We start from the raw sequence: 288,358 nt of genomic DNA, 5'->3' as shown, positions 1-288,358 counted from the left end.
GTAATGTCGAAAGGATCGTAGTGTATCACCTGACAATGGCTACAAAAGCCGAAATTGTAATAGCGTATCCAGAAGTACATATGAGGAAATTGCAGTGAAATGGGGAAAGAATTATCACTTAAACAACCCTGATTTTCTTCGATCAGACACACAACAAAAATATTCTCACCAGGAGACCACGTTATCTGCCTAGTATGAAAGACTTAACAAATGACCTCACAAGAAGGAATCAGCCGGGATCAGTTCAGGCGAATGAGATGGCCACAAAGCAGAACAGTACTTCCTAATCACCTTCGGGGCAACAGCTCACGGAGGTGTTAAAGACCAAGAAGTACATCGTCCGTTCAAAAATTTCCGAAAGAGATTTTACTCATGGCGTATAAGCTGCGTCTGCGCAGTAACTACTGTGGCAGCTTGGACTAATAACTGGAAAAAAAAAGAAAAAGATGTGTGTTCGACCAGTGAGTTGTGAGCAGGCACTGTGACGTAGCGGACGTCCAACGTAGTGTCAACGTTTTTGTCACAAATTGCGATGGAGCATATCTAAATGTTTCTGGAGAATGTCTCGAAGAAGAGGAAAAGTGGTGTGTGTGTGTGTGTGTGTGTGTGTGTGTGTGTGTGTGTGTGTGTGTGTGTGTGCGCGCGCGTCGCAAACCTGGACTCCCGTACAAAAATTACCACCTGTGGGTCCGCAGCTCGTGGTCGTGCGGTAGCGTTCTCGCTTCCCGCGCCCGGGTTCCCGGGTTCCATTCCCGGCGGGGTCAGGGGTTTTCTCCGCCTCGTGATGACTGGGTGTTGTGTGATGTCCTTAGGTTAGTTAGGTTTAAGTAGTTCTAAGTTCTAGGGGACTGATGACCATAGATGTTAAGTCCCATAGTGCTCAGAGCCATTTGAACCACGTGTGGAGGACGACTGCTGTGATTTGACTGTAAAGCAAAATGAGGACAATTATTTCCTAGAAAAAATCGTTAAGGGATGACGAGACCTGGTGTTACCAATACGAACCTAGCACAAAAAGACAGTGTGCAGATACTCACATCAAGGGTCAACGATTTGACAAATATCCGACGTTTATGTCGGAGTGACGTGCGAGTTGAACAACTCTGAACTTTTCTCCATTTTGTATTAATCAAGTCTCGAAACTTTTTGGACTGACGGGGGTACATCGCGAAAATAAGTTTGCGTATCTACACAGTGGGGGGAGGGGGTGATGGTATCTCTTTCACGAACAGAGCACATACTGTTGCAGTTAAGCTCGAGGAAGCAGATACCGGCTTATTAACCAATCAATATGTCGTCTACAAGTTAACCGCAGACCTGTGTCGACAGCAATCCACAGCTTCAAGATATTCAACGGCTCTTACGTCGCTACTGCGACTCTTAAATATTTCATCTCTGCGAAATGTTTCATTCGAGAAAAGTACACTGCAGGGATATTTGGATCGATGATGCAGCACTGCAGATTCTCGCATTCGGATGGAATAATTTGCCCAAAAAAGGTTTGATTTTGTAGCTTTAGAGTCTGTCGTACCCGATCCATGTCTCCTTGTCCCAGATGGATACATCTTTCTCCGACATACCAAAAAGTTCGTGTCACAGTCGAAGAAATAACTGGGTAAAATACGATGGTCTCAATCAGCGACAATTCACAGGGGGTCCACGACTTCTCGCAAAAGACGCATTGCTGTTGCCTTAAATATTTGTTGTTGGTCGATTTAGTGTGGGGACCAAACAGCGAGGTCATCGGTCCCATCGGTTTAGGGATGCCTGAAACGATTTAGGGAAATCACAGAAAATCTAAATCAGGATGGCTGGACGCGGGTTTGATCCGTCGTCCTTCCGAATGCGAGTCCAGTGTGCTCAGTTTAAAGATTTTATGTTTTCGTGATTTTCCTACAGCGGCTGGAATTCTGGGATGGTTTCTTTAAAAGGACACGATCGAATTTTTACCCATTCTTCGACAACGACCACTTCTTCGATGGTACTTTCAAACGCAGCAAGAGGGACAAAGAGTAATTGACTTTAGCACGTGATGTTGTAGAGATACTTCGTAAGGAAATTAGCCACCACTGGAGACGTTGAAGAACTCGTGCCTGTTTCATCACGCATTTCATAAAATTTACCACCATGCAAAAACTAGATGATCTTAAAAGTATTTTCAAGCCATTTTGTAGTCTCGGGAGGATAGTATTCTGCTAATAACGCCAGTCATCTCCCACAAGGACGTTTTCTGACAAGAGGGACACCATGGCAACTGACCATAATTACGTTGGGATCAGTTCTGTTTTGTGTACAGTAGTCAACGAATATTACGTAATTTTTAACATGATGATCGTAGCGACCAGCTATTGGTGCCTGTAACAAGGTTAGATGTTTCGCTAGCCTGTATGTTGGAGAATCTCTATCGTAAATGATAAAATGTACAGACCTATGAAACGCGATCGAACTTAGTTAACATGAAAACGGAGAACCTAATGAAGACTTCAAGGAGTCGCCAGAAAAAAGTGTTGGCCCATTAGAACGTATGTTACGTTCCTGCTACTTACGTAGAACAGTCAAATGAAAACAAGGCATATGACAAAAGTAAGTAAATAATTTGTTTCAAAATTAATCGCCGTAACTGTTAATAAATTTATCCCACTGCGAGACAAGACAGTCACTGCTTCATGGAAGAATGTTTGCGGCTGCCTCTGGAACCATGATTTTGCCCAGCCGTGCACCACTTCGTCCGAAGCAAATCGATCGCCACAAAAGTCTTTCTCCAGGGCTCCAAAAATATGCAAATCGCGTGGGGACCGATCGTGACTGTATGGGGGATGTGTAAGGAAGGGCTCCCCAGCGAAACTTCTGCGGTGTAGTCGAAACACGTTTGGCAACATGTGGGCCGGTATTTTGTTGCAAGACTGTTTCGACTACGCTGTGGAAATTTCTCTGGGAAGTCCTTACACATACTCAATAAGAGTCCCGATCTCTCCCCGTGAGATTTCCAAATTTTTGGAGTCTTGAAGAAAGACATTCGTGGCCTATTTGCTTCGCACAAAGAGGTGCACGCCTGGGTACAATCTTAGTTCTATTGGTAACCTCAAACGGTTTTTCATGAAGGCGTTGACTGTATTGTCTGGCAGCGGGGTAAATATATTAACAGCTCTGGTGATTACCTGTGAAGGAACTGTTTACTTACTTTTCCCAGCTGTATCATTTTCATTTGACTGCCCCTTTTATGTTCGGTTAAAATCATAAACGAGAACAAAAATTAAAGAAGACGAAGCAGTTTACATAACAGACGCTTTTTAGCGTTACATACACTGATGCGCCAAAGAAACTGGTAGAGGCATGCGTATTCAAATAGCAGTTCTAGGCGCTTCAGTCTGGAACCACGCGACCGCTACGGTCGCAGGTTCGAATCGTGCCTCGGGCGTGGATGTGTGTGATGCCCTTTGGTTAGTTAGGTTTAAGTAGTTCTGAGTTCTAGGGGACTGATGACCTCAGATGTTAAGTCCCATAGTGCTCAGAGCCATTTGAACCATTTTTTCGTATTCAAATACAGAGATTTGTAAACAGGCAGAATACGGTGCTGCGGTCGGCAACCCCTATATAAGACAAGTGTCTGGCGCAGTTGTTCGATCGGTTACTGATGCTGCAATGGCAGTTTTTCTCAAGATAGTTTGAACGTGGTGTTACAGTCGGCGCACGAGCGATGGGACACAGCATCTCAGAGATAGCGATGAAAAGGATTTTCCCGAACGACCATTTCAGGAGTGTACCGTGAATATTAGAAAGCAGATAAAACATCAAATCTCCGTCATCGCTCCTGCCGGAAAAATCCTGCAAGAACGGGAGCAAACGACTAAAGAGAATCGTTCATGACAGAAGTGCAGCCCCTGCGCAAATTACTGCAGACTTCAGTGCTAGGCCATCAACAAGTGTCACCATGCGAACTATTCAACGAAACATCATCGATATGGGCTATCAGAGCCGAATTCCCACTCGTGTGCCCTTGATGACTACAGGACACAAAGCTTTACGCCTCGCCTGAGCGCGTCAACATTGACATTGGACTTTTGATGACTGGAAACCTGTTGCCTGGTCGGACGAGTCCCGTTTCAAATTGAGTCGAGCGGATGGACGTGTCCGGGTATGGAGACAACCTCAGGAATCCATGAACCCAGCATGTCAGCAGCGGATTGTTAAAGCTGGTGGAGGCTCTGTAATGATGTGGGGCGTGTGTAGCTGGAGTTATATGGGACTCCTGATAAGTCTAGATACGACTGTGAGAAGTTACACGTACGTAAGCATCCTTTCTGATCACCTGCATCCATTCATGTCCATTGTACATTCCGACGAACTAGGCCGATTCCAGCAGGACAGTGTGACACTCCACACGTACAGAACTGCTACAGAGTGGCTCCAGGAGCACCCTTCTGAGTATCAACACTTACGCTGGCCACCAACCTCCCCAGACATGAACATTATTGAGCATATCTGGGATGCTTCGCAACGTGCTGTTCAAAAGAGATCTCCACACCCTCGTTACTCTTACGGATTTATGGACAGCCCTGCAGGATTCATGGTGTCAGTTCCCTCAAACACCACTTCAGACATTAGTCGAGTCCATGGTACGTCGTGTCGCGGGAACCCTACACGATTTTAGGTAGGTGTACCAGTTTCTTCGGATCTTCAGTGTATGAATCTGGTACATTCGTAAAGAAAGCAGTGGCTTTAAATGTTGATTCTAGGAATGCACTAAAACTGCCTACGTATCGCTCCCGTAGCCATCGTGAGGACAAGATTAGGTTGATTATAGTACGGATGGAGGCATTTAAACGGTCATTCTTCCCACGCTTCATGCATGAATGGAACGGATACAAAACCCTTCTCCGCGTCAGCCCTCCAGGACCTCGCTGGTGTATTTGCTACTACCACCAAGATCTGCACCGACGGCGGCTCCAGTCAGGCTCATGCCCAGACCCTTCTGCGCCCACCGCTGCCACCCTCCCACTCGTCAGGGCTTCGCGGCCGGCCGCAAGGACCGGCCATAACTGCGAGACTGACGGCCGAGTATAGACACGACCCTTCAGCGCCATCCATTTTCAGGGCTAGTTGCTTCGGCAGGTGAGTTGTTACACACTCCTTAGCGGATTCAGACTTCCATGGCCACCGTCCTGCTGTCTTAACATCCTGCTGACTTTACATCGGTTTGTAGATAATATCGGAATAATTCTTACCATACAGAGGGTTAGTATTTTCTTCCACCGACACTTCCAATTCTAATTAACCAGACAATGTGATCAAGCTCCACAAAGACGCAGTTCCATTGCGTCTCGTTTTTTCTGTAAATACGTACGTGTTTTGCTGAAGGCTACAGAAGACCCGTTGGAGCAGAGATGTAAGAGTAGCGGACGGAGCGGAAACCAGAGATGCGGGCGACGTGGCGGAACCGGGGCGGGCGGCGCGCTGTGTATCGATAGTGGGAACGGCGCGGCCGTCGCGTCGTCCGGCGCGCAGGGGTGTCGGGTGTCGCGAAAGCCGAGCCGCCGGACACCAGCCGTCCAGCGGCGCCCGACCGCCCGCCCGCCGGGCGTCGAACTCGCGACCCTTCTCTACGAGTCACTTCTCACGGACCAATATCGCTGTCAGGCAAGCGCACTCGTGATTATAATTGAGAAGAGAAAATAATGCGAAGTTACGCTTTTAAGAGGTGGCGGTAAGAGTTTAAGATTACTTACAGTGAAACGCTTGAGGTTAAAAATTAATGCAAGAACTTCAGTAATTGATGAACGCGGAAGTTTTCAGATCACACTTGTCTGTAATGCGAGCGCAACCTCGTGTGGTGGTGGTGGTGGTGGTGGTGGTGGTGGTGGTGGTGGTTCCCGCTGTGTTGTTTTGGTAATTCTGGTAAAAAGCAAGAAAACTGTTTGTCTCGAAACAAATTACCGTACTTCTCGACATAGCCTCATTTGACGAACACACACTTGATCGAGCAATCTTCCAGGTTCTTCACTTCGTCGGAAGAATTGTCAAACTCTGAAAAATACTCGTCTACTGCTACTATCAGTTTTGGTTGGTTGGTTGATCTGAGGGAGTGGACCAAACAGCGAGGTCATGTGTCCCATCGGATCTGGGAAGGATGGGGAAGGAAGTCGACCGTGTCCTTTCAAAGGAGCCATCCCGACATTTGCCTGAAGCGATTTAGGGAAATCAGGATGGCTGGACGCGGGTTTGAACCGTCGGACTCCCGAATGCGAGTCCAGTGTGCTAACCACTGCGCCACCTCGCTCGGTTCAAGTTCGGGAACAGGAAGAAATCACACACATTGCTAAGAGTGATGAAAAGGGCGATGAGCAACCAATTCAGAGCCCAGTTCATGCACTTTCGCCATTGTTATCGCTGATGCGCGGGGTGGTGATTATCCTGGTGAAAGAGCACCTTTTTGCGATCCAATCTTGATCTTTGTTCAGCCAACGCAAGTTTCAAACGGTCCAACAATGAAGCGTAATCCAAATAATGTTTGAAGATTGCCATTAAACAGTGCCCTACTAACTGACAAAATGGTTTTCTTCTTAGGGGCACTTTCACCATCCTTTCTACATTGTTTTGACTGCCGTTTTTACTCTGGTGAGTAACGATGGGTCCATATTTCATCAACAGTCGCAATTCGGCGCAAAAAGTTACACAAATTGCTATTAAACATCTCCAGAAATGTGTTGTGATGTTGTGCCGGATGCACTTTTGGTAGACTGCGGCACCCACCTAGCTCACGATTCTTCATAGCCAATTCTCCGTGCAGAATATTATGCACTGGCTCAGTTGAGATGCTTACTCTCAGCAGCCTCACGAATTTTTGTTCGGCGATCTTGTATTACCACATCATAAATTTGGTCAATGGTTTCCTCTGTAGTACATCAGTTGGACTGCCGGAGCGCGCTTCGTCTGCGGTGCTTGTCTCACGAAGTTTACATTTATTAATCCAAAAGTAAATGATCTTCAATAATGATGCAGAGTCCACGTGAGCACCATCCAAAACTGTTTTGATTTGTACAGTAGTCCAACCTTTCAAATGACAATATTTAACAATAGCAAGAAACTCGTTTTTTTTTCATTTTCAATCTAAGTCGTCACAGCGACAAATACCGACGGCCGTCCACAATGAAGTGTGTGCTGGACATAGTTGAAACTCATTATAGGATCCTCGGAATAACCAGGCATATCAATCAAAAAAGCGCAAAAAATGTGTTAAGTTTTCTTCATGGAAATTTACCAGGCTTAACGAACCACCCTCGTAGACACATACTCACTCTGCAAAGCTCCGCGAGGAGCATGAAAAATAGTACTTAACATGTTAGATGTTACGGTTTCTTTCTGTATCGATTGTGTTCGGACCGCGGGAAGGAATGCTTACATAGGGCGTTAAAAAATGTATTCTGTATTTTGGGAGATGGTAGTATGGAACAAAACAACGAAAAAATGCCCGCTATGCATGGGCTATAAATTGGATACCGTAAGAGGTATGAGCACCTGTTGGTTTGCGCTACTATGGAACACCTCTTATACTGCAAGTTCTTTGCTATTAGGAACGACGTACAGAATGCAGTACACAAATGAGAACACTTTATTCCTTTACTGTGAAGCAGCGGAGTTGTAATCAGCTTGTATTATATACTACCTGCACTTGTGCGAGATCGCTAAATGAGGTGCTCAGTATGGTGTCCATTCATAGAAGGGCATGTTTTTGTTCGACTTCTTACAGAACCATGATACAGTCCCTGTTTTCGGCTTATGTAGTTCGCAATCTGCATCTGCATGATTAGTCTGCAATTCAGTTACGTGCCTGTCAGAACGTTCAACAAACAACAACATATTCAACAACAATGTGATTTAGACTCCCACTTGATATACACAATTAAGATCCTCACCTCCTCGTGGCCTCTAGTTACCGTAGTACGTCGTAGAGAACACAGACGTTAGTTGTGTTCATTCAGAGTAGGCTTCTAGTGCATGCATTTATGATTTCCTTGATTGTTGTTTTACCTGTAGAATACAGGGTGGGGGAAATCCAGATTACACTATTTTCGCTTGTGCTTTCAAAAGGTTTACGAGCAAGCGACAAGAAGCGAGCAAAATCATTGCGATTTTACCACCGTGTGACGGTCGACGTCGCTGGCAAATCCTTACTCTTCATGCTTCGTCTGAATGGTAGGATCGCGTAGCAACCACCACTGCCGACGATGATGCGTTTCGTGTTTGAAGAATGTGTGACTGGTCCTTCACATAGCTTGTATCGCAGTCAATAAATCCTTATTAAGCCTAATTCCGGTAGGTCAAAATTGTTAAATGTCGTCGTAACTGTCGACGAAACCCTGCAGTAACAATATAAACACAGGGCCCGTCGACGCAAGTGAAGCACTTACAAGGTAGGAGAATACGCCTTACAAGTTGACAGGCTGTGTTACGTTATTTCAGCGATTACAGTATCGAGGCAAATTTACACTACTGGCCATTAAAATTGCTACACCACGAACATGACGTGATACAGACGAGAAATTTAACCGACAGGAAGAAGATGCTGTGACATGCAAACAATTAGCTTTTCAGAGCATTCACACAAAGTTGGCGCCGGTGGCGACACCTACAACGTGCTGACATGAAGAAAGTTTGCAACCGATTTCTGATACACAAACAGCAGTTCACCGGCGTTGCCTGGTGAAATGTTGTTGTGATGCCTCGTGTAAGGAGGAGAAATGCGTACCATCAAGTTTCCGACTTTGATAAAGGTCGCATTGTAGCCTATCGCGATTACGGTTTATCGTATCGCGACACTGCCGCTCGCGTTGGTCGAGATTCAATGACTGTTAGCAGAATATGGAATCGGTGGGTTCAGGAGGGTAATACGGAACGATGTGCTGCATCCCAACGGCCTCGTGTCACTAGCAGTCGAGATGACAGGCATCTTATCCACATGGCTGTAACGGATCGTGCAGCCACGTCTCGATCCCAGATTCAACACATGAGGACGTTTGCAAGACGACAACCATCTGCATGAACAGTTAGACGACGTTTGCAGCAGCATGGACTATCAGCTCGGAGACGATGGCTGCGGTTACCCTTGACGCTGCATCACAGACAGGAGCGCCTGCGATGGCGGACTTAACGACGAACTTGGGTGGACGAATGGCAAAACGTAATTTTTTTCGGATGAAGCCGGGTTCTGTTTACATCATCATGATGGTCGCATCCGTGTTTGGCGACATCGCGGTGAACGCACATTTGAAACGTGTATTCGTCATCGCCATACTGGCGTATCACACGGCGTGATGGTATGGGGTGCCATTGGCTACAAGTCTCGATCACCTCTTGTTCTCACTGACGGCACTTTGAACAGTGGACGTTACATTTAAGATGTGTTACGACCCGTGGCTCTACCCTTCATTAGATCCCTGCGAAACCCTACATTTCAGCAGGATGATGCACGACCGCATGTTGCGGTTCCGGACGGGCCTATCTGGGTACTGAAAATATTCTCCAGATCTCTCACCAATTGAAAAGGTCTGGTTAATGGTGGCCGAGCAACTGGCGCGTCACAATACGCCAGTCACTACCCTTGATGAACTGTGTTATCGTGTTGAAGCTGCATGGGCAGCTGTACCTGTACACGCCATCCAAGCTCTGTTTGACTCAATGCCCAGGCGTATCAAGGCCGTTATTACGGCCAGAGGTGGTTGTTCTGCGTACTGATTTCTCAGGATCTATGCACCCAAATTGCGTGAAAATGTAGTTACACGCCAGTTCTAGTATATAATATCTGTCCAATGAATACCCGTGTATCATCTGTATTTCTTCTTGGTGTAGCAATTTTAATGGCCAGTAGTGTACAACAAACTGGACTTTGAGCCCATTTACCAGTGTGACGTTGCCTCTCCCCCTTCCGCTTGTGGCCTGGTGGCATGCATTGATTTTTTGACAGGTGTCACGAAACTATTCTTCCTCTCATGAGGCAAGTTGGCCCTCAAATGTTGTAACTGGTGATTGATATCCTGAATGCTACCATTGGGGTTTGAGCTGAGGTTCTAGCTGTCCCATACGTCTTCTATTGGGGCAAATCAGAGGTCTTGCTGGCCACGGGGGTACTGCAACATCATGCAGACGGTTCATGCAGACGGTTCATGCAGACACGTGTCACTTATGGACGAGCATTGTCCTGTTGAAAAATGGCACCACGATAGTGTATCACGAGACGTGGCACATGAGCACGCAGAATGTCCGTGACGTACCGTTGCGTTCCCTCAGTCACTACCAAGCGTGACCTGAAGTCATTCCCGATGACTCCCCAACCGTGACGTAAGGAGTAACACGCCTGTGCCTCTCCAAAATATTGGAAGAATGGGACCACTCCTCAGGTCGTCGACGGTGGTAAGCAGGGGTAGTGCAGGCCCCGATTCACGGCTAAACACAAGACGATGCCATTTATCAGCAGTCCTTGCTTCCCAGTCACGCCCAGTCCCTGCTAGTCTCCGACCAATGGTGCGTGAGGACACACTGTTGCAGGGAGCCCATTGCTTGTTCTCGGATTTTGTAAAATGCAATGAGCCTTCTTCCTGATGGTCAGATGTGGTCGACCGAAGCGTTGATGAGTACGGCTGTCCTCACGTTTCCATGCTGTTCAACATGGGGCTGCTGTCAGATCCGAATGTTCCACGAATCTGGATATTCCACGATTCAACCACGTGGCCAAATGCAGACCCACAATGAGCCGCATTTCAGTCTTGTCGGGCGCTGATATCGCTGTCTCACAATAATCTGAATCTCTGTGTCTTTCAGTGATCATACGAAGCCTGATGCTGTTCACGCCCAATTATATAACCTACCCGGTATAATAACAATACGAAACACGAACAAAACTATTTCACTCTGGTGACCATTCTACCTCTCACAGAGAACTGTAACTCTAATCATTTACGTAGCCACCGATGGTACGTAAGTGTACGAAGCTAAATAGACAACCCATCACGTCTTCTGGGTGCATGACTTTTTTTTTTGTCAGGCAGTGCACACAAGTTGCCAAGGCCAGTGTCAAGCTCATTAGACGTTTAGGGTGTACTGTGACGTCATACAAAATAATAAAAATACTGAAACCCTAAAATAAGACTTTTTGATCGTGTTGCATGCGCCTTCCTCAGGCTAAAGGCATGTTAGCACCTACTCCCCAGCTAGTTAGTCTTCCCGCCGAAGAAGGCGCCTGCAACACGGCCGAAACTTGTTATTTTTGTTTATTTAACATTTCAGAATTTTAGAAGATGACGCTGCAGTACACTAAGGAGGATTCTAATGACTGTTGCAACGATTTCGCCTAGAGGTGAAGCAGCCCTCAAGCATTTAGATCCTCCAATAACGCCCGCGTAACGTGAATGACGGTTGGTTGCTTGGTTGATTCGGGAGAGACGACCAAAGAGCGAGGTCATCGGTCCAAGCGGATTAGGGAACGATGGGAAAGGAAGCCGGCCGTGCCCTTTCAAAGAAGCCATTCCAACATCTTCCTGAAGCGACTTATGATACTAACGGAAAACCTAAATCAGGATGGCCGGAAGCGAGTTTGAACCGTCGTCCTCCGGAATGCGAGTCCTGTCTGCCAACCCCTGCGCCACCTCGCTCCGTGTGAGTGACAGTAGCGAATACTGTAAGCACAAGGGGAGCTAACATTCCATCGCTACAAGTGGACATGTGGCCACAGTTACACTCGAGGGTAGGGCGGTAACTGTAAATTGCTAAACTGGAACAGGGCTTTCCGAATGCTATGCAAGCCAAAGGGTGCTGTTGACGAAAGCAATAAGGCGCCAGAATCACGAGCATTGTTTGAGGAATCGCGATAATCTTCCGCAATCACCTTAATGAAAAGGTCATGGTGCATGTGTTGGCTCTGCTGTGGCAACTGGCGGAAACTGTTGTTTTACCCACAAATCGTTCCTAACCAATTTTCCCAAACGAACTAGAACTTCAAACTCATTGAGAAAACGTACAGTGAAAAGTACTTTGAATATCAATGAAGGTGTCAATATAAAGCTGACTAGGTGTAAGAAGATAGATTTTATCCTATACTGTGAAGGTGAGATTTTGAAAAAGTAGACGTCGAATTATTTGCGAACTTTTCGGTGGACCTTCGTGCAGTGACAGTCGGTTTGCGCTAATATAGATGTGAATGATTGAAAGTCACCTTGTGTCTCTTATAAATATAACAAATAAGTTATTAGAGATTTTCGGATATATAACAATGTTGTAAAAAAAAAAAATACTGGGACTAGCGCATAAACCGTACAACACTGGCCTAGGGTTCGGGAGGAGTGGGGTTGAAATTCCCGACCGTTCATCCTGATTCACTATTTCCACGGTTTTCAACAAGTGGTTCAAAGGGCTCTGAGCACTATGGGACTTCACTTCTGAGGTCATCAGTCCCCTAGAACTTAGAACTAATTAAACCTAACTAACCTGAGGACATCACACACATCCATGTCCGAGGCAGGATTCTAACCTGCGACCGTAGCGGTCGCGCGGTTCCAGACTGTAGCGCCTATAACCGCTCGGCCACTCCGGCCGGCTCCACGGTTTTCATAAATACGTTAGGCTGCTGCAGATTTCTCTCTCCTTTCCTATGGTAGCTAGTGTTACATCTATTTATATTGCCCCATTACGTCGACTAGGCGTAAAACTTACATGTACTCCATCAATTTTTCACCACATGTGCGGTATGTCTACATTGGTCTAATGTCCCAGATTAGCTGTACGCATCTGTAGTACAAAGTCCGATTACATTTCAGTATCGATCTTGACTAAGTAATTTAATAACAAAGAATCTACAATGATTTTTCTGTTAGTATTCACGAAACGATACTAAAGACATTCCACTCTCTCGTCAAGTTATAGATCTCGGCGCGTTACTAAAAGTTTGTTACTTGTCACAACAAAAATATCAGTGTCATTGCAAATTGATCTGTTCAAGGATTTTCACACATAAGTATGTAGGAACTACGTAACATCGTTCGACAAATTTACCTGTAGGACAAACGATGAAATAAAGCTCGATAACCAAGAACTGCACGATCCATAAGATTGCCGGCCGCTGTGGCCGAGCGGTTCTAGGCGCTTCAGTCCGGAACCGCGCCTGCTACGATCGCAGGTTCGAATCCTGCCTGGGGCATGGATGTGTGTGATGTCCTTAGGTTAGTTAGGTTTAAGTAGTTCTAAGTCTAGGACACTGATGACCTCAGAAGTGAAGTCCCATAGTGCTCAGGGCCATTTGAACCATCCATAAGTTTGCATCTACGATGCTCTTAGGTATTCTGCTTGTCGTCGACAAGCCATACCAAGCATCTATGCTGTTAAGATATATATGTATCCTACGTCAATGGCATGCCTATGTATGAATGGATGGAACAACGGCTGAAAACGCACGACATTTGCAGGTGTGTGTGTGTGTGTGTGTGTGTGTGTGTGTGTGTGTGTGTGTGTGTGTCGGGGTTGCACCTTTCTGTACGTAATTATGCACCAGCATGTTTGATGAATTTTTTATTGTTATATTAAACTGCCGTGTCTGATAGAAACAACTAAAAAGAATAATTAGTTTCTCCTGACTTGCGCCCACAAATGTGCAATATTTTAGAAAGGACATTTGCCGCGTGGACTATTACTAATGTGTTTATTCCTCACATGATTTCGGTTTGTTTTGGTTGTTAATTGTCACAGCTTTGTTGGACGTGCGATGGAAACTGAGCACACATGACATGGGTTCTCCAATAATCATTGCATGAGGGGCTACGTTCTTTTCTATCAACGACAGAGACTCCTTTCCTATCATAGACATGGGGTGTAAACATAGTTGACAAGAGGACAGCGCCCTTTTGCAAGGAACGATTTCCACTGATGCTGTCCTACTATCGCTTCAGTGAGAATTGCATAATAGTCCGAAATTTCTATCTTCATTAATCTATTCCAAAAGAGTCCAGGCGGAAAATATTCTCTCCAAAAAATGTGGAAGTGCATAGGCGTTCGCGGTCAGTGTCAAGCAAGGCAAAAGACTTTTGGGCATTAGGTTGCGCCATTCTGTAAAACTATAGAACAACATGTTAAATGACGCCATTTTTACCTTTGTTTGACTGTGATTAAGACAATCTACATGTCTCACCCAGTAGTCAGATTTCTGCCTTAATGTTAATTTTCAACTGCTGAATACATGCGGGTTAAGTCAAAAACACATGAGATGTGCAAAAATTACATCTGCATCTGTACGTAAATGTGTCAACTCTCCGCACAGTTCCTGGAACTGTTTTAGCCGTAAATAGTTCATTTACTTACTCACTTAGGCAGACAAATCTTAGCAAGTTAGCGGTCATATAACGTTGTTGTTAAAAACGTTAAAAAGCTACAAAATGACAGCCGATACTTCGAATTAACTTCCTGTACTGCTTTTCGTCGTCCTAAGGAAGGCCGAAGCAAAACTGTGGAAACGTCGGCTTTGCCTTGTGCTCCGCATTTAGTTTCAGAGAATGGCGTACTCTACTGCCCAGAAGGGTTTACCTCATTTAACAACTTCCACTATGAAATGCCAAGTGTAGTAAATAACTTCGGTATACATGCGTATGAACCAAAACGGCGGTTAGCAAAATTAATGACAAAACGATTGACGTGATCAGGGAGTAACCTTAATCTGGTGGAGATATTGGTCACACGGAATACCGTAAAGCAACTGTCCTCGCAGCAAACAGCGACGAAAGTTGTGCACTGAACGATGTGTACTGTATTCGCTGCAACGGATGAGGAGCGAGGCTCACGAGAATAACTTGGTAAGCCGCACGCAGGGGTAGCGGAGGAGACGGCATACGCAGAGTGCTGCACGTTTGCTCTTCTCCTGCTAGCTCCTCCCGCAGTACACACAAAACACCGCACAGCTTCGCATACAAATAATAAGGAGCAGGCTAATAGTTAATGTGGTTGACAAAGTATGAGGAAATATTTTAGGAAGTGGTAGTATGGACTGATACGAATAAACTAGCTTTCATTGGTCACAGAGATACAGTTGGTTACAGAAGTTTTTGTTTCGCATGTTGGTACTCCAGTTGCTTCGTGTTTATTTATCACTTTCTTAAGTTCAAGTTGTGAAGTTATGCCGTAGCATAAATTACTGGATTTATGGACTGTGATTACGACTTGTTGGCCAGTTCTACTGTATCGAATAATTGTCTTACAAGGCTCCGTTACCTAGACTTCCAGCAGCATCGCTAGAGGTACTCTCGGCTGCAAGCATGGGTATGTTCTTCCAGCATGACGGGAAACCTTGCAAAGGTAGTCGTCATGTGAAACATTATCTAGATGCAACATTTCTCGGGAGATGGATCAGAATAATTTTTTTCATATTTTGGCCACTAAAGTCCCAGCACTGTACCCCATTAGCTCCTTCATTGGTGAGATGGTCTAAAGGCGGTCTTCAAAGAAATGAGCAAGCATGTGAAACCAAATGCTGCCGTGATGAAACAACCCAAGGCAACGCTAAAGAAACTACGGTGGTATTGTCAAGAAAATTCGAAAGTGTTCTGAAGTCTAAGGTGGAGTGTACGAAAATAGTCTGAACCTAATCTTTTGCTCTTACTTAATACCTTCTGCATTTTTGTGGGTTACATTCTGAGAACTGTTTCTCAGCAACCAGTGAAAATTGTACATGTACTTCATAAGATATTTTGTTCGAGTTACTTCACTCTACCACCTCTTAAAGTACTATTTTCATTGGGACAGCATGTGTTTTTCGGTTATATAATTCTAGGTGGTTTAAGAAAGATGCGAGATTACGTCTCAGACTCGCAAGCGCTGTTACATCTAAAGGATAGCATGCTGCAGATACTCCGCTATGAGTAAAAGTGTTGGTAGTTAGCAACTGAAACCAGTCCTTTGCACAACGCTCTCGGGAACGTGTTGTTGGTGCCAATTAGCCCCCCCCCCCTTCTCTCTCCCCCTCTCCCCCCCCCCCCCCCCCCTCTCTCTCTCTCTCTCTCTCTCTCTCTCTCTCTCTCTCTCTCTCTCTCTCACACACACACACACACACACACACACACACACACACACCTCTACACCTCCCTCCCTCTTTATGAATGGGACAAATGTCTACATGTGAATCGTTCTAACGAGAGCTTAAGTAGAAACGTAAATTACGAAATCACAAAGCACATAACGTGTGTAGGGCTGGCCAACATCGATAGGATTAACTACAAACATTCCTGTTCCTTCCTTAGACACTACGTCACAAGAATTATATTCTGGAGTCAATCCATTTTAGTATACAGATCTGAAATATATCCATTCACATTATAAAAATCACGTGTTTGTTCCACATCACCTTCTAAACCAGGGGTCCGATTTCAGCCAAACTTGGTACACACATTCCTTAGTCAAGCAGTTATTGCTGTGGGGGTGAGAACTACCTATCATCGTTGAGATCTGACGCCATAAACACAGATGCGTGGAAAATGCCACATCATGCATGAAGTTTAGATACATTTATTCTTTACTACCAAAGACTCTCGTACCGTCGAGTCAACTACCCTGACTCCTGGCAGTGTCTTTCACAGCTTGTAACTGCGAAGTGCAAACGGCTCTACGTGAAAACAATATCCATCTATAGAGGACACACTGATTACCGAGCTGGTAATGCTAGTTAATGCATACGTCAACCTACAGCTTCAATCAGTGAGATTTCGCCGGTTAAAAAGACGTAAAAGACCTGACACTAAACAAGAATGAATCGTGCGTACAGACCACACAAGTCTTGAGTCACACTAATGTGTAAACTGGGAAAAGATTTAATAGGGAAGGGGGAAGCATGTGTTAGTGGGAGCGCAATGAACCTCGCTTCTGAGAGAGTGAAACGGTGTTCGTAAAGTTGGCGTATGAACAGAAGCGTCAAAAGTGCCGAAACTGAACTGATTTTGATGGTGGGATGACATCCCTGGTGTTGCCAACGATAGTAGGGAATCAAACGTGCGGCGAGGGAGGAATATGGCACCGGTTGACATCAATAGAGGAGCTGGTTACGGTTGTTCTAGTCCACGACGCCCTTCTTGACAGTGTCGCTATCAAAATTTTTGTCAAATATTATTTCCAACGTTGGAGCAAGTGAACAACAGATTAAACTTTCCATAGTTGGAAAACTTAACGTGTACGGAAACTGTTAAACGCTGCCCCATTTTTAATTGTGATCACTGATTGCAATCTGATTGAAAAGTGCTCTTCCAAGAAAGTTAGTTCTCGTATTCAACAGTGTGTCAGAATTAGTTGACTGACAAGTGTAGAAGGGCGTTCCGCTGCAGTAGTGCTTCTACTAAGATTAAAAAGCTTTGTTTATTGTTATCAGCACTTACCGCACATCGGTTTCCATTTAATAATCAGGTGTTATCAAATGTCAAACACAGCTTGCCACTCGTGTTTGGCATGTTGGTGCGTGTCATTTTCCAACAGTTTTAAGGTGCTTCTGCGTAGCATGTAGACGTGACGGGTGTGTGACGCGCGCGCGCGCGTACACACACACACACACACACACACACACACACACACACACACAAAATAAAAAATCGTACTTCAAATATGCTTCCGAAATACTGAGCCAAAACATCACGACCACATTCGTAATAGCGTGTTAGCCCACCATTCGAAAGCAATGCAGCAGCGATTCTGCATGGTACGCGTTCGACAAGTCCTTAAGAGGTTTCCATAGGTATACTGAGGTGACAAGTCACGGGATACCTCCGAATATCATGTCTGACCTCCTTTTGCCCGGGGTAGTGCAGCAACTCGACGTGACATCGTCTCAACAAGTCGCTGGAAGTCCCATGCAGAAATATCCATAGCCGTCCGTAACTGCGAAAGTGTTGCCAGTGTGGGATTTTGTGCACGAACTGACCCCTCGATTATGTCCCACAAATGTTTGATGGGATTCGTATCGCGCGATCTAGGTGGCCAAGTCTTTCGCTCGAATTTTCCAGATTGTTCTTTAAACCAATCGCGAAAAGTTGCGGCCCGATGACATGGCGCATTGTCATCCACATAAATTCCAGTGTAGTTTGGCTGCAAATGGTCGCTAAGTAGCCGAACATAATTATTTCATCAGTGATCGGCTAAGTTGGACCAGAGGACTCAGTCCATTCCATGTAAACACAGTCCACACCACTATGAAGCCACCACCAGCTTGCACACTGCCTTGTTGACAACTTTGGTCCATGGCTTCGTGGTGTCTGCACCACACTCGAAAACTGCCATCAGCTCTTCCCAACTGAAAACGTTGGATGACGGCGTATCTTGACACGACCACCGACCTGACTAACAAGAAACGTAAGTCATCCGACCAGGTGACAGGTTTTCATCGACGCACGGTCCGATCTCAATGATGACGGTCCGATCTCAGTTGCGTCAGCGTGATGGGAACGCTTAAGGGCAGTCTGCTGTGAAGTCTCATGTTCAGCAAAGTACGCTGGATGGCGTGCTACGAAACACTTGTACGTGCGCCAGCATTGGAGCCTTTCAGTGGTGAACTTCCGGGTGTACGACATTAATCACGCCGAGAAAACCTGATACATCAGTGTTCTGTCATCAGACCTGCCACAGGCCGTAGCCTGTGCAGCTTTACAGAGGACGTCTACGTTCTGTGATGAGATGTAAACTTTCAACGCATTGCTGCCTAATCGTGGTTTCTGCGTCCTTCCATAGATGCTCATGACAGTAGCACACAATCGGCCGACTAGCTTTGGCAATTCCGAGCTGTACAACCCAAAACCTTGGGCCGGAACAGTCTGTTTGTCAAAGTGGCTCATTGGAGAACATCGTCCGTGTTGAGAGTAGACTTGAACATGAAATGATGTAACACGTTTTTCGTACGCAGTCTTCGGAGAGTACTTTAGAGAAAGAGGATAAACATACTTCCGCAGCCGACCGGAGTGGCAGAGCGGTTCTAGGCGCTACAGTCTGGAACCGAGCGACCGCTACGGTCGCAGGTTCGAATCCTGCCTCGGGCATTGATGCGTGTGATGTCCTTAGGTTAGTTAGGTTTAAGTAGGTCCAAGTTCTAGGGGACTGATGACGTCAGATGTTAAGTCCCATAGTGCTCAGAGCCATTTGAACCATACTTCCGCATAAGCGGACATACATATGTGATCCTCCTGGCTGGTGTGTGTGTGTGTGTGTGTGTGTGTGTGTGTGTGTGTTCCCTTCAGTTTCCTTAGAATCTGATTCACTGCCCACAGTGAGCTTCCTGCATTGTTTTCAGGCACACTTTGCAGATCTGCGACGTTTTGAGATCACTAGGCGTCTTCCGAGACTGTCCTATAGCTGCTTTATATGATGCATCATAATTAATAGCGGATATTGACGCAGGTGGAGACATAATGAGCCGTGCTGCGGCTCGCGTTGGTGCTGTTTGTAGGTTTCCGCCCTCTGTTGGAGGCCAGACAGTATCGTTTAGTTGGCATGGTTGCAGTTGTCTTCTTCTCACTTTGACTGGCGCCACTCGGTTTCGCAAGCGTTGCGTCCGCTAGTGGCAGCAGCGGCGGTTATCGATATGTAGTAACTGTTGCCCTATCTTTGGGGGTCGACGTGGTTGTTTTGGCCGGACCGTGTGAGTGGCGAGTTCGATTGGGGACTGAGGAGCAACCAGGTCCGCGCAGTGCTAGAACACGCCGGGACTGCTGGCGGCAAGCGTGGACTGCCGGATGGAAGGGCTGTGGTCACGAGGGTGCACTACCTCGTCGGAAAACCGGATCCAGCAAGCTTTAAGATGAGTGCATTTCAATCCAAGTAGAGTGGAGTCAGTCATCCTGTAGTACGTATGTGGTGATATGACAGATTATCATCTCGCCATCATGTGCAGTTTGGTGGATCTGCGTACCGCTTAGTACTTGAAGAACCTACTGGGTTAAAGGTACTCGGCTTAGTGATTAGACAGTGTGGTTAGTCAACTGTGAATTAATAAAGCAGTGAAGAGATTTGTTTCATTCTGCCAACCGTCGTCAGAGTTGTCACAGTGAGTTCAGTGTGCGTTTGTGTGCCTAATGAATTTGATGTCACTCATTTGGTACTTGGTTTTGGCTCGCCGTGCGATTGTTTCCACAGTGACGTGTGGTTGCTCATTTCGGTTTTGCCTCGCACGCGAATAGAGTGGGGTTTCAGTTACCGATAGTTTGTCTGGTGTTCTGTACTGTGACTTGTTTGTTCACATTTTCGTGTTTGTGGAATCTGACGGAAATCTAGTAGTGGTTCCTTTCTTGTTCGGGGCGCTCCAAACTCAGTATTGTGGGGACGTGGTGCAGACCACCGGTTCCGTCTTTGGTGTATTGTTCCAGCGTTGCATTTGGTTTATCGGACGTCAGGTAGCTTCAGCAAGATTATCATTAGTCATTCGTTAGATTGCCACTAGTCCGAGTTACCATCTTGTGCAGTGAATGCAACTCTTTGCTGCATATCTCATCGTTCGCGAAAGAGTTTGTTGACGGACCTTCTCACAGGTCGATTCCTGGAGCACCGTCTCGATCATTGCTTGTTTTTTAATTAACTTTTGATATTGTTTTTGCTGTTTTACAGCAGGTTTCTAAGTTCTTTTAATACAACTGCCGTCTCTGGCTTGTAAGGCCTTCAGCCGTGATCACAGTGGCTTGTTTCTTTTAAACATTATCTGTATCTGTATTTTATGGCGATTTGCTAAATTGTAATGCACTGAAAACACTATTATTTACACAGTTAATTATTCCTTCATTAATAACGTGTGGTTTTTTATTTATTGTTGAGTCGGGAATTACTTTTAAAAAATGCGTCTAACTGTAAAAGGCAACCAATAGTAACTGATTACTGCCCCGGCCACAATCGTAACCGATTCCTGCCTGACCTTGACCACCAGGTTTCATGTACAGTAACAAAAGGCAGAAACTTTCTAATTCACATGGGTTCCCAAACGACCTGTCTGCCGTGCTACATCAAGTCCCCATCTCATTCAGCTGAAATTCCACCCTTGCCCTTTGATTTGGAGATGTGTTGCAGTCATAATGGCGCACCGGCACATTTTGCTGCTGGTGCGCGGCCGCATCTAACTCGCCAATACGGTCCAAAACTGACTGGTCGAATCTACTTGACCCCAGTCCTCTGGATTTCTCCGTATGGCATCATCTCAAAAGTGAAGTCTACATTCTCGATGATACGGTTGAAGTAATAACGAAACAGCGAAATCTACAGTATCCTCACATTGACGAAATGATCCGTGGTACTGAAAAAATTTGTGACTGCCTACAGAGACGTCTGCAGTTTTGCATCCAAATGAAAGGGCGCGACGTGGAACACACACTTAAACATGTATACAGCAAATTGTAGCATGTAACGTGCTGAAGCAGTTTTTCATAGCTTCTTAATGTAGGTAGCCCAGTAATATGGGGACTTAACCAAAAGTTTGATTGTACTAAATAGCACAGTATTTCAAACTCAAGTCGGTACAGTATTTCAAACTGAAGTCGGCGTCGTCTCATAACCACACATTTGCAATTGCCTCGCGAACGGCCCATTCGCGGATTCATATTTACTGGAAGGTTTTTGCTTACTATCGTCAGTTTTCGCTGTTACGATACATTTTGTACAGGATTATGATTTTGAAGACAATATCTTGAACGATTGGACGCATTCTGTGTAGAGTTTCGTCCCCCAAGAATTTGTTGTTGTAAATTCTTGTACCAACACTAAACTCGGATGCAAGCTGCCATTTTTCTAGATGAGAAGTTCGATTCGTTGTCCACGAGATATCACCCCAAACAATGACATCAATTTACCGCTGTCTTCAATGATACGCATCGGCTATGTCGTATCTCTTTCGATCTCCAGTTTTTATTTTAGAGGAAATCTGTGGAAAAGGCTGAATGTCACTGCTCGTGGGTTCTAATCTCGTGTTTTCAGACAAATGAACAGTCTGTTTACTGTGCTGCTGGGCAGCTATTTGTCATAACACATCTCTTCGGCCACAGAGGTCGCAGTCGGTTTGTACCATACGCAGATCGAACAGCGTCTGTGGCAATGTCTACACGCAGGTGGTATAACGTGGTGCACGTGTTTCAGTACTCTCGCAATGTAGGTATCATCAAAGGAGAACGTTGCACGTGCCTACATGCGCATTTCCACAAGTGTTCTGGGTCACCTACTTCACCATTCCACATGTCTGGAGACACCTGACAACGTTGACCTGTGCCCTTTTCCTACTCTGGCCACTGCACGTCGCAACAATTCGTCGACCATTATAACATCTCAGCAATTTCCACTGCTTCCGTAAACTCTTTGATACGATAAGACAACAGAGTTGTACACCAGTTTTGAGAATAGCGCCGGGGAGACCCTGCCAGCCACGAACATAACTGCTGCTTATGGTTTTCATAAGCTGATCGTCAAATATTTTCATCTGTCCACACATCATTTCTCGGTTTATCACGGGATATTTAATAGTGTAATCTATGGAACGTCTCGGAATATTTACTTGCGCTCATGCTGCTTTATTTCCAGGCCCGTCTGAGTCGACCAAGAAAGACTAACAAGTTGAAAAGAACTTGTAAACGGCAGTGGAATGTCTCTACTCTTAAAACTCTGCAGCTCTCAGACGAGCTAATGTATAGTACTATTAAATCTTACTTCTCCTGCCTTTACGGTGTCCTGTTACTGATAAGGAACGCATACTGATAAACTGGGTCCAGTTTCTACGTGACGGAGTATCAGTCATTATCCTGTCTCAGTCGAATTTAATACAGGTTTATTTTTGTTGAGCAAGAAAAGAGCCTTCTTCTACGTTCAGGATGCTACATCGCAGTAGATGATGATGAAATTAATGCTACAGGAATGACCCATTTCATCTTGAGATACACTTTGCGTAGCTCAGCAAATGTCTGAAACTGCAGTCAACGAAATTTGTGTTGTAATTATTTCAAGTAAAAGCGTCTATAGTTACGTACCCTGACAGTCTGATTGCCATATGCGCTGGTACTTTAGTGTAAGGGTTTGTAATGTCATGCGAGGCAAATTTGCCGTTCTGAGTGAAGCGGAATTTCACACTTTTTAATTCAATCGACCAGGATCCAAGACTTCCGGAATGATCAGATTACATATATTCAGATGCATCGTGATAGTTAGGGCATCTGCCTGCCATGGCGGGTATTACGAGCCGATAACCTGAATGTGCTTACACGCTCTCACTGCTTCTATACAACTATTGTACTTGAAAATCGCCTATTAGACCAAAAATGATCAGTTCATATATATGCGTTGAAAAAAGTTTACTAACATGTATGCAACTGTAGTGTAAATCATGAACTTGTTTTTTTACTGTTGTTTTATTTCACAAGCCGAAGACTATATTGCTGTGCTTGTTAACAATTAAGATGCAGTGTTCCTTCGGACTTACATACCTTTCCAAAGGAACACACACTGAGGTGACTACAACCGTCATGAAATACGTGAAATGCATTGTTGTGAATATGGTCGACCATCAACCGTATAATGGAATGACGCCAATGAAAATATGTGCCAGACCGGGACGCGAACCCACATTTCTCGCTTATCACGTGATGTCGAACGTATGGTTGAAGACATATGGAAGCTTGCGTATGGCCGTGGAAAGTGCTTGTACAGCGTAAGGCGTTCGGTTTATAGCCCCTGTCCGGCACAAATTTTCATTGTCGTCACTCCATTATACAACAGATGGTTGTTCATATTCGCAACTGCGAATATATTTCATAAATCGAGAAGTTGTTGTTAGTAAGGGATCGTTGGGATATGAACAAAATCAGCTGAGACTCGGTGACGGATATGACTAAGTCCGGCGCTCGATCCCCGGTTAGTTGCAGGATTTTTTCTGTCACTTATCACAAATTCTGAAAGTGGCAGGGGTAAAATACAGGGAGCAAATGCTATTTACAATTTGTACAGAAAGCAGATGGCAGTTATAAGGGTCGAGGGGTATGAAAGGGAAGCAGTGGTTGGGGAAGGAGTGACACAGGGTTGTAGCCTATCCCCGATGTTAATCTGTATATTGAGGAAGCAGTAAAGGAAACAAAAGAAAAATTCGGATTAGGTATTAAAGTCCATGGAGAAGGAATAAAAACGTTGAGGTTCGCCGATGACATTGTAATTCTGTCAGAGACAGCAAAGGACTTGGAAGAGCAGTCGAACGGAATGGACAGTATCTTGAAAGGAGGATATAAGATGAACATCAACAAAAGCAAAACGAGGACAGTGGAATGTAAAAAAATTAAGTCGGGTGATGCTGAGGAATTAGATTAGGAAATGACACTTAAAGTAGTAAAGGAGTTTTGCTATTTGGGGAGCAAAATAGCGGTGATGGTCGAAGTAGAGAGGATATAAAATGTAGACTGGCAATGGTAAGGAAAGCGTTTCTGAAGAAGAGAAATTTGTTAACATCGAGTATAGATTAAAGTGTCAGGAAGTCGCTTCTGAAAGTATTTGTATGGAGTGTAGCCATGTATGGAAGTGAAACGTGCACGATAAATAGTTTAGACAAGAAGAGAATAGAAGCTTTCGAAATTTGGTGCTACAGAAGAATGCTGGAGATCAGATGGGTAGATGACGTAACTAATGAGGAGGTATTAAATAGAATTGGGAAGAAGACGAGTTTGTGGCACAACTTGACTAGAAGAAGGGGTCGGTTGGTACATGTTCTGAGGCATCAAGGAATCGCCAATTTAGTATTGGAGGGCAGCGTGGAGGGTAAAATTCGTAGAGGGAGACCAAGAGATTAATACACTATGCAGATTCAGAAGGATGTAGGCTTTAGTAGGTACTGGGAGATGAAGCAGCTTGCACAGGATAGAGTAGCATGGAGAGCTGCATCAAACCAGTCTCAGGACTGAAGACCACAACAACATTTCGCTTCGGTCACTTCTGCCAAAAGATTTCTTAATCTGAAACATACCAAGATGAATCGCGAGTCGGAGTCCACAGTAAAGTAAAGGCCCACCGTTCCCCATACACTTTGTAATCAGAAGTATCAGGACGCCCGCAAAAACATACTTTTTCATGTTAGGTGCAGCGTGCCGCCACCTACTGCCAGGTACTCCATATCAGCGACCTCAGTCATTAGACATCGAGAGAGAGCAGAATGGGCCGCTCTGCGGAACTCAAGGACTTCGAACATGGTCAAGTGATGTGGTATCACTTGTCACACGTCTGTACGCGAGATTTGTACACTCCTAAACATCCCAGGTCCACTGTTTCTGATGTGATAGTGAAGTGGAAACTTGAAGGGACACGTACTAGCCAACGTCATCTGTTGACTGACGAGAGACCGCCGACAGTTGAAGAGTCGTGATATGTAATAGGCAGACATCTCTCCAGACCACCACACAGGAATTCCAAACTGCATCAGGACCCACTGCAAGTACTATGACAGTTAGGCGGGAGATGGCCGAGCTGCTGCTCATAACTCAGACATCACGCCGGTAAATGCCAAACGACGCCTCGCTTGGTGTACAGAGCATAAACATTCGACGATTGAACAGTGAAAAAACGTGTGGAGTGACGAATCACGGTACACAATGTGGTGATCCGATGGCAGTGTGTGGGTATGGCGAATGCCCGGTGAACGACATCTGCCAGCGTGTGTAGTGCGAACAGTAAAATTCAGAGCCGGTGTTGTTGCGGTGTGGTCGTGTTTTTCATGGAGGGGGCTTGCGCCCCTTGTTGTTTTGCGTGGCACTATCACAGCACAGGCCTACATTGATGTTTTAAGCACTCTCTCGCTTCCCGATTCGGGGATGGCGATAGTATATTTCTACACGATCGACAACCTATTCATAATGCACAGCCTGTGCCGGAGTGGTTGCACGGCAGTCACACCCCTGTAATGGACTGGCCTGCACAGAGTTCTACCCTGAATCCTATAAGGCACGTTTCGAATGTCGTGGCACGCAGATTTCATGCCAGGTTTCATCGCCCGACTTCGGTAACTCGTTTAATACAGCATTCCGTAAAGAATGGCTTCCATTCCCCAAGAAAGCTTATAACACCTGAGTGAACGTATGCCTGCGAGAGAGGAAGCTGTCATTAGGGCTAATGGTGGGCCAACACCATATTGAATTCCAGCATTACCAATAGAGGGCGCCACAAACTTGTAAGTCATTTTCAGCCAGGTGTCCGGGTACTTCTGATCACGTATTGTACATGGCTGGACAAGGCAACACGAAGGACCGTGCCTAATGAAGCACTGCGGTGCTCAAACTAACGTTCAGGATGAAGACAGCTTTGCCCTCTTCTTTATCTAGAAGACTGAAGACTTTGAATTTCTTTGAACCCAGAAGGCCAAGAGTTTCTGCTGATCGTGACTGACACAGTGTTGGCGGTATTTCCACTGATCGTCGATTTGGGCTGCAGACGCGCTTGGGCAACCACCTTACCACGTACGCCTCGCGACTAGTAAGCAGCGGGAGAATCCAGACAACCTGCGGCTACGCTCCATACGTGCACAATGGTGAATCACGTGGCTGGCTCCGCCCGCGTTGCTTGCGCCAGCTGGAAGTAACGGTTGCCTCTCAGACTCAGCTGACTGGGGGCGCAGTATCGCTTGAACAGACGCGGGTACTACACCGAGATAAGGACTCGGGCCGTTCGTATCGGTCGTGTGATAACGGATGCTCCAACAGTTCCAGCTGCGACTGCACAACGTCCAGACACATACCATATCACCCCGCCCCGCCCACCTTTCTCTTTCTGTAAGTCTATATGAGTACCTGTAGAACCTTTTTCAACTATGAGTGAGTGTTAAGGAGCATTTAAAGAGTTAGCCCCCCCTCTTTCGAAGTAGGAATACTGCTATGTTATCCGCAGTGTCCCAGTTATCGACTCCGAACTTTAATTCGTTCTTTGTGCGATAACTGCCACTATCGTTATCGGCGCTAAAGGTGTTCTCAATAACTCTTCCCGCGCTAATGGTCTTAAGCCCTTACTTCTTGTAATTTGTGTTACGGCAGTACTTCGAATACTAGCTGCACCGACGTCGACATTAGTCATTTGTCATGTTAAACGAAGGTTTTGACATTCATACATCAGGAATTACAGGACTTGCTGCATGCAATGAACAATCTGAGTTCAGAATGTGGACTGAGAGTAAATTGAAGAAAGATGAAAGTAACATATGTTATTAAACAGAAAGCAGGCTAGCACTGACAAAAAGGGCACTCCTGGCCAAGAGAAGTCTTCCACTGGCAGACATAGGTCTTAATTTGAGGAAGAAATTTGAGAATACGTTTGGAGCACAGCATCGTATGATAGTGAGACTTTGGATTGTGGCAAAACCGGAACAGAAGAGAATAGGAGTGTTTGAGATGCGGTGCTACAGAAGGATGTTGAAAATTAGGTGGACTGATAAGGTGAGGAATGAGGTGGTTTCCGTAGAATTGGAGAAGAAAGAAATATATGGAAAACACTGACAAGACGGGACAGGACGATAGAACGTCTGTTAAGACATCAGGGAATAACTTCCGCGGTACTAGAGGGAGCTGTAATGGATAAAAACTGTATTGGAAGACAGTGATCAGAATCCATGCAACAGATAATTCAGGACGTCGGCTGCAAGTGCTACCCTCGATATGAAAAAGTTGGCACAGGAGAGGAATTTGTGGCGGGGTCGTTAAACAAGAAGACTCGTGACTAAAAAGAGTAAAAAAACACTGAAATCAGCTGTTAAGTTGATTTGATTAGTCTTTTAGTCGAGTTGCACCGTGTTTGTGGGTCCATGTTGAGTTTGTAGGTCCCTTTAGAAGTGGTTGGGTAAGTCGGTTCAAAAGTCGGAGGAAGACAGGCATTCCAGGCCAAGCGAGGTGGTACTGAAACCATTTTTCAGTTTCCTGAAAGTTCTACACATATCTTGAAGCTAATTATGAGGTAACCTAACAATGGTCTTCAGTGTGTGAGGGTACTGGTGTGTAGTATCTGTAAGTGGTTCTTCTTTGGAGGGCGACAATGCCCAGTGGCGCAGAGAGTCGCAAGCAGACGCAGTTGTTGAGAGGCTGTGGAAGGTGTAGGCTGCGTGAGCCAAAGGCGGTTGCGTAGCGAAGAATTTAGCTCAATGTTTAATTGTAGTGGCACACAGTTTGAATAATAGTGTGTTTATGTTTGTGGAGTGTGATAAAGGAAATAAATTAAATTTTACCAGTTCTTAATGCGTCTCCATCAGTTAGTACCACACCATTGCATTTAACAATGAACGAAGTCTCGATATACACGGTCAACTACAAAAAGAGCATTGTAACATAATAATCATTAATTAACCCACATAATCTCCGAAGGCGCAGGGAGCTTTAAGTGGAGTAAGAGGAGTTATTTAACAGAGTTCCTTAGTTAAATCTTAAACGCCAGTACATTATCTACGTGACATTTGATATGTTCACGCAGATTGTTGAATGCTGCGTACCCAACCGTCTGACTCAGTTTTGTACGAACTTTAAACCCTTCTAGTGCAGTGCAGTACAGTGCGGTGCTGGTGTGATAGGTGTTGTCATGAGATACAGCGAGAATTATCCTTTGCAGTCGCTGCTGCATGTAAACTGTAACAGTGTACTATCCTAACCTTACATTCTACTTACCAGTGCTTAAGTCATCACTTTTTATTTTTATGTATGTCTTTTTAACGTTTTCCTGCGCATTACTGCGAAAACTGCTTCGCGCTTCTCTCGATACTTTTCGAAATAGTTCTTTTTTCTGCTATGTGCGAAAGCGTCAAGGAGATGCTCAGCCAGCTCTAGTGGCAGGCGTGCTGCGTCATGGTGTGTTTTATTGTTAAAAGTTCCGAGAGAGTACATTCCTAGAAGAGTCAACCAATATATCGTTTCGTATTAGGTGCATCCGCGAAAATACCATGTAGATAAAATAGACCTCACACAGAGGCTTAGCAACTACAGTTCTTCCTTCGGGCCAATCACGACTGGAACGGGGGACGCGGGGAGTGACAGTGGTACACAAAGTGCCCTCCGCCACACACCGTAAGGTGATTTGCGTTGCCTAGATGTAGATGAACTCATCTTGGATCTAAAACACTTCGTAAAGGATAAAGCTATTTAATTGTGTCGCCTTGGTTGCCGTATTTTTTCCCCCCTCACTTGGTGGATACTAAATTAGTAAAAATTGTCTGGAGGCCAACTGAAGAGCGAGCTGAGTTCCGGTGTGACAAAATGGAGCAGTGTGACGTTACGTGACAGGCACGACGGTGCGTGGGACGCAAACCACCGCACGGCTACTTCTGGGAAGACGTTTCCCCCTGCATTCACCGACGGCCGATAGCGGGTCACTTTCTCCACGGATCTGGCCGGCAACAGCGGCCACCGACGCACCGCACCGTACTGTAATCGGCTGACGCAGTCTGCCGCCAATAAGCGCCTGAGGCAAAGCGATTCTGGGGTAGTGTCATTCCATCATCTACAAGCCGCTTTACAGTGCATGGAAAAACATGCTTGGCACCTTTGTCACCCACTATATTTCCTTTTCTACACGCGTATGGAGCGGGATACAGAAACCGAACGACAGTTTTAACAGGTGCATAGCACGAAAGGTGAGCGGTGATTAAGGAAGGCTTATGACAGTGTTGTAGTGCGGCGATATTATTAGATCTGTTCATTGATCAGGCAGTAAAGTAAACCAATGCATAATTTTGGAAGGGGATCGAATTTGAGGGCGAAGTAATAAAATGTTTGATATTTGTCGATTACATTGTAATCGCCTCACATACGACAGAGGACTACGGAGAGGCGACAAACGAAATCGTTTATGACTAGAACCACCTCCTGCAGCGCAGACAGCTGTGAGAGGTGCTGGAAGAGAGCCTTAGTTGACGAATGTAGAGCACATACGTTACGACGACGTAACTGATTTTGGCAAGTAAAGGGCAGGGACACGCCATAAGGACCGGAAGCCGCTGTTTAACATCCAGGGTGCGACGAAGCAGACGACTCGCTTTGTGGCGTAGAAGCCAGAACCTCATCTCGAGGCTAGCTCAAGGTGCTCGTAAGAAAGCGATCGGTGACGCGGTCACGTACGCAGCGCACGCAGATGGTAAAACAGAGGCAGCCAAGGACGAATGAATATGAGGCAGGGGCTTCACACAGCGCGGATGTGCTTGCTAAAGTTCGGATGTCTTGCGCTATTTCTCTGAGTACAAACGTGACTCTATAGACATGAGGAAAACTGATGCAATAAACATCCATCTTCACGGAACAAACACTCCGCATATCGCAGTGTGTACCGTCATTATTTTATCTAATCAGTCTATCACGTTTACGCTGCGGAAATACCCGAACATAGCAACCTTTTGTCTAGTTCTTTCTTTCCGTTTCGTTCCTTGTCATAACGGACAATTACTGTCGTAAACCCACTGGCCCTGTTATAGCTGTGATATCAAGATTACAGCGAACTGGGATTGGGAATAGAGACTTCGAATAGGAAATATTTGAGAGAAGACAACCAGTTCCTGGGTTTAGCTTAAAACAGTATGCAGTTTATTGGGATTGTAAACTTCGCTTGAGGCTGCATAATTTTTTTTTCCTCCTCAATACCGAATTAATATCGGACTAATACCTCATCTTAACCGATGTACTTGTCAAAATCATGGTATCCAAACGCCCACATATTTACATAAATCAGGCGCCGTAGTTGCCAATTATGTTGGTTTTATTCAAAACTTAATTGTCAACTGGAGAGTTTGATTATAATAAAGACGCAGTCAGTAGTTGCGGATCAACACCGGAGATAAGGCAACAGCCAACTCACTCTCATGAAAAAGCCCTTATGTTCCATTCCTGATACCTGTTGGAGCAGTAGCTTGCATTGCCATGGGTTCCAGATAATTCGAAGGAAACAGTCATTTCAGTTCTGAGATAAAAGTGGTATCTACGTACATTTCATTTAGATTTGTAGGTAAAGATAGCTCATAAGCAGAGTACTTCAGTGCTTTAGTCACACCACTGACGTTGGTGTCCTACTTACCTGTATATCATCTTGCTGTTACGGAAGATACTTCCGCTACACATTATCCGGGCACATATAACAGGAGATAAACATCAGCTGCTCCAACATTTACCAACTAGATGAACAGAAGCGTCAGGATGGGGAACTGGGTAATATGGTTGACTCTCCACGTGTGCAGAACGAAGGGGGGTATTAAACATGTTGAGTGGAAAAAGTGCTGTCGGCCTCGTACGAAAGGTACTCGAGTTTTAATTATTACTTCGGGAAAATCAACCTGTGACAGTATGAGAGTGAAACTTTGTATGTGGGCTGGGACTCGGTAGCCTTAAATGCTTTGGCTATCCGTGCACGACTTACGGCCAGATCTAAACATCCACATTTCGTCGTTTCAGATGTCGTCATTGCTGCGTCACAACTGGCACATGTCCACATTGTGTACAATACTGGTCATTAAAATTGCTACACCAGGAAGAAATGCAGATGATAAACGGATATTCATTGGACAAATATATTGTACTAGAACTGACATGTGATCACATTTTCACGCAATTTGGGTGAATAGATCCCGAGAAATCAGTACCCAGAACAACCACCTCTGGCCATAATAACGGCCTTGATACGCCTGGGCATTGAGTCAAACAGAACTTGGATGGTGTGTACAGGTACAGCTGCCCGTGCAGCTTCAACACGATAACACAGTTCACCAAGAGTAGTGACTGGCGTATAGTGACGAGCCAGTTGCTCGGCCACCATTGACCAGACCTTTTCAATTGGTGAGAGATCTGGAGAATGTGCTGGCCAGGGCAGCAGTCTAACATTTTCTGTACCCGGAAAGGCCCGTACAGGACCTGCAACATGCGGTCGTGCATTATCCTGCTGAAATGTAGGGTTTCGCAGGGATCGAATGAAGGGTAGAGCCACGGGTCGTGACACATCTGAAATGTGACGTCCACTGTTCAAAATGCCGTCAATGCGAACAAGAGGTGACCGAGGCGTGTAACCAATGGCACCTCATACCATCACGCCGGGTGATACGCCAGTATGGCGATGACGATACACGCTTCCAATGTGTGTTCACCGCGATGTCGTCAAACACGGATGCGACCATCATGATGCTGTAAACAGAACCCGGCTTCATCCGAAAAAATGACGTTTTGCCATTCGTGCTCCCAGGTTCGTCGTTCAGTACACCATGCAGGCTCTCCTGTCTGTGATGCAGCGACAAGGGTAACCGCAGCCATTGTCTCCGAGCTAATAGTCCATGCTGCTGCAAACGTCGTCGAACTGTTCGTGCAGATGGTTGTTGTCTTGCAAACGTCCCCATCTGTTGACTCAGGGTTCTAGACGTGCTGCACGATGCGTTACAGCCATGTGGATAAGATGGCTGTCATCTCGACTGCTAGTGATACGATGCCTTTGGGATGCAGCACGCCGTTCCGTAGTACTCTCCTGAACCCACCGATTCGATATTCTGCTAACAGTCAATGGATCTCGATCAACGCGAGCGGCAGTGTCGTCATACGATAAACCGCAATCGCGATAGGCTTTATCAAAGCCGGAAACGTGATGGTACGCATTTTTCCTCCTTACACGAGGCATCACAACCCCAACATTGTGTGAATGCTCTGAAAAGCTAATCATTTGCACATCACAGCATCTGCTTCCCGTCTGTTAAATTTCGCGTCTGTAGCACTTCATCTTCGTGGTGTAGCAATTTCAATGGTCAGTAGTGTAATTCCTGTACAGAGGGAGGACATTTTAATTGTAATCTGCCGCCTGGTATCGACGGATAAATACGAGACTGCGGTGTCTGTGTTCTTACGACGAACGTTGCAGTGGATTCATCCTTCAATGCGATACTTTCGTCTACGTCCACACAAGTAATCCGCAAGTCACCTGACGGTGTGTGGCGAAGGGTACTTTTCGTGTCGCTAATTGAGCCCTCTCCCTTGTTCCACTCGTGAATCTCTCGTGGGAAGAATGAGCCTCTCTGTATTGGCTCTAATTTCTCGAATTTTCTCGTCGCGAGACTTGTGTGAGGGGAAAGTAATATTTTGTCAGACTCTTCCCGGAATGTACTCGCTCGAAATTTCAACAGAAAATCTCATCGTGATGCATAACGCCGCTCTTTTAGCGTCTGCCGCCGGAGCTTGTTGAGCATCTCTGTAACGCTTTCGCGCTGACTACACGATTCCGTGACGAAACGTGACGCTCTTAGTTGGATGTTCGCTATCTCTTCTTTCAGTCCTTCATGATAAGGATCCCAGATTGATGAACAATACTCAAGAATCGGTCGAACAAGCGCCTCGTAAGCCACCTGCTTGTCGGTGATGAGTGATTTGGCAGAAACGTTGGTTGCCCAGGTCCGCATTTCGGTGGATCATTCCGGAAATGCGAGACACGCAGTAGTTTCTTCATCCGTGGTAATAGGAAGAAGTCGCTGCATGCGATGTCTAGAGAATGCAAAGAGGGGGTGAGGTTTTTGAGACTTGTTTGTCCACAGTGTGTCTGCGCCATCTGTGCAATGATGATGCATTGCTGCCATACGTTTTAAAAAAACCTCAGCCTAACTGTTGTAGTCTAGTTCACCTTCAAATGTAGAACATTAATTACTGCACGGCAGTTCACTTTAACAGTGAGATACGCCATTTCGTTTTGCCTCCTAGCTGCATGCTACGGTACTGTGGCGCGGGGATTTCTGTGTCCCACAGGACTGCTACACATGTACCTGGAAATAAAAAAAAACTTTGTTTAAGCTTTTCAACCCCAAAAGTATGAAAAAATTAAGAATTTTAAAATATTTCACAAAATTAAGCAACCTAACAAGAAACTGTCAAAAGGTAAACAGCCGATTGTTTTATGGAGGTTGTTTCACATTGGACCCAACGGGACACACAGTTATCAACCTACTATCATTTCCTGTGGAAACAAGCATAAAACCACTTCTACCGGAGATTCACAGCTTATATCAGTGTCTTGTCCAACCTCTTCGAAGAAATCATATACAGTTGCTAATTTGTAAGATGTAGATTGTTGTGGATTGACAAGACAGCCAACCCACTATAAGGAAGCCGAAAGGCACGCGTTTAAGCTCACGCAGGCTGGCGTGAGGTCTGGAACAGGAAAAGGAATTGAGACTAGCAAAAAACGTACGTAGCTTCTGGAATACTTAACTTTAATCCATAATTGGTGAACATCGCAATTGACGGTACATGTTTTACAACATCATTAGTAACTGGTAATGGCACCTTGCTAGGTCGTAGCAAATGACGTAGCTGAAGGCTATGCTAACTATCGTCTCGGCAAATGAGAGCGTAATTTGTCAGTGAACCATCGCTAGCAAAGTCGGCTGTACAACTGGGGCGAGTGCTAGGAAGTCTCTCTAGACCTGCCGTGTGGCGGCGCTCGGTCTGCAATCACTGATAGTGGCGACACGCGGGTCCGGCGTATACTAGCGGACCGCGGCCGATTTAAAAGCTACCACCTAGCAAGTGTGGTGTCTGGCGACTTCATCTGGCCGGGTTCAGATTTACTGTCATCAGCATCGTCATGCACTTCCTTTTGAATCAGTATTTCAGGACCAGGCAAAGGAGTTGAAGTTACAGATGGACTTGCCTGATGGAGAACGTCCACAGGAGCATCGTTAGGGTCACTTTCTATCTCTCATGTTTTTGAATCCAAATTACTCTGAATTAAGAACATTTAGATCACGGATGACATCCCGAACCTTTCACAAACTTAGTCCTAAATAACAAGCGAAAAACTGACATGAAATATAATAAATTTACATCCAGTTACAAAACTCGTTATAAAAGTACATACAGCCCCAGTGGTTTCCTGTCGAGACCACTCATAAAAGCTGTAGTACAAACTCAAATTTAAGCTACAATAACTTAAGATATACAGTGCTTACTTTCATTGTCAGTTATCTCTGTGAGATGATCACAATGCAAAAAACACGCTTAAAGTAAATTATGTAACAATCAAGTAGCAAAAACTCAAAGACGACTGTTGCTTTGAACAACGTAAGCGACTATCGTATTACACTACGTTCTTAGAAGTACTTTTAGAGTACCGCAAGTAGTCTATCTTGCAACAGCATCGATGGATTCACGCGAAAGATACTGAAACTTGGAGAAGAAGAAGGAAAAAAAAGTGCTTCGAGACAGAAACCACCTGGGCTCAATTGGTTATAGGTGGTGATCTACAGGTAACTTAATGACTACCCCTCCTATGTAAACAATGAGCTCTGCACTCCTGAAGAACGCTTCAAGACTCAAGTTGTTGTGGGGGCTTAATCCCGCCTCATTGAGTTTCAAATACCACAGCATGTTCATCACACCAGTATGTTTGTTGCCGCTATCGGCATAGGCCCCTGACAGCAGGTACAGTGGAGGTCAGAGTGTCCGGACTAATTGTTGCCGTAAGTCATTTGGATAATCGAAAATCTCGATAATTGAATGTGAGAATAAGAGATTTTTGTATTACACTACTGGCCATTAAAATTGGTACACCAAGAAGAAATGCAGATGATAAACGGGTATTCATTGGAAAAATATATTGTACTAGAACTGACATGTGATCACATTTTCACGCAATTTGGGTGAATAGATTCCGAGAAATCAGTACCCAGAACAACCACCTCTGGCCATAATAACGGCCTTGATACGCCTGGGCATTGAGTCAAACAGAACTTGGATGGCGTGTACAGGTACAGCTGCCCATGCAGCTTCAACACGATAACACAGTTCATCAAGAGTAGTGACTTGCGTATTGTGATGAGCCAGTTGCTCGGCCACCATTGAGCAGACGTTATCAATTGGTGATATATCTGGAGAATGTGCTGGCCAGGGCAGCAGTAGAAGATTTTCCGTATCCAGAAAGGCCCGTACAAGACCTGCAACATGCGGTCGTGCGTTATCCTGCTGAAATGTAGGGTTTCGCAGGGATCTAATGAAGGGTAGAGCCACGGGTCGTAACACATCTGAAATGTAACGTCCACTGTACAAAGTGCCGTCAGTGCGAACAAGAGGTGACCGAAACGTGTAACCAATGGCACCCCATACCATCACGCCGGGTGATACGCCAATATGGCGATGACGATACACGCTTCCAATGTACGTTCACCGCGATGTCGCCAAACAAGGATGCGACCATCATGATGCTGTAAACAGAACCTGGATTCATCCGAAAAAATGACGTTTTGCCATTCGTGCACCCAGGTTCGTCATTGAGTGCACCATCGGAGGCGCTCCTGTCTGTGATGGAGCGTCAAGGGTAACGGCAGCCATGGTCTGCGAGCTGCAAACGTCGTCGAACCGTTCGTGCAGATGGTTGTTGTCTTGCAAACGTCCCCATCTGTTGACTCAGGGATCGAGACGTGGCTGCACGATCCATTACAGTCATGCGGATAACATGCCTGTCATTTCGACTGCTACTGATACGAGGCCATTGAGATCCAGCACGGCGTTCCGCATTACCCTCCTGAACCCACCGATTCCATATTCTGCTAACAGTCATTGAATCTCGACCAACGCGAGCAGTAATGTCGGGATACGATAAACTGCAATCGCGATAGGCTACAATCCGACCTTTATCAAACTCGGAAACGTGATGATACGCATTTCTCCTCCTTACACGAGGCATCACGACAACGTTTCGCCAGGCAACGCCGGTCAACTGCTGTTTGTGTATGAGAAATCGGTTGCAAACTTTCCTCATGTCAGCACGTTGTAGGTGTCGCCACCGGCGCCACCCTTGTGTAAATGCTCTGAAAAGCTAATTCTTTGCCTATCACAGCATCTTCTTCGTGTCGGTTAAATTTCGCGTCTGTAGCACGTCATCTTCGTGGTGTAGCAATTTTAATGGCCAGTAGTGTATTATCTCTAGTAAAAGACCCTGCGTCGCCCACGATAGTTATCTTTTACGTACGTTGTCATATTGTTAATCTTTCTACGTTTAAGACGTGATGTTAGATGATTAGTTTTGTAAAAAACCAATACGAAGTTTCTTTCAAAGTTTAGTTTTCCAGTTTCGTCAATTTTCTATATTTACTCCCATCTTCGCTGGCCGGTGTGGCCGAGCGGTTCTAGGCGCTCAGTCTGGAACCGCACGACCGCTACGATCGCAGGTTCTAATCCTGCCTCGGGCATGGATGTGTGTGATGTCCTTAGGTTCGTTAGGTTTAAGTAGGTCTAAGTTCTAGGGGACTGATGACCTCAGAAGTTAAGTCCCATAGTGCTCAGAGCCATTTAAGAACGCCCATCGTCACTATAAAGTTTGCAGGCGTACTTCGAAATTGAATCTGTATTCTTCCTAAGATCGCTTATCGCAGAAGTACCTAAGCCATACTTGTCGGTTAACTTACGACCAGTTTCTCCAATTTTTAATGAATCAATAATATTTATTTTATTTTTAAGTGGTAACACCATTCACTTGCAGGATGACATTTTTAAGCACAGACACGGCCACGGCGCAGTGGGGTAGCTATTGGCAGCTGTCTAAATCAAAAATAATGAAACGCGGGTGTAATTCAAACAATAATGAAACACGCTAGGCAGAGACTGCGAGGGCGCCGGCGTGTAGTGTTCACACGGACTATAATACAAAGATATATCTTGCTTGCGGTTGACGGTCCTGATAATACCGAACCTGTGTAACTGAGGTACGACTAATCGAGTCTCCACTGTATTGCGAACCACCTGTTGTGGTGTAGAGTGCCGCGCAGTGAAGCAGCAGACAAACTGGCCAGCTTAGGGGTTGCATAAGGCGAACAGTCTTACGGGATGCGTCCTTCCGTAATTGGGTTTCTCCAAGAGAGCGTCATTACATAAGGCAGTGGCGCGTACTTGCGTGGGAGCGCACCGACAGGTCCTCCTGTCCCACGGCGTCGTTCATGTAACACTCGGCAAGGCCGGCTGCGGAGAAAGCGTTCTGCCCGCTGTAGCTTAATCTCGCACGCAAGGGGACTCGTGCGTCTTCTGCTGCAGCAGGCATTCCACTTTTGCTGCTACAGTCTCTCTGCTTCCACCGTCCTCACGTGGATCGTGGACGTCGAGCGTGACGATTTTTGTGACGTCTTAACGCGGTGTATCACGTTGCGGAGCATTTCAGAGAACAGTGGAACAAACACCGTCGGATTTTCTGCATGTGCTGTGGAAGTGGAGCTACGTCACAGGACGGACAGAACAGATCCCGTAATAGAAGCTTAGTTGTACGAAGTATTGCTTTTCCTGTTAGATCTCGCGTGTTTTGATGAAATGCGGTTTCAAAACTCTTGTGCATTAGACCTGTCAAGAAGACGTAATTTTGAAAGCGCGACAGCTACGATCGTAGGTTCAAATTCTGCCTCGGGCGTGGATGTGTGTGATGTCCTTAGGTTAGTTAGGTTTTAGTTCTAACAAGGGAACCTCCCCATCGCACCCCCTCAGATTTAGTTATAAGTTGGCACAGTGTATAGGCCTTGAAAAACTGAACACATATCAATCGAGAAAACAGGAAGTAGTTGTGTGGAACTATGAAAAAATAAGCAAAATAAACAAACTGAGTAATTGATGTGCAAGATAGGCAACATCAAGGACGCTCTGCGGTCAGGAGCGCCGTGGTCCCGTGGTTAGCGTGAGCAACTGTTGAACGAGAGGTCCGTGGTTCAAGTCTTTCCTCGTGTAAAAAGTTTAATTTTTTTATTTTGAGTTTGTGTCAAACTCTTATGTTTTCATCACTTATTTGGGAGTGATATCACATCCACAAGAGAACCTAAATCGGGCAAGGTAGAAGAATCTTTTTACCCATTCGTCAAGTGTACAAGTTAGGTGGGTCGACAACATATTCCTATCATGTGACGCACATGCCGTCACCAGTGTCGTATAGAATATATCAGACGTGTTTTCCTGGGGAGGAATCGGTTGACCTATGACCTTGCGATCAAATGTTTTCGGTTCCCATTGGAGAAGCGCGTCCTTTCGTCTACTAATCGCACGGTTTTGCGGTGCGGTCGCAAAACACACACTAAACTTATTACAGTGAACAGAGACGTCAATGAACGAACGTACAGATCATAACTTTGCGAAAATAAAGAAAATAAAATTTTCGCTCGAGGAAAGACTAGAACCAATGGCCTCTCGTTCCGCAGCTGCTCACGCTAACAACGGGACCACGGCGTTCTTGATCTCAAACTATCCTTGATGTTGCATATGTTGCCCATGGACTACTCAGTTTGTATATTTTGCCTATTATTTCATAGTTCCACAAAACTTCTTCCTGTTTTCTCGATCGATCTGTGTTCAGTTTTTCAAGGCCTATCCACTGTGCCAGCTTATAACTAAATCTGAGGGGGGTGCGATGGGGAGGTTCCCTTGTAAGTCTAGGGACTGATGACCTCAGATGTTAAGTCCCATAGTGCTCAGAGCCATTTGAGCCATAGTTTTGGTAATAGGTATTGTAACAAAATGTCTGGACACCAGAGTACGTTTACTCAAGCGGAGTAAACAAGTATGTCCGGAAGCTTTACACAATCATTGTCTGTGTTCTTATCTACCGATTACAGTGGTATAGAGGGAAATTAGTAAAGAATACAGACTTAAGTCTTCGCTGAATGTAAGATGGTCTCGAGTAGTACGTTGTTACATGGTGTCTAAAACGATGAACTCAATAGTTTAGTATATACGAAGTGTTGAGATTGTGAAAGCAACGATTCAACTTTTTTACATGCAGTTCAAAAGTAAAAATCATACAGTGAACATAATCTAAAACGCTAAGATAATTCTACATACCGATACCAAAAGGTCTAAACATGAACGTTTTGGAAGAACTGGAAATTCTTGCACACGCAAATAGATATCCGAATGACATCCTAAACGAACAAACGGACCTGAAACATAAAAACTATTTGGAGAACTTTATTTGCATAATACAAAAAGAAAAGAGAGAAACACAACACGATAAACAAAAACTAATGGACAACATTAAGCTCGCACATCTATACGATGGACAATACGTCTGACAAAAAGGATATCTGCCTACAAGAGATATAATTTGCTTGTCAACATAAAACGTCATTCGAACGATGTGTCATTTTCAACTGTCAAAAGTAGCATTAAATTTCACTACTATTCTTTTATAGAAAGTAAATAAGTGACCTATGTTAAGAACACAGTACACAAAAGAACTTAGGTTCCAAGATGATTCATCAACGTCGCTACATCTAGACGTAAGTATAACATGTGATAAAATCTCACAGTAGTATTACTCGGACGTCGAACAAAAAGATATATAAATGTAGTGTCAACAGGAACATTTGATAATGGCACATACGCCGAAGCAAGCTCGCCCTAATCTTATGTAGTCAACAAGAAACAATTTGCAGCTGTGATTCTTGAGTTTCTCCCGGCGTATTCGATAATCAAAATATCCACGGGTGTGCTGCCGGTCTATAGTGTCCAACGGGCACAATATTTCGGCGATCATACATGTCGCCATCATCAGGTGAACTGACGGACTGAGCTCCTGTGAACGTGCCGGCACGGAGATCCGTACGCTATGGCTGCTCAGAGGGAACTGGGTTCGGTCGCGGCGGCTACGGGACGTCAAACAGCTAAGTTCTCACGTCTCCTTGACAAACCATCTCTGCAGGTTCCGTGCAAGACTGTCATCAATTTGAGTGGCATGGTGCTGAGTGATGATGCGGTCTCGGTTTTGCAGAAAGGTCTCAACTTCGCTCCCACCCCCAAGTTCACTCCGCTCGCAGAAATTGTTAGTGCTGTTGAACAGGTTGCAGCTCGACTTCCGCCAGAATAAGCCGAGGAAATACGCCGTGAAACTTGTCGTGCGTTGACGAAATCCAAGCCGATGAAGTCAAATATCAGCAGTAAAGAGAGGGCGGCCATTCGTGATCTGAGGGAGCGCTCTGAAATTGTTGTCTTACCGGCTGACAAAGGCAATGCTACATTTGTTGTCTCCCATAAGGACTACACTGATAAGATGCAGAGCCTGCTAAATGACGATTCCTACCGGAAGATCAGCGTTGACCCTACAAAGAAGGTGGAGAACAAGACGAGGGCGCTTCTCAAGGACGCAGATTTACCGGAGGGTGACGCTAAGAAATTGTTACCCCAAAGTCCGGTACCGCCTAGACTATATGGACTCCCGAAGGTTCACAAAGAGGGAGTACCATTACGCCCCATTGTCAGCAACATCAGGGCACCCACATATTTGTTGGCCAAATACCTGACGGGAATATTAAGTCCTTATGTGGGTAAATGCCCTCATCACATCCGTAATTCCGTGGATTTTGTTAAACGCCTTGATAGCTTCAGGTTGGATGAGTGAGATATCATGGTGAGTTTTGACGTCGTTTCCTTGTTTACGAGGGTACCCCTTCGAGAGTCACTAGAATTGATTAGTCAGAAGTTTGACGAGAAGACCACTGAACTTTTTAGGCATGTCTTGACTTCCACGTATTTTCTTTTTAATGGAGAATACTATGAACAAACGGAGGGAGTCGCCATGGGTAGCCCACTCTCACCGGTGGTAGCGAATTTGTACACGGAGAACTTCGAGGAGGAAGCCCTGTCGTCATCCGTATGGAAACCTACTTGCTTCTTCCGTTACGTGGACGACACGTTCGTCATCTGGTCACATGGTATGGATAAACTCCTTGACTTCCTTACACATCTAAACTCCATACACCCCAACATCAAATTCACTATGGAGACTGAAACGGAGGGTAAATTACCTTTCCTTGACGTCTTGGTCTAGAGAAGGGCTGACGGCACCCTAGGTCATGGGGTGTATCGGAAGACAACGCACACTGATCTGTATTTGCACGCAGACAGCTGCCACCATCCTTCACAGAGGAACGGGGTACTTAAAACTCTAGTACATAGGACGCGCACTATCTCTGACGCAGAGAGTCTACCCCAGGAATTGGAACACCTGAGAACTGTATTTCGGAAGAAAAAATGGATACTCAGAGTGGCAGATTCAACGTGCTCTCCGCACAACCACTGCAGCACAACCTGTTGAGATGGATGAAGTCACGAGGGAGGAGGTAGGCACTGCATTTATTCCATACACAGGCGCACTCTCGGGGAAAATCGCCCGCATTCTGAAGAAACACCAGGTCGGAACTGTGTTTTGTCCTCCGAATAAAACTCGTGCACTGGTGGGGAGCGCCAAAGATGACCTCGGTTTGAGGAAGGCCGGCGTGTACCAGATTCCGTGTCAATGTGGCAAGTCGTATATTGGTCAGACGATGCGTGCCGTCGAGGATCGATGCCGTGAACACCAGAGGCACACAAGACTGATGTATCCGAGCAAGTCGGCGGTCGCTGAACATTGTTTGTCGGAAAATCACGCCATGGAGTATGACCGCACGAGGATTCTGGTACAGACGTCGAGATACTGGGACAGCGTTGTTAGAGAGGCCATCGAAATTCGCACCAATGACGACCTCGTAAACCGTGACTGTGGCTATAATCTTAGCAAGGCTTGGGAACCAGCGATTGGGTTAATCAAGAGTAAATCGAGCAAACGTATAGTTGTGACTACCACGGCGGACAGAGCCATCACTCCGACGTCATCTCAGACGCCGTCGCAATCTGTTCCACCGCGCGACCGTGGCGCGGGGCGCGGACGGCGGAGGGAGCGCGCCGCGGGCGGAGGGTATTTAAAACTGCCACCGCCGCGCCCGAACCCAGTTCCCTCTGAGCAGCCATAGCGTACGGATCTCCGTGCCGGCACGTTCACAGGAGCTCAGTCCGTCAGTTCACCTGATGATGGCGACATGTATGATCGCCGAAATATTGTGCCCGTTGGACACTATAGACCGGCAGCACACCCGTGGATATTTTGATTAATTTGCAGCTGATTTTGTCAAAAGTATTAAGATGATGGCACAAGTTGGTTGTTTATTTGTATCGTTTGTGCTTTGCAGTGCAATACGGCTAAGGCCATTACCGCTCAAATCATGATTTAAAATGGGTCGCTTTCTTGGGAAAGCATTCCATGGTAGATCAGTTAACACACATATACCTAAACGGTATAAGTCGGAGAAAACTATTGAATGACAGTGAACTTGAAAAGTTTGTTAAAAAGCAACAAACATAGTGGAACGGTAAAATGAAAAATTAAAACTACCGTCCTTTAATAGACCGTTCTGTAAGTTCCTAGGGCAACCGGTGTCTGCAGTCGAGGATTAAATCTCTTTGCCTTGTTGCTACCAGAGTATGGAGAACTTTGCAAATCGCGCTCTTCATGCAACCATGTGCTGTGTCTGCTAAAACCTCGGGTAGCTCAAATGATACATACGTATACGGGATAAAGAACTGACAGTGGTTTGGAAGGGGCGTCAGTAATTGGATCCGTGACTGCAGAGTCATCGCCTAAGAGTTAACTATGGCTGAGAAGATTGTGCTCAGTATGTAGTCTACTTAAATTTCGCTCCTCACGATGAGATGGAAGAGAAGAAGCCGACCAAGCCTTAGGGACGGGGTTGATCACCCTGAGCTTGTTCCTGCGGGGAGCCAACCAGTGTTTGTTTGTGCCAGGGTGATGGAAAGTTCCTGCGTGTAAGAACGCTGAGATCGTGTGACGGGACAGTAACATCAGGACCAGGAATCCATACAAACGACACACTTGTGCCAGAGTCAACGAGCGATTGAAGGCGTTCCTGGATCCGTTGTACTGAAGAGTGATACGTGTGTATCTAATAGCCTCTTGAGAACACACAGCGAATCAGAGCATACAACAAATTGTTGAAAACATTGTTTGCTACATTTCTTCATATAACAATGAACTGAAAAGAATAGATATAGTAATCTTCGTAAAGATGTGTAAAAGGTTTATAAGAGATCCAGGAAGTGGTGGCCATGGGCATTCAGGATGCGCTGACTTCTTGTGATGACGTTACCAGCAACACGATGTAATTTAGCAGACGAGATGTTGTGATTTCTCTAGTAATGATTTATTTAACGTCGTCTGTTGTAATAGGATTGTCATCATTCGGCTCGCTTTTTAGTGTGCCCTATAAATAAAAATTACACGATGATAAGTCCGGGTGACCTTGGGGGCCAGAGGCCTCTACTGACACGACTGCCTTCAGAGAACGTGCTGTTGGTGTGGGCCGTACTTTGGTTGGATGTATGAGCGGCTGCTCCATCTTTCTGAAATACTGCATACAGCTTCTTGCATTTGTTAACTGTGCATGGAAAGAGTCTAAGACCTCCAGATGTCTGGCACTGTTCAAGGTGTGATTGAAAAATATGGGGCAGGTAATGCGCATGTCGGGCAATGCACACCTATCTTCTCTGAGTGGAGAAGCTCTTCATGCAGAATATGTGGGTTGTCGTACAACTAGTATGTGCAATTCTGGGAGTTTACATAACCTGACAAATGAAACCATGCGTCATCTGACATGAAGTAAAGCAAGGGGTCCAAGTAACTGTTAGCAGTTCATGTAAACAGCCATTTACTATAATGAACTCTGTTTTTCCTGGTCGTCAGTTTTCAACTCTTGCACCACATTCTCACGATAGGGTTTCAATTTCATATATTTTAGTACACGATGTACGAGATACCCCAACCTGTTGCGATAACCTCCGTATCGACTTCGAGGACTTCTCGTAGTATCTGTGCGAATCCCGTCAGAGTTTCCGGTCCTCACTGTCGGTCGCCTGTTCCTCCGCACGTTCTGAACGGATCCTACAACCCTCCACTTCTTGTACAAATTTTGAATGGTGCTGGTCTTGAGGAGTTTTGTGCCAGGATACATCGCTTGAAACATTTCTTTACATTCCTTGATGGAGCCTGTCTTTATTTTAACACTCCAGAAGATCAGTTCACTGTTCTAATTCAAACTGCCCATTTCTTTGATAACTCAACAATACGAGTTTGTGACAACAACTGACGCACGAACACACGACTGCACTCAGCTTTCCGATCAAATGCAGTGTAGCCAACTTTGGAGATAGTGGTGCCATTTCATAAGCAATTAGAGATGATTAACTAGTATGTGAAACGTACCGATTTTATGTGGGACACCATGTATACGAGGGTGCTTCAATAGGTAAGGCAACACATTTTTTTGTCCACCGGTTTCGGTTGAAAATGTGAAATTTGTTGTGGTTCGTCGCTGAATATTCCCGCTTCAGTCACTATAATTGCACGAGGTTCAGATACGTGGTGGCGCTAAATGTACCTTCAAAATGTCGTCTGTAGCAGAGAGTTGTGACTGAGTTTCTTTTGGCGGAAAACAAGAGCTTCGCAGATATTCATAGGTGCTCGCAGAATGTGTCTACAGGGACCTGGGAGTGAACAAAAACACGGTGAATCGTTGGGCGAGGCGTATGTAACCATCGCAGCAAGGTTGCACAAACCTGTCAGATCTCATGCATGCCGGCCGCACATACCTGTGATCCCTGCAATGACGGAACGTACGGACGTACTCGTTCGAGGTGATTGACAGATCAGTCAAACACGTCGCTACTAAACTAGACGTCTCTGGTGGTAGTGCTGACGCACTTGCCCACTAGATGAAGTCCACAAAGCTGAGTGCCCTCTGAGCTTCTCGCCGTCTAACAGTCAATAAAGAGCAGCGAGGGACCATCTGTGCGGAACTGCTTGTGCGCTACGGGGCTGATCGTGACAATTTTGTATCGAACTCGTCAAAAAAGTTCATTTCAATGTTCTTCCACATCCGCCCTACCACCCGGATCTCGCATTTCCGACTTCCATCAGTTTGTCCTAGTGAAGGGTGCACTCGCGGGAAGCAGTTCATGGATGGTGGGAGGTCATAAATGCAGCAAGGCGGTTCCGACGTCGACCAGTACCATGCCGGCATTCAGGGCCCACCAAGTAAGGTGGCGTAAGGGCAACGTAATAATGAACAGATATTATGTTGAAAAAAGATGTTGTAGCCAAAAGAGAGAGGAATAATAGGGTGTGTTGGAAACCTGAATGATACCAACGTGCTTTCAGAAAAAGTTTTGCGTTACTTAGTGAAAGGCCCCCGTCAATCGAAGATCACTCGATACCTGTATTGTATGTCAGATGTCAGTTTCTGCTACCGGGCGAGTATTAGAATGTGACGATGTAAAAAAAAAAAAAAAAAAAAAAAAAAAAAAGGAAAACATCTCTGATACTACACTACTGGCCATTAAAATTGCTACACCACGAAGATGACGTGCTACAGACGCGAAATTTAACCAACAGGAAGAAGATACTGTGATATGCAAATGATTAGCTTTACAGATCATTTACACAAGGTTGGCGCCGGTGACGACACCTACAACGTGCTGACATGAGGAAAGTTTCCAACCGATTTCTCATACACAAACAGCAGTTGACAGACATTGCCGGGTGAAACGTTGTTGTGATGCCTTGTGTAACGACGAGAAATGCGTACCATCACATTTCTGACTTTGATAAAGGTTGGATTCTAGCCTATCGCGATTGCGGTTTATCGTATCGCGACATTGCTGCTCGCGTTGGTCGAGATCCAATGGCTGTTAGCGCAATATGGAATTGGTGGGTTCGGGAGGGTAATACAGAACGCCGTGCTGGATCCCAACGGCCTCGTATCACTAGCAGTCGAGATGACAGGCATTTTATCCGCATGGCTGTAACGGATCGTGCAGCCACGTCTCGATCCCCGAGTCAACAGATGGGGACGTTTGCAAAACAACCATCTGCACGAACAGTTCAAGAACGTTTGCAGTCGAATGGACTATCAGCTCAGAGACCATGGCTGCAGTTACCCTTGACGCTGCATCACAGACAGGAGCGCCTGCGATGGAGTACTCAATGACGAACCTGGGTGCACGAATGACAAAATGTCATTTTTTCGGATGTATCAAGGTTCTGTTTACAGTATCATGATGGTCGCATCCGTATTTGGCGACATCGCGATGAACGCACATTGGAAGCGTGTATTTATCACCGCCATACTGGCGTATCACCCAGCATGATGGTACGAGGTGCCATTGGTTACACGTCTCGGTCACCTCTTGTTCGCATTGACGGCACTTTGAACAGTGGACGTTACATTTCAGATGTGTTATGACCCGTGGCTCTACCCTTCGTTCGATCCCTGCGAAACCCTATATTTCAGCAGGATAATGCACGACCGCATGTTGCAGGTCCAATACGAGCCTTTCTGGATACAGAAAATGTTCGACTGCTGCCCTGGCCAGCACATTCTCCAGATCTCTCACCAACTGAAAACGTCTTGTCAATGGTGGCAGAGCAACTGGCGCGGCACAATCCGCCAGTCACTACTCTTGATGAACTGTGGTATCGTGCTGAAGCTGCATGGGCAGCTGTACCTGTACACGCCATCCAAGCTCTGTTTGCCTCAATGCCCAGGCGTATCAAGGCCGTTATTACGGCCAGAGGTGGTTGTTCTGGGTACTGATTGCTCAGGATCTATGCACCCAAATTGCGTGAAAATGTAATCACATGTCAGTTCTAGTATAATATATCTGTCCAATGAATACCCGTTTATCATCTGCATTTCTTCTTGGTGTAGCAATTTTAATGGCCAGTAGTGTACATCAGTTATTCAGAGCATCACTAAGCCTTTTACACTATACAAGCTGCCTTACGGTGGAACCAAAACAAAGGTGTATACAATATCACTAAACATGTACCGTGATCACGGCATTTTCCACTTCAAAGTCATCGTGTCCCCCCTCCCCCTCCCACATCCCCATAATCTGTTGGTTGCATGGCTGCCTTTTAAAGAACATCAATTGTCAGGAATTTCGTGTTTGAAACAGCGAGCGTGTCTCATTATCCGGGATTGCGCGAATAGGAGAAACTGCGCCGGAGGAGTTTCGCTATCCCTGTTGTGTGTCTGCGGTATCTAATCTACAGGCGTGACGCACACCAGCGGCCGTCGTATTGTTCCTCACCTAGTCACCTCACCTCCGTCACCTGGTCACCTCCATCACCGTCACATTCCACATATGCTGGCTCAGCAGTTGCGTACTGAGCCGATTCATGAAATGTTACAATGTCCCCTCGGCTTTGAGCAAGAAAGATTGAATCACAGGAAAAGAAGCCAGCATGCGTAGGAAGAGAGAATTCGGAAAGGAAGTGGGTGGGAGCTGCGTCTACAATAGCGTCGTGGGACATAGCACTGGCTGTGGCGGGGGAGTGCCACCAGGTAAGTATGATAGGACCGGACTTTCCTCTATATGGTTCAAATGGCTCTGAGCACTATGGGACTTAACATCTGTGGTCATCAATCCCCTAGAAATCAGAACTACTTAAACCTAACTAACCTAAGGACATCACACGCATTCATGCCCGAGGCAGGATTCGAACCTGCGACCGTAGCGATCATGCGGTTCCAGACTGTAGCGCCTAGAACCGCACGGCCAACCCGGCCGGCTCCTCTATATGCATAAACGATGTTACTGATAGGGTGGGCAGCTATCTACGACTGTATTCTGATCTCTGGCTGTAGTATATGGGAAAGTGTCATCGTCCTGTGACTAGGAAGATACAGGTTGATTTAGACTACTGGTAACCAACCTTTCTGAGAACATTACCCCTGAGTGTAATCAGATACTAGCTATTACTCCTCCCCCCCCCCCAACCCCCCAGCATCAACATCAGCGCCTAACTAAACTTTAGAAAGATTTTTTAAATGACGAAAGATTAATGTAATTTTATTGAGCCACGAAGTAATGATTCATTGAGACAATTGCTACTGCTTGTTTCTAGCGACATTTTCTATAGAATGATAAGGGATTCTCAGTGTATCGCGACTGCTACTTAAAGCTCTTTTTGAGAAAAGAGAACTATATATCGAATTTAAGAGTATACACCTGCTACTAAAGATGGTTCGTCTGCACGATTCCTCTCCCTAGTGACACTTGTTTCAACTATAACCTGCACACTCATTTAATATCAGTAAAATTAAGATGTGTGCCTAACTTACGCCTACTGTTTGAAACTCACTTGATTGCTGGATTCCATATTTTTTAACCGGCAGAAATTCGAAGACTTTAGGCTGCCAGTGCTTTGTGTCTGACCACTGCCAATAATAATAATAATAATAATAATAATAATAATAATAATAATAATAATAATAATAATATACAGAAGAAAACAGGAGAAAAAATTGAAAAATATATCCAACTGGCTGAGGGAGTCAAGGACATGTGGCATCAGGATAAAGTTGACATTATACCAATTATACTATCAACCACAGGAGTCATACCACACAATATCCACCAGTACATCAACGCAATACAGCTACATCCAAACTTATATATACAACTACAGAAATCTGTAATTGTTGAAACATGTTCAATCACCCGAAAGTCCCTAAATGCAATATAACATATACCGTACAGTTAAAAGGAAGTCGCGCTTGATCAAGGTCCGCGTCACTTTCCATTTTTAACCAGACATAACGTCTGACAAAGGAAAGAAGATAATAATACAAATACAGTATATGCCCTACAACAGTGTCGTGGCCATTATATAACACACAAAGTAATTTCTGGTCTGTTACGGGAATACCTACAACTCGGGGAAGGAATTTTGACGAGATATTTAAGCGCATGTGATGTACAGGGTAATTCCATGATGATGATGATGATAAAATCTTTTGGGAATGATAGAGAAGGGGAAATGTATTAGCTTGAGATAAGGCACCATGGTCAGGAAACGACAGAGTCGATAATCATTAGTGTAAATCGTTGTGATGCTTCAGACAGTGGACCTCTTCCACTGAAAGCTGTTTGCTTTCCATATTTTGAAAGGAGATAGTATGGACCAAAACAAGAAAAAAATGTCCTATGAGCATGGGCACTAAACTGCATACCTTAAGAGCTGCGAACACTTCGTCTCTGCTATTCTGAGAGACAGCTCTTAGGTTGAAAAAGTTCTCGCAGTCCGCAAGGAACGCATTTTAGAGCCCATGTTACTAGACAATTTTTTTTCTTGTTTAAGTCCATACAACCTTTCCCCAAAATACCAAAATCAAAGAGTTTCTAGAAGAAGAAATATGCTGTCAGAGATATGAGAACGATTTTAGTTTATAGCATTCGATTCGGTCATTTCCAGCCAACGTCCCTCACCTCAAACTGAAAGTTTGTAACATCACGGAATCGCCCCGTGTATGTCGCTGTTTGACTATCACAGATACATAGTAAAAAGTGTATCTGCAGTGGGAGGACAATGCAAGGAAGATAGTCATTTCGGAAGCTAGCTTTGGAAAAAAAAGTTGCGATTATTGGAATTTAAATGATCAGTATTCCTGTCTTACAAAGTAGTGATAATACTAATGATCTTTCAATAATAGTTTCGTGACCAAAGTACAATTTATTGAACTCTTTTTGTTTTACCCCTCAGAAAACATTTTACCCGTCAGTTGTTCCCAGGTTGGGAATCACTTATCTCGACAAAATTTCTAGTTGTGTGATGAATGGCAGTTTGCTCTAAATGTAGGAAAACGTGATCTGATGCAGATGATAGGAAAAACAATCCCGTAATGTTCGAATACAGCCATTATTAGCGTGCTACTCTACACAGTCAAGTCGATTAAATATTTATGCGTAACGCTGCAAAGCGATATGAAGTGGAATGAGAACGTGAGATTGGTAGAAGGGAAGGCAAATTGTGGACATCGGTTGATTGGGAGGATTCTGGGAAAGCGTAGGTCGTCTATAAGGGAGAACGCGCATAGAGCACTAGTGTGGACCATTCTTTAGTGCTGGGAGGCGTACTGCTGGATTTGTTAGCGATAGGTTCAATCAACGCGAAAGTATTAGGGAGATGCTTCGGGAACTCAAATGGGAATCGCTGAGGGAATATGACGTTCTTTTAGGGAAACACTAGTGAAAAAAGTTAGTGAACCGGGATTCGTGGCTAGGCGCAGAACGGGTCTACTGCCACCAACGTACATTACGCTTAAACGCAAAGACAACAGGGAAATACGGCTCGAACGGAGGCGTATAGATTATCATTTTTGCATCGCTCCTGTCAGAGTGGAACTGGAAAGGGTGTCACTGGTAGTTTCCGAAGTATCTTCCACCATGCACCAAACGGTGCCTTGCGGAGTCTGTATGTGGATGTAGTTGTAGAAAGAAATGCTCGTCACTTCGAGGCAGGAAAATGCAAGCATTATCTAGAAGTAACAAGAGTTAAGAGGCTGAGGGGCTTACAGGAAAGGTTTCATTTCATATCAACACTTCAGACTGATATCCGTCCGTGCCTTTGTACTGATTTTAATGCGTAATCGCAGAGATTGGTATCTTCTAAAAACAAAACCACCTTACATGAGAGACAATATCTAAAATGCTTAGATCATAGCACTAAATGGTTCTGAGCACGACCGTACCGTAGATCCAATATTCAGCATTCATCTGTAGCACCGCATTTCAAAAGCTTCTACTTCTTTTTGCCTGAACGTTTAACTATGCTGTGCTGTTTCTCGTTTAGATATGTATCTTACGTGATATTTAAGTAATAAATCGCTGGTACGAATTACAAACATGACAATATATAGTACACAACAGTGTATATAAATATACGATGAGAAACGATGTATTTGTATGAATGTCAGTCCAGTGCATTACTAATTTATAGGGAGAAGGAATTTGGGGGGGGGGGGGGTTGGTACAACTCGCATTAATTGCTTGGAAGGTATACAGGGGGTTACAAAAAGGTACGACCAAAATATCGGGAAACATTCCTCACACACAAAGAAAAAATGTTATGTGGACATGTGTCCGGAAACGCTTAATTTCCATGTTAGAGTTCATTTTAGTTTCGTCAGTATGTGATCAAATTGTAAATTTTCACAATCAACATGTGTGGGCTGACGAGAATCCGCACGCAATTGTGCTATCACGTCATCAACACATATTTTCTGTGAACGTTTGGGCAGGCATTGTTGGTGATGTCATGATTGAACCCCATGTTCTTCCACTTACGCTCAATGGAGCACGTTACCATGATTTCATACGGGGTACTCTACATGTGCTGCTAGAACATGTGCCTTTACAAGTACGACACAACATGTGGTTCATGCACATTTCAGTCGAAGTGTTCGTACGCTTCTCAACAACAGATTCGGTGACCGATGGATTGGTAGAGGCGGACCAATTCCATGGCCTCCACGCTCTCCTGGCCTCAACCCTCTTGACTTTCATTTACGGGGGCACTTGAAAGCTCTTGTCTACGCAACCCCGGTACCAGATGTAGAGAATCTTCGTGCTCGTATTGTGGACGTCTGTGATACAATACGCCATTCTCCAGGGCTGCATCAGCGCATCAGGGATTCCATGCGACGGAGGGTGGATGCATATATCCTAGCTAACGGAGGACATTTGAACATTTCCTGTAACAAAGTGTTTGAAGTCACGCTGGTACCTTCTGTTGCTGTCTGTGTGTTTCCATTCCATGGTTAATGTGATTTCAAGGGAAGTAATAAAATGAGCTCTAACATGGAAAGTAAGCGTTTCCGGACACATGACCACATAACATATTTTCTTTCTTTGTGTGTGAGGATTGTTTCCTGAAAGTTTGGCCGTACCTTTTTGTAACACCCGGTATGTGTAAAGGAAACCTGAGCATATTTTCTTGCAATGTACAACTCAGAACTACTGACATTTGTGTTTATCAGCCGGCCAGAGTGGCCAAGCGGTTCTAGGCGCTTCAGTCTGGAACCGCGAGACCGCTACGGTCCTCGGGCATGGATGTGTGTGACGTCCGTATGTTAGTTAGGTTTAAGTAGTCCTAAGTTCTAAGGGACTGATCACCTCAGATGTTAAGTCCCATAGTGCTCAGAGCCATTTTGTGTTTATCACCAAACACTTCATATCGAGCGAGGTGGCGCAGTGGTTAGCACACTGGTCTCGCATTCGGGAGGACGACGGTTCAAATCCGTGTCCAGCAATCCTGATTTAAGTTTCCCGTGATTTCCCTAAATCACTCCAGGCAAATGCCGGGATGGTTCCTTTGAAAGGCCACGGCCGATTTCCTCCCCCATCCTTCCCTACTCCGATGGGACCCATGACCTCGCTGTTTGGTCCCGTCCTACCTACAAACAAACAAACAACCAACCAAACTCTGCGTGATATTAGGCCTGCCTACGATATGCGATGTACTCAACACAGTAAGTGTAGTTCGGATGAGATACGTACATACTTTGCTGTCACTCAGGTAACTTAGAGATACATGTGAATACTTTCTGTACTTCCACTTGTGATACTAACTGGAAAACGAGGAAAAACATCGCGAACTGAAGGTGCATCTGGTATTTTCAGTCTTAAGAATAAAAGCGGAGAATTGTGAAATAGTTTTGAGACTACACATGAACTCTGAATACCCGTGGTACCAATCCATGTCAGTACATGCTGTGCTTTTCTTCAAAACGCAGCGTTTTGAAGTGAGATGCCTAGATCTACTTCATGGCACACGTAATTCAAGAGCTATGTGTCTTCGCAAGTTCCGTGAGAGATAAAGCATCGCCTGTTGCTGTATTTATCTTGAAATAAATGCTCAGTCAGTGCCTACAGAATGAGGCATCGCCCATATTCCGCGTAACTTAAGCTCGTGTCTTTTCATTATCATTCCTGGATGACGCTCTCTTAACAACAGGTAATTCCACTGTCGTAAAGAGGTTCTGTCGAAGGTAGTGCAACATTTGCGATAAGTGCGTAGCTGCGCAACAAAATTCATCCTGGTCCTATGCCCATCACCTTGTCACCAATACTGGATTTTTTTCGTTAGTACTCTCAATGTCGTACTGCGGAGGCAGTAAGTTTCGACTAGTCGTGAACTTAGGCTTTACTCTCCATTTCCTAACTACCTGTATGCGAGTGCCGGACAATTTTCCTAAATTAGTCTGCAAACATTTGCGCCGAGTGCGAGCGCATGGACTTCTGTCGAAAGAAATGTTTCGTCGGTTCCTCTGTGACAATTTTGGTGAGTTACGCAGTACGTTACCTGGAGGGTAGGCTGCTAATGTCAAAACGCATTGTTTTCGATATCTCCGTCTTGACTTAAAAATATATCTTTCTCCAAATCGACGTCCAGCTGTATCGTGTACGCCTCGTATCATTGACTTCTTCCTTTTGGCGTGCTGCTGAGTGCTTGAAGACTCGACAATTGACTGCTTCTATGCGCGCTACAAATCTAGAGAATTTTCTTCTTTCGTAAACCACATATAACAAGTTCAGGGAGCAACTTCAAACAGTTCTCCTTCCTAAATTGTTGATGGTGTACAGCAACCGGACACAAATTGATTTCAGGTTACTTTATTCAAAAAGTACAGTTACCGGTTTCGTTTCGATTTGTTTTTGTTTTCTTATAATTCATCATCAGACGGTTTCTTCATGATTTTATCAATACATCGACTTACTGTGAGTTGTCCTGGAATAAACAATTTTCCAATTGCAAGCCGGCCGTTGTGGCCGAGCGGTTCTAGGTGCTTCAGTCTGGAACCGCGCGACCGCTACGGTCGCAGGTTCGAATCCTGCCTCGGGCAGGGATGTGTGTGATGTTCTTAGGTTAGTAAGGTTTACGTAGTTATGAGTTCTAGGGGATTGATGATCTCAGCTGTTAAGTCCTATAGTGCTCAGAGCCATTTGAACAAATTGTAAACATGTAATCAAAATGGTTGTGCTACATATTTGTGTTGTAATTGTAATGCAACTTAAGTGAAAGGTCTATCTGGGGCATTTCTATGCTCCAATCCAAATATTATTTGTACACCAATCTGCAGATTAAGTAACACTCCTTATAAAATTGTATGTATCTAAAATAGCCATAATTTATTAATATATAGTGCTTTAAACAATACTAAGGTATTATCGTCATCGATGTTCAAAAGCACTTAACAATCGACACACTTCTTGCCCACACTTGTATTTCCATCGTTGTATAAAATAAGTTTGTAGTGGTGTAATTCACAAACTCCCATGTATTTATCGTTTCTGTCTGCATTTAATGCCCTAGATTTAATATAAAATATTGTTTCAGTATAACATAACAGTAATTTACGTTTCCTTCCCCCTGAAAAAAAAAAAAAAAAAAAAAAAAAAACTTTGTACTATTGCACTGTAGCATTTTCGATACTCATGTCTTTGCAAACTGTATATTTGTTTTCATATGCTATAAATCAAAACATGTGGTGCACATTGAAAATTCGTGTGTGCGACCAAAAGAAAGTGGGTTACAATGCATTGCAATGTGTCCGACTGTGAAAATACAATCATTCTTGAGAATGTATTTCATCGCACGAAACTGCTAATATAAATGGGCCAGACGGACATTTCACGTAAGTTGCATTACAACACAATTAGATAGCGTAACCATTTTGGTTGCACGTTTGTAATTTGTAATGTTATTTATTGTGGGGCAGCTGATAGAAAATCAATGTGTAATATGTGTTGATGAAAGCATAAAAAACCGTCTGGTGATGATTTGTAAAACAAAATTCGAAACCGGTGACGGTACTTTTTGAGTGAAGTAACCTGAAAAAAATTCGGAGCTGGTTGCTCTATACTGTCAACAGTTTATTTTAAATGAGAGCCACAATCTCCAACGGCGACTTTATATGACAAAATTGCAGTAATTTCTCTCTCCGGTTGACGAGTGTGTTTCAGATACATACACAGCAGTCAGTCACAGGTCAAAGCAGCCTTGCCTACCGCGCACTTTCGTTTTTCCGTTACTTTTTTTATGCAGTGTCATAAGCCTTCTTCCATGGGGGCCGGCGCAACTCCGAGGCGGGGGATCCGCTTCACGGAGGAAACGTGGAGAGCCTCAAGTGTGGCCAAACGCAAGCCGCCGCCAGCACAGCGTCTCCCCGTCCAATATCAACGCCGCCTCCATTGCCACTCAGTCAACATGCACGTGCAGCAAAACTCCGCGGTCAACACGCGTGTCCCGCTTTTCAGTCTACATTAAATAAATTTTTTTCAGCAGTCGATGATGATGATGATCATCATTCGTCGGTCCTAAATATCCTGTAGTGATACGTTACACTGTACCAATAGCTTCCTTACTGCGACATCACAGGGCAAAGAAGCTGCATCTGCTGACAGAAGAAATTGTTTCTTTCGTATGATCAGTACTATCTATCTCGTCGTCTTATGTTTTCTTGTGGAGAACGTTGTTTATTACTCTTAAGAGAGGAATCGCTGCTGATAACACGTAGAAAATTAGGTCAACCCTTTAGTACATGTGCTTCTGAAGGATGATTCAGTCTTTCAAATATTACAACACTCTGTAGCGTCAAGATTTTAAACATGGCTGCAACAGCAACTGTTGAAATTCTTCACGATAAAGTATGACAGCCAAAAGCAGTTGCAGGATAAAAATTTATTAAAATTCTTGACCAAGGTTACGGTACATATAAATATATCTTCATCAGAAGTAAAAATCTAAAATAACATTATGCAATGGAGATTAATAAAACAATTGTGCCAAAGGCGTCGTCAATAATTGAGACATCTTCTCCATTTGTGCTCTGTAGCGTCTCACACTATCAGTGTATTACAGTGTTCAAAAATGGTTCAGATGACTCTGAACACTATGGGACTTAACTTCTGAGGTCATCAGTCCCCCTAGAACTTAGAACTACTTAAACCTAACTAACCTAAGGACATCACACACATCCATGCCCGAGGCAGGACCTCGAACCTGCGACCATAGCGGTCGCGCGGTTCCAGACTGTACGCATAGAACCGCTCGGCCACTCCGGCCGGCTACTACAGTGTATGGAATAGATAGATATGAACTTCGCTAACATGTGATCTGTTCCGCTCAGCTTCCGAATGTAAATTCGTATGACGTAGAAGAGTTTTCACACGCTTGTGCTATACTCCCATTCTGTTTCTAGGAATATCCTCAGAGAAATCGAAGGCCGTAGACTTGTATTTCGGATAAACCTATACACGCATAGAGAGAATTACAATTACATAATCTTTGCCTAACACTGGTTTTATTACCAGACGTAAGATCCTCATAATATATAAATAAATGAAAATAAAAACTGAATCTACCTATACTCTCTGCGATGCATAAAAACATTATAAATAATTTACTGTTCCCTTAGTTACGTAACGCACAATTCAGTGTAACAGTCTAACCAATAAAGAACATGTTGTATTTTACAGAAATTCAGTGTTTGGAAGCGACGCGCACATCACTTTCTCACTTCCACAAATCGTCGGACCGTTATGAATCGAACCGTTTTCGTACAGCGAGAATTCCGATTTGTCTTTGTACTCACCACACAGATCTTCACGCGTCATAGTAACATAGCACTAAGTAGACTCAGAAATGCAGCCGCCTGCAGTACTCAGCATACTGTGAAAAAGTCGTGGATGCAAAACTTAACGAGAAGGAAAACTAAGTAAATATTAAGAAATTTAGATTTAGCCTTAGAAGGTTTGGCAGCTCAGCGATGTACCCAGAATGACTTAATTTTTCGGTAAATTAAGAAAGTCTAATCCTCTAACCAATTACAATTCATATGACGGTTTTTGCAAAATAGAACAAATCAGTGACACATCGCGTTCCACAAGGACATGTTATAGGCCCTCCGTTGTTCCTAATCTATGCATATGATTTAGGAGGTACTCTGAGGAGCCATCTTAGATTGTTTGCAGGTGATGCTGTCATTTAAGGCCGGGTAAAGACATCAGAAGATCAAAATTAGTTGGAAGAGAGAATTGTATCGTGCGAAAAGTGACACGTGACCCGTGACCCTAAGTAATGAAAGGTTGTCCACATGAGCTCTAAAAGGAATCCATTGCATTTCGGATGAACGATAAATCACACATATCTAAAAGCTGCCAAATCAAAGAAATACCTAGGAATTACAATTACGAACAACTTAAGTTCGATCACATGGACAATGTTGTGGTGAAGGCGAGCCGCATACTGCGTTTTATTGGCAGAAAATCAAAAGACAATAATCCACTATTCTTGCCCGTCCTCTAGTAGAGTATTGCTGTGAGGTTTGGGATCCTCGCCGTATAGGATACACGGAGGACATCGAAAAAGTTGAAAGGAGGACAGCTGTTTTTGTATTATCGCGAGACTGCCACGGATATGGTACACGAGTTGGCATGGCAAGGAATTTTTGGTTGCGGCTAGATCTTAAAGTTTCTGCTCTCATTATGAATCATTTTAATTGCCGATCTCGTAAATGGCACATGTTAGTAACAACTTCTGTTCCACGCCAAAACTCGATTCGAAGTAATAAAATAAATATTTCTAATCGAGACGTAATTAAGATTCTAAGCATTTATTAACTGTCTTACTTAAGACAAAACATGTCCCTAGGTTTGCACGTTTAAAATAATTTAAATCAATCGATCAAGTTTACATTAAAACGCAGTTGCAACAGATCACACAAAACGCCTATTCATAATTATTCTGCCTAGTTTCAGCGTCAAAACAAAGTTTCGTCAGCAGTGATATCTTTGGAAGTAAGCTTGGATCGCTTAAAGCAGTTGTTTTAACTTTTGTGCAGTCGTGGCACAAACTTCGCCGCAGTGCTAAAGTTCAGTTATTCTGACTGCTCACGTGCACATATGCTGTAATCTGTTCCCAAGCTGCTTCAGACATCATCTGTCTAAGATTCTTGCAGAATCAGTTCTGGTGTGATGCCAGTTGACGCCCGACCGCAACAATCATTATCAGTAGATGTTCGTCCGTTTTTAATTACTTATGTTAGTCGTAAGTTTGTGTCTGACCTAGAGCGTTGTCTTAGAAAGCTTGCTTCAACATTTGGTGCTTTTCCGCAGCGCTTTTCTCAAGCTTAAAACAAAACTTCAAGGAGACATGCTGCTCTGCCAGGCTGACCACTGCAAAATGACACACCTGGAAACACGACAACTTGAAATATGCTTGCCAGCAACTAACCTAACAACTGGTATAGCAGCCGGCTAGTTGCCAAAGAGAGCCAGGAAGGATGTGTGGGTAGATATTTAATGGTTATTTAGTGCACTAGTAGAAACTTTGGGATATCACCTGTTATGGTGTGAAATTCGCGTTAATGGATTTACATCTGATGAAATTACTGAAATACCTCGATCCTTCGTAGATGCTCTCTTCCCAGCATAAACCTATAAAGAAAAGCAAGACAGTCCTGAATCCAATGACTGCTTAGGATACAGAAACCTTTCGTTAGGTATTACATTCTTGCTTCTCTCCTAACTAAATTTCTACCTCCCCAACGTGGATTCCGAAAACAAAGGTAATAAATTGACATGTTCGTTGCTAGCTTAATTATCCGTCCCATACACACGAAGGTCAATACATGGAGCAACCGATTGTATTTTTCAAGGATGTGATGGAACTGGACTCCGTTTCGTTGCAGGAAAATGTAAATCAGGTTGACTGTGCGAGTATTTGAACTCTTCGCTTCTCCCGAATGCTGGCACAGTGCCTTTAATTTTTACTCTACCTCAATGCCGAATTCAATTTGAATCAAATTTGGGATGTAACTCAACGATTAGTAATAACGAATAAATACTGTGTGTTTTGATTTCTCCATTACTGACTCCTCGTTTTGTCGTCTGACCCCGACTATTTCATTCCCCCTCATGACATACTGCAACGCCCCCCCCCCCCCCACACACACACACAGAGGGAGAAAAGTTAATGGTATGCATTTTGTGTACACTGGAACATATTTATAGGACAATGCGGAATGCAAACAATCTAATATTTAATTAGAAGATTCGATATGTATACAACGATTGAAAAGTAAACGGTTTGCTGAGAGCAAAGAAATCAAAATTTCAACATTTTTCATTGGCTCCTTTCCCTACTGTAAAGGTCCAACTGTTACCAATGCGAAGTTGGCTCTGGACACCTGAGTGCTGTACTCAGCATGAATCTACTGGAGGCGGTATGCCGTTGCCTTCCTTCGACCTACAGCCTGCCTTAACCAACCAGTTATGGGTGAACCTACAGTTTGACGTGGCCTCCGAACCACAACGTAACTCTACATCATTTTTCCCTTCAATCTACATTGCCAGAGAAGTGATCAGAAACAGATAAAAATCCTGGGACTAAACGGTGATCTAATCTGAGACCTCTGCGTCCATATCTGACACACCGAGTCACACTTACCTTGTGGTTTACTAAAAAGCTTCCACTTCATAACCTTGCGACTTTTCCTCCTTCAGATGTTCGATCATTTCCGTGAATCACATTCCTATAACGTTATTAAAAACATGCAGGGAAGTAACGTGAAAGTGGCATAGCTTTACCAAAAGCTGCGCAAGGCTATTCTTAAGGTCGGCAATTGAGAGACCAGTGTGACGTAGATGCGAGAATGGTGACGCGGTTCACCGGGTATCTGAAGACAGCTGTTGTTGCCGAAGCTAGAGGTCGGAGGCGAGAAGCGGCTGGCGGAGCTGCGACCTGATGTTCACACGTGATTCACAGGTAGAAACCACGCGTCACTGCAATGACGAAATCGTACTGGCTTTCTGGTGACGTCGCGGGGGCCTCCGTAAGGGCTCTCGCACTCCCGTTTGTTACAGTCCCTTCGACCAGAAAAGATCTGGGACACTTGGCTATGCAAATTTACAGCAGTTCTCCATCTAAGATAAAAATTATTTCATAATTTTCACTCTTTAGAAAAACCCTAAGGTCTTTCTTACTTGACCACTGTTCCTGTTAAGTAGCAGAATCTTTACAACATGTGAATTACAACACTTAAAAGATAAAATGGTGAAATATCTTACTGCAAGTAGTACAACGTGTCCTGTAGATGAAGCCAATCAAACAGGTCTACTCCTCAAAAAGAGCGCACTTACATTTACATAACATCGAATATTATGGTAAACTCTTATAATAAACTAATAAAGTATCAAAACGCGAAGGTTATATATTCGGATGTAGTGGGACGCGAACCACCAACACATCACACATTCTAGACAACTGTGTGACTCTACTTATTGAGCTAAATCGACCATAAATGTATGAGTGATTATATGTAGCATCTTAGCCTCTCCTGTACACTTTAATCGTAGCTATATAACTAACTGAAATTGAATTATACCAAATTGTACCAAGAACAATGCGTTTTCAATGGATCTGCAACAAGCCGTTGCCTTGAAATGGCATACTCTCATAAGACGCAAATTACTATAATTCTTTTACCACGAATAATACTTTTCTCGTTACTTTATTACAACAAATCATACAGTTAGTGACGGATTTTCAAAAGATCCTCGATTTTCTGGTTCTCAGAAACAGCATGCTGCAACTGAAAGCCAATAGGCTCTGTACTGAACGGAGACGGCGTGCACGTGACATAGATGACGTTGCCTTCTCATTGGTCAAGGTTCAACCGCCTTTCAGAATACCTGACATGATAGGTATTGCTCCGCACGTTCGGAAATACTGTTTCACGCTATGACGTCAGAAACTCGGCACCTTCAACCCCCAAGGTTCAGATGCGCAGTAAGCTTTGCTACATTCTTTCGGACGGATACCACAGACGTACAAAATTTTTGAACTGACAAGATTTCCTTCTTATGCTGTAATTATTACTTTCCATTACTGGCCAGTTTCTCTTGATATGTCATTGTCAAGCAGTAGTTGAAGTGCAAGTTGTCAAGCTGTCAAATTGTACGCAGGACTAGTTGCCTAAGTTTTAATTTTGGTCGCCATTATGCTGGCGGCTGGATATCTCAATGACTTGTCCTCATGCACCTCAACTTCTGTCTGAAAAATGGCATAATCGCTGAAGTTAGCCAGTAGTGGGAAATAATAATCACAGTAGAAAGTAGAAATTTTATCATTTCAACGGTATGTTTTGTGTTTGTTAAAACTGTCTGTAGTTTTGTTTCTTGCGATCTTTCAGGCCACCTTGGCGATATTGGCAATTCCGAATTTTCACCAGAGTTAATTAGGATTTCATGGATTATCGCAACTTACAGCTTGTCTTAGTGTTCAGAATAGAGACCAGACCATATTACAACATATACTGAAATGTATTCCAAGGGCATACTTCATCTGACTGACGAAATAAACACAGCAGTAAAATGCCGGGAAAATTGGAACTATCTACTCAGTTCATGAAGAAGGCGACAAAATGGTCTACACCAGCGATCGTGAAGTTTCTCCTCTTTTTTTAAGAATCGAACTCTCATGTTTAAAATAGCTTTAAACGTCTTGAGTAATTTACGAGTTAATGTTGCCAAATACGTGACGTTGAACACCTAAAACCTTTATGGTTGAAGGTGCAAAACCTTAATTATGTTTCTGGTTTTAGTTTCGGAGTAAATACCAAAACTGACGTTTTACCGCTTCGACAATGAACACTAGTAAATGGTAAATAGTTTTCCTTTCATTATTTTGTTGGGCCATAAGCGAGGAAAAGTGTAGGAAATATTTGATATTACGTTTAAAATTTGTTTGGAAGTCGCAAAATGCTTTCCCTCTTGAATATTGGACTAATATAGTCTGAGTAATTTGCGCTCCGTGAACTATGCTGCTTCGAGACGTATTTACACGTTCTAACTTTCTTACTTGACTTTTGTGTTAAACCTTTAACGTATGATCGTACCTGTTAATGGGCAGAATGCGGGACAAGGCAGTTTGCAGTAATATATGCGAACTCTATAACATCGAAGGCTTGTTTGGACCGAGTGACCGTGCCATTCTGCCTACTGAACATTACTCATAAAGTGTGAAATTCTGTCATTAATATTAGATTGTAATTTTAGATTATATTGTGTTTTAGCATTGTTTACTCGGATAGATAGATAAATGAGTAATATTATGACAGCATTTTAAATTCGGTCAATAATTATATGAAATACGGAAAAGCAAATTTTTGTCGCTCCTGTAAGCCGTTAGATAGGCAACCTGCAACTGAGACTGTGGGACTGTTATATCGATAGCAATTACCATCTCTTACGGGATAGCCTTGCAGCCCCCCGTTCAGGACAGTTGAACCAAAGACCTCTGTAGTTCGATGGCTCACAGAGATGTGTTGAAAACCTAGCGAAGATCTGCTTGTGGATTTAATTAACACTTCTTGGTGAATACAGTCACAGACCTTCTCGAAGTTTAATGTTTGGTCAAAGTCCAGAAAACGAGCAACAGATTTCGGCGCTCAATACATTTCAAGGCGCCTAAGGAAGCCGAGCAAATATCTCGTAAAATGATAAAATTAGCAAGACTGCACATTCAGTTATCTGTTGGCTAACCGTTTGGTGATTACGCTTTTTTAACGACGAATGGAGAAGCGTGATACCGAAAAAGATGATCCAGTGATGAAAACGTCAGTAGACTGGAATTCAGCAGAGGTGGTTTCGGATCCCCTACCGGCAGCCCATATTGTAGTTTTGTTAGGTCATCATGAATGCCTCTTTGGTTAATTCAAAAATGAATACGAATTCCAGCGTTATTAATGGGTAACCTTGATAGCCTCATTGTTGTAGGAGGTTAAACACAAAACAGCGTTCCTTCCTTCTGATGAACTTCAGGAATGAGGATTTTATAGTCCATTTTACCGGTGTTGTAAAACGCGTTTCCATTCTTAAGTCTTCGCCATGAAGGATGAGTCTTACTGCTACCTCACGTCACGTGATGTCATGCGCCCGGTCTAAACCTCACTACCGTACATTTCCCGAACAAGGAGACACTTCAGTCACGTCCTATAGATAAAATGACGGCGACAATTCCACAAAGTCGTCGCAGCGCCTACGTAGATTGGAACCAAGTACGGGTCCCGCCTTTTAACGAATATGCACTGCTAACATGTAGAATAACTAAGTCTGAACATCACGGACGTGTGGGTCCTTTAAAGTACTTGGGTAGTCACATTACAGTACCACCATTGGTAAAGGAAAAGAGATCAAATTGTCGTTAAAACGTCATTAATTTTCTGACAACTGTAGAATTTTGTGTGCAGTAGTCTTTACACAGTTCAGACAGATAAGCCACAATACGAACTCTGACAGTAGTTAACGGCTGTGAGAAAGAGTGTACGCAAGATCTGAGCTAATGAAAGGGGAGTATGGTCAGTGATGGGGCAGGGGCGGGAGTGCAGGCGGCGCTAATCATTAATTTCACAGTGAATTAAGAGTGTTTTACTTCGCTCCAATATTATTTAACATCTATACCAATGATCTTCCCATCAGCCACCAGACACGAATGTTCATATATGCTGATGATGCAGCAGTGGCCACACAGGATAAAACCTTTGAACAAGTGGAGGAGAATCTTACAGGAGCCTTAACAGAACTTGCTACCTATTACGACGGCAATAATCTCAAACCAAACCCTAGTAAATCTCAAGTATCCGCCTTCGATCTTAGGAACAAACAAGCCAAACGGAAACTCCGAGTCATGTGGCAAGGGGAAGAGCTGAAACATACAAACAGCCCAAAATACCTGGGAGTAACATTGGACAGAGCACTTACTTTTAAGCAGCACTGTCACAACACTAAAAAAAAGGTCTGTGCCAGGAACAACATACTGCGGAAGCTAACAGGTTCATCGTGCGGAGCTCAACCACATGTTCTGCGCACCACGGGTCTGGTGCTGAGTATCTCAGCAGCGGAATACGCGGCGCCAGTTTGGAGGAACTCAGCTCACACTAAGCAAGTTGACGTCGCCGTAAACGAAACTGTACGTATTGCCACAGGATGCCTCAAACCAACTCCCACAGACATCATTTACCCCATCATAGGCATAGCACCACCCACTGTCCGCAGACAAGTAGCCGCCGAGATCGAAAGATCAAAACAAAAGAATGATTCTCGACACCCGATGCATATGCACCGAAAACAACGTGTCCGGCTGAAATCCCGCAGGAGCTTCATTGAAACTACTGAAGAGCTTGCCACCAAGCCCGCCGCAAGGCAGCTATCTCTTTGGGAAGAAATGGTGCCACACTCCACAATGGAACTACTTCAGGAGGGATCTGCAGGATTTCAACTACCTTTTACAACTTGGAGGTCATTAAACCGGCTGCGCACTGGAGTAACTGGGTGCAAATAAAACCTATTTAAATGGGGTTACAGTGATAGCGATAGGTGTGAATGCGGAGCAATACAGGACTTGGACCACCTACTGGTCTGCCCACATATGTCTATAACATGCACTAAATATGATATTTTGAAAGTCAATGACAAAGCAATCTACGTTGCTAATTACTGGGAAGGGAAGATATAATTGGTGCATCCGGACACGGAAGAAGAAGAAGAAGAAGAAGAAGAAGAAGAACTTCGCCGCAAATACTTCTTGATACACTTGCAACTGATCTTCGTCGATTATATTATCTGGCAGGTCAGGATACGAATTCTGTTCGGATACATTAAAAATTATGGAGGGAGGGAGGTGGAGGGGTGGGAGGCATGTGGTCTCACGTGTCCCTCACTGATTACAACTTTAGCAGTGGCGACAAGCAGAGCTTACGGGCACGATATAAAACTGATTTTTTGTCAAGCGGGTGTCCATTGCCAAAGTGGAAGCGACTGCCTTCTATTAACGGGCCGGGTCACTTGGCAAGGCGAAGACAAAAAGATTCGCACGTGGAAGTGAGTGAAGTTCCATAGAGGACGTCAATACTTTTGTAATCTGGACTAACAAATCTCGTTCAAAATTTGGCTCGATTCTCCATATCGCTTTCTTTCCATAGGCATTTCTTACTTACCTTCCTAACCTAGTCCAGCGAAGTGTCGCTCGTAATGACCTTCGTAAGCTGAAAGGGCGGTTCTCAAACCACCTGCTGAGCGTCCTGATTGCACTGTTTTCTGTTTGAATGGAAAGAAGAGACCTGTGACACGTTTAAGCTTCGAGTCGGCCACTAAGACACGCCAGCGGAGTTAGGCTGGTATAGCTTACCGTCCGCGAAAACCATCAATTTAGGCTAGAGGTCCACTCCGAAAATTAATGTTCACTTCCGAGACTGTGATCGCAGAGTAGGCTCCGGATGTGAGAGGCAACTGAATGTGCGAAGGGTTCCTGGTGATTGGAAAAAGCGCAGGATACTGCTGTTTTCAACAACTGTGGTAGAACAGAAGCACAAATCTATAGGCCTATATCTCTGACGTCAGTCCGCTGAACATGTTTCACGTTCGCGTATTACATTTCTGGAGGTCGAAAACCACCTCTGTAGGAAATAAGTTTTATGTAATTTATAGCTATACACCCAGCTGGTTTGAATCACACTTGACAAACAGAGCGCAAAACGTTGTGATGAGTAATTCACACAATGTCGAAATCGTACGAAATTTTAGTGACTGGGAAAAACTCACAAAGGAAGTCATACCAGGTTCAATTTTGTGTCCACTTAGATCCCTTAAATTGCTAGGGGACTGTAGATGATTTCATGGGAATTTCTGTAGTATGTGGCGCCTTTCTAATGTTTGAAATCATATGCGCGCATTGTCATCAGAGATGGTGTGTCGCCTGGAGGCTTGCTTGGCCCATCTGTGCACGGGAGGTGGTGTGCACTTTCAATCGCGAGATGAGACACTGTAGTCGGCAATGTTGTCACGAGTGGTAATACGGCGTAGGCCAAATGGTAAACGGTTGCAGTTATGTTCTGAGGAAGTGGAACATGTTGATTTATTGATTAAATATTTGAGAGGAGGAAAGTGATTGAAGCAGTTTGAGAGGAATATTTTTATTATGATTATTTTTATGAGTACTGGAAAAGGATTTAATTTAAGATAATTGATTTTAGAATTTGTACTTTGTTGATGCAGCATGTAGTTACGCATTCTTGGTTCAGACAACCTGAGACCTGAGTATAGGGAAAGATAAACAGCCATGCATTTGGAGGTAGGAATAACTGTTGAATATTTAATGCTATTTTTACGAGTCGCATTTTTTAAAAAGATCTCATTTGATATTAGACTACTAACGTTTGTCCACTCAAGAATGTAATTTATTTGTGTATTAATGTTTATGATGCAAAGAAACAGAATTTTTCAATGCAGAACTTTTCCAATCGGAAAACTAATTACATTTGGCGTTACAATTTATCCCAAGTAATTGTCTGCGTCCAAAGTCCATGCCAAAATATGAGTAATCATTTTTAGTCATTCAGATTTGTTATGAAACGAATAACTTTGCCTTTAAAAAAAGAAAAAGAAAACAGTGCATTGTACCCAGTGCATCTCTGTAGTCAGTTGCCGCGCGGGGTAGCCGCGTGGTCTTGGGCGTCTAGCATGATTCACGCGGCTCCCCCTCGTCGGAGGTCCGAGTCCTACCTCGGGCATGGGTGTGTATGTTGTCCTTAGCGTAAGTTAATTTAAGTTAGATTATGTAGTGTTTAAGCCTAGGGGCCGATCACCTCAGCAGTTTGGTCCCATAGAAACTTACCACAAATTTCCAAAATTTCTGTAGTTAGTTTTAGCTCAGCAAATGTGACGCGCTTTCAAGACAGTGTCACGGGTTTCCATTGTGCAATAGGTAAGCCAAAATGAATTTAAAAAGGCAGTTTGTAAGTTTAATAATGCACAATGGTGAGTTCAGGCAATGTTCTTGCCATTACGAACTTCTAAGCAGACAGGGAACCAGATACGCACTGCCAAATTGCTTTCTCGTGGGCGAATTCTTATATTCATAGTTCACGATTTCTCAAATTGAAAGTTCACGTGCTCCAAATATTTGGGTGTAGATATTGATGAAAACTTGAACTGGAGGAAATATATTACTCAGCTTCTCAAACTGTTAAGTTTGTATAAATATCCTGTACACTGGCTCGTTCCACATAATTTCGATAAAAGAACCGTTCAAATGGTCTATGGAACATGTAACACCTAACTGACATGGGTTCCGAAAACAATGAGTTTTTTTTTGTCCACGAGATCCAGAAAGCAGTAGATGCTCTCCAGACGTAAAAGTAACTTCGGGTGCACCCCAAAGAAGTGTTGTGGAACGGTATACATACATAACCTACTGGAGAGCTTAGGAATTCCCGGAGTCCTTTCGCGGATGATGCTGTTGTATACAGAGAAGTCTCAACTGTAGAAAATTGTAGCGAAATGAAGGAAGACCGGCAGAGGATCGGCACTTGGTGCAGCAACAGACAGATGACTTTTAGCATAAAAAAAGTAATTTACTGTGCATAAGTAGGCGGAAAGACCCATTATTGTATAATTAAACGATTACAGAACAATCAGTGGGCGCAGTCACATCCCTAAAACATGCTTATCAAATGAAACGACCACAAAAAAACTAACAGCAATTAATGTAGCTGCTAGAGTGAGATTCATTGGAAGAGTCCTCAAAATTCCAACCACAAATGAGGTAGCTGAGAAAACCATCGTTGTACCATTACTTGACTACTGCTCGTCAGCCTGGGATACGTCCCACATAGGACTGATAGAGAAGGTACAAAAAAGAGCAGCGCGTTTCGTCACAGGTTCATTTAGTAAGCTCGAAAGTGTCACGGAAGTGCTAGGCCAACCCCCAATGGCAGACGCTGCAAGAGAGGCGTTCTGCATCACTGTGTGATTTGTTGTACAAGTTTCGGGAGCGTACGTTCCTCGAAAAGTCAACCAATATGTTACTTCCTCCTACGTGTATTTCGGGAAAGGATCATAAATACATCCCAGCTCAGACGGGGGCTTACCAGGAACCGTTCTTTTCGCGTGCCTTTCGTTACTGGAACAGCAAAGTGTGGAAGTGACAGTAGGACACCAAGTAACCTCCGCCACACACCGTAATGTGGCTTGCGGAGTATAGACGTAGATGTAGAGAAGAAAATTCAAAGTTTCTTGGTGAAAGTCTCCCGTTGGTCTTCTAAACCATATCGCGTGAATATTCTAAAGCTGACTTCAGCAAGGTCGCATCTACACTACTGGCCATTAACATTACTACACCACGAAGATGACATGCTATAGACGCGAAATTTAACCGACAGGAAGAAGATGCTGTGACATGCAAATGATTAGCTTTTCAGAGCATTCACACAAGGTTGGCGAAGGTGGCGACACCTACAACGTGCTAACATGAGGAAAGTTTCCAACAGATTTCTCATACACAAACAGCAGTTGACCGGCGTTGCCTCGTGAAACGTTGTTATGATGCCTCGTGTAAGGAGGAGAAATGCGTACCATCACGATTCCGACTTTGATAAAGGTCGGATTGTAGCCTATCGCGATTGCGGTTTATCGTATCGCGACATTGTTGCTCGCGTTGGTAGAGATCAAATGACTGTTAGGAGAATATGGAATTGATGGGTTCAGGAGGGTAATATGGAACGCCGTGCTGGATCCCAACTGCCTCGTATCACTAGCAGTCGAGATGACAGGCATCTTATCCGTATGGCTGTAACTGATCGTGCAGCCACGTCTCGATCCCTGAGTCAACAGATGGGGACGTTTGCAAGACAACAACCATCTGCACGAACATTCGACGACGATTGCAGCAGCATGGACTATCGGCTCGGAGACCATGGCAGCGGTTACCCTTCACGCTGCGTCACAGACAGGAGTGGCTGCGATAATGTACTCAACGACGAACCTTGATGCACGAATGGCAAAACGTCATTTTTTCGGATGAATCCAGGTTCTGTTTACAGCATCATGATGATGGTCGCATCCGTGTTAGGCGACATCGTGGTGAACGCATATTGGAAGCGTGTATTCGTCATCGCCATACTGGCGTATCACCCGGCGTGATGGTATGGGGTGCCATTGGTTACACATCTCTGTCACCTCTTGTCCGCATTGGCGGCACTTTGGACAGTGGACGTTACATTTCAGATGTGTTACGACCCGTGGCTGTACCCTACATTCGATCGCTGCGAAAACCTACATTTCAGCAGGATAATGCAAGACCGCATATTGCAGGTCCTGTACGGGCCTTTCTGGATACAGAAAATGTTCGACTGCTGCCAAGGCCAGCACATTCTCCAGATCTCTCACCAATTGATAACGTCTGGTCAATGGTGGCCGAGCAACTGGCTCGTCACTATACGCCAGTCACTACTCTTGGTGAACTGTGTTATCGTGTTGAAGCTGCATGGGCAGCTGTACCTGTACACGCCATGCAAGCTCTGTTTGACTCAATGCCCAGTCGTATCAAGGCCGTTATTACGGCCAGAGATCGTTATTCTGGGTACTGATTTCTCAGTATCTATGCACCCAAATTGCGTGAAAATGTAATCACATGTCAGTTCTAGTATAACATATTTGTCCAATGAATACCCGTTTATCATCTGAATTTCTTCTTGGTGTAGCAATTTTAATGGCCAGTAGTGTAATTGCAAAGTGCTGGGGACACCTGCTGACAGCCTCCCCAGTCATTTGGAAATAATTACTGTTTCTGCAACCCAACTTTGATGCCCTCCCCCGACACACACACACACACACACACACACACACCCACACACACATATATATATATATATATATATATATATATATATATATATATATATATATATATATACACACAGGGTTATTACAAATGATTGAAGCGATTTCACAGCTCTACAATAACTTTATTATTTGAGATATTTTCACAATGCTTTGCACACACACATACAAAAACTCAGTTTTTTTAGGGATTCACAAATGTTCGATATGTGCCCCTTCAGTGATTCGGCAGACATCAAGCTGATAATCACGTTCCTCCCACACTCAGCGCAGCAAGTCCCCATCAATGAGTTCGAAAGCATCGTTGATGCGAGCTCGCAGTTCTGGCACGTTTCTTGGTAGAGGAGGTTTAAACACTGAATCTTTCACAAAACCCCACAGAAAGAAATAGCATGGGGTTAAGTCGGGAGAGCGTGGAGGCCATGACATGAATTGCTGATCATGATCTCCACCACGACCGATCCATCGGTTTTCCAATCTCCTGTTTAAGAAATGACGAACATCATGATGGAAGTGCGGTGGAGCACCATCCTGTGGTACGTTTAGCTTCCTGCTTGCTTTATTCGTCGACTTCCGCGGGCTACCCGTGAAACTTGCCCGCACGCGTTCAACCGTTTCTTCGCTCACTGCAGGCCGACCAGTTGATTTCCCCTTACAGAGGCATCCAGAAGCTTTAAACTGCGCATACCACCGCCGAATGGAGTTAGCAGTTAGTGGATCTTTGTTGAACTTCGTCCTGAAGTGTCGTTGCACGGTTATGACTGGCTGATGTGAGTGCATTTCAAGCACGACATACGCTTTCTCGGCTCCTGTCGCCATTTTGTTTCACTGCGCTCTCGAGCGCTCTGGCGGCAGAAACCTGAAGTGCGGCTTCAGCCGAATAAAACTTTGAGTTTTTCTACGTATCTGTAGTGTGTCGTGACCATATGTCAATGAATGGAGCTACAGTGAATTTATGAAATAGCTTCAATCATTTGTAATAGCCCTGTATATATATATATATATATAATCAGTGCAGTGTAAGTCTTTGGCAAGCCAGAACATGTAATGGACATTGATTGGTAGCATGTGTACAAAAGATTAGTAGTCTGAAATTTGAAAACAGTTCATCCGTTAGCCGCTGTTGTCCTTCCAACTGAAAATACAAGATACCTTTGGATTCTAAAAGCTTACAGTAGCGTTGTAGCTCCGTCCAATTCACGATGTTTGTCCTCGTGTTACCGATCAATGTCAAAAACTACTAAAAATATCAAATAGAAAATATTCACGTGTCTCGGAATGTTACCCGCATGACAACAAAATATAAATAAACTCTTAAAACAATACTCTGTTCATATACTGTAGGTATCTGGTACCAATTGTAAAGCATTACATTTGTGTCTTTGTCAAATACTTCTTGCTAAGTCCAGTTCATATTACGAATGAGACAGATCCGTTCGTAAGCAGGAACCTTGATAAGTACATACGGAAGTGATTAAATTGTTTAGCATCTGTTGGTTGGTAGCGTAATAGACAACATGAAAAAGATTTCACGAAGCTGAAGAATGCATGAGCTTAATTGCTAATTAAAAATTCCTTTCCAGTAGCTGCGAGATTTCGTTATTCCTTAAAGAACAGTGGCTCAGATAAACGGAAACTAGAGCCCACTATATAATCATAAACCAACAGAGAATGTTCTCATCGTTGAACATTTACCGTTGTACATGTTAATAGTGACGACGACGCTAAATGGGCAAATTCCGCAGTGCATGTGTAGAGTTAATTTCATCATAAACTTAGTCATTACATCTGTCAGTTCCACTTAGAAGAGGGAGCGTCTGTGATTATTAATCTGATCAAATGGCTCGCGGTTAGGCAGCTGCCGGATCAGGGCTTGGACTTCCTTAGTTACGCAATCAGTTCGCGTCCTCAACTAACGACAGTCGTCGCTTCTCCAGCCTTGAACTTCACTGTACACTGACGCAGCGATGCATTATTTGTTTGACAAAGAGGCGCACACGGGGGCCTAGGCCAGGGGAAGAAAATGAAAAACTTGTGAAACTCGTTAAAGCAAAGTGGCTGTTCTGCGTCAGAGATTACCAGTGTAATCGCTTCATTATAACTTCGTATAGCATCTTGTTCCGGGTTATCCGAATTTCGCTTCTCCACTGATTTATCCCACCGAAAAATGGTCGAATTTTGCGTATTAATGGACATAAATAACATTAAACTGTAACTATCTCGAAAAAAAAAGGTGTCTAGCTAATGAGTTGTGGAATTAGAACCAATATGACAGTTTGAATACTTGTAGAGTCAAATCCGCGAAGTGAATGTACCTATCCAAAGTTAGACAAAAGAGCGGGACTGACTTACGTAGGTCATATTAAATAGTCATGGCTTGGGAAATGTGGCGACAGATTTCAACACCTGCTGCGACCAATTCTAGAGCGCTTAATGTTTCGTCCATAAGGGACGGCATTATGAGGGCTGCGACTGTAGATCAATACAGATAAAATGGTTCCTACGTCAGTAACTTGTTTATTTTGCCACTACGCTTTTAGATGATTCACACCATCTTCAGGTGAAGAATTATTTATTTACATGGCTGCTGTTGGTGAAGAGCCAGACGTCTTTTCACAGTCGCAGATCAAGGGCAGTGTAGATGATTTTGCGTCTTTTGCTAATGATCAAAATGGTTGATTCAGAAAAGGCACTTGAGGTATTTTATTTGTTTATTTGTACAATTTTAGTGCGGTATTACAGTGTTGGGTCTCCTTATGGCATACAAGACATGAAATTCAGAGACGCCCTGCGAACTTTACCTACTGCTTGGGACATTTCTGTGTAAGACTTTTGCAGCAACATACGACATACTCATTGTGATAATTTTACAGTAATTATATTTCTGATATTTCTACTGTTGGGGGGGGGGGAGAGAGAGAGAGAGAGAGAGAGAGAGAGAGAGAGAGAGAGAGAGAGAGAGATGTAGTTATAAAGTCAGTCGTAACTCTGAAAACGTTCCATCTCATTCCTGCCTTTTATACCCTGTTTAATATTTCTTACCAGCAGATGTTTCACACCTCGTATGTTCACGTGAAAACGTTTCAGACATGACAACTACTGCACGACGGGAATTAACAGACATTGAACGCGGAATGATAGTTCGAGATAGTCACATGGGACGTTCCATTTCGAAAATCGAAGAGAATTCAATATTCCGAGGTCCATTGTAAGGAGTGTACCTAGAAAACCAAATTTCAAACATTACCTCTCACCACGGGTAACGCAGTGCCGACGGCCTTCACTTAGCAACCGAGAATAGAGTTGTCAATGCCAGTATACAAGCAACACAGCGTGAAATAACCGCAGAAATCAATGTGGGACGTACGACGTACGTATCCTTTAGTACAGTGCTGCGAATTTGGCATTATTGGGCTGTGGCAGCAGACCACCGACGCGAGAGGCTTTGCTAACAGCAGGACATCGCCTGCAACGCCGCTCCTGGGCTCGTTACCATATCGGTTGGACCCCAGACGATTGGGAAACTGTGGACTGGTCAGATCAGTCCAGATTTGAGTTGGTAAGAGCTGGTGGTAGGTTTCCAGTGTCGAGCAGACCCCACGAAGCCACGGACTCAAGTTGTTAACAAGGCACTCCGCAAGCTGATAGTGATTCCATATTGGTGTGGGCTGTGTTTACATAGTATGGACTGGGTTCTCTGGTCCAACTGAACCGATCATTGACTGGAAATAGTTATGTTCGGCTACTTGAATACCATTTGCAGCCATTAAAGCACTTAATGTTCCCAAACAACGATGAAATTTTTATGGGTGATAGTGGGAATTGTCACCGAGCCACGTTTCTTCGCGATTGGTTTGAAGATCATTTTGGACGACTCGAGAGAGTAATGTAGTCATTCAGATCCCTGGACATTAATTTCATCGAACATTAATGGGACATAACAGGGACGTCAGTTCGTGCACAGAATCCTGTACCTTCAAGACTTTCGCATTTGCGAAAGGCTGTAAAAGCAGCATGGCTCAGTACTTCTGCAGAGGACATCCACCGACTTGTCGAGTCCTTGCCACATCACTGCACTACGCCTGGCAAAAGGTCAGATACGATATTGTCACCTCAGTGTAGTTAATCATGAACGAGGTGGATATCGGTTTAACCTTCAGCAATAAAGCTATATATATATCCTCATGTATCACTGGTTACCTTTAAGTTAACTCTGGCGGAAAAAGAAACTAAAGGCAGAACCGAGCAGTGCTGAATCACAGCTTGAGGGCGAAGAGTAGGTATTAAATTGTCAACAGGAATTACTGTGAGCGAATGGAAAATACTGTCGACTGTGGTGCAGATATTTACATTGAAATATAGATACGATAGATCCATGAGGATAAGAAATCGAACTAATTGAAATAATTCTATAACAAGTTAGTGGAGAGTTCCTTATTGCGAACACTTACCTGAGTGGCATACATCGGGAACATTTCTACTATTCTAAATCTGCTCAAGCCTTCTGTTGGTGATGTGATTGTGAAGTGATAACTCGGAGAAAGAATGACGCCTAAACAAAGACCAGGCAGACCTCATATGCTGACGGACAGGAACCGTCAACCATTACGGAGACTGGCTGTAAACAAATGCACGAAATTGACGGAAGGAATCACTCGCGAGTTCCAAAGTGCTACTAACAGTCCAGTTAAGTGCACTGTATGTAGCGAGTTAGAGAGAATGGGGGTACAGTGGTCGAGCAGCTCCTCATAAGCCACACATTTCCGTAGTCAGTGCTAAATGTCGACTGAGATGATGTAAAGAGTGACGCCATTGGACAGTGGATGTCTGGAAAAAGAGTCGTCTGGAGTGATCGTGCTATATCCTGGGATAGCTAGGGTTTGGCGAATGCTTGGAGAATGTTACTTGCCATCGTGTGCAGCGCTAACAGCGAAGTACGGGGGAGATGGTTATACGATATGAGACCTTTTTTCTTTGTGGATATGGACTATTCCCTTTATTGCGCTTGAGAAAACTCTGAATACGGAAGGTCAGAAACACAATTAACAGCATCATGAATTTCGTACGGTACAGGAACAATTCGGAGACGATGATGGTTTGTATCAGTATTGACAACCCACCCTGACATAATGCAGCATCTGTGAGGCAATTGTTGAAGGACGATAACGTCCCTGAAATGAACTTAAACCCAAAGAGACGCCATTGAGATGACTCTGAACGTCGACTTCGCTCCAGACCACAGCGTCCATCATCAGTAACTTATCTCGTTTTGGCTGTTAAAGAAAGGACTGCCATTCCTCCACAGACATTGAGACACATTGAAACTGAAGCCGTCGCAAATCTGAAGAATGGACACACCCGCTATTAATGTCCACTAACACGTGTCCAGACACTTTTTATTAGATCGTGTATATTATAGCAAGCGTAACATTAACTTGGGTAACAGAAGAAATATTGAATTTAATCGATGAAAGGAGAAAATATAAAAACGCAGTAAGTGAAGCAGGCAAAAAGGAACACAAACGTCTCAAAAATGAGATAGACAGGAAATGCAAAATGGCTAAGCAGGGATGGCTAGAGGACAACTGTAAGGATGTAGAGGCTTATCTCACTAGGGGTAAGATAGATACTGCCTACAGGAAAATTAAAGAGACCTTTGGAGAAAAGAGAACCACTTGCATGAATATCAAGAGCTCAGATGGAAACACAGTTCTAAGCAAAGAAGGGAAAGGTGGAAGGAGTATATAGAGGGTCTATACAAGGGCGATGTATTTGAGGACAATATTATGGAAATGGAAGAGGATGTAGATGAAGATGAAATGGGAGATACGATACTGCGTGAAGAGTTTGACAGAGCACTGAAAGACCTGAGTCGAAACAAGGCCCCGGGAGTAGACAACATTCCATTGGAACTACTGACGGCCTTGGGAGAGCCAGTCCTGACAAAACTCTACCATCTGGTGAGCAAGATGTATGAGACAGGTGAAATACCCTTAGACTTCAAGAAGAATATAATAATTCCAATCCTAAATAAAGCAAGTGTTGTCAGATGTGAAACTGTCTCACAGCTGCAAAATACACTTCTGGAAATGGAAAAAAGAACACATTGACACCGGTGTGTCAGACCCACCATACTTGCTCCGGACACTGCGAGAGGGCTGTACAAGCAATGATCACACGCACGGCACAGCGGACACACCAGGAACCGCGGTGTTGGCCGTCGAATGGCGCTAGCTGCGCAGCATTTGTGCACCGCCGCAGTCAGTGTCAGCCAGTTTGCCGTGGCATACGGAGCTCCATCGCAGTCTTTAACACTGGTAGCATGCCGCGACAGCGTGGACGTGAACCGTATGTGCAGTTGACGGACTTTGAGCGAGGGCGTATAGTGGGCATGCGGGAGGCCGGGTGGACGTACCGCCGAATTGCTCAACACGTGGGGCGTGAGGTCTCCACAGTACATCGATGTTGTCGCCAGTGGTCGGCGGAAGGTGCACGTGCCCGTCGACCTGGGACCGGACCGCAGCGACGCACGGATGCACGCCAAGACCGTAGGATCCTACGCAGTGCCGTAGGGGACCGCACCGCCAGTTCCCAGCAAATTAGGGACACTGTTGCTCCTGGGGTATCGGCGAGGACCATTCGCAAGCGTCTCCATGAAGCTGGGCTACGGTCCCGCACACAGTTAGGCCGTCTTCCGCTCACGCCCCAACATCGTGCAGCCCGCCTCCAGTGGTGTCGCGACAGGCGTGAATGGAGGGACGAATGGAGACGTGTCGACTTCAGCGATGAGAGTCGCTTCTGCCTTGGTGCCAATGATGGTCGTATGCGTGTTTGGCGCCGTGCAGGTGAGCGCCACAATCAGGACTGCATACGACCGAGGCACACAGGGCCAACACCCGGCATCATGGTGTGGGGAGCGATCTCCTACACTGGCCGTACACCACTGGTGATCGTCGAGGGGACACTGAATAGTGCACGGTACATCCAAACCGTCATCGAACCCATCGTTCTACCATTCCTAGACCGGCAAGGGAACTTGCTGTTCCAACAGGACAATGCACGTCCGCATGTATCCCGTGCCACCCAACGTGCTCTAGAAGGTGTAAGTCAACTACCCTGGTCAGCAAGATCTCCGGATCTGTCCCCCATTGAGCATGTTTGGGACTGGATGAAGCGTCGTCTCACGCGGTCTGCACGTCCAGCACGAACGCTGGTCCAACTGAGGCGCCAGGTGGAAATGGCATGGCAAGCCGTTCCACAGGACTACATCCAGCATCTCTACGATCGTCTCCATGGGAGAATAGCAGCCTGCATTACTGCGAAAGGTGGATATACACTGTACTAGTGCCGACATTGTGCATGCTGTGTTGCCTGTGTCTATGTGCCTGTGGTTCTGTCAGTGTGATCATGTGATGTATCTGACCCCAGGAATGTGTCAATAAAGTTTCCCCTTCCTGGGACAATGAATTCACGGTGTTCTTATTTCAATTTCCAGGAGTGTACTTACGCGAATTCTTTACAGACGAATGGAAAAACTGGTAGAAGCCGACCTCGGCGAAGATCAGTTTAGATTCCGCAGAAATGTTGGAACACGTGGGGCAATACTGACCCTACGACTTACCTTAGAAAATAGATTAAGGAAAGGCAAACCTACATTTCTAGCATTTGTAGACTTAGAGAAAGCTTTTGACAATGTTGACTGGAATACTCTCTTTCAAATTCTAAAGGTGGCAGGGGTAAAATACAGGGAGCGAAAGGCTATTTACAATTTGTACAGAAACCAGACGGCAGTTACAAGAGTTGAGGGGCACGAAAGGGAAGCAGTGGTTGAGAAGGGAGTGACACAGGGTTGTAGCCTGTCCTCGATGTTATTCAATCTGTATATTGAGCAAGCAATAATGGAAACAAAAGAAAAATTCGGAGTAGGTATTAAAATCCATGGAGAAGAAATAAAAACGTCGAGGTTCGCCAATGACATTGTAATTCTGTCAGAGACAGCAAAGGACTTGGAAGAGCAGTTGAATGGAATGGACAGTGTCTTGAAAGGAGGATATAAGATGAACATCAACAAAAGCAAAAAGAGAGTAATGGAATGTAGTCGAATTAAGTCGGGTGATGCTGAGGGAATTAGATTAGGAAATGAGACGCTTAAAGTAGTGAAGGAGTTTTGCTATTTGGGGAGCAAAATAACTGATGATGGTCGAAGTAGAGAGGATATAAAATGTAGACTGGCAATGGCAAGGAAAGCGTTTCTGAAGAAGAGAAATTTGTTAACATAGAGTATAGATTTAAATGTCAGGAAGTCGTTTCTGAAAGTATTTGTATGGAGTGTAGCCATGTATGGAAGTGAAACATGGACGATAACTAGTTTGGACTAGAAGAGAATAGAAGCTTTCGAAATGTGGTGCTACAGAAGAATGTTGAAGATTAGATGGGTAGATCACATAACTAATGAGGAGGTATTGAATAGAATTAGGGAGAAGAGGAGTTTGTGGCACAACTTGACTAGAAGAAGGGACCGGTTGGTAGGACATGTTCTGAGGCATCAAGGGATCACAAATTTAGCATTGGAGGGCAGCGTGGAGGGTAAAAATCGTAGAGGGAGACAAAGAGATGAATACACTAAGCAGATTCAGAAGGATGTAGGTTGCAGTAAGTACTGGAAGATGAAGCTTGCACAGGAAAGAGTAGCATGGAGAGCTGCATCAAACCAGTCTCAGGACTGAAGACAACAACAACATTAACTTGCAATTTGTGTGGTTAATTTTTTTATCTAAACTATTTATATTTTATATCTCGAATTGTTTATTGTAATACCTATACTACATGCTTCTGGAATGTTGTCGGTTCTATCTGATGGGGCTTCTCCTAAAGCTTAAAGAATTCGCTAAAATGATAAAACAAAACTACGATAATGATCGAAGCAGACGAAATGAATTGAAATTTGTGCAGCAATGCTGACTATCGTTTTGCGGTGGTATAATTGTTAGCATTTCTGCCTAGCAAGCAACAAGACCCGGGTTCGAGTCCCGGCCGCAGCACGAATTTTAATTCATTTCGTCTGCTTCGATCATTATCGTAGATAATAAAGACTGAAATGTCTCAGGGAAACATTTAATAAGATAAAGCAAATGTCTCAAGTTCATCTCGTTTCTGCTATACGCTAGTGGGATTGAATATTCCGATCCCAGGGAACGTGGCGGTGCAGTGGTAAAACTGGTTTCACATACGTAATGCCGGCGGTTCAAATCCCCGTGCAGTCATCCAGATATAGGTTTTTCAGCGATTTTCCTAAAAAGCTTAAATCGAATGCTGGGATGTTTCCTTCGAAAAAGTATCTTCCCTATTCGGAACTTGCTTTCAGTGTGTAATGAGCTCGTCGTCGATGGGACCCAAGTGTTCCTTCGTCCCTCGCTTTCTTAGTTTTTGATCTAAGCTTTTTCAAAATACCGAAGTACTAAATTGCGCCCAATTGTATCTCTTTGCACCACCCCTATATTGTTAAGGACTATTTGAACGTTGTTCATGCTGTTGCTGTTTCGTAAATCTAATCGTCGGACGGACGTCTGCTGCCGCCTAAAAACTCGTAAACATCTCAACAACAAAATATTAGCTGACTGTCGATACTTTTTCTGTAGCCATCCTCAATTTCCGCGAAAGTGTCCGCGTTCCACATCATCTACGATAGACAATGACTTCATTCTCTTTTTTCTATTGTGACTGACCATGGTTAACTGATGAACATTTCGTCAAGGATACCTCATCTCGGATCGCCTTTACGGACATTCTCTACGGTCTCCCACAATAGCAGCCGTAACGTGATGAAGATCTTTCATTCGTGAAGAGAATGACAGCTAGTACATTGAATCGCAGTGTCTGCTTTGTACTTCTCACCAAACTAAATCAAGGGATAGTTGCATAACCTTTAAAAACAGGGCAAAGCTGCGCGCCGTCTCCGTGCTTTGAAGCAGTCTTCAATTTTCCTAGACATGTCTTTCAATAGATTTTTTGATATATAGTCGGGCATTTTTAGATTAAGTCTTCTGTCAGTTCAGTGGAACTTGGCCGCCAACCAGACGTGACTCTGCCGCAGAGTGTTAACATATTAAGTCTACATCTACGTACCCCAAGTCGCCTTACGGTATGTGGTGCAGGGTACTTCTGCTATCACTGTCTCTCTTCCCAGCCATTATCCCCATCGCTTTTTCCCCTATTCAGTTGCGAATGCTGCATTTGGAAGAGCCTGCCGATAAACATCCGTATAAGGTCTAATATCTCTGATTTTCTTTGTACAGTATGTTTGATATCTTCACAGACGCACACACAACAGTTTTATACTGTCATGGGTGTCGGCCACCATTGCATATCATAAAAAAAAAACTGAGCCAGTGTCAGGTTGGGCTCCACGAAATGCTAAATTGATCTGATGATGGCCAATGGAGGCCGATAACGGTAAACAGTGTGACTGCGTCATTGAAAATATTGATGTACCAACAAGAATTTCCCGGCAATACGGTATTTTTCCCAGTATCTGATTTTCAGTGGAACGTACGTGAGAGGAAGCAACACTTTGCCCGACTCTTTTCGGAGTACAGTCACTCGGATTATGATTCTACATTATGGATTTATAGACCCGTGACAAATAAAGATGTGGCTTCCCCAGCTGAAGATGAAACTGTAAAGGATCAAAATCTAGTTTATGGCAGTAAACAAATATTTCAAAAGCGACAAGATGCCGATTTCTGCATTCATATTACACAGTATGTATGCTCTTGGAATTTCAACGGCAAACCTCTTTTCTATCGTGTAGCACCTTATTTTGTTTAGTATCCCCATGAGGAAATGTGCCACTCTTCATCGGCTTTTGCTCCTTCTGTTCTATTAATAGATCTGAGAACGGCCTGAGACTGATGAGCAATACAAAAAAATAAGTGCTTCAAATATTTTGTAATCCGCTTCGGTCGTGGATGAGATAAATTTCCTTAAGATTCTCCCAATGAATCTCACACCAGCTTTTATTACTCCCGCGTCTTTTAAGTGATCATTCCTTTACAGGTCGCTCCGGATGGTTACTACTGGGTATTTTACCGTAACTACTGTTCCCAGTGAACTGTTGCCAATTGTGCACTCGAAGAATGATGGAACTCTTCACGTATTTATGCACAGTCAGTAAACCTATTCAATTGAGGGGTTGCCATGCTAAAGGGACTAAGTAAGTAACCTAAGGTACTGCAAAACAGAAAGAAAGCACAGGTTTTATAATCGTCACTAGTATTGTAAATCTCAGTATAAGGAAGCGAAAACAGCACAATAGTTTGGATAGGACGTGACTGCTTTTGCAGTCAATTTACGCTCTTCAAATATTCATTGTCTGCAGTTCTAAAGACTCGGTTTGTGGATGGAGGAGGCATAAATATCCCTGATGGAATGAAAGTCCGTAACGGCTTCCTGCACATAAGCACCGGGCTGGACACTCTGAGGCACAGAGTAACATATCTTTGTGTCTGAGGGCGTCTTAGCAGGTACCGCTAGGGCGCAGGTAGCAGGCACCAGGCACCAAACAAAGCACCTGCTAGGGTCCCCAGGGAGCATCCAGCTCACAGAAACGCTCCGCCAGGGTTTTCTCGGCGACCTTCACCCGGATTTCGTTCAAATACACTCTCGCCGCAGAAATCTGGCCCACTTTCTGTTTTGGATCCCGGAACAATTAAGAATACCTACATTGTCCAAAAACATAGTTATCCTGGCTGGTGGCCGGCCGCTGTGGCCGTGCGGTTAAAGGTGCTTCAGTCTGGAACCGCGTGACCGCTACGGTCGTAGGTTCGAATCCTGCCTTGGGCATGGATGTGTGTGATGTCCTTAGGTTAGTTAGGTTTAATTAGTTCTAAGTTCTAGGCGACTGATGACCTCAGAAGTTAAGTCGCATAGTGCTCAGAGCCATTTGAACCATTTTTTATCCTGACTGATAACAGCCGATAGAGTTTTTGTACTTCGTTATAGATTCGCATGGGGTGCGCAGAAACTAATCGAAATGGGCAACATTCAATAATTACTATGTTCGGTGTACTTGAGTGAGTCCGTCTGAGAGTGTACCTTGCTCTAACGACTAAATTTGACAGGAAATAAATAAAAAAATAGTTGTATGTCAGTCCATACTCCGCGTGCCACTTGACGGTGTATGACGGAGAGTGCTTGTGGTTCCATTGTAATTTACCCCCTTTTCCTGTTCCATTCACGAATGGAATTACAGTCGTTGAAGTTTTGCAGCATATCTAATTTCTGAAATTTTCCCGTCGTGATCATTTCGTGAGATTGAATGAGGGAAGCATTAATAGGATGCCCCACTCTTTCCGGTCTCGAAAAGCGCCGCTCTTCGTTGGATCTTTCCTATTTTGTTTATTACCCTACTTGGTAAGTGTCCTCCTAGCGACGAACAGTAGTCAAGAATTGTTCTGGCAGGTGTCCAGTAAGCCACTTTTTTCGTGGGAAGATCACATTTCCTGAAGGCACGACTCAGCCTGGCATCTGCTTTTCCTACTACCTGTTTTGTGTGGCCGTTCCATTTTAGGTCGTTCCGGAGGTAGCTCGTAAGTATTTTAGCTACTTGCCGCCAGTCGTGCTGTCGAACAGTAGTTGATCTCTACGGCTATTAATGTGCAGTACGTTACGCAGGATGTTTCAAAAGTTACGGTACAACTTTAATGTGTTATAGCGTCCAAACTAATGTATTTGACACACTATCTCACAAAGTTTTAAAGCCATTCAATCAATTTCAGCATGTGCACCTTTGCTGGCACGCACAAGATCAAGCATGTTGCCAGGCTCTATCCACACGTTGACTTTCGGGCTATCAAGTACCTCTTCTGTCACAGTATGCGGACAGCTTACATCCCAGATGCAAGAATTCTGTTAGTTTACCTTACCACACAAGTGGAATGTTGCTTCGTTAGAAAATGCTGGGTAGTTTAGGTTATTTCCATCCTCCTATAAACGGTAAAGAAGGTCCACGGCGAATTGCATACGTTGTGGCTTGTTGCCTGGTTTCAATTCGTTCAACAGTTGCAACCAGTACGGATACAGCTGCAAACGTTTCCGAAGGACCCGATGCGCAGTCGCCCCAGGGATCCGCAGATCCTATGACGCCCTCCTAACAGGACTTCTGCGGTGAACATTGAAAAGCCAACCGAGACCGTTCTGTGTCAGATTCACATGTTCCACGCCGTCCAGTACGATGGTTCACATCAACGGTTCCTGTCTGGATTAATTTCCTGTATCACCGACGTATCAGTGTCTGCGAGGGTGGTCTCTTCCTAAGTCGTGTTTGGAGGTTTCTTAGGACCTGCGTGCCCCATTTGGTCTGAATAGACCACTCCACACGCTGAGACTTTTCTTGAACCGTTGTCATTATCCTTCACTCTAGGCAGCCCGGAACACCCACAAAGAAGCTTTTGTGAGAGGGCCTGTCACATAACACTTCGTGTGTCATAACACAGTGAAGATGTAGCTTGTGTTTTGAGACACCCTGTATTTACTTACATGTGGGGCGAACTGCCAGTCCCTGCACGAATCGTGAATTCTCTGCAGGCTTCCTCCATTTCGCTTAGGTCTTCTGGCCTTGTAACCTTGCTACAGACAACAGCATCGTCTTCGAGTAGCCTTACAAAGCATCCAACGGTATGCACTGGACCATTTATGTGAATTTTAAGATGTAGAGGTCCTATCACACTTCCCTCGGGTATTCCCCAATTTACGTTTACAGTTGTCGATGAGATGTTGAATTCTGTGTGCAAGAAAGTCCCTGTGTGCAATCACAGATCTGGTGAATGTGGCAAACTTTGTGAAACCACCCTAAAATTGACCGCTAAAATAGTTTTAACAATCTAAGATTGTAACAAAGCGGTCATTATTTCCTCCAGTTTGCCACATTCTTGCGCATCCATACTAACGCCCGTTTCCCGCCGTGCTCACTCGTGTTAAATCTGCGGTTTAGTAGAATCGTTGCTAGAAATACATGAGAATTTAGTAAAACAATTAAAAGACAACGTCTTCAAATTCTAAGAAGTATCGGGTACCACGCGCGCGCGCGCGCGCGCGCGCGCGCGCACGCGCGCACGCGCGCACGCACGCACGCACGCACGCACGCACACACACACACACACACACACACACACACACACACATCCTTTCTGTCCACTTGCGGACGCCTGCGTTTTCGAGAAAGATATTTGTTACTCCACCGCTTTCGTGCTTCCGACTGGCATCTTGTTGCAGAGGTCTCAGAACATAGATTGTTTTAAACTAGAAAATACTTCAGAAGCGCTTAGCGTGTAGTTGCTGAAGAATATTTTTTACAGTAGTGGCTTGTGCAGGCTTCTTCCGTCATTTATAGCGTGCTGAAACCTACCTTGGCTAAAAACAAGCACAGTTTCCTTCTACTGACATTAAGACAAGGCCACATTCTGTAATTCACTCTAGCTTAAGAAAATAAAGCTGTTTCGTAAAAACTTCGCTATCAGACGCTAGTTTTGTTATTGACGGTGAGACGTTGGTTCACATTAGCAGTTGCATGCTGTTGTCGCTGAAATCTCTCATTAAAATGAGACAGAAGACGAACAAGAAGAAGCACCTGGCCACACTGCTTGGGATTCATACATTTTGAGTTATCAGCTCGGTTTCAACAGAATCCGACCCATGTTGTTATATTACGGAGTGCATACACAAGTGTTGGTACTTGCATTAGAGTTCGTCATGATAATGGAGAAATTCTTAATCTGAAAGAGGAGTTTGATAAATTTATGACACTACCTGGCACTTTGTACCTGTCAAATGTTCATGTAAAAGAAGCACTACACGTTTCAATGGCTGAAATTCATGTTGTTTAAGATCTAATGTTTGGTGCCAGTTATCACATTCCTTCATGCTTTTAAAACCGGTATCGTAAACTGACAACGGCCGGGAGTTCGTTGTGCTGACCACATACCTCTCCATATCCGCATCCGGTGACACCTATGGGCTGAGGATGACATGGCGGCTGGTCGGTACCATTGAGCCTTCAAAGTCTGTTCGGACGGAGATTAATTTCTAGTTCACGCTTTTACAAAGTCTATGTAGCTAGCTGGGCAAAAAAGAACGTCACCATTGAAATAAATACTTTAGTTTATTACTATTGCGACTGTACTCCAGAACTGCCCAAGCGGAAAGACCATTAGCAGCATGTGCCCGGTCCCGTTCGCGCACACAAAAAATACAATGTCACCCACAAAATACGATCAATATGCAGTTTTCACAGATTCTAAGATTAAATACTAGTACAAATGGTGAATTTAGTAACTCTTTTAATGAAATAAAAGTTCTGGTCTATTCGTAGCGGTAAATTCTTCATAATGTCAGAACTTTCGATGGAGACAACTGACAGGCGCAAGTAGTATCTTAGATATCTTCAGTGCTTCTAGGGTTGCCGTCTACTAGATGATATTGCCAGCAACCTTGAAGGTAGTATTCAGAGCCAAAAACAGGGAAAGCAAGGAAGGAATACTACCTGTTGATGGGACTGACCTGAAGCACGCTAGTTTTCCTGGTGACATAGTACCGTTTGCCTCTACTGCAAATGAACTGTTTTTTGTGTTCCATTTTTTTGACAGTTGTTACTCAGAGCATTCGGTTTGGGCGGACCTCTTTAACTTGATCCTCGACTACGTCACATTTTTTTTCTTTTTTTCTTACAGCTAGCAGCAAGGTCTCTGACCGAAACTGTTGGGATTATCATGTCATGTAGCGGCACAAAGATACTTTTGGAGTTTAAATGCACCAAAAACTCAGCTATGTTCGTAGCGCAATACTAATATTGGGAAGAGAGTGCTCACAGAGAAATGGTAAGCGTGCTGCGGGTTTTTGGGAAGTTTGTTTTTGCGGACGTTTTTCTATGCATGGATATTTTTGAATAATTGTTTTTTATATGTCGCTTGCTTTGATTTGTGCTATGTTACGCGCAGTGTGGTGACGTAATTCTGTACAAGGTCTGATACAAAGCATGACTTGCTCACGGGAAAAATTACGCGCTACAGCCGACACAGTAGGCAACATCTCGTGGGTACGGAATCACCAACGAGGAAATCCTTGGCTTGACTGAACAACCTTGAAGTAGGTCGGTAATTACGGCTTCCCGAAAGAAAACGAGAATTTTATCGTGACGAGAATTGCGCACAGGTTTTCCAGGAAAGCGAGGATCTGCCGACCTCGGGACACTGTCTGGTTCACCGAAGGCCTCCTGCCATGCGTTACTTGCCGGCGTGAGGCAGAGCATGGGAGAGGCCCAGCGAGTGGAGCTCCACATCACGTCTTGTCTGTGTCTGCGTTATTCGTAAGAATTCTGATCTTATCACTCCGCGCATTTTAGGTATGATTACAACAAAATTCCGAAGCTCTTAGCCACCTCGAAGGAACGGCGGTGACTACTCCGTGGTAGCATTATGTTGAATTAGCGAACGGTAATTTAGGGAATCACAGTATAGTGCTCTGCTACTGAGGCACAAGTCAGCAACGTGGAATTAGTATGGCTTGTCTCTGAAGTGGCATTCTGCCCCTGATACTCATTCTACTACACGACTTTCATCTGAGCGTATTTGTACCGTCATTTCTTTTCGTCTGATCGTCTTTGTTTATGCAGAAATACTTTTTTAATATTATACAGCTACTGTCACAGCTTCCATATAAGTACCAGCGTGACAAAGCTTTTTTCACTGAAAACGCTCTCTGTTAATTTATATTTCATTTAGTGCCTTTCTTTTACTTTAATGGCTGCAAGGTCACTGCGCTCACTCACATTATAGTAGTGGTTTTTTTGTTTTTGTGTGTTCTTAATCTTTACCTTATTGTTGGATTTGTTTTCGTGGGAAAGAAAAAGCCTATGTAGAACAAAAATAACGTAAAATGATGAAAATATTTTCACTTCAACAGTAAACTAAGTCGGCCGTGTTGAAGCAGAGCATGTTATTTTTGACGTTGTTGGGTACTTAAGAGAGAGCGAAAACAAAACTCAATGTGAAAGATGAATAGGCTGCTCTGTAGTGCCTTCTAAATATTGTTTAATGTCTTTGTTTGTATATATTTTGTCCAGGAATAAAATGAAGATACTTTGAAATGATTAGACGACCGTTTTCCTACTCTCGATTGCCTATAGTTTCTCAAGAACACCCATTTCACTATGAGGGTTATATTCGGTTGCGATACCTTCGTTCGACTAACGATCAGTCAGTCATGATCACGCGAATGCGTTAGGTCGAAACATTCTCGGGGTTCCAGGGGTTCACGACTGGCTGAAAGCTGTTTGTGCCTGCCTATGGAAAAGTATCGACTGGTCACGAGAATTTCTTTGGCGATTTCCAAGCGTTTGATTATCTTACTCCAAAGAGATGAGGCCGCGCTTGCGCGTAGGTCTTTGTGTTCAGTCTCGTTGGCTTCTCGCTGAAGAATACAACTACTAGGTTCCTGCAAAACTTTTAAATGGGCGGTACAGCTCTATCTTCTGAAAATTTTATACATTCTAGTGTAATTTTATTCCCATAAGGGATTTTTCAGCGGATATGTGTTGTAAATAAGAATCCTGTGGCACGGAAAGCACGTTTGTGTATTTACTGCACTGTAATTTATCAAAATTTGCTGTACACTGAAAGTAATTTATACCAATCAGCAAAAAAAATGGTATGTTGCCAAAACTGAGACAGTTTTATCAAATTCATCGGAATATGTATGTAATCAAAATATCTAAAGAAAATAATAGGATGTCTGTGAGGAAAGTGGTAAGTAATAGGAATAATTCAAAACTTCAGTTAGGGGGGCGCATGGAAAAAAAATACTTGATTACGTATAAGGTAATGTAACTTACACTGTCTCAGAGAAAAATGAACCAAGTTTTGCACATGTTGTCATTATGTTATTGGCTACAATCTGAATGTTTTTTTAATGTTTTTTACCCAATAATTTGATCAGGGCGTTGCAGGAAACTTTCAGTATACATACCATCACACGAGGAACATTTTCTCAAATATTTTTACTTAGCTCTTTCAAAATGTAGATTATTCTTAGTAATTAGATAAACAAATGTGTGTACCAGTACCTGTTTTCAGTCATAGAACCCTTGCAACAGTTTTTAAAATTCTTTGTACGAGACATAGCAATTTTGATTTCACAAAAATTTAAATAAATTTGACAGTAATGCACTTTGAAAAATGTTACACTGCAGGAGGCTGCGTTAGAGTGTGTATAAAGTCTACAACTACTTTCACATGTATCTGCAATAGCTCAGCAGTATTTGTTCCTTATACATCGAAAAATAATTGCGGGAAATTCAGAAAGATGGTGTTTTTTTATTTTGTCAGAAGCAAGTACCTTAATTCATACTTGCAATATAAAGTCAGGGCAGGACCAGCAACTTCAATAGCAAATTCTTTATGGTAATTCCGTCAGAGTTGCGTTTTACTAAGGTGGCGACTAATTTCAAGCCACGAAGTTCATTTTCAAGCCAGACTTATTAAAGTTGCACTAACAGTGTTTGCTTAAGCGACGGTCATTTCACACATGTATAATATATCCACGATACATAGTCACATGGAATGTCAGGTCAATTTCGCAATGTAAATGTATATTTATTAAGTGCAGTTGAACTAAATTATCTACTTAAACTGCACTCCATGAATACACCTGCATTGCGAAATTGGCCTGACATTGCATATGGCTATGTATCGTGGGTGTATTACGTATGTGAATTGACCGTCGCCTAACGAAGCACTGTTAGTACAGTTTTTAATAAGCCTGGCTTGAAAATGAGTTTAGTGGTTCGAAACTAGTCGTCAGCTTAATAAAACGCAACTGTGACGGAATTACGGTAAAGAAGGACCTTAAAATTGGCCGTAAGCATACATTTGGTCTTCCTTGTCTTCATGTAGCTGTTTTCGTCTAGTCTGACAATTCTGGCATGGCCTTTAAACGATATCCTTCACTGACAGTTCAGAACTAGCAATAAGCACATCACCAATTTTCATTAGGTTTTCATTGAAGCAACCTGCACCAAGTCCTAGTCTCACAAGGACCCTGATTCTTCCAGTGTTATCAATATTGAAAATTAGACAAACGTCATATGAAGATTGTTTAACAATAGTAGATGATGTCTTTGGGCGTCTCTTCTAAATGAGGTTATTAAAGCTGTCGTAAGGGCTTCGTTTTCTACAATGTGTGCATTTCTTTAATAAATCGTAATTAACCGCGTCACTAATGGGCACACAGCTTTTTATGCTCTGCAGATGCCTTATCTGATGGTAGGAAAAAATAAAATATCACAAACAAGGACAAAGTAAGAATGAAAGTGAAGCATACACAGATATGAAACTTTTTGGCAGATTAAAACTGTATCCCGGCCGGAGACCCCGAACTCAGGACCTTTGCCTTACGCGGACAAGTCGTCTACGGACTGAACTACGCAGACACGACACATGTCTCGCCCTTACAGTTGTACTTCCACTAGTGTGCTGAGGCTATGTCTCCGCAGTGTCCTTTCTTCGAGGAGTGCTAATCCTGCAAGTTTCGCAGGAAAACTTCTGTGAAGTTTGGAATGTAACAGACGAGTTACTGGCGGAAGTAAAACTGTGAGGACGGGTCATGAATCGTGACTGGGTAGCTTAGTTGGTGGTTCACTTGCCAGCGAAAGGGAAAGGTCCTGAGTTCGAGTCTCGGTCCGGCACACATTTTTAATCTGGCAGAGTCGTTTAGAAAAGGGGACTCAGCACTCCACATTGGTTGAAACAAGATGGCTTTTACATAATTTATATCACTAATTAAACTATGAAAATTGGAGGCAATATTTGTAAAATTCTGCAGAATTATGTGGTGGCAAAAAATTTCAAAGTTTTTGACCAATTTTTATACATTTCCCTTTCAAATTTTTAATTTCCGACCACAGATTTTTGAAGTAGAAAAAGGTGAGCAACACAAGGAGACTACAGGTGTCATTTAGCGCTGCAAATGGCTCAAAGAATGACTTGCTGAATATGCGTTAGTGCAACGCTGATAAAGAAGGTACATGTGCGCAGCAGAGTGAATCTGGAAACGGTCGTTGTCGGTCAAGATACCTTTAATCGGTTACCCTATAGACGAGGGCTGGGCACGTGAGCTGCCCGTGGACACCGTGAGCATTTATATAGTCGTGCGGGCACGTTGCGTGCGCGTCTTGCGTTCTCTTACTGGTGAACGGAACCGAAGACCGCCCGCAATACACGATGGACAGCTGTCACGTTAGATTGTTAGAAGTACAGTATTCTTTCCATTGTCCTAATGATTATAGTAAGACAATGAAAATATAGCATGTGCATAGTATTTGCGGAAGTTTAGCGTCCCTTATATTAACAGAAATATGCCATTGAATGAAAATGTAACAACCTTCAGCTTAGATATAACAATTCTATCGTGAAGAAAAGCAAATGAAGTTACGCCAGTGTGCCCGGTTTTACACACCACCTCGTCACATGAGGCTTTGCATGTCAGTTATTAGATTGTAAAATAGTCGTGTTGTTTTCCTATGTTTGTGAGTGAGCAAAATATTGTTTGGATATCTTTTTCCTTTGCAAGCAGCTCGTACGTTATCTCGAATGTACCGTTCTCGCTTCCTTCGAAAAAGCTAACGTCACGTTCAGATGACACCAGCAGACGAAAGAAAAGATACTAACCATCTGCACTTAGACTGAGGCCCAACACAGCGACGAAGAAGCGAAGAATAATCTCACTTCTTAATGCTGTAATGAGCACAGCAGCGCCGTTAAGTAATATTCTGCATAGATTGTTAGCACGTACAAGCAGTACGATACGTTGCAAATTTCGAAATTCAGTCTTTCTGTTCGGTGGAGAGTGGGGCGAAGGGGAGGGGGAGAGTTGGGGAGAGCGGTTCAGAGATAAAAATGAGAATAAAGTACTCTATCATTCTGGTCGACTTAACGGGGGTAGGACGTCAAATGGGCCGACTTGGAGCAGGAGAGGGACCACAGGACATTTTAATTTCCACTATCTATACTTTTACAAGTAAATTCATAAAACTTTGTCAGCAGGACCAGGAAGGATTGAGGATTCACACTCTTAGCAGCGGAAGTTCAGAAACATAACAAAAGAATTTTTTTACATGTGAAATTTCATCATTTTTTCACTTACTATTGGCTACATTTGTTGCTATAGGTACACTTTTCTTCATAAGGAAGAGAGACTGTTCCATGAATTTTGCACGACATGCAAACCATACTTACAGGTGTCTGAAACTCTAGAATCTATTTAATTGATGAAAAAATGAACGAGCTGTTACGTTTTAAATTTCATGTTTAGAAAAAAATCAAATTTTGTAGTTAATTATCTCAATTTTTACCAATTTTTACCACAGTTTTTAATAGATTTGGAAAATTCTAGAGTTTTATACACCTGCAAGTATGGTTTGTATGCTGTGCAAAATTCTTCAAAGAATCTTTCTTACTTGTGAAGAAAATTGTACCTATAGCAACAAATGCAGCCAAAAGTAAGTGAAAAAAATGATGAAATTTCATATCTAAAAAAATTTATTTTGTTATGTTTTTGCACTTCCACTTATGAGTGTGAATCCTGAATTCCTCCTGGTCATGCTGACAGTATTATGAATTTATTTGTAAAAGTATAGACAGTAGAAAATAAAACGTCCTGTGGTACCTTTCCTGCTCCAAGACGGTCCGTTTGACGTCTTACCCCCCCCCCCCCCCCTTAATTTCCTGGTCAATTACAACATCCAAAGTAATCAGCAAAGAATACATGCTTCTTCTGTACAGCGTCTGTTAACTCACTATGTAGAATTCTTACTGGGAAGCGTTAAGTTCAGAGCAGGCACGTCTTGCCTCACCCGCACCGGTAACAAACGAGCGATGTTAGCTGAGATTTGGAAGGGGAACTACTGGCTCACGGCACCCGAGTGCAAGAGAGTGCGCCCGCGTCCGAGTTAGCGCTTATGCTCGAGCCTGCTACAGGCGTGCAGTGTGGCGCACTCGGCTGGCGCCCCGTCGCGCCAGTACGTGGAAGCCGCTGTCTGCAGAGGTGGTGCAGTGCCTCGGTCCGCGGCCGTCCTTGGCCGCGTCTGAGGCGGCGGCTGCTGCTGCTGCTGCTGCTGCTTGCAGTAAGCAACCGTCCTGTCACGTCACGTGCCGCTTGCAGACGGCTCTCGCCGCACGCATCGCAGCCAGACGCGGCTTCCAGGAGACGGACCGAACCGGAATGCGCATGCGCGACGTCCTTGCCGGCCCTGCGGACGTGTCCTGTGGCAGAGTGGCCGCGGCTCGAGCACGTTCATCGACCACAAGCGGCCGCTAGCCCAAGATATGCTACACACCTAACCATTCCACGGACGTCCTTGGCGCGTTACAGCAAGTGAACAGAGAACGAAAAATGTTTGTTTACTGCTTATTCATCCTGACCTCCATTACAACTAACCAGGAACAACACATACAAACAAACAAAAAAATGGAAAAAAATCCAGAATGAGATTTTCACTCTGCAGAAGTGTGTGCGCTGATATGAGACATCTTGGCAGATTAAAGCTGTGTGCCTGCCGGACCGAGGCTCGAACTCGGGACCTTTGCCTTTCGCTGGCAAGTGCTCCACTATTTTTTTTTTCTCTTAAATCTCATTTTGTTCGTTTTCGTTCGTAGCATCTGCTCGGTGCGGACGTCGCAATACACCCATTTCAGTTCGTCTTTGATCCATTATCTCAGTTTTTTTTTTTATTACAGTGGGCCACCTAACCCTCTGACCGAACACGGGGAGTTACCGTGCCGCCACCATTTGAACTACCCAAGCACGACTCACGCCGTGTCCTCACAGCTTTACTTCTGCGAGTACCTCGTCTGCGGGTACCTTCCAAACTTTACAGAAGCTCTCCTGCGAACCTTGTAGAACTAGCACTCCTGAAAGATAGGATATTGCGAAGACATGACTAACCCGAGTTCGAGTCTCGGTCCGGCACATAGTTTTAAACTGCCAGGAAGTTTAAAATAAAAAATGTTCAAATGTGTGTGAAATCTTATGGGACTTAACTGCTAAGGTCATCAGTCCCTAAGCTTACACACTACTTAACCTAAATTATCCTAAGGACAAACACACACACACACACACACACACACACACACACACACACACACACACACACACACGAGGGAGGACTCGAACGTCCGCCGGGACCAGCCGCACAGTTCATGACTGCAGCGCTTTAGACCGCTCGGGTAATCCCTCGTGGCACATACAAACAATATTACATAATAATCACAATAATAATAATAATAATAATAATAATAATAATAATAATAATAATAATAATAATAATAATAAAAACACATTCACATCTAACTAAATTATTTAACAGTTACATTGCAGACCCATACACATTCCCTGATACACTTGCACATGGAATAACCTATCTGAAACCTAAAGATCAAGCAGACACAGAAAACCCAGCTAAATATCGCCCCATAACATGCCTACCAACAATCTACAAAATATTAACTTCAGTCATTACACAGAAATTAATGACACATACAACACAGAACAAAATTATAAATGAAGAACAAAAACGTTGCTGCAAAGGAGCACGAGGATGTAAAGAGCAACTGATAATAGATACACAGGTGACATATCAAGCTAAAACTAAACAAAGGTCGCTACACTACGCATACATTGATCACCAAAAAGCTTTTGATAGTGTACCCCACTCATGGTTACTACAAATATTGGAAATATACAAAGTAGATCCTAAATTGATACAGTTCCTAAACATAGTAATGAAAAATTGGAAAACCACACTTAATATCCAAAAAATTCAAATAATATCACATCACAGCCAATACAGATTAAGCGTGGAATATACCAAGGAGACTCATTAAGTCCTTTCTGGTTCTGCCTTGCTCTGAACCCACTATCCAACATGCTAAATAATACAAATTATGGATATAATATTACTGGAACATAACCACACAAAATCACACATTTGCTATACATGGATGATCTAAAACTACTGGCAGCAACCAATCAACAACTCAACCAATTACTAAAGATAACAGAAGTATTCAGCAATGATATAAATATGGTTTTTGGAACAGACAAATGTAAGAAAAATAGTATAGTCAAGCGAAAACACACTAAACAAGAAGATTACATATTGGATAACCACAGTGACTCCATAGAAGCTGTGGAAAAAACAGATACCTATAAATATCTAGGATACAGACAAAAAATAGGAATAGATAATACAAATATTAAAGAAGAACTAAAAGAAAAATATAGACAAAGACTAACAAAAATACTGAAAACAGAATTGACAGCAAGAAACAAGACGAAAGCTATAAATACCTATGCTGTACCAATATTGATCTACTCATTTGGAGTAGTGAAATGGAGTAACACAGACCTAGAAGCACTCAATACACTTACACGATCACAATGCCACAAATATAGAATACATCACATACATTCAGCAACAGAAAGATTCACATTAAGCAGAAAGGAAGGAGGAAGGGGATTCATCGACAAAAAAAACCTACATTATGGACAGGTAGACAATTTAAGAAAATTCTTTCTAGAACGAGCAGAAACTAGCAAAATACACAAAGCAATCACTCATATAAATACATCGGCTACACCACTGCAATTTCATAACCACTTCTACAACCCTCTAGATCACATAACATCAACAGATACGAAGAAAGTAAATTGGAAAAAGAAAACACTACATGGCAAGCACCCGTATCATCTAACACAGCCACACATTGATCAAGACGCATCCAACACATGGCTAAGAAAAGGCAATATATACAGTGAGACGGAAAGATTCATGACTGCAATACAGGATCAAACAATAAACACCAGATATTACAGCAAGCATATTATTAAAGATCCCAATACCACAACAGATAAATGCAGACTTTGCAAACAACAAATAGAAACAGTAGATCACATCACAAGCGGATGTACAATACTAGCAAATACAGAATACCCCAGAAGACATGACAATGTAGCAAAAATAATAAATCAACAACTTGCCATACAACATAAACTAATAAAACAACACGTTCCCACATACAAGTATGCACCACAAAATGTACTGGAGGATGATGAATACAAATTATACTGGAACAGAACCATTATAACAGATGAAACAACACCACATAACAAACCTGACATCATACTCACCAATAAAAATAAGAAATTAACACAACTAATCGAAATATCCATACCCAATACAACAAATATACAGAAGAAAACAGGAGAAAAAATTGAAAAATACATCCAACTGGCTGAGGAAGTCAAGGACATGTGGCATCAGGATAAAGTTGACATTATACCGATTATACTATCAACTACAGGAGTTATACCACACAATATCCACCAGTACATCAATGCAATACAGCTACATCCAAACTTATATATACAACTACAGAAATGTGTAATTATTGATACGTGTTCAATAACCCGAAAGTTCCTAAATACAATGTAACATATACCATACAGTTAAAAGGAAGTCACGCTTGATGAAGGTCCGCGTCACTTTCCATTTTTAACCAGACCTAAGGTCTGAGAAAAACAGAAATAATAATAATTTTCATTATTAATAAAAACAATTCGCAGTAATAATAATAATTTATAATTTGAAATCAGTTATCCGACACAGAATGCTAAATGGCAAAAATATAGTTGTTTCTTCCATTGACTTCAAAAAAGCCACTGGATAGAGAAACTCTAGATAGGATCATCAGAGAATTTGGGGTCAAAAAGAAACTGGCAAACATTATCACAGAAACCGTAACAGGCACAACTTCCTAAGTGAAGTTTATGGAATAACTGTCCCGCCCATTTGAAATCAAGACAAGTGTGCGACAGAGCCATGGATTATCACCACAGTACTATTTAACTGTGTCCTGGAGAAGATTGTGATAATTTCGAATTCCGAGCTTGAAAATAAAGGGATTCGCCCAGTCTGTCGAGGAAGAAATTCGGGAGGAATCAATTGCTTGACTTTCGCTGATGACTTTGCAACACATTCAGAGAACTTAGAAGAATCGCCGTACAGATCAACCTACTAAAAAGGAGCGCTGGCTAAACAGGACTCAGGGTCTTGAAAGAGAAGACCAGATTCATGACAAGTGACTAACATTGACCACAATTCTTTGAAACAGAGATTGGACGGCTTGAGAGCGTAAAAAAAGAAATTAAAATACCTCGGTGATGCCATACAAGAGACCGAACTGGAGAAAGCTGCTGTGGGGGACCATATCTCAAAAATGGAGAAAGCTTACGGATTCACTAAAACCATTTACAACATAGTGCATCTCTTGGCATGCCAAAGTAAAGCACTACCCTGCTGTGGTAAAACTAGAGTGCCTGTATGCCAGCGAATCCCTCTCGATGAATTAAAAGTTGGAAAAGTTGGAAAAGCTGAAGACACTAGAAAGAAGAATATTACAGAAAATCATGGGTCCAGTCCAGGTTGAAACCGGCTGGAAACGTCGAAGGAACAATGGAATCAACAGAAAGGTTGAGATAATCTCGGAGACCATGAAAAGGAGGTGGTTAATTAAGAATCATATTAATTATTTATTACATAAACTCATAATGGAGGTGAAGCTGGTCAATGATCCCTTCAGTGCAGATGTGCACCACGCTCGAACTCTTACGGGATTCGGCCAAACGCCGCGACTAATGAGGATAACGTGTGGGCATTACGTAATTACGGTCTGACGGAAGGTATGCTAGGGTAGTCCGTGAGTTGCGATAACCACTGTGCCCTGATGGCTTAGTGGTCAGAGCATCTGCCTAGTGAGCAGGGGACCCAGGTTCGAATCCCAGACTGGCACAGTCCGCAGCTCGTGGTCGTGTGGTAGCGTTCTCGCTTCGTACGCCCTGGTTCCCGGGTTCGATTCCCGGCGGGGTCAGGGATTTTCTCTGCCTCGTGATGACTGGGTGTTGTGTGACGTCCTTAGGTCAGTTAGGTTTAAGTAGTTCTGAGTACTAGGGGACTGATGACCATGGATGTTAAGTCCCATAGTGCTCGGAGCCATTTGAACCAGACTGGCACAAATTTTCAACTTTCCCTATTGATGTAAATCAATGTCCACTAGCACGTAAATGTCATTAATTCCTTTGTGTAATGATCTATAACAATAATTTGCATTATTAACAAAAAGTAATTTGTTTTAATAACAATAATAAAAATAATAACAATAATAAAAATAATAATAGTTATGACGACGACGATAAAATAATGGAAGCGCCAAGAATGATATTAATTTAACACTTTAGTAGCCTTGCTTGGTATCGGAAGAAATGGAAGGGATAATGAAAGTGACAATGGCTGCTAGGAGAGAAGAGAATTTCAATAGAGCACTCTGTAGACAATGCGAGGAAAAAAATGGTGGGGGAGGGGAGGTTGATGAGTGAGCTGCAAGAAGAAATAGCTGTAGTGATAGGTGGGCCGTTAGCTGTCTTTTAACTATGAAACGACTATAATTTCTCAAATATTTTGAGGAAGATTGTTCCAAAGTCGGGCTCCTGGTACAAAAAATAAAAATAAGAATTAGGAATAGAGCATTGTTGTGCGCTGGTATGGAGAAGATTTTACTTTGTTGAAAGAGTATTTCCGTATCGCTCAGATAATAGTGCAACGGTGGAAGATAAATAGGAAGAACCCCCAATGATTGAAAAGACGATACAGTAAGTACAGGGTATGATGACTGTTCAGAGGCAGGAGTGATATGGTCGAAATACAAATGTATCGCACACAAGCATTCGTCGCTAGTTCCAGCTGACATGAGCGCTCTTATGAAAGTCCTTGGAGAACAGGATCACCATAATCAAGGATGGGGAATATTAGTGACACTAAGAGTTTATTTTTAAGCTGTTCAGGAAATATTTTATTATATTTCTGTAATGAAGGAAGTAATGCTGATACTTTCTTAGAGACTGCAGTTGTTTGTCCAGTCCATGATGGTTCAGAATTATCCCCACACTCTTTGCAGAAGAAGAAAAGATGATTTCTGTACTCCTTAGGATTAAGGGCGCAAGAAATTCTCTGAACTGTTGAGTAATGAGTCTTTTGTTGCGTTTTAGACTAAAGTTTCAAAACTATGTTCTGTGCCAATTCTGATAAAGCAAGTAAATCAGCCTTTATGTTGTGGATGGCTGTGCGCAGATTTGTGGGGCTTGTACTTAGGTATAAGGGAAGATCATAGTCGTATAAATGATATTTGCAATGGAAGTTAACAATCGATACGTCATTAACCTTACAATGAGAAAAGTAATGGGTCCAACACGAGTAATTTGTAGAACAATGGAAAAACGTCAGAAGACGACCTCAGTGAAGATCAATTTGGTTTCCGGAGATACGAAGGAATACGCGAGGCCTATCCTAGAAGACTGGTTGAAGAAAGGCAAAATTTCATTTGTAGCGTTTGTAGATTTAGAGAGAGCTTTTGACAGTGTTGACCGGAAGGGAGACATTCTAGATTCTAAATGTAGCAGCGATAAAATACAGAAAGGAATGGGTTATTCAGAACTTGTAGAGAAACCAGGCTGAAAGGAGTCTGACATTAAACGGAAGCAGTATGAGAAGAAAGTCAGGATGGGGTTGCTGCCTTCCCCACAGTACAATGAGCAAGCTTTAATGCTAGCCAAGAAGAATTTTTTTAAGGGAATAAAGTTCACGGATAATTAATAAACGCCGAGGTTTGCCGATGAGATAATATTGTCAGGCGGTAAAGGACTTGGAAAAACTGGTAAAAGGTATGGAAAGTGTCGTGGAAAGATAATTTACTTTTTTTGGTGTTTACGTTATAACAAGAGCTACAGAATATAGTCGAATTAAATCAAGAGATGCAGAGGGAATTAAATGAGAAAATGATGCAGTGCAGTTTTGCTATTTGCGCGGAAATATAACCCATTATAGCCGAAATAGAGAGGATACAAAATACAGAATGGCAATAACACAAAAGCATACCTGTAAAAGGGCATTTAACATCCAATAAAAGTTTGTTACGAAATCTCTTCTGGAAGTAATAGGTATACAAGAGGAGGATAAAAACCTTTAGAAATGTGACGCCGCAGAAGAATTCTTATCGGTAGACGAGTGAATGAATGTTGATGGGTAGTCTAGTAGATCGAATAAATAATGGAGAGAGACTGAATCGAACTGCTGAAGAGTTTTGGCACGAGCAAAAGACGAAACCTGTTTATACAATACGTTCTGAGGCATCAAGAAAAACTCAGTTTGCAATTTTTACGCACAACACTTCGCTCTATAACCAAAGGGTGACAAAGCCTTGATTACAGTAAGCCCATTAATGTGGTTGTAGGGTAAAGTAGTTAAGCAGAGATGATGCTGCTTGCACAGAGCAAGTTCCCCCCTGCGGGTCCGGGGATTAGAATAGGCCCGAGGTATTCCTGCCTGTCGTAAGAGGCGACTAAAAGGAGTCCATCCCCCTCACGGGGGTAGTTAGCGCCTGCGTCCGGAGACGGACGGTTTCACGACCTATAATCGTGGTCTTTTTGGTTTTTCACTTCTCGTTTCTTCCTTCCTTTTGTTGGTCCCTTTCTTTGCTCTTCTCCACCTCACTGTCTTCCTTACTCTTTCCCTTGACTTCTCCTTGCCTTCTCATTGCCTTTTTCTCCTTGCCTTCTCATTGCCTTCTCATTGCCTTCTCATTGCCTTCTTCTCCTTGCCTTCTCATTGCCTTCTTCTCCTTGCCTTCTCATTGCCTTCTTCTCCTTGCCTTCTCATTGCCTTCTTCTCCTTGCCTTCTCTGGTCTCCGCCTCGGCGTTTGAGACAGTCTGTCCTCTTTCTCCCTCTCTCTCTTCTTTTTCCTCTTCTTCCTTCCTCCCTGTGCGTGTCTGAAGGCCGACCCACGCGTTCGCACGCGTAGCCGGTGACGGGGTAACGCGTAAGTCCCCGCCCTGGGTAGACATGTAAGGCACGCGCGTACCCCCTGGTAAAGGCCAGGCCCGGGGAGGGGTGATTGCCTGAGCTGATACCTTCTGACCATGCCGATTGGTCCCTCCGTCTGTTTCTCGGGAGGTGTGACCTGAGGTGTAAACATTCACCTAAGGCGGGAGTGCCCTCTGAGAGGGTCCCCACAAGGAAGGAGCGCGCCATCGGAGACGCTGGCAATCATGGGGGATTCCTCCGCAATGGATTCTACTCCATCGCTTTCGACTTCGACCCAAAAACGGAAACGTGACCAGCCAACAGTGACAAAAGTACTACCGCCTGCCCCACAGTTCCTCGTAGTTTCTCGCACTGAGGACGGAAAGGATTTTTCCTCTGTCAACCCTTTTGTTATTCAGAAGGGCGTTGATGCCATAGCCGGATATGTCAAATCTTGTACCAGGTTGCGTAACGGCACCTTATTACTAGAAACTGAGAGTGCCTTTCAGGCACAAAAACTGCTTCGGGCCACCCTCCTGTACACGTTCCCTGTCCGGGTGGAGGCCCACCGAACTTTGAATTCGTCTCGTGGTGTAGTGTATACTAGCTCCCTCGACGGATTGACTGACGAGGAGCTTCAATCTTTCCTCGCTGAGCAGGGCGTGACGGCTGTCCATCGGGTCATGAAAAAGGTCAACAACGACCTTGTACCGACCCGGACACTCTTCTTGACCTTCGATAGTGTTAAGCTGCCATCGCGCATCAAGGCGGGCTACGAGGTGATTTCTGTTCGCCCCTATGTCCCGACACCTACGCGCTGCTACCAGTGTCAGCGTTTCAATCACACTCGACAGTCTTGTTCCAATGCGGCTAAATGTGTCACTTGTGGCAGGGATGCCCATGAGGGTGACTGTCCACCTCCGTCTCCTCGTTGTGTGAACTGTCAGGGTGACCATGCCGCATCCTCCCGCGACTGTCCTGTCTATAAGGACGAACGTTGCATCCAAGAAATTCGTGTCAAAGAGAAAGTGTCCACCTCGGCTGCTCGCAAGCTATTGGCTAGTAGGAAGCCCACGCTGCTCCCAGCGGGGAAATATAGTACTGTCCTCGCCTCTCCTCGGACTACCCGGGAGGTCGCAACCCAGACATGCGATCTGACCTTCAGCACCACGGTCGTCCGTTCGGCCAGTGCTAAGATCGCGCGGTCGACGTCTCCTCTTCCTCCCATCACACCAGACACCAGCCACTTCCTCAGCTTCTGCTAAGTCGAAGACCCCGAAGTCAGATGCACGGTCCTTCAAGAAGGAACCATCCCGTGCAGACTTCCTCCGTCCCTCGACCTCCCAGCCTTCGACCGGTACTTCCACCAAACGTCCTTCCAAAAAGGCGCATAGGAAGCACAGTTCTCCTTCTCCGCCACGGCGCATCTCTTCTCCTGCGCCACCCAGCGGTTGCCGCCCCAGGCCGTCATCCGTTTCGCCTGGCCGCATCGCCGGTAGCCGTACATCTGGCCGTTCACCGGCGGAGGAAGCTCCCCCTCCCGGCCATCCTCCCGAGATGGCCGATGACCCTATAGACCCAATGGACGATGACTGTCCGCCTACTGATAGCGGCGGCAGTGCTCGCTCGAAGCCAGGCCCTAAGCGGCCTTCGAGGTGACCCCTTCTCTCATCTTCCTTTTCTTACGATGGCACTTATTCACTGGAATATTCGCAGCATTCGCTCCAACCGAGAGGACTTGAAGTTGCTGCTCCGCTTGCATCGTCCGCTCGTCGTAGCCCTCCAGGAAACGAAGCTACGCCCATGCGATCACATTGCCTTGGCACACTACACCTCTGTGCGTTTTGACCTACCCCCTATGGTAGGAATCCCAGCTCATGGAGGGGTTATGTTGCTGGTCCGGGATGATATTTACTACGATCCCATCACGTTGCACACCGGCCTGCAGGCAGTCGCCATCCGCATTACTCTCCCCACTTTTACGTTTTCCTTTTGTACCGTTTACACTCCCTCGTCATCTGCCGTTACCAGGGCAGACATGATGCAACTTATTGCTCAGCTACCTGCACCGTTTTTGTTAACTGGAGACTTCAATGCCCACCATCCCCTTTGGGGTTCTCCAGCCTCCTGCCCGAGGGGCTCCTTGTTAGCAGACCTTTTCAACCAGCTCAATCTTGTCTGCCTTAATACTGGCGCCCCTACTTTTCTTTCGGACACATCTCATACCTATTCCCATTTAGACCTCTCTATATGTACTCCCCAACTTGCACGCCGGTTTGAGTGGTATGCACTTGCTGATACTTATTCGAGCGACCACTTCCCGTGTGTTATCCATCTCCTGCAGCATACTCCCTCTCCGTGCTCCTCTAGTTGGACCATCTCCAAGGCAGACTGGGGGCTCTTTTCTTCCAGGGCGACCTTTCAGGATCAAATCTTCACAAGCTGCGATCGTCAGGTCGCACACCTCACGGAAGTCATTCTCGCTGCTGCTGAATATTCCATCCCTCACCCTACTTCTTCTCCACGTCGCGTACCGGTCCCCTGGTGGACTGCAGCATGTAGAGACGCTTTACGTGCTCGTCGACGTGCTTTACGCACCTTTAAACGCCACCCTACAGTGGCGAATTGTATTAATTATAAACGATTACGTGCTCAGTGTCGTCGTATTATTAACGAAAGCAAGAAAGCCAGCTGGGCTGCTTTCACAAGCACCTTCAACAGTTTTACTCCTTCTTCTGTTGTCTGGGGGTAGCCTGCGCCGGCTATCTGGCACTAAGGTCCACTCCCCAGTTTCTGGCTTGAAGGTCGCGAATGAAGTCCTTGTGGCCCCTGAGGCTGTCTCCAATGCCTTCGGCCGCTTTTTCGCCGAGGTTTCGAGCTCCGCTCATTACCACCCTGTCTTCCTCCCCCGAAAACAGGCAGAGGAGGCTAGGCCACCTGACTTTTGCTCCTCGAATTGTGAAAGTTATAATGCCCCATTCACCATGCGGGAACTCGAAACCGCACTTGGCCGATCACGGTCCTCCGCTCCAGGACCTGATTCTATTCATATTCAGATGCTGAAGAACCTTTCTCCTGCGGGTAAAGGTTTTCTTCTTCGTACATACAATCGCATCTGGATTGAGGGACATGTTCCCGCATGCTGGCGCGAGTCTATTGTTGTCCCGATTCCTAAGCCGGGGAAGGACAAGCACTTGCCTTCCAGTTACCGACCTATCTCACTTACCAGCTGTGTCTGTAAAGTGATGGAGCGAATGGTTAACTCTCGATTGGTTTGGCTGCTTGAGTCTCGACGCCTACTTACCAATGTCCAATGTGGATTTCGTAGGCGCCGCTCTGCTGTTGACCATCTGGTTACCTTGTCGACCTTCATTATGAATAACTTCTTGCGGAAGCGCCCGACCGCGGCTGTGTTCTTTGATTTAGAGAAGGCTTACGACACCTGTTGGAGGGCGGGCATTCTCCGCACCATGCATACATGGGGCCTTCGCGGTCGCCTCCCTCTTTTTATTCGTTCCTTTTTAATGGATCGACAGTTCAGGGTACGTGTGGGTTCTGTCCTGTCCGACACCTTTCGCCAGGAGAATGGGGTGCCACAGGGCTCAGTTTTGAGCGTCGCTCTGTTCGCCATCGCGATCAATCCAATAATGGATTGCCTCCCAGCTGATGTATCAGGCTCTCTTTTTGTGGACGATTTTACCATCTATTGCAGCGCACAGCGTACACGTGTCCTGGAGCGCTGTCTTCAGCGTTCTCTTGACCGTCTTTACTCCTGGAGTGTCGCCAATGGCTTCCGTTTTTCTGCCGAGAAGACGGTCTGTATTAACTTCTGGCGCTACAAAGAGTTTCTCCCACCGTCCTTACGACTTGGTCCCGTTGCTCTCCCAATCGTGGAGACAACCAAATTTTTAGGCCTTACCTTTGACAGGAAACTTAGCTGGTCTCCACATGTGTCATATTTGGCCGCCCGTTGTACCCGTTCTTTAAATGTCCTCCGTGTTCTCAGTGGTATGTCGTGGGGAGCGGATCGAACCGTCCTACTTCGTCTATATCGGTCGATCGTCCGCTCCAAGCTGGATTATGGGAGCTTCGTATACTCCTCTGCACGGCCATCCATCTTACGCCGCCTCAACTCCATACAACATCGGGGTTTACGACTTGCGATCGGAGCATTTTATACCAGTCCCGTAGAGAGTCTTCATGCTGACGCTGGCGAATTGCCACTCACTTACCGGCGCGATATACTGCTTTGTCGGTATGCCTGTCGGCTACTGTCAATGCCCGACCATCCGTCTTATCGTTCCTTTTTTGACGACTCTCTTGACCGTCAATATAGGTTGTATGTCTCTGCCCTGCTACCCCCTGGAGTTCGCTTTCGTCGCCTCCTTCAACACCTTAATTTTTCACTCCCTGCAACCTTTCGAGTGGGCGAGAGCCACACGCCACCTTGGCTCCAGGCTCAGGTCCGCGTTCACCTTGACCTCAGCTCGCTCCCAAAAGAGGTCACCCCCAGTTCGGTCTACCACTCCCGTTTTTTGGAACTTCGTTCGAAGTTCATCACCATGACTTTCATTTATACAGATGGCTCTAAGACCAATGACGGGGTCGGGTGTTCCTTTATAGTCGGGGCACAAAGTTTCCAATACCGGCTCCATGACCATTGTTCGGTCTTCACAGCTGAGCTCTTTGCCCTCTACCAGGCTGTTCTTTACATCTGCCGCCACCGACATTCTGCTTATGTCATCTGCTCAGATTCCCTGAGCGCCATCCAGAGCCTCAGTGATCCGTACCCGGTTCACCCTTTCGTACACCGGATCCAACGCTCTCTTCAGCGGCTGGTGGACGTCGGTCCGCCGGTTAGCTTTATGTGGGTTCCTGGCCATGTCGGTATCCCTGGGAACGAAGCTGCAGATGCCGCGGCCAAGGCTGCGGTCCTCCAGCCTCGGACAGCTTCTTGTTGTGTCCCTTCGTCCGATTTTAGCAGGGTCATTTGTCGGCGCGTTGTGTCGCTGTGGCATGCCGATTGGGCTGCACTTACCGACAACAAGCTTCGGGCCTTAAAACCTCTTCCCGTGGCTTGGACGTCCTCCTCACGCCCTTCTCGGCGGGAGGAGGTCGTTTTAGCAAGGTTAAGGATTGGACACTGCCGGTTCAGCCATCGCCATCTGCTGACGGCTGCGCCGGCGCCGTTCTGCCCATGTGGGCACTTGCTGACGGTTAGACACATTTTAATGTCCTGTCCCGATCTTAACCAACTGCGCCTCGATCTTAACCTGCCTAATACTTTCGATGACATTTTAGCGGATGACCCACGAGCAGCTGCTCGTGTTCTTTGTTTTATCAATTTGACACACCTCGCTAAGGACATTTGATGAAGTTTTTTAATCCTATGCCTGTCAGTCTGTCTTTTATTGTGTTTTTCCTTTTAGTTGTTGTTGTCAACTTGTGGCTCGCGGTGCATTTTTAGAGTAGTCAGGGCGCTAATGACCATTGAAGTTGTGCGCCCTAAAACCACAAAAAAAAAAAAAAAGAAAACAGAGCAAGTTAGTGTGCGGAGTTGCATCAAACCAGTCTTTGGACAGAAGATCACGGCAACAACAAATGTTACTTTACGACACGATAAGTAAAATAAACGTCCTTCACCAGACAAGTGAGTAGGAACTCATATTTTTCTATTAGTCGCAGCTCACATGCTAAATGCTATAACTGTTGCAAGAGTGTCACCGACACAACTGGTCAGTCGTTCCATCCAGCGGCTCGGAATGGATATTAAACAGCTTCTGTGGTAGGGAAACTCAGTTCGAATAGCGCTGCGCATAGCAATGCCCTGTGTTCAGTGCAATCCTCCCATTGTTTCACATTTAAAATTTATTTATTTATTTATTTCATCTTTGCAGTCTCCTATGGGCTGGGATTACACAGTTGCTTCATCTCTTTAGCACTTTCCGCTTTCGCCATTATTGCTTTATTCTCTAACTTGCTTTTCTTCCGAGAATATTCTTCCTGTTCTCATTGATTTCGTGTCAAATAGATCCACCACTCTCGCTATTTCTGATTTGAACCTATTAACTTCATTGATTACTTCCTTACATGACGATATACTTCTTTGACTTACTGATCTTGGGTCTTCTGTTTGTCTGGTTAGGCAATATGTCAAATGTGACTGTTCCTTGTTTTATTTTGTCCTTTACTGTGGTTGAAATCTTACCAAATTTTCGTATGATTTCTTGTTTGATATCTAGTTAAATGTAAACTCATCTGCTGGTATTTTTTCGGCCCCCAATATCTTCCTTAAAATATCCTATCTGAATTTTTTACGTAAATTCATATAAAAAACGTCGTGTTAGGATCCTCACATCAATATAATTTGATTTCGAAGAACGAGTGTTTGTCATGATGCATTTCTACGTAGTTGAACGATCCGAGAGCTGACTATCCATATAGAAAGACTCTTCAAAACCACAGGGAAGAAAGACTGTTGTTAGTTCTAGAGATTGGCACACAGATAATGCAGTTTCTTGTCAACAATAAAACCGAAGTTCACTGAATCCAAGAGATACAGTGGGATTTGGGAGAACGGGAAGCACGGGGAAGACGTTTAAAGCAGGGTAACTTGCAAATGGAAAATTTCCAAGGCAGAATTGCAGCCAAGATGAAAATAACATGGAGAGAATGGCGAAGAATGTTGCAATGAAAGAATAGTGGGAAGGTTGGTTTAGTTGCTTCCATTACGCCGCATAATGGAAAGCCGGCCGGTGTGGCCGAGCGGTTCTAGGCGCTACAGTCTGGAGTCGCGCGACCGCTACGGTCGCAGGTTCGAATCCTGCCTCGGGCATGGATATGTGTGATGTCCTTAGGTTAGTTAGGTTTAAGTAGTTCTAAGTTCTAGGGGACTGATGACGTCAGGTGTTAAGTCCCATAGTGCACAGAGCCATTTGAACCATAATGGAAACTTCAGCTGTAAATTCTTTTGTTTTGGTGCAGAAAGGCTATTTTCATACTAGTTTTCCGCTCAGTTGTGCTGGTTGTCTAATTTACTTGCAAAAGATTCCGTTGCCATTTTATGGCTTCATCTTCAGGCACATCTATCGAAATTAAATACAGCCTCAAGTATATCTCGTTCCTGTACCACAGAACCTGTAACGAAATAAATGTTTTATATTTATTAAATTAGGGGATGCTGTGGTATAGGAACGAGATATACTTGTGTATTTCATTTCGATACTGTTCTTGATGATAAACAATAAAAGTCCTCGAAACCGATTGCAAATAAACAACAAACAAAGCGGAGTGGGAAATTACTACGAAAATAGCTTTTGCGCTCCAAAACAAAACGAAAGGTTGAAGCCAATAACAATCTTAACGTCGTTGGCGTCTGCACTTACTTTTCAACAAAAACCTGCACGTTCATGTTCTCATTTGGTTGCGTAAGCACAGAGCTCTGGTCACATGTTCAGCCACATGTTAGTTTCTATCAAGCGGCTGTCGCGCGAGAATTGCACATCTCGTCAAGCGGCTGTCGCCCGAGAATTGCACATCTCGACGACTGAATAGCGCGGCTGAAGCGCAGGTGGCGCCTCGCGGCTAGTTTGCCACGCAAGGACGCGACAAGTAGCCGGAATGTGGCGTACAGCTGGCTGCCGGAGTGATAACCGCAGGCCGCGCTCGAGGGCGGGCACGTCCGTACCTTCGGAAAACGTAAGCGCCTCTGTCTGTGGCTTTGTCCGTCAAGGGTGACTCTCGAAGATTCGGTCAACTGTATCGCGAATGCAGTCTGTTAGAGCGAGAATAACTTGCTACAAATAAAAGCATGCGATTGCTTTCACGACATGGCACACGTCGTCAGTAAACACACACACACACACACACACACACACACACACACACACACACACACACACACACACACACACACACTCCTGGATCTGGATGTACCAGATGCTTCTACATTACGATATGCTTTCAGGCATTTTCGATGAAATAGAGATTTTTCTGCAGAAATCTTCTACTCTGAAACTTCCTGGCAGATTAAAACTCTGTGCCGGACCGAGTCTCTAACTCGGAACCTTTGACTTTCGCGGGCAAGTGCTGTGGGGACGGGTAGTGAGTCGTGCTTGGGTAGCTCAGGTGGTAGAGCACTTGCCCGCGAAAGGTAAACGTCCCGAGTTCGATTCTCGGCCCGGCACACTGTTTTAATCTGCCAGGAAGTTTCATATCAGCGCCCACTCCGCTGCTAAGTGAAAATTTCGTTCTGCTTCTACATTGTTGCAGGACCAGAGAGAAGTATCTCCAAAACTATATTACTACCTGTTTCCCGGTACTGCATCGGTTAACAACTCCTGTATTCCTACCAATTGTTTTGAACGGCCATTTTTTAACGAAATGTGTTTTCCGCTACCATTACTAAAAATAAAAAGTGTGTGCTACAAAGTGGCATTCAGCAAAGATACACGGTGCAAATCTTCATTATGTTTTTAATGATAAATACCACTCCGAACCTCGTTGCCCTATCAATGACGACGAAAAATTAACTGTAATGACTTAACTACGATAATATTTAAACACCTGCTTGAACGTATCGATAAATAAGAGTTCATTTCATCACGTTTCCTAATTATACTTCGCCACTAATGTACCGCTATGATTGTCGTAATTATCATAGTTCCTTTCCGAAGAAAGAGGATTCGTTGTCGCGATGCATGTGTGAGGTAACATGTTAGTCTGCTGCGTTAGCCTCTTGAGTTGATTCCGCTGCTCGCTTGCGCTTTCGTAGAGAGTTCAACAGGCTATTAACACTTAGAACCTTGAGTTCTGAAAATATTTGATACGGGCGTCGTTCTGGAGCAGCAATTGTCAAATCCAAGTACGTGCTACAACCATGTGAGATGACGCACTGCGTGTATACTTCGTGTGTAGTCTGGTACAATGGGCAGTGAAGGCGGTTAGCACATTGGTACAGTAGTAATTAACCCCATGGCCGACACATTAAAATACGGTATAGAGATGGCCTTCTGCAGCACGCAACGCAGTGATACTGGGATACAAGCTTGGAAAAGAGATACCTTGTAATGTACGGAGAGGAAACATCAGAATAATTGTCATTGAATTTGAAGGAAAATTGAGTTTACATAGAGCTGTACATTATTTGTCGAGCAACGTGTTAGAAAAGATTTATATTTCGTATGCAAGCTTTGCGATAAAGTCGAATGAGATTTTGGCTCTTCTTCTCGTTCTCACACTGCATTGTAACGTGTGATTTCTGTGGTCCAATTCGGAATTCCTGTGACCCAGTTTTAAAGTTCACAATCTTCGCATTTTCAGCGACAAAAAACATAAAAAATCGAGAAGTGCGCCAAGCTTCCGTAGTTATTCCATATGGGGAATTCCATTGCTAACTGCTCGGATTTTCGATGTCCGTATCGACTTTCTATAAGCTCTAGATTTCACAGCGTGGCTTATCCCCACTGCGGCGCAGCGCCGATCCCTTAAGGAAAGCCACTTGTCAAGGCAGCGCTAAATAGACCGTGCTACCTCTAGTGCTTCAGACGCGTTTTCAGACTTTCAGCGAACGATTTTCCCTACTATAGATGAAATGGTTTGAGGCTGTTAATGAAAGTTTCACGACTTCCCCTTCCCCGTTTAACATGTTAAAGAAAACCGGAACCGCTATAAACAGCATTAAGCATTTTTTCGAAATTTACCCGTGATCTGTAACCCTCATACACAACTGTGGCTGCTGTGTACTGAAAATAACGTCGGCCATAATAATTCTAATGTAAAACGGTAGTAAGTCGAGTCACACATACAGATTTACCGAGTCATTTTTTATATTCTTGAATTAATACTCGTCTTGAGGTTAAAGCTCAGTCTTGCGTCCGTGTTTGCTTTCAAATAAATTTGCCTATGATTAGATTTCGCCTTGAGCTAACACGTTTTGTTTCTTCTTTTTACCCAAACCTGTTTCGCTCAAGTTATAGCACCATCAGTGAGTTTATTTTCTTTCTAATAAATAACAGGAAAATTGCTGTTCAGTACCTGAGTACATAGCGGTATAGAAATTGCAGTTTTTAAGACTTGGAAGCCTTCACAAGTTTGAAAGCAGTTCTTTATATTACCTTGTTACCACTTGGGGGGTTTGTGGTATTCTATAGTTTGCGTTAGAGCTGTTTTTGGTCAAATGTTGGAGCGGACGGAAACACTCCAAGTATTTTACACGCTGGTATTTTGTCCGAATTTTCTGAGCCAAACGAAAAGTAAGAAATGGATAAATAGGATATTAAATTGACCACAGTGAGGTCTGGTTATATATACGACTGAGGTATCCAAGCACGACTCAAGACCCACCCTCATAGCCTTACTTCTGCCAGTACCTCATCTGCTACCTTCCAAATTTCACTTCAGTTCGCCTGCACGCCTTACGGGCTAGCGTTCCTGGGAGAAAGGACATGAATACACCAGGCAGGAGGCGACTCTTCGTTTCTTTATTCGCCAATGTACGCCATCCTGAAAATAAGCGAAAGGGCCAGCAACATAGACAGAAGCAGTTCTGGGTGTGACGTAAAACTTTGAGGGCGGGTCGTGAGTCGTGCTTGGATAGCTCAGTCGGTAGAGCACTGCCTGCGGAAGACAAAGGCCCCAGATTCGAGTCTCTGTACGGCAAACAGTTTTAATCAGCCCTGAAATTTCAAGTCAGCCCACACTCCACTGCAGAGTGAAAATTTACTAAAGTCTTACATGTCTGCACCCAGAAAAATGTCATTTGTGGTACTCCTCAGTATGAGTTTGTTTTCCCACGTAGCAATGTTCATGTGCTGACGCTACGTGGTACAGTGCCACGTTTATACATTTTATGACCTGTGAAGCACTTCTAGTTGTAACTTAGACTGACGTATAGTTCGTGGTTCAGCAGCTATCTCCGGACGGTATTGGAGTTTTATTATGCCTTCATTGTTACGTATTGCAACATCTACTGTATATTTTTAATTGGGATGATTTGTTGAGCCGTCCGAAACTAGGCATCAGTTAATAGATAAACTGCCTACGCAACCTAAGACGGTACCTTCAACAATTATTGTAAAAACGGTTCAGCTTATGCTAAGTCTTCCTTTGCCCACGACTGGTCGCAGCAGCGTCTGAAACACGACAACAGCAGCACGGCTTCGCTGTTTGCAGGTGTCCCGCGAGTTCTCCTTCTCGTCCACGAGCCGGGGTGAGGCGTCGCCAGTGCAGTCTCCCACGGCCGCCTCGCCGCCCGCCTCGGCCGGCCTGCGGTTGGCCACACCGGGCCGCGGACAGGCGCACGCCGCTTCCGGCGCCGCGTCGCTGCCTCGTTCCACTGCCCCTGCCCCTGGCCCTGGCGCGGCCCCACTCGCGCACACATCGACTCCGCTGGCGTCGGCGGCGTCGCGCGCACCTGCTGCACCTGTTGCGTCGCGGGGAGCCGCCACACCGTCTCCTATCTCGCGCGACGGCAGTGCAATCCAGAGACATCTGTTAGCGGACGGAGACAACAGCTTGCAAAGAGCCGCGCTGCAGGAGCGCCACCATCACCAATTGCAACAGGTAACGGCCGTCTATCTTAGGCAGTGCATGAATCACCAACTCTCGTGGCAACTCCAATTCCGCCCTTTCTCTCTCTCTCTCTCTCTCTCTCTCTCTCTCTCTCTTTCTCTGGGCCGACTGCACCAACGTCGATTGGAAAGCAGGATGACCAAGATTTCGTAATCATGGTTAAATTTTAATGGTGATTTAGTTGCTTCTGTGCTACACCGAAGTTAAATGCCGGTTAACAAAAAACGCGCCGGCCGGAGTGACTGAGCGGTTCTAGGCGCTTCAGTTTGGAACCGCGCGACCGCTACGGTCCCAGGTTCGAATCCTGCCTCTGGCATGGATATGTGTGATGTCCTTAGATTATTTAGGTTTAAGTTGTTCTAGGGGACTGATGAACTTAGAAGTTAAGTCCCATAGTGCTCAGAGCCATTTGAACCAAAAGACTATTCCCCTCACTTTGGTTGCGTTTTACAAAGCATATCGACAATAATTCCCAGCATTCAATGGTCTCTGTCAACATGAGCACACCATGCAAATTCCGCCGACATCGTCAGTATACGTGACCCAAAAAGACACCAGCGACCACAAAATGCATAAAACACGAAAAGAAGATTCAGCAAGCACTTAGCGGATGAGAAAGGGCAAATGTATAAGATGCGGGGGAGGGGAAGGAAGTAAAAAAATATAAAATAAAATAAATTCAAATGAGGCAAAACTGCTGGATGTAGTTGGGTCACCACTGAAGCCCTTTGAAAACCCATTCGATTTGGACTCGCAGTACAATGTCATCACGGATTTTAATGTAGATGTGGTTTTTAAAGAGAGATGGGGCCCCTCCACGCCCGCACCAACGTGGTGACCAAACCAAAAGTTCTACTGTCACCTCCGTAAACATGTTAGTTATCTAGTAGGTGGATCACAGGATGCTGGGCTGTAATGTTGTCCGTGCGTCTGGGTAAGGCTACGCATTAACACGGTCCATCAGGTGATAGATAGTGGACGAAACGCGAGTGAGGGTAGCGATTTGAAGAGCAGAGGGAAAAAAGTGCCATGGCTCGTGCCGTGGGAAAAAAACCTCTGCGACAGTGGGATGGGTAGTAAGAGCAGTAGTGGCTTACTAGCTGCGATAGTTCATGCAAGGTTGGATTTGTTAGTATAGGTATCATGCATCATTACCGTGACAGGCGATGGCGATGTGTCCCAGTTGCTGCGGCTGCTACTTTCCTGGAACAATCAAGATCGTTATACAGTAGTGGGAGATCGGCCATAGATCATCTCACTGTGTGGGGGATGTGTGGAGCTTGTTTGCATGCAGTGTACGGTACGGCTTCCCTGTATGGTGCCAGTTATTCGGCAGTGTATTTCAGCTGGATATCCAGTAAATGCGTCTGATTAACAGGGGCTCGCCTGTGCCGTTATGTTTGCGTAAGCTTGGCCGTAGATGTAATTGTCCTTGCAATTATGTCTTTTGGTCTTTTATGTTTCCATCTATGGTTGTGGTCGTAGTTCCCCAGATTCAGAATAAACGGGTTCTGCGAATGTCTGTATAGTCTTGTGGTGAGTTTGTGGATTACCTCCGTGAGAGTCTCAAGTCGGTATTCCCGGTGTAGGTCCGCGATGCGTGTGTATCGTGGAGCATTGCTTATGATTTTGAGTACCTTGTTTTGTATGAGCTGCAGACGGCGCAGGCGTGTAGGCGCAGCGTATCCCCAGACGGGAGCTGCGTACGTCATCAGGGGTCGGATAAGTGTCATGTACATGGACCTCGACACCCTTCTGTTCAGTGTGCTACGCCTGTTGAGCATAGGATAGAGCTGTTTGAGCCTCGCGCTAGCTCGGTTGGTCATGTGTTGTATGTGGTCCCCCCAGAGTAATTTCCGGTCCAGCCAGACACCGAGGTATTTGACTTTCTCGCGGAAACGTATTGGACGTGCATGTAGAGTTATTGGTCTGCAGTAGCGGTGTTTGCGTAGTTGCTTCGGTCTTCTCGTGAACAGAACGGCTTCGCACTTGTCGACGTTTACTCTAACACGCCATTTCTCCAACCAAGGCTCGGCCACTCTGAGTGCAGTCTGTAGGCGTGACGTAATGTTTGATGGTTTCCAATCTTGCGCAAGGATGGCTGTGTCATCCGCGTAGATTGCCATCATTGTGTTGTGTGTGGTTGGGAGATCGTTTATGTAGAGGTTAAACAGTAGGGGCCCTAGGATGCTTCCCTGGGGTACTCCCGCGAGTGTACCGTGTCGTGTTGATTGTTTTCCCTGCACGTCAGTGTTGAAACTCCTGTCTGTGAGGTATGAGTGTATTAGACGCAGCAGCCCGTCGGGGAATCCCGCGTCGCTGAGTTTGCGGATGAGGCCGTTGTGCCATAGACGGTCGAAAGCCTTTTCGATGTCCAGGAACACTGCCCCTGTAGCTTTGTTTGTGTTGAAGCCATGTGTTATGTGTTCAACGACCCGTAGGAGTTGTTGTGTTGTGCAATGGTGATTTCTGAAGCCGAATTGCTCCGGTCTCAGGATGTCATTTGTTATGCAGTGCCTAGTGATGCGTTTGAGAATCACCTTCTCAACAATCTTACTGAGCGAGCTCAGAAGGCTGATGGATCGGTAATTTTGTGGGAGGCTGTGGTCTTTCCCCGGCTTCCTGAACATCAGGACCTTGGCCGTCTTCCAAAAGGCGGGGAAGTGTTGGTGTTTTAGTATGGCATTCGTTATGTGTGTTAGGTACTCAGTTGCTTTATCCGTGAACTCCTGGAGGACACGGTTTTGAATGCCATCATGACCAGGGGCTTTCCTAGCAGCGGAATGCATTATAGCCCAGGAGAATTCGGCTGTGCTAGCATGTCGAATGTCGTCGCGCGATGGTTGGGCTAGAATGCGTGTAACCTCTTGGTCAGTAGCAAGTGTGAACGCTGGATCTGATGGTACCAGGTTCGGTGTGAATGACGCTGCGAGTGTTCGGGCCATTAGTTCTGCTTTCTCTTCCGCTGAGTATGCAGGTCCGTCGGGCCCTTGAAGTGTTGGGGTGTATATTTTCTCCCTGGTGAAGTGTCGGGCTAGTTGCCACACGCCAGGTCGTGTGGTGTCCAGCCCTTCGAGTTTGTGGTTCCACTGTTGTGTTCTGTGTGTTTGTATTTTATCGTGTATGATGCCCTGTAGTCTGTTAATGTGCCGTTTGAAGTACGGACGCCTGGTGCGCTGCTATTGTCTCCTGAGGCGATTCCTCATTGAGATTAGGCCCAGGATTTCCTGGGGCAGGGCCGCACTGCGTTGTTGTGAGGTGCGATCAGGTATGGTGCCTGCCATTGCGTCCTGGACGGCGTTAGTGAGGGTTTCTACTGCCTCGTCAATTTGTGCTGTTTCATTAATTTCGTGTATAGGTGGGATGTGGCTATCGAGCGTTTGCTTGAACCTTGTCCAATCCGCACGCCCGTAGTCCAACATCTTACGTTGTTCCATGTGCTGCAGTGTTTCCTCAATGTATAGTATTACAGGTTGGTGGTTTGAGGGCAGATCGTTTTCAACGGAAACGTTGAGTGTCTATGTAATGCCCTTGATGAGGGCCATGTCTATCACGTCTGGCCTGTGTCCCCTCTGATAGGGAATGTGCGTCGGTTCAGTCGGCGCTAGTATGATGTAGTTTCTGCCAAGTGAATGTTCGTACAGTTTTTTGCCGTTGGGATTTCGTATGCGTGAATTCCATTCTGGGTGTTTTGCGTTCAGATCTCCAGCGACTATTACTCGCGGTGAAATGTTGAGTAGTGTGCTGATATCGCGTGTTGAAATGCCTACAGGGCTGTTGTATACCGATATCAGTGTGGTGTAGGCTCCGTTGAACTTGACTCTGACGGCCGTAGCCTCGATTTTTCCAGTTCAGGGAGCTCTATGTTTGTGTGCTCGATGTCTTTGTGTATGACGATTGCAGTTCCACCTGCCACGGCGCCGCCCGGTCGGTCGGTACGATAGACACAGTAGCCAGGAAAGTTTAATTGTTTGTGCGGTGTAAGTTTAGTCTCGCTCAGTAGCGCGACAAGGATTCCCTTGCGCTCCATGAACGCGGCAAATTCTGCCCTTTTGTTGTGAATCGAGTCTGCATTCCAGAACAGTATCCGTGATAGTGTGTGCGGGTCTGCGTTATGGGCCGGGTGTGGCGTATTATTCATGTAAGAGTGTGAAAGAGTGTTGTGATGGCAGTGTGTATGACAGCCCAGTATTGCCCGGGTTCGGCGCTCATGAGCTGGGTGATGAGTGTAGTGACGGCCATCAGCACCTTGGTAAGGATTTCAATGGTCGTGTGTCGGGGGAATAGTGTTTCCAGTATTCCCCCAGGTGATGTGTTGGTGTTGGGTGTGGCAGCCTGAGGTGCTGTTGTGGTGTTAGCGGCCGCTTGTGCAGGTATTGGTGTGTTGTTTGGGGCGGCATTTGTGTTTCGTGGTAGAGGTTGTGGCGCCTGAGTTACTTCTGTGGTGAGGGGGATGGTAGTGTGAGTTACAGTCTCGGTGTCTTGTTGACTGTTTTCCTGTGTGTTGCTGTTCTGTTGTTGCTGCGTGGCCTGTTGTGGTGATTTCGTGTTCCCCGCCCTGTGTTTGCGTGTACGTCCAATCCTCCTCTGGGCTTGGGGTTCGGGGGGTTCTTGTGTGGATGTGTTTTCTTGTATATGGTGTGTTTCTTCGCAGCTCGTGATTTCCGGGAGTGGGGTCGTGTTGTTTGGGGGCATAGGTGTTAGTACCGATGCTTGTTGGGTTTCAGGTGTTGTCTGTGGCTGTTGCAGCGGTTGTTTCACGTGTGTGTGTGTAGGGCGCTGAGGTTCTGCAGCCTGTGCCGTTCCGCCAGGGCGTGCAACCGTGGCAAACGTTACGCCGTTCCTCACTGGGTTCGGCCGACACCCCCGGGATAACAAGGCCGTCCAGCAGTGTTAGTGACGTCACACTAAGCGGCCCACAGCCGACGCAGCAGTCCACGGACACCTCCGTACAGACGCGCCTGGTGCTAACGACCTTCTCTCCGTCATACAGAAAGGAGCGAACTAATCGATAACTCGAACCAAAGACCAAATTATATATATTCTTGTAAACAGCATAAAGCTTCATAACGAAATACCGATTACATATACGGGCAGGAATAGGTTCTAGAACTCCTCTGAAAAGTGTTTATCTTCAGTACCAGAATGAACATCAAATTGTCAGGTTTTCTAAATAGAAACGCACTTTGTTAGTAACAGGCAGCAATAATGAGACCTTCAGTTGGTGATTTCTACGTGGAAAAGGAAATAAGCTGTAGAGAGATTGAAAATGGTAAGTAAAGAGAGCCTCAGCCTTTTACTCACATTCTTACATGTAATGCACTCGGTTGTTTTTCATTTCCTTACCTTTCATAACATTTTTAATATTGTTTCAAGAAGTGTATCTTCAATAGCAGAGTGAACTTCAAATTGTCAGGCTTTTCTTAAAGGAAAGAGCAGTCCCTTAGTATCACAGTGCAAAACAGAATCTTGTGTTAAGTGATGTCTACGTTAAAAGGAGAATATTTGATATCTATCTTTTGTTTCCATTCTTTATTACTGGGGATACACTTGTAAAAATTCTTGAAAAGAGCTGTCACCATGAACATATGAGTAAATTCACAATAGTCCTGTGTTTTATGAGATAAAGCGAACTCTTGTTATCTTATTGTAAACGAAAGTTGTGAGGGTTTTGCTATGTATGACAGTGTTTAAGATAATTTACATTCAGTGTAATAGCTTGAAAATGTTAAGTCCTCCTGTCAGTTGGCATTTGTCACCACCTGTATGCGAGTTTTAAAGCTAAATAGTGTTCTGACAATTATAAAATAGCAGCAAAGTTCCTCAATCGATTAAACTTATTCCTGCCCGTATATGTAATCGGTATTTCGTTATGAACCTTTATGCTGTTTACAAGAATGTATATAATTTGGTCTTTGGTTGGAATTATAGTTCGCTCCTTTCTGAATGACGGACAGAAGATCGTTAGCATCAGGCGCCTCTGTACGGAGGCGTCCGTGGACTGCTGCGTCGACTATGGGCCGCTTAGTGTGACGTCACTAACACTGCTGGACGGCCTTGTTATCCCGGGGGTGTCGGTTCGGCGCTGGCCTTGGGCGTGGTATGTCGTACAGTATCCTGCTTTTGTCTTGTTTTCGCTTCAGCGCCTGTTTGTATGAGTTGCACTGTCTGAAGTTTGCCGCATGGGACCCACCGCAGTGTGGTTGAAGAAGCAGTAGTTGAGGATGCCAGCAGTACCCCTATTCATGGTATTGTAAGAAATCCTCAAGGATTGGAAAATGTAAGTCCACTTGAGATTATTCTCGATACTCTTGCTGAACCCCTCCCCTGAGTTTCAAAAAATACAGCAACACTGTCTAGATGGAATCGGCGAAGAATGCCCCCAAAAGCCAAGGCAACTTAAACTTCACTGGACAGTGTCTTGCGGGATAGAGTTGAAGTACTCGAGCAACAGCTGGAAATGAGAGCGGAGTATCTTGAAGAAATGAGGTTAAAAAATTTTAAAAGTATTGGCACTCAGAGAGGGAAAGTGAAATACTGGAAGACGAAAAATGCAAATATTTAATTTTTTATATTTTGTCACTCCCATATCACTTTCTTTTTTAAGTTAATAATTTACTTGTACTATAAATCCTATGTCACTATAAATTAATTTATTGGTTCTGAAAATTTTACGTTTGCTTTCAGCGACAGCTTCAACATTTTGTTACTTGTACACAATACAATTTTTTTATAAAATTTAATTATGTACGTTACATATATTACGTAATAGCCTCACTGGAAATGTTCGTTAACTATAGTGCGACGAACTGCTGGCCTTGGCAAGTTGTCATCACGATACATTTATTGACCGGGAGGCATTGGCTCGTTATCATCGATGTCCGGTCCTCTTTCAGTACGCAACAGCCTCAGCAGCTGCACGTAATTTCCATATCTTCTGGTGGCTCTTCCTTAGTCGTGCAATATTGTGCAAGACTGCCGTACACATTATAATTGGCACTGTTTTTTGTGGATTACACCACCTCCTCACGGATGAAATGGGGAATATCTTTTTCCACAAACCATACTCTCTCTCTCCACACTGTTCCTTGTTGCAACGCGAGACCTGTTGTATCGGCGTTCTATTTCCCTTTGCGGATTTGAAAGTGGTGTCAGTAGGTACGGTCTGCATGCATAGCCACTGTCTCCTGGTAAGTGATCAGATATTCATGCTAGAAAGACTCTTCTGAAGGTATTTGTCTCGAGAATAGTGCTTCACCTTGTTTCACTCGCTGGGCAGCATGCCCAAGGCGTTCAGCCTGACCGGGTTGCCTCCAAACACGTCTCCGACGATTGTCTTGCTGAAGGCATATGCGACACTCGTCGGTGGAGAGAACATGATGCCGATCGTGAGCGGTCCATTCGGCATGTTGTTGGGCCCATCTGTACCGCGCTGATTGGTGTCGTGGTTGCAAAGATGGACCTCGCCGTGGACGTCGGGAGTGAAGTTGCATATTATGCAGTCTATAGCGCACAGTTTGAGTCGTCACACGGCGTCCTGTGGCTGCACGAAAATCATTCAACATGGTGGCGTTGCTGTCAGGTTCCTCTAAGCCATAATCCGTAGGTGGCGATCATCCACTGCAGTATTAGCACTTGGGCGGCCTGAGCTAGGCATGTCATGGACTGTTATTGCCCCTCTGTATCTCCTCCATGTCCAAACAACATCGCTTTGGTTCATTCCGAGACGCCTTGACACTTACCTTGTTGAGAGCCCTTCCTGGCACAAAGTAACAATGCGGACGCGATCGAACCGCGGTATTGACCGTGTAGGCAGGGTTGAAGTACAGACAACACGAGCCGTGTACCTCCTTCATGGTGGAATGACTGGAACTGATCGGCTATCGGAGCCCCTGCGTCTCATAGGCGCTGCTCATGCATGGCTGTTTACATCTTTGGGCGGGTTTAGTGACCTCTCTCCACAGTCAAAGGGACTGTGTCTTTGAACAATATCCACAGTCAACGTCTATCTTCAGGAGTCCTGGGAACTGGAGTGACGAAAAACTTTTTTTATGTGTGTATTAGTTAATAGGACGCATCTTGAGGCATCAAGGAATCGTCTTTTCGGTAATGGACAAAAGTTGTGCGTGAGGAAAGGAGAGATGAAACCGCAGACTTGACTACAGTCAGGGTGGAAGCAACAACGGTGTGCCACTGAGTTGGACAAATTTACGCTGGCTGTGTGTAACGTCACGCACGAACCGATAGGGCTGCGTTACTCATTCCATTAACGATTCAAAAGTTCGTGGAAGACCCACTGTCGCAATTACGTACAAGTTAGTGTTTTAGTGTTTACAGACAAGTTGTACTGTTTTAGTGCGTCTTGCTTTATGTACACTGATCAGCCAGAGCATTACGACCACCGACCTACTATCGATACAAACCCGTCCAGGCGATAGCAGCGTCACTTGGTGAGGAATGGCTGGCTGTCGACACAAGCACGGTGCATGTAGTAAGAGTGAACGTGCTGTCCGTGTGTAGAATGGGGAAGGCGCGCGATGTGTCAAAGTTTGACTAAGGGCAGATTGTGGTGTCCCAGAAGCCCCGCGCGAGCATTTCGCAAACTGCACGACTTGTCGGGTGTTTCAGGAGTGCTGTGGTATCTTCAACACGTGGCGCAACCAAGGTGAAACCACGTCCAGATGTCGTGGGTTTGGGCGACCACCTTTAATTACAGGTGTCTGCGCAGGCTCGTACAACAGGCGGCGAACTGTGGCGGGACTAACATCAGACTTTAATGCTGGGCAGAGTACAAGTGTGTGTGAACACACAGTGCACCAAACACTCCTAGCGATGGGCATCTGCAGCCAACGACCCAGGCATCTGCCAATGTTGGTAACACTTCATCGGCAACTACGACTGAAATAGGGACGTGCCCATCGGCATTGGACGTTGGCACCGTGACAGACCGTTGCGTTGTCTGATGAATCCTGATAACTTCACAATCATTCTGATGGGAGAGCGGAAACCGTCGTCTTCTAGGGGAGTAGCTCCTTGGCAGCTGTACTGGGGACTGAGGCAAGCTGGCGGCGGCTCCATTAAGCTCTAGGGAACATTCACGTGGGCATATATGGGTCCAGTGGAGCTCGTGCAAGTCACCGTGACGAGCCAAGGAGTATCATACACTGGTTGCAGACCACTCGTACAGTCCTTCATGACGGTCATGTTCCCCTATGGCAGCGGCGTTTATCAACAAGATAATGCGCTATGTCCCAAGGCCAGGAGTGTGATGAAATGGTTCAAGGAATACAGTGGTGAGTTCCAATTGATGTGCTTCCCCCCCTCTCCCTCCCTCCCTCCCCCCTCCAGCGGCCAACCAAGGTCTCATTACTTCCATGCCACGACGTGTCGCCGCTGTTATCCGTGCCAAAGGTGGACATACGGGCAATTAGGCAGGTGGTCATGATGACTGACTGATCAGTGTAAATATCCCATTTGTTGAAATTTGTCAGGGGTCCATTTCTTGGATAAAAGATTGTTTGAAAATGACTTCGCAAATAAATACTACCTTTTGAAAACGTTATTTCACGCTCAGTGAAGCAATTTAAGTGTGTTCAGTGTATAGGACTACCATTTATTCGTGAAACGTAAATAAAAGGACTAAATTGCCGCACAGCTGTTCTCGCATTCGAATGCGAAAGCTTATCATTACGAGTCTTATGGCGTGAGATTCCTTTAACAGTTGGAAATCTACGGCAGACCTTTGGCTTAAGTGCCAGCCGGTGTGACCGAGCGGTTCTAGGCACTTCAGTCTGGAACCGCGCGACCGCTCCGGTCGCAGGTTCGAATCCTGCCTCGGACATGGATGTGTGTGATGTCCTTAGGTTAGTTAGGTTTAATTAGTTCTAAGTTCTAGGGGACTGATGACCGCAGATGTTAAGTCCCATAGTGCTCAGAGCCTTTGGCTTAAGTCCAGTAACGAGTTTGACGTCCTCAGTTCGAGAAAACAGTGAACGTCGAAAAGGGAAAGAATGTTTTCAGACTTAACTTTAATAAGACAAAATAATAAATTGAATTATTGACATCGTTGAGGAACTGCGTATACGAGTTTCCAAATGTAAACTTCCCCTTCGAGACGGTGTTAACTGCTGACACGAGTGTAACCAGGAACTGAACTGGTATGGTAGGAAGGGGATGGGGATGGACGCTCATAGTAGTATCGCGGCGAACGACGAAATAGTTTTGAAATTTAGGTACAAATGGCAGTAGGCTGCTGCTTAAAATGGCGCGTAAATTATCCAGAGTATATTCATCCAGTGGTGCATAATGAGAGCACTTGGGACTGCCAACTAGTTTTAAGTATATTTTCGTTCCTTTTCTCAACATGCTTAACGTAAAATACTTAACACATTAACCTATTTGTAAAGTAAACCGGTAATAAGACGTTTGAAGCTATTTGTACATGGAAGGTCGATTGTTCAAAGAATTAAGGGGGCAGGGGGGGGGGGTTGCTGATACGATAAGATGCGATACGATACTAGATCGCAGAAGCAATCGTCATAGTCATTCAGACGACACAAATGCAAACATTACCCATCCCCATATTTCTATGTGCCATTACAACACCCATGATAAAGTGTTAAAGCATACGAATTCGAATATTTGAGTATACTCAGTGTGTTGCCTTTGAATAAATATTGCATAATACTAATACTTTTTCAAAAGCAACTTATTTCTGTTCTAAATTTAATACCGTCGCATGCCCTTAAACTGCAAATCCGCTTGCTTCAACGCATCGTAACTTTATTAGACCTTGAAATTTTGTTTCAGAATTGCGTTTTTAGTTCAAGATGACTTTTGGAAAATTTCGATTTCACATCAAACACGACGCCGTAGCGTTGCACTAAATTCAGTTGTAAAGCATACAGCATAAGCAACTACTGATGATTAAGATGTGAAATGATTGTAAGACAGAAAACGAGGTGGGTCTAGGAGTTGCAGATAGAACAGCCTCGGGACAGCATTCAGGGATGAGTCAGGAGGCTACCTTCGCCAGAACCGTTGGCCGATGGCCCACAGGTCTCTCTCTCTCTCTCTCTCTCTCTCTCTCTTTCTCTTTCTTTCTCTCTCTTTCTTTCTCTGTCCCAGAGAGAGAGAGAGAGAGAGAGAGAGAGAGAGAGAGAGAGAGAGAGAGAGAGAGAGACGGGGGAGGGGGAGGAGGAGGAAGAGGGTTGCAGTTTTTTCTCCTCATTTAGTCGGCGCTATTTCTTGCTGGTGTGGGCGCATTCCTCAGCTGAAGAAGCACTCCTCTTTATTCTACTGTGTTTCCAACTTCTGCAAACTTTTAGCAGACTAATCTAGGACTGCTTAAAAGATTAAGGTCCTAGAGATAGTCTGGCTTTGACTCTTATAACCCCAGATTATTCTTGGATATAGGTTCTGAGTATGGCACAATAAACTGTCTGAGTAGTTGCACAGTACTGTGTCAGTGCCTGCAAGAACTCTTAGTCATTGGTGACGACGGATATAGCTGTGCATCCTGGTATTCTACGTACTACAATGCGACGCACGTTGATAAGGACCCCGTTTCTTTACTTGCGCAACTTCGGCGTAGTTTGAGATGGCTTCGTGGAAGCAGATACACGTTCAACAATTGCATGAACTTGGATAGTCAGCTTCTTCGTAGAATCGCGCGACGTCTTCGAGGAATCAGGAGGGGGAGGAGGAGGGGGAGAAAATAACGTAAATAATATGTGCTACGGGCAACATTTTTTAAAAGGCAATTTAGACTACATCCGTCGTCAACGTCAAAGTTGACTCGACCCTCATTAGAGGCGTAGATTTACTGTAGGTGATGCATTCTCGGCTTTCTAAGCGCTGACGGACATCACATAACATGTGACTGTACCCTTTAATGTGTCACTAAATCAACGGAGCGACTTATTTCTTACACACACTGTTTTGCTAAACAATTTACATCTGAAGTCCCAGAAAAGAAAAATCTGTCGGATGGAACACATATGTCTCTGGCAATACTACGCAGAGAAACATTGCCAGTCTAATAATTAATCATATAAAAATTTCCTTTCCTTCACTGCTTTATAATATTACAGTTATTGCCTCCGTCCTGCATACATTCTTTCGCTGAAAGTGCTTACTGCAAATTCGGCAACTTTACCTTAGAACGAATCATTTCAAGTCATTGATTCCTCATAGCAGTATATCACATATATATCCACTACCCATACGGAGTAAGTAGAGATTAAATTCATTATGAAAATTTTCTTTGTTCGCATATTGATTTTTTTCGAATAGTCCTGCCCACAGTCACGCGAGACCTAACTAGTTTCAATCGGTGGTCAGAAGCCGGGGAATATTGTTTACTGTGGGCTGGCGCAGAGCACTAGTGTCATCATAGCGCGTCTGATAGACAGGTGGAACTGGCTGAACCACTGCGACGTTTAGTGAAATATGAATTAATGAGCATTAGTGAGCTTTGTTTTAAGGCCGGTAAAATTCTTTAACACCTCTGTCTGACAACCTTTAAAGCAATAGATCTGTTTTCAGCTGAATATTGTTTTATTTGTTGCTTAGTGAATAGGATATCTTTTGCAGATGGTGTGCCTTTGCCATTCTCCAGCCATGAAACTAGCTTACGTAGCCAGTTATAGTGAACCTACAGTTTATCGCGACTCCGAATCATTACGCAATTTGGAATTTGCCAGAGGCGGAAGAAGTGATAAGTGGCAGAAAATTCCTAGGACAGGATCAAAAATTCGTTTATTAAGTCTAATCCCTTCCCACTGATCCAGCGATTCGATACTTACTGCCCTTGACCCGAAGTAGTGACTAGTCATTAGATCTTACCTGGATTACATTCTGAAAAGACATCTTTTTAAAAGAAGCTAAGTACCAGGCACCGTTAATGCTTGGTACTAACTAGCGACCCGTGCCGGCTTCATACGGGTAGCACGAAACACTTACAGCGGACGACTTGCTTTGCTTAGCGGCAATAAATTATACACACAAGCCTCTCTCTTTGCCAGTGAAAACCGTATCAACATCTATACAGTAATTCCTGAGGTAAGCCTTCGCATGTAGACATACAAACGTGTCACGGCCTTTAATTCAGTAATATGTATAGATCAAGACTGGACGTATCTTAATCACCACGATCACTTCTGTCTATAAAATTGGAGTTCTTAATCGAATCGAGACGATTGCTTAAAAAATATCGAATGTCAAGAGAAAGCAGTGTTAAATACATGTAAAACGAAGAGCATCTTCTGCTTCGTCGCGTGTGAGTGATACAAACATTTGTTGACTCCTTAATGACTTATAAACATGGACATACATTTGATTCCTACTAATGATGAACGCCTAGTTTCTTGATGTATTGTGAGTTAATGAATGCCCAAAGTCACTCTGTCTTTACGGCAGTTGAAAACAATCCACATTTCCGTTCTCGGATAAGTCCTAGTTGAGGTGGTTCGCCTGTTAACTCTCCAACGCCTGTTATGAGATAAGTGTTTGTGTAGCTACCGTTAGTTTGATTTTGATGTGTGCCATTGGTTAGTAGGGAGAGTGTGTCCCGTTGGGGACGCAGAGGGTTACACTGACAGACGGATTGCTAGAAGTAATATCTCATACGCTTACCTTTCTTTGCCGATGAAATTAGGAGAATGCTACCATTACAAAGACTGTAAGGCTTCGTTTACGATAACAGCTTTAACAATGCTGTTGAGTTTCACAACAGTGTTAAATGTCATAAAATAAAAGTCGAAGATGTTTTTTTCTTTATACTGCTCCCCACGATACAGTCGTCTGTACTAGCAAATTCGGAAGTAGATTAAATCATTGCCTATCCTCTCCAGCGTTGATGCGATGTCACTTAGCAGATGAGACGTTGGTCCTGAAAATTAAGAATGGAACTTAAAAGAACTTAAATAAATAATTAAAGTGAAATCAGAGGTGTCGATTTTTGAAGCTCAGTGTGAGTGCTGAGTTAGAGCACTCACAGTTCAAAAATGTTGAAACCTAGCCCTTCTGAAAATCTAGTTTCAGGTGCTTTTGAATGGGTAACACTTGATGAGGGCAAGCAAAGTACTGTTTTAGGTTCTTTTTCCACACTATCTAATTAATACAGAAAGTAATTCACACAACCCACGTAGAATTTGTTTTCATTTTCTTCATATCTCCGTGTAATTTCTAATTCTTACTCATAAAGAATATGTTCCAATGAACAGTGGATCGTTTGAAAATGTTCGCCACAATGACAAGGTTAAAATTTCTTGTTTCTTGTTTTCGACACGCATGATAGCGTTGTCGTACAATTTCTCTTGCGTCATGGTGTTGCCCAGGTAAGTTTTGAGCCTTCTAGGGGCGGACAAGGAACATTTCGCTGTACTTGTAGAAACCGGTATAGTTAAAACGATTTTGATGAATTTAAACATCTCTGGAATCAATTCACCAATTTGCTTGTTTGAGGAAACGAAACGAACTAATTCTTCCGTACTTTCAATGACATAATTTTTATATTTACACGCATCTAACGTCACATCTGTGTGCAAAGTTAATCTTCTGGGTCAAAGTCATACTTACAAAATTGTGCTACATAACTGCAATCTTTAGTTTTGGATAGAAGAAATGTTCTATGTCTTTGAAGTGAGTCATATTGGCTTTAGGAGATCGATCCTCGAAACACTGAATCACATATGTAAAACCTCAAAATAAATTATCTGGTAATAATCCACCGAGGCTGGCAAAAGCCTATGGTAGAGCGTCGTCACAAAGTTTTCGAACTTTTGGGTGTTTCGGATATGTAACATTTTATTTTTTTTCTCAGCTTCAAGCTAGAGCTCCACACTTCATGAAAACTTTATCAGTTCTCGAATAATATTCATATCGTCCATGGCGTTTTGGAGCTGTAGAGAGGATTTTTGCAGAAAAGCATTCAAATTTCAGCTGTCTCGAAAATTTTAAATAAAAGTGTAGTGACAAAGATAAATTCAAAAGAACACAGAAAATTTGTAAAATCTTAATCTTTACTACTGACTTTGGATTTTTTCGAACTAGTTCCTTGAAGAACAAAATTAACTATTCGTAATTCTGGGAAATAGTTTTGAACGTGCTTATTCTGCAGTACCACCTGACAGGGCAGAAAGACCGAAGAGTTAGAGGATGAATAAAGCTAGCACCTTGGGCAGCTTGTAGAGACTCGAGTATGGCTAATCGCTTGGGGACCCGCTACACAATTGGTCATTTCTTTCACATTTGAAAGGTAGTCTCTCACCGTGGTCTCGTTTGCATAGCCTCTTGGTTCCCGAGGTTCAAAGAACGGGTCCAACAGTGAACATGCAGAACTCATGTGGCTGTTTCTCTGATTTTTGCTTGGAACCCAGAAAAACGCCCGTCATATTGCCGTTCCGTCAGTAGCAATACCTTCGCATGAGTATATATATATATATATATATATATATATATATATATATATATATATATATATATATATATAGGAAAGTGAGTAGATCGACTGAAATTCTCAACAATACTTAAGCTGTATTAGATGCAGCAATATAGAAACCAAAAAATAATTGATTAGTTTGAAAAATATCACCACTGACACATCGAAGGCAAATCGAAACTTGCTCGTGTTGACAAACGTCGCTAGTTTTATCCAAATGAGTGTTACTCAATAAAAAAGTAAATTAAAACTTATTGCTCCACAAAGAAAGGTACTGACTGAGTGAATATCTATAGATGCAAAAAGAGCTATTTAAATCCCTTCCGGCCGTTGGGGCGCGCGCGAGAGAGAGAGAGAGAGAGAGAGAGAGAGAGAGTGAGAGAGAGAGAGAGAGAGAGGGAGGGAGGGAGGGAGAGGCACTGAGCGCCTGCAGTTGTTTCTGGCCGACTGAGAAGCGCCAGGCCGGCTTGCATGGGACAACGCGAGAGTGCAACGTCATCATTGGCATAATTGACGGCCTTGAGTTTTTTACCAGTTGTCATGTATTTGATTTATTCTATTTTATTTTTCTCCCCCGTTTTGTGGGGGTGCTCAGCACCCCAAAATGTGTGAGGGTTCACGACCACTGGAGTACCCAAGGAGTCGGCGCCCCCTGGTGACATATTAATATTAAATGTTGCAGGGATATCATGATAATGGTCGTAATCTGACGGGGCAAAATATTATCTTTCCCTTAAAAGACCACACGGTCCTATTTACAGCAGTGTAGATAGTACAGGAATACCATGTTTATAGACCTGACGCCAGCCAATTATGACACTTTATCACAAGCGTAAATCATGGCAGTAGAGTGTGTGTGTGTGTGTGTGTGTGTGTGTGTGTGTGTGTGTGTGTGTGTATGGCGGGCCCATGAACAGATTCAGCGCGAATGAAAATACCCGATCTGTTGGTGTATTAACGCGGAAAGTACAACTAGTCTACAAGGAATGGTGTACAGCTCGCTGCCATGCAACACGGCCTTAGAACAGCGGTCATTAAAGGATCCTAAGCGACAGGGCACCGACAAGAGTATCACGCGTTGTGAGTGAGGATCGTTTTCAGACCCGACAGAAATTACTGCTGTCAGGGAACTGCATGCATGGGTCTTTTGAAGTCAGGTAACTCGCAAGATAGAACTGTTCACTGCAGCCCGTAAAGCCGCTCGTCTTCAGCGGGCCAGACGGCACAGCAGCTGGCCAGCACCTGACTGGAGGCATGTGGTCTCGCCCGACTAGTCGCTATATTGCCTCTTTTTTTCAAAAGATGCTAGAGGCGTTTAACCCACAGAGTGTATAGGACGTAGTTTAAGCAGCAGGCAATTCGTTAACTTTGTGGGGAGTTTCTCGTACCATGACGTGAGTCCACTCATTCAGGTCACCTTAAAAATGAAGCACTGTGTTTATTTTAACATTCTCCATGCCAAAGTGTTGCGGCATTCTTCTGCATCGTCTTGCCGTGTCTTCCAAAATGACAACAGCCGTGTTCACAGCGCGACGCACGTAAGTTACTGGTTTGACGGACACTCGGGCACCCTATAGCACTATACTGCTCCTCTAAACCAACCAATCTCAATCAAACTACAAATATCCGGGAATATTTGGCACAGCTGGTGATACGTAGGACTCAACATAACACCAGATGGGCTGCTCTCCGGGATAGAGATGCATCAGTTGTGGGTCACACATGTGAGAAACTTATTGTCTCTTCTCGACGAATTGAGGTACTTATCAAGGGTAGAGCTGAGTTTAGTCTGTAATAGCGTGACGTCTCCTGACGCACCAGTGTTTAAGAAGGGTAGTAGGAGTAGTCCATCGAACTACAGACCTATATCGTTGACGTCGGTTTGCAGTAGGGTTTTGGAGCATATACTGTATTCAAACATTATGAATCACCTCGAAGGAAACGATCTATTCATACGTAATCAGCATGGTTTCAGAAAACATCGTTCTTGTGCAATGCAGCTAGCTCTTTATTTGCACGAAGTAATGGCCGCTATCAACAGGGGATCTCAAGTTGATTCCGTATTTATAGATTTCCGGAAAGCTTTTTGACACCGTCCCTCACAAGCGACTTCTAATCAAGCTGCGGGCCTATGGGGTATCGTCTCAGTTGTGCGACTGGATTCGTGATTTCCTGTCAGGAAGGTCGCAGTTCGTAGTAATAGACGGCAAATCATCGAGTAAAACTGAAGTGATATCAGGTGTTCCCCAGGGAAGCGTCCTGGGACCTCTGCTATTCCTGATCCGTATAAACGAGCTGGGTGACAATCTGAGCAGTTCTGTTCGGTTGTTCGCAGATGATGCTGTAATTTACCGTCTAGTAAGGTCATCCGAAGACCAGTATCAGTTGCAAAGCGATTTAGAAAAGATTGCTGTATGGTGTGGCAGGTGGCAGTTGACGTTAAATAACGAAAAGTGTGAGGTGATCCACATGAGTTCCAAAAGAAATCCGTTGGAATTCGATTACTCGATAAATAGTAAAATTCTCAAGGCTGTCAATTCAACTAAGTACGTGGGTGTAAAAATTACGAACGACTTCAGTTGGAAAGACCACATAGATAGTATTGTGGGGCGGGCGAGCCAAAGGTTGCGTTTCTTTGGCAGGACACTTAGAAGATGCAACAAGTCCACTAAAGAGACAGCTTACAGTACACTCGTTCGTCCTCTGTTAGAATATTGCTGCGCAGTGTGGGATCCTTACCAGGTGGGATTGACAGAGGACATCAAAAGGGTGCAAAAAAGGGCAGCTCGTTTTGTATTATCAAGTAATAGGGGAGAGAGTGTGGCAGATATGATACGCGAATTGGGATGGAAGTCATTAAAGCAAAGACGTTTTTCGTCGCGGCGAGATCTATTTACGAAATTTCAGTCACCAACTTTCTCTTCCGAATGCGAAAATATTTTGTTGAACCCAACCTACATAGGTAGGAATGATCATCAAAATACAAAAAGAGAAATCAGAGCTCGAACAGAAAGGTTTAGGTGTTCGTTTTTCCCGCGCACTGTTCGGGAGTGGAATGGTAGGGAGATAGTATGATTGTGGTTCGATGAACCCTCTGCCAAGCACTTAAATGTGAATTGCAGAGTAATCATGTAGATGTAGATCTAGACGTAGGCGTTGTCCTCGCAGTCTTTCCATAAAATCTTCTCCGTTTACAAGCCGCGTCACGTGTAATAAAACATTCGAGCTATCGATAGTCGTCTCTACCATCATCAGGAGTTAAAATCACTGAACGCCGGGACTGACACGGTGTTCCGTTTAAATAGATGTAATGGCGGCGTCTGGAACCTTCCAGAGAGGGCCGCAGTGACGCATGCGTGGGAGGCAAGTTGGGCAGCTCCTAACCGGCGCTGGCCTCTTGCGCCATGCGACGTCACTCGGTCCCGCAGAGGGACGGAGATCCTAGGAGCTGCCCAACTTGTCTTCACGCATGCTTCACCCCGGCCTTCTGTGGAAGGTTCCGGACGCTGGCATTACGTCTATATAAGCAAAACACCGTGCTAGCCCCGCACTGACTGATTTTAACTCCTGATGACAATAGCGGAGGCAGCTGTCGAAAACTCGAATGTCTTATTCGACACGACGCAGCTTGTAAACTGAGAAGATTTTATGACTTTTGACGGTGACTTTTTTTTCCGTTCTGGCACCATGATTTGTCAGTGATGAATCACCGCTGTAGATAAAATTCGAAATCCCGGAGTGAAAGCTGTAGCTGAAGTCCCTACCACCTACGTGTCGGCAGTTCCGTAGGTTTTGCCGCGCGGACGGCTGCGTCAGGCGACTCCTGCCCCCCTCAAAAGGAAACATCGAAGGACAGTGCGTAGGTGTCATTATCTGCGGCAGAATAGCGGCGCAGCGGGCGTGGGAGCGGCGAAAATAAAAAACTTCACTGAAGGCTGACGTCGTAACTTCCCACTCAAAGTGGTCTTTCGCTAATAAACCAAAATATCACCGCAGCCTCCCCCCTTCATAAGACAAAATATTCTCCCTCCCTCCCTCTTCCTTGGACAAAAAAGGTGAAGCAACGAGAAGACATGTTAACGTAACTTCATACGCGTGCCCAGCACGTATCAATACCCGACACAGTTTGAAACGGTCCTGATTCTAGGTTTGCATTTGGCCGGGTGGTAGAATCGTGCAGCATCCAGATTTGGGGGCTTTCGGATGTCATGGTGGCGCGGTGTTGCACTGTTGGGAAAAATGAAGGTACGCATACTTTTCGTCAAGATTCCGTTCGACCACGTATGACCACCACCAAGAACATCGGACACCTTCGCATCTGCGCCCACCATCCGTAATAAGTGATGGACTCCCTGCATGATTGTGTATCATTCCGCACCATTGGTCGGAGACTATCTGCAGCTATACTACAGAATTAACGTTCCAATGCTTAGTCTTCCGTTAACACAAAAAAAGGGCGCCTGTGTTTGGGGTGGTGCTGTGACCAGGAATCGTGGACAGGTGTTGAATGACGTCATTTTGTGTTCAGCTATGAATCACGGTTCTCCATTACCCGTCCACAGCTCGTGGTCTCGCGGTCGCGTTCTCGCTTCCCGAGCATGGGCCCCGGGTTCTGTTCCCGGCGGGTCAGGGATTTTCACCTGTCTAGAGATGACTGGGTGTTTGTGTTATCATCATCATCATCATCATCATCATCATCATCATCATCATCATCATCATTCATGAAAGTGGCGAGATTGGACTGAGCAAAGTTTGAGAATTTGGACGGGCGCTGATAACCGCACAGTTGAACGCCCCACGAACCAATCATCATCATCTCCACTACCCTGGATGACCTTAGTCAGCTATTACGCCAGCGACCTGCGGAGGGGCCGCACTATTCCAATGTTATGGTGAGGCACAGCGTCATTGCTCCTGGCGTCACGGTGTAGGGAGCCATCGAGTTTGAATTCAAGTGACAGTTGGTAGTGATTGAGGGAACTGTGACGGCACAACGCTGAGTGACGGACGTCCTGGCTCCGCGCGTGTTACCTCTCAGCAACGGTATCGTGGTGCCACTTTCGACGGGGCAAAGCTGGTCCACACGTCTACCCTGTGTCCGCGTGACATTCAGGTGTATCCATGATAGCCGTGTCTCCTACAGGACGTGTGTGGGACCAGCCTGCACGTCAACTCAGGCTCTGTGCCAGGACCCGGGGTGTCGAGGATCAGTTGCAACAGGTGTGGGCCAGCTCGCCTCCAGGAGATGTTTAATAGCGTTTGCATCCTTCTCAACAGAATCAGCGAGTGCATCCGGGCCAGGTGGGTGCAGCGTGAAAAGTGGCCTAATACTGCCAAGTCCGCAAATTTGCCTCGATTTCGTAATCGTGAGATAACATCACATACCCTATCAACAGTGAAGTGTCGTTTCCTACCCCCATTCTTGGTGCTTCACTTTTTTTTGCCCTGCCAAAACAGTTAGAGCGTTTAAAAAGGGTTCCATATTTTTACAGTAGGCAGTACTGGTCAAAACTAAAAGTCCTGTAAACACATTTTGGAAAACATATACTTTTTGAAATTTGGCCGTTTTCATTGCGTCTAGAAGGTCAGTAGTTAAAGATGAAGGCTGTTTTTCTGCCGACGTTTATCGCTCATATCTTTTTGGTTGTGTTGGTATCTGTACTAAATTCTTTGATTGCGATGTCGTTACCAGTCGTAGCAATTGAAACTGTCTGCTGTAGCAAACGGATGAGAAAAATTAAGGTGTAAACATTGAATAAGTTAATTACCATAGGAAACGCATATGTTTTGAAAATGTGAAACTGTAAGTTTAACTCTTCTATTAACTTGTTATATCTCAAAAAATTCAGTATATCACTCATTCTGTTCTTACAATTTTGAGTTAAACTGTCATCAGATCAGTTATGGCGTGGAGAGAAATCAGCATGAACGATGAAGCAGACTCCTATTACTCCGCGCGGGAAATGTCACACATGGCACCTTGCTTTGATTTACCTAATGGTGTTAATCTATGCATAACGCCATCCTCAACAACTTGAAACAGTTTGTTCCAGCGACATGCAGAGGGGTCATTCGCAACTAGATCAAGGGATCGCGGTACACCTTGCACAATGTGACACGCGAGTGTGGCGGAGATTGCAAGTCACGCAAACAAGAGTGCGAAGAAATCTAGCTGCTGACGTCATAAATCACGATGTCCTGTGGTCAATTCTGTATGAGCAGTTACTTTATACGTATCACGTACAACGCGTCCAAGCTCTCAGGCCATAAGATCACCATACCGTAACATACACTGAAGAACCAAATAAACTGGTACACCTGCCTAATATCGTGTAGGGCCCCGGCGAGCACGCAGAATTGCCGCAACACGTCGTGGCATGGACTCGACTAATGTCTGAAGTAGTGCTGGAAGGAACTGACACCATGAAACCCGCAGGGCTGTCCGTAAATCCGTAAGAGTACGAGGGGATGGAGATCTCTTCTGAACAGCACATTGCAAGGCATCCCAGATATGCTCAATAATGTTCATGTCCGGGGAATTTGGTGGCCAGCGGAAGTGTTTAAACTCAGAACAGACTTACTGGAACCACTCTGTAGCAATTCTTGACGTGTGAGATGTCACATTGTCCTGCTGGAATCGCCGAAGTCCGTCGGAATGCACAATGGACAGGAACGGATGCAGGTGATCAGACAGGATGCCTATGTACGTGTTCCATGTCAGTCATATCTAGACGTATCAGGGGTCCCATATCACTCAACTACACACACCCCACACCATTACAGAGCCTTTACCAGCTAGAACTGTCCCTTGCTGACATGCAGGGTCCATGGATTCATGAGGTTTCCTCCATACCCGTATACTTCCATTCGTTCCATACAATTTGAAGCGAGACTCGTCCGACAAGGCAACATGTTTCCAGTCATCAGCAGTCCAATGTCGGTGTTGACAGGTCCAGGCGAGGTATACAGCTTTCTGTCGTGCAGTCATAAAGGGTACAGGAGTGGGCGTTCGGCTCCAAGAGCCGGTATCGTTGATGATTCATTGAATGGTTCACAAGCTGACGCTTGTTGATGGCCCAGCATTGAAATCTGCAGCAATTTGCGGAAGCGTTGCACTTCTGTCACGTTGAAAGATTCCCTTCAGTCGTCGGTGGTCCATCCTTGCAGGATCTTTTTCCGGCCGGAGCGATGTCGGAGATTTGATGTTTTACCGGATTCCTGACATTCAAAGTACACTCGTGAAATGGACGTAAGGGAAAATTCCCAGTTCATCGCTACTTCGGAGATACTTTGCCCTCTCACTCGTGCGCCGACTATAACACCACGTTCAAACTCACAAATCTTGGTAACCTGCCATTGTAGCAGCAGTAAGCGACCAACTACTGTGCGAGACCCTTGTTGTCTTATACAGGCGTTGCCGATCGCAGCGCCACATTCTGCCTGTTCACATCTCTCTGTATTAGAATATGCATGCCAGTTTCTTTGGCGCTTCAGTGTAGTTATCTCAATCATTTCTGGAATGGAACGCTGAAGATAGGTAGGTAAACGTTTCCATTGAATAAGTACTGTTTTATCAGCAATTTTTGTGCGACAGATTCTGCGCGTATTGGAGAATATTACTCTACCAGAAAGACAACGGATGTAGTTTATGCACAATGAGCCACCACCTCTTTTTTTTCTACGCCTCGCATAACAGTTCCTAACACAAAAGTTACAACGATGGGCTGGTCGGAGTGCTCCGGTAGCATGAGCATGGCCTCTCCCGTCCGTTTCTCACCTAACCATAATCCCGTACATTTATAGCTACGTGCGATAATTAATAATTTAATGCGGCTGAATGGGCTGCTGCAAATCTTCTAGTTAGAGGCAATTCAGTGACTTGTGTGCTAAGGGTGGTGGAAAGTGGTATGAAGGACCAACTCAGAGCACAATTCGTGCACTTTTGCCATTGTTGTCGCTGATGTGTCGGATGGTCCATATTCCTGGTGTAAGAGCAGTTTTGGGAGCAAATATCGGACTTTTTTCAGCCAACGCAAGTTTGACTATCCAACTTCCTGACAGATTATAACTGTGTGCCGGACAGAGACTCTAACTCGGGACCTTTGCCTTTCGCGGGCAAGTGCTCCACCAACTGAGCTACCCAAGCACGACTCGACACCCGTCCCCACAGCTTCAATTCTGCCAGTACCTCGTCTCCTACCTTCCAAACTTCACAGAAGCTCTTCTGCGAACCTTGCAGAACTAGCAGTCCCGGAAGAACGGATATTGCAGAGACATGGCTTAGCCACAGCCTAGGGATGTTTCCAGAATGAGGTATCCAGCAATGAATTATAGCAGGGTCCAGTTATGGTTCTGCTTTTTTTTCCAAATCTATAAGGATTATTCCTTGGGAATCCCATGAAACAGTGGCCATCATCTTACCAGCTGACAATGATCTTTGTCTTCTTCGATGAACTTTCTTCACCAGTCTTTGTCTATTGTTATGACTGTCGTTTGGACTCTGGTGTGTAATGATGCATGCAGGTCTCATCAACAGTCACAAATCGGCCCAAAAAGTGTTAGAGATTGCGATTAAACATCGCCACACATTGTATTAAAATATTATGCCGTATTCGCTTTTGATCAACTGTGTGCAAAGGCACACACATCGCGCACGATGCGCCGTGCAGAATATTACACATACGCTCTGCTGAGATTATTACAGTCTCGGCAGTCTCGTGAATTTTTATTCGGCAGTCTTGCAGTACCGTATCATGGATTTTTTCAATGGTTTTCTTTTTGGTGACCTTCATTGGACGGTAGGAGCGCATTTCGCCTTAGGTGCTTGTCCGACTACGTTTAAATTCATTAATCCAAAATTAAATGATCTTCAGTGATAGTAGTCCGCGTGAAGTTCACATATTATTTATTTTATTTTTATTTTTTATTTATTTCTTTATTTCTTTATTTTTTTTTGCGGCTGTCCGGCCCTTCAAATGAAATTTTTAATTACATCACGAAAGTTGGTTTTCTTTATTTTCGATCGCAGTTGCTGTTAGCAACGAATTGTACGGTATCCACTGCTGGAATTCTTTATATGATTTTTGGAATAATCAACCTTATCAACTATAAAGGCGCAACAAAAGCGTTAGTCTTTGACGAAAATTTACCAGAATTTTCAAATCATGTTCGCTTATTGCTAAAGCTGTAAAAGAAACCAAAGACAAATTCAGGTATATAAAATAAAAACTTGAAATTTTGCTAATGGCATTGTAATTCTGTCAGACGGCAAATGATGTGGAAGGGCAGTTGAACAGACTGTAGAGCGCCATGAGATGAGGTTATAAGACGAATATCAACTAAAGTAAAACAATGGTCATGGAATCTAGTGCAATTAAATTACGTGATGCCGAGAAAATTAGATTAGGCAATAAGACGCTATAGTACATGTATGTTACCATTTCGGAGGAGGTAACAAAAAATGTGACGACGGCCGAACAAGAGAGGAGCAATAACAAGAACATCATTTCAGGAGGAGAGGAGTTTGTTAACACCGAATTTAAATTTAAATGTCTGGAATCGGGTTTGATTCCTTAGAGAAACAGTTGTACCAGCAACTGTATTCATTTCAATTAGTAAAGGGTACAGGAATCAGTGGCAAATGATGTACGTTCTGTATCTATATTTCGTTCACTGTATGGCCGTCTTCAGTACTGAAAAATATGTGACACAGTTACAGTATGGAAACACGCATGCCTTATTAAGTGTGACTATTCATGTCAGGGGTTGAGTTCACACTAAGGCCGTTATATACAGTGACAACACAGCTGGACTCAGTATACGTCATACCGATTGACAGCGCCCTCCTTACATCTATGATGCATTGACAACATGCATTAACTTTATATTACCTACGCAATTCGTATTTTTTTCTGTCATTTTATTTATTATTTTATACTTCGCTTATACGACTCTAATTATTATGCTGCATGATTTTAATAAAATTTTACTAACTTAGTTATTTGAACAAGAAGTTTTGTATTTTTTTTGCTGTTCAGTTGTAAAATGTGCAGCAGTAACTAACGCCACTGGCTAGTTAACAAAATTATCGCCATATACAGCTGTGAAACAGTACTCACTGCTTTTAAGTTACAAGAACCTTATATGTTGTATGTGCGCAAGTTTTTAAAAAGTATAAAATGATAAAACATACGAAACTTCCTGACAGATTAAAACTGTGTGCCGGACCGAGACTCGAACCCGGGACCTTTGCCTTTCGCGGGCAAGTGCTCTACCGACTGAGGACGGGGCGTGAGTCGTTCTTGGGTAGCTCAGTCAGTATAGCACTTGCCCGCGAAAGATAAAGGTCCCGAGTTCGAGTCTCGGTCCGGCACACAGTTTTAATCTGCCAGGAAGTTTCATATCAGCGCACGCTCCGCTGTAGAGTGAAAATTTCATTCTAGATAAAACATACGAATTGTTTAGGTAAAATAAAGTTAATGCGTGCTGTCAATGCATCATCCATATGAGGGCGCTCTAGACTGGTATCACGTACATGGAGATCAGGTGTTGCAATTGTAAACAGCGGCCTCAATGTGACCTCAACCTCTGGCATAAGGAGTTCAGTTGGGAGTATGTGCGTATACGAGTGTTTTTAATGTTTTGACGTACATTTACTGGAGTGTATTTTATGACTGACTGAAAGCTACTGCAATAGCATTGAAGATGGTCACACAGGACCGACACATAGATATGCAATAAGCATAATTTGCGACTGTTTGCTGTACCCTTTACTACTTTAAATATTAGAAAGTCCCTTCTGAAGGTATTTGTCAATAGTGTAGCTTTGTATGAAAATCAAACGTTGGCAACAAAAAGTTGTGCTAGCGAAGAATGCTTGAAGACTGGATGGGTAGATCGAATAATTAACAAGTACTGGATCTAATTTAAGTGGAAATAAATTTATGGCACAACTTCAATAAAAGAGAGGAGAGGTTGGTAGCGCACACACACTGAGACATCGAAGAATCGTCTGTCATTGCAGAGAAACCTGACAACAAAATTTGTTGAGGGAGACAAAGGTTTGACTACAGAAAGTACAGAAGTACAGTAGTACAGTCATGTGGACGTTGGTTATAGTAGTTAAAGATCAAAGTGCTTTCACAGGGTGGATTAGCGGAGGGAAAAGCATCAGACCAGTCTTTGGACTAAAGACGAAGACGACGACGACGACGACGACGACGGCATGATAGACACGAAGTCATTTGCCGGCATGTACAGAGCTGTTCCTTGCGTGAAACGAATTTCGCTTCGGATCCACAAGAAACATATTACAGTGTCTTTCTGACGCAATGCGTGACACATTGTTTGGCGCCAGCAGTCTTATAAGGCTGCGGTAAACAGTAGGGCTTATTTACTCAGTTTCGTTTCTTGTTGTTACGTAATCTGTTCCAGAAAACAAATGCTTTACGCAGGTATCCCGTGCCTGTTGTTTGTGTACGAGAGCAACGTAAGATGGTTTGCACCTGATTGCTCTAACTACAGTCATTAGTTATTACTCACTTAGCACACACGTATCAGTATTACTGGCATCCACATATTAGCTACTGCTGCTAGTCGACCGACGTAGCATCTGACAGGTTTCCATAAAAAGGTATAGCACATTAGGACGATCACTTACCTAGAGGTGACACAAGTTACGCTGCAGCGATATGCAAATATAAAGAAGGCAGTAGAATCGCGTACACACGGTATAAAAGGGACGAGCATTGGCGGACCTGTTGTTCGTACTCAGGTGATTCATGTGGAAGAATGTCCGACGTGATTATTGCGGTACGACGGGAATTAAGACTCCGAAAGCGGAATGGTAGTTGGAGCTACACGCACGGGACATTTCGGAAATCGATATGAAATTCAGTATTCAGAGATACCCAGTGCAAAGAGTTTGCCGAGAATACCAAATTTCGGACATTACCTCTCACCACGGATAACAGTGGCCGACGGCCTTCTCTTAACGACCGTGAGCAGCGGCGTTCGCGTAGAGGTATCAGTGATAACAGACAAGCAACACTGCGTGAAATAATCTCAGAAATCAGTGTCGGATGAACGTATCCGTTAGGGCAGTGCGTCGAAATACGGCGTTAATGGCCCACGGCAGCAGACTGCCGGCTCGACATCGACATCGCCTGCAGCGCCTGCCTCTTCCGGGCTCGTCACAATATTGGCTGAACCCTAGGCGACTGGAAATCCGTGGCCTGGACAGAGGAGTCCCGATTTCAGATGATAAGACCTGATTGTCGCGTTAGTGTCGCAGGCTTACAAACCCATAGACAACTTGTTCAACTGAACCGATCGTTGACTGGGGAGCATTTGCAGCCTGTCATTGATTTCATGTTCCCAAACAACGGTGGAATTGTTATGGATGCCGGCCGGAGTGGCCGAGCGGTTAAAGGCGCTACAGTCTGGAACCGCACGACCGCTACGGTCGCAGGTTCGAATCCTGCCTCGGGCGTGGATGTGTGTGATGTCCTTAGGTCAGTTAGGTTTAAGTAGTTCTAAGTTCTAGGGGACTTATGACCACAGCAGTTGAGTCCCATAGTGCTCAGAGCCATTTTGTTATGGATGACAATGCACCATGGCACTGGGGCGCAATTGTTCGTGATTAGTTTGAAGAACGTTATGGACAATTCGAACGAATATTTGGCCACTCAGATTGCCTGGCATGAATTCCATCGACAATTTATGGGGTATAATAGAGACATCAATTCGTGTACAAAAAAATCCTGCACTGCCAATACATTCGCAATTATGGACTACTGCAAAAGCAGCATCGCTCAGTAATGGTGCATCTGCCATCCAACGACTTGTTGATGGTGCATTACGCCGGGCAAACGGCGGTCCGACGAGATACACTACTCGTCATTAAAATTTCTACACCAAGAAGAAATGCAGATGATAAACGGGTATTCATTGGACGAATATGTTATACTAGTTCTGACATGTGATTACATTTTCAGGCAATTTGGATGCATACATCCTGAGAAATCAGTACCCAGAACAACCACCTCTGGCCGTAATAACGGCCTTGATACGCCTGGGCATTGAGTCAATCAGAGCTTGGATGGCGTGTACAGGTACAGCTGCCCATGCAGCTTCAACACGATACCACAGTTCATCAAGAGTAGTGACTGGCGTATTGTGACGAGCCAGTTGCTCGGCCACCAGTGACCAGACGTTTTCAGTTGGTGAGAGATCTGGAGAATGTGCTGGCCAGGGCAGCAGTAGAACATTTTCTGTATCCAGAAAGGCCAGTTCAGGACCTGCAACACGCGGTCGTGCAGTATCCTGCTGAAATGTAGGGTTTCGCAGGCATCGAATAAAGGGTGGTGTCACGGGTCGTAACACATCTTAAATGTAACGTCCACTGTTCAAAGTGCCGTCAATGCGAACAAGAGGTGACCGAGACGTATAACCAATGGCACCCCATAGCATCACGTCGGGTGATACGCCAGTATGGAGATGACGAATACACGCTTCCAATGTGCGTTCACCGCGATGTCGCCAAACACGGATGCGACTATCACAATGCTGTAAACAGAACCTGGATTCATGCGAAAAAATGACGTTTTGCCATTCTTGCACCCAGGTTCGTCGTTGGGTACACCATTGCAGGCGCTCCTGTCTGTGATGCAGCGTCAAGGGTAACAGCAGCCATGGTCTCCAAGCTGATAGTCCATGCTGCTGCAAACGTCGTCGAACTGTTCATGCAGATGGTTGTCGTCTTGCAATCGTCCCCATCTGTTGACTCGTGACGTGGTTGCACGATCCGTTACAGCCATGCGGATAAGATGCCTGTCATCTCGACTGCTAGTGATACGAGGCCGATGGGATCTAGCTCGGCGTTCCGTATTACCCTCCTGAACCCACCGATTCCATATTCTGCTAACAGTCAATGGATCTCGATGAACGCGAGCGGCAGTCTCGCGATACGATAAACCGCAATCGCGATAGGCTACAATGCGACCTTTATCAAAGTCGGAAACGTGAGGGTACGCATTTCCCCTCCTTACACGAGGCATCACAACAACGTTTGACCAGGCAACGCCGGTCAACTGCTTTTAGTGTATGAGAAATCGGTTGTAAGCTTTCCTCGAGTCAGCACGTTGCAGGTGTCGCCACCGGTGCCAACCTTGTGTGAATGCTCTGAAAAGCTAATCATTTACTTATCACAGCATCGTCTTCCTGTCGGTTAAATTTCGCGTCTGTAGCACGTCATCTTCTTGGCGTAGCAATTTTAATGGCCAGTAGTGTATTGGGAGGTATCCCATGACTTTAGTCACTTCAGTGTAAGCCATATTATTTCTAAAATCGAAACGTGCCACGAAAATCATCACTGCGAATATATATAGAAATGTGCACAATAAAGGACGTCAACTTTCTGCATTTGTGGATTTTTTTATTACTTGAAAGCATTTTACTTTTGTCCTTCCTTATGTATGGCAGTATGGCTAATGTAGTGAGGAGTTTGAACGAGCTGCACAACCTTTTACGCTTTATTCAGCCCGGTAGCGTTTTTGTAGTCCATATCTCAGTATTTCGGTCTCTCTTCTTAATATCGATTTAATATCTGCAGTTTCTGCGTGCTCCAACGACGACGCAAAATTTGATCTTTTGTGTTCGCTTCAACAATCAAAACTTGGCAGTTGTTCCGTGGCTCTTCTCTCTGCTTTTGTGCTGCTCATTTGTTTCCTCCACGCAGGTGCATATATTTCGAATACCGCAATGAAGTGACAGGTTTTTCGGTCTGGCGTTGTCGATGTGTTTTAGATGCACTTCTTTTTTGACTTTAGACCACCGCATTTTGTACAACACTTCTTTAGATATAGTGATAAATGGAAATCAATGGCTGCTATATTATGTTACGAGGCGCATGTGCCAACAAGCTTATACGTCGACCACAATGGTCTCCCCCAATTGGATTTATTTATTTTATTTTACTTTTTGGCAGATTTTTCATTTTGTATTAGCGACCTCTACTCACCTTGCTTTTATTTTCATCATTTTACTCCAAACTGATCATCAGATTGCCAGTTAATTGCATCTCAGAAAAAACTAGCCGTAACGTGCCGAAATTAACTCGCTTGTTTGTTGTGCATAATCCCTGCTATCCACCCACGATGATGATGATCACCGAGAGGTTAAAAGCAGACTGAGAAATTATTTATGCAACCAGGATTAGATATCGCGACCTTCAGTTTCCCAGGATACGTGATTTAGCATTTTTTCAAAGTTTTTTTTATTCCTGTGGTTTTATTACATATTAAATATTCTCTTGCATATTTTCAGAACACGATTTTAGTATTTTACGATCATGAAATATTTGTTTCTCAAAAAATAAAAAAATAGATAAAAACCGGTGCGTCTTCCTCTCACCCTTCTTTGTCGTATTCCATCATTCTCAAACACAGTTTATAACATCATCGAAGTCAGTCTTCCTATCACTGTATTGTTTTGTTTGCCAAAACTACTAGACCACCATACCCGATCCATACACTAGTTTGGCTGCTCCTTCCTCCTGGCGTGAAGAGGCAGATTCCCGTCTCAAATGGTGGCACAAAACTACTGTATTACTTTTAAAACCGTCCAAAGGTGTCCGAGAAATCGTTTTCGCATTTACTTTTGTCCAAAAATAAACGTCAGCACTCATTAGGGACAGCAGTATTCGACTAAACGCCTTCCCTCCTAATCTTTAAAGTTTACGTATCGTGGTTTCTTAAAAGGCATACGTGGCCTACAAGCCGTAATGGAGCGCAGTGCGCTTGCTGTAGAAAGGAACTTCCTGTTTGCGGTTTGCTCGAATGAGTGATATGCCCGCGTCAGATGTATATATACGAGAATGAGTTATCCAATTTTGCGAAGCATCTTTCATAAGGGCGACACGCGTACGTAGTTTCGCGATCCGCTTATGGGAACGTGTTAGACTCGTTTACAAAAACGACTCCCAAATTGATACATTCATATGTACTTCCAGGCTCTATTTTTTAATAAGAAATATAAACAATGCACTTTTTCAGCTATGGTTGTTGTTGTATTTACTGTTTGTGTCGTAACTGTTTCTAAGTGCTAAGTTCCTCATTTAATGTAAAACGCTTGTAATAATTAATACCCCCATTCTCGTTTCAGTGAAGACCAACTGCTTTACATTGCTTGATCGCAGTTACTGTTTTCTTAATCAGTTCAGTTACTACTTGCCGTTGGATATAGTGTAAGCGCTGCTCTTTGTTTTGTTAAGAAACGTTTTTCTTACTTAATTTTGTAGAACAAATACTATTTCTATAAAGTACATAGCATTTCTACAAAGTACGTAACATTAAGAAATAAATAAAAATTGACCCCTCTTTAACAAAGTCTTGTGTAAGTCCTTTTTCAAGTAAATGTGTTATAACAGTATTATAATAGTGGTTCAGGAGTTGTATGTAAAAGAAACACACACACACACACACACACACACACACACACACACACACACACACACACACACATATATATATATATATATATATATATATATATATATATATATAAAAAGTTTTGCGCCACTTCGGTTCCGAGAGTTCCGGAACCTCTACAGAAAATTGGAATAGAGATCAACATAAACATCATTTCCGCCCTTTTTATTGCTCATGAAAGCTACACATTGCACGTTGTACCATCATACAGCGAGACCTTCAGAAGTAGTGGTCCAGATTGCTGTACACACGTGCACTTCTAATACCTTTTGCATTGATGCATGCCTGTATTCATCGTGGCATACTATCCACAAATACATCAAGGCACTGTTGGTCAAGACCGTCGCACTCCTCAACGGCGATTCAGCGTGGATTCCTCAAGCCGGCCGGAGTGGCCGTGCGGTTCTAGGCGCTACAGTCTGGAACCGAGCGACCGCTCCGGTCGCAGGTTCGAATCCTGCCTCGGGCATGGATGTGTGTGATGTCCTTAGGTTAGTTAGGTTTAATTAGTTCTAAGTTCTAGGCGACTGATAATCTCAGAAGTTAAGTCGCATAGTGCTCAGAGCCATTTGAACCATAGATTCCTCAGTGTGGTTGGTGGGTCACGTCGTCCATAAACAGCCTTTTCAATCTATCCCAGGCATGTTCGATAAGGTTCATGTCTGAAGAACATGCTGGCCACACTAGTCGTGCAATGTCGTTATCCTGAAAATCATTCGCAAGATGTGCACATGGGGCGGCGAATCGTCGTCCATGAAGACGAATTCCTCGCCAGTATGCGCCTTCCATGACCACATAATGACCACATAATGCCACCTCAAAACATCAGGGATCTCCACCTTGCTGCACTCGCTGGACAGTGTGTCTAAGGCGTTCAGCTTGACTGGGTTGCCCCTTAACACGTCTCCGACGATTGCCTGCTTGAAGGCATATGAGACACTCATCGGTGAAGAGAACGTGATGCCAATCCTGACCTGTATGTTGTTAGGCCCATCTGTACCACGCTGCTTAGAGTCTAAGGCAACATCTTGAACACTTGCATTTTTAAGATGAAAGATAAATATGTAGGGATTTTATTAAACCGTGAACTAATGAGTCAATGGAACAATTGGTAATGCTTATTTCTAACAATATTTTTCTTTTCAGAATCGTGAAGCAGTGCATCACGAGTGCTACCTTCATATCCTTCTCAGAAAAGAAAACTATCTGTCCACATTGATACTTGTTGCAAAACACTTGTTACAAAACATAATTCCTTTGAACCAATGTTCTTCCTGCCAGCATTTCATTTCACCCGCACTCTGCCCCATAATTTAAAATCAACTAAGTTAGAATGCATACACTATACACAAAGACTGTAAATCACTTGTTTGCTGAATTCCGCACTATTGAACTGACAGAAATCGGAAAACTTCAGGCTGCTAATACTTTGTTCTTGTGGACAGCTGCTGCTACTACTACTACTACTACTACTACTACTACTACTACTACTACTAATAATAATAATAATAATAATAATAATAATAATAATAATAATAATACAGTTGCTGGTGTATTGTGTGGTCAATTAGCTCGTTTATTGTTACAAAACGAATAATGCAGCAATGTTTGGTCTGTTGTGAGAACCACCTAGAAATTGGAGAAGGCAATTTCAAGGGATATTTAAGCATATATGATATACAAGGTGTCCCAGAAGAAATGGTCGGTGTTCAGGGATATGACAGAGAGAATCATTTAAAGCAAAAAATTTCAGATGGACATATGTTCTATTCCGAATGGTTTCCGAGATACAAATTTAATGTACATTGTTATTTATTTTCTGTATTATTCAGTACTCTGGCATTTTTTTCTGTGTACCACAACGATGTAGAGGAAGCCGAAACGAACAATTTGATGCAAGATACTTATGGTCTATCAAGTCCGGAAACCACTACAAATTGCCCTACAAAAACTACCTAAGCTACGGCGCATGAGCGTCGCGCGAAATTTACTAATCCTCCCCCTCCCCCCCCCCCCCCCTCTCTCTCTCTCTCTCTCTCTCTCTCTCTCTCTCTCTCTCCGCGCAAACTACCAGTACAACAGAAAAAGAAAATAACACCTTTTTGTAGGAAATTTAATACAGATTAATTTTTGTGCTGTGGCACTTTTCTTGTAGAGGCCGTGGCTTTAGAGTTATTCCAGAAAAACGTACAAAAGTGACATTAAACGTGTTGTATCTAAAAGCATTGAAAATAGGAACATGTCCATAGGAAGTTTCTTGTTCAAATGTGCATTCCTGTCGTATCCCTGAATAGTGACGATTCCTCCTGGGACACACTGTATATATACATAACTTTTACTGTTACAGGCGCATGTTGCAAAGCACACAGTGTGTGTGTAGTGGGTAGACTATGTGAAGTCGGTGCTCACAGTTTCGCAAGTTGTAACCTTTGCTTGTGTTTAAGAAGAAAAAAGTAAATACTGATACTTACGTAAGCAGTATTACGGTCTTAGAAAATAGTGATAATAATAGTGATCTTTTAACGATAATTTAGTTTCGTGACCGAAACACAGTCGAACGCTCAGAAAATTTCATTTTACTTTTCGGGGAGTAATTACCCTAGCCTAGGAACCACTGGTCTAATGCATGTATATAAGGACTGAAGATACAGCTGATCATCTGTTCTGTGGTGGGTATGAGACATATAAAGCTTTTTTTAAAGAGAGACATGCTAAGCATGAATTATTCGCAGTGTTCCACTTTGAAACAATTCAAAGGACAAAATTTGCAATCATGGACTTAATAATAAATAATTTTAAATATCGAAGGATTTTTTTGAGACGTTTCGTCAGCAACAGAGTTACCAATAGTATCATTTTCTTCATATGGCATACCTAATCCATATATTTAAGACTTTTGGAGCACCTCGGCTGTAAGTATCTTAATGAACACTTTTAGAAACAGTCGGGTGAAAAACTTCAAGATGTCTTGTATAAATAGGTTATTCATGAAGATGTTCGTCTCTAAAAGTTTGTTTAGTAAATTACAGTTTATATTTCATGTGAGTGCAGATTGGAGACACGGACTCATTCGTCCGAAATCAATGGAATGTCAAGATTCTTTTGTTAGATCGTGTTCTATTCTATCTACAGTAACGATGTCTTATCAATCACCATGGGTAGCGATCACGAACAGTTGTATGCAAAATACGGTTATTACAGTAGAGCAAAGTGTTCGTACCCCACCATGTGCTTTCGAACATAACAGTAAACAGCGAATATTGCCAGCAAAATGATGGAAGGGACTCTCTGGATGCTGCCAGTTGACGTAAGACTCCTTCGTTGTAAGCGCTGGGAAACTGAAACCCATTGACGCCGACAGTCCTCTCTGACGTCACGGATAGCTCCTAATGAAATGTAGATTCCAGTGTGTTGCGACACGCACGTACAGAGATGCTGCCTTACTACGGGAAGCTGGTCCTTATCAAGGAGGAATATAGCGGTGCTACCGTCATGCTGATGTTATCGCCGAGTGGCGTCAGATAACGCATCCTCGAGCTAATCCACAGCGCGGGTTCTCGCTTTAGTCTTGCTCCACATACGGCGCGCATCACAGCTGCAGAAAGCCACCTCATGCCGGTCCACTTCTCCGAGGAAACCAAAGAGGTCAGTGAGCGCAGCAGTGCACAGTAATGTAAACACAGCGGCGGGTTAGACACTAAAAGTGCGACACTAGTATACAAAACAAAGATTGGTAGGTGCGATGTTTTTTGAACATCTTAGTCTTCGGCAGAGGGCTGCGCCGTCACCTAGTAAAAAGGTTTACTAATGTACAGAGTATCAGACCACGTGTCGCGAACAGACTGAAGATTTGTGAAAAGAAAAAAAAAAAGTGCCTTGTTCTTAGTACATTGACCCCTTCAGAAATGGGGGTTGCCTCGTGTAGTGTGACAGGCTCGTTAAAAGTCAAGATATCTGCGTACATGATATGGCCGATGACACAACTCACGAACGACGCAGTTCTAGAGAAGTAGGTCGCAGCAATAGAAATTACTGCGAGAGTCGTTGCGACCTGCACAACCAAGCAAGAGACTCTTAATCTAAGCAAACAGAAGTCACGGGCGCAAATAGGCGGAAAGCCCCGATAGGTATTGATTACATCGCCACCGATTAGTCACTGGAATCAAGACCGTTAAAACTGAAGGGTGTTAATGTAGTGCGCTTTAAGGTGGAAATGGCAGATGTCGGGCTGAATTTTCTAGCAATAATTCATAATAATTGGTTCATTAACGAACGAATTCGCTCAGAAAAATCCAACCCACTCTCTTAATGGCTTGTAAATGGGAGAATTTACAAAGCCGAACTAATAGAAGAGAAATTCTATTAAGGGCCGCGCTATTCGGCCCAACTTGTCGGTTAAGCGCTGCGGCTTGTGTTCAATCAACTACTGTGGGAATTACTGCTTGGAAGACTGTGTACTCATATCTGCCAGAAAAAAAGTTCATAGAACTGACGTTGCTAGACGAACTCAAATATTTTTTTCGTGCCACACATCTCTCGCGCAGGCTCCAGACATTCTTCCCGTGCACCAACCCGCAATCGCGTGTAGTGATTCGGTTCTCCGAAACAGACGAGCGCCTTATTTCGGTAGGCTAGTGTTCGCTCAGAACGTTTGATTCAGCAACGAAGTCTGCGCCGAGCAATGTTTGCGATGTGAACTGGGAAGGGGGGCTCTTGCAAACAAATGTAATCAAACCTATGTATGTCTCGAGATGGAGCTTAGCCTTGAGCACTTACTTCAATAACTCATGCATAGACAGCCATTGAAAGGTGGCAAAGAGGAAGGAGCAAGAGCTTCGGATCATTGGTTAATGTTTATCGGTATGACCACACGTCTTAAAATCTATTTTTCGCTCGTATTTGAGAACTGTTCGGATACGAACGACTTCATCTTACTGTTTCTATATTATTTAAACGAATTCCTTTCTTGCCTTGTTTCACAAAACTTCATTACTTTCGTACGACAAAGTTTTCCGTTTACATGCCCACATTCATTATAAGAATTTTCAAATGGAGAAAAATTCACAATTCACACTTCACGTTTGAGGCAAAGAAGTCTTATCTGTTGTGTCTTTCTATAAAAACCACTAAGCATCAATGTGCTTCTTGTATTCACCAATTCTTGGTGGCAAACGTGAACTTGGCAGGAAGAGTGCCCACTGTCACCGAAAGTAGTCGCTGTTATGCAGTGGGATTGCTATAGGCAGCAACTACAGACCTGTCGTAGGGCCAAATAGATTAGGCAACAGCAGTACATGGCAACACAGATTGGCTATAGCTTCTAATAATTTATTAAAAAAAAGGATACCACTTAACTTCAGTACGAAGTTAGGGCGTTGGTACTATGCAGTTATCACTTGCACTGATAGTTTTTACTCTGGTCTATTCCTGAATCCAGTGAACGATATCTACTATCACTTGTAGAATGTCCAGTTTGGTTTCTCTTGGCGGCGAGTACAGACAAGGTCCTCGTGCAGTCTTCAGGCACTCTTGCTACTCCGGATACTGTGTTGATACTGCAGATGTTACTTGAGAGGAGCTGCGTGTCAGCTTATATTCACTTTTGGCGGATGGATGTAGACATCGCAACTATTTGAGTGACTACGGCGGATGCACAAAATAGTCAGTCTTGTGTGTCTGTGCCCTCTATGACGTCTGCACATAACTATGTTGCGCCCCTTTGGAGGCTGGCCATGCCGTGTGGCGTCACCTATGTGTATGACTACGTCTCGTATGTTCTGGAAGTCACAGCGGTTCCCAAAATTTATAGAATGTAGCTGAACGATTTACAATGTAATATGTTCGAAAGCTTGAACATCCAGATACTAGTTTACGGCTACAAAAGAACCGTAGAGCTTCCTTCTTGTAGAATCAAAATCACAAAAAGCAGAAGAGACAAGACGGAGCGCAGTTCGAAAGAAGACTAAGCGACATTAAAATCTTAGTACAAACAATTTACTAGATCAATTTGCATCTCTCTGTTTGTCAATTGCAACTGGCTAGATTCCGGAAACTTTAGGTATCTTCACAGTATTTGAGTTATAGTACAGTCTCATTTTTCAATTTCTGCTGGGTCATTTGTCAAAAATTGATGCAAAAACCCTCCTTTGCGTTAATTTCTGTTTTTTTTCTCCACAGCGTGGAATAAACTAAGCATCAGATGGACATAAAATGACTGATAGGAATTTTGGTTGATAACTCCTATCTAAGAACCACATATCTGAAAAATATTAAGCTACTACGACAAAAGGGAGTAGCAGATATCCCATCTACCACTGGGATATAAGCAATGAGTTCTGATTATAAGAGATTAACAGCCTCGTCCCGTTCAGACGTACATGTTGTAAAAGAGATTCTAACAAAACAGATAAGAGTGAGAGAAAACATGACTACAAAATTACACATGCCAGGACAAACTTCTCAAATGTTCATTTGAAGCAGCTCTTTGATGGGAGCGTAGATTTGAATCCCATCCGTTAAGTTCTGTGTATGAACATCATAGTTAGTGGTCAAATTTGTTCGTTGTCGATGACCCCAATCCACTGTTCACAGAACTGAACATAATCAACGACTGAGAACCGTACCGGCGACTTATTATACTTAATAATTTGATGAGAAGGTAGTTTAATTAGAAAATAGATTTTGTGTAAATATATTAAATCTTTTCCAAAAAAAAATATAGTAAGATTCAAGAACGAGTCCTTATATATTGCAGACGTTTTGTATCAGACTGGCTACATATACGAAGAGCTTCTTAGTTTACATAGATTAGCGCACTCCCACACTGCACATCCATTTTCATTGACATATCGCTCATGGAAGGTACACATAAGACGGAATAAAACATGGGTGGCACACGCAGATATCGTATTTTTGTCCTGTGCTTGGAATTATTGCTCTAGTAACAGTGTTGAAAAAATAGGGACTCTGCGTTAGTCTGTCCAGTGAGATGGAAGATGTCCTAGCGGCATTAGCTCGACACTTTAAAGCCATGGTACGGCGAGAGGTCGGATGCTTGCGGAATGCACACAAAAAAGCTGTAGAATCATCCGTGAAGCAAGTGCTGGCTCTAATGTTATCTTAACCTGGAAGCCTGGGAACTGGTGCAGCTTTTCCCTACTGGAATTTAAGCCATCTCTTATAGAAAACCATTGCCTTAGTGAAGGGTACAGCTTTCAGCAAATTGCACGTAACACGCGTTGTGTATACATGAAGATCTTATATTGATCTGGAATGGAGTAGAGAGCTCGTTGCTTTCCTTTCAATGCAATATCGTGAGTGCTTGGAACAGTGAGTGATTGTGCTCTTGCCATTTCTCGCGAGATACCGCATTCTTCTTCTAGATAACTCTAAACGGCGGAATGACTCAGAGCCTCCATATAACTGATCCAGCCAACTTCATGCACACGTCTCTCTCACTGCTACACACAACGCAGAGAAATTGATGAAATAAAAAGAAATTGCAGTAATTGCATCAGTTAGATGGCTATCCGTGAAGGATGCAAAAAGTTTGTCAATCAGATCTTGGCGAAGGAGCTATTAGAAAAAACTAGGCAGTTCTGTTCGTCTGTAAAGTCAATGGTCGGGAGCAAAGATAAGCAGTTTCCCGTCTCCTGGTATTGCAAACCAACGAGGACTACTCAGAACGAACATGCCTAAGACGTAATCCTAACAGATTTTACGTGGAATGCCTTGCTGAATCAGTCCCTTCCATAGTTCGCATTTATCGCTGGGCTTATAGTCCCAAGCGCCTGGAAAAGATCGCAGTTCACTTCTGTTCACAAAAAGTGATAAAGAACGAATGAAGAAAATTATAGACAAATATTGCTAACGTTCGTCTCCTACATGACCCTAGCACATATTCCTGATGGAAAATTGGATTCTCTCAAGGACTCGGTACAGTTTCAGGAGGTGCCTTTCATATGAAAAGCACCTTGGCGTATTCAGATACTTTGCAAATAGTGGTTACAAGTGAGCAGGTAAATTAAGTATTCCAAGATTCTAGCAAGGCTTTCAACATTGTCGACTGATAAGATTTTTTTTCTGTCGGTATATGGTGCTTAGAGCAAAGAGAGAGAAAATGGCACCAAATTAAGAGATTATTGGTAAACGTGGGTTACCTATAACATCGGAGTTCATAAATATTTTAAGGGCAATACGAAATAGCGATATTAAATGTAAGAAAGAATCAGTAGTAGGGTAGACACATGGGAAGATTGGAGTTATTGGGGTCTGGTGCAGTTTGGCGCAACTACGGTATTGATCAAAAGCATCCGGACACCCCCATACAAGGCGGAATTGACCATTAGATGTCACGAGAGGCGAATCGGCTAATAAAGGAGGAAGTGGGGAATATTTTGTTGTCAGTAGAGCAACAGTAACAGTAGAATGGGTACTAAGTGAGGTTAGACTTGAGTCACGGACTGTCATACATTATTGTAATAATTTCCGGGTATGCAACCGGATCCCGTCCACATTCTGCCACGATATTTCGGCCCAGAGACGTCCGGCCATCATCAAGTGAGTACAAAATTTCTGAAGAGCCCAGGTGCAGTCGCGGTATTTATGCCGAATCTCGGGCATGCGAAATGTACTGGCATCCTACAGCGCATGCGACAGGTGTTGACATGCGCGGCATAGCCGAGTTGTACGTGCTGCTCTCGGTGGTGAAAGTAAAAGATCTAGCCATTGAGTATCGAATGACGGAGTCGATTCCGCTGTGATTGTTTAATTTTAATAACAGGATTCCAATTTTTATCCAGCTGAAAGCCGTTGTCACGATTTATAAGATTATCGGCAAGACGTATTTCCACTGATTCTTTGATTACAGAATCCCAAAATCCAGAAACTAGAGCTAAAATTTTTGAATGTCCCAAAGACTAGCTACCACAGGGGACAAAGGGCTCCCCATGGCGACGCCGTCTGTTTGTTCAAAGAATTCGTCATTGAATAAAAAGTACGTTGAGGAGAGTATATGTTCAAACAAGGCCGTCAGTTCTGCACTGAGTAAGTTTTTATGGAGGATTTTGAGGAGAAAGCACTTGAGTCTGCTGTTTTAAAGCCTACGGTCTTCTGGCGGTACGTAGGTGATACTTTTGTTGTATTGCCTGATGGCAGACAGGAACTGGAGAAATTCCTTCATCACTTAAACTCATTACATGAGAACATTAAATTCACGATGGAGACTGAAAAAGATGGCACTTTACCATTTCTAGACGTACTAGCACGCCGTAAAAATGATGGGTCATTAGGACATTCTGTGTACAGGAAACTGACTCGGGCAGATCTGTATCTCCAGGCGTCAAACTGCCATCACCCAGCACAAACAGCCGGTGTTCTCAGTACCTTAATACATCGAGCGCATGTAATATCGGATGATAAAAACCTCCACGCAGAATTAGAACACTTGGAGAAGGTTTTTAAAGAGAATGGCTACACTTCACGCCAAATAAGGAAGACCATACGCAACTGTCATAACAAGGAGTAACGCACTGAGTACGCTGATGACGACTATAAATCAACTGCGTTCCTTCCATACGCCGGGAATGTGTCGTCGAAAATAGGCAGATTACTGAAGAAAAATAAAATTAAGGTTATCTTCCGTCCACCAGCAAAGAACCGGGCCGTGGTTGGATCCGTTAAAGACGATTTACAACTGAAGAAAGCAGGCGTCTGCAAAATTCCCTGTAAACGTGGCTCTGCATACATCGGCCAGACAAGAATTGTCAATGAACGATGTACAGAACATGAAAGAGGCACCCGTCTGCGGCAACCGTCAAAATCGGCAGTAGCAGAGCACTGTATTTCTTTGGGACATTCAATGGAAAACAATTGAATAAAAATTTTAGCTCCGGTTTCCGGATTTTGGGATTCTGTAATCAAAGAATCAGTGGAAATACGTCTTGCCGATAATCCAATGAATCGTGACAACGGCTTTCAGCTGGATAAAAATTGGAATCCTGTTATTAAAATTATACAATCACAGCGGAGTCGACGGCGTCATTGATAATTAATGACTAGATGATCTTTTACTTTCACTATCCGAGGGCAGCACGTACAACTCGGCTATGCCGCGCATGTCAACACCTGACGCATGCGCTATAGGATGCCAGTACATTTCGCATGCGCGAGATTGGGTATAAATACCGCGACTGCACCTGGGCTCTTCAGTAGTTTTGTACTCACCCGATGATGGCTGGACGTCTCTGGGCTTAAATATCGTGGCAGAATGTCGACGGAATCCGGCTGCATACCCGGAAATTATTAAAAGAAGAAATACGCCGGGAAAATTTCAGAAGTCATGTCATACATTAACCTGTCCCGAGTACACAACATGCTTTTTGAGACATTAGCGGGCGAGAACGTGTTAGCTGAGAGATGATGTTCGGTGTCCAGGCTTCCGGCAGCGACACCGGGAGGTCGTCGCCGTCACAGCCGCAGCCGCAGCAGCTGGAGCTGGCGTCGGTGTGGGTGTCGTCGTCGACGATGACGGCGTCGGAGGGCTCGTCGTCGGCGGGCACGACGGCGACGTCCTCGACGGCGGTGCTGGCGCCGCCCAGCCGGCCGTCGTCGCCGGGCAGCTGGGCCTCCAGCAACCAGCAGCTGGTCGCCGCCGCTGCCGCCGCCTCCACCGCCGCCCCCGCCACTCACCCGCCAGCGCCCTGCTGCCAGGTACTGTTCACTTATCATTATTTACTCGAATCAGAAAACAAATTAGATACATGGTATTTACCATTACAAACAATTGAAGGAATTACCAAGGTACAAAACTCTTGACCTGTTGTGAATGTTAAAATATTCCGACCAGTTCATTAATACAGCTTATGCAGTAATTCTTGGCCAGAAGTAGTAGGCTACTGGTTTAAACGCCGGAAGCGGCGAACCAATATTTGGACTCTATAATCTGCCGCTCTTGTGCCACGCAACTGCGGTCTACGTGACTAACTTCCCATAGCTTACATGGTGGCAACGACTTGATATTCTACAACACGCACTCTCAGCACGTCATCGCCGACCCATTCAGGAGGGCGATGTGCAAAAGAAGCCGTATAAATAAGGGGGGGGGGCTTCTACCCTCTCGGAGAGAGTGCAGTACCAGCAATGAACCGATGACGCCTTCTCAACGACATTCGTCAGCAGGAACCGAACTTACGCTATTGTACTTACCCTGGCCAATGAGAGACACGTAGCAGACGTAAAAGAAGTCAGTCGGTTATAGATGGGAACTAGTAAATAGGGACATTCCACCTTGTTTCTCAAGTAGTTCTACCGAGACCTACTCTGCAGTACTCAAAGCTTACTTTTCAGCCGTGGCCAGGGAATCAGCAAGCGGCCCACCACCAGTTAACCCCACCGAATTCATCCCTTCCTCCCTCCCTCCCGGGATACGACAGATCAAAGTCTAGCAACTTCGATTGCACGCGGTGTCGTGAGGAGAAGAGTTTCTCGTGTGCAAAATGCAGAAGATAGTTGACAATCGAATAGATGCTCATGGTCTGTAGTTCTGTGCAGTCACAGGTGGGGGAACCCACAGGAAAGTACCATTTGTGCAGGGTTACTCCAGGATCTTCCAACTGTTGAGTGACCTCCACTCAGTCCATTATGCCCAGGCCGGGGGGCTTCCGAAAGGAGGGGGCGGGCAGAATTATTTCAAGTCGAGAGATCCAAAACTCTTTTTTTGCTGTAGCTGCTACTGTTTGCAAGCCTGAAATAGCACTGAAGAAACTTTTTCTGCATTTCAGTCTTGGAGCTGTTGGAACGTGCGCAAATAGTGCATGGTTTTCTCATGAGCCTGGTTTGTTCTTAGCACTTTGATAGTTACTGAAAGACGAACATCTAGTGGTACTATGCCAGCGAGTTGGTAGAGTGACGTAAGTCTGAGGCAACCCACTCGCTCCTTTTAGCTCCTTGTCCACTAAGTTTGCGTGAGTGGATTTGTACCAGGCTGGGCATCCATAATCTGTAACACTGTAACATGTTTCCAGAATGAGATTTTTCACTCTGCAGCGGAGTGTGCGCTGATATGAAACTTCCTGGTAGATTAAAACTGCGTGCCGGACCGAGACTCGAACTCGGGACCTTTGCCTTTCGCGGGCAAAAGTCCCGAGTTCGAGTCTCGGTCCGGCACACAGTTTTAATCTGCCAGGAAGTTTCTGTAACATGTTGTTATTGCCGTGATTTTCGGGGTTTGTGGTTAAGGTCCCCCACGTGCTACCACTGATCTTGCGAAGGATGTTATTTCTGGCTTCCACCTTCATTCCTGTATACTTGCTACGCTGCGTGTAGGTCACAGTAGGATCTAGAGTGACATCCTACGTATTTTGGATGGACAGCATTTACTAAATGTGTCCCTTGCCATGTTATGTCGAGTTTGCGACGTGCCCGATTGTGCTCAAGATGAAACGCACTCAGTTGTGTTTCAGCTGAGTTTGGACAAGGTTGATTGTTAGAGTAATAGGCACTCAGCTGATCAACATTTTTCACTTATTTGCTGGCATTGACTCTTGACCTGCTGCCTACCCTGCGAAAGACGGAAGAAGAATCCTGCCAGTTAAAGGGGTATTTCACTGCTGCCACGAATCTTCGCGGAGTTATGGCCAATTCTCCGGCTGTTTTTGTAGCTCGCAACACTTAAATGCTTTTCCTGCTATTTTTCGCTGGTTTTTCCTGGATACGTCACCTACGGTAATCTTATTTATCTAGATGGTCTTGTCGGTGGCAGCTGCATTGCCGCTAGTTGTCGACCATCTTTTATGGACGCTACGCTGAATTTTCCCGCCTAGCGCCTGAATCGTCGCGTTGTTAGGCCGCCGCGTTCTTTCTTGGTAGATGTGGGCAGCTACTGTAAAACGGCCTCTTAGACGCCCGACTATTAGCCATGTCGCACAGATGGCCTGACGGAGAGGTCGTTCGTAGGTTGAGAGTTAATCGCAGTGCTCGGTTCCCAGTTCTTAGTAACGTCTGTATGTACACTTCGGCGGATCGACCCAGGACGATGGCATTCCAGTATAGGGCGGAGCAGAACCCTTCACAATGTGATAAAAGCTGCGGCGATAGGGAGGAAGATGGACTCGGCAATGGAGACAACTTGCTGAGTCGACGGTTGGTATTGTTCGTAGTGTCACGTTTGTGCTGGCGTCAAGTGAGATGGCGGTCGAGTGCGACTCTGACATATCACCACACAGAACAGGGATAGCTGTGATGTCGAAGGGTGGCAATGCTGAAGGTATGGTTCAGCGATTAACTACCAAAGACTACATCTTGACGGTCACTTAACGGTCCTAGTGTGCATTTTGTCAGAGGCGAGCTACAATCGATCTTGGAGTGTGTTGGCATCCATGCTGTGGCTGAAGATGGCTGCTTCGTCCGCGAACACTTAGTTTTACGCGGCCTGTCTTAGATGCGTCAGCGGTGTAGATCGTGTATAGGTTCGGTCCAAGGACTGCGCACCGTGGCTCGCCAGTAGGGATAGGACGAACAGTTGACATTACTGACTCAACTCACAAATGGAAGGTTCTGAGCACGGGTTGCCTCTCAGGGTCTGACACATCCTATTGCATAAGGCGATTTAGTTCATATTTCCATGGCAACACTTCGGTCTTGCCGCACCTCTATAGCCTGAGACTATTTTCAGTGTCGAAGCTTTGGTTTCGCGAGCAGCTGTGCAATTGACAGTATGTAGAATGCCTCTCCGCTTAATGGTGTAAGCTGACTGTTAATATACCACGAAGGTATGTTTTTACTATTGACGATTGATGGACTTTGACTCCATTAATTTTAAATTGTCTTGTAAGCTGTTGTAATTTTATTGGTCGTCGCTAGACGTTACGTCACCTGAGAAAAGCACCTGGCTGCACCGCACCTTACCGTTCGGAGGCAGGCGCCTAGGGGAGTGGCTGCCGGCACCAACACACGTTGTCAAACTGGAGAAAAGACCACCTTTCCCAATGCAGGAGTGGGGGCGACAAATAGCAGAGTCCGCAGGACAGTAATATTAGTAAACACAATTAGTAATCCGGTATTGAAAGGTCTCAAGGAATTATGACTGTCAAGAATATGATTCCGTAATATTAGCAAACACAATTAGTAAAACTGCATTGAAAGCTCTCAGCAATTATATCTGACTAGCAAGGATATGTTCAGGCAGTTAATGTACTTTCTTTGGTGTGGTTTCGTGATGAGGTGGTGAAACTGAACCGCATTTCGCAGACCTATTACCAATCATTGCAGATACGTGACGTATTTTTCGAAGTGGAAGCGTTTTTTTAAAAAAAATGGTATTTAATTCACGAACCTACAGCATCTTCTCAAACTAAGAGTAAGCAATGTCACAGAGAATCCTAAAGAGATATATACAATGATTAACCTGTCATAGCCCTATTAAAATTGTTTTGATTAAAAAAAAATACTGCCGGCCAGGGTGACCGAGCGGTTTCTAGGCGCTTCATTCTGGAACCGCGCGACCACTACGGTCGCAGGTTCGAATCCTGCCTCGGGCATGGATGTGTGTGATGTCTTTAGGTTAGTTAGGTTTAAGTAGTTCTAAGTTATAGGGGACTGATGACCTCAGAAGTTGAGTCCCATAGTGCTCAGAGCCATTTGAGCCAAAAAAACTACTTCAGAAACTGCATATGAGACATGATATGCATAAAGGCGAATTGAAAACATAATCAGTGCACACTAATGCCGTGTGATTGGTTCATGAAGCTCTGCCAACATCTGAATGGAGAAAATTATCAAACCGTAAATATTTGACCTTGCACGTTCAGTACATATTGACGATACTGAGAATATGTTTAGGGCTTTCAGTAGCTCACGTCAGCATAGTTTCAAACTATTATTGAACGTGAGGGCCACTTAATATTGCTATCTGCTGTCTTGCAAATAGACTTCCGTTTCTTCTTCTATTACGTCAGCAGATTGTTCGTCGCCCTCGTACAGACCATCTATCCGCTTTCTTCTCTGCGGTTAACATCATAATTCCACCACATCGACACCTTCACTTTTAATTTCATTGAAGGTTGTTCTCACATTCCTATGTGCTGAATGAGACCTTCCGACGACCATTTCTTTCTAGATTTCTTCACAATGCACAATAACTCTGTCTGCTACGCAGACGAGTCTGGCAGCACTTTCTCCTGTGTGCTGGCTGTTGGTTGGTAGTTCTTCATCTATTGCCGCAAATCAGACCCAGTAAAAAGGAAGTATACGAGGCTGGTCTTCTCGGCTCTCGCTTGGTGACCCTCAACAGACAAAATAAACAGTATGTTGTGTGTCAGTGACTACTTCGGCCGTAATACGTTGAGGATATTACTTACAAGGGAACCTTCCCATCGCACCCCCCTCAGATTTAGTTAAAAATTGGCTCAGTGGATAGGCCTTGAAAAACTGAACACAGATCAATTGAGAAAACAGGAAGAAGTTGTGTGGAACTATGAAAAAATAAGCAAAATATACAAACTGAGTAGTCCATGCGCAAGATAAGAAACATCAAGGACAAGGTGAGCTCAGGAGCGCCGTGGTAAGCGTGAGCAGCTGCGGAACGAGAGGTCCTTGGTTCAAGTCTTCCCTCGAGCGAAAAGTTTACTTTATTCATTTTCGCAAAGTTATGATCTGTCCGTTCGTTAATTGACGTCTCTGTTCACTGTAATAAGTTTAGTGTCTGTGCTTTGCGACCGCACCGGAAAACCGTGCGATTAGTAGACGAAAGGACGTGCCTCTCCAATAGGAACCGAAAATGTTTCATCGCCAGGTCATAGGTCAACCGATTCTTCCACAGGAAAACGCGTCTGATATATTCTATACGACACTGGTGACGGCATGTGCGTCACATGATAGGAATACGTTGTCGACCCACCTAACTTGTACACTTGGCGAATGGGTAAAAAGATCCTTCTACCTTGCCCGATTTAGGTTTTCTTGTGAATACATACTACGGCGCAGTTACCTCGCATCGGACGGACGGACGGACAGATAATAATTGTCTGAAAATAAAAAATTAAACTTGTCACTCGAGGGAAGACTTGAACCAAGGACCTCTCGTTCCGCAGCTGCTCACGCTTACCACGGGACCACGGCGCTCCTGAGCTCACCTTGTCCTTGATGTTGCTTACCTGCGCATGGACTACTCAGTTTGTATATTTTGCTTATTTTTTCATAGTTCCACACAACTTCTTCCTGTTTTCTCGATTGATCTGTGTTCAGTTTTTCAAGGCCTATCCACTGTGCCAACTTATAAGTAAATCTGCGGGGGGTGCGATGGGGAGGTTTCCTTGTTAAAAATAACACAGAACGTCATTCAACTCTCCAGGAACGGAGTGCGCCGGACGGTTTGGCTCTTTACAACACGTTTTTTCATTTGATGGAGCGGGACGCGAATTCGATTTGCGAAGATGTTTTAATCTAGAATGGAGGGGCGTAACTGGCCTTCCTTGTTCCTGCTGGGTACGCCCTTGGCGGTGCGGCGTTTGGTAAGTCACGGTGCGTTGTCCCCACCCGTATAGAAGGGCAAGGCGTGCGCCCTAGAGCTGCTGGTACCGGCCGTGGCAGGTGCGTGCCACGCACTGCTCGGGGAGGGCTGGAGCTGACTCACCCGCCTGCAGCACGCACGCACTTCCCTACGCCCACCACTGCGGTGTAAGTCTCCTCTCAACCTGGCACACACTTGTCAGCGCCTGCCGTTCATGGCCCAGCGCACCCGCGGCTATTATTGTCGATCTCGCTGGCGGCTGTTCTTCAGCAAACTCAGTAACAATAGCGGCTTCTCGGAAAGCTGATGCTGTTTGTGGCTCTGCTGTGTATGAATGGCGATCGTAAACAGACCCCAAGACAGCGGTGGCTGACTTCAGCGTGCTGTACGACGAAAGTCACCGACGAATACTTGCCGGTCACCGTATGAAGCGAGGGAAATAAGTGTTTAACGTCCCGTCGACAGTGCCGTCATTAGAGACGGAGCACAAGCTCGGATTACGAAAGTACGGGGAAGGAAAGCAGCGGCGTTCCCTTTTCAAAGGAACCATCCCCGCATTAGTCTGGAGCTATTTAGGGAAATAACGGGAAACCTAAATATGGGTGGCCGAACGTGGATTGGAAACTTTGTCCTCCCGAATGCGAGTCCTGTGTTCTAACCTCTTCGCCACCTTGGTGAATGGTCACCTTGTCTCACTATTCTTCTCTGATAATCCCAATTCGTGTGTGTCGTGGCCCAATTTACGAAAAAAAAATCCATGTATTCTTTTACTACCTATTGGAGCGAAGTCAAATAGCGGAGATGGTGTTTAAGCGTACTCCTAATGACCTCACGTCCAGCGTGTTTGTCTGTCCGACCACCCAGACTTTCTGTATCCTCCGTATCCTTAAATCTGTTTTAAAGAACGCTCAGATCGTTCAATCAGCAAAGTCAGGGCTGATAAGCTTCCCGTATTGTTGTCCAGTTCTAGCTTAGGACAGACCTGTAGTGAAGCCGACGTGACGCTAAACTCCAACCTTCGTTTCGTCTTACTAAACTGAAGCTAGTGACGTTACAAACGCAGTTTTTCATTAGGACCCGTTGTTCACGACAACTGCATCTCGTCAGTCCAATGAAATTCCTGGCAACATAATTGTGTTGGTGGCAAAAATTAGTTTCGATCACTGGAGCTCAATTTCAGATGCTCCCGATATCTAATCTTTGCGAATTATTGAGAACGCTTTGCCTCATATCAATACTCTGCAAATTGCAAACAAAACGCGTCGTGACATTCGACCCTCGTAGAATTACAGTGGTTCAGCATTCAGACAGTAAATTACTGTTCGGAATTTGCGTTCTCCAATTCTTGTATCAGGTTTTCCTTCACTCCATCACATTTAATCATCGTTTAGTCAGTCACGGCAGATACTTCTCATTAGAGTGGTTTTCAACGATGTTAATTTGAGATTTCAGGGCTTCGTGTTTACTTACACGCAATACATTTGTGTACATTTATCTACATTTACGGTGAGCTGTCAGTCACTGAGCCGGTATTAATTATCCTGCAAATCCTCTTGGATTTCAAAAGGTCTTTATGATAACAGTATCGTTCGACCAACTGTTAGCGTTATCGCTGAACACTATTACTGAGGTTGTCTGCAATACTACGTGACGGGGGCCTTCACACAAGTGCACGAGAAATTTTCGCCTTCATATGCACGCGAGATGTCTACCTACATCCAACGGAACGGTGGCCATTACAGCATGTATGTTGTAGCTTTTAAACATTTTCCCCTCTAGTCACGTTTTGTATTGACGTTTCTAAAATCACAGTTGTCTCGTCCTAGGTAAAGCCGACCATAAGCCCGCAAAGATCGAACCGTGTGAAGACATTACCTCCCCCCCCCCCCCCCCCCGCCTCCCTTAAGGTTTGTGAAATCTCTTTGTGTTCAAACAAATCAGTTGTCGTATGAAAGCGAAGAACAGTTTGTAAAAATTATCTGTAAACCGAGGAAGTATATCTTCTGAAAGTTTTTTTCGTGCTGTGGTAGTTTGGGGAACGTATTTGGGACTCTTTTCGAGAAATGTTGTTTAGCAAGCTGAAAGAATAAATATTGCAGATTGCTAAACAATTACTATTATTCTTTTCATTTATCTCCCATAGGCAGTGTGACAATAAGGTTAAAGGTAATAAAGTTAGTTGTCGATTTCCCCACGCTCAATTCTCGAGAAACAGAGGAACGGAAATAACACGGTATGAAATACGGTACCTAAAATATGTAGCCGTAGCCGTAGATGTAGAAGAACCGTGAGTTACTAAAGAACTTTAGTATGTTCTTCATGCCGAAGTAGAAACAGTTTTTTTTTCTGCAGAATTTTGTTAAGGAACCGAAGGGTATGTAATTTACATCCATTTTTCAAAGCATACGTATTGTGTGGCAATGCAGGCGATAGCCTATGTACAACAGCTGTCCCTGTAGTAATGATCGCGGTGACCGAGCGGTTCTAGGCGCTTCAGTCCGGAACCGCGCGACTGCTACAGTCGCAGGTTCGAATCCTGCCTCGGGCATGGATGTGTGTGATGTCCTTAGGTTAGTTAGGTTTAAGTAGTTCTAAGTTCTAGGGGACTGATGACCTCAGATGTTAAGTCCCATAATGCTCAGAGCCATTTCAACCATTTTGTAGTAATGATCAAAGCGCCACTATTGTCGACTCAACAATCTAAATAGACCTCTCACGACGGACGCAGATGTCCGTCCTAGGTGGTCTGTGTACTGTTGTTGAGTCGACCATAGTGCCACTTTGATCATTACTGCAGGGACAGCTGGTGTACATAGGCTATCGTCTATATTGCACACGATACGGATGGTTTGAAAATTGACACAGATATCAGAAACTGGTCACCATCAAGAAATTAAAAATATTTCTCAATGTAAGTTACGACGGAGCTGCAACCATTTATTTCAATTATAAAAGAAGTTGCTGACCTATTTTTCACCTGCTGCATGCTGCAATTTTGTATATATTAGTAAAGTGCTGGGTTTCAGGGAAATCTCTTCTCGTAAGTTTCAATGCAGGAACTGGAAAAGGCATCGTAAAATACTTCATCGCTTTCTGTGAAAGCACGAAAGAGTGAACTATGTCGAACATTCTGTTTATTTTATCATTTACGCAAGACGGAATGAGTCTATTGCGCCTGGCTGGGCACCCTACTGGGCGTGCTCATGAGACTCTTCAATCTCAATTAGCACTTTGCGCATCCTGTATACTACCGAGGTGCAGTCTTAACTGGTCACTCGTCCGCCGGCGGCGTAGTACGAGCTTCAGATACGCAAAATTCAGACATTTGCATTACTGTTAAAAAGTAAAAGATACTGAGGTAGTGCTTTAGCTTCATTCATAAAGCTACTGGTGAAGATGAGAAAACAGAGTTCTTCAAAAACAAGTAATCTTCATACTGTTCACACACAGCCAAGTACTACAGTTCCCAACGTATCTCCAAAGTTGCGCAAAGGTTACCATTACATAAGAATCAAGCAAGGTACCCCCTCCAGAAGTCTCTCAACAGCGGTTACTTTTCACGCAGTGCAGTCTGTCAAAACCATGTCTTCAAAACAGCTTTCTACGAGCAAGAGTAATATACGTATCCCATTCTAGCTGGCAGGGAGTAGACCACAATGCACACGTCATTAATACGCTTCTCACAGTGATTGTGAACTGCTGTTGACTGTAATGTGCGCTGCACTAGATGTACTCTTGTACGTTTCGCCCAGAGTTCACACTTTCTGCATCTTATTGTCTTCAATTACTCAAATATTCGGGCCATTGATCATGGTTAACTTTTGTTTACGGCCATGAGTTTTAGTTCGTAAGAAATTGAAAATGATGTGGGAGGAAACAGGACTGTGCTTGTTGTGATTCATAGATCTTTATCGACTCGCTTATCGCGGAAACACGCTTACAATGTTGCATAGATACAGGAACTAAAGAAGCGTCATCCTCTTCAGGTGAGATTAAGAACCTTAGTGACTCATAAAAGTTCGTCATTAAACAAATTCTTTCGCCCTGTGCTCTGATTACGACAAATGACGGCTGTTACTTCCTGCGTCCGATCGATTATTAGTTCACACTCAACACAGCCTCTTTTGTCTCGGTCACCCGCCCCCTCTTTCCCTCCACAACTAAACCGCTGTACGACTAAACAGAAATGTTGTTTTTTCATGTAAAAGACTTTTCATCGAAAAGACGTGGCACCAGCACCAAAAATGGGTGAATTAAAGTTCCAGTAATTCATTGGTACCTTGCCACGTAGACAAGTCTTGAGCCACGAATGGAATATTCCCAACAGCAAACTGATTTGCGACAGTTCTAGCTTCCAGACGTGTTGAGAGTGTCGGCAGGAATATTGTAAACTAAGTCTTCACATGGCAGTATTTCTAGTGACAGAACTAAACATACAGCAGAATCACCAAGCTCCGTTAATCATTCCCCAGATTCCTCTTCAGGTTAGTCCCAGAGAAAAGAGGAGCAGTGTTCAGATTAAGAGGCAGCTGCAAAGCTGGAACAACAAACCGAACGAAAGGCAGATGCTCGGCTTACTGGAGATAACAGGTTTCTTACTTTCAGATCACCAGATAGACATCCCTGAACAACGTCTGAAAGTCTGTCGGTAGTGTTAATGCATACCCTCTATGTCTAAGCCTCGGTGTACAACCTTCTAGGTTACCTGTGCCATATTGGGAGTTTGAAACCGAAAATATTCAATTTATCATAACTTTACAATAATGAAATTTAATGTTTTGTTTTAGGGTGCAAAAACAAAACAAAATACAAAATTTCGTTATGGATTTATTTATTTACTTTAACCGATCGTGTGATAGATGGTCACTTGCTTTGGGCCGCGGGTTGGACACCCCACGTTAACGTAGATAGCAGTCCTCGACAATAACAGTACTACTACTACTACTACTACTAGTAGTAGTAGTAGTAGTAGTGGTGGTGGTGGTGGTGGTGGTGGTGGTGGTGGTGGTGGTGGTGGTGGCATTCCTATTATCGAAGGTTGCAGGGGATTTGAAAACCCTAGTGACCACTGAAATATTTATTCCAAACATTTATCAGTGATATTTCGGTACACTTCTTGGATTGGTTACCTCGATTATCCGCATCCCTGAAACTAGAGTTAGTTTGTCTGTACTAGAATACTTGTTTTGGTGCAACTTGGCTATGAAGTCATCTCTTGTCAGAATCAGATCAAACCACAGACTGAATGTCGACGGCTGCTTGCGGACTGCAGGTGAACACACACCCATAACTTTCCAACATGACGAGGGCTAGAATTCGTTCTCATGGGCATTTATCAGAGCGCCTGAAATCTTCATTTTCGTAATGACGGACTAGCAAGCACAAATCAAAGCGGAGTGATCCTGGAGAGATGTTGAGACTGAATTTCGTCACAGTAATCTCAAAAATTTCATTAATTTTTATAGATCAGAATTGAACTCACTTGGAAGTGTTTCATGAACGAAATATGCAGGGTGAAACCGATACTACAGGACACTTAGCATACATTATTATGTTTGTCACAAAATTCTATTTGAACTTAATCTGATTGCTGTACGATCGTTCATACCATTAGCTTCAGTTCTTATACCCATTTCTTTTATTTTCACTAATAACAACCTTTGCTTAATCACGCTATGAGGGTTGAGCAGAATGAAGGGTAGATAAACTTCCCCTCATAATGACTCACCAGTTATATAGTCTGACGTCGAACGGACATTGTATAGAGGTATACAAATCATAGGAAGATATAATCTTGACAGATACGATACTGATATTTGTGAGGGGGACCTAGAGCAAGTATTAAAAGCCATATCACTTGCGTGTTAGTTGTCAGGAACGCACATCGCGTGCTATCTTTAATCTCTGATGGTCATTTAGTGACTTCAGAGTCTTAACTTTAGAAACAGCTACTATACCGACAACGCATTTGATTGTGTATTTCTTGACCATGTGATCAGGGATATTTGTATTTGTTCTGTTGTTAACATTCACCTTAGCACAGAGGAGAGTGGCTTTATGACGCGAGAGTTCGATTAATAAATAGTTTTGGAGGCAAATTTATTCGCTGCTACCCTGCTAAAATCACTTGATCATTGCTATGTTTCTACAATGTGCCAAGTATGCAGTTACATCTATTAAGGCGTATTATTGTCCCAGAAAACCAGAAGTCCAAAATGCTGATTAATCTGTTGACGAGTGCTTGTATAAAGCGAGTATGTTACTAAGTCTCAGCTGTGGTAATGCTTTCTTTTACTAGCAAGACAGTTACAATCTCCGTTACTTTTCTTTCTTTAACTGATTTGCTATACTGCAACAGTTGTCCGTAAACCGACCGCTTGGTCATTGTGCTTAGCGATTCTCAGTTATATACAAGTGAATTTTTCTTTGGTATTAAGATACCGCCGCCAGCTCTTGTGGGACAGCGAAAATGCTTTGTTCTATCTGTCATACAAGTTGTAACTTTAGGATTTTTTAAAAAGCTTTTTTCCTGTTTTGATATTTATATCAGTATTCCTGGATGCATCCTTGAAGACACTGATTGGAAGGAGATATCACATTCTTGTTATTTCATAAGAAGGAGCCATTATGGATACAACGCGGTGTTATTGAACCGTTCAGTACACTCGCGGCATAAATGAGCTGGGCTTTGAAGTCGACAACTCACAAATCAGCCCAGTGTGACTTGAGTACACAGTGCATTATTGCCGGCCGCGGTGGTCGAGCGGTTCTAGGCGCTTCAGTCCGGAACCGTGTGACTGCTACGGTCGCAGGTTCGAATCCTGCCTCGGCCATGGATGTGTGTGATGTCCTTAGTTTAGTTAGGTTTAAGTAGTTCTAAGTCTAGGGGACTGATGACCTCAGATGTTAAGTCCCATAGTGCTCAGAGCCATTTGAACTTTTTTTTTTAGTGCATTATTAGATGTAGTCTTACTGGAAGGAACATCCCATAGACAATATTGCCATCAAAGATATTACGCTAGTTCATTTGGATGAAATTAAGGCATGCCTTAAAAAAAGGGGGGGGGGCAGGAATTCGTAAAGCTACTCGTAGTATAAAATAGAATGCGATAAGAGATGCAACTCGATTTTCCTACGTACACTGAACCTTCCAAAAAGTGAAAGTCGTGAAAAACCACAAATTCCTTGGTTCGATCATAGATCAAAACCTGTATCACTCGAACTGAGCCAACTTCGTGTACCACTAGTCGTATAAAATGGTTTCTGTGTGTCTGAATCTATATCCTGGGTAATCTACAAGATAAAGAAACAGAACCATTGGCTGCCATCAAATGGAATACATCTACATCTTAACTTTGCAAACCACTATGAAGTAAAGCACATGACAGAGGGTACACGGTTGCATAAATCACGTCATGTATTGAGGAGTATTTACAGTATCTCGACAACTATTGCAGAGGTCGCTTTCAGACATGGTATTTCTTCAGGCGACCTTGTGTACTGCAGCTTCATTGCGTATAATTTAGGATCAGCTCCTTCATGACATGACTTTTATTTAAACCAGTCGCGGCAATTCATTTTAAAATAATTTTAGAGAAGTAGCTTGCTTTTCTTAAGTATGGTAAGATCATTAGAGACGGCTGCTTTTTATTAAAAAGGCAAAATCGGTTTGTCCTTCAAGCCTTTTTAGTCAGAGGCTTAGATTACGCGTTTATAAGAATATTAGCCAAATGACTCGAGCAACGTTCGTATTTTCATATTTTGACAAAGTAATCGCGAAAGTAACCGTTTCTTCTGCTGATTACTGACTTTGCGATAAGGCGTAAGAGTTCTCTTGCTGATATAATTATTAAAATGTCATTTTGAGGCATTATGTGGTGCATTTCAGGTTCTTATGAGTAATAAAAAAACATAAATTTTAAGCGACCGCTTGTAACGTGCTAAAATTAGTTCTCGATCCATCTAGCACCCGATCAGCTATCGAGGAGGTTAGTGCACTAGAAAACAAGGGGTCAGCATCAAAATCACACAGAAATGTTACAAACTTACGTTCTTGCAATAGGTATAAAACTTCATCTTTCGTCAATTAGGCAACACATACATTACGATCACCAGACACACAACGTTCTTTCATGACACCTATTTTCATGAGGTAGTGTCATTTGTTAGTAATGCTGAGACGTATATGAAGTGCTGCAGATGTTAAAACATTGGCGTTGTTAGTCAACTATCTGTTTGTTTCGTGCATCATAATTGCGACCTCTTACTGTGATAGAGAAGGAATCAATGTTATAGTTAACCGTTTCCATGATTATATAATGTTTTTTCTGTATATCCATACAGTAATTTATACGAGGGTGAGTCGAATGAAAACCTTAAATTTGTAATAACAAATCGAAATTTCATGCCGTTATCCTGTAAGTTGGTAAGCGTGCTACAAACAGCGTGCAGAATGGCCTGTAGGTGGCAGCATAGTGCAGATGCACACATACCGTCGCAGTATCAGTGGAAGATGGTCGTCCCACGTGCGACTTGCACCAAGGAAGAACAGCGTTCTGTTGTTCGGTTTTTGCGTAGTGAAGGTGTGAAACCTATTGAAATTCATTGAAGAATGAAAGTTCAGTACGGTGTTGCATGTTTGTCACATCAGCAAGTCTACAAATGGAGTAGGAAGTTCGCAAATGGTTTGACTTCAGTGGAAGATGCTCCTCGTCCAGGTCAGGCACAACGAGTTGTGACTCCACAGAACATTGCAGCAGCCATAGTGAAGAAAAACCGCCGAGTGACACTGAATGACATTGCAGCGTGTTTACAGATTAGTCATGGGTGAGCACACCACATTGTGCATGATGTGCTCCAGTTTCACAAAGTGTCTGCAAGATGGGTGCCACAGCAGCTGACTCCTGAAATGAGAGAACGACGTGTTGATGCTTGTGAAGAACTTCGGCGCTTTGAACGAGAAGGTGATGGATTCCTTGCAAGAATCGTTACTGGGGACGAAACGTGGGTTCACTTCCACCAACTGGAAACGATGAGAGCGAGCAAGGAATGGCGCCATTCCTCATCACCAAAACCAAAGAAGTTTCGAACAGAACCATTAGCAGGGAAGGTTTTGCTGACTCTTGGGACGAGAAAGGAGTCATTTTGGAGCATTACATGCCTAGAGGGACCATTGTCACTAGTGCATCATACACAGATCTCCTAAAAAAATCGTCTGCGGCCTGCAATCAAATCAAAGCTGACATGGATTGCTGTCAGCAGGTGTCCTTTTGCAACATGACAGTGCAAGGCCCCACACTGCCCGTACAACAGTTGCAACAATCACAGACCTGCATTTTGAGTGTCTTCCTCATCCACCATGCTCACCAGACCTTGCCCCAAGTGATTTCCATATGTTTTGACCACTCAAAGGCTCAATGGGAGGAAAGAAGTTCCGTTCTGATGAAGAGGTACGCCACGCGGTGCATGAGTGGTTGCGAGTACTAGCAAAAGGATTTTTTTTTCTAAAGGAAATTATGCACTTTGTAAGTGCTGGAGGACTTGCATTGAGCGTGGGGGAGATTATGTAGAAAAGTGATACAGCTTTGTACCACTTCTGCACAATAAATATTTAAAAAAAAAATTTAACGTTTTCATTTGACTCATCCTCGTATTTGACTATACAGGGTGATTCTTATTGACGTTTAAAAACGACCGAAGCGACGTAGATGACGCTGAGACAAGTGATTTAATATAAGATACATGGGGTCGAAAATGTCGGGAAATACCCCGAAAGAGAATGACAAGCGTCAAACATGTGACGTCACCAGATGACGCACCTCGCCGCACGTGCAGCGGTTGGGCTCGGCCGTAAAGGGATGATTGATCGTTGCAATGCTTGTATTCGAACAAACGGTGAAAATTCAAACACATTTTTAATGTGACACGCTCTAAACGTAGAAGTTACAAAATTACTGTCCTCGCTGCAACTAAGTAACAGCTGTTTTTACTTTGTGTTCCTTCCCTTTGACCATTTCTTTTCACAGACTTTACTTAGTAAAGTAAACCTTGGTCTCACAATGGTAACTACGTAATTCGAAAGATTAACTCATTTATCTCTGACGCAATGCTGTAGGTTTTAGTTGTACTGTGCTTTGCAATAGACCAACGGAGACAGTGACACTGGCAAATAAAATAAATGTTACCTCATCTTAAATGCAGAATTGTGTAACAATGAAAAAATATGTCAGCTAGACTGAAGACTAGAAGCTGAAGTCCCACGTGAAGACGACGTACTGTGAAATTAGTTAGTAGACCCACCTGACAAAATACTCAAAGACAATAAAAAAAGCAGAACGAAGGAATTATCTGAATGACTCAGAAATCGGTAGATAAGACGTACATGTACAGACAAATAAAAGATTAAAATTTCAGATGAATTGGGCGATTTATTCAAGAGGAAAAACTTCACAAATGGAGCAATTTAATAACAAACGTCTGCCCCACATGCAAGCAGTAATTCGGCTTTGCATAGATTGACAGAGTCGTCGGGCGTCGTACTGAGGGTTATCATGTCAAATTTTGTCCAGCTGGCGCGGCCTTGCTGGCCAAGGTGGGGTTTGGCAAACACCAAGACAAGCAATAGAAACTCTCTTCTTGTGCGGGCGTGCGTTATCTTGCTGAAATGTATGCCCAGGACGGTGGGCCATGAAGGTCAACAAAATGGGGCGTAGAATACGGTAGACTTACCGCTGTGCTGTAATGGTGTCGCTGATAACAACTGAAGAAATTCTGCCATTTCGGGCATATGGCGGACGACAGTGAGGTTGGTAGCCCACCAGTGTCCGGAGCTTCTTCAGATACGTGTTCGCTGGTCATCGGGACTCAGTTCGAAGCGTGTGTCATCACTCAACACAATTCTACTCGTCAGTAGCTTCCAGGCATACCTGGAGGCCCCGGACACTGGTGGGATACCAACCCGACTGTTCGTAGCCATATGGCCCGACAAACAGGAGCGATGGTCTGAGGTGCCATGTCATTTCATTGCAGCACCCTTTGGCTTTCAGCTGCGTCACGCTCACAGCACAGCGGTCCGTCAACGATATTCTACGGCCACTTTTATTGTCCTTCATGGCAAGCCATCCTGCTTCAACTTTTCAGCAAGACAATGCCGGCCTGCACGGGCCGAGAGTTTTGTACTACTTGTCTTCGTGCTTTCCAAGCCCTGTCTTGGCCAGCAAGGTAATTCGATCTCTCTCCTGTTGAGAACGTATAGAGCATTATGGGAAGAGCCCTCCAACCAGCTCGCGATTTTGATGATCTAGCTCACCAATCGGACAGAACTGGGAACAATATCCCTCAGCTGTACATCCAACAACTGTGTCAATCTGTACCAAGCCGAGTAACTGCTTGCATAAGGACCAGACGTTAACTAACGCGTCGTTGAAGCGCTCAGTTTTCGAAGTTTTCTGTTTTAAATGAATCGTACATTTTTTCTGGAATCGTGCTCATATCTTTGTATATCTAAATCACACCGATTTCAGTTCCATTCAGATAATTCCTCCATGGGGTGTCGCTTTGGTTTTTTTTATTATTATTGAGTGTCATTACGTACACTACATGCTCAAAAGTATCTGGACAGCTACTAGTGGACATTAATATGGGATCAGTACGCCCTTCACATTTATGATGGCTTCAGCTGTGCGGGCGACACTTTCATTGTCGTATCTCAACGGCTGCGAAGGAAAGGCAATCCATTCTTCCTCAAGAGAAAAGGTCGGGGTGTTTGGCACGGGGCCCTGGAGCAAAGTCGACGTTTTAACTCACCAAAAAGTGCTCCATAGCGGTTTTGGCGGGCCTCTGGCCAGGACAGTCCATTTCCGCAATGATACTGCCCACAACCCATTACCTCAGTGATTCTGCTTTATGGAAAAGTGCATTGTCATGCTGATATCATCAATCGTGCTGATATCATCAATCAATCAATCAATCAATCAATCATGGTATCCGAAAGTTTGTTTTATTGTACACAGTACACAATACAGTAAAATGCGTTCCTGTCCGTCCGCATTTAGCGTTTTCTTAAAGGCAAAGAGGGCACCAAACCCTAACCATCCAAGACACTCCCATACCTTAACACCACCACCTCTGTATTTTTCACTGTTGGCACTACATGTGATGGCAGCTAACGTACTCCAAGCACCCGCCAAACCCGAACCATCCATCGGACTTCCTCAGGGCATAGTGTCAATCATCACTACAAATCACTCGTTTCCAGCCACTTGCTGTCCAGTTACGTCCCTCCTTACACGACCCCAAGCGCGCTATCACTGGCTACAAAAATGTGTGGCTTTTGAGGAGCTGCTCGAACACTGTGCCTCATTCTTTTTTGCTTCCTACGTACAGTCACTGTGCTAGCGGGACTGCTGGTAGCTCTTTGGAGCCCAATAGTGACTCCGCCTGACGTGTCCGTCCCGGATTTGCTACTCGGGTGACATCCAATGACTTACCAATGTTCGGAGTCACTCAGCTCCTCTGGCCGTCCCATTCTGCTGTTATTGCTTCTCTACCAAAGCACTCACAAACTTTATATCTGATTGAAGACGTATGGTGTGATCCGACAAGTAGTGACTTTTGCGTCTTTTTTTTTTTTTTTTTCTTCAGACAGTGTAAGATTGTCTGCTGCAGTCACAGTCTGCTGTGTTTCCTGGCTCTCTCTTTTTTTGAAAAAAGAGAAAATTGTTCTTCTTTTTTCGCCACGTGATTATTGCACGGCAGAATAAGAACATGTACTAAATCATCGTTAAAGTGAAGTCTTATAAGTAGTGTAATGAGTCACTGTGAAATGGAATTATCCATCTATTCAGCTCAGAGTAAAAATTAATTTCACCATATTGAACTGGTCATTTTGTATGAGACGTAGATAGTTCGAATTAATTGATATCGGAGACACCTGTCACGCTATCTGCTGCTCAATCTAGGCGTTTTAATTCGCATAAATAGAGAAACGTATATGGGAGGACGGAACTGGAGGATTACGAATACTAAAGTCTCAGACTGAGCAGGAGACGAACTCTATGTGGGAAAGAAAACATGTCTAGTGACAATATGTACTCGGTAAGACGTCACTACCGATTAGGCTGCCTGAGAATAAGAATTTGAACGAATTGAAAAACGGGAGAGTCGCGGCACGAACTGCGTTCAGTGGAAAGGGCTTGAGAGTAAGGAATGGTTTTAGTTGGTATGAGTCCTCGGAGGAGCAACAAATTGGAGAAATTCGAAAAATACTAAGTCGACGCGAGTAGCGCACGACTTACGTGCGAAGAAGAAAACATGCGAGTAGCGAAATCACTTTCAGTAGCAGATGTCAATCAAGGCAGTTATGCGGTGTCATTTGTCAGTCGCTTGTACGGAATGGACGAGTGGATGGATGGATGGGTTGACACAAAGGCGTGATGACTAGCAGAAAGGAGCTATCGTTTTTGGACTTGGACATGACCACACTGTGAATAAAGTTGCCAGATTTGTTGGTGTACCAGCGTGAACTTCCGTGTCTGCAAAGAATGGTGTATTAACCGCAGTCATGTAACACGTCGTAAGAACAGTGGTTATAAGCAGTGCTACTCGACGCGGACAGGAGAAGAGCGTCAATCCTTATCAGTTGCAATAGCTTTCAAACGCGACAGAAATTGCTGCTATCAGTGAATGCAAATACATCTTAACCAGTTTCGAGCGACCATTACGAAGGGACGTGGATGCAATGGACATTTTGGTTCTGTTACCTCGCAAGAGGCCATTGATCTCAATGACACAACTGCGCCTCTTCAATGGACCAAACAGCTCACTTTACAATTACAGACTGGAAGCTTATAGTGTGATACGAGGAGTCGCGATTGTTGCCTCTTCAAATAGACGGGTTGTCGAGTACACTGACAGCCCAATGAGGCGCTCAATCCGAAATGTCCCCCTGCGGGTTCGGGGGTTAGAATAGGCCCGCGGTATTCCTGCCTGTCGTACGAGGCGACTAAAAGGAGTCTCACATGTTTCGGCCTTATGTGATGGTCCCCTCTCGGGTTTGACCTCCATCTTTCTAAATTATTCCGAAGAGCGAGCCAATTGGGGAAGGGCGCCTTACGTGGTGCACTGTATCCGTCGTGCATTGCGACCTTTAGCCGGCTTTTTCGTCGTTGCAATGGTGTTCCGCTCGTTTTCCATCTCTTGGGCGAGGATACGTCCCTGGATGCGATTCCCACGCTGCACTCTGCAGTGTTTCTTTTAACTGCGACGACGACCTTGGACAGTTTTGCACCTAAGATCCAGCACGGTAGCCAGTCCGTTGTGGTGGGGCCGCCATGTACCCTCTTGGTTGTAGCCCCCTGACAACACAGGGATCGCTCTACTGATGCCTGCGCCGTTAACTCCCCACGTATGCCAAGGAGTAGATGCCCGTCTCCCAGGGGCATCAGGACTCCCGGCAATGGACATCCTGCCAGGTGGCTATTGCTGCGGCTGGGTGGCGCCCGTGGGGAGGGCCCTTGGTCGGAGTAGGTGGCATCAGGGCGGATGACCCGCAATGAAGCGTGGTACATCATCTCTCGCTGGCGGCCAGCCGCCAGCAGTCTCTAAGCGTTCTCGGGCTCAATTTAATGCTGAAAAGTACAATCCGAAAACGTTCCCCTCTCTGGCCACGCCGTGGGAGGAGCGTAAGTCTCAGGATGGAGGTAATAGTTATTCGCCCCGATTCTTGGTTTGTACGAGAGCTGATGGGGAGTCTTTTCTCTCCACAAAGCCTCAGTTCTTCGTCGAGCATTTAGAGGACAAGTTTGGGGAGGTGGAGGGCTTGTCTAAAATGCGCTCTGGCTCAGTACTGATACAAACGGCATCCTCCGCCCAGTCACGCAGGTTACTTGCTTGTGACAAGTTGGGGGATGTTGCTGTTACGATCACGCCGCATAAGAGTTTAAATATGGTCCAGGGTGTTATTTTCCATAGGGACCTCCTTTTGCAGTCTGATGACGAGCTGCGCGCCAACTTAGAACGTAGAGGTGTTCATTTCGTCCGGCGCGTTCATCGGGGTCCGAGGGACAATCAGGTTGCTACCGGTGCCTTCATCTTGGCCTTCGAGGGTGATACGTTACCGGAAAAGGTCAAGGTGATGGTCTACCGATGTGACGTCAAGCCCTATATCCCTCCCCCGATGCGGTGCTTCAAGTGCTGGAAGTTCGGCCATATGTCTTCCCGCTGCACTTCCAGCCTCACATGTCGAGATTGCGGACGCCCATCTCATCCCGATACTCCATGTGCCCCGCCTCCCATCTGTGTCAACTGCGGGGAGCACCATTCACCTTGCTCGCCTGACTGCAAAGTCTTTCAGAAAGAGCGCAAAATTATGGAATATAAGACCCTGGACCGGCTGAGCTATACTGAGGCCAAAAGGAAATATGACAGACTCCATCCTGTGAGAATGACATCTTCTTATGCAGCTGCTACGACAACTGTGCTAGCCCCATCCGTTTCGAGACTTCCAGCCAGCTCGATAAGCAGTACGACTCCTCCTGCCCCCTTGCCTGTGGGGGGCTCTACCCAACCGGTTGCTCCTGCACCACCTACCTCAGGAGCAACCTCCTCCCACCCGTCGGGGACGTCCGTCCCCGCTTCTCAGCCGGAGAAGCGTCTAACTTCTTCGGCTACTCTCGCCCGTAAGAGTTCCCTTGGGACCCTCCCTTCCCAGGGTTCCACCAGCGGGAAGGATGACGGCCGCCAGTGGCATAAGTCCTCACCAGCGGCCGGGCGTAGGGCTTCACGATCCTCCTCTGTCCCGGAGACTGAATCGGTGAAGCCTTCCCAGCCGGTGCAACCCAAGGTTCAGCGAGAGAAGTCCAAGAGAAAGACCTCTAAGGCGAAAGAACTTGCGGTGGCGCCAACCCCACCGCACCTTTCGCGCTCTGCGTCTGAGGATGCAGTCGAGATTCTAGCGTCCGCTGAGGACCTTGATCTCGCTGGTCCCTCAGACGCCATGGATGCCTCTCGTACGGGTACTGAATCGGTGGCAGTGAGTGAACAAGCGGCGTAAATTGCCTTCCCAGTCCTTTCACGCCTTTCTCAGCCATGGACAATATCATCCTCCAGTGGAACTGCGGCGGTTTTTTCCACCATCTAGCTGAGCTCCAACAACTTATCAGCCGTCACCCTTTCTTCTGCATAGCTCTTCAGGAAACTTGGTTTCCAGCAATGCGAACCCCCGCCCTCCGTGGCTATCGGGGTTATTATAAGAACAGGGCAGCGTATGAAAGGGTGTCGGGTGGCGTCTGCCTCTATGTCCTTCACACTCTGCACAGCGAGTCTGTCCCTCTCCACACACCTTTAGAGGCTGTCGCTGTTCGGGTGTGGACGCCACAGGCTGTTACCATCTGCAGTCTTTACCTTCCACCGGATGGTGATGTCTCGCAGCATGTCCTGGCTGCGCTGATAGCCCAATTGCCGCCACCTTTCTTGCTATTGGGCGACTTCAACGCCCATAACCCTCTGTGGGGTGGGTCAGTGGCAACAGGTCGAGGCGCCATCGTTGAGCATTTATTGTCGCAGCTCGATCTCTCGATTTTAAATGATGGTGCCTTCACACACTTCAGTGTGGCGCATGGCACATACTCCGCCATTGACCTTTCAATATGTAGCCCTAGCCTCTTACCGTCTCTCCAATGGAGTGTGCATGACGACCTGTGTGGTAGTGACCACTTTCCGATCTTTCTGTCACTACCACAGCGTCACTCTTCTGGGCGCCCTAGCAGATGGGCTATGAATAAGGCTGACTGGGACTTGTTCTCCTCCACTGCCGCTATTGAGCCTCTCTCTAGTGATGACATTGATGCGGTGGTTCAATCGGTCACCACCGGCATCGTTACTGCCGCCGAATCTGCCATTCCCCGTTCTTCTGGGTCCCCTCGGCGGAAGGCTGTGCCTTGGTGGTCGCCTGAAATCGCTGAAGCGATTAAAGATCGCCGGCGGGCGCTCCAGCGTCACAAGCGACATCCCTCCTTAGACCACCTTATCGCCTTCAAACGGCTGCGTGCGCGGGCCCGCCTCCTTATCCGCCAAGGCAAGAAGGAGTGCTGGGAGCGGTATGTGTCCACCATTGGCCTCCATGTCACTCCTTCGCAGGTCTGGGCCAAGATTCGACGCGTCTACGGCTATCGGACCCCTGCCAGCGTCCCTGCGCTCTCACTGAATGGAGCAGTTTGTACTGACTCCGACGTCGTTGCAAACCGCTTAGCAGAGCATTTTGCTATGAGTTCCGCTTCTGCGAATTACCCCCAGGCCTTCCGCTCCATTAAAGAGCGGATGGAACGTCGGAGCCTTTCTTTTCGCACCGACGCTTCTGAACCCTACAACGCTCCATTCAGTGAGTGGGAATTTCAGAGTGCCCTTGCTGCTTGCCCTGATACCGCTCCCGGGCCAGATCGCATCCACTGTCAGATGCTGAAACACCTTTCAGTGGACTGCAAGCGACGCCTCCTCGACCTTTACAACCGTCTCTGGGTCGAGGGCGAGTTTCCGTCGCAATGGCGGGAAAGTATTGTCATCCCCATTTTGAAACCTGGAAAGAACCCTCTGGAGGTGGACAGCTACCGTCCCATTAGTCTCACCAACGTTCTTTGCAAGTTGCTTGAACGGATGGTGAGCCGGCGCTTAAATTGGGTACTGGAGTCTCGGGGCCTTTTGGCTCCGTCTCAGGGTGGGTTCCGGAAAGGCCGCTCCGCCGCCGACAATCTGGTGAGCCTGGAGTCGGCCATCCGTACTGCCTTTGCCCGCCGTCAGCACCTGGTCGCTGTCTTTTTCGACATGCGGAAGGCGTACGATACGACATGGCGTCATCACATCCTTTCTACGCTTCATGGATGGGGTCTTCGGGGCCCTCTGCCGATCTTTATCCGCAATTTCCTGTCGTATCGTACCTTCCGCGTGCAAGTCGCAGCCTCCTATAGTTCCACCCACGTCCAGGAGAACGGTGTGCCACAGGGTTCTGTTTTAAGTGTCTGCCTGTTTTTAATAGCCATTAACGGGCTCGCTGCGGCCGTGGGAAATTCTGTCTCTGCTTCCCTGTATGCTGACGACTTCTGCCTTTATTACAGCTCTACTGGCATTGCAGCTGTTGAACGTCAGCTACAGGGCGCTATCCGTAAGGCGCAGTCTTGGGCTGTAGAGCATGGGTTTCAGTTTTCGGCAGCCAAGACCCGCGTTATGCATTTCTGCCGGCGCCGAACAGTCCATCCTGGGCCGCGGCTTTATCTTGGCGACGAACTCCTTGCTGTGGTGGAAACCCACAGGTTTTTGGGGGTGGTTTTCGATGCCCGGTTGACTTGGCTGCCTCATATCCGGCAGCTTAAACAGACGTGTTGGCGGCATCTAAACGCTCTGAGATGCTTGAGCCACACCCACTGGGGCGCCGACCGCTCTACCCTGTTGCGGCTCTACCAGGCGTTAATCCAGTCTCGCCTGGATTATGGGTGCCTAGCTTATGGCTCAGCATCCCCATCTGCGTTGCGGGTGCTGGACCCAATTCTCCACAGTGGGATACGCCTTGCCACTGGTGCTTTCCGCACCAGCCCTGTGGACAGTGTACTAGTGGAGGCAGGTGTACCTCCACTGCGGTTCCGGCGCCAACGTTTGCTGGCCGCTTATGCGGCCCATGTTCTAAGCTTGCCCGGGCATCCAAATTATCGTGTCCTGTTCCCGCAGTCAGTCGTCCATCTGCCAGACCGTCGGCCCCGGTCGGGTTGTCCGATCGCCGTACGCGTCAAGGAGCTTCTCTGTGGGCTTGGGTTTTTCCCTGTTCCACCTCCTTTCCGGGCGCCTCTGCGTACACCCCCGTGGTGTGTTCCTCGCCCTTGCCTTCGGCTCGACTTGACACAGGGCTCGAAGGACTCGGTCCCTCCAGAGGCCTTCCGCTGCCGCTTTTATTCCATCCTGGCCACGTATCAGGGCTCTGGAATTGTTTACACCGACGGTTCGATGGTTGCTGGTCGTGTCGGGTGTGCGCTAACTCTAGGGGACCATTCCGAACAACGGTCCTTGGCGGCTGGCTGCAGCGTTTACACTGCTGAGCTAGTCGCCATCTTTAGAGCCCTAGAGTATATCCACTCCTGCTCAGGTGAGTCCTTCGTTATCTGTAGCGATTCCCTGAGCGGTTTACGAGCTCTCGACCAGTGTTTTCCTCGTTCTCGTCTGGTGATGGCTATCCATGAGTCCCTGCATACTCTTGCGCGTTGCGGCCGCTCTGTGGTCTTTGTGTGGACCCCCGGTCATGTCGGTATCCCGGGCAATGAACATGTTGACCGCCTGGCGAAAGAGGCCACGAGTAAACCATCTCTGGATGTTGGCCTCCCAGAGGCTGATTTGCGGGCGGTCCTCCGCCGAAAAGTTTTTGCGCTTTGGGACGCTGAATGGCGCGATCGGATTACACCCAATAAACTCCGTGCCATTAAGGAGACGACGACTGTGTGGCGGTCCTCCATGCGAGCCAACCGCAGGGACTCAGTCGTCCTTTGTCGGCTCCGCATTGGCCACTCCCGGCTAACACACAGTTATTTACTGCGCCGGGAGGACCCTCCTGTATGTCGCTGCGGGGCGGCTTTGACGGTGGCCCACATTCTTTTGGCCTGCCCCCTTTTAGCTGTGGTCAGGCAGACATTTGCGCTGCCTGATACGCTCCCTGCCGTTTTATCCGATGACCCTGTTATGGCTGCCTTAGTTTTACGTTTTATTAGGGCAGGGAGTTTTTATTCTTTCATCTGAGTGTTTATGTTTTATCTTTTGTTTTGATTCTGGCCTTTGGCCTATGATTTTAAACTGATCTTTTAATGTGTTTCTAAGTGGTTGGCTTTTCCTTTTTTATTTCTATGGTCGGCCAACCACTGTCACACTCTGTGTGGTTTTAGTTCGTTTTGTCTTGTCCTTGTCTCCGTTTCTCTTGTTCTGTATCGTCTGTGATCTATTCTGTTCCTCGTTTTTATTCTCTGTGGATGTTCTTTGTCTTTGGAAAAAGGGACCGCTGACCGTAGCAGTCTGGTCCCTTTCATCCCCCAAACCAACCAATCCGAAATGTGTTTACGGTATGGTTCATGACTGAAGTGGTTCTGTGATGTTTTGGAACTTTTGTTTGTACCATGACTTGGACCAATTCAGAGAGATTACTGCGGAGCTGAACCAGGATTTTGTTTCAAGGTGATCGGTGCTCAGATAGTGTCTTTTCGTTTAAATCTTCGTAACTATGCTGTGGACATTACCGTCACCGAAGATAACAGGCCCTTCACAGAGCTGCAGGCATAATTTCCTTGCTGGATTCATTAGGCGCTATATAACACCATGACTAGCTCACTAAGTCACCCAACCTTAGTCCCGTAGAAAATGTCTGGACCTTTTTGGGCCAGTGGGTAAACGTATTCATCAATATCTCCGCAATTTGGTAGCTCTACGAGGTTTATAAAAAAATCACTAATGAATGAATTCATCTGGGTACGATATACTTGAAGAAACTTGTCAACTCTCTTCCTCGTCGAAATGAGACCATTACGACAGCTTCGAGTTTCCTTAACAGAATATTGCTAATTTGCAGGGGTTGGATAAAAATGTGGAAACACCGCGAGACATGCGTGCTTCAACATAAATGCAGAAGCTATATAACTATGTCTGCGGATAGCACTGTTGTGTATAACCACGAACGGCTCCTGTACAATATCCGCAATACGTTGTAAATGTCAGTATTAGTGAGAACTGTGTTCCGGATATTGTATTGTATTGTACTGTACTGTATTGTATGGTATTGTATGGTATGGTATGGAACTGGGGACCTACAAACGACGGAGAGGCTTCGCCCCCACTGGTGCACGCAGTGGTACACAACCCCGCAACAGAATACAGCAGTCCACTCACTCCACCGCCGCTCCACACCGAACCCAGGATTATTGTGCCGGTCGGCCCCCAGTGGATGACTTCTGCAGAGATGAAGATACTTGCACACGATGGACTAGCGTGGAGAGCTTCATTAAAATAGTCTGTGGCATGATTACCACAGCAAAAATAATCCTATTGGAACGATTAAATGTTAGTTTGCCTACGATGTGAATATCGTGCCGAGTAGATGTCTAAATTTTATGCAGTAGTACACATTTCTGCGAGACCTGATTCAGGTTAGCTAACACAGGTTAGCTGATGGAACACTGCTGCCAACTGTTTCCCAGTAGTTCTTTCTTAGTAAGCTGCGGCGTCGTACTCGTAAAGATAAGAGACCACGAAGTTTATGCTGCGCTGCGAGCAGTATATGTCTTTTTATAGAGCGCCCGCGTGCAGTTCTGCAGTTAGAAATGTGTACAATCCCTGTCTCCTCTAGTACTTGCAAGTGGCTCTATATATGCTGTCAGAAAACTTTCGCACAAAATTTACATTTCAAAATTATTGGTCATCGTACAGGAAACTTTTATAATATTCCTGTCGAGTCGCTCCTTAAACAGTGCAGAAAGCACGTAAAGAGCGATTTCTTGTCGTTTTCTGCTTAACCCAACTCTTAGTTTCTGTTGATTTTTTTTTTCGTTAACATTCTGGATATTTTAAACAGTTTAGACATATTACTAAATTTCTGACAAATCATTTTAAAAACTGTATTTAGGTATTCCATTATCGAACACACAAAAATCGTTAATTTATGTTCCTCGTATAATATTTCTTCCAGCATTTGGCTTAGTCGATTTAGAAAAAAAAGACAATTTGAAGTCGTTTAAGTATGTATCCGCTGCATACAAAAGTGTTGCGGAACTTCCACGGAACTTAATCGGAAATATTTGGAAGAAAGGACGGCGTTGTGCATACAAAATTCTCTCGGCTAAATTTTGAGCAACTGTTTCAGATACACTGTAACACAATTCCGCTGTGTCCTTGGCATGCTTCACGTGAAGATTATGAAGAATGTGTAAAGGGCTACAAGGCGTCTTAGAGAAAGGTAGGCATTATTCTTCGCTTTGTAAGAAAATTGAACAGGAAAGGCAATGATGATTATGGTTATACCCTCAGCTATTTACTGAAAACGATGTAGCGGAACATCTGTGGAACATCTACAGCGTTTTAGTCGAAAGCCTGCAACTGCCGTAGTAGATGTTCGTTAATTTGAGGTTGGCTGTATATGAAGGCATGCACTGAAAAATGCCTTAGTACTTTGACGCAAAACAGCTCTCATGTTTAAAGCATTAAGACATATTTGTTGTATTACTAAATCTTTCCCATAGATACATGCGAAAGCATTTTTTATTGAGATTTAAACATTTAATGTTATCCACGAATTTGAATTAGTGTTTTCACAGACCATCTCAAATTCGCACGATAACTGTGTATGCAGCAAGCACTGCGTCCCGTTACGTTAGGTTTTTCAGACAAAAGAGCAAGCGGCGTGAACATAAAAGCGTCAGTTGCTACCATGGCTAGGATCGCCAGTAACATCGTTCACGTTGCTTTGTACTCAGCGCACCTCCGAAGATTTGCTGCAACACTTAGTGCCTTTCTCAAGCGATCTTCACAAGTTTAAAACAAAAGTTAATGCTGATACTCCGCTTATTCGCGTCAGCTGTTGCGAAATCTCAAATTCGTGGAAACACGTCGGTGGAAATATGTTAATGAGTGACAGAAGCACTCAGATCGACGTAGTTCTCTTCTGCTCCTTCAGGATGGATTTGTGGGAAGCATCTTTTAAGCTGTTTAGGCTTATTCATTCGTGAGAAAATTTATTTCTGGAAAACGTTTGGATAACGTCTCGTAACTTCCCGGAAGACTGCTTGCAATAGACGAGCAGAACACTGAAGTACACTGCTGTGCAAAACTTAAACGAAAGAAACTTTCCCATAATGTCACTGCCAGGTAACATAGCTCAATAAAACTTGATCCATACATAGAAAGAATTGCTACTTTATAGTAAAGGAGATAACTGAAAGAAACACACAGTGAGCAGAAATGAGACTTTTATTCAAAGACAGTAATTATACAGAAATCACTGCGTTTTACGATGGTCCTCTGTACGTTGTAAAAGGCGGGATATGATTCTCAATGGGGTGTCTGACGGCAATAAATGCTCTTAAAGATGCTCCCTTGGTGGGCCCAAGGTTGGTAAGGTTTTGACACCGTTCCTCACAAGCGACTTCTAATCAAGCTGCGGGCCTATGGAGTATCGTCTCAGTTGTGCGACTGGATTCGTGATTTCCTGTCAGGAAGATCGCAGTACGTAGTAATAGACGGCAAATCATCGAGTAAAACTGAAGTGATATCAGGTGTTCCCCAGGGAAGCGTCCTGGGACCTCTGCTGTTCCTGATCTATATAAATGACCTGGGTGACAATCTGAGCAGTTCTCTTAGGTTGTTCCCAGATGGTGCTGTAATTTACCGTCTAGTAAGTTCATCCGAAGACCAGTATCAGTTGCAAAGCGATTTAGAAAAGATTGCTGTATGGTGTGGCAGGTGGCAGTTGACGCTAAATAACGAAAAGTGTGAGGTGACCCACATGAGTTCCAAAAGAAATCCGTTGGAATTAGATTACTCGATAAATAGTACAATTCTCAAGGCTGTCAATTCAACTAAGTACCTGGTGTTAAAATTACGAACAACTTCAGTTGGAAAGACCACACATATAATCTTGTGGGGAAGGCGAGCCAAAGGTTGCGTTTCATTGGCAGGACACTTAGAAGATGCAACAAGTCCACTAAAGAGACAGCTTACACTACCCTCGTTCGTCCTCTGTTAGAATATTGCTGCGCGGTGTGGGATCCTTACCAGGTGGGATTGACGGAGGACATCGAAAGGGTGCAAAAAAAAGGGCAGCTCGTTTTGTATTATCACGTAGTAGGGGAGAGAGTGTGGCAGATATGATACGCGAATTGGAATGGAATTCATTACAGCAAAGACGTTTTTCGTCGCGACGAGATCTATTAACGAAATTTCAGTCACCAACTTTCTCTTCCGAATGCGAAAATATTTTGTTGAGCCCAACCTACATAGGTAGGAATGATCATCAAAATAAAATAAGAGAAATCAGAGCTCGAACAGAAAGGTTTAGGTGTTCGTTTTTCCCGCGCGCTGTTCGGGAGTGGAATGGTAGAGAGAGAGTATGATTGTGGTTCGACGAACCCTCTGCCAAGCACTTAAATGTGAATTGCAGAGTAGTCATGTAGATGCAGATGCAGGTGTAGACGAAGGAGTTCTTGCGGCAGGACGTGCACCATTGCGGTTGTCAGCATCTAGATGGTCGTTGGTGCATGTTGATGTAAATGTAGTATGCCTCTGAAGTGCATCCCACACTTGCTCGATGGGACTGAGGTAGGGGGATTGAGTAGGCCAGTACATGCGCCGAATACCCTCTTGTTCCAAGAGCACCTCCATCTGCGCAGTGTCGTCCATAAAAATGGAGTCAGGGCCTAATGGACCCCTTAAAATACGCACATGGGGGAGGAATACAATACCATAATAAAGCTGACCGGTAAGTGGAGGTCAGTACTTCCAGTCAACATTGTCTACACACACCATAACACTTGCACCACGAAAAAGATAAAGTTTGACAGTGTTCCTGATTGGATGCGTACCCTCATTTGGCGAGAGGTGGGAACACATAATGCATCATTGAGGTTCTCGGACATCATTCTTTTAGTGCTCCAGGTGTTAGTGTGAGGGGGCATGTCGTATAGGTGTACCGACCTCCAAATCTTTGAACATGCCACCCTCACTGGTTAACGTTATTGTGACACTGGACTCCTTCCCCGTGTGGGTCTTTTCACAGGTGCGTCAGGCCCTGACTTAATTTTTACTGACGGCAATGCGGGACCGCATCGAACTGCGCAGGTGGAGGTCAAATGGACTGACCTGCCCTTTTCCCCCAACTTAAATTCCAGAGATCACGTGTAGGATGCGTTTGGGAGATGGACTGCAGCACGTCCACATCTACCGACGACCGCCCAACAGTTCTCAATTGCGGTGCTGGAGAAATGGAACGCCTTACACGAGAACTCGTCACGAACCTTGTGGCGAGCTCGCGAGCACGTTGCAGAGCATGCACTGTCGTCCCTAGTGATCACACACCTCATTACGAACCAAATACCGACTTTTCCAACGTCCTGAAACGTAATGCATCATAAATCGCGGCGATCTCCGTGTAATTATTGTCTTTGAATAAAAGTATCATTTCTGTTGATCTCATTCCGTATTTCTTTGTTACCTCCTTTACTATACTGCAACAGTTCTATGTGTGCTCAGTTTCATCGGGCTGTGTTACTTGTCAGTGACACATCATGCGATAGTTACTTTCGTCCTTACGGTTTGCGCATCAGTGTACTTAGGGTCACCGTCTTCTGCAACACGTAGCTGACTGCTTTTTGACACACAGAGGCTCCCATTATCAGCGGTCCCTTTCTTACGTTAATCAATAAAACGTAACCATCCCAAAAAATATCGATGGTTGTACAACATAAATGAAACACACTTTCTAACTGATACTTAATAAAGCAGGAAATAATAACTTGCGTGAACTATGCGCATACGATCTTAAACGAACAATTAAACCCTTTAATAATACTACGTTTGCAGCACCATTGATAAAGTGAATACATTCGTTTATAAAACACAGCTATAATTATTTTGGGTTAATAATTATGGTACTCGCTAGATATAAGAAACAGAAGCCTTCCCAAGAACGGTGTCCTGAAAATACTTGGTTAACCAAATGCGGATAAATACGAAGTGCATCAAGATGCAGCAGCAGCCAGACGCGAACAGGTCGTTGCGTGCTTCTTGGAACTATTGGCACAGTCGGGTTATCTAATTATAGAAATGTAAATGGAGTCAAACATTAATAACACGTATTTACCTTCTTCATAACAGTGCTAATTTTTGTGCGCGTCGAAGTGAGCAGTTTGAAATCTTAGAATTCAAATTTAGTTTGTTGACTATTACGTTGTTAAATAATGTCACAAATTAAGATCGCATAAAAAAAAGAACAGAATAAGCAACAGTTGGTGGAAACGATAGAGGAATGCCAGGTTGATGGGCGTGCACAATGACGTCCAAACCCAATTGATCAATCAATTTCGGAAGTCGTGGAGGGAAAAGATTGAAAGGTTTAGGAAAGGGCATACACAAATCGAAATCTGTAAAATGCATTAAGTACTCGCGTAATATGGGTGTAAAGATATGATGTAACTGGCTAAGAAATAAGAGAGACGCTGTTTACTGAACACATGAAGTATATAATCTAAGAATCATACGGAGGATGTTTAGCTTGTAGCCGACATTCGTCCGTTAACTGTGACTATTTCGATAGTAATTGTGTATGTTTGGAGAACTTTTGTACATGCGAACTTTCCAGTTGCTGGCCTCGATGATAAATCTGCCTAGAAAAACAGGACTTGAATGTGCATGCAATGTCGCCTTTGGAGACTTTAGAGGAAAACCGCTGGCACCGTATTGTCACCCTTGGGCCGCTAGCTGGCCGTTACCAACACGTGACGGCCATACTTCACAATGTATCGCCCCCACTTCTGCGTTCGGAGCACGACCGGCACGTTATGTGGGTTGCCTAGCGCTGGGGGAAACGGCCCTCCATATACGGCACACGGCCGGCGCGGCGGCATGATGCCAAGACGAACGGAATTGTCTTTTTTTATCTGGAGATCTGCTGCATACCTATTTCTAAAGGGTTAAGTTCTTCGCTTAGTACGAGACGAAAGTAATATAGTCACCTTCGAACTGACACCCATCCAGTTATAGAGGGACCTATAGTTTAGCGCAGACCCGAAATCATGGTGCAACTTAGCAGTTCTGACATTAACATTGCCAGCGGTGAAAGAAGTGAAAAGAGACAGTGCGGTACGAGACATAGCGGCTATGTTGCACTCACAAATATCAAATTGTCTTAGCCCTACTGCTTATTGACTGGAACTGCCCTATGCATTTCGATTATACGTCAGGTTTGCACTCGTCAGTTGCTCATAACAGATGACTAGGTACTATGTACCCTTAAGTTCGGTATGCAGTATTTTTAATAATGTTTTTGTGTGTACTCTTGAAAATGATGTATAATTGAAACGCGTAAGGCAGTCTCGTCAGTAAACAGTGTGGCTAAGACTATTCGAAAATTTGGAAAGAGACTGATAAAAATCATGTGACTGACTAGGAATCCGACTCGATATCTTGGGATCAATAGTCTGGCACTTTACCACCGACAAACATCTTTCAAGCATTGAAACTGCGAGATGTCAGATTAACATTTTTCCTCCATTTTCACTAGCGACGGATAGCTGGTGTGTTTATGTGCTTATGACATGCAAAAACACTACATATATAGAATGTTTAGGGAAGGGGTGGTATGTCTGATATAATTTTTGGTGCTGTTGATACGCCATTAGGTAGCCTAGTATCCACTGTAGTTTTACCCAGTGTGGGGTTAGAGCACGCCCATTAACTAAAGCACATAGCAACACTGAACAAACGAATTACATATGTTCATAAAACGCAACAGGTAATAACCAGTGTTAACAGTATAACTCTGTAACGTATGGGACCAAATGTCAAGAAAAAGTAAGATGACGCGAAATGGCAAAGTGAGCGTCTTAGTCAAGGCAGCTTTTTTGAATCGTAATGAGGAAGTAATGACTCCAGAATGAGATTTTCACTCTGCAGCGGAGTGTGCGCTGATATGAAACTTCCTGGCAGATTAAAACTGTGTGCCCGACCGAGACTCGAACTCGGGACCTTTGCCTTTCGCGGGCAAGTTTGGAAGGTAGGAGACTAGATACTGGCAGAAGTAAAGCTGTGAGTACCGGGCGTGAGTCGTGCTTCGGTAGTTCAGACGGTAGAGCACTTGCCCGCGAAAGGCAAAGATCCCGAGTGCGAGTCTCGGTCGGGCACACAGTTTTAATCTGCCAGGAAGTAATGACCGCCGCAACTTTGTTGGTTTGTTTTTTCGGAAGGGAAAGGTTTTAGTTTATGAATTGTATTAAGGGCGGAATATCTTCACAACTATTCTCAGCAGTCTCAGACGATGTATTCACTTTCTTATAATGGCAATAAGTAAACGAATACAGGTTAGTGGAATGTATCTGAGCCATACAAGATTTAAGATAACTACATAATCTTTGCCTGTAGCTAAGATGTGAAAGATGGCTGAAAGTGCTTGACACAGCAGGGTTGAAACTGAACCTCAAAATAAATTATAATAAGACTAAAATAATGTACAAATAAAACATAGTTAAGAAAATTGTGCAGGTTACCAATGGGTTTTGTGCCTCGGATGCTGCACAGAGTGGCCTTGTGGAACCATCTGACTCGGACTTAGAGTGAATCAAGCAGTCAATTTGAACATTAATTAACCAAGATTATCGTGGGGCGAAGGCAGAAGCTCCTATTACAGTCAAATTAATAGGGGGTGCCCAATTTTGACTCATTAATTGAAGTGCATTCTGCATTTAAGATTTAAAAGCAGGGCAACTAAAATTAAGCCCTAGAATCAGGAGGAAGAAATGCACTGTTATTCTGTGTAAAATTTCACCTGTGATTGAGCGCCAGTTAAAAATGAATGTAACAAAATGATATGATGGAAGTGGAAGTTACAAAAGGGTTCAGAAGATATATATATATATATATATATATATATATATATATATATATATATATATACACGCTAACAATGAGGAGCAGGAGTGGGGCGTGATGGCGCGATACCTGGACTGTAGGCCGTAGCATCTCGCTGTGTTGTGCAGGCCGACACCGGCTTTTGTCACTCGATCGCGTAAATCATGTACATTATTCATACTCGTTTTTCAAAGGCCCTTGCTACTGAAGTGCGTGAGGCCTTAGAGTAAGACTTTCGCCAAACTGGTGCTTACCGCGAGGTCCTCTTTGATGAACACTAATACGCGGACGCTACGCATTGACAGCTCCATGACACTGATAAAAGTGAGGCTGTTTGACCATGCTGCTTTCCATTCAAAAACAGACTGTCAGGTTATGCATTATTCTCTACTGCCAACCTAAACGGCCGTTCTAACAAAAGGCTTCGTCCGTCTAACAAGTGAGATGTGAAGGAACTTCCCAGACCTGTTAGGGTGCCATTGCTTGCCTGTTCCTAACCGCCAGCTGTCTCCAGAAAGCATCCTTGCGCTCCTGGCGTCCTTCTCCAAACCAAGGAGTCGCCATCATGATGACCACAAATAATTACCATCTCGGAGCGGTTGAATTAAATTCCCAATTAAAATAAATGAAGTACCATGTCCTAAAAACAACTGGATGGACAGCAAAAGAAATAAACAGGTAATTAAAATGTCTTAGAGTAATGCTTAAAAAAAACTGTTTCCAAAACTAAGCTTTCGATGTAAATGGAGAGGAAAGTTTACAGCTTGTGTATGATCAGTTTTGCCCTACGGCAGTGAAATATAACTTCTATGCGGAAGCATGCTCAGCGAGCAGTGCAGTGGGGAGAAGCGTGTTGGATATTACTGGGAAAGAAAGACAAACAAATAGATCTGGAAACAGAGTGGAATAGAAGACGTATTTTTGACCGCGACGAAACTGGAATGCAGGTGGGTGGGACAGTTAGGCAAACGAGTGGGTGGTAGACAAAGGTAAATGTTGATTGATTCAAAGAGAGAAGAAAAGACGTACACGCAATCTAACGGGAGGCGAGCATGTCATAAAACACGCAGGTTCGACCTGAATGCTTGTAGTTGATTAACGTAATGGAGTGGATGTCATATCGATGCTGATGATGATGCTGCTGCCGCCGCCGCCGCCGCCGCCGCCTGTGCTTCTCAGTCAGTGAACTGACACCTGTGCACGAAACATCAAGTCTGTACATGAGAGAAAACTATTGCTGACGTCTAGCATGAATAGGCGAAATATGTTTGATCAGAAACTAAACGTTCAGTTGAAAAATATTTTTTTTATCTACGTGCAAACATAATTGACATAGCAACTGACATAGGTGCAATGATTTGGAATAATGCTAAGGAAAGCTTAAGCTACCGTTCAATGTTAAGTGCACTACCTCCACGCATTTCGTGCTTACGTAAAATTACGACGCCTAAATTCTTCTTTTCCACGCCACTTTGCTTACTTTGTCAGAAACAGTACACCAGTCATGTAAAATAATCCTCTCTGAATATCAGGTTTTGCAGCTTGGATCTAACTGTAGAGTGTTGTATCCTTTGTGGCGATTATTAGCATCAAAAAACGATAACGAGGCGCTCATAGTCTGTGCTCTTAGCTCGTTTATTCCTCGCTTCTCTCCAGTGGAAACGCTTCTCGAGAGACACAGGCGAATATTAGTTAACACTAGAGTTGTTCACGAATGCTCGTTCGCTTCGCTTCCATTCGCTCCGGTGTAAATCAGGCTTTAGAAGCAAATAACGCAATTTACTCTCCCTCAGATGTATTCGGAAACTTTTACTGGCGACCACAGGGTAATTCTATGCGCTACTGCAGAATTAAATTCTAAATAAAGGCTACCAACATTGCGACCCACTTTGACGTGCGAGACAGTTAAATTTACCACTAGACCTATAAAGTGGTTGGTCCAAAAACGCCACGGGAAATGCGTGCTTGAAAATAATTGCATAAGGTAGCCCAAGCTTAAAGGTTGCGCTGTTGTGTGTCACCACAAACGGCAGCTGTGCAACGTCGTCAGAACATTACAATGCCAGTTGCGATCAGAACAGCGTTCTGTGTAGTAGCAAGTGCATTATGTAGGAGCTAAGTGATTTTGAACGTGGGCAAACTGTTGGTGCTCATATGGTGGGTGCCTTCGTAACGAAGGTAGCCAAACTGTTCGCTATTTCAGCAGATACTGCTTTGAAGATTTATACCACATACAGTGAGAGCTAAGTCACAACGCGGATGAAGTCTGTGTTGCGTGATCGGGACAGACGGTCATAAAGTTTTTGACGAAAAATAAGGGGACATTAGCTGCAAAAGTGACTGCAGAACTGAATGTCGCACTCGCGACTCCTGTCAGCATCAAAACAACACGGAGGGAGCTCCACATGCAGTAAACTTCAGGCGGGCTGAAATTACAAAATCACTCATCAGTGATGGAAATGTTCATATTAGGAAAACGTGGTGCCGAAGCCATAAAACCTGGACTGTGGAGGAATGGAAGGAAGGAAGGAAGGAAGGAAGGAAGGAAGGAAGTTAGTCGGTCGGACGAGCCTTGTTTCAAACAGTTTCCAAATTCTGGGCGAGTCTCTGTCCCAAGTAAGTAAGTGTGTGTGTGTGTGTGTGTGTGTGTGTGTGTGTGTGTGTGTGTGTGTGTGTGTGTGTGTGTGTGAAAGAGAGAGAGATTTCGCGTGCGCGCGTCTTGGAAGACCATGAGGGTCTTTCCTTGGTTACAACACCGTATTAAGGGGCAGTGGCGCAACACATTGAGTCACAGTTCGTCATTTAATCTGGATACCAGTACTCCGTCATCAGTAACTATGGGCTTAAACCAGCAAACAATGACAAGCTGCTCCTAGGGAAAAAAAAGTCCATACTCCGTCAGTGTTGTGTGCGCGTCGGTTTCGAAGATGTATTGCGTCACGGCGCTGCAAGGTAGGTCTTGGTGATTACAGCTGTACTGACTGCCCTTGCTGATACGAGAACACGTCCTCGTTTTTCTTCTGCCAGAGGGAAAACATGTACATGCGCAAACGTACACACGCGCGCACGTGGCTGTACGCATTGATTTTCATTTGCCATTTCAATTCCTATACTTTCATGTTTCTCGTGTCAGATTTTCATTGCATGTCCTCTTGTCCCCTTTAAGACCTTTATGACAAACAGTTTTGTGCAGTTCCGCATATGCTGCAAACTTTGTTATCATTTACTTGAAACTCTGTCCTACTCTTTAATATTTGTTCCTTTTTTTAGATTTTATTTTTTGCCCATTTCGTCTATGTATCATCTTAATTTCGAAAATTCTTAAATTAATTCTTTCGATAACACATACACGCGTCATCGTATCCGTGCTCTAATTTTTACAATTTCGTAAACTGTTATAAGGATCTGTCATTGATATGTTTTAGGACTACAGTGTGCCTAAGCAGTTTCGTGCTAATCAAGGCATTAAAATTATTAGATGGTGGAATTTACCTGCTACGACATTGCATTGTAAGAACTGTGCCATTATACTAAACCGTATCCAAGAAAAGCGCCAGACGTGTCACTGACCAACAGTTATCGTCCGCAAAAGATGGAATATCGCCGTATCTTACTCTTCTGAAGCATCAAATAATCTTTCGAAGTGTAGCACTTTGTTACAGTAGTCCTCTTAGCAAAACGAATAAATATATCACTAATTTATTTTGATAATAACAGTAAACAACGTATTTTGTTCGAAAAACTCTGGAGAGTGAAATATTGGGGCTAGAAAGTTTGCTTGTCGTGAAAAACACGCTACTGCCAGAATCTTTTTGTCTAATATCACTCATTCCAACTTCTAGTTTGTTATTCGTATAGTAAGCGAGACAATGATTTGTATATTCTATTGAAAGCTGTTAACGTATTATTTTCATCTAATTATCATATAATTATTTTTCCTAACCATGCTAGACGTCATCATTTTCATTTTTCTATCCATTTCATGTATCAGTCGTCTTCTTCTGAAGGCGCTAGTGCACACAGTACAAGTTTCCAGTTGATAGGTCACATTTATACATATCACTACACAACCTTTCTTGTTGCACACTCCACATGGTCCTGCTATAGGAATAACTGGCACCTGCGTGCCTCTAGCGCCTACAAAACACCACGTGGCTACATGAGAAGGATAGAGAAATGAAAACTACTGCTGATGCCTAGGGTAAATAAGCGAAACATATTTGATTAGAAACTAAATGTTCAGTTGAAAAATATATTTTTCTTATCTACGTGGCAAACATAATTGACGTGGCAACTGGGAAAGAATGGCTGCAAATATTAATAATAGTCTTCAGATTTGATTTCTCTTGTACTGTTGTCTTGCATCCATTAGTACGTATGTAATAATCGCATTCGTGAGGGACGTTATGAGATAATTATTTAAAGCAATGTTAATATGGCTGGCATTTATTATTATTATTGTTATTATTATTATTATTATAGTAGTAGTAGTAGTAGTAGTAGTACTATAACCAACTACGTGCACTGTGTACGTGTCGGCGTTGACTTAGTAAGGCTGTCTGGATGGATACGAGAGGAAGGCCGAAGACACTCCTTACCAGGTAAAGTAAATCCATAAATAAATATTTCAACGATAGGATCCCTCGTAACTGTCTCGGGGAATTGATACACAGGGCGGCGGAGACAAAGAGCACGCCATGGGCCATTTCCTTCCACCCTCCTGCACTTCCGCTGCGTGCAGGATGTTCGCTCCCCCAACTATTACGCTATTCCAGACGGTCAACCGCCGATCAGTCTAAGCCCTTGAAGTGTTCCTCGGATAATCTGGCGTATCCTTTCGTGCCCTGTTTACGATAGCCGCAGGGTTGAGCTGATTTCCCGAAATAGTTAAGTCCTTTTATTACATGTGAGTTCGTCCGTCGGGATTACGCAGCTGAACAGTTGACGAGCGACCCCCATTACGACTACAAAGTTGCAGATGCGGCTCGCTTGTTGAATAAAGTTGTGAATTTATTACACACGATACCATAGTGAGGATGGGACACAAAGGTACCTCGGTAATAATGAACAATGCGCAGGCTTTGCTTGGGACGTTTATGTAGGTGTGTGTTTACAAAGAGCTGAGCTTGAGAAACGCACATCATATGCGCGTCTTTTACCAGCAGAAGGTGGCGCCTGGCAATAAATATTTTCATGAATAGATGTGAATAGTGGCTGGTGAAGTTCTTGTTGAAAATTCGAATACGTTTTATAGTTTTGACTATGATGAAATTCCGTTTTACGCACAGTATTAACTGTTCTAGACACACAATGGTGAACAAGATTATTACATATCAGTTGTCCAAAATGTGAGATTTACTTCTTCAGTCGCACTCGCCCATCTCAAAACGCATTTTGAAAAATCAAGACAATGAGTATTATAATATATGTTAAGTCAATCAATTGAATTAATACGCGGGACATTTAGAAGTTTTCGATTAAGTACTCAACAGAAACATTTTCGGAATGCTGCCCAGCACTAAACTAAAGTGTGATTTGTTGTTGCACTGTTGCCAGTTCATCCGGTGAATCATTCGTGGCAACTGTTTCACAAAACCGAAGATATCAAATAGGATTTAGAGTTCTCGTTTTGGCGGCAATGGTTTTCCAGAGACCGAGGTAGTACAGTACAGTTACATCTTAGGCACGATATCACGTGAAAGGCCTAGTACTTGAACAATCGCTCACAAGTGATATCGTGTCGGTCATCTACGATCTGCCCGCGATCAAATGCACTGAAACCACACGTCTTGCTCGTGTTACTCTCGACTGTCACCCAGATGTGTAGAAGTTTAGCTGACTGTCAGGTCGATGATTAGTACCTATACGATACATCGATGCTAAGGAAATAATTTTATTTTTAAGAGTAAATATCGACTTTACCCTGATGATATAAGGAAAATTTAAATGCATTTCCCTTATATATTAGGTATTACACTTTTACTGGGCATTCCGTGTATGTAATCACAGCTCATATCACGCATTACCCAATGAAATTAACTAAATAATGATTTATTATGCGTTTCTAGTACCATAATGATACATGAAACTTCATAAGGAACATTACACTCCTAAATTCTAAAACAAAATTGATCAATTAGCGCCAATGACCATTTAAGACGCAAGCTAAAATTTTAGAGTTCTCGAAAAGAAACTTCGAAACGGTTCTGGACGTGAGCATGCTTCTGAACTTTGAATTCTACTTGATATCTTCAGTTTTGCGAGACATTGTGAGCAGCATCCTTGTTTCTACAACGTATTAAAGTGCTCCACGAGAGAGGTGACAACAGAAACATCTCACAGCCAGTATGGCTCACTACAAAACTGCCCTCCGCCCACCCCGCCCTCCTTTCCAGTCAATAAATAATGAATTCACCCCTAAATTAAGTTCGTATACCAGGCTGAAAGATGCTCTTACGATGAAATTCCACGGGAGGTTTAGGACAGAAAGCAGACACATTATGTACTTGGCCAAAGTTTTTGGACCCAAGGTTCTTGAGTTCTCCATTTTTTTTAGAAACATCACATTTCAAAATTGTTGCCGGCCGGAGCGGCCGGGCGGTTCTAGGCGCTTCAGTCTGGAACCACGCGACCGCTACGGTCGCAGGTTCGAATCCTGCCTCGGGAATGGATGTGTGTAATGTTCTTAGGTTAGTTAGGTTTAAGTAGTTCCAAGTTCTAGGGGACTGATGACCTCAGATGTTAAGTCCCATAGTGCTCAGAGCCATTTGAACCATTTTTCAAGATTATTCATTTGAGTCGTCCTAAAACTCAACAACAAAGATACTAAAATTTATTCCAATAAAATTTAATAATTTCGTGGCAAAATTTATATATTAATCAATGACAAATATGTCTTATCACTGTACGTAGGATTCCTGTCTTAAAACAAACAACTTGTTTTTATATAGGAATCACTTGTTTGATATATCATAAATTTGAGATAGCATAAATATGGATATACAAAACATCGATGTTTCATCTCCGATGTGTGGCCAGCATCATTATCACTAATAAGGAGACCATACCAAGAATTTCATCCAAATTTGAGGCATGTGCAAGGTTTGGCCAGAAATAAAAGCGACAGGAGTGAGAGCTCCGGATGGCCAAGCAGCGTGGAGAGGGGAAAAGCAGTTTTGGCGTCATTCGGCGCCAGGTAGGAATCGGAGGGCCTGTACCTAGAACTTCGTATATAGTATTAGCAACTTTCATTATATTACAGTTGATTTACACGTGTTAGGGTGATACCGTAAAAACAGAGGAAGCAGTAATTTTCTCTCTATCATACACACATCATAAACACAACGTTTTTACAACTACATGGCTGTTTTAAAGCTTCTGTAGGAAAACAAACTTGGTTTACATTCATAAAAGGGCCTCTCTCATTGCACAGTTTAGCAGCGAACCACGGTGTATGCATCATTTCGCCAAATTTTGGCGAGGGTACCTGGTGATGTACAGTGGTACGTGTTTGGAAGCAAGCTTCTCGGGATGCCATATATTTTTCGCTCTTGGCAAAATAAGGGCAGTTTTGAAGCTTTTTGAACGAATTATTTATCTGGCTATAAAAATAGACGAGGGGGAACTGCGTTAATACTACACGATGGCAATTATTCATCATCTTGAAAAATAATAAAAATGTCTAATTTTGTGCACAAAGTAATCATGTATGTCTTACAATTTTTTTTGGGGTATTTATTTGTAATCGCATATTTTCCTTTGCCTATCCTTTTCATGAATTTTGTGAAAATATTAAGAAACACAAAATACTGTGCATTACTTTGGTTTATTTTCAGCGAAAGTAACGTAAAAATTGAAAATAAAAGTTTCCGCATAGGGACACGACCCCACGCCCATAGAACACTGTTTCGCACTCTTTTTCGCTGCGCCAACGGCCCATGCCACGCCTGATCCACACAAGAAATGCTATTTTTAGGGTTCCGTACTTGAATCGGTAAAAACTGAATCCTTGTAGGATCATTCTGTTGTGCGTCTGTTTAAAGCCCCCCTTTTCTCAGGAGCGGGCAGACGTATCAGTATGAAATTTGTCCCCCTTGGCGATAGAAAAAATTAAAATTTCTTTGATAGTCGCAAATTCACTCATTAAAACATACAGGATAGCTCCAGTTCACCTACAACCATGAAATTTGGCAAGTAGCAAGGTTTCACAACAAACGTAAAGGAAGAAATTAGAAAATTGTTAGTCTGTAATCAGATGACACAAAACAATATACTCTAATTCTTTTGTCATTTGTTATCCGACTTCCAAACATACATCACTGGCCATTCTAATTGCTACACCAAGAAGAAATGCAGATGATAAACGGGTATTCATTGGACAAGTATATTATACTAGAACTGACATGTGATTACATTTTCACGCAATTTGGGTGCATAGATCCTGAGAAATCAGTACCTAGAACAACCACCTCTGGCCGAAATAACGGCCTTGACACGCCTGGGCATTGAGGCAAACAGAGCTTGGATGGCAGGTACAGGTTCAGGTGCCCATCCACGATACCACAGTTCATCAAGAGTAGTGACTGGCGTATTGTGACGAGCCAGTTGCTCGGCCATCATTGACCAGACGTTTTCAATGGTGAGAGATCTGGAGAATGTGCTGGCCAGGGCAGCAGTCGAACATTTTCCGTATCCAGAAAGGCCCGTACAGGACCTGCAACATGCGGCCGTGCATTATCCTGCTGGAATGTAGGGTTTCGCAGGGATCGAATGAAGGGTGGAGTCACGGGTCGTAACACATCTGAAATGTAACGTCCACTGTTCAAAGTGCCGTCAATGTGAACAAGAGGTGACAGACGTGTAACCAATGGCACCTCATACCATCACGCCGGGTGATACGCCAGTATGGCGATGACGAATACATGGTTCCAATGTGCTTTCACCGCGATGTCGCCAAACACGGATGCGACCATCGTGATGCTGTAAACAGAACCTAGATTCATCCAAAAAAATGACGTTTTGCCATTCGTGCACCCAGGTTCGTCGTTGAGTACACCATCGAAGGCGCTCCTGTCTGCGATGCAGCGTCACGGGTAACCGCAGCCATGGTCTCAGAGCCGATAGTCCATGCTGCTGCAAACGACGTCGAACTGTTCGTGCAGATGGTTGTTGTCTTGCAAACGTCCCCATCTGTTGACTCAGGGATCGAGACGTGGCTGCACGATCCGTTACAGCCATGCGGATAAGATGCCTGTCATCTCGACTGCTAGTGAAAAGAGGCCATTGGGATCCAGCACGGCGTTCCGTATTACCATCCTGAACGCACCATATTCTGCTAAGTGATTGGATCTCGACCAACGTGGGCAGCAATGTCGCGATACGATAAACCGCAATCGCGATAGACTACAATCCGACCTTTATCAAAGTCGGAAACGTGATGGTACGCATTTTCCTCCTTACACGAGACATCATAACAACGTTTCACCAGGCAACGCTGGTCAACTACTGTTTGTGTATGAGAAATCGGTTGGAAACTTTCCTCATGTCAGCACGTTGGGGTCGCCACCGGCGCCAACCTTGTGTGAATGCTCTGAAAAGCTAATCCTTTGCCTATCACGGCATCTTCTTCCTGTCGGTTAAATTTCGCGTCTGTAGCATGTCATCTTCGTGGTGTAGCGGTTTTAATGGCCAGCAGTGTAAAACATTCACGAAAGTCTTGGAATTCCTGGGACCGATATCTGGCAAAATATCGATCTTCGGCAAGATATCGGCCATTGCCAGTATCATTGTCGACAACATGCGAATATTCGTCGAGATTCTCGATTCCCGGGATGGATGGATTGCGTGTATACATAATAAAGTTTGTACAAACCCTCAGAGCGCGTGTCCTATTCGCATCTGGCGCTCCCACTTCGGTCACTCTCATTTACGGTCAAGCCGTGCATATTCCATAAATCTGGGTGAAACTGGTGACGGCGAGTAGGCACGGTCCCATTGCAAGACTGTTTAACGAAATATCCATACCTCAGACACTGTTATGCCATCTCTATTAGTGGTAGTAGTCTAACTACATCCCACTCGTGTGACACAACGAAATTTTCCGTTCTCCATTGTGACGAGATCGTTCTCACGCTCTGACACAGCAGTTATTGAGTGATGCAACTGAAATGAATCGAGAAGCCATAGTTAGGAGAAAAATCGTCGCATTTTGCAGTATTTGAGGTCGAGCAGTGAGGGACGGCACCTTTCAGTGCGAATCGCTGCAGGACGGCCTTGACCAGAGCGGCGGTCCCGAGCTTTAGTCGGCACGGCACGTTGCCTGCGGTGACACGGAGGACGCAGCGGACCGCGAGCCGTCCGCTGGAGGCCGTCCAAGGCCTGTACCGCTCCCGTGCTGTCGGGCCTGCATGCTGAAACCCACTGGCCGTGGAACAACACACGTTCATTGTGGAGTTGGTAATGATAAACGTGAAGGCTGAAGAGGCGAGCTCGTGCTGACACGAAGGAAATGGAATCCTCACACGGGACTTCAACGCGGACGTGGACGTGCTGCCGGACCCGTTTTAAAGCGTCAAAACGTGGGATTTCACATTGCATAGCATTCCCATGAAACATGTCAGATTGTCGCTTCGTGGAGAGGAAGTTCGCCACTGAAATGAAACATCGCCTATGTCACAAGCGGAACTGAGGAGACATCATAATGGATTACGTCATTCGCCGTCCGCCTTGGTAGCTGAGTGGTCAGCGCGATGGAATGCCATGCAAAGAGGCCCGGGTTCGATTCCGGCTGGTTTGGAGACTTTCTCCGCTCAGGGACTGGGTGTTGTCTTGTCTCCGCCATCATCATGTCGTCGCCATCGACACGCAAGATGCCGAAGTGGCCCTAGCCACACGACATTTCGTTTCAAGTCATTTGCAGTTGAAGCTTGTATTTGATGGTTTTTGTAACTTGGGTGCAATGAATATACCAGTTAACCCACATCCGAGCCTTCAAAGAATCGATATCGCAAATATAAAGCCTCATATCACCCGAACCGTGTGTCTTGCAATGATATAATTTTGCGGCCACATTAATTGGTATATGTGTACACTGTATGTGCAGTAAACTGCAAACAGACTCATTAATAAAGTAGTAATTAACTAAAGCATCACGCCTGCCACTGCAGTTTTACTCCGTGAGCAGCGAAAATGAAGTAAGCGATAAAGGTTTTTTTTTCCCCCTTATGATTTTTGTGTCGGAATATCTGTAAGATGTTGTTGTGGTCTTCAGTCCAGAGACTGGTTTGATGCAGCTCTCCAAGCTACTTTATTCTGTGCAAGCTTCTTAATCTCCCAGTACCTACTGCAGCCTACATCCTTCTAAATCTGCTTAGTGTATTCATCTCTTGGTCTCCCTCTACGATTTTTACCCTCCACGCTGCCCTCCAATACTAAACTGATGCCACAGAACATGTCCTACCAACCGGTCCCTTCTTCTTGTCAAGTTGTGCCACAAATTTCTCTTCTCCCCAATCCTATTCAATACCTCCTCATTAGTTATGTGATCTACCCATCTAATCTTCAGCATTCTTCTGTAGCACCACATTTCGAAAGCTTCTATTCTCTTCTTGTCCAAACTATTTATCGTCCATGTTTCATTTCCATACATGGCTACACTCCATACATATACTTTCAGAAATGACTTCCTGACACTTAAATCTATACTCGATGTTAACAAATTTCTCTTCTTCAGAAACGCTTTCCTTACCATTGCCAGTCTACATTTTATATCCTCTCTACTTCGACCATCATCAGTTATTTTGCTCCCCAAATAGCAAAACTCCTTTACTACTTTAAGTGTCTCATTTCCTAATCTAATTCCCTCAGCATCACCCGAGTTAATTCGACTACATTCCATTATCCTCGTTTTGCTTTTGTTGATGTTCATCTTATACCCTCCTTTCAAGACACTATCCATTCCGTTCAACTGCTCTTCCAAGTCCTTTGCTGTCTCTGATAGAATTAAAATGTCATCGGCGAACCTCAAAGCCTTTATTTCTTCTCCATGGATTTTAATACCTACTCCGAATTTTTCTTTTGTTTCCTTTATTGCTTGTTCAATATACAGATTGAACAACATCGAGGACAGGCTACAACCCTGTGTCACTCCCTTCCCAACCACTGCTTCCCTTTCATGCCCCTCGATTCGTTATAACTGCCATCTGGTTTCTGTACAAATTGTAAATAGCCTTTCGCTCCCTGTATTTTACCCCTGCCACCTTTAGAATTTGAAAGAGAGTATTCCAGTCAACATTGTCAAAAGCTTTCTCTAAGTCTACAAATGCTAGAAATGTAGGTTTGCCTTTCCTTAATCTAATTTCTAAGATAAGTCGTAGGGTCAGTATTGCCTTACGTGTAACAACATTTCTGCGGAATCCAAACTGATCTTCCCCGAGGTCGGCTTCTGCCAGTTTTTCCATTCGCCTGTAAAGAATTCGCGTTAGTATTTTGCAGCTGTGACTTATTAAACTGGTAGTTCGGTAATTTTCACATCCGTCAACACCTGCTTTCTTTGGGATTGGAATTATTATATTCTTCTTGAAGTCTGAGGGAATTTCGCCTGTCTCATACATCTTGCTCACCAGATGGTAGAGTTTTGTCAGGACTGGCTCTCCCAAGGCTGTCAGTAGTTCTAATGGAATGCTGTCTGCTCCCGGGGCTTTGTTTCGACTCAGGTTTTTCAGTGCTCTGTGAAACTCTTCACGCAGTATTGTATCTCCCATTTCATCTTGATCTACATTCCATTTCCAAAATATTGTCCTCAAGTACATCGCCCTTGTCTCGACCCTCTACATACTCCTTCCACCTTTCTGCTTTCCCTTCTTTGCTTAGAACTGGGTTTCCATCTGAGCTCTTGATATTCATGCAAGTTGTTCTCTTTTTTCCAAAGGTCTCTTTAATTTTCCTGTAGGCAGTATCTGTCTTACCCCTAGTGAGATAAGCCTCTGACTGTAAGATAAAAGGTTCGTAAAGGTTTGAAATTATGTGTAAAGTTTGTTGCTAAATGCGCTGAGTCTCAAATAATGGATGAATATAATCTGCGTATGATTACGATAATGGTATACCAGTTATACTGCTCTTTATATGAGTTTTACTGCTCAAATCACAACTAACTCATATCGGTATATTGCAATCGTCTACGGTCGCAGGTTCGAATCCTGCCTCGGGCATGGATGTGTGTGATGTCCTTAGGTTAGTTAGGTTTAAGTAGTTCTAAGTTCTTCGGGACAGATGACCACAGCAGTTAAGTTCCATAGTGCTTAGAGCCATTTTTATTGCCATCGTCAGGTGTTCTGCAAATACATCAGTAGGTGATAGTCTTGAGACTGCAAACTGCAAGTGTGATCGTAAGGGTACTATACATTCGGTTGGTTGCTACCTTAAGTGTAATACCAATGCTACCAAATGCTGTCTTTGCTGGAACCTAGGAAAGTAATGAAAACGTAACCGAATTTCCACACATCACGTACTTCTACTATTAACTATGTAAACATGTAATATCACTGATCCACTGTCATCCAAGCGGTCAAGAGGGAGAATAACGCACAAAACTGACTAATCTATAGCTAAAAATCGGATATAACGGTGCGTCTACAACAAGCGTCCAAGTCAGGTCTGAATACAAATTCCACCAAAGACAGCAGATGACAGCATCGATATTACACTTGAGGTAAAAACACCGGCGAATGTATATACATTTGCGAGAACAGTTACAGTTTTCAGTATCAAGTATTAATGTATCTGCGGAACTCCTAACGGTGGTAATATGACGAAGTGAGCTCATTGTTATTTGCGCAATGAAACACACAGAAAGAGCAATGTAAGTGGTATATCGTTATCCTAATCATCTCACTGCAAGACATTTTTCACAGTGTTCCCCTCCCTCCCCACACTCCCTGAAAAATAAAAGCTGGATAATCTGCGTGCTCTGAGTTATGCTGCCTCAAGATATGTACAGTTTCTAGCTGTAGCAATATTTTTTTACCGCGTTAAACCTTTAATATAAGATTATAACTTTTATTGAATAGATATGACAACATTTTAAATTCGGTCGACAACTATATCAAATTTTGAAAATCAAATTATTGTTGCAGGATACGGGGAGGGAGGATGGTGGGGGGGGGGGGGGGGGCAGAAGGAGGAGGAGGAGACATTAACAAGTTATGATCTCCGCCATTAGAACTAAATCCTGGATTCGCGCCTAGTTGCATATTCATTTTTCTAGCGCGAAGTTGGGTACTGGAGCCTGCTTCTGTACGACAAGAAAATAGGGGACACTTTAATGCATCTCACTGTGAGTCAATTTTATGCGAAGTCGTATCTAAAAATTAATTTCTTTACCAAGGGCGACTGGATTTTGTTGCTGGAAGATATGTAAAGTTCAGTAAAGTGTTTGACAACGGTAGATAAATATTTTGCAGGTATAATAATATCCCGTTTCGTGGATGGAATCTCGTCACTGGGAAAACGTTTAAGTGCTTTCGTCTAAGAGACTGTCGTGCCAACGGAACTGTTTACTTGAACAGTCTTTCAAAAATGGCTCTAAGCACTATGGGACTCAACATCTGAGGTCATCAGTCCCCTAGAATTTAGAACTACTTAAAACTAATTAACCTAAGGACATCACGCACATCCATGCCCGAGGCAGGATTCGAACCTGCGACCGTAGCGGTCGAACAGTTCCAGGCTGAAGCGCACAGAACCCCTCGGCCACATCGGCCGGCGAACAGTCTTTCACCGCCAGGCTGAGAAATTTTCTCCTCGCCCTAGTGCAACAGCTGATAGTCACAGACCACGTACTCTTTCTTTTTGGCTGATAGTAAGGAAGATTTAGGACAACGGTTCTGTGGAGTGGACAGACTGCTTGGCGCGAAATTGGGGTCAAGGTAAACAAAGCCACTTCTCTAGAAAGGGGAAGAGGAACATAAGTAGTAGTTGGCATCTATAATACAATGCAACAGAAGACTGAAATGGAGAGAGATAGGAGAGGTACTAGGAGGAGACAACGAGGGAAAGAAACCGAAGGAAAACTTTTTAAAGTTGTATTGACGTTTCTTTTGTTGGACACATGATGCCAATAATACATTCAGTTTCGGCGAGTCTCTTTCATGTTCGACAATGATGCCAAGATTTTGTGACTCCCAAATTCCTTCATTATTGCGGTTTACTTTATCCGATAGGTGAAACGTCGATTCGTCCGAAAAGATGAGGTATTCGGGAAAAATGTCCTCTGTCGTATACTGGAGAACTGAAACGAAAATTCGTACCTTGTGATATGGTCGCCGGGACGCAGTTGCTGCAGTAAATGTAACTTGTAAGGCTTCATATGCAGGAGTCTTTTCAGAAAACGCCACACCGTTGTTTGAGGACTTTGAAGTTCTTGGCCTGCCCGCCTTGTGGTCTTCCGAGGGCATCGCGTGAACGTATTTAGGATACGCTCGATATTTTCATCACGCGTGCGTCTTCTACCATTGCTCTTCCCTTTCTATATGCAACCAGCTTCCAAGAATTTTTTTGTCAGTCATAAATCTGTCTGTTCAGAGGCGGCTCCTTGCTGAATCGACGGAGGAATGCACGCTCCACTTGAACAATGGATTGACTTTGCGCCAATTCCAACACACAAAATAATTTGTATTGTACTGTAGTCACCCTGTTGCTACAAACAACCAATAGCACAACTGAGTCAAAACTTTGAACCTTCCTGTATCCAGCGGCATGCGCAATGTGTGTTTCTCTCTTACGGTTTGTCTTTAATAAACAACTGAAATATTATTTCAAACACCCTGTATAAGTGCTGCAATGCGCGTACACCATCTCGATGAAAATACGAACAGTCGCATATTTTTGACTCTGGTCTAGGACTGCGCATGCTCTTTAATGTTTACTGCTACCAGACCCGCGAACACGCTGGTGTCTGGCTACCTTTCTCGTATTTACAAACAAGGGTGACGCAACAGGACACTGGAGAACTCTTGAGTAAACAGCATTTTCATGTCCTCAGATATTCTGAGACCTTTAAGTAAGTGAAAAGCATCTGTGCAAAAAGCAGCCCCAGTCAGCGAGTTGTTACTCGGCAAAGAAACTACAATGTTGGCAGTCTTACTCGAAAGAATTGTTTTTATGTCTCTTATTTTTCTCAGCCAACTCCGTGAAGAATTTTTACATGGGTATAATATCTTTTCCTAAGAGGACATTTCTATACAATGAAAGGCACGCCTTTTTTTCGTTTCTTCCGTTTTTCTTCTCTTTTTCTGTGAATATCTTCACTGATAAAATGTTGGTAAAGCTAGGGTAGCCAGTTTCAAATAAGTTATTCTTTTAAACTTTTTATTTCATTTGCCCACTGTAACCGTCACAGGGTCCGCAGCTCTTGGTCACGCGGTAGCGTTCACGCTTCCCGAGCACGGCGTCCCGTGTACGATTCCCGGCGGGGTCAGGGATTTTCACCTGCCCCGAGATGACGGGGTGTTGTTGTCTCGTCTTAATCATCATCATTCATCCCCGTTACGGTCGGAGGAAGGCAACAGCAAACCACCTCTATTAGGACCTTGCCTAGTACGGCGGTACGGGTCTCCCGCATCGTTCCCCTACGCTCTGTCAAGAAACATTGGACTTCATTTCAAACTGTCGCAGGGGCATAGAAAATGTTGCTGCATTTAATGAACTACTCAAGACGTTAGATAATAGTTGATATGATGGTCACAGAACGTTCTGATAGGTCAACGTAACAGTTACATCTTGCAAGTGACGCCGCGCGGGATTAGCCGAGCGGACTGCAGCGCTGCAGTCATGGACTATACGGCTGATCCCGGCGGAGGTTCGAGTCCTCCTTCGGGCATGGGTGTGTGTGTGTGTGTGTGTGTGTGTGTGTGTGTGTGTGTGTGTGTGTTGTCCTTAGGAGGATAATTTAGGTTAAGTTGTGTGTAAGCTTAGGGACTGATGACCTTAGCAGTTAAGTCCCATAAGATTTCATACATACTTTTTTTTTTTTTTTTTTTTTTCGTCAAGTGACAGTGCTAATGCTACAAATAACGCTCATAATGTATTGGCGTCGTCTTACGAACTGTTTGAGGCAGAACTCTGCAGCAGAAGTAGTTTTGTGCCGAATGACACCTGCTGTCATTTAGTACAAAAAATGTGCATTTATCTAAATAAGTTTGGAAAAACGATTTTGCCTTGAACGAACGATCTTACACTTTTCACCCATACGTGTTTCGGTGAAGTTTCACCATCGTCAGTGCGTTAATTTTATTTTTCAGAAACGTGTAGCAAGGCGCTGAGACATTCATCTTAAGGTTAAAGCTCACTTGTTGTCCTTGTATGGGTGCAAAAAAAAAAGAAAATTTCATTCGCTCAGGACAATCCTTTTCTCTAAACGTATTTATCTGAAAGCAAACACGGACCAAAGTGAGCTTTAAATTATCAAAGATCAGTTTACATTGATCTATTTAAGATAGGTAGACGTGGTACTGTTAAACATTTCATAATTTTTGGAATCATTATAGAAATAAAGTTTGTGAGCTCCTGTGCTACGTGTTTGCTTCCATGGCTTTCATTGTCTGTAGGTATCTCGAACAAAGTGGAAACTATTCTACAAATAAATACACTCTGTAACACTGAAACAGAAAACATCGATTATTTGCGTCAGCGATTGGAAATGCCGTCAGTTCAAGCGTACCGTTTGTTCACCTGTCTTTGTGACAACTATGGTGATCTCCATGGCTGAGGTGATTTTCATTAAGGCGACATCTAACTAGAAGCTTGAGAAGAATGCTTAGTCAAGCATTTTGTGCAAGCTTTCTTGAGCGTCTATAGTGTAATTTTACGCAAACATGTGGACAGTTCAAGCTGCTTGAAGTTTGATAGACTTCGTTATGCAAGCTTGTGTAAACAGGTTCACGTAGTCATGCTTGAGCGTATTTACCAACAATGTACGTGTTTGTGTTTGTTTTGGCTGATTAAGGCCGGGGGGGGGGGGGGGGGCGGCACGGCGAGGTCATCGGTCCCATCGGATTAGGGACGGATGGGGAGAAGTCGATCGTGCCCTTTCAAAGGAACCATTCCGGCATTTACGTGAAGCGATTTAGGCACATCACGGAAATCCTAAATCAGGGTGATAGGACGCGGGTTTGAACCGTCGTCCTCCCGAATGAGAGTCCAATGCGCCACCTTGCTCGGTACGAAGTATATCAATCGCAAATTGCTGGAAACGTTGATGCGAGCATACGAACGCCAGCCTTGTTTCAGGGGTATCAGATCGAAAAACTGTCACGGCAATGAAGAGTGTTGTATACATTAAGCATTTAACAAAAAAACAAAGCATTTCGTCACAGATGAATGCGCTCAGAACGAACTACAGGAGTAAAAAAGGGGAAAAAAGGTGAAGCCTATAGTATTTTCAGCTTGCGAGAAATTAGGTTATTACTCCGTCTTTCGTGTTGTGTGGTCCTCCGCAAGAGGGGAGGGGGGGGGGTCTGTTTGCAATAGGATCTGACATAGCCTCCTACCAGCCCCCCCCCCCCCCATCTGGAGTACATACTTCTCTGTTCTAAACAGGTTTGCCTATGATTCTGCTGAACCGCAGTTTTAGGGATTCTGCACTTTCTGAACGACTGCTGCAGCATAACCGTTTGGTTGTCACACTGTTCATGAAAATGGCATAACTGCGTTTTTCGGCTAACTAAACCCAAGGTAGATGCGAACCTTTATAGAACAGTGCTGAAACAGAGACCCCAGTCACTTTTCTGTTGATTCCCCTTACCCGTTGTTTTTCGGTACAGGCGCAGCGCATGGAGACGATTCAGTTTCACTCGGCAGATCGCTGGACTGGCTCCAGATAAACGGCGTCATTTTAGATAGTAGACGTGCTTTTTTTTCAGTTGTAGCAAGGTCTTGGAGCAAAACTGTAAGGTGTTCAGAAAGGTAAGAAACTTTTTCTGAAACAATAATACACAGGTTTTTATTTTGCCCACCGTCCATAGTAGGGACGACGTTGTCGATTATGTAAGAAAACTAACTTTTCTAGGGTTTTCAGATAAATCTGTCGGTCAAAACTTTTTTACAGTTTTCTAAATATTGTAGCTTTTTTCAATAGCACAAGCAGCTATTTTTATGCATTATGTAGCCATTTATACAGGGTGAAAGCCAGGACGTGGCTCGAAGTATGTCTCATCGTGCAAGACTACGAAAAATGCTGCATATGTTCGGTACTTTTTTGAACGCCTGGAAATGAGGCAAAAGAAGCACTGTTTTATTACGTAGTATGTCATTTGAGAATAACGATAGTATACACGTATTGTAAAAATATTCTCGGCAAAGAGACTGGTGGGGGATAATGCGAAGACTGAAATCGAACGCCGATAATCTTTCTTGATTCCCTTCGATTGCTATCAACTTCAGGCAGCAGACAATAGGGTGCGTAATGGATCTGAGATATCAATGAATAAGATGATTCCAAAATCAGATACACACATCATTTCCGCTGTCGTTAAATCGCCATGTCACTACTGTTCTCGTGGATGTAGACGCAGTAAACAGCGTTGTCCGCTGGATCACGTTAGCATCGCTTTAGCAGAGGACGCAAGGTCTTTGTGTAAGCTGTGCCTTCGTCTGGAGTTCCACAATTTCAAAGATATGAGAAGTCGTGTTTGTCGACTACAGCTCTACTAGTTAGAAACATAAACGCTATTTATTCACACAAATTGCACCGTTACCTATTTCGAATCGACAAGTTCATTTTCAAATGGCTGTTCACATTTATATTACATCTGTTGTTGTTTACATTAGTTGTTAAGAAAAACAGGCAGCCTCCTTATAATGAACCTGTCGGTTTCAAACTGTTACCGGAGTTATTTGTGTAAATAAATAGCACTATAATATTAACAGTGGCTGGTTGCTGTTGCCTTCGTTGCATGATAATATACACTTTGTCTAAGGGTAGCGTCTTGGCTGGTTGCTGTTGCCTTCGTTGCATGATAATATACACTTGGTCTAAGGGTAGCGTCTTTGAGAAGTATTCAGAACGTCTTCGGTCCCGGGTTCGAACCTCGTCATTGCTTGAATTTTGAATAAAAGACAGCAATGGTGGCCGAAGACTGCCGACATAAGACCTCAGCATAAGACGTCACCATCGTTTCCCCAACAGCCTTGTCAAAGAAGGCGGAGGAGCGAACAGAGGTTCAGGGCATTCTCTTGACATTGGGGTGGGAAGCTGCCCGTAAAAGGCGGAAGAATCAGCAATGATCAATGGCATGAATATACAGAAAGCAGTGGAAACAACTGCATTAAAGACACTTAATGTGTATCCACTGGTCATGCGGCCTGTAACTGGAATTCGTGGCGGGCTACATAATACGTCAGAAGACTGAGGAAATTCTTATTGGCACTTAGAACAAGTCAGCTTCCTAGTACGGCACTTCGAAAGTTGTCTCTTTTTTGCTATCAGCAGCAAATTTTTTGATATCAGACTTTCTTTTTTTTGGGCTTCATATCAGCTATGTATGAAAGCGATACATATTTCTTTTTCATTCTCTCGACAAATATCTGATTTAACACTTTCAACCTTTTCCATTTTCACTCTTAACTATGGTTTCTGCCGAGTGAAGGAGTATCATCAGCCAACTTGCCGAGTCTTCTTGGACTGCGCGGATAATAAGTCCTTTTGAAAAGAATGCAAGACCTGTACTATATTCCATAGTATGAGTTACCGATGTACAATAGGGGGAATACCCCAACAGTCTACTTAGTCCTTAGTAAAGATTTGGTGTGAATAGTGGTAGCTTGCGCTAAATGTAGAAAAATATAAATTAATGCAGATGAGTAGGGAAAACAATGGCGTAACCCTCGAATACAGTATTAGCTACGTCGATTACATATCTGGGCGCAACATTACAAAGTGATATCAATTGGAACGAACCTGTAAGGTAGTTAGTAGAGACTGCGAATGGTAGACATGGGGTTATTAGGAGAAATTTAGGAAAGTATAGGTTACCTGTAAAGAAGACCCCGTGTAGAACATTAGTGGGCCCCATTATTGAATACTGTCCGGGTGTTTGGGATCCCCTCCAATTAAAGGAAGAGAGTATTACGAAAATGCACCATAAACTCAAATGGGAATCCCTGGAGGAAAGAAGTCGTTCTTTTCGCGACACAGACAAGATAACCGGCGACAGACTGCAGACCGATTCTACTGCCACCAACGTGAATCTCGCAGCAGGAGGCGCAGACAAAATAAGAGAAATCAGGGCCCATACGGTAGCTCATAGTCGTTTTTCCCTTGTTACATTTGCGAGTGACAAGCTGTAGTACGACGTACCCTCCGCCATGCACCGTGTGATAGTTGCTGAGTATGTATGTAGATGTAGACAAAACTCGTCTTTCTTACTCTCACACTCTGAAAAATGTCTAGTGAATACGAGATGTCCGGGCGCCTTGGAGGAAACAGAATCGGGGGTAGATATTAATTATCAGGGATGCAGTAAATTTTCTGCATCACCTGTAAAATTTAGTTCTTGGGGTATGACACGCTTTCAACAATTTTTAATCTTGTCCCTCCCCCTGTGTCAATTTCTGCGGGCACTCGCGGCGAGGCGTTACAGCTTTCGTCAAGATTGTGACCTAATCGGCATTCAAAGGTATTAGGAGTGACAGGAGATTTAAATGCGTTTCTCCATTGACCCAGAAATTATTATACCAGTCACGGGGATTTGTCTTCAACTCGGAGAGTAACTAATATGTTCCATTAACCAGACTTACCAGTACAGATCCAGTTTTCTTTGTTTGTTTTTTTTTTTTTTTTCGTTGCAGAGTAAGTTCGAACTAAACTGGCAAATACTCGTCGTCAGAGCTCATCATATCCAAAGCGCAGGCTGGTCCTTGTTGCGGTGTAACTGCCTTGCTGGAAATACTCATTGTCAAATAAAAGTAAATCAAAGTAAAAGTCTTTACGAATGTTAATCTTGAAGTTGGACGGGTGTAACTCAGATTCTTTAAAAAAATATTGGCGTTAATTTAACTAGTTTTCGTTGATCTACTGATGTTGAATCTTCCTGTAAATTTCTTAAGTGGTAATGGGCCAGAGTAGTCAATGAAAGATTCAGGTATACGTAAATCTGACATTACGTTACACAGCTTAGCTCAAAATCTCTCTCTGTACAAGCCTTCCCGCGCGAATTCTCGCGTCTTTATACACTCTCGCTAACAATTCGGCCTTGTTTGCATATAGTAATTTCATTAATTACAGTCATACAAATTGTTCATATTTACAGAAAGTCTTATCATTCGGAGATTACAATTGAAACATACGAAACAGGATGCAAAGTCAAATGCATATCTGTCGTTTTCGCAGAAAAATAAGTGGGAATAATAAAAATAAACAACATTGATTACATTTTTGTTAACTGCACTGAAACTTCATTATCCCAAGTGTTCCTATCGTGTGTCCTGCTTAAAATAGGAATACATTACTTTTTTGTGCAGACGGAATTTCAATAAACAGTACAGAACCAATACCTAAATAAACACTGTTTGCACTGTCAATTAGTTTCGTGTTGCGAGTCACAGTAATTAAGAACTAATTAGATGCCGTTATACTAAACAATTACTTACACAATAGTTTGTAAATGAAAACTCTCAGCTGCAACTAAACGAATTGACGACACTTGTTCCTACCAACGGATGGATTTAATGTTAGCAGTACTTCGCCATGAAGTAGTTGAAAATTACATTGCGGAGCTCAAACGGCTAAATTACATATATCTGTTCTACCTAATGACTTGAGAATTAATCAAGCAATCCAAATTAGCTTCGAAGTCTCATGAAAAGCGGGTTGTTACTTTTCATTGTAAAAGAACGCGCGGTCGCTATGGATTCGAATGGAATTTGTGCATACTTGCGCAGTATGAAAGATCGTGTGCTTGTCAAGCTCGCAGTTAGGTGCTTAGCTATCTTACGGGATGCCAGTTTACGGTTGAATCGAGCTGACGCGTGCGCCACGAACTGCTTACGAGGCGTGTCGTTTCGCTGAGCTGGTACAGCAGGTGTGCCGCGGGAAGCGCCAGCTGACGGCGTATGCCACTGCCGCTGCTGCGCTTCGCTCGGCTGCTCATAGCCCCTGAAGCTCTGGGGGCGTTCCGCCAAGCGCGGGATCCGCGCGCCCGCAGTGTAGAGTTGTCGCCCGCTGCCCGAGTGCTGGGGTTACGGCCGACCCCGACTTCGCCATGGGCGCTGGCCATGAGCGATGCGGTGTTCACATACACCCACACGACACTGCCCATCTCTCTGAAATATAAGGTACAATATTTTAGACTCCACGTTAGCGATGTCAGTATGCTGCAGCTTTATTCATTTTTGTTGTTGATACTGCGCACATCTGAGAAGGGAGTTCATACAGTGCTGGTTATGTATCCCACGTTACCTGCTGCCGCTGTAGTATTTTTTTTGTTTAAACTTGCAGATGATTGGAGTCAGTGCTAACTCAAAGATTCAGAACTCATAGCCCAAAGTTTGCATTATTTTGTAGTTGAGTGTGACACTACCTATATGCAGTACCTCTTATACTGTGTTAGAAGTTTGTCAGGTTGCAAAAAAGCAAAGTTGTATTCCTTTTAGTGGGGCGTTATCTAGCACAGGAGTCAAGAGGCATACTAACTGGAATTGATCATTATGTGACCTACAGATGCAGATAGTACATAATTAAAATTAAAAATAAATGATGACGTTTGAAGAATGTAAAGAATAATCACTTTTAAATAACTCGCCAGAACAGTTTCCTGGCATCTTAACTGTGATGTTGTATCTGAAAGTAAAACAGCCAACACTTTTGTATTCGGGTTCGTATTATGCACATTATATTATCAAACTAGATGCTGATAATTGTTAACTAATACATTCTGTAAATGTATATTTATCATTTGTGTGTGCGTGCCTGTGTGTGTGTGTGTGTGTGTGTGTGTGTGTGTGTGTGTGTCAAAGTCAGTAAAAGATGACTAAGCAAACTGTGATATCTCCCTCTCATTTTCTGTTCTATTAGTCAATTGTTTGTTACATTAATAGCTTCGATTTGAAGGTGGGCGACTATCTATTAGGACCTAGTTCAGCACTCTACTTAAAGTACTTTCATGGTCTTCAGATATGCAGTCTCCCAGAAGGAATGGTCAGTTTTGTAACAGGTGGAAAATTTTTATAGAAGCAGAAAAAAAAGATCATACTCTATCTTTTGAGTGGTTCGCAAGACAGATGATTGTAAATCTGTGCACAGGAAAAATCCAAATGATTTTTCTAAACATTTGGCTTCGTTACTTTCCTGTTCTGTGTGTCATTTATTTGTCAGCATTAAGTTTACAATAATGCATAGTGACACACCTTTAGCAATGTCTTTCAGAAGTTCACTGTAAACTTTGGAGTAGTTTTGTGCATACAGGTCAGCATGTTAAGTTTTAGAACACCTCTGTGTTACAGTACAGTGGCAGCAATGTACACAATTTAAGCTAGCAGTTCTGGTGTTACCTCATGTTGTAACAGAATGTGATAGTGCGTTAAACATACATTCTGCATGACAAGTAGAATGGCCTCTATTTGTTCAATTTACGTGCTTACCAAAATGCGCATAACTTTGTTCTGTTTCATTCCTCCCAAAATAACTAGTGAAAGAACTGTTTTCCTTTTGCTCTGTAACTAAAGCTGATGTTTGTTTTCTTTTGTTTTAGAAATCCTGTCAATGTCTTTCTGCTGTGGTCAACACATTGACGGCACTTTCCTTTGCTGCAAGCTTTGGAAACATTACAAGACTGCCACGTATTGCCATACTTGATGGAGGTGGTAAGTTTTCTCTTAGACATCCTTACCATATTTCTTCCGACTGAGTGGGTGCTATAGACTTAGTAAATTCAAAGGAAGATATTTCCACCAGGTTGTTAATTAAAATAATTACTTCATTTAGCACTACTTCCCAGTTTAAAGTTCTCACTCATTTTAAAATAAGCAAATGAGTATGTACACTGTCTGCTTGTAAAGAAAGTCACATGCCGTGCACAATTACACCTGGTATGGTCATCAACATTCAGATCACACAGGGGTGAGTGGAATGTTTCGGAAAAAGTAAAGATATCAAAAAAATCATTAAGTTTTTTCATACTATTGGAAATAATAATGAAGTAAGTCAAGTATGCATGAGAGAAACTTTTGGACCTAGAATATATAATGGTTAAGGAAAAATAAGATACTGAAGCAGCTCAAAGGAATTGTGATAGATTGTCGAAGGAAATATTTCAATACAGCACTCTTTGTCATGTTGCTGTTGGCTGTGGCGGTAGATAGAAGATGCCAAAACAGTATTTGTCACAGTAAAATGCAGATTTTACAGGTAGCAACTTCGGAGTAGGCATGAAGCAATTGTATTAAGTACAAACACCTAGATGATAAACTGTTACCCAGGTAACCATTGCTTTGAATTTCAAATTTTTTTTCGCAGGAAAATGATCTATCAGTATTATAACTAACTTAATAAACACAATCGAGATTGCTTGTAAATTGTTAATTTTTAGTTTTTAGATGATTGATTACAATCTTCTGAGAGATCATAAGATCTACATTTCTTGACGACAGTAGGAATTGCAAGTGTGGAGCAGGTCCATTTATACTGGTGTGTAAAACACTGCAGTGTTCTTCACTTCAGCACAGCTGGACCTGTTCTACACCAGAAATTCCTACTATTATCAAGTGATGTGGAGCTGATAATGACCTCTTAGAAAATTGAAACCAGTCATCTAAAAAATAAGAATTAATAACTTAAAAGTGAGGCAAACTTTGTTTATTAAATAACCTTCCCATTTTCTTTACTAGTAGGTGAAGATGTTCTTTAAAACACAAATTTAAAAGTTGTGTTGAACTGTGCAATTCATTTGAATAATATTCATGAATTTATTATATTTATTTTATCTACCTTACTTATGCTGTCTCTCCCAGCCTTTTACTATAGACATCAACTGTGAGTAAGATTGAACTTGCAGCTGATCCTGTGTAATCTGTATTTACCTACTTCCATGTTTCTGTGTTATTCGCAATTATGGCCTTGAAATTTTGGAGGGAAATGTGTGCACCTAGCACACTCACTGCAAGATGCCATGACTTGTTGAATAGTTAAGTCAACAAGCAATTTCCTTCATTTTAATGGTTTCTACATGGTCTACAAGTAATTAATACAGAACTGCTTACAGTAGTGGAGTTGGGATACTGACGAGATCCTTGAACATGTCAGCTATTGATGTATACTTACTGTATGTATCCAGCACATGCCAAGTTCCTTTCTGCCCGCCAACAAGTGTACAGTGTGCTCCCAGATCCCTCTCTTTGTCTCCTGAGCCACATATTCCACTTGTACCTGCAGCTACACACAATGCAAATTGAACAACTGTCTTCTGTAGGTGGGAAACACTGTAACAGGTTCTGTTGTTGTTTAAAATATCAAAGTGGGAGTGAGAGTTGCCCCAGGCTGCATGCGTCCCAAAGCATCATTGTGGCCCAAGGAGTGAACATCTATCATTCAGTTGCTTAAAAAAAACATAAACATCAAATTCCATTTATTTAGTTATGATAAACTGAATGTCATCAATTTTAAACTCCTGCCACATGATGCTATTCTCTCATTGACCACATTGACCATCCCGTGTCCTTCCTCCCCCCCCCCCCCTTTTCCCGTAGCAGTTCATGGTTATTGTTAGCATTAAGTATACTATGTGTGGCCCAAACTATTCATCTTCATCCATTGTGACCCAGGTAGGCTAAAAGGCTGGGCATGTCTGGTTATAGGGTAGCATCCTTGATTAGTAATCAGAACATCCTGGTTCTCAGATTAGAATGCAGTCACTACTTAAATTTTGAATAAAATTAATTAGCAAAGGCAGCAAAGAACTTTCTGTGTAAGGAGTCGCCCTCTTGCTGCCAACGGGCTTGTCAGAATGAATGTAGGAGTGGACAGAACTCGGAGCACTCTGTAGTCTATGGGGTGGGAAACTGCCTCTAAAAGGCAGAAGAAACATCAGTGATCAGTAGTATGGGGTGGAGAAGGTAACAGAAACAACCACATTAAAGAGAGATAATGTGTATCCACAGGACATGTGGCCTGTAATTGAGAAAGTGGCATGTGATCTCTCCATTGGCAAAAGGCTGTGGGTTGTCTCCTCATTCAGATCCCCAGGAGGAGACTGCCAAAGGATAGGTAACCACAAGAAGAAGATTGAAAAATGAACAGAAAAGTGACATTCTACAAACTGGAGTGTGGAATGTCAGATGTTTGAACATGGTAGGGATGCTAGACAATCTGAAAAGGGAAGTGCAAAAAGCCTGTCTAGATACCATGGGAGTCAGTGAAGTGAAGTGAAATGAAATGGAGGGAAGATTGGGATTGCTGATCAGACAAATATAGGATAATATCAATGAGGGTAGGGTTAGTTGTGAAGGACAGAGTGAGATGTCGTAAACAGTTCAGTAATAAATTTGTTCTCATCAGAATTGACAGGAAACCACTATCAATAAAAATAATCAGGCAGTGTCACAAACAAGTGGTGATGAAGTAGAAAAATTATATGGGGATGTTGAACAGATAATTCAGTGTGTAAAGAGAGGTGATAATCTAATAATCGCGGTGGGTTGGAAAGCAGTAGTAAGAGAGATAAGAGGTACACGAGAATATGAGCTTGATAGTGGGAATGAGAGAGAAGAAAGTAATTGAGTTTGACAATGAATGCTGCTAGTGATAGGAAATGTACTGTTCAAGAAGCACAACAGGGGGAAATATACATGGGAGATACCAGCTGGATTATGCTATGATGATGAAACAAATTCCAAAATCGTATACTGGATGTAAGGCTTACTCGGAAGCATTTACATATTCAGATCACAATTTAGTAATGATAAACAGCAGGCTGAAGTGTAAGAGAATTGCCCAGAAGAATCGGTGTCAGTGGTAGTGAATTTTGAAGTAGGCAATGTTACCAGTGTCAACATTATAACTACACCTGCTTGTCCTGTTAATACATGACCAGCTGTGTTCCTTGTCATCGAATGCTCAGGAGGGCAATTGGACCCCCTCCTCCTCTCCACTGTATCAGTTGTAATGGACCATGCCACCTCAACCTGTGAATGTTCCATATACCTTAATGAGCAGGCCATCCAGGAGATCAGGGTGAAGGAAAAAGTACCCTAACCTGTCGCTCACAGGTTGTTGGCTGGTCAAAAGTCCTGCAATTTATCATCAAACACTTGCAGTACCATTCTTGCTATGCCTTGCTCCACAAAGAACATGGCCGTGGAGACTGCAGACTTCCAATTCAGTACTGCAGTTGTGAAATCACTCAGTGTCATGGTAGCACTCCGTTCTCTCCTCCCACTGGTGCTTAACAAGCCACCAAATCTTCGTCCCCGGCATTGAAATCATCTGCTGCACAGCCAGCAGGCAGGAAGAACAAAAGGAATACTCCCTCAGACTTTTTACATCCCTCCAGTCAAAAGACATCTGAGTCTTCATCTGTCAACCATAAATACTAAAAAATTGAATAAAGGCAAATGGTCTTCTCCTTCCCAAATTCGGAGATCCTCTTCAACAGTGTCACTGCATGATACCCTCACCTGGCTGGTCTTCATCTGCCACTGTGCAATGCCTACTGTTTTTCTACCCCGCCTCTGCAGCCTGTAGCATTGAGTCTTTGAAGGCTGGCACTCATTTGCTTCCGAGGTGACTACCCTTCATTTGTTCCCTCCTCCCCATTCCCCATTATGTCTCTTCTGCAATGGAACATTTGTGGAATTAAACCCAACAAGGAGGAATTATGAGTGCTCTTGGAATCACAGCATGCAGTTGTTCTCTACCTAAAAAAAAAAAAAAAAAAAAAAAAAAAAATTCTCGAGGCAGTTTTGACCTCTCATTTCTTTGGGCCCACTATGACCTTCCTCCCCAATGACATCATTTTGTCTTGTGGGGGAGTCATGCTGTTCATCTGGGTTGACGTCCATAGCCAACCATCTCTTTGAACTCCAAGCTGCAAACTTTTGCAGCCCAAATTTTCCTTTCTCATTTTGCCTTTTCCCATTGTAATGCCTACATTAGAGATCGGTCGTTTATGAACTAATGGGTCCAAAGGAACGGTTCACTAAGATGAATGGAAGGAGCGAGGAACGAATTATAAGGAAAGGTCTTTCATAGTTCACTATGGTCACGGCTTTCTACTTATAGTTCCCGGGAATGGTAAATGGTATGTCTCGTTCCCACAACAGCATGTCAGCTGGTCTCGGTCTCCCTCGGCCAGACTTGTCCTCCTTCGCATGGCCACTCGTTGCAGATCCAATGCGATTGCTCCTAGTTAGTTCAGTATTGAGTTGTTGTTCATTTCGTTTGTTGCTCAGGCCCATTCTAGGTCTGTTTCAAAACTTTTGAACTCTGGACTTCTGGCTCTCTTTTGAATTCTATTCAGCGTCCACAACTGGTAATTAAAATGTATTTTATAATTATGTAAATTACATAAAAATTACGTGGTATGTAATACATACATCTTTTCAGGTAACAAATGGGCATATCAGCTGATGCCATTATTTTGATAAACAGTGGAAGACATACTTATAAAAAGACAAGCTTTTTGTTGTCACACATGCAAAGGAAGTCAGCTCAGCTATTTTCTGTCTTTTTTTTTTTTTTTTTTTTTTTTTTATTCAAGGTGAAACAGAATGTTCATTGCTGTGGAAGGTAGACCAACTTAGAATTGAATGAAGCCCATGCTCCATAATAATGTGTCTGGTTGCACGAAAAATCGGCCCTGAGTACTAGACTGTTAATTGTCGCCTACCAATTGTCATATATTGTTTCAAAGTTGTTGTTTGCAATAGCTGATTTATCTCATTACTGCCGAATTATTACATGTTTATCTATATTGCTCGTAGCGGTCAACAAACAGTGTATAATTGACAAGCAGTCTACTTGAGGTTGGTGTTCCGTGTGTACCTTATATTATTTCACTGTGATCAGCCACATAATGCTACAGTTGACTAAACAAGAGGTTTTGCAGAATCACAAAAATTACTTAGTGTGTGAGATTTCTGTAATGAATAAAAACTCTGAATTCCAGAGGGGAGGCAAGTGCCCCCTCTTGTTACCTTCAGTCTTTAGTCATCTATGCTATTAATTTTCAATTTTTCATAAGAATCATATACCATGCACAAATGAACAATGAATGAATAAAAAAAGAGCGATCACCAGTGAGCTAGTTCCCAAGGGTAATGAGTTTGCTCATTTCTAGTCTCCATTCCTCCTCCATTTGCTGCACCAGAGCAGATTTCTCCATCTTATTGGTCAGCCCCGTCACCTCTTTTTGCTATTAGGTGACTTTAACACCCACCTTCCCCTTTGGGGCTCTTTGAGAACCTATCAGAGGGGTTCCCTCTTGGCAGACTTTCTCAATCAATCAACATCTGTCTTCACACTGGAGCACCAATATTCCTTTCAGACTCCATGCACACCTATTCCCATTCGGACCTCTTGTTCTCCACTGCCAAGCTTGCCAGTCATCTCGATTGGTGCATTCTCTCTGACACATACTCAAACAACTATTTTCCTTGTGCTATCCGTTTGGTGACTCCTACTCCGCCTGGAGGTAAACCCAGTTGGCAGCATTCGAAAGGTGACTGGATGGTATATTCTTCCTTGGCCACCTTTGATGAACAACATTTTCCCCACTTGTGATGATCTGGTAGAGTCCCTTATGAACATCATCCTTACTGCCACAAAATGTCCCATACTTCACACTTTATGTTTACTGGAAGTGGCTTGGGTGATATCCTTCTCCTCCTGGAATTGAATGCTACAATTCTGCCATTACTATGAAGGAGCTAGATCATGCTCTGAGATGAAGTTAGTCTTCTACCCAAGGGCCAGACTATGTTAACATTCAGATGTTGAACCACTTTTCTCTTGTGGACAAGAACTTTCTCCTTTGTACCTACAATCACATTTGGGCAGATGGCATGTTTCCCAGACACTGTCATGAAGTTGCTTTCATACCCATATCTAAGCCTCGTAAGGATAAATACCTTCCTTTAGCTACTGCACCCATTTCTCTCGCCAGCTGTCTTTGCAACATGATGGAATATATGATTCATTGTTTGCTGGTATGGTGGCTTGAATCTCGGAATCTACTAACCACTGCACAATGTGGATTTAGAGCATGCCATTCTGCAGTTGACCATCCCGTCACTATGTCAATCCATGTCGTGAATGGTTTTCTGTGGAAATACCAGACTGTGGGTGCTGGAGAACTGGTACCCTCTGTACTCTACGCGATTGGGCTTCTGAGGCAGCCTGCCCCATATCCTTCAGGAATTTTTAGAGGACCAAGTTTTCAAGGCATGTGTGCATATGGCCTTATTGAACACCTTTATCTAGGATAACAGGGTGCCTCAAGGCTCCGTCCTGAGCGTCATCATCTTTGCTATACCCATTAACCCTGTTGTGGACTTTTTCCTGCTGGGCATCTCTGTTGGTGGTTTTTTTTGCCCCCTCAATGATTTTACAAACTATTGCAGTTCTCCATTGACTTGTCTCCTTGAGCAATGTCTGTCTCAATCATCTTTACTCTTGGAGCATCAATAATGACTTTCACTTTTCCACTGACAAAACCATTTGTTTGAATTTCTGGTGGCACAATGGGTTTCTTCCAGTCTTTACATCTTTAGCCTGTTGCTCTTCTGTTCACTGAAACTACAAAATTACTGAAGCTCATGCCTGATAGGAAACTTTCTCGGTCATCCCTCATGTTTTACCTAGCTGCACTCTGTGCACAGTTTCTCAACATCCTACATGTCCTAAGTGGTACTTTCCGGGGAGTGGATCAGACCACCCTCCTCCATTTGTACTGATCCCATGTCCATTCAGAAAGAGACTTGAGTGTTTCGTTGATTCCTCTGGACATCCATCCATCTTATGCTGTCCTAACACAATCCACAAATGTGAAATTCATTTGGCCACTGGTGCCTTTTAGACTAGCCTGGCTGACAGTCCCTAGGCATAAGCTGCTGAACTACCACTGTCATCCTGGCATGATTTCCTCCTCAGTGGATACACGTATTGTCTGCCATGTCCAGCCACCTGTCCTGTGCCCCTTTTTTTCAATGACTCCAGTATGGGGTGCGCCCTTCTGTTACCTCCTAGAGTTTGTTTCTGGTTACTGCTCCAGCAGCTTGACTTCATGCTGCCTGCCACATTCCCAATGGTTGTGAACCCTTCACTGCCTTGGCTTCGTGCAGCAGCCTGTATTAATGTTGCACTTCATTTGCTTCCTAAGGACACTACTCCAAATTTGATCTATTCCTTCAACTTTCTCACGCAACTTATTAGTAGCTCCTTCATAGACTGACTTTGGTGTTGTGCATGCCTTTATCAGTGGCACAATGCGTTTTTGGTATTGGCTTCCAGAACAGTGCTCGATTTTTACAGTGGAGCCATTCGCCCTCTATCAGGCCACCCAGTATGTGCAGTGACACAGGCTTTTTAATTGTCATAGGCTCTGAATCTCTCTGTGCCCATCAGGGCCTCTGTGTGCTATACACGGTCCATCCCTTAGTGCAAGGGGCCCAATGAAGCTCTCACTTGCTCACCGTTGGAGGAACCGTGATGCTCGTGTGGATTCCTGGTCACATCTGTCTGACGGGTAATGAGGCTGCCACACTGCTGTCAAGGCTGCAGTCCCCCTATCTTGGCCTGCTAGCTCTTCCATTGCTTTGGATGATCTCTGTATTCCTGTCTGTCAGCAGTTGGTGTCAGTTTATTATCATTATCATCATCATCATCAGTCTTCTTTTCACAGGAACAAGCTATAGGGAATTAAACCTCTCCCAGCGGCTTCACAGACCTTCTCCTGGCCCTCTCATCACAGAGAGATCATTTTAGCTAGGTTGCATATTGGGCACTGTGATTTTAGCCCTCGCCATTTAAGTGGTGGTCGCCCAGCACTTTGTGCTTATTGTCATCGGCCTTTGACAGTTTACTATTGTCTGACAGACTACCCTTTTTTAATCACTTATGATCCAAGTGTCTGCTTGCTGTCAGAGTTATTGGCTGTTTTAGAGAATTATGCATGGGCTGTTAACCACATTTTACTCTTTATTCATTGTAGCAACATAGTATACAACATTTAATCTTTGGTTTGGGACCTCTGCTGTATCTATGGCATATTTTGTGGGCCTCTCTCCAAGGGGAAGTCCTTGTTTTTAGCTCTTCCCTTCTGTCACTTGGGCTTAATGTGTAGTCATCTTTAACCTTTTCTACCTATTCATGTTTGAAGGTTCTGACATGAGGGCTTATGACCTCAGTTTTTGTGCCCTAAAACAAAAAAGAAAAGAACATTAGGTAGTTCAGCAGAAGAGGAGTGGACATCTCTAAAAAAAGAGTAATCACAGATGCTGGACACACAAACATAGTTACAAAGAAGTTAACTGCAAAAAAACCATTGACAAGTGGAAGAAATACATGAACTGATTAACAAAAAGACAGTACAAAATGTTCAGGAAAAGACAGGAATACAGCAATGTAGATGAGTTAGTAATGAAATAAATAAGAAGTGCAGGAAAGCCAGTGTGAAATGGCTGCAGGAAAAATGTCAAGAACTCCAAAAAGAAAAGATCATCAAAAGGACTGACTTGGCATTTATAAAAGTCAAAACAACCTTCGGAGAAATTAAAAGCAAAGGTGGCAGCATTGAGTGCAATGGGAATTCCATTGTTGAACACAGAGAAGAGAGCAGATAGGTGCGAGTACATTAAAGGCATCTAAGAGGGGAAGGAGTTGTCTGATGGAATGATATATGGTGAAATGGTGGTTGATAGGAAGACAGATATTGTTAAGTATTAGCTAGAGACAACAGAGCTTCAGAAGATTTCGTATCAAATAAGGCAGAAGGGACTGATAATATTTCCTTGGAATTTCTAAAATCACTGGGGAAATGACACCAAACTAAGATTAAAGTTGCCATGTAGAATGTATTAGACTGGAGACATACCAACAGACTTTTGGAAGAATATGAACACCACAATCCCAAACACATCAAGGGGAGATAAGTTGAGAATTACTGCACAGTCAGCGTAACATCTCATACATCCAAGTTGTTGACAAGAATAATACTCAGAAGAAAAGGTAACAAAATTGAGAATCTGTTAGATGATCAGTTTGGCTTCAGGAAAGGTAAAGGCATCAGGAGGCAGATCAGATACTGTGCTTCATAATGGAAGCAAGACTTAAGAAAAATCAAGGCACATTCATAAGATTTGGTGATATATAGTATTTGTGTTAAGATGTTAGAAATTCTGATAAAAGTAGGCATAAGCTATAAAGAAAGATGATTGATATACAATATGTACAAGAATCAAAAGGAAACTATGAATGAAAGACCAAGAACAGAATGAGTGGATTGAAAAGGATGTATGACTGGGCTTAAGTCTAAGCATGTGATCAAAATTCAAGGTGAAGGTATATTGATGACAAGATTCACTGATGACATTGCTATCCTTCAAGGAAATGAAAAAAATTAAGAGTTATTTTGAGTGGAATAAACAGGCTAATGAGTCAGAGAACACCAAAATCAGGCAGAAGTAATGAGATGTAATAGAAATGAGATCAGTAAAAATAAGATTAGCAATAAACTGATAAACTTAACATCAGAATTTATGACTATGAAGTAGACAAAATGAAGAAATTCTGTTACCTTGGAAGCAAAATACCTATGACAAAGCAAGAGGTACATAAAAGTAAACAGCACAGACAAATAGGGCTATCATTAAATATTGGTGTAAATTTGAGGAAAAAATTTCTGTGAATGTGTGTTTGGAACGCAGCACAGCATTGCATTTTACACTGGAAGAGAAGAAATAGAAGCACTTAAAATGTGTTACTATACAAGGATGTTGAAAATTGTATGGACTGAAAAAGAATGACCAAATTCTCTGCTGAAATGGCAATAAAAGGAACATAGAGAGGACACTGACAAGAAGAAATATGGGTAATTCATTTTTTGAAAAATCAGGGAATAACTACCATGGTACTAGAGGGAGCTCTATAGTGTAAAAAATGGAGGGGAATTGGAGTACATCCAGCAGGTGTATTAGGTCACTGGGTGCAAGTGCTACTCTGAGATGGAAGGTGACACGAGAGAAATCCATGGTGGGCTGCATAAAACCAATTGGAAGGCTGATGAATCAGTGACTCAGAAGAAAGGGAGACTATGTAAACCAGTTTCCATGTGAGAACTCATATCAGTACCTCCTATGAGAGTGAATGAATGAATGAATGAATGAATGCCTAACCTTTTATACATTTATCAGTGCAATATATTAACACAAATTTTGGGATCAGTCAAACAATGAGATTACTGAAGGTAAAAGAAACTAAAATTCAAATTTTGGCTAATGGATGAAACAAATCAGTAGGTTCAAAATGAGTCATTTTGTAACTTGCTGTACCAGGAACAGACTACATGCATATTGTGTGTAGCAACCACAAAAAATTGTACCGGATTATTACTAGAAATCAGATACTTGCCTTTAAAGGACAGTGCACTATGAATTATGCTACCAAAGCATGCATCACAGGTCAATTTAAAAACACAATTTGCCACAAACGTCTTCATTCCTTCCAAATTCCATTATGCCCGTAGCATTGTGCAAGAGCATCCATAGACTTTATACAAAACTGGAAGATGCTTGTGACAAGTTGACACTGCTACTGTTCTGTGTGTTCATGCAGTTCTATTGTCAACAACATATCAGTGAAATTGTATAATTTGCTAAAGTGTAGAATGATCTTATACTAGTCTAGGTGTAATTTACACAGTATGGTAATTGTATACTTAATATTACTAAGACTTTAAAGTATGACTGGTACTAAATAAATATAGAACATTGGGCAGAATTGAGATTCTGTATGTGCAGTGACATTTTGGATTAGGATAACACTCCTAACTCACCATTGCAAGAGGAACAGTTCAATATGTTACACGACTGGGATTTCATCAGGCCTTGTACCGGTCGCCAGCAACTCAGTCAAGTTGAGAATAAGTGATAACAGCATACTGGATAGTGACCACATCATGAGTAACTGACACATAATACACTCCATCTCAGGAGTCATGAAAGCAGGGTTTTTTCACACACTATTATGTCAAGATTAACATTATAGTATAACAATTTGGGAAAAAAAACCATCACTGCCACCAGAGTTCTATTTTAATGGTGAATAGATAGGCCACATTACAGGAAATAATCTGCCAGTACAATGCCTTTCGACAATGATGACCACTCCCCAAGCAGGCAGCCATATCATCTAGAACCTCTGCCTTGCTGTGGGGTACAGGAGCCACAACCTCGCACATTCTTCTGCTTACAACACACTGTAAGGCATGGAGGTTAACAAGGAAAGGAGACTGCCATCAATGAAGGCTTGAAGTATCAGAAGAGTTCGCCTGGACTGACAAGTTACAGTATCCATTACATACCAACAGCAGCATACATTCACACAGAACATCACACAAGATGCACTGTTCGGGCAAGGAGGTATTCTCAAGATAAGTTTTATCATGGATGAATTCAAAGGCTGGCACTATCATTGTGACTGCTAAGGACATAGTTCTCTCTGAACTGTTGTATGGAATGGAAAGCATTCCCTATGATGCTTGTAACTGCACTTTAAACACCAATGGCTACTGCATGTGAGAAATTAGAGTCCATGACAGTTCAACCAAGACCTCCAACTTTCTCTGTGGCAAAATACCACTTACTGAATGAGACAACTGAAGGACTGCTTCACACACTTCAGCTAGGTATTCAGAAAAGGAACAGCATGTTAATTATGCTTGCGTTGTTATAGATGCAGAGTTAAACCACGCATTCAGATTTCTCAATTAGTTCTGTGCATCATGCAGTGTGCTGCCCATTGTGAACATGGCAGATATTAAATCAAATGCTAATTTAACAGTTTCTAATGTGGTTGGAATTTTGAGAGATGTGAGAAGAAATTATTGCGAAGAAGCCAATCAAATTAGCAGAAACGTGCCAAATTGTGAACGCACATGAAACAATGAACTTTACAACTACCAGAGTCAAAATAGCTGAAATTCAAAAGTCTATCGAAAATGTGCATCAATTAGGCTTCATCTCATCAAAACATAACTACAATAATTACTGAACAACTTGCGTTAGATCATTCCTACACAGGTGAAACCAACTATGTAGCCCTGTCACTATGACAAACACAAGTGAACAAAATTAACAGCAGTGGTCTCCGTATGTGATACAGGCTATGGAGAACCACACACAAAATGTTTATTTTGTGAAGTCATCTACCACAAATGCAGTGAAAAGGGGCACATTGTAAAAGTATGTGAGGAAAAATGGCTCAAGCAAACTCGGGTATAGTTCTTGTACTGATGACAAAAGTTTACAAGAATTCAGCAAAACTGATGAAATCAGCCATGTTATTCTACTTACATTCAAGATAAACAGATGCAGTTTTTAAATGTAGATAGATATATGTAGCCCCCATGTAGCATGGTCAATGGGGCAACATTACACTTGGTATCACCGAGTTTCACATTACAAATCGCCGATTGAAAATTTGCATCTTATTCTGCTCATCAGCCCACTGTGCTGGATGTTTGCCAATAAATGCCACTATCAGTGAGACTACATGCAAACTTTTACAGCGTGTGATGTAAGTACACTTAAACACACTCCTAGGCCAAAAGTGAACATCAATAGTTATGAAAAATATCCATTTTGTTCAATTATGTTTTGGTACTAGTAAGTCATTCTTGTTGAGCTGTAATCAAAAACAGTGACAGAAAAATTACTTGCTCATTATGAGGATTTTAAGTGATGGAGCAAGCAAAGTTATCATTGGGATTCTATGTAAAGTGCAATACTCTGAATGGGCTTCTACGACACAGTCTTGAAAAGTGGTGGTGGTGGTGGTGGTGGTGGTGGTGGTGGTGGTGGTGGTGGTGGTAATGGAAAGTTACTCATTACTGGTAACTAAAAGTCAACTTTCAATCCACTTGTTGCTCCTGATGAACTTCTTACTCCATAACCTGAATGTCTGTCTGTTCAGACAGATAGGAAAAGCAAACATCTTTTGCAATTTTGATGGTACTGATACCTAAACCCACTTACCAATGGGTGAAGAATTTGGGCATGTGCCAACACTGAATATAACAATATAGCTGTTAATCCCAAATGAGATATCTGTGGTGCAGCAAACATACTTGCTCTTTGGGACAGCTCCTGCTCCCATGGCAAAGCATATCTTAATAGGTGCTTACATGAGTTCTCATTCTTATAGAGTGTGTAATTGGAAATCCCTGTGAGTATTATAAAAAGTGACAGTGTTAGTTGTCAAAAACAATTGGTCAAATGTCGCAGGCCTATTTTTAGGGCCAACTGTTGACAGTTTATCAAGGAGATGTAGATTAAATAAAACCACAACTAATAGTAAATAAAGCTGGAAAAATAATTTGCGTTAGATGTTTATTTACAGTACATTTAACATCATCAAATTGCGTTCCATTAGGAAAGTGGAATGTGCTCCATGACAGTGATGTTAACTGTGGCAGTAAGTCAGTACAGCAACGACAATAACCATGTGTATTGTGTATTGAACCGGGGACCTAGAAACGACAGAGGCTTCATCCCGTCGTAGGCACAGTGGCTCACAACCCCACAACAGACCACAGCAGTCCACGCCGCCCCACACCGAACCCAGGGTTAATGTGTGGTTCGGCCCCCAGTGGACCCTCACCTGGGAACGTCTCGTGCCAGATGAGTGTAACCCCAAATGTTTGCATGGTAGAGTAATTATGGTGTACGCATACATGGAGACAGTGTTTGCGCAGCAGTTGCTGACATAGTGTAACTGAGGTGGAAGAAGGGGAACCACCCCGCATTTGCCAATGCAGATGGAAAACTGCCTTAAAAACCATCCACAGGCTGGCCGGCACACTGGGTCTCGACACACATCCACCGGGCAGATTCATGCCAGGGACCGGCATGCCCTCCCACTTGGGAAGCAGCACGTTAGACCGCACGGCTAGACAGGCGGGCTACAGTAACCTTACTTATATTTTATTTTTTCCTACACAACTTTTAAATTTTATTAGAGACCATAACTGCTTTAGTATGAAGTTTATGTATTAATAACTGCTTTAGTATGAAGTTTATGTATTACTTGCTTTGGTATGAAGTTTATGTATTACATAGTTTATATAGAGGGCACCACACAGCCAACCAATGTGTTCTCTACAAAGCTTACCATCATTACACGGTAGTCTTTAATGAACTGTGAAAAGAGCCTAACTTCAGGTGTAGATGTACTAGAGCTTGTATAAAAACTCCAAAATACTGCTACGTAATTTAATCTACAAGGGGTATAGGTTATGTCATAAGTTGTAATTTTTGTATACTATGCTCTATGTACATCCTGTATTTTTAGCATTGATAATGGCTAGTCTCTAGCTGAAGTTTGGATCTGCCATTTTGAAATTTAATAACAAGTTGGCTACAGCAGGTTAATGGTAGTTAATTCTTGATACATCATACAGTAGTAGTTTGTCATGTGCTGTAATCTCTTTAAGATATATTTTGCTATTTCACCTTCTTGAATATCCTTCTATTGTAACTTACGTGAAACAGTTAACAAATTTAAAACTTCAAACCTGCTAGTATATTCGAAGTTTAAGGAGAGAGGGAGGAGGGAGAGGGGAAGCATTGGATTTTAAGTGAAATGTGGAGAATGTGTTTTTCATAGCAAGAGTTATTTGTGCCTAAAAGGAAAAAGAGTCCCTTCACATATAAACTGCAAAGAAATTTAAGATTTAAATCCATTTTTTATTTAGTACATTGAAAAAATGTAATGTTTTAATTACAAATTACAGGTAACTTAAACCATATCTTTTCTATTTTTTTCTAGTGCCTTTTCTAGTGGCATATGCAATTGTGATGTTGGTTCTGGGAATACCATTATCTTTCTTGGAAATTGGAATTGGACAGTTCTGTCATGAGGGACCCATCAAACTTTGGAGAGCTGTTCCACTTTTCAGAGGTATGTTTCACATTAGTTACTAATAATACATATACATACACACCCATTATGAAGTTGTAGAGAACTCTGGAAACTATAGTTTGAAATAAAACACTTGTGGTAACCCTAATAAGGTAACACTTTAAAATTCTTCAAGGAGAAATAGGCCGTGTTTATAAGCACGTAGAGTTGGATTATAGAACTGTTGAAGAGTTGTTTTACTTAACATTTTTTTTATTCCAACACAAAAAATCAGCAAGTTGAATTATCTACACAGAAAATTGAAGACAATCAGAAAATGGAATGATCAAAGCATTGATCATTAACAATCTTGGATAGTGTGAAAAAATTGCTCATGCTAGTATGGTCGCTAATACAATCTGCAGATCTGTTGTTTGTGTTATACGAGGCCGAGTAACTGTTATGCTACATAAATTAACTTTTTTATAATAGCTTATCAAAGGTGAATTGGTACTCTAATTAATGACAAATATTTTTACAATTTTGTTTTATGATATATGCCTATATCATATGTGACTGGTTTTATTTTAGACATGATTATTTTAATCAAATAAGTGATTTCAGTAGGTACATTATTAACATTGTCATATATTCTATTGACTTTAAATGATTAATGGAAAATCTCATATAGAGATGTGAAACAAATACTAACAAAGAGATAGAGGGGCTGGCCAGTACTTACCTCAGCTCAGTACAGCCGATAGATACACACAAAACAAAACCGAAAATTTATGTTCCTAGCTTTCGGAACAAATGTTCCTTCATCAGGGAGTAGAGAGGGGAAAGAAAGGGAAGAAGGGAAAGGAGATTCAGTTACTCACAACCCAGGTTATGAAGCAACAGGGAAAGGAAAATAGGGAGGGTAGCAAGGATGGAGGCATGGTTGTCAGAGGGAAGCCAAAGATATTCGAAGTAAAGAGGTATATAGTATAAAGATAAACACAACTATGCAGGATGAAAAGATGCGTGAATGGCTAAGAGGAAAGGGAAAGAGGAGAAGACTGAAGAGTAAATGGGAGTGAGGTGGTTTAACGTAGGTTCAGTCCAGGGGGATGGCGGGATGAAAGGATGTGTTGGAGTGCAAGTTCCCATCTCCGCAGTTCAGAGGGACTGGTGTTGGGTGGGAGAAGCCAAATGGCACATATGGTGTAGCAGGTTCCTAGGTCCCTAGAATTATGCTGCAGGGCATGCTCCGCTACTGGGTATTGGGCATCTCCTAGGCGGACAGTTCGTCTGTGTCCGTTCATGCGCTCAGCCAGTTTAGTTGTTGTCATGCCGATGTAAAAGGCTGTGCAGTGCAGGCATGTCAGTTGATAAATGACATGTGTAGTTTCACATGTGGCCCTGCCTTGAATTGTGTACGTTTTACCAGTAGCGGGGCTGGAGTAAGTGGTTGTGGGGGGGGATGCATGGGGCAGGTTTTGCAGCGGGGTCGGTTACAGGGGTAGGAACCGCTGGGTAGAGAAGGTAGTCTGGGAATATTGTAGGGTTTAACAAGGATGTTACGGAGGTTAGGGGGCCGACGAAAGGAAACTCTCGGTGGTGTGGGGAGAATTTTGTCAAGGGATGATCTCATTTCAGGGGTTAACTTGAGAAAATCATGTCCCTGGCGGAGTAATTTGTTGATGTTTTCGAGGCCAGGATAATATTGGGTGACAAGGGGGATGCTTCTGTGTGGTCTGGGGGTAGGAACATTGTTGTTGGACAGGGAGGAATGTATTGCTCGAGAGATCTGTTTGTGGACAAGGTCTGCAGGATAGTTGCGGGAGAGGAAAGCACTGGTCAGGTTATTGGTGTAATTGTTGAGGGATTCGTCACTGTAGCAGATACGTTTGCCACGAATACCTAGGCTGTAGGGAAGGGAGCGTTTGATGTGGAATGGATGGCAGCTATCAAAGTGAAGGTACTGTTGTTTGTTTGTGGGTTTGATATGGACAGAGGTGTGGATGTGAGCTTCAACAAGATGAAGGTCAACATCCAGGAAGGTGGCTTGGGTTTTGGAGAAGGACCAGGTGAAATTCAGATTCGAAAAGGAGTTAAGGTTATGGAGGAAATTAAGGAGTGTTTCTTCACCATGAGTCCAGACCACAAAGATGTCATCTATAAACCTATACCAGGCCAGGGGAAGCAGCTGTTGGGTCTTCAGGAAAGCCTCCTCCATGCGGCCCATGAAGAGGTTGGCATAGGACGGAGCCATCCTGGTTCCCATGGCCGTTCCCCTGATTTGTTTGTAGGTCTGGCCTTCAAAAGTGAAGTAATTATGGGTGAGGATGAAGTTGGTAAGTGTGATGAGGAACGAGGTTTTTGGAAGATCTTCGGGTGGGCGTTGGGAGAGGTAGTGCTCAAGGGCAGAGAGACCATGGGTATGTGGGATGTTTGTGTAAAGGGATGTAGCATCTATGGTGACAAGAAAGGTTTCAGGTGGGAGAGGAGTGGGAATGGATTTGAGGCGTTCTAGGAAATGGTTTGTGTCTTTGATGTAGGATGGGAGTCTGCGGGTGATAGGTTGGAGGTGCTGGTCTACCAGAGCTGAGATACGTTCGGTTGGGGCTTTGAAGCCTGCTACAATGGGACGGCCAGGATGGTTCTCTTTGTGGATTTTGGGTAATAGGTAGAAGGTAGGGGTACGTGGCTCAGGTGGAGTGAGTAATTCTATGGAAGCCGTTGTGAGGCCTTGTGAGGGACCTTGGATTCTTAGGATTTTTTGCAGCTCAGTCTGGATGGAGGGAATGGGATCCTGGGTAACAGCTTTGTAGGTTGAGGTGTCGGAGAGTTGACGCAGTCCTTCTGCCACATACTCCACACGGTCAAGTACGACAGTTGTGGAGCCTTTATCCGCCGGGAGGATGACAATAGAGCGGTCTATTTTCAGCTCCTTAATGGCACGGGATTCAGCTGGGGTGATGTTGGGGGTTGTTGGGATGTTCTTCAAGAAGGACTGGGAGGCAACACTGGATGTGAGGAATTCCTGAAATGTCTGCAAGGGATGGTTTTGGGGGAGGGGAGGAGGATCCCTTTGAGAAGGCAGTCGGAACTGTTCTAGACAGGGTTCAACACTGGGTCTAGTATTTGGGGGCTGTGTTTGGGTAGTGAAGTGGTATTTCCAGTTGAGGTTCCGGGTGAATGAGAGGAGATCTTTAACCAGGGCAGTGTGGTTGAATTTAGGCGTGGGGCTAAAGGTTAAGCCTTTTGACAGAACAGATGTCTCTGGAGGAGAGAGGGATCTGGATGAGAGGTTTAGGACTGAATTGGGACTGGCGATATGTGGCATTTGACTGTGGTTATAGTTGAGATTTGGTCTGTGTGGGGTATGTGCTGGGATGGGGAGATTGAGTAGGGTGGCTAGGCTAGGTTTGTTGGCTATGAGGGGGGTTTGTTGAAGGTTCTGTTGTGGTTGGTGTTTGTGAGGGATAGGGAGAGGGACCCCACTTCTTAGGTGTTGCACTAGCACTGTGGATAGTTTTTTCAGGTGTTGTGTGGCATGGAACTCAAGTTTGCAGCTGGCTTCTAAGATGATGTTCTTGAGCGTGTTCTCCAAGCAAGGGTTTGAGAGGTGGAGGACTTTGAAGAGAGGTAGGAGCTGTTGGGAGTGGTGGTTACATGAAGTAGTGTAGAGATTCAGGACAAGTTGGGTAAGGGCTAAGGATTGAAGGTTCTGGAAGTCCAGGAGAGACTGGTGGAAGGAGGAATTGCACCCGGAGATGGGAACTTTTAAGGTAAGCCCTTTAGGGGTAATTCCAAAGGTTAAGCAGGACCGGAGGAAAAGTATGTGGGATTGCAATTTGGCTACGGTGAATGCATGTTTCCGGAATGAATGTAAATAATGTGGTATAGGATTAGGGTACATAGTGGGTAACTGGTGGGTAGGGAAATTAAATAACTAAAATTGAAATAGTAATCATAAGAAGGAATAAAATGCGGAGGGAAGGACGAGAAAGAAAGAAATTGTGTTGGTAATGTTCAATACGAAAGGAAGACCATAGATGCTACATCCCTTTACACAAACATCCCACATACCCATGGTCTCTCTGCCCTTGAGCACTACCTCTCCCAACGCCCACCCGAAGATCTTCCAAAAACCTCGTTCCTCATCACACTTACCAACTTCATCCTCACCCATAATTACTTCACTTTTAAAGGCCAGACCTACAAACAAATCAGGGGAACGGCCATGGGAACCAGGATGGCTCCGTCCTATGCCAACCTCTTCATGGGCCGCATGGAGGAGGCTTTCCTGAAGACCCAACAGCTGCTTCCCCTGGCCTGGTATAGGTTTATAGATGACATCTTTGTGGTCTGGACTCATGGTGAAGAAACACTCCTTAATTTCCTCCATAACCTCAACTCCTTTTCGAATCTGAATTTCACCTGGTCCTTCTCCAAAACCCAAGCCACCTTCCTGGATGTTGACCTTCATCTTGTTGAAGCTCACATCCACACCTCTGTCCATATCAAACCCACAAACAAACAACAGTACCTTCACTTTGATAGCTGCCATCCATTCCACATCAAACGCTCCCTTCCCTACAGCCTAGGTATTCGTGGCAAACGTATCTGCTCCAGTGACGAATCCCTCAACAATTACACCAATAACCTGACCAGTGCTTTCCTCTCCCGCAACTATCCTGCAGACCTTGTCCACAAACAGATCTCTCGAGCAATACATTCCTCCCTGTCCAACAACAATGTTCCTACCCCCAGACCACACAGAAGCATCCCCCTTGTCACCCAATATTATCCTGGCCTCGAAAACATCAACAAATTACTCCGCCAGGGACATGATTTTCTCAAGTTAACCCCTGAAATGAGATCATCCCTTGACAAAATTCTCCCCACACCACCCAGAGTTTCCTTTCGTCGGCCCCCTAACCTCCGTAACATCCTTGTTAAACCCTACAATATTCCCAGACTACCTTCTCTACCCAGCGGTTCCTACCCCTGTAACCGACCCCGCTGCAAAACCTGCCCCATGCATCCCCCCCCACAACCACTTACTCCAGCCCCGCTACTGGTAAAACGTACACAATTCAAGGCAGGGCCACATGTGAAACTACACATGTCATTTATCAACTGACATGCCTGCACTGCACAGCCTTTTACATCGGCATGACAACAACTAAACTGGCTGAGCGCATGAACGGACACAGACGAACTGTCCGCCTAGGAGATGCCCAATACCCAGTAGCGGAGCATGCCCTGCAGCATAATTCTAGGGACCTAGGAACCTGCTACACCGTATGTGCCATTTGGCTTCTCCCACCCAACACCAGTCCCTCTGAACTGCGGAGATGGGAACTTGCACTCCAACACATCCTTTCATCCCGCCATCCCCCTGGACTGAACCTACGTTAAACCACCTCACTCCCATTTACTCTTCAGTCTTCTCCTCTTTCCCGTTCCTCTTAGCCATTCACGCATCTTTTCATCCTGCATAGTTGTGTTTATCTTTATACTATATACCTCTTTACTTCTGTATGCATCCTCTTTGGTTTGAAGCTGGCACAGTACTTACAGTAGAATATCTTTGGCTTCCCTCTGACAACCATGCCTCCATCCTTGCTACCCTCCCCATTTTCCTTTCCCTGTTGCTTCATAACCTGGGTTGTGAGTAACTGAATCTCCTTTCCCTTCTTCCCTTTCTTTCCCCTCTCTACTCCCTGATGAAGGAACATTTGTTCCGAAAGCTAGGAACATAAATTTTTGGTTTTGTTTTGTGTGTATCTATCGGCTGTACTGAGCTGAGGTAAGTACTGGCCAGCCCCTCTATCTCTTTGTTAGTATTCTATTGACTTTCACATGTTTGATTAGATCAGCTAGTGTAAGTAAGTGGCGCAAATTGTGAACCTACGTCGGCCAGCCAGAACAAATTATTATTATTATTATTATTATTATTATTACTACTACTACTACTACTATTGGTTGCCTTTTATGTGCACAATTATTGGAACAAAACTTGTTTGTTAAGTTCTAGAAAATATAGTCTGAGTGTACACCTGACAATTAAGATAAAATAATTTAATAACCAATGAAAAACTTTCAGTTATTGTAATTATTTTGTGGTCTGAAGTTTGTCATGATGATATCAGAAAAACTTACTGCAGTAAGCAGTTACGAGCAGTATTCACCCATTTTGGCCCTCTTTATTAATTGTTATTTAGTCACGTTTTGCTTTGTTACAGGTGTTGGTTATGCAAAACTCTTCCTTTGTGTATTGACTGGACTGTATTATTCACTCAGTGCAGCAATTGCTCTATTTTACACAGTGTGGAGTGCAAAGGGCCCATTTCCATTTTCAGAATGTGTGTCAGCTGACAATGTAAGTAATATTTTATTGTAATCAAATAAATCAAGTCATTTGATTTTATCTCCAGTATACATTAAAAACTAAAAGCTCCATTATGAACTTAAATTTATTATGTTGTGGATAGTTACAAAATAACTTAAGCCACATGATAAAGACCTGTGACAGATTCACTGACGAAAGCATTGTGAACTTTACAATGAAATATGAGGCAGGAGAAATAAGGCAGACAAAAGCACTGCAGGTCACTGTATATCAGTAATTTGTTGTATCTGATTAGCACCATACTACTGGCAGTCTAACAATGTCAACTGGATAAATCTCTACTGCAAGTAAGCTTTCATTAACCTGGAAGTCTGTTTAAATGCGACAGTTCTTTGCTATGTGTTAGCCTTCTGGGAAGTGATGTATACCTCATCTTTTCTGCCCAGTCAGCACCCTTAATTATCCAGTTACAGGGCAGGTATTGCAGTTTAACATGGCTTCCAAATCCCCATGTTGTATGGTATTTTTCATATGCATAAATGATTGTCAAGACTACAAGTTACAATAAGTGCTGGATTGACCACCAGATAAACCATAAGCATTTGGTGTTAGGATTAAACATACAGATAATAAGCAACATTTGCTAGATCTTTGTTATATTTCTTGTCTCCAAAAAAGATCTAACATCCAGATAATCTTAGATGACTTACTGACTACAGAACTGAAAGATTTAGTAAGAAACTAGGCTTCACTTTGCCTTGTTCCAGTTCTGCTGGTTATAATTTTTCTTTCTTCTTCCCTAGTGATTTTTCACATTTACAATTGATAGCTGCTGCCATACAGATCCTTATCAACAGCTTGCCTAATCCCAGACAGTGGACTTTGTTCATAATTATTTTAATACAATATATTACTGCAAAAACTATTCCCTATATGAGGAACAGACAGATACACACATTTTGGTAACTCCTTCTCAATCATGTTCATGAATTTTTGATTAGATTGGATTAGATTCTCTGTTGATAGTTCAGCTACCCAAACTTTTGGTAAGCATTTAAGTTTCGTCAAATTTAGTTAAATTCAACCTTCTCAAAAATGTACTTTTTGATAATATCCTTATGACCTCATATTGTTATGTGAGGCTTCTGTATATTTTAATTGGAAGATGTTGTCTACCTGTTGATGGATGCTTGAAACAGCTTTAGCATCAAAGCACGCTGAAAATATTCTGTGAGAGGGTAGAATAGATAAGTCAGCTGTTGTGTTAGTGTATTAAAAAAAAAAAAAAAAAAAAAAAAGACGTGTTTGGCTAATGTAACACTAGTGACCTTGTCATTTAATGAAATTTGCAGTCTGTCTTCCAAAATGTGTGCTCTGTGCTCATAACAATTTGCTTTGTACAGCATTTGAAAAAATTATTTACATTTACTTTACAATGCTATTTTAGAATCACAAATTTGTCATAGTTCTGCAAACTGCTTAACATTTTCATGAACTTTCCATTTGTTTTAATGATATTGTCCTTCTGTATTTGTAACATTCTTAGAATTGTTTCCCCATTCTTAATTAAAGTGGAGACTGGCAGTTATATTGGCACAGAAAACATGTATTTTGTGATTGTCCTTCAGAAAAAATGCCATTAAAACTTCAGTAGTTGAAGATAACAATAATAAAGACAAAGATGCATAGAGTTCTGTGAAAGCATTTATAAAGCATAAATTAAGAAAAACCAGAACCAGTAATTTTTCATAATGTAAATCTTGGTACTATATAATCTAATTTAAGACATCAATATTTGTAAGAGAAAAATATTTTTACTATGATGCTTTCTTTCCTCCTTGACATATCCCAACTGTTCTCCTTCTGTGCAGTAGTGAACCACTGCCTCTGTTACACTGTAAACTATTAATGGTCTTCTTATCTGTTTCTATTTCTGTTGTCCTCCTTCCATGACATCTGCTGATCTTCCCCTATTATCTCTCTCTCTCTCTCTCTCTCTCTCTCTCTCTCTCTCTCTCTCTCTCTCTCTCTCTCTCTCTCTCTCTCTCCCCCCCCCCCCTCCCCCTTCAACCAATCAACTTCTTCTACACATTGGTTCCTTCTTTATTGCTACCACACATTTTTGTTAGACACCATTCCTTACATTCAGTAACAACACAGTGAGAACAATGAATAATACAATAAGGCTGTAATTTTCCAAATATCATATATTCATTATTATTATTATTATTATTATTACATTCTGTACATATTGTAATACACAATAGACACCATAGGCCGAACCTCTTTTCAAGAATGTGTGCCATGAAGTTCTGGTTAGGATTAGTCAAGCATTCCTAGATTGGCATGGGTAAGAGGGACAAGAATCGTAAGTTTTGGAATACCTTTCCAGGTGATCGCTGAAGTGTACATTCTTTCATTACACATGTATATGTCAGCACTAAACTGGCTGTGTGAATTTTTTTACAGTCACTATTGAGGGTTTTTTTTTTTAAAAAAGTGAAATGCATCCACCTTCACAATTTTTGTAAAGTAGTTTTAGGATTCACTTTCCATGGTGTATTAAACCTGGCATTTTCTTTTATTTTTGCAGAATAGCGAAATTGGATTTCCTGCTGAGGACTGCTTACAGTAAGTTTTTTCTTCTTCTTCCCCCTTTTCAAACTAAATGAAAAGTTCCAAGTTTTTATTCTGTGTTACAACATTACACCTGTGGATAGAAATTCACTTAATTTGTAAACTTATAAGAATTGTAAAGTGTGATAGGATGGATAAATTGTCATTATACTAGACTGTTGTTCATAAAATGTAGCAATCTTGAATACAGTATCCTAAATTTGGATTATAGTACATCACTGAGAGGTAGCATTCAAAACATGTAATATGTACTGATCTTAAAGCTTGCACCAGCAATTAAAATTTAAGAACAAAGCAATTTTTGGGATAGTAAAATAGTTCAAATGTCTTTAGAGATACCTGATATTTGTAGAATTTTTAAGTGAGAACGAGTGTGGTGTTAGTGACAAACAGCGTATGCTGCCTATCTTTGATGGCAGTTATAAATACACATCTCACAAACAGTTAATTGTAGCTGTATTTACTTGACAGACTACAACTAGATTAAATCCTCATTTCTGGAAGTTTTCCATTAGACAGCACTTACAAATGAGTAAATAAGTAAATAAACTTAAATGTCTTTGATAGAATGTAACCAAAATCTGAAATTGCCTTCATTAATACTGTGAACTTCATTGGAGAAGCTTAGTACTTTTGCAAAAACTATCATATTGTCCGCTTCAGAAAACAGCGTATGGAAAATTGTGCATCCACCCAAATGTTATCCATGCTGTCTGTCTCCAAGTGAACCAGGATTGTAAATAGGAGTAATAGTCCACTTCTCTTAGCATACCTTAAACACTTTTGAAAACTATTAAGATAAAATATGATATCTATGTATTGACGGTAAAATCTTTAGAGTTGTAGTTGTTTGACTGTGTCATATTTCTATTAAAACTAAAGTACTTGAAATGTAGAGAATTGAAGTAGTTTGAAGAGGTGTATGATGTGGCTTAATGATTCGGAAGATATTTTACCAGCAATGTCAATGCTTATGGAAGTCTATAGACTTACATAATTTTGAACTAGACATCTGTGCTAAAGTACACTCCTGGAAATTGAAATAAGAACACCGTGAATTCATTGTCCCAGGAAGGGGAAACTTTATTGACACATTCCTGGGGTCAGATACATCACATGATCACACTGACAGAACCACAGGCACATAGACACAGGCAACAGAGCATGCACAATGTCGGCACTAGTACAGTGTATATCCACCTTTCGCAGCAATGCAGGCTGCTATTCTCCCATGGAGACGATCGTAGAGATGCTGGATGTAGTCCTGTGGAACGGCTTGCCATGCCATTTCCACCTGGCGCCTCAGTTGGACCAGCGTTCGTGCTGGACGCGCAGACCGCGTGAGACGACGCTTCATCCAGTCATGCTCAATGGGGGACAGATCCGGAGATCTTGCTGGCCAGGGTAGTTGACTTAAACCTTCTAGAGCACGTTGGGTGGCACGGGATACATGCGGACGTGCATTGTCCTGTTGGAACAGCAAGTTCCCTTGCCGGTCTAGGAATGGTAGAACGATGGGTTCGATGACAGTTTGGATGTACCGTGCACTATTCAGTGTCCCCTCGACGATCACCAGTGGTGTACGGCCCACACCATGATGCCGGGTGTTGGCCCTGTGTGCATCGGTCGTATGCAGTCCTGATTGTGGCGCTCACCTGCACGGCGCCAAACACGCATACGACCATCATTGGCACCAAGGCAAAAGCGACTCTCATCGCTGAAGACGACACATCTCCATTCGTCCCTCCATTCACGCCTGTCACGACACCACTGGAGGCGGGCTGCACGATGTTGGGGCGTGAGCGGAAGACGGCCTAACGGTGTGCGGGACCGTAGCCCAGCTTCATGGAGACGGTTGCGAATGGTCCTCGCCGATACCCCAGGAGCAACAGTGTCCCTAATTTGCTGGGAAGTGGCGGTGCGGTCCCCTACGGCACTGCGTAGGATCCTACGGTCTTGGCGTGCATCCGAGCGTCGCTGCGGTCCGGTCCCAGGTCGACGGGCACGTGCACCTTCCGCCGACCACTGGCGACAACATCGATGTACTGTGGAGATCTCACGCCCCACGTGTAGAGCAATTCGGCGGTACGTCCACCCGGCCTCCCGCATGCCCACTATACGCCCTCGCTCAAAGTCCGTCAACTGCACATACGATTCACGTCCACGCTGTCGCGGCATGCTACCAGTGTTAAAGACTGCGATGGAGCTCCGTATGCCACGGCAAACTGGCTGACACTGACGGCGGCGGTGCACAAATGCTGCGCAGCTAGCGCCATTCGACGGCCAGCACCGCGGTTCCTGGTGTGTCCGCTGTGCCGTGCGTGTGATCATTGCTTGTACAGCCCTCTCGCAGTGTCCGGAGCAAGTATGGTGGGTCTGGCACACCGGTGTCAATGTGTTCTTTTTTCCATTTCCAGGAGTGTATTTTGTGTCTCAGCCCATGAAATGAGCTGCTCAGAAAAATACAATAAAGAATTTTTCCTCATTGTAGGGATACTTTCCTCACACCAGTGCAGATGGATCCACTCTGGTTTGGAATCTTAGCTGCTTTGTTGTTCTTGTTCTGGATAATCCGCACAGTGTGGTAAGTAAAACTGTCACTAAACTGGCCTAAGATAGTGTGAGATACTTCCCTTTTTTTACAGGTTAAGTTGATGACTTAACTAATTTCATTAAATTACTTTTAAATGTTATTTGAATGATATTCACTCATATTTCTCTTTCTAGCATATGTGGATCAAAGCAGTCATACAGGGTAGCAGCATCAGTACTCTTCTTGTTTATTATTTCTGTCCTGGCTGCACTCCTATTTGAATCATTTCTTAGAGACACAGATATTGCTGGTCTCAAAGAATTTCTAAAAGTTGACTGGAATAGCCTATTGGACTTTAGGGTAAGTGGAATTTCAAATATTTCAATTTTTTTAAATAGCTTTGTCAGTTATCATTTTTCAATTTTTTGAGAGAAGGGTCTCTCAGATTTTGAGATTTGTTTGAGAATACAGATGTTATTTTTGTTGTTTACTAATGGGAGACTGTATGAAATCATTTGTCTGTAAGTGTCTGTAAGTTATACCTTAGACAATCTTATTTTTATAAGAAACCATAAAATTTCTCTGAAAATGATGATGGAAAACCATGATAGATGTGGTTCTGATGGAAATGATATACTTCTGGCTTATTCTGATGCGAGGACCGGTAATTTACTGAAAGATTAACATTAGAAATGTAGCATTTGATGTATGGCGTGACATGTTAATGAGTATTGTCGATGTATCTCCACTGGTTGCAGTATGAAAGAAGACAGTTATATTTTTGTTATGACTTTTTTGATGATCTGAGAACCAAATTTATGATGTTCTACAGGCCAATAAATTAATTTCTACTTTTCAGGTGTGGTACATGGCCCTTGTACAGATGTTCTTCTCTTCCCACCTTGGATTTGCAAGCATCAGCACACAGGCTGGCATAATATACCCCAAGCACAGTGCTCTATGGTAATTAACATTCACCCTACCAGTTCTGTTACCAGTGTTCAATGATTTGATCCTGTTTATTATTTTGGATACATATGGCCCAAAAATGGAATACTCATCTTTTAAAAATGGAAAATCCAGAATGGAATGTAACAATACTAAGAAAAGGATACTTCACACCATATAGTGGAGATGCTGAGTTACAGTTGCAGATAGGCACAATGAAAGGACTGTCAAACAAGCAAGCTTTCAGCCCAGAAAGGCCTTCATTGGAACAATTCCCCTGCCCCCCCTCCCCCCCCTCTCTCTCTTTCTTTCTTTCTTTCTCTCTCTCTCTCTCTCTCTCTCTCTCTCTCTCTCTCTCTCTCTCTCTCTCTGCTGAGGCTAGTCTGGCCTTGGCAACCAGAGACAGCAGCCATATGTCTGTGATTTGCGCTTGCATGCATGTGTTGTGTTGTCTGATTCTGAGGAAGGCCTTCTTGGCAGAAAGCTTACTTCTTTGACAGACATTTTGTTGTGTGTATCTGCAATTCAACATCTGCTCTGTACAGTGAGCAGCAATTTATCTTTTTCATGACATTGTTGGTATTCTGTCCTGGATCTACCATTATTTGACATCTAGTTATGTGGTACTTACAGGTACATAAAGACAAATTTAACATTACTTAAGAAAATTGGTGACAAATTTCAATTACAACACACACATTTTTAATACTTAGTTATTTAATCATTATCTTTCATGTAAAACAGATGATTTAGTGCTATACCTATCTAATCTTCGATCAATAATCTTATTTTATATGACATGGATAGTGTAGGGAAATAATACTTTCATTTCATTGTACTGCATCAAATTTTTTTAGTTAAATAATTTGCCTGTAATGAATATACATGATGTTAACATAATGATTATGTGACTGAAGCGTGGGTAAATGATTAAATATTGTTTGTTTTACTGTATTCAAAATTATTCAAATTAACGGAAAGCTCTGTACCAAAGAGGCAGTGTTGAAGTAATTGAAGTAGCCAACCCCAACAACGCAAGTCCTAAAGGAAACCGAGGTGAAATTTCTGAAGAGGGGCAAGATGAGTTTGCCAATGATGACTGGTTATGACTAATTGACAGCCACATAGATAAAGATATCTACGAGGCTAAGGCTGAAGTCATATAGTGAGACAAGAGTGGTATGGGTTACATGAACTTGGGAGAAGAATTTGAGGCAGAAACAGAGTACATCTCACCAAGAGAATTTGGAAGATGATAGCCATTTTTCTGAAGAAAATTTACCTGACTTGACATTCAGCGAATTCTTGTTTACACGGGGTATGTTAATCAAAGAAATTGATAAAAAATGTTTCAGTGTTGGTGTAGTGTCTGGGAAGCCTAAATACTCATTTCGCTAGACAATCAAACAAACAAGTCATATTAATAAGTTTTATTACAAAAAGAAAATTACAATACACTACTGGCCATTAAAATTGCTACACAAATAAGAAATGCAGATGATAAATGGGTATTCATTGCACAAATATATTATACTAGAACTGACATGTGATTACATTTTCACACAATTTGGGTGCATAGATCCTGAGAAATCACTACCCAGAACAACCACCTCTGACCATAATAACAGCCTCGATATGCCTGGGCATTGAGTCAAACAGAGCTTGGATGGTGTGTACAGGTACAGCTGTCCATGCAGTTTCAACACGACACCACAGTTCATCAAGAGTAGTGACTGGCGTATTGTGACGAGCCAGTTGCTCGGCCACTATGGACATGACTTTTCAATTGGTGAGAGATCTGGAGAATATGCTGGCCCGGGCAGCGGGTTGGGTCTCTCCAGATGGACATACCTGAAACCAAACTGATCATGTTCTTGTAGATCGGAGATGGCACACTAGTATAGAAAATGTTAGGGCTTTCAGGGGAGCAGACCGTGATTCTGATCATTTTCTTGTAGTTGCCAAAGTTCACCAACGGCTATCTACAGCAACATCAAGGTGTCACAATGCAGAACTTGTTAGGTTTGACACTGACAAGCTAAATTATGAAAACTTTAGAAGAAGGTACATGATAGAAATTTAAAATCGGTTTGATGCTCTCAGGACACATGAAGATCAAAACGAGGATGTAAATAAACAGTGGATCACTGTGAGGAATAATATCAAAGAGGTAGCGAAGGTCAAAATAGGTACAATTAAGAACAACAGGAGGAAACTGTGGTTTGATGAGGAATGCAGGAAATTGGTAGAGGAAAGCAGAAAAGCACGATTAGATTGGGATAGAATGGGAGACAGAAAACGAGAGGAGTTCTTGAACATGAGAAAGGAAGTTGGTCGTAGGCTATGGGCAAAGAAGAGGGATTATTTGAACAATCAAATTAAAAAAATGGTAACAAACAGTAAAACAAAAAACATTAGGGAACTTTACCTAGACATAAATGGGTATAGGAAGGGCTTCAAGGCTAGGACAAATGAATTTCAAGGGGATGCCGGGGGAAGACTGACAGAGCCCAGTCCCATATTAAGTAAATGGATGACGTATTTTGAGCATCTATTAAATGTACACCAGGAAGCAGGAAATGAGCAGGCGTACAAAATACATACAGCAGAACCCCAGATACCTGAGCCAATGTTAAAGAAGTAAGAGATGCAATCAACAAATTGAAAAACCATAAAGCACCAGGATCAGATTGCATAACTGCAGAATTAGTTAAAAAATGGGGGCCAGAAATTGGTGGAAGTAGTTCACAAAGTGATAACTAAAGTATGGAACTCGGATATGATACCTGAAGAGTGGTAGGAGTAGATTCTGATCCCAATTTTTAAGAAGGGCGACAAAATGGATTATAGTAATTATAGAGGGATATCACTATTACCAGTAGGTTCCAAAATTTTCTCAAATATTCTGCTAAGCAGGCTTACACCATATGCAGATGAAATTGTGGGGGATTACCAAGCTGGCTTTCGGAGGAACAGATCAACTATAGACCAAATATTCATCCTGTGTCAGATTTTGGAAAATAAATGGGAATACAATAAACCAGTTCAAAATCTTTTCATAGATTTTACAAAAGCATATGATTCAGTATTGCAATCAAAATTCTACAGAATTCTTTTGGAACTTGGAGTACCAAAGAAGTATGTTAGACTTCTAGAATCGAGTTTGAAAAACACAAAAGGTAGAGTACGCGTGGGGAAATTGGAGTCAGAAGAATTTGTAATAAAGAACGGACTTGAGCAGGGAGATGCCCTGTCTCCGCTACTTTTTAATTTAGTCCTAGAATATATTGTACGAATAGCAGCAGATAATTCTTAGGGCATGGAGTTAAATGGAAATATTAAGATATTAGGGTATGCCGATGATCTAAACATCTTTAGCGATAGAAAAGAATCTGTAACAGCACATGCGAATGCGTTAATCAAGGCTAGTGAAGATGTAGGTCTAAGGATAAGTGAAGACAAAACTAAATACCTGGTTACTACTAGAATGCCAACAGCAGTAGATCAGGAAATGTTAAGAGTTGGAGACATGCACTTTGAAAAAGTGAACACATTTAGGTATCTAGGCATGGACATCACTTCGAGAAATGAGATTTGAATCCAAACTGAAGAAGAGATTACGGGCGGGAGATGCGTTGCTACTTATCACTGAATAGATTACTTTCATCATGGATATTGTCTAGGAATTTACAGGTTAGAATATACAAAACTATTATTCTGCCAGTTATGCTGTATGGGTGTGAGACTTTGTCTCTCACTGTGCAAAATGAAAAGCCGTTTCGAGTATTTGAAAACAAAATTTTGAGGAAAATTTTTGGAGCAAAAAGTGATGATGTTAGCAGAGTGTGGCGAAAACTGCATAACAAAGAGGTTCACGAACTCTATTCAAGCCCTGACATAATCAATATTATTAAATCACGTAGGCTGCGATGGCGGGTCACGTAGCTGGAATGGATGAGGGCAGGGCAGCACGCAGAAGTACTGGTAGGACACTTGGAGGGGAAAACGTCCTGTGGGGAGACGGAGGCATAGATGGAAGGACAATGTGAAGGCCAATTTGAGGAGCCTTGTTATTGAAGGTGAATGGAAGGAAATAGCCCCAAGACGGACAGATGGCGAAAATACGTTTCTGCGGTAATGGACTCAGTCCGGTATGACCAGTGAGAGAAAGAAAGAAAGAAAAGAAAAGAAAAGAATAAATAAATATAAATATATATATTTTCTAATGTTCCTTAGTTTCATAGATTTTTTTTATAGAGTTTTTTCAAATGTTATATCATCTTCAAACTGTAATGTTTATAAATTGCTGAAGTAATGTTTAAATTTTGTTCTCATTAGTTTTGTAGCAATACCTTTCTTGATTTGGGAATACCAATTTATTTTTCAGGTGACCAGTATTGAATTTTAACATTGGTTTGAATAATATTTCTAAAATATGTGTAGTTCAGCAATATTTGCATTGGAAGGCAGCTAGCGATCCCCTTTCATATTGTGTATCTGTGCATAAAGATTGCTCGCTTGTGGAATGTTGATACTATCATGTCTTCAAGTTTTACTACAAGAACAATGTTGTACTGTGAAATACCTTGTAAATTTTTGGAACATTGAGTCCAAACATCACAACTCTAACACATTTGCAAAAAAAAATCTCATACACACAACATAAGTTATTCATTTTAGAGGAGCTTATTAGCATCAAGGACTGTATAGGCATATTATTATGGATAACAACCTCATTATTGACATCACATATATTAGAAATCTAGATGAAATCATTGCGTGAATCAGTGGTAAGGTTCCAAAACTGTAGCTCAAAGTATTCGTGTATTTTGTTTTGTTTTATAAATAAATTTGGTTGCTATAGTTTAAAGTGGACTGCTGAATAATAGATTTAAAAAAAGTTCATCACTTAAGGAAACTGAATTTTAATTAAGTGAAACATACTTTAATAAAATTTGAGAGTGAATTGAGGAACTTGGAATGCTTTGATGAGCTGTAGCAATTCTGACTTGGTTTCAGATTTAAATATAGCATAGTAGTAGGAGAAAGATAGTTATTGTCAAAATAGATTTGAACCCATTTAACTTTGTTATTCAATCCAACATTAAGATTTTTTCTGCTCTGCGACAATGAACCTCATATTGGAGGATTAGCTTAATTTGTTAGGCCATAGAGTTCAGTTATCATTTTAGCAAATAAAATCTGAGAACTACTCAAATGTACAATTAAATATTTCTTATTTGGCAGTTGTTGATGATGATCATGAAGAAGAAGGATGATGATGATGATGATGATGATGATGATAAATAAATAATCTGTTTTCATAATAAATGAAAAACATGAGCCTTTTTAAGTTATGTTATAACAAATCAGACCTTTGACAAAATCCTTGCTACTTCCTAGCAGGGGGAGGGGGGGCAGTGGGTGGTGGTGGTGGGGGGGGGGGGGGGGGCTGTGGGCAGTGCCTGATTGACAGTGGCAGTGTGTTTGTTGATGGGAAGAAATGGTGTGAAATGTCTGTTTCTGGACTAGCCAGACATAATATTCTTGCTAAAAAGATTCTGTTACAGTTATCAGTGTATTTCAATAGCTCCTGCTTTCCACAGGAGGCACAATACCCGAGAGTAATTACGAGCATAGGGGACAGACTTCATGATGTAGAATAGATGACATCTGTCGTAATGGAGGTACTGTTTATAGTTATTAAATCTTATATGTACAGGGATTTCTGTGGAACCATCAGATACTGCAACACTTGGGGTCTCTGTCATGATACTGCAACACTTGGGGTCTCTGTCATGATACTGCAACACTTGGGGTCTCTGTCATGATACTGCAACACTTGGGGTCTCTGTCATGATACTGCAACACTTGGGGTCTCTGTCATGATACTGCAACACTTGGGGTCTCTGTCATGATACTGCAACACTTGGGGTCTCTGTCATGATACTGCAACACTTGGGGTCTCTGTCATGATACTGCAACACTTGGGGTCTCTGTCATGATACTGCAACACTTGGGGTCTCTGTCATGATACTGCAACACTTGGGGTCTCTGTCATGATACTGCAACACTTGGGGTCTCTGTCATGATACTGCAACACTTGGGGTCTCTGTCATGATACTGCAACACTTGGGGTCTCTGTCATGATACTGCAACACTTGGGGTCTCTGTCATGATACTGCAACACTTGGGGTCTCTGTCATGATACTGCAACACTTGGGGTCTCTGTCATGATACTGCAACACTTGGGGTCTCTGTCATGATACTGCAACACTTGGGGACTCTGTCATGATACTGCAACACTTGGGGACTCTGTCATGATACTGCAACACTTGGGGACTCTGTCATGATACTGCAACACTTGGGGACTCTGTCATGATACTGCAACACTTGGGGACTCTGTCATGACACAGATTTCATTTCCACTTTTTGTGTCCCTCAGTAGTTTGGACAGGAATTTCTTAAGCAGGGTGCATTATAAATAAGTCAAAAGCAAACATTTCTCTTCTCTAATAGGTTTTCACTATACTTAACAGGTTATTGCTATACTGGACACTTTTAAGACAAAAATATTTCCATTCGTGACTAAAAAAATATAAGGTTTGGAGAAAACTCATCTACAGCCAGATATAATTCATTAGCATGATTACAGTTCTGTTGTGATCAAACTGGAATGTATTTATAGCTTAGATAAATGCACTGATAATAAAGCTAATTGTATCCACAAAGTTGATGGCATGTGATGCAATCATTTTTTAAAAAGAGTGAATGTTGCATATTGTTTTGTGTAACAGCACCTTTTTCTTTTACAGGTTGTCTTTCTCACAGATTTTGCTGTCACTGGTTGTGGGATTGGCAAGTGTAGTCATAGCAGTGTTATGGCAGGGGCAGTTGACTACATCTGCTAACATACAAACTAATGAACCATTTTTCTCTGAAGTGTGGTTCTTGACACTTGCATATACTGCATCAACAAATGTGATGAGTTCTTCAGAGCAGATATGGGCTGTGTTTATTTTCCTTGCCATTGTTGCTTCGGGGCTTCTGTCTGTGGTAAGGTTTCTTAGTATAGTATTTACTATAGTTGAAATTTATCTGTTGAAGTGACTGGACTGCTTTTTGTTAATATTTGTGGACATAATTTTATTTTGTTTCTTGCCATGTGTGTGGTGTTTTTGTGGTATTTAGCAGGTTGTAACAAAGCAAGTGGATTTCCTCCCTCCCACCCCCCTCCCCCCCAAAAATTTTTTATTTATTTTCAAGTATCTTGGAGATTATCACGGCATATGCACAGCATTGAAAATCTCATGGCTTTGCCATCTTTATCATACATTACATGCTTTTGATTAACTGGAATTCAAATGTGTGATTAGATTACCTAAAAACTGTGCTAATTTCAAATTACCAGTAATATAAAACTTTATCATTGTTCAGTGTCAACGTATACCCAGTTACTAACTTTTGGGTAGAGTAGAGGAAAAAGACTGATGGATAATTACAGCAACTATATGGCTAAAATTGGAAATGTGGTAATGACTTTTGCCCTCATTTAGTTTCAGAGTAGTTTGCGTTATAGTATAAAAAACTGCTACTGAAGTAGAAACCCACATTTTGGCAAATCAGGTAGCATAGTTAAATAGCAGTTATTGTTGTATGTAAAATTTCACATTAAGAAGAATCTCTCTACAATATTCACTTTATCAGGAATGTAAATGTCTAATTGTAACTTGTAAAAGGACACTGGACAACAATATCTGAGAGTAGTATTAATTATTGTAAACTGATAAAAGGAACTTTTTTGGAGTCATTTTAGTCGGTATGAGGAAGTTTATGTGAGCAATATCTGTACCCTTTGCTCTGTATACTGCAGATGAGTTAACACAAATTACAACTTGCACATGGTGCTGAATTTGATCCAAAATCCATGTCAGAATCTATACAATGACTGTTTCCTATGATCAACTGTGAACTTGTAATCAACTTCATAAAATGTGGTAATCTTTTAAAAATACTGTCTGCAAATTTTGACAATAGTGTTCAACTGTGAATTATGGTACTTTCAAATTATTCTTTCTGCATGCATTGTTTTCATTTCAATGAGTAGCTACTTCAGAGGACAGAGTAATTTGTGAATGTGTTAATTACTTCCTTGCCACACACTAATTTTTGTGAATCTGTGTATTTATGTTGGGTTACTGTACTCAAACAATTGTCATTATTATAGGACATCAGTTGAATGTAGTAATTGGCTTGCCCGTTATCTGTGGATAGATAATAGTAAACAGGACTCAAACTGGCCATGTACAGTATGTTATTTAATTAAATTGTTTTGGACTATAAACGTGGTGTAGACATAACCATTTAAAATAGCCTACTTTACACAACAACTTTTCAGCCAGATTCGATGGAAGCACAGTTACTGATAGCACATTTGTACAGGTAAAAAGGGCAAGGTTTCCTGTGATTTCTCCAAATTTGGAAAGTTAATGTGCAAACTATTAAAACTCCCCTTCCTTTTTTTCTTTTTTTTGAGAGTTATGTCCTCTGTCCTGCATTGCTCTAGAAGGGCCACCAATCTATCATTGTTAAGCACCCAGCAGGAATATGATTTTTATTTTTTTATATTTTATATATTAAGAACTATTAAAGGTCATCACATTAGACTTCCTTTGCAAAAAGTCCCATTGCCTTGCGTATCAGTACTCTAGGACATGTATCTTCTGAGTTATGGACTACTATTTTAGAAAGTTGAGAATTCCTAGCTGTAAAGTTATGGGGCATAACAACCAAATCTACTTAATCACCAAAGACATAAAAATGTGTTGTGGTTAGGACTTTTTCTCAAAGAAAATACTCGTCTAGCTGCTTGAATGGTATTATAGCTCGATGCGTACACTTTCCTTTTCATTATCTTGAAGCAGACAGAACCTACAGGGACATGGAATGAGTCACTAAACAGTTACATACAGAAGCAACTGTTGCAGGATAGATTTGTACAGTATAGTAACAGCCAATTGAAACTAATGCTGATCTACTCAATATTTTACGCATGAGAATTACTTTGTCTTCTTCCACATATAGTTTTGAAAATTTCAAATTTTTATTTAATCTAGAATTTCAGGTGGTTACATTACAGAGCTTACTCTGCAGAACAAACTTAATTTATGATCTTTTACAGTGTATATAGCATTTTACTTAATTTAGTTTCTAAGCAACTTTATGGCAATTCATTATGGTGAATTCGGTCACTTATTTTGATTTATTTTTCATTGTCATTTGAAAGAGAGAAGTTTTGGTGTATTCTAATTTTAAATTTTGTTCTAGTGTTCATTTTCCATTGCCGTGACACTGGGCATATGTGGTGAAATGAGTAAGCGTTGTAGATGGTGGCAGACAGTCATTTTAACATGTTTCGTTATGGGAGCTATTGGAATACCGTGCTTCCTATTGGTATGTATGCATATAGATTACAAAAGTTCTCTGTCTGTCTGTCTGTCTGTGTGTGTGTGTGTGTGTGTGTGTGTGTGTGTGTGTGTGTGTGTGTGTGTGTGTGTTACACTAATTAGTGGTCTCAAAATGCATAATTTGAAGAAATCTTAACCTCAGGTCAACTTCTAACATAATTCTGTGAAATATTATGTAAAAATATATTATTTCTATAATGTACTTCAATGGGAATGTTGCGGTATACTCCCTCAAATGCTTGGTCATTCTTGCCAAATGGTGCACTTGAGATAATTCAGCAGACATATCCAACCAAGAAAATATTCCAGATATTCCAAAACATCAATAACCAGTTAACAGCAACAATGGGACATGTAACAGTTTACTGGGTACAAAGAAATTGTGGAATATATGGCTTTTGTGTTCATTGTAGTTCTCTCAACATAAAACTATCACTACGCCACTTGTCAGCAGCCTGCACTTTTTCTGTCAAATGGGCTACTCTAAACATAAATTTAGAAGGTTTGGATGGCAGGGAGAGGGTGCACAGGTACCCCTCTAGGTTAGCTAAAGAAGAGATGTGAGCAAATCGCCTTTCAAAACTGCCTGATATCTTATTCATCACTAAGGTGTTTAGTAAAATGTTCTAATCTATTAGATTTGCCTAACATGCTCTTTTGTCTAATGTTCATTAAGTCAAAGGCATTTTACTTTTTTTATGGAAATATATTAAAGAATAGCACACAGTAAATTGTTTTTTTTTGGTGTTGGATGAGGCAGAGGGAGCAAAAAATCACTACAGGTTTTTCTAAGTGAAGAATGCTGCATATTGAGAACAAAGAGATGAAATGTTGATGGTCACCATAAGTACAGGTGAAATTGTTGTTTTATCTTTCAATCATACACATTTATCTCTTCTGGTAAAATATATTGCTTTGACAAACTTTTAACTGAAAATAATTAGATATTTTTCAATCTTGCAGAATGAGCTTGAAATTGTGCATATCCTTGATCACTATGTTACTGGAAGAGCTGTCATAGCACTGACTGCACTGGAACTAATAGGGCTAGTATGGATATACGGTGAGTACAAATAATGTAGACAGAATAGTATCAAGTATTTTTTAAATTTGTGTTGTCCATGAGTAGGACATTTTCTTTATTTTTTTCAGGTAGCACAAATGTCTACAATGATTTTGAGTTTCTTCAGGGTAACAGATTAAACCCACTTTGGAAGCTTATGTGGTACATCATTCCAGTCCTACTAATAGTGAGTATGAGCAGATAATAATTACAAAGAAACTAAAGCATAACTAACTGTGCACTGATTGTAGCAGAGCTGGTAGATAATATGCCTACTTTCATAGATGGTAGGATCAGTGGTGGATACATATGGGGGCGCGCACACCAGACAAGCTCTCTGCATGGTTGTACTGCTTGCCAAATGCTGGTGCTTGTGCTGAGAGATGGTGTTCTGTCTGATATGAAATATATGAAATACACATAATCTGAGTTTTCAAAAACTATAAAGTGAATAAAATTTAATTTTTGCACAATTTACAGTCTGATATCTTCACTTTATAAAGGATGAATTCCTTTTCATCACTCATCATACTTACTTCACTCATCATACTTGCTGCACTGCTTCAAATTGAATACAACACTGCAAAAAATTTTTGGGTTTGCAGACATAAAAATGAACTAGAAAAACTTTTCGTGCGATTGAGCTATAGCTCATACATTGCAGTAGACAAGATATTGAATTTTTATTTAAAATTTAGAGTTGAACAATATCTCATTTTGTTCTCAAGCTATTGGATTTTATATCTGAAGAATTGTCAAAGCGATGCACATATTAATGTACTTTCATATTACGAATCATGTGGTTATAACAATTGTCAAATCTCAGAATCAATTCAAGATATCAAAATGATGTTTTCTGCAAATGATAGTGCACAACATTGAAAGAGCAGTTGTGGTTGAAAATTCTGTCCGGGCACTTGAAAGTTGCTCAGACATGTAAGGACATATTCCAGTGTTCACTGCATTTCTTACAAAGAAGAGTGGTCTAATGAACACATCTTTCGTCAACCATAAATCAGTGCATATGAAACTATACACTTATCAATAATTTCATGGTGTTGGAATGTTAAACTTCACTTCCACAAAGAAGCAGCATGGAGTCTATGTGAACCAAACTTCTGTTTTTCTCATGTGATGCCATGCAAACCATGGATCAAGGCAGTCAGATAGATGCAGTATTCTTTGTCTTCCAAGAAGCATTTAACTCTGTACTGTAGGAATATTATGTATAAAATAAAATTTGTGACTGGCTTGGCGATTTGTTGGTAGGAAGAATGCAGCTTATCTTGAATGGAGTCATTAACAGATATAGAATTAACTTTGGATGTGTCCCAAAAAGCTGTAAAAATATTCAGTCAGGATTTCATAAGATTTCAAAGTGGTGGAAAGTTCACAGATTGCTTTAAATAATCATAAATGTACAACTGTGCACTTCACAAAATAAGGAAAAAAAGGATAGTACCCCATGACTATAACACCAATGGGTCTCAACTGGAATCGGTTAACTCTTACAATTATCAGGGTGTTAAAACTTGTATGGAAGTGGACTTACCACATAGGCTATGTCATAGGTAAAACTGACTTGTATGGAAGTGGACTTACCACATAGGCTATGTCATAGGTAAAACTGATGGCAGACTTTGGTTCATTGGTGGGATGCTGGCAAAATGCAATCAGTTTGACCATATCATAGAATATGGCTCATGTGTATCATCCACATCAGATAGGATTACCAGGAGATATTGCATATAAACAAAGGAAGTCAACATGGATAGTCCTAGGTTTGACTTGAAGATGGTGGAAAAATTTTAAACTGGAATATGACTGAAAATGGACACAAATTACGATACAAAAGCCTACTTGCAAAGTTTGAAGAACCAGCTTTAAGTGAGAAATCCAGGAATAAAATCACTCCCATAGGGACCATAGAGCTATTGTAGACTAATTATATGATGCCCAGAAGAATGTAAGAAGTTGTTCATACTACACTGGATATGCAAGTGGGTTGGGAAGAAGACCTAATACATGGTAACATGGGAAACACCATGCACTTCATAGTGGTTTACAGAGTATAAATGTAGAAGTAACATTTCACAGATTTCTATGAAGTACAGTTTTTTCACATGACTGCAAAGTTACCTGACAATAAATGCAAAATTTTGCCATTTTGGCAAATCTAAGCCTGCTGGTCTGATTATCACTGTAATACTAAAGTTAGTAAACACAATTTTAATCAGATTTGACTAGTGTTGATTGTTTTGTGATTCAGTTTTGACAGCAAAAAATGTAACTAAGACAAGAGTAGACATCAGCACTGCACATACTGAAAGTAAGAGCATACCATGTAAAAAAGTATTGTGACATTTTCAGACTGGAAATGGAGACTAAATGTGTCTTGGGAAAAGAACTGATTAGTTTAACCAAAAATGATGATACAATTTTTAGTACAATGAACATTGTTACATAAAAAGTTCAGTATATGTGGGGAAAAAATGGAAAAGATGTAAATTTATCTTATACTTAGTCTTAATTTCAGAGACATGTTATTTTGGCAACAACAATGATATTCTTTTGCTTGACGTCGCTGGAACGACTAAGAAATCATTAATTAGAGTTAGCAATCTCTGACATTTCGGTCAATATTTTTGAAAGAAAATGTTATCAATCATTAATGAAAAACAGCATTTTGATGAGTGTCAGTACTGCAAAGCACTGTCAAAATTCTGGAGAATTTTTACTGTTATAATGCCGGCCCCAACACAAAAGAGACAAGACTAAGAAACTGTCAGTCATAGCACATTAGTGTCTGTGTTTATATCATGAAAAGTGTCTTTACTGCATGTCTAATTTCATCCAGACCATTAATTTCATTGGAAATGGATAAGCAGTTTACTTCAGATGTGAGAGAGAAGAAAGAAGTATGATGATGCAAATTTGTGTACTTACAAAATTTATTTAATAAATGGTGGTTGTCATCAAAGTAGGATCCACCTCCAAACACGCATCCATTCATGATGATGCTCAGACCACTTCTGTCTGTTGACTTCCGTGAGACTGTGTAGTAGGTATGCGCAAATTTTTAAAAATATTGATATTTTTAAAAGATATCAATATTATCAACACAAAAATATCAATATTTTGACATATAGGTTGACATTTCCAACATTAACAGGAATTTAAAAAAGATCAAAAGTTGCAGAAATGATTAACAAATGTTTAAAAATTGATAAATACTTTGTTATAGCCAAGATTAAACAATGAAAGACATACAATGCAGTACAAAATCACCTATTTACAAAAGAATTAATTAATGAAACCAATAATTATCACCAGTAGACATTAACATAACTCTTTGTTTAGTGTGCCAATGGCCTTGCCGTAGTGGAAACACTAGTTCCATCAGATCATCGAAGTTAAGCACTGTCAGGCATGGCTAGCATTAAGATGGGTTACTGTTCAGGTCTGCCGGGTGCTGTTGGCAAGCAGGGTGAACTCAGCCCTTGAGGCCAATTGAGGAGCTACTTGACTGAGAAGTAGCAACACCAGTCATGAAAACTGACAATGGCTGGGTGTGCTAACCACGCACCCATCCGTATCCACATCCAGTGATGCCTAAGGGCTGAGGATGACTTGGCGATCAGTTGGTACCACTGGGCCTTAAAGGTCTATTCAGACTGTGTTTCTTGTCTTGTTTCCTTGTTCACTGTGTTCCCTGTTACCTGGAACAATGAAGTTTACTAAGGAAGCCACTCTTTTGGACAAAACAGAAGAGGCTTGGCATACTAAATATTTTTGAGCCATTTCTGACAAAACAGGTGTGAAATGACTGCTATCAATCCAGATCTTTACAGGATCACAGATCCTTCAAATGTGCTTGATCAATATACTGTTGTAGTTAATTTAGCAGAAAATCAGAGCTTGGAATTTCTTGTGTGATTGAGCTTTCTGACAACAGTTTCTCATGCTGTGACCAAATTCAAGGCTTGTAGAAATCTTCTTGTGTTACTCTGAAGCTCTTTGTTCAGGTGACAATTGACCAATCTGCCTATTCTTGGAATGAGTTTCCTTAGTTATTTCCACTATTGCAGCTGATACTGCAAGGGGAGAATCAAAGTGAGGATCCGAAATTGTAGCTATGGCAAGAAAAATATTTCTTGCCAAAGGAAGTATAGTCTAATACTCCTGCAAGTACACAATTTTTTACACACACTCCTAAATCAGTAGGAAGAGTTGCTTGCTCCATTTCTTTTCAAAGTAGGTTTGTTATAGGAATGCATAAGCTTGCAGTCACTTAGTTAGTGCCACTAACCTCTTCAGTGGCTTGTTTAAAAGGGGCAAGAAAGTCATAAAGATCTCTTATCACATTAAGCTATGATGTTGCAACTGTATCAGGTATACTCCTATTTGACTGACTTTTTGTAGCTAAGATTTTAGCTACAATCGCTGATAATCTTATTAATCTTTCTAGCATGTCAAAGCAAGAGTTCCATCTTGTGCTGACTGCTTGTTTTAAAGTCATCACATAGCCTTCTTTTTTTTCCACTTACTGGTCAGCTCCAGTCCATGCAAGTCCATAGCATTAATCATTGTTCAAAATATCTAACAATGGTTTTGGCCTAATCTCTAAGCACTGAAAATGTATTACTCTCCTTTAGTGCACCATCGATTACTAAATTTTAAGTAGGTGCACCATACAAGGAATCCTCTCATATCCCAAAAATAATCTTACCATTGCCACTACATTTGTGCTGTCATCAGTAGAAAATAGACATAATTTAGTTTTTGTCTCTGCCAAAGTCTTCAATTTCCTCCCAACAATCTTTATTGTACTGTCCTGTGTGCGCCTGAAACATAATGCCCATCATGAAAGAGTATTCAGTACAGTTAAGATGTAAATATTGTTTTTATTCATAACCTAGTTACCACGCCCGGGTTCGATTCCCAGCGGGGTCAGGGATTTTCTCTGCCTCGTGATGACTGGGTTTTGTGTGATGTCCTTAGGTTAGTTAGGTTTAAGTAGTTCTAAGTTCTAGGGGACTGATGACCTTGACAGTTAAGTCCCATAGTGCTCAGAGCCATTTGAGCCATTTTGTCTTGATATGCTTGATATAATAATTTAGAAAGTAACTGTTTATTAAACAAAACTTGCCTAAGACAGTCTGTCCACAGATTTATATTTTGAAGCACAGAAGAACCACTAATGTTGTCAAGCAAGTGAACTGTCAATACCAAGAAACTCCTTGTGGAGTTGGTGAATCAATATGTCACCATAAAAGGAAAAAAATTTGCTTCAATTTTTTTTTCTTTAAGATTGGCCTTTGTTGTGTTATAGCTCTGTTCTAATGAGTCATTGACAATTTAGAAGTAAATGTTTATATTAATTACAAAATAGTTACATACATTATTGTACATTACAATATGCTTCTCAGTAAAATGAAATAATGAAAATATAACTTGCGGATCTCTTCTGGAAGGCATTTTATAGTGGACACAAGCTGTGTGCACAAATTTTTTCATTCCAACTTTTTCCATGCCTGAAAATGGCAAATTATCTTTACAAATAATGTAGATCAAGGCTTGTGTAAGGTCACAATGCTTTTGGTCACCTCCTGAAAAATAATCAGTACTGAATAATAAAAACTAGAAACATAAACTAGTAATATCTAAACTGTCAATATTATTAAAGCTTGGCACAGGCCTCATTAAATTTAGTATTTGTCACTATGATTTGTTAATTTTAGTCCAATGATTATAAAATAAAAATATAAACTTTATCACCCTAACTAATCAGATACTTTTTTGTTACAGTTGAATTTTAATTATGAATAAAGGATAAATATCTTCAACAAATCCAGATTTCAAATCAAAGTATGGCACTCTCAATTTACCTTCAAAGCTTGTACGTCTCTCAAACCAATATCTTACAGTTGGTTGTTTTCTTTTCTTTGCATCAGAACCTTGTACAAGAGATCTCTGCCCCAGAATTGGCTGTGACTTGTGAATCATTATTACTGCACAATGTAGCCAAAAAACAGAAAATCTGGGCTATTAGTGTAAATAATCTATTAACATGAATATTGTACGAGCATTCCATAATGCTTACATTGTCAACAGTAGAATCATCAATGTGAAGCATCACTGAAACATCTGAAGTTGCATCATCATCATCATCACCACCATCACCAGGAGTCTTTCGCCTGTTTGCAGATATTGATGGAGTTGGCACTGACTACACCAATTTTGCTTTTTTTGCCTTTTGCAAGTAGCCGAAATGATGTTTGTTTCAGATGAGTAGCCAAGTTGGTTGTGTTAAAAGTTTTATCACATAGGTTGCCAGAAACAGATTCGTTGTTGCCTTGTTTTGAAAAAAATTTGCAGACTGGTGGACTTCTGGAAACTCAAATCAGCTTGAAGCCAAACCAGATGTTGTTATTAAAACGTTAACACTTTTTGCATGAGTGACAGGCAAACATGTAATAATGTGGGGACCATGTCTCACTCTCCACTGCTACTGTCTTCAGTTCAACAACATACAGTATGTCACATGACAATAACTAGTTAACAATAGCAGAGCACCCCAACAAATAAAGACATAGCTGGTAGGAGGATGTCAGGTGAATGTTCTAGGTACTGCGTGAATGGCTTTGCTGTATCGTCAATAGTTGGCATGTACCATGTGATATGCTACAGAGTTGTGCTGTTCTTAGTTCTTGAGAATATTATTCGTGTCACATGTGCCTGATAAATGATGAGCCAGCAGAAGGGAAATGGCTGACAATAGAGAAGTCTTGGCTGATGAGGACTATAGTGCCTATGAATCAAGAAAAGACACACACAAAAATATCACTTTTAATTTTAAGTATTAAATATCGATTAATCGATGACTTGAATATCGACAATATATATTGATATAATTTTGGAGTAGTATTGATATTTTTGCCCATCCCTACTGTATATGAGCATTCGCATTGTAGTCTTCTGATGGTATTCAAGAACTCTGCTATAGTAACCTACTTGTTTATAAATGTCAAGTTGGTCAAATTTGATGAAACTTAGTCACTGACACTGAACATGTGTTTTGTGCAAAAACAAGATACAGCTCTTTATCCATAATTAACATCATACATTACTTATCGATAGAGAAACATTTGTATCTTCAATGGCAATGTGTTTTAAATGATTTTCACCCTCCTCCAATTTGATTTTAAATGCAAAGATACTCATTGTGGTGGAAAAAGTCTTATTTCTTTTATTGTCATTATTAAAGGGTATTTCAGTCCATGCAGCCCTAGCCCGTAGCCCTGTTTCATTGGTCTGAATATATGGGCATATCATTTCTCCACTTAATTGTCAATGGGCATTTTCAATTCTAAACAGATGACTGTTATGTTCTTCAGTCTGAGAAAGTTGTAGTTTTATGTATGTTATACTGATTCTGTCACCGCATAAATATTTTGTCTAAAAAGCAGTAGTTTTAATATTTTTTATTTTATTTTATTTATTTATTTTTTTCAGGCTATGGAAGTAGCATCCTTCGTCTTAATGCCTCTTACAGGACCCAAGGAAATGGTTCCAGACCAAATTTGGATTTACTGCACTGGATGGGCTGTTTATGCCATTGTGTGGGTTGTAATAATAGCTATGGCTGTACGCCAAGTGGCAGTTCAGGTTGACTACAATCTGAAGCAAGTAAGTTATCTTAGTCCTTTGCAAAGAGTGTACAGAGACTTTGTGAAAATTGTATTGGGCTTAATTCGTTTGTCTGCCAACACACTGGTGATATTTTGTCACAAGACATTGTCTGTCTCATCTAACATCTATGTTTGAATAAACATTTCTCAAAATTTGTTTCATTTTCTTCTTCCAAGCACATATTGCTGTAAACATTTGATACACTGTATCTTCATGTTTCATCTATTAGGCTTGGTGGTCTAATGGTAATGTCATGGGATTTAATCCCAGTGCCACCAGAGTATTTCAGTCTTAACCTGACACTCTTATCAATGTGATAATTTGCCAGGAACAACATATTGTTTGGATTCCGTGTTTAACTGTCTCTCCTTTCCATAGTAGGATTAATAGGGTGGTTTAGGGAAACTTCCAGCGGGCCATTATGCTGTTGAGAGATGAGAGAAGTGTGTAACAATCCACACGATCCTCTAATGATTATGAATACTTGTTTCAATTCTAACTGCTCTTAGAACTAATTCCTTTCTGCTCTCCCTATCCAGGGCTGTTGCTCTGACAACTGTATCAATGGTATTTTGTCATTCATGAAAATGCCTGTGGCCCCCTCCTTTCCCACTTTGAGGTATTTTCTATAGGCTCTGTCAGTTTTCCCATTCCATCCCTGTTAGGGTGAAGGCATGTGTAGTGTAATTAAACCACCTGAGAAAAATCAACAGGAATTACATAAACCTGTAACCCTCCACCTGAATTAAGCAGCTGTTAGAATTATAAATTAACTCTCCTGATTAACTTCAATCATGACTGCTCACAAATTTACACTCATCATTGGTATTGTTTGAGGCCGATGCTATCTTTACCTGGTAACACTGTGCAGCAGGCTGTCTTAGCTCAAGTGCCTAACTGCAGGCTGCTAGGCATGCACGAGAGGCAAGTGAGTCGCACATGTGCCGACTAGTGCATTAGGGTCACCTGGCGAATGTTCTGTACTAACTGTGCTTGCCTTCAGATGAGCTGATGGGCACTTATGGAAGCTTTTGTCCCATGGTGCAGTGTTGAAATAGCCTGATCTACAGTGTACTTAGGAATGACAGTACTGATCTTGGGCACACCCACTAGAACTGTTTTCTCCTTATGTGACCCCCCTCCCCCCCCCCCCCCCCCCCCAGGGGCTCACAGTCCTTTAGTGACTATGTGCATGGTGAGCACGGGGCCCCAAGCTATATAAGCCTTCCTTCTTTCCTTGGCTGCATTTCCTTGCCCTTGCCCATCCCCTCCTTTCCTGTCCTTGCTCCTTCCCCTTCGCACTCTCCTCTCCCTCTCTCGGTGTCCTTGTTTATGTTGGCACCACTAACCTCCTGGTTATGTTGGCTTTCCAATTTGGTTTTGTTGAATAATTACCTCATCCTTTTGGCATTATGTGGTCCCCCTCTGGGGTTTGACCTCCATTACTAAATTTCTATTCCGTAGTGTGAGCCATTTGGGGAAGAGCACCTTACCTAGTGTCTCTGATTTGTGCCCTCCTTTTCCTTCCACCTTTGCCTTCACGTTGTTGTCTGATGCTAGGGTGCATAGCCAGTATGGTAGCCAGCCCGTGTAGTGGGGTCGCTATGTACCCTTTTGGTTGAGCCCCCTGAAAACACAGGGATCACATTTCTGATACCTGAGCTGTGACCACCTCATGTAAGCCTAGGGTGGTTTCTTGTCGTCCTGGAGCATCAGAACTCCCGACAATGGCCGCCATGCCAGACTGCCCTTGCTGTGGTTGGGTGGCGCCCATGGGAGAGCCCCTGATCGGAGTGGGTGGTATCAGGTTGGACACTATGGAAATGAAAGGCATATGGGTCCAGAACTCTGGCTGTTCTTCTATGGCCGTCTCTCTGCAAGGAAATGATTCTTTTAGTGCTGCCCCTTCGGCCTTCCCTTCCATGGCTACCCCCTGGGAAGAGGTTCAGGCTCGTCAGCTAGGGGCAAAACCTTTCCCCCACTATCTGGTTTGCACCAGGACTGGTGGGAATATTTTCACTGCACCTTCATGCCTGTAACCATCTTGGCGCAATTCCTGTGTCCATTACCCCCCACCAGTCTTTGAATATGGTTCAAGGTGTGACTTTTCACAGGAACCTCATCCTTCAAACTGATGAGGAACTTAGGGACAATCTCGGACAGCGGGATGTTAACTTTGTTCGGCGTGTTCAGAAGGGTCCGAAGGACAATCTCATTGATACTGGTGCCTTTATCCTAGTGTTTGAAGGGGATACCCTCCCTGAGAAGGTCAAGATTATGGTTTATCGATGTGGTGTGAAGCGGTACATCCCAACACCTACGAGATGTTTTAAGTCTTCCCGCTGTTCGCAGGCTTCTCTCTGTGGTGACTGTGGACGTCCACTCCATGAGGGGAGTTCCTGTGCTCACCCTCCTGTGCATGTTAATTGTCATGGCAATCATTCTCCACATTCACCAGATTGCCCAGTTTATAAGAAGGAAAAGATGATACAGGAGTATAAGTCCCTTTACCGTCTAACCTACACTGAGGCTTGTAAGAAGTATGCACATCTTCATCCTGTGTCCATGACATCTAGCTATGCTTTAGTTACATCTTCACCCCTTCCTCCCCCTTCCTTACCCCAGTCCCAAACCCCTCCCCTGCAGCTCCCACACCCTCCCCTCTGGGCACCGCTCCACCTCCCCAGCCGGAGAAGTGTCCCACTTCTTCAGCGTCTGCCGGTCAAGGGCCAGGCCAAAGATCTACTGCCACATGACTGCCACAAGAACCACGGTCTGTGGGCCCCCAGGTCGCCCGATCTCTTTCTGTTCCAGATCTTGTTGCAGCTGGCTCCTTTTTGCCGCACAGCCCTGCTCCATCTCAAACAAAAAAGAAGAAGAAGAAACATAAGTCCCAGGACAAGCAGCCTCTGGTGTTGCTAGAGGTCCCATCCCCACCTTCGCAACCTGATTCTGACCTGTTGTGCATGGATGTCGCCCCCTTCTTGTCGGTGACGGGTGGTGACCCGGTGGCATGACTGGCTTTAGCCTGTTCACCCCCCATTTGCATCATCATTCTGTGGTTATCCAATGGAATTGTAATGGATATTACTGTCACCTTCCAGAGTTGAAATCCCTTATTTTGTTTTACTCTGCAGCCTGTGTGGTTCTACAGGAATCTCATTTTACTGATGATCACTCACTGACCCTCCATAGGTTCCGTGTTTTCTGTCTAAATTGGGTCGGCCTGCAGCGGGCCTCTGGTGGCATTTGTACGTTGGTCCATATGGACGTTGCTAGCATGTGGATTCCTCTTCAAACTACATTGGAAGTGGTTGTTGTTAGGGTCCACCTGGACTCTGAGGTCACGGTTTGCAATCTTTATTTCCATCCTGAGAGGACTCTTAGGCCTGCTGCTTTAACTGCCGTTCTTCAGCAACTTCCTCCTCCCTTCCTCCTTCTCGGGGATTTTAATGCTAATCATCTCTTCTGGGGCAGTGCATTCCCATCTAGTCGGGGTCTTCTCATAGACCAGTTTCTTGCTGGCCACGACTTGGGACTTCTTAATGATGGCTCCCCTACTCTTTTCAGTGCCGCTCATGGTACCTTTTATGCCATTGATCTTTCTTTCTCTTTCTTCTTCTTCTCCCTCCCAACCTCCCCCCCCCCCCCCCCCCCCCCCCCCCCCCCCCCCCGCCTCCCTTCCTTCCTTACACTGGTCGCCACACGACAACCTTTGTGATAGTGACCATTTCCCATTGATTCTCTCGCTCCCTTCCGGCTCCCTGATGGACAGGTTACCTTATTGGTCTTTCCAACTTGCTGATTGGCCTGTATATACTGCACAGGTCGTGTTTTTCTCCCTCTTTGTTGGGTTGTATTGATGACATCCTACGTGACGTGTCTGATAAGATTGTTCGTGCTGCTAGCTTCGCTATCCTGTCCTCATCTGGACCATTTCGCTGCCAGCAAGTCCCATGGTGGAGTACAGCCATTGCCATCCGTGATTGCCGTTGAGCTTTGCAACACCTTAAGAGGCAACCATCCATTGCCAACCTTATTACCTTTAAACGATTTCATGTTAAAGCCTGTTACTTAGTAAAACAGAGCAAACGGATGCGTTGGGAATGCTTTGTTTCTTCCCTCGGTTCTTCTGTCCCTATGTCACAGGTATGGGCTACACTTCGCTCTCTCCATCAGCAGTCTACCCTCCCGGGCAGTCACCTCCCGGATGGCCTTTGCATGAACCCATTGATTCTTGTGGAACATCTTGTTATTCATTTTGCATCAGCCTCCCATCTGGCTGCTTTCATTCATCAGAAACAGTGGGCCAAAGCTTCTGCCTTATGTTTTACCCCTTGTCAGTCAGAATCTTTCAACAAACCTTTTACTGAATGGGAACTCCTTCCGCACTTTCTTCTTCTTATGATACGGCCCCTGGCCCAGACTCCATTCATAACGAACTGCTTCAACATCCTGCTTCAACATCTCAGTGCTCCACAACAGCAACATCTTCTCCAGGTGTTTAACTGTATTTGGCTCCAGGATGACTTCCCTTCTCAGTGTAGGGATAGCATCGTGGTTCCTGTCCTTAAGCCTGGTAACAAACCCCTGTTTGTCGAACGCTATTGGCCTATTAGTCTGACAAACGTTTTTTGCAAGTTACTTGAACAGATGGTAGCCCGTCGGCTCAATTGGGTCCTCGAAACTCTGGATATATTGTCCCCTTACCAGTGTGGCTTGAGAGAGGGACAGTCTCCGATCGATCATTTACTTCGCTTGGAATCCGCAGTTCGGCATGCTTTTTCCCAGCGCTGCCATTTGGTTGCAGTATTTTTCGTTCTCCACAAGGCCTATGACACAGCTTGGCACCATCACATCTTTCTTACACTTCATGAGTGGGGTCTTTGGGGCCCGCTCCCGATTTTTATCCGCCAGTTCCTGTTCCATCGGCTGTTCAGTGTTCAGGTTGGTACTGTTTTTAGTTCTCCATGGACCCAGGAGAATGGCATTCCACACAGTTCCGTACTGAGTGAACTTCTTTTCCTCATTGCTATAGATGGACTTGTGGCCACCGTCAGTCCTCTGGTCACCCCTGCTGTGTATGTGGATGATTTCTGCATTTGGGTTAGTTCCTCTTCGATGGCCTCTGCATGGACCCTCTCACATGGGTTTCAATTCTCTCCTTTAAAATTGCGGGTGGTCCACTTGTTGCCATACTACGGTCCACCCTGATCTGGAGCTCTACCTCGATGCACAACGATTACCTGTGGTCCCACAGTTTCGTTCCCTGGGTCTTCTTTTTGACAACAAGCTCACTTGGCTGCCTCATATCAGACTTCTGAAGGTAGGATGTTTCCGTAAACTCAATGTCCTTCACTTCCTTGCCCACACCTCTTGGGGTGCAAACTGCTCCATCCGTCTCTGCCTTTATCTGGCTTTAGTGCTGTCTTGCTTGGACTATGGTTGTCAAATTTACGGTTCAGCTTCTCCTTCCACACTGTGCCTCCTGGATCTGGTCCACCATAGTGGTATCCGTTTGGCCACCGGTGCCTTCCCTACTAGCCCTGTTGATAGTCTCCTGGTTGAAGCTCCCCCTCCTTTCAGTTTGGCAGTCCCAACTTCTGGTTTCTTATGCAATCTCTGTCCATTGCTCTCCCACTTATCCTTTCTATTCTAACCTGTTCCCACACCAAGGATGTCACCCTCCTGATTCCCGCCCTCAGGCGAGTTTACTGGTTGGGCTCCGCCTTGCGCCTCTTCTCCGTGATTTTCAGCTTCCTTCTTTGTCCTGTCTCCCACGTTTCCTCCCCAACACCTCCCCTTCGTTAGTTCCTCGGTCCCGGATTCAGACGGATCTCCGCTGAGGTCCGAAAAGTTCCATTCCCCCGATGGTGTTCCGTTGTTTTTTCCACTGAATTTTATGGAAGTTTCAGGATGCTATTGTTTTTTTACATCGATGTCTCTAAATCTGCTGATTGTGTGGGATATGCCTTCACATCCTCTGTTTACGTGGAAAATGGTCTCCTGCCAACTACGTGTGGGGTGTTTAATGTGGAATTGATGGCAATTTCCCAGGCCCTTACTTTTATTAAACAGACCTAACTACACCGTGTTTTGCTATGTACAGACTCAATGAGTGGCCTTCAGGCTATTGACCGGTATTTTTCCTGCCATCCCTTGGTCTCGGCCATCCATGACCATCTCGCTGATCTTCACCATGCTGCTTGTTCTGTTGGCTTCCTTTGGGCCCTTGGCCATGTGGGTATCCCAGGTAATAAGCATGCTGATTATTTGGCTGGGGGAGTGGTCACTTATCCCCCTTTCTCTGTAACCCCTCCTACAGCAGATTTATGCCTTCACATCAAATACCACTTCGCACAATGATGGGCCAACTCTTGGGAGGCTACCTTCTTGTCTAATAAACTTCGTGCGATTAAGGTGACACATGTCCTGTGGTGTTCTTCCTTCCGCCTCTCACAAAAGGACCCTACCACCCTGTCATCTCCGCATTGGCCATACCAGGCTGACCCATGGTTTTCTTTTGTGTAATCAGCCACTCCCACTGTGTGGTTGTTGAGCCTTCCAGTCAGTAGCCCACATTTTGGTAACATTCCCCATTCTTTTGGCTATGCGTACTAAGTACAGACTTCCCCGAACTTTACCTTTAATATTGGCAGACGATTCTCAGATGGTTGAACTGGTTCTCAGTTTCCTCTGTGAAAGTGGTTTTTATTCTCAGTTTTAAGGTTTTTAATCTCACTCTGGAGTAGGGGCAGGGCGGTGAGGGTTGGGGTCTTTCTCACTGTAAGCTGTGTTTGGAGATTCCTGACTCCTCTCCCTGGCCAAGATCTTCTTTTCTTTCCCTTTTACTCTGTTTTATCACTTTTTAGAATTAGTTAGTCTCCTTTTACAATATGCACTTCTACATTCTAGCAGTTGTATGCTTTTGAATAGCAGGTGGTCTTGCCTGTACTGCATCAGAGGTGGAATATTTCCTGCCTCTAGCATAGCCTTGGGGTTGCTCACTTGCTGACTTCCCTCATTTTGTTTTTACCATTCACACCACAACTGCACTTTTATGTTTTTTAGCTTTTTACCTTTTTTCGTTCTGACTTTTCTGAGATGTCAATCTGTCTGAATGGACCACATTTGTAACAAGGGACTGATGACCTTGCTGTTTGGTCCCTTCAACCCCAATCAACCAATCCTTTTGTGACCTTATACTCTCACACCAGAACTATGTCAATAAATAAATGAAGGTGACATAGTATTCCGATTCTAGTTCATGCTAAGATTATTGTGGTTTTCCAGACGAGATTAAAACAACTGCCAGGATGGTTGACAGTTGATTGATTTCCTCATCCAATCTTAACTTGCGTACATTTCTAATGATTGCTTTGTCGATGGAGTATTAAATATTACTGGTTCTCAATTCCTTTTACTTTTTTCTTCTGTATGATACTTCACTGTAGAATGCAGTCTTAATGCCCATTGCAGTTTCAATGCACTGCAGATTTTCCCAGCATCTGTTAATTCTATTGTTATATTTATCTGTGTTTATGGCTTCACAAGCAATAGTTTTGCTGTCTCATATGTGTTCTTTCTTTTTGAGCATCTCATTTCTCTTTTGAGAAATTTGTGAAGAAAAGTCAGAACTGCTGAAAGCAAAAGGCAATCCTGTCTGATTTATGATGAAAATGATTACATGTAGGCCTACTGTATCCTTTCATTTTTCTTAATATTATCTTTCTTAATCATTAATATAAAAAATTCCTGCAAATAGTCTGTAACCAGTATTTTTACTCCCATGATTCACCAAATAATACAATGTAGATGTGTAAGCAAAGACTTGCTCTCTTTGCAGAAATTATGCAGCACACTGAAGCCTTCCCGTAACTGGGGCCCTGCAGACACACTTTACCGACACCAGTGGCTGAGGTGGCGTGAATGGAGCAGCAAACCTGGACAGCCAAAGGACTTCTCATTAAAGCGCCAGGGTACCAAGGACTATACACATTCTGTTGTCCGAAATGGTTCATCATTACATGTTCGTCCTGTACAAAGGCCATCAATGAATGGAGAGAGGACAGTCATGCGCGAACCATATAAATTGGAAACCAATGGACAAGAACATGTGTGCTGGCGAGGTACAGCTAGTAGTAATGCAACTTGAATGTTATAGTTGTGATATACATTCACAACCAAGTAAAGTCTGTGATACTAGTTCCTTATCAGATCAACATACTGTGTATCAAGCAGTATGTCACATTTGAGACATTCTCAAGGTGTGAATTTATACTTCCGATCATTGAAATATATTATCCAAAATTCAACTGGATGAAAGCCAGTTGTGCTAAGGAGAAGAAAGATTAATTACATAATTAATTAATCTCATAATATACCAATGCTCAATCATTATAAACTATATTCTCAGTTTATTCCAATGAAAGACTATTTATATAATTCTGTTGGACTGGGTACTGATGTGGCAATACTTATGGACATTTTTGAACCAGTTAAATGAAGATGATTAAGACATGCAGTTTTATGCAAGTCTATACTAGATTCATCTCTTGTCACTGATATGAAGGGCAACTATTGTACTTTATGTAAATTGAGTTTTGTGTAAAAAGTTACTCATATTATTCATCAGTTTTAAATATCTAGTCACAACTGTTCTGCATGGAAAACATACTTATTTAAGTTCATCACTACAGCTGAAAATTTGTCTATTTGATGGCAAAAATGTAAAAGTGGAATTAAATATCACAGCCACAAAATGAGAAAGATTAATAGTCATAACTTATGTAACTATACTTGTAAGCAATAGCACTGATGCAACATGGCAAAGAATGTAAGACTTCTATGCTCTCCTGTTTTCTTTTTTTGTATTAAACTACTGCAAATTATTTTTAGTTACAAGGATGCACAGGAAAAGTATTCACATATGTGAATTAACAGAAGAAATGTGGTGGTGCATTCTGAAACATGATGTTTTGTGTGTTAATGAAATATGCAAGCAATATGTTAAAGCTGTCTGAAACAGCAGTGTAGAAGACTTAACATGTTTCTCTTTTGTTAAATTGCTCTTAAGAAAAAGCAATAATTAATTAGTAATTTTGTGCAGCTGCTATTCATTAACACTTGTACAAATTTGGAAGTGTTCTTAGGAAAGTGTTCTAAGGAAAGTGAGACAATAAGGAGGTATAATAGTAATGCGATTCCAGAAAATGTTACACATATAGCCTTACTGTAAAGACATGCAAATAGTTCCAAGCTGGAGAACAGAACCAAGAAATGTTAAGTGTGAGGAGTGAATATTAATCAGTGTGAACACATACAGCTTTTGGTCTTTGTGATATTAAACTGTGATATCAACAGATAGCTGTAGAAAATTGTGTAGCACAGTGAACTTTGTAAAATATGAAAGTGTGTATTTATAAATAATTTATATAAACTTGATTGTTTCTTTTTTACTGCATCAAATTGCTAGATGGAAGACACTAATAAACCATACCTTAAGTTGGGAAATCCCATTCTATCAGTTAGTGATTATTTTAATAGTAACTGGATAAAAACATGTTTTTATGTCAAGCCTAAGTGTCTATCTTGAAAATGTAACAGTGGAGAATCAAGGAAGAAATAATTGCGATATTACGAAAAGGATAAATTGCTACTGACCATATGGACGAGTCAACATCTCTATATGGTGAGTAGCAATCAATCCTTTTCATAATATTATTTAAATGTAATATTGGTGCTTTCAGAGTTTGAAGATAGCATTTACTGCATTACATGCAAATGAATTACAAATTTTAATATAATGATGCAATAACATGGTTCATAACAGGTAAGACCATGATAGAAAAGCTTCATGAATAGTTTTGGGCTTTGTTAACAAGACATTAAAAATGCACACACAGAAAGCAAGGAAAAATGATAACTTCCAATGGTATATTTATAAAAGAAAAGTCATTTATTGCAATCTTACAAAAATATCTTACAGTGACAATTAAGACTTCGTTAACGGCAAATCGTTATAAAGTAAAATAATCTATATTATAATAACTTCGCCTTCAGTGAGCCAATTGTCAGTAGCATATAAATCCCTAACGGTCATTACATTTCTGAATGAATGACTTCATTCAAAGATTTCACCATGGATGAGGACCCAGTCTTCACCAAAATGTTCTTGTATAACAACTAGCTTAGCACCCGCTGCTTTGCTCAAATAGACTGTATGGTCTGCACAGATTTTTGTTTTTGTTTTTCTTTAATCAAATGTTTATGTTGTTCATGTATTGCAACACCTTCTAAACTTTCCATGCTAATTAAGGCCATAGAAGCATGATCTTCTCCAAATGTTTTTCTGACCAAAAACAGAGTCTGGTAGTTCTTCCGGTGATATTTCCATAGAAACTTACATCCCCTGCACATATTTCTTTATACCTAACCAAGAAGTGAAATAACAATTTTCATAGATTTGGCTTTTTATTAAAACAAAATATTTTCTTAAAAATTTTCATCCTCTTATTTCTCCTCCTCTGGGGCTGAATTTCTAAAAACACTGAAGTATGTACTACTTTATTTGGAACCAAGAAGTCAAATATCAATATTCATATATGTAACTTAAAAAATACTTTAGTAGTTGTGGCATTTACACCACATCACTGTCCAAAATTATTTCATTTTTTTGCTATTTTTAATACACAGTAGAGGAAGAGGTTATGGAAGATAGGGTCACAAAGCAGACTCATCAAATGGCATGTCAGATGGTCACATAGCCTGAGAATGACCGGGCGAGCAAGAGCCACATGGTATTGGAACAAAGAGGCAGTGGGGATTCACCTATAATAGTGGGCACCAAGTAGCGAATCTTTTATTATTTATATTTACTATTGAAATATTAATATACCTCGCCAACCACGCTGATGACATTACTTGAACAGAGTTGTTGTTAATAATTACAGTATCACTCAGCTCATTGGGAAATGACAATTGCAAATTTTAGTTACTGTCACAGGAAAGGATGGACTAATCACAAGTGCACCTTGAGAGGGTAGGCACCAAACTTCTAAGATAGCTCATGACCAGTCTACGAGCATTTTCAGAGGAGGGAATATGTGAATTTGTGTGTAAAATGTGATCTCGCATTAAGACGAAGTAATTTGTTAGAGCTGCCTTGGATGACATTCTTGTGCCAGCTTGTGTTAATCTCATGTGAATTCTAAGGTCCAGTGCAGATTTTTATTGTGTCTTTTGTGGTGCTCTAGGAATGATTATCAACTGCAAACTTTCCCATAAATAATGATACACTTCCCCCCCCCCCCCCTTTTCTATAAATAGAAATAAAACCAGGGCATCCCAATACTCTGTAATTGCATTTTTAATAGCACTGAATTATTTCTCACTAGCCATTTCATTATGCAATGTTTACTGCATGTATGTGACAGTTTGCCACCAACGGAGTAGTCAATCGGGATGACAGCTACATCTATAAAAGATGATAGGCAAGCAAGTTGCTTCCAATTATGACAGGGGTAGTGATTGTGGACATTATGTACTGAAATCCACCATGTCTGTTAATCCTGGCACATCTTTACATGGGAAGTGTTATGTTCAGTAATCCACTGTGTATTATATGATGGTAACAATTTGCATCTTTTGGGCATCCTTATGAATACTTTACAAGTTCTCTAATGATGATGTATTTTCAGAAACAACTGTCACCCACTATTTCAACCCCATAAGGGTTACACTTTCAAAAAATGGTGAAACATATATTTCTTTCTGACCAAGAAACCAAATACCAATTTTGTTGGTCTAGCCTCAAAAGTGACATATTTTTAAAAAAAGTCCTTCCATTGCCTGTTTCACCCACTTAGCAGTCGAATTAAAAAAAAATCCCTTCTTAAATAACACTTATAGAATAAGATAAACACCTCCTGCAAATTTATATTCATAGTTGTTAGGGCTAGGCGATGAGTCGGTGAATGAATCAGTCAGGACATTGCCTTTTATATATGAGAGTAGCTTAACGCCTGCTGCTTTGCTTGCATTGTCTGTATGGCCTGCACAATTTTTTCTTTGTTGTTCGCAAACTGCAACCACTTCTAAATTTTATATGCTAATTAAGGTCATAGAAACATGATCTTTTTTGAATGTACTTCTGACTAAAAAAGCAATTCTGGTAGCTGGAGGCCAAGGTTTTCGTTAATCATGTATTTTGTGGTCTTATAGCGATATTTCCATAGGAATTTTTTTTTTTACTTTTGACTGAGAAACCAAATACCAATTTTTGTAGTTCAATCCTCAAAATTGTTGTAATAGTGACATATTTTCAAAAATCCCATCATCCCCTATTTCACCCCCTAGGAGTGGAGTTTCAAACAAACTCTTCTTAAACGATCCCTAACATATAAGATCCACACCCGATAGCAACAATGCATTGAGCCACTGTCTTACTAGTAATAACAGCATTAGTTTTAACTATGTGACTTCTACACACACCCTGAATACTGTGAAGCAGATTTACTTTTGATAATCTCGTCTCTTATTTTAAGAGGGAAATTTTTATATGGATAACAGTTTCCCATATTTCTTGTTGACAGTTATCTGGTATTGGGCATCATTCCTAAACAACACGTTTTTATCTGAAGTGCTCTTTACTGGAAGTGAGAAGTGAATGCCTCACCCCACCAGTATACAGGGTTAACCGGAAAGCCACCAAAAAAATTTCGGACATTGTTTGTAATTATTCCATTAAAGGGATTGTGCAAATATTGATTAGCATAATGAGATTTTCACTCTGCAGCGGAGTGTGCACTGATATGAAACTTCCTGGCAGATTAAAACTGTGTGCCCGACCGAGACTCGAACTCGGGACCTTTGCCTTTCGCGGGCAAGTGGTCTACCACTGCCCGCGAAAGGCAAAGGTCCCGAGTTCGAGTCTCGGTCGGGCACACAGTTTTAATCTGCCAGGAAGTTTCATTGATTAGCATGATCATCAGTGTGTACAGTGATGCACCACAAACTCTGCCACATTCTCAAGAACCCACAATGAAAATGTTAAGATTTTTTGTTTGCCAGAGTACCTATTGTGTCAGTGTTGTTGTTGTTGTTAAGTGCTGGTCAAATACTGTCTCTGCTATAATTAATTTATTCCGTAACTCTGAGCAAAAAGTAAAGGATTCTTAAAGATCCACTCTGGTCTTTAGAACATCATAGTAAGACATACTTTAATTAGACACAAAAACACTATTTTGTCTACACACATTTCATGTATTGGTGGATTTAATTATTCAAGAGCGATAATAGACATTATCATATGGTGAGAATAGATATACATAATTGTTTGTAGTGAAGGGAAACACGTTTTAAAAGACCTTTGATGTCCAGCAACATGTACGCTGCATATTTTCATATTACGAAGGTATAGATTTCAATTCCACCAAACACCGCATGTCACTTTCTGAAGCATTGAAATTGAGATTGCGATGCGCTTTTGTAAACCAGTCACAGCTCATGTCACGTGATCTCACCAGCTGATGACAGCATAGGACACGTGATGTAGTCAGCCTATAGCAAGATCACTCTTAAGTCGCGCGAACATACAAAGAAGAAAAGTTAATGGTTTAAATTAATATACATGGCATTATTATATAACATTGGTCTCAAAGATAATAAGCTGGAAGAGAAGCTAAACTTCTACATATAACGTTGATCATTTTTGCGTGTGTTACACTTTAAGATACATCACATAAATGTATCAGTATAATTTTTAAAAACGACGTAAATGTCTGATCTTCTGGGCTCGAAATTCTTCTAAATGGTCATCCTCAGAGAGTTGATTTTTAAATGAGAGTCAAACGCTTTGTGATTTAAGAAATTAATCATACGTTCTCGCCCATAGTTCATCTTGCGTAAAATGATATCTACTTTGAAAGTAACGCTTTTCAAACCACCATTCACAATATTTTCCGCGACCCATTAGAAATAGGTTCATTTGAGCTGTTGCAAGAGAGCGCCAGATAATAAAAGCCAGATCTCTTTAGCAAACGGGCAAAAATAACTTCATTGTTCTGAAGGGATTAATGCTTGACTGGCAGAAAGGTGGAAATAAAATCTGAAACTAATAACTTATTTTAGGCTTCCATAATTATGCGAACGTATTTTAATTCATTTGATAGCTCCCGGCCACAAAAATCAGTTTTGTTATCATTTAACGTGAGAGCAATAAACGAAGAGAAAACAACAAAATTACAGAACGTAAACTCAGGTCACGTGGAGACGATCCACCTCCCCAGCACAACTCGGACTGCTCTGTGCATCAGTCCCAGATTTACTATATTCCCGAATCTGGGCAATACTAAGTAGTGATGCCCAGCCACTCTTCTGTAACCAGAAGCGGGAGAAGGTACTACTCATACGCGACTCAACTAAGCATGCGCAAGAGCCCACTAGCGTATTGGTTCTTACCAGTCAAAATCGCAAAAATTAAACTGAAAACTAAAACAATGAAAAATTTGCGGAATTCTAAACAATTCCCGGTTTTCTCCCAGATGTCCTGGGTCGTATACACCCTGTAGTATCTCTTGCATTCTGTTGGTGTTTTGTTTATGTAACAATAAGATACACACATCAAGTTTTTTTTAAGTATTTGTGCCTTTTCATCATGGAAGACGAAAGAAACGATACGATTATTTACGATGAATGTGCGGACGTCTTGTCTGATGTTCCGGACGACTTGACCAAAAGACATAGGATATAAAAAAAAAAAGAGGGTGAAGCAGAAGTGTCTCGGAAGATAGTGAAATACGTCCAAGAAGAATTCAGCGAATGCTACTGTTGCCAACTAATTCGGATGAATCAGATGAAGAAGACAGGGCACAGTGGTCAGACTTTGATTTAGAGAGGCCCAATAATAAATTTGAAAGATCTCCGGGTCCAAACATACTTCCCAAAGATACACAGAGCACCAAGGATATTGCTGAATTACATACTGGGAACGATCTATTTGAATATATTAACAATGAAACCAACAAGTACTACAGTCAAAATTGCAATAGAAGAAAACTGGATTGAAAAAAATGCCAAATTTGTCTACGTTACGGGACCCAAACTTGGAAAATGTTTCAGGCTTGCTATCCTTATGGGAATTGTAAAAAAAAAGGCAAGGATCGATGATTATTGTTCAACAAATCCGTTGATAGACACACCGATATTTCACAAAACGGTGTCCCGCAATTGTTTCAGACAAATATTATCATTTTTACATTTTTCTGATAACAAAAATAAACCAGATAACACCAGCCATCTTTTCAAAGTGCAACTCGTAATTGATTGTTTTTCCAAAAAGTTTAAATAAAGAAACATTTGAAACAAACATTTTGTATTTATTTACATATGTATATCTTCGAAATTCCATGAAAGTAGGGAAACAGGGTTGAGAACTTATGAGAACTAATGGTGAGATTAGTAAAAGTTAGCAATTTATAATCTCCTGATGATGTCAAGAATGGCTGGCGACAAGCCAAATAATCTGAATTAGCGCTGCCGGCGCCAGGCAAATCAATTTGTACAAGACGCTTGGACGGCAAAGTGTTAATACCCTCGTTTCCTAAACAGGACTCGCTTGAGTTTACACCACTAATAATTCTTGTTACACATTTCTGGACCTGGAAAATTTAAGCTTGGGTTGAATTGCCCCACAAAATAATCACAAATGACACTAAGGAATGAAAGTACAGTACACCACACCAGATTTTTCTTTTTTATATCCTATGTCTGAATGTTCGCACTGCAAATAGTTTGTTGAAGCACTTTATTAGTTCTGTAGTGTGCTCCTCCCAGTTGAATTTATCAAGCTGTATTTCCAAGAATATAACAGTCCACTTCTGATTGTCATTATATTTTAGGCATATACTGATGGAAAACCTCTTAAAAGTTCTGAACTGCATGTAGTGTAAACCCCCAACACCCCCCCCCCCCCCCCCCCATTTGTAGTTTAGTGACAGAGAACTGGATAGGAACCAATTATTAATGCTCATGAAAATTTAATTATCAATCTTACTAAGAATACATTTGATTCACTATTTATTGCGATGTTTACATCAACTGCAAACAAAACCAACTCCGCCTCTGGTAATGTAACTGATGATAGGCAATATACAAAAGAAAAATAAAGGCACTAAGATGGAACCTTGGGGCTCACCACATGTAATTAGATCTCAGGTGGATGATACCTGACAGCTTAACACATCTTTCCTAATAGCACCTTTTGTGTATTATCATCCTGGATACTAATCCTTTGCTCCTTAAAGAGAATTATTGTGTGGTATGGTGTTTATTGTGTTGGCTCATGGTGAGCTGTATTAGAGCCTGCATTCTGCAAATGATTTAAATTCATTAATTGCTACTCACTATGTAGAAACTACAAATATCAGCCATTATCAAAGCAACTGAGTACTCGCTGCACTACGTGTAGATACAATAAAGACAGATTACCTCTTTGGTGGTGGTGCTGCCTTTGTCAAAAATAACAAACACACACATGCGACCAGTGTGTCTGGCAGCTGAGGCCAGATATTGTTACATTCCATCTTGAATTTTCAGTTGTTTAATAACAGTACAAACTTGCTAAAAAAGAAATATTTGAAGACCCAGGTGAGCATCAATTGGAGTCTTGTAAACTAACTTCTTCATATGGCCCCAGTAGTAGTAATCTTTAGGTGTCGCCTCCATTCAATTCTACAGCCTTATGCAACCTCAGAGGAGAGTGTGCTCAATCACTTCCTCACCATTCCTGTAGTGCTTTTTATGGAGTCCATCTTTGGTGGATAAAGTAGATGGAAATCAGAAAGTGCAAAATCCAGGCTGTAAGTAACGAAATGTTGTGTAAATTTTTGACAACAACTTTTAAATGTTGTCATTTGGTGATAAGATACAGTGCAGTAAACCTTGTGTAGTTGTCTCTAACTGAAAGCAGAATGTATATACAGGGTGGAGAAAAATTGTCACGAAATTTTAACACTGGATAGCTGATGCCAGTAGGAACCAAAATAACTAATGTTGTGTAGGTCGACAACGCACAATTTATAAACTACGGAAACTTGGCACCACATGCTCTGACTGGCCGGGGGATTGCCCTGTTGTTGGATGCTCTGGACAACGCTTGACCGCAAATGCTTTGCCTGTCGGAGATCACGATGTATCCAAGGTGGCCCACATGCTTGTTGGTGGCGTGCCAGCCTTCCACTCTGGGGGCGAATCCACCAGGGTCCCTACACATCCATTGTAGTTTCATTATAAGATGTAATGGGAACAAATCTGTCAACAGCTGTTAGTTTGCGTACAGAAAGTCTTTTAACAAATTGTGTAAGCCCTGTAAAGGGCCTTTTTCTGTAGCTAGAACATTGTTTACTTAAAGCAGGTGCTCGAACTGGCGCCCCTCTGACGTGACACAAGCTTGGTAACGTCAAACGGTGTTTTCCCGAACTCTTTCAAACATTCCTTGCATTGCCCTCATGTGATTGACGGCATGTTGAATGTGATCCATTAATTCCTCATCGTTTCTAGGTGGTTTGTGTCCAGGTGGATGGACTAGAACCTTGAAGAATCCCTACAGGAAAAAGTCCCGTGGCATGAGGTCGGTTGATTGTGGGGGACATGTCCCATGAGCACTTCTGCCAACTACCTGGCCGAGTTCATTTAAATATCTGTGCACAGCACGACTGTTATGTGCGGGTGCCCCATCTTGCTGCAATCACATGCGTAGCCGTATGTCCATGGGAACATCTTCCAGCAGGCCGAGTAGAGTTTCTTGAAAAAAGTGAAGGTAATTTGCCCTCGTAAGTTAAGGACCTGCCCAAACGTTGAGTGAAAATCGTTCCTGGTTTCTGTGGACATACGTGACGTAATGATTTCCCCTTGTCTAGTAATGAACGTTTTGAGTGTTGTAAAGGCCATCCCGATGGAAGGTGCACTTGTTGGTATATACCTCAACAGTGGGGAAGCCATCGTGCAACATGTCACAGAAACCACCGGCAAAACCATAGCCTTGTTCATAATCTGCCACAGGATTTAGGTCATGGACAGGGTGGAAACTAAATCAAGGTGTATACGCGGACAAGGAGAAAAAATTCCCGGAGTTTTCCCGGATCTCCTGGTTAAAAATTGATTTTGTTCAGGGTGAAAATACGCTTTTGCCATGTTAAGTGACAGTATACTTTCCTGCGGAACTGTAAAACTTATCCTTTGATAGGATATGGTTTTATACAGCAGCGTAGAATTTCCCGGCACTTTAGAAAACAATACTCAGGGGGAGAAAACACGTTTTGGAAAGATCTTTGGTGTGCACCAACATGTACGCTGCATATTTTCGTATTACGAAAGTATAAATTCTAATTCCACCAACAGGAAAAGATAACAGTTTAAATTAATATACATAGTGTTGCTACAAGAAAAGCAAAGCTTTCGCATATAATATTTGTCTCGAAGATTAATAAGCTACAAGAGAAGCTAAGCTTTCACTTACAATGTTGATCTGTTTAGCGCATGTTACACTTTAAGATACATCACACAAATACGCCAGCAAAATTTTTAATATCGACATAAGTCTCTGATCTTCTGGGCTCGAAATTCTTCTAAATGGCTCGTCATCAAAGAGTTGATGTTTAAAAGAGACCAAACACTTTGTGGTTTAAGAAAACCATCGTACATTCTCGCACATAGTTCATCTTGCGTAAAAGGAAATTTACTTTGAAAATAACGCTTTCCGAACAACAATTCGCAATATTTTCTCGTGACCTGTTAGAAATAGACTCATTTCAGCAGTTGCCACAGAGCGCCAGATAAGAGATGTCACCGCGCTTGCGCAGCTACGGTGATGTAGGAAGCCCGTATGTTCGTACGTGTGAAACATTAAAAGATCTTACATTATGTCATAAAAGAAACAAGACATTAGAGGATACTCCAAGAGCGTCAGCATTTTGTGAACCATACTAAAATGCATAGTTTGCCTTACAGTGCAAATTCGTATGTCCAGATTCTCAATGACGTAGGCCTCAACCAGATATGAAGCTTTTCAGTGTGGTTTTCAGGACGTAAATTTTCTTGGAGTAACAGTACTGTATTATCTCATGTTTGGTTCTTTATTAAGGCATAATGCCATACGTGCTAGAAGATGAAAACGTGCACCTGAAATGCAGCGAACAGTTGAAACTAGCCAATACTGTGGAATAAATTGACTGCATCATTAGGAAAACTTAATAAAATCCAAATTTATTTATCAAACCGACAAAAAAAAAATTCATTGTTCTCCAAGGCGATTAATGCTTGACTGTCAGAAAGGTGGAAATAAAATAAAATCTGAAACTAGTAACACAGTTTACCCTTCTGTAATTATGTGAATGTATTTTAATTCACTTGATAGCTCCCAGCCACAGAAATCCGTCTTGTTTTCATTTGACGTGAGAGCAGTAAACGAAGAGGAAACAGAAAAATCACTAAATGTAAAAACGGGTCATGTGGATACTACCCCCCCCCCCCAACTATAACCCAGACTGCTCTGCACAAAAGAACATAAAAAAAAAGACTTTTAAAAAATAAGTTCATTTTGTAGCACACATCTTTCTGAAGAGAGTGATACATAAAAGATATATCTTCGAGGAATTGTAAGACACCTTATTTGGTCTTCAAACTATTTCAGGACAGTGGAAATTAATAGTCCTGTAGTGCCTCTCCTACTCCCAGTTGGCCGGTATGACATCCTGCCCCCCCCCCCCCCCCCCCTTTTCTTCTTTTTTTTTTTTTTTTTTTTTTTTTTTTGAAAAAAACCCTTGCAATTAACACTGGATAGGATTATTTGTAACCATGAGAACAAGAACTCTTCAGTAAAACTGGACTCTTTATTGCCTATTAGCTAATAACTTGCTCTTCTGTGTGACATAAAATTAAATATAGGACACCTAAAAACAGTAAAGACAAGAGACAGGCAAGACAGTACATATTTCTTCAGTCCTTAGGTCCTAGCGACTTTTCTCTCTAATCTTGCTACAACTTTACATGGTGTGCTTTCCTTTCTGTGAAAGGACTATTACCTTATCAAAGTTCGTCAAACGTTTTGCTACATGAAAAATAGAAATTTTGTTGTCTAATACAGAAAAAGCTGTTAATACAAATAGTACCCAAGACTGGTGTGGTTTTTCGATCTGATTACGTCTATTTTGTCACTGTGTGCTGGAGAAAACAAAATAGGCCTTTCTAATATTTCAGCAATTGTAACACACACACACACACACACACACACACACACACACACACACACACCCCAAATAAGCGAGAATGTTTTGGCAATAATGATCATTTTTATAATACGTCAGAATATAATTCACGAAGTACCAAAACGAAATACCTATTTGGCCTACTACAAGCAAAAAGCTTTACGTTAGGAAATAGTTTCACATTTCATTTATACTCTCCAGTTTCTCATGCACGAGACCGAAAAGTAGTAGAATGAAATTTTTGTATAAATTTGGAATCGTCATATTCTTCCATAATTTGTGTGATGTCCCTGTTTCTTCTCCTTCCTCATTCTAACAAACAGTCTTGTCATCACTAATTGTGTAACTATTCCTAACATTGTCAAAACTCATTCTCCGCTTAACTTCACTAACCCTGCCACAATCACCAGTTTAGTTATCCAGCGATTATTCTCCACCAGCCGGAGTGGCCGAGCGGTTCTAGGCACTACAGTCTGGAACCGCGTGACCGCTACGCTCACAGGTTCGAATCCTGCCTTGGGCATGGATGTGTGTGATGTCCTTAGGTTATTTAGGTTTAAGTAGTTCTAAGTTCTTGGGGACTGATGACCTCAGAAGTTAAGTCCCATAGTGCTCAGATCCATTTGGGCCATTTGATTATTCTCTGGTTAGGCGTTATGTATTCGTACAATGCGTTTTCTGCGCTGCTCCCAGAATGGAACTTAAGCGGCTGCTAGCCGGGGACTACAAGTGGCCCTGTCTCATGTAGTGATCTGACCAAAAGCTTTGTCAAAATTTCACTTTCTTGGATACACCGAGAAGATAGTACATAATCTTTCTTATCTGTTAGTCGTTTATTTCCACTCTGTTAGTCTGAATCTATGGATTTGCATAGTAATTATAACAACACTGAACATTCGCAAACCGAATCACCCACATAAACAAGCACCAGTTGGCTTTCACCGGTTCGGCTTTATTCCATTCAGCTCGTATAGCCCCATCCCGTTTTCTTTGCAGGAAAGTTTATTTCTAGATGTGACGAGGATTCCCCTGGCGGAGACATCACGTACACTATGCATGCTTTCAAAAATCAACTTAGAATGTGTTCAAAAACCAGCAGGGGTGCATTTCAAAATCATATGAATAATCGATACACTAACGTGCACTGGATGCTAGGTGCTTTGTGAAACAAGGTTTTTTTTTTCCCTCAAGAATATGAATTTGCCCCCTCCCCCCCCCAAAATTGCCGCACGGTTCAAATACCATAGTTTGCCCTCACTCCCCACTAGATCCGGGCCTGCTGCACACGTGTGAATCTGGCGCATCAGTAATATTTTTTGGGTATCATGTGGCTGGTTGCTGCTACTACTGCTTACACAGCCAACAGCCACATTTCTTTAGCCAGAAGCGGGAGAAGGTACTGCTCATACATGACTCAACTGCACGTGTGCATGAGCCCGCTCGTAACTGATTAAATGAGTCTAATGTAAACAATTGTGACGTCATGCTCATCGAAGGCAGTTTGATGTTATGAAGCATTGCATAGTCTTCCAAAAGCCTTTGACACATTTTGGTGTTGGCAGACGCTTGTACGAGCAGTGTGTTATTTTATATGGCGCATTTCCTTTGCAATTTAAGTTTTATTTTTGTTTTTTCCTCTCGTTTATGTTTTAATGCTGCAGTATTATTCTGCAGTAGCGGGATACAGTAATATCCTTTGTCAGAGTAACTGTTCTTACCAGTCAAAATTACAAAAATTTAACTAAAAACTAAAACAACGAAAAATTCCCAGAATTCTAAAAAATTCCCGGATTTTTCCCAGATGAAAAAATTCCCAGGTTTTTCCCAGATCTCCCGGTTGTCCCAGATCATATACATCCTGTAAATGGATTATGCTGGCTGTCATCCCTCAAAACCTCCCAGACTAATCAATGAGAGACCCCCATGTCGTGTCCAACCGCTCGAGTACTTGTCGTAAGTGGTTCCTCAAAGTGCTCGAGAACAGTTCTGCAAATACAGCATTCTGTTATGTTCGAGGTCTTCCAGTGTCACAATGATATCCCGCTAATGAGCCTGTTTTGCCAAGTCGCCCGTGAATTGCTGTAAAAGTTTGCAGGTGTGGGTGGCGTCTTGCTGGGTACGATTCCTCATACAACCATCAAGCTTCATGCACATTACCGTCAGCTAGTCCATTAACAAAAACCATATCTCATTGTTCTTCAAACGAATACTGTGCCACCATGCTTACTGTCCGACTAAATCACAGGTGGTGTGTGTGTGTGTGTGTGTGTGTGTGCGCGCGCGCGGGCACACTGAAGTGAAGCTTATGTGTGAGTCCCTCTGATGTGAGGTGGAGACAAACAGCGAGACCTATTTGACACGTATGCGTACCACGTTGGGGCAGTGATGGGGCGAGGGATGTCTGTACGTGTCGACAACCACAATGCTGCTTGTCAACCAACAAATAGCAACAGGGAAATCCCACAGCTAATTGGAGCACGTAGTGCCAAGTTTCTGTAGTTTAAAAATGGTGCATTGTCGACCTACACAACATTAGTAATTTGGTTCCAACTGACATCAGCTATCCAGGGTTAAAATTTCGTAACACAATTTTTCTCCACCGTGCATAAAGCACCCAGTTTTAGTATAAATCAATATATCACCGGGAGCATCCTATATGCAATGTCCTATGAGCGTGTGGTTGGGGTAGACAGGTTGCCTGGTGCATGTCTTTTCAATTGACGCCACTTCGGCTACTACCTTGTCGAATATGAAAATAATGACATAAAGTAAAACGTTTTCTAACAGAATAAACTAGGACGAATGGAATGAATCTTATAAACAGTCGTGGCCTCACTTGGGAGCACACAGAACTGTCCATTCTTTCATAACAGGTGTCACCACACCTCCTTACAGATTCCATTTAGTGTTACTGGTAATACGTCCTTGATTCCATAGAGTTCAAAGTGCGTCAAAGATAATCAAGTGAAGATGGATCCCAGCTGAGGAAAGAGTTCTGACAATCCCTGTGTTCCAACAAGTCTTTTACACTAGGACAACATGGATATATGGGCTCATATCTCTTCTGTGATAGATTTCCTTGCATACAATGAGTTTCCATAAAGGTGTCTGTGAAACAAACTGGTACATATATGGGTGGTTAGTGATTGAAGGAATGTCAATATATTATGAGACCTACATGACTTATTTTTTTCCTCTGGATCTCATTCGACATGCAGCAATTATCAAATGGTAATGCTATTCACACCTAGAATCCACTGCAACTGTGGTACAACAATCTATTGGTCAGTGAATGTCCAATCTCACTCTACATCAATCAACTTCTTTTTAGCAGTTTGCTGTGTCTTTGTTGGAGATACAAGTCACAGTGACAGTGGAGGCCGCTGAATATCTGTGCAATCAAAATCAAATTCCTCTGGGGGGATGGGGGAAAAAAATCAACAGTAGTAATGTTGTTGTTGTCGTCTTCAGTCCTGAGACTGGTTTGATGCAGCTCTCCATGCTACTCTATCCTGTGCAAGCTTCTTCATCTCCCAGTACTTACTGCGACCTACATCCTTCTGAATCTGCTTAGTGTATTCATCTCTTGGTCTCCCTCTACGATTTTTACCCTCCAAGCTGCCCTCGAATGCTAAATTTGTGATCCTTTGATGCCTCAGAACATGTCCTACCAACCGGTCCCTTCTTCTTGTCAAGTTGTGCCACAAACTCCTCTTCTCCCCAGTTCTATTCAATACTTCATCATTAGTTATGTGATCTACCCATCTAATCTTCAGCATTCTTCTGTAGCACCACATTTCGAAAGCTTCTATTCTCTTCTTGTCCAAACTATTTATTGTCCATGTTTCACTTCCATACATGGTTACACTCCATACATATACTTTCAGAAATGACTTCCTGACATTTAAATCTATACTCTATGTTAGCAAATTTCTCATCTTCAGAAACGCTTTCCTTGCCATTGCCAATCTACATTTTATATCCTCTCTACTTCGACCATCATCAGTTATTTTGCTCCCCAAATAGCAAAACTCCTTTACTACTTTAAGTGTCTCATTTCCTAATCTAATTCCCTCAGCATCACCCGACTTAATTCGACTACATTCCATTATCCTCGTTTTGCTTTTGTTGATGTTCATCTTATATCCTCCTTTCAAGATACTGTCCATTCCGTTCGACTGCTCTTCCAAGTCCTTTGCTGTCTCTGACAGAATAACAATGTCATCGGCAAATCTCAAAGTTTTTATTTCTTCTCCATGGACTTTAATACCTCTCCGAATTTTTCTATTGTTTCCTTTACTACTTGCTCAATATACAGATTGAATAACATCGGGGAAGGCTACAACCCTGTCTCACTCCCTTCCCAACCGCTGCTTCCCTTTCATGCCCCTCGACTCATTAATAACTGCCATCTGGTTTCTGTACAAATTGTAAATAGCCTTTCGCTCCCTGTATTTTACCCCTGCCACCTTTAGAATTTGAAAGAGAGTATTCCAGTCAACATTGTCAAAAGCTTTCTCTAAGTCTACAAATGCTAGAAATGTAGGTTTGCCTTTCCTTAATCTATTTTCTAAGATAAATCGTAGGGTCAATATCGCCTCACGTGTTCCAACATTTCTGCGAAATCCAAACTGATCTTCGCCGAGGTCAGTTTCTACCAGTTTTTCCATTTGTCTGTAAAGAATTTGCATTAGTATTTTGCAGCTGTGACTTATTAAACTGATAGTTCGGTAATTTTCACATCCGTCAACACCTGCTTTCTTTGGGATTGGAATTATTATATTCTTCTTTAAGTCTGAGGGTACTTCGCCTGTCTCACACATCTTGCTCACCAGATGGTAGAGCTTTGTCAGGACTGGCTCTCCCAAGGCCGTCAGTAGTTCCAATAGAATGTTGTCTACTCCCGGGGCCTTGTTTCGACTCAGGTCTTTCAGTGCTCTGTCAAACTCTTCACACAGTATCATATTTCCAATTTCATCTTCATCTACATCCTCTTCCATTTCCGTAATATTGTCCTCAAGTACATCGCCCTTGTATAGACCCTCTATATAGTCCTTCCACCTTTCTGCTTTCCCTTCTTTGCTTAGAACTGGGTTTCCATCTGAGCCTTTGATATTCATACAAGTGGCTCTCTCTTCACCAAAGGTCTCTCTAATTTTCCTTTAGGCATAATCTATCTTACCCCCTATTGAGATAAGCCTCAACATCCTTACATTTGTCTTCTAGCCATCCCTGCTTAGCCATTTTGCACTTCCTGTCAATCCCATTTTTTAGACGTTTGTATTCCTTTTGCCTGCTTCATTTACTGCGTTTTTATATTTTCTCCTTTCATCAATTAAATTCAATATTTCTTCTGTTACCCAAGGATTTCTACTAGCCCTCGTCTTTTTACCTACTTGATCCTCTGCTGCCTTCACTACTTCATCCCTCAGAGCTACCCATTTTTCTTCTACTGTATTTCTTTCCCCCATTCCTGTCAATTGTTCCCTTATGCTCTCCCTGAAACTCTGTACAACCTCTGGTTTTGTCAGTTTATCCAGGTCTCATCTCCTTAAATTCCCACTTTTTTGCAGTTTCTTCAGTTTTAATCTACAGTTCATAACCAATAGATTGTGGTCAGAGTCCACATTTGCCCCTGGAAATGTCTTACAATTTAAAACCTGGTTCCTAAATCTCTGTCTTACCATTATATAATCTATCTGATACCTTCTAGTATCTCCAGGATTCTTCCATGTATACAACCTTCTTTTATGATTCTTGAACCAAGTGTTAGCTATGATTAAGTTATGCTCTGTGCAAAATTCTACCAGACGGCTTCCTCTTTCATTTCTCTCCCCCAATCTATATTCACCCACTATGTTTCCTTCTCTCCCTTTTCCTACTACCGAATTCCAGTCACCCATGACTATTAAATTTTCGTCTCCCTTCACTACCTGAATAATTTCTTTTATCTCATCATACATTTCATCAATTTCTTCATCATCTGCAGAGCTAGTTGGCACATAAACTTGTACTACTGTAGTAGGCATGGGCTTCGTGTCTATCTTGGCCACAATAATGCATCCACTATGCTGTTGGTAGTAGCTTACCCGCACTCCTATTTTTTTTTATTCATTATTAAACCTACTCCTGCATTACCCCTATTTGCTTTTGTATTTATAACCCTGTATTCACCTGACCAAAAGTCTTGTTCCTCCAGCCACCGAACTTCACTAATTTCCACTATATCTAACTTCAACCTATCCATTTCCCTTTTTAAATTTTCTAACCTACCTGCCTGATTAAGGGATCTGACATTCCATGCTACGATCCGTAGAACACCAGTTTTCTTTCTCCTGATAAACGTCCTCTTGAGTAGTCCCCGCCTGGAGATCCGAATGGGGGACTATTTTACCTCCGGAATATTTTACCCAAGAGGACACCATCATCATTTAACCGTACAGTAAAGCTGCGTGCCCTGGGTAAAAATTACGGCTGTAGTTTTCCCTTGCTTTCAGCGGTTCGCAGTACCAGCACAGCAAGGCCATTTTGGTTAGCGTTGCAAGGCCAGATCAGTCAATCATCCAGACTGTTGCCCCTGCAACTACTGAAAAGGCTGCTGCCCCTCTTCAGGAACCACATGTTTGTCTGACCTCTCAACAGATACCCCTCTGTTGAGGTTGCACCTACGATACGGACATCTGTATCGCTGAGGCACACAAGCCTCCCCACCAACGGCAAGGTCCATGGTTCATGGGGGTTTTTCTATCAAAACATAAAAAGCTTGTTAAACAAGAAAAGTAAGGTTCTCATATCACTGGAGGAAACTGAAAAATCTACAGATATGTTGCACATATGTGCTCTCCATAAAAGTGTATGATCAGGACATCACAGAAATTAAACAGCTGCATCCAGAAGGAACAGTTAGTTTCACATTACTATAGGTGTAATACGAGGTAAGGAAAAGGGGGCTATTTATAGAAAAAGTGGAATAAAGTCTCAGGCCATAGACCTCAATGAGTATTGTATTCAACAGTTCTTTGATTGCTGTAGTTTAGTAATAGACTTGGAAAGACATAAGATAGCACTTTTAACAATCAAGCCCTCATTAAATGTCATTAAGCACTTAGCGAAAGCACTAATTAGACTTCATAAACTTAACCGGGAAGTGATTGTATGTGATTTCACTCCATCTCTGATAGTTCTACAGTTCTGAATGAGGATACCTAAAATTAATGATGTACAGCTTCAGTTTGACCCCCACATTAACATTCCCAACAGCAGTAGAAGAGCACAGTGCAACATCAACCGATGATTTATTTCTATATCAGTCTGTCCTCAATGAAAGAGAGGTGAGCTCCATCATACCTGGTTTACCTGGCCACAATGGTCAGATGGTAGCAATAAAGTACCCCCATCAATCAGATTTAACTGAGAAAGGGAAAGTAAAATCTCATAGTAAAATCTCACAGTAGTAATAGCAATAAAAATAGTCAGACAGCAACTTACATGATCTTCTTTGAACTGTTCACACACAGACATTCATCCCTTTAATCCAGTCCCCAATTTCCGGCCTGACAATAGCAGACAAAGACATTGTGGACCCTATTGCAATCTCTAACACCCTGGGCCATCATTTTACAGAAATGTTGAGCTCTTCCCGCTATCGCCCTGCCTTCCTCCATCGGAAATGAGTGGAGGAGGCTTGGGCGATACCTTTCTCTTCTCCGAATCGTGAGTGCTACAATGCCGTCTTTACTATGAGGGAGCTAGATCACGCTCTGTTTATCCCAATCCTCTGCCCCAGGGCCAGATGCCGTCCACATTCAGATGTTGCAGCACCTTTCTCTTGCAGGCAAACACTTTCTGCTTAACATGTACAACTGAATCTGGGCAAAGGGCACATTTCTTGGACATTGGCATGAAGCCACTGTCCTACCCATACCTAAACCCGGTAAGGACAAAAACCTTATTTATAGCTACTGCCCCATCTCTCTTACCAGCTGCGTTTGCAAGGTGACTGAACATATGATTCATGCTTGGCTGGTATGGTGGCTCAAGTCTCGCAATTTACTAACGAATGCACAGTGTGGATTTAGAGTATGGTGTTCTGCAGTTGACCATCTCATCACTTTGCCCACCCATGTCGTGAATGGCTTTCTCCAGAAATCCCATACTGTGGCCATGTTTTTCGATTTGGAGAAGGCCTACGACACCTGCTGGAGAACAGGTATCCCCCGTACTCTTTACACATGGGGCTTCCGTGGCTGCCTGCTCTGTTTCCTTCAGGAATTTTAAGGAGACTGAATTTTCAAGGTGTGTGTGTGCATTCTGCCTTATCGGACACCTTTATCAAGGAAAATGGTGTGCCTCAGAGTTCTGTCC

At 43.1% G+C, this 288,358-nt stretch overlaps 1 protein-coding gene across 2 annotated transcripts; it reads left to right on the top strand.

Moving 5' to 3' along the window:
• Positions 1–111,603: 111,603 nt before the first annotated feature.
• On the top strand, positions 111,604–269,169 carry LOC126187909 (sodium-dependent nutrient amino acid transporter 1-like). 2 transcript variants are annotated; one of them, XM_049929262.1, is made up of 15 exons: positions 111,604–111,871; positions 154,244–154,519; positions 213,689–213,800; positions 228,973–229,104; positions 235,284–235,420; positions 237,984–238,021; positions 240,519–240,611; positions 240,755–240,920; positions 241,420–241,523; positions 248,324–248,564; positions 250,836–250,961; positions 251,939–252,038; positions 252,128–252,225; positions 259,554–259,727; positions 267,577–269,169. In XM_049929262.1, exons 2-15 carry the CDS (start codon positions 154,334–154,336, stop codon positions 267,883–267,885), a joined length of 2,016 nt encoding a protein of 671 aa, XP_049785219.1. In that variant the 5' UTR covers positions 111,604–111,871; positions 154,244–154,333; the 3' UTR covers positions 267,886–269,169. The 2 variants fall into 2 exon arrangements, with proteins under 2 accessions (XP_049785219.1, XP_049785220.1); XM_049929263.1 differs by lacking the exons at positions 111,604–111,871; positions 154,244–154,519 and adding an exon at positions 212,130–212,273.
• The last annotated feature ends 19,189 nt before the right edge of the window (positions 269,170–288,358 follow it).

This window comes from Schistocerca cancellata, chromosome 5 (assembly GCF_023864275.1).
Source record: "Schistocerca cancellata isolate TAMUIC-IGC-003103 chromosome 5, iqSchCanc2.1, whole genome shotgun sequence".
NCBI lineage: Eukaryota > Metazoa > Arthropoda > Insecta > Orthoptera > Acrididae > Schistocerca > Schistocerca cancellata.
Note: the sequence above shows the minus strand (reverse complement) of the source record. Positions and strands in the feature narration are given on the sequence as shown.

Excerpts from the sequence above, each read along its gene's own strand:
- LOC126187909 (XM_049929262.1), top strand. The coding sequence starts at position 154,334 with ATGACGGCGTCGGAGGGCTCGTCGTCGGCGGGCACGACGGCGACGTCC. Across the intron at positions 238,022-240,518 it reads CCTGCTGAGGACTGCTTACA|GGATACTTTCCTCACACCAG; the intron begins GTAAGTTTTTTC and ends TCCTCATTGTAG. Across the intron at positions 252,039-252,127 it reads AGGGCTAGTATGGATATACG|GTAGCACAAATGTCTACAAT; the intron begins GTGAGTACAAAT and ends TATTTTTTTCAG.